General features: G+C 45.4%; 1 protein-coding gene across 1 annotated transcript; it reads right to left on the bottom strand.

Annotated features, from left to right (window-relative positions):
- Window positions 1–8,900: 8,900 nt before the first annotated feature.
- Window positions 8,901–223,351, bottom strand: ATRN (attractin). The gene is made up of 30 exons (XM_063136067.1): window positions 223,238–223,351; window positions 222,824–223,092; window positions 179,961–180,044; window positions 175,481–175,594; window positions 161,720–161,848; window positions 157,471–157,676; window positions 156,328–156,496; window positions 153,358–153,448; window positions 151,999–152,242; window positions 150,528–150,711; window positions 147,043–147,197; window positions 141,595–141,679; window positions 137,026–137,246; window positions 135,506–135,624; window positions 134,315–134,453; window positions 130,380–130,561; window positions 127,361–127,577; window positions 125,720–125,905; window positions 124,632–124,880; window positions 122,732–122,869; window positions 121,374–121,467; window positions 118,257–118,309; window positions 111,684–111,778; window positions 109,394–109,472; window positions 108,018–108,175; window positions 81,766–81,827; window positions 71,292–71,370; window positions 33,685–33,792; window positions 17,729–17,843; window positions 8,901–16,465 (listed from the first exon to the last, which is right to left on the bottom strand). The coding sequence occupies exons 1-30, from the start codon at window positions 223,349–223,351 to the stop codon at window positions 16,341–16,343; spliced, it is 4,263 nt and encodes a 1,420-aa protein (XP_062992137.1). The 3' UTR covers window positions 8,901–16,340.
- Between the last annotated feature and the right edge of the window lie 55,954 nt (window positions 223,352–279,305).

Consider the following 279,305-nt stretch of genomic DNA (forward strand, 5'->3'; position numbering starts at 1 on the left):
AAAATGAGTACCCAGTTAGCTGGGGGAAAGGTAATAACGGCCGGGGAAGGCAACGGCAAACCACCCCGCTATAAGGCCTGCCAAGAAAATGTCAGTGAAAGCTGGCGTCCTTCCAAGAGTCAGTAATGACTCAGTGCTTGCACGAGAGGTTCCTTTCCTTTCCTTTCCTCCCTTGGAGCAAACCTGCTAGGTACCTCCATGTGCACAAGCGCTTTCAAAAGCTGAATTGGTTCTGCGTTTGATCCCTCGTCTCCACCCAGCGTCAGCTCTGGGGCTGAAGGCATAAGCCGCCTGATCAATCTTTCATCAGCAGACCCGGGATGGGCAGAAAAAAATGGTCCCAACAGCCATCCCAAATCCTTGGAGGAAAAGCCTAACCGGGAGGTTTTGTGGCAGGGCTCCAGGTCCCATCTTACCAACCGCAGCAGAGGCAGCGTCTTCAAGTGGCCACGTCTCCTGTTTATGGTTATTAAGAATGTTGTCCTTGCTTCCTTAGCGCTGAGACAGATGATGCTAGCCGAGAGGCAAAAAGCGCAGAATTGGCGGTGGCACAAAGGCAGTTCAAAGCACTCCTTGGCAGGAAGAGAAAGGAAGCCCAGTGCCATTCATTAACACGAGAGCGACGCGTGGAGCCGCACATGGAAATGTGTCTTCCCCCGATTTGCGGAGGGAGGGGGCGGTTTAGAATCCCATCAGAGCTTCGGAAAGATCTGGAATCTCGCCCCGGCTTAACAAGGCCACGTGTAACAGGGAAACAGAAGCTCGTTATAGCAAATAGTCCAGATAGCTTCACTTCGGTGCCGCGTCCCAGGGCCGCTTCGTGCTGCTTCGGGGCGTTAAAAGCCTTACAAAAAACAAAGCAGCTCACAGCTCCTAAAATGTTCAATAAGCCCTCGAAGACGTGTTTAAGGCGGCCCGTGGTGACGGTTGCAGCATACCCAGAGTTTGGGCTTCTGTGAGAGCCACGGTGCACGACAGGCCTGCTGCTGCTTCCTGCATATTTTGGTTCTGCTTTTCTAAAGGGTTGTTTCACCTTTCCAACTTCACCAAGCGGTAGGAAGTTACGGGGACAGCTTTACGGGCCGGGTGTGGGGCTCTGCCCTACGGAGTTCCTCTGACCCAGGGAGGTTCTCAACCTGACTCGTGGAGGCATTCTTTTTTACTTTTTAAAACAGTATTGGTAATCAGGTCTTTCCCCCACCCCCTCATTTTTGCCCTAGCATATCAAGAATTATAGAAGCAGTTGCAAAGCATGGAATGGCCGCAGGAAGCGAGGGGAGATAAGAGAAATGCTAGTTGAGTGCTTCACAACAGAAGTCACACACATGGCCCTTAAAAGAGGGGGCCCATAGGACAGGCTCAGGGTCTGAAATGGCCTACCTGCACCCCTGGTATTCCAAGAGCTGATGATCAACATATTATTAGCTGCAGCTTGTGCAAAATGCAGCGGCCAGATTGATAGCTGGAACAGGGAGGTTTGAGCATATAACACCGATTCTGGCCCGCTTGCATTGGCTGCCTATACGTTTCCGAGCCCAATTCAAGGTGCTGGTTTTAACCTATAAAGCCCTACATGGCTTGAGACCGCAATACCTGATGGAACGCCTCTCCCGACATGAACCTACCCGTACGCTGCGTTCAACATCTAAGGTCTCTCCTCCGAGTGCCTACTCCGAGGGAAGCTCAGAGGATGGCAACAAGGGAGAGGGCCTTTTTGGTGGTGGCCCCCCAACTGTGGAATGATCTCCCCGATGAGGCTCGCCTGGCACCAACATTGTTATCTTTTCGGCGCCAGGTTAAGACTTTTCTCTTCTCCCAGGCATTTTAACAACATTTAACATGTTAAGTTTGTTTTTAATGGACACCAGAATTGTTGTTTCTAAATGGATACTGTTGTTTTTATACTGTTTTTTATGTTTTTTTAAAATTTTGTATACTTTTAATGTTTACTATTTTAAATTGTTGTAAACCGCCCAGAGGGCTTCGGCTGCAGGGCAGTATATAAATGTAATAAAATAAATAAATAAATAAATAAATAAATAATATTAAGCCATTTCAGGGAGTGAGTGAACAGAATTAAAGCCATGATGAGCCTGGTAGGTGTATAATTTCTAAACCACCTTTCCAAACACCTAGAATCATAGAATAGTAGAGTTGGAAGGGGACTATCAGGCCATCGAGTCCAACCCCCTGCTTATTGCAGGAATCTACCTTAAAGCATCCCTGACAGATGGCTGTCCAGCTGCCTCTTGAAGGCCTCTAGTGTGGGAGAGCCCACAACCTCCCTAGGTAACTGGTTCCATTGTCGTACTGCTCTAACAGACAGGAAGTTTTTCCTGATGTCCAGCTGGAATCTGGCTTCCTTTAACTTTAGCCCGTTATTCCGTGTCCTGCACTCTGGGATGTTCAAGAAGAGATTCTGGCCCTCCTCTGTGTGACAACTTTTCAAGTATTTGAAGAGTGCTATCATGTCTCCCTTTAGCCTTCTCTTCTCCAGACTAAACACGCCCAGTTCTTTCAGTCTCTCCTCATAGGGCTTTGTTTCCTATGCTCAGGGCAGTTCACATCACCACAACCCAGAACCCTCCTGTTTCCTGGGGATCCGGTGTTTCTGGACAGCCAAATCCTGTGCCACAGACAGCCACAGAGCTCTGAATTTTGCTGCGTTCCCTCAGTCTGGTCAACCCATTGTTGAGAGTCAGCCAGGAGGCCCTCCCTCCGTTTTCGAAAAGTTTGCCTTTGGCTTGCCCCCACCCCAATTCCACAGCCACTGAGGTCTAGTGAAGTGGGGTGGGGACCTTGGCACCGCTGGCCTCTGGGTGCCTGACAACCGCCGCTAAAAGCAGAGGAAAAAATACCGCTGGGGGGGGGGAGAGTCAAAATCGCAAATTGACAAAATTGCACAGTACTTTAAGGCAAATGCCAACAATATATTTAGAGGCAAAAGGCTTAGCAAGAAAGATCTCTGCCATAGGCTACATACAAAACTCAACGCTGGAAGACAAAGGCCTCGTGCAAAAGGTCACGCAGGGAAGAAAGAAATGTGGTTGAGTGGGAGGAACAGGATCATGTTTACTGACTCCCAACCCCCAACTTCTATGGATTGATCAGGAAAAAAGCACAGAGCCCTCGGAGTGGGCGTGCACACGCTGACGTACAGACACAGGGAATGTGTGGTCTGCTTCCAGATTCCATTTCTGGAATGATTGTGCATTCACAGGGGACTCACGTTGCTGTGTACATGCAGATGGGAACATGCAGTCAACAGGCAGATGGGAATCAGACTGCCTTTATCATAGAATCATAGAATAGTAGAGTTGGAAGGGGCCTATAAAGCCATCAAGTCCAACCCCCTGCTCAAGGCTGGAATCCACCTTAAAGCATCCCTGACAGATGGTTGTCCAGCTGCCTCTTGAAGGCCTCTAGTGTGGGAGAGCCCACAACCTCCCTAGGGAACTGGTTCCATTATCGTACTGCTCTAACAGTCAGGAAGTTTTTCCTGATGTCCAGCTGGAATCTGGCTTCCTGTAACTTGAGCCTGTTATTCCGTGTCCTGCACTCTGGGAGGATCGAGAAGAGATCCTGGCCCTCCTCTGTGTGACAACCTTTGAAGTATTTGAAGAGTGCTATTATGTCTCCCCTCAATCTCTTCTTCTCCAGGCTAAACATGCCCAGTTCTTTCAGTCTCTCCTCATGGGACTTTGTTTCCAGACCCCTGATCATCCTGGTTGCCCTCCTCTGAACACGCTCCAGCTTGTCTGCGTCCTTCTTGAAGTGTGGTGCCCAGAACTGGACACAATACTCTAGATGAAGCCTAGCCAGGGCCGAATAGAGAGGAACCAGGACCTCACGTGATTTGGAAGCTATACTTCTATTAATGCAGCCCAAAATAGCATTTGCCTTTCTTGCAGCCATATCGCACTGTTGGCTCCTATTCAGCTTGTGATCTGCAACAATTCCAAGACCATTCTCGTTGGTAGTATTGCTGAGCCAAGTATCCCCAATCTTGTAACTGTGCCTTTGGTTTCTATTTCCTAGATGTAGAACTTGGCATTTATCTCTATTAAATTTCATTCGGTTGTTTTCAGCCCAGCACTCCAGCCTATCAAGATCACTTTGAAGTTTGTTTCTGTGGTGCGACCCCCACTTACAATACTGCGTACCCCTAAAAAAGGATATTATAGAGCTGGGAAAAGTGCAGAAAAGGGCAACTAAAACAATGCAGGGGCTGGAGCATCTCCCCTATGAGGGAAGGTGACATCAGCTCGGATGGTTTAGCTTGGAAAAAAGGAAGCTAAGGGGAGACATGATAGAGGCGTACAAAATGATGCCTGATGTGGAAAAAGTGGATGGGGGAGACATTTTTCTCCCTCTCTCACAATACTAGGGCAACAATTTGCAGAATATTTGCAGACGCTAACTTTTAGAGATGCAAATTTAAAAATAATGACTATAATTTAAATAGATATACATCTCAGCATAGTGGGGAAGACAGACTGGCTGACCTGTGTGCCTGCTGCTCCGTCTGCCACACAGGTGCTAACTCTCGATGGGCAACTTCAAGACCTCGGCTGCTCTCCCCTGCTCTGCGTCTTTATCTTTAAACAGTCTTTGGACTGGCCCCAGCCTGTCAAATAGAGGACATCTTCAAGTAGAGGACCGTCCTCTGACAGCTCTTCAAATCGAGGAGGGCCCTCTGTAAAGCAGGACATCTGTCCATTCTTTGTCAAGGGCATTCTGGGAAATTAAAATGGCAGCTGAGTAGGCATTACGCTAGTAATCCCAGCCACTGACATAGGAGGCGGGTCACACCGGAGGGTAGATTTTTGTTTTATTATTTACAATATTTATATACCGCTCCCCATTCAAAATTTTGGAGCAGTGTACAAGATAAAATACAATTAAAAAAAAGAATAAAACACCTTAAAATAGATTTTAAAAGAAGCAAAATGTACAGTGAACTGTGGCTGGTCATTAAGGAAAGCCTTCCTGGAACGACATTTTCAGGAGGTGCCGAAAGGAATACAAAGTTGGCACCTGCCTGACCTCCAGAGGCAGGGAATTCCACAGGAGGGGGGCCACCACGCTGAAGGCTCTTCCCCTTGTGGACTCCAATCGGAGGATGGGTCTATGTGGGACCACCAGGAGCATGCCCTCAGATGACCTCAGTGACTGGGCAGGTTGGTAGGGGAGAAGGCGCTCTCTCGGGTATCCTGGTCCCAAGTTGTTTAGGACTTTGTACACAAGTACCAGAACCTTAAACCTGGCCTGGTCTCTGGCCTTCCCTCGTCTCACATCAGTCCGCTGGTCTCTGTCCACCACTCTGCCTCTAAGATCATCTTCTTGGCCCGCCGCTCTGACCATGTCACTCCACTTCTGAAATCTCTTCATTGGCTTCCAATTCACTCCAGAATCCAATATAAACTTCTCCTGCTGACCTTCAAAGCTTTTCACGGTCTAGCTCCTGCCTATCTCTCCTCTCTCATCTCACACTATTGCCCCGCTCGTGCTCTCCGCTCCTCTGATGCCATGCTTCTCACCTGCCCTAGGACCTCCACTTCCCTTACTCGGCTTCGTCCTTTTTCTTCTGCTGCCCCTTACGCCTGGAATGCTCTTCCAGAACACTTGAGAACTACCAACTCAATCACAGCTTTTAAAACTCAGCTAAAAACTTTTCTTTTCCCTATAGCTTTTAAATATTGAGTTTGTTCTGACTCTATACTGTTAGCTTCACCCTACCCGGTGCCTGTTTACACTTCCCTGTGCCTGTTTGCATTCTCTTTCCCTCCTTATTGTTTACTACAACTTTATTAGATTGTAAGCCTATGCGGCAGGGTCTTGCTATTTACTGTGTAATCTGTACAGCACCATGTACATTGATGGTGCTATATAAATAATAATAATAATAATAATAATAATAATAATAGAATAGGCAGCCAGTGCAGTTCCCCCAGCAGAGGAGTTACATACTGGAAAGGGGCAGCTCCAGACAACGTTTTACTGTGGTTGCTCTCAAAACCTGGAGCTAGCCCTAGGCAGAAGAGCCAAAGGGGAGAGAGTTGGAGCATCAAAGGCTCCAGGCCTGAGGGCAACAGGGAATAGAAAGCAGGAAGACAGTTTAGAGGCCTCCGAGAATGTACGGATGAAAATAGAAAATGCAGGTGAACTACAAAGCGCAGTGGAGGGAACTGAGGAATACAGCAAGCTTGGGCTAAAGCAACATTTGAGACAATGGTCCATTGCTTCTTTTCCCCAACCGCTCATTTCCCTCTCTCCTCATTAACAGGCTAACTCGAATACTCCTAAATATGCCAGGCGGTGGGGCGAGGGGTGTGTGTGTCTCTTTTTATCGCCACACACCGAAGTATGACCCATCAGAAAAGAGCTACCCAAGTTGGACGGAAATAAACCCCTACTTTCGTTTGCAGTTCGGCTGTATTTTCTTCTTCTTCTTTTGCAGGACACTCAATTTGTTAATGGGATCCCAGATCAACTCCCCTTAAAGGAGTTAATGTATGCCTCAAAGCCATGAGGAAGAACGATTAATGGTAAGAAACTAATCTCCCCGCCACATTTGGTAAATTATCTGCAGAAATCAGCCGAGGAACTCCATGATGGGAGTTAAAAGATGGAGTTAAAAGGGCAATCGCTACTTCCTCCTGGAGTAATCAGACCTCACACCGTATCCATGCTAATTTCCATCCATTTCTTTGGCTTCTGCTTAGTTTGGCAAGAACTAGCTACTAACGGTTTGCCTGACAGTGGTGGATAACCAAGCTCTGGGTTGCCAAGCAAACAGGGTTTTGCTCACCCAACTGGGAGATCTGAAAACTCGGTAGGGTGGCCATGTCACGTACATTTTGGAAGACAGTCCTCTATTTGAAGCAGTCATCTATTTCACAAGTGGGCATATATGTTCAGGCTTGCAAGGTCTACTCTGGGTTTTGGTTTTTACTAGAACCTCCAAGGTCCACGGACTTTGGAGCAAGGTGGAAAAGTCAAACACTTCGGACTAAAGAATTCTGAGCCCAGGGATTTGTTTTGAGTTCCAGATGCAAAAGGAGTAAACAGTACATCCACACAAAAATCCAGCCCTCGTATCGCAAGCTTTCTTAATTTTAGCAGTATTATTTAGGGGGACGGGGGTCAACCACCCCTGCTCCATTTCAAGAGCTGTCCAGTCCAAGTCGAGTTTAAAGATCAAGAACCGTAAGAAAGGAGACTGAGCAAGCACATGGGTCACACAGTTAGTTTTCTTCACGATGGCGAGATGCACTATATTTCTATTTAAATTATAATGAATATTTCAAGATTTGCATCCATCTATGCATAAAAAATTGCAGATTCAAAATGTATATCAATTGGTGCCTTCCTTTGCTAGGGATGAATGAGAAATTCATTTCAGTTGGATTTAGATCAGAATTTACACAGGGTGCTCCTTCTTGAACGCAAACATGGACTAACAAATGCAATCCGTGGACGAAGGCTACACATTTTCTGAACTTGCAGTGTGACTGGCGGACCAAAGCAAAGTGTGTTTTTATATAGAATCATAGAATAGCAGAGTTGGAATGGGCGTGTAAGGCCATTGGGTCCAACCCCCTGCTCAATGCAGGAATCCACCCTACAGCATCCCTGACAGATGGTTGTCCAGCTGCCTCTTGAATGACTCTAGTGTGGAAGAGCCCACAACCTCCCTAGGTAACTGGTTCCATTGTCGTACTGCTTAATTAAATGCATATTTATTAATTATGAAAAAGTGCATACTTTTGAAAAATCGCGAACAAATGCTTTTGTCAATGGGAGGAAAATGTGAACTTCTGGGGGGAAATGTGCATAATTGATGCGCAAGTCAGATGCCCTGACTCAATGCAACATGTATCTCATGTGAGCATGGCCAGTTCTCATGGTAAAACACGGTCTGGGGTGTACAAGGTCAGACTGCAAGGAGAACTTACAAGATTGTATACAGGAGCTTCTATATAGAATTTTCTCTGCTCACAGAAAACTGGACATCAGGGAGAAGAGTTCTAGCCTGATATGCTCATCTTGGTGGTGATGGGCTTACTCTCAGGGATTCCCCATTCCACCCTGATGGAGGAGCATTCAATTAAAGGAGCCTCCCCCTGCAGTCTCAGGTGGTACAGCCCAGACACCGTTTTCCAAAACAAATGCGAACTGGGTTCCATATGTAAAACCCAAGGGTGGAAGAGACCAGTGGAGGTTGGCGACTCCGAGGTCAGTGGGGTGGTGAATCCACTCTGGGTTTCAGTCAGAACTGTAAAGAAGCTATCCAAGGTGCTTTGCAGTGGATTCACCAACCCAGTGACATTGGAGCCACCAGCCTCCACTGGAAGAGACCCTTTCACTCAGAAGGAGGGATTAATACCCAGTGTGGTGTAGTGGTTCAGGTGTCAGACTGGGAGTTGGGAGATCCGGGTTCCAGTCCCCCCTCGGCCATGGAAACCCACTGGGTGACTTTGGGACAGTCACAGACTCTCAGCCCAACCCACCTCACAGGGTTGTTGTTGTGAGGATAAAGTGGAAAGGAGGAGGATTATGTACACTGCCTTGGGTTCCTTGGAGGAAAAAAGGTGGGATATAAATGTAATAAATAAATAATAAATAAATACCAGCGTTCTGATTTAAAGGAAGGAACGAAAGAAACCTCTCGTGCAAGCACTGAGTCATTAACTGACTTTTGGAGGGACGCCAGCTTTCGCTGACATTTTCTTGGCAGGCCTTATAGCGGGGTGGTTTGCCGTTGCCTTCCCCAGCCGTTATTACCTTTCCCCCAGCTAACTGGGGACTCATTTTACCGACCTCGGGAGGATGGAAGGCTGAGTCGACCCGACCCGGCTGATTTAAAAGCCAAACACAAAAACAACTGGAGACAGACATGTTTAACCAGATCTTCTACTTTTTATTCCAGAAGGGGGGAAAAGTTTCTTCATTATTTACTTGTATTTATATACACATAGTTCACATTGGTGTTTCAAAATTCATGTCTTCATCACCTTGTTCCTGCTTTTAAATTAGCTGTTTTTTTTAAATTTTCTTTTACAATACAAAAAAATACGAAAAAACCAGCAGCCCTAAAATGTGTATTTTTAATACCACCCCCAGCAATGAAATACTTTACAATACTTACTCGTTATTTACATATGAATGCAATAAAGGCTAAATTATACATATGAACAGAAACTAAGCTCAGGTCCAAATACAGAAGAATAGTAAAAAAAGAAAAGAAAAAGAACTGTAGGGGAAGAAAAACGAAAACGAATTCAAAAGAGAAAATTAATTCAAGAGCTCTAGAGAGAACAACGCATTGTGCACAAATTTCAGGGTAATAGAAGCAGATGGGGTTTCTTTCTCTTTCTTAAAGGGCTCACATTATTTTATACACCATGACAAATTTCACTTAATTTCCCCACCATAGCTTGGGTATTGGGAGCACATTTCCAAAGTCAAGGGACCACAGCTCAAGTGTCAAAAGCACTCTGAATCTGGAAGACGCAAAAAAAGAGTTTATTCTAGGAAAACTGTGTTTATTGGAGTAGTTTTCCGAGGGTGGCGGGTGAGAAAGTTGCCAACTGAAGCAGCGCTGCTACCTCATCCTGAATTTAATTTCAGATGCTGGGACAGGTACTAGCAGCGGGTGCCAGAATCTAAAGAACAAGACAGAATTCAAAGCAATTTCAGCCTCCTCGCTTAGGACACTACAGAGCTACTGAACAGACAAAAAGGAGAATTGGCGGACACCTAAAGGACACCATCCAGCAAAACATAATGGTGGCCAAGTCCCACTGAAAGCATGGAAGGAGAATTAAATCACAACGGCAAACTTAAACTCCATTTATTTCAAAGGGAGGTGGAAATGGGGAAGGTGGAGGTGGCCATTTTACATATCGCTGTCTGTGATGGCCACTAGCTTAGATGGCTTTAAACGCAACTTGCCGGTCCAGAGACAGCATCTCTCTGAATAGGTCAAGGGAGGTGTGGACTAGGGATGTGCTCCGCTTCTCTTCGGTTCAGAGAAGCAGGAGCGAGGTGGCCTAATTCGCCTCCGGAAAAGGCGGAGGCGAAGAGAGTCAGGGGGGCTGCGGATCGAGGCGAAGAGGATCACCTCAATCCGGAGCTTCGCCTGCAGGTAAGTGGAGAGGGGACGCTTACCTGCGTCCATCGCGGGCTTCAATTGAGGCCCTGGTTGAAGGTGGAAGTGAAGGCCGAGGCCTCTTCCAGCTTCAACCGGGGCCTCAATTGAAGCCCGTGACGGATGGAGGTAAGGGGGCGGAGGGGTGGTGGCTTTTCTTGCGCCACCGCCGTCATCCATGTAGCGACGACGGTGAAGCCGGATATCTCACTCCGCGGAGCGGGAGACGGGCGGAGCGGCGCGAAGAGGATCAGGCCCAATCCGGATTTTCCGGATCGGGCCACGAAGCGGATTGGGGGGTCCGTGCACACCCCTAGTGTGGACATCCCAGGTGTATGGGGAGGGTGTTGTTGCCTTTGTGCTCTGCTTTTATACGTTTTGCAGAGGCTGGAAATCCGCTACTGGACTAGATAGATCCTAGATGATCTAGGGTCCATCTCTTTTTACAAGCTGTTGCTCGGTCTAATGAGGAACAGGATCCGAAGAGGTTATTCCAGTAGCCATTTGCCACTGGTTTGCATTTTGAGGCCTCACTTATAAGACAATTTTCTTTGACCAGCAAAAGCAGCACAACCAGACACTATTTCCGCTCCACAGATGGGCGGGCACGCTGTCATTTACTACACAGCCACAGCAGATGCAAAGATGCTTCAGACTCTCTCCTTCCTTGTGACAATTTTATTATTATTATTATTATTATTATTATTATTATTATTATTATTATTATTATTTTAAAAAGCTATTCCTCCTTGAATCTTGGGAAACTGAGCCTGTGTGTCCAAAATACACTTTCCCTACGGGGGAAAATTGGATGACAATTTTGGGGGGACTGGGCAGAAAGGAGATAACCAAGTAACTTGATTATGATAATTTTTTTAAAAAATATATCATTGTTTGACTGACGACCCCAAAGCAGCTTTCAAAATGATAAAGGCTCAAATGGGACGAAATGGGACACGATCAAGACGTGGTGCTCTGACACTTAACCTGCAGGCTGTGACTCAGTGGCTCCAATTTACACCTGGAGAACCGGAGATACAGGGACGCCGGTGACTTGGGACGTTGCACATTTGCGATTGTTATGCAGAAGGAAATCAATGAATTGTTACCTATTGTAAGGAGACAGGATTGAGAAAGCTGATTTGTGTGAGGGTGATGAGCAGCCGGAAGGAGTTGAGCCTTTTTTAGTGACTGGTCCCTCTTAAAAAAAAAGAAAAAAGAAGTAGTAGTAGTATTTACATAGCTCTTGAGTGTCTGAAACATCTTGCATACATTGGCCCCGTTCAGACAACACGCTAAACCATGCTGCTTAACCACAAAATGGTTAATGGAATGCAGTAACCATTTTGTGGTTAAGCAGCATGGTTTAGCGTGTTGTCTGAACGGGGCCAATATCTCAGTAATCAGCCCTATAAGGAAGGACAGCATTCTCACCACAGAATGCAGCTCAGTTTCTTTTGCCACCACACTAACTAGCAGCCAAGGTCTTCGCCGTCGTTCCGTTACTGAGCAGGCATTTCGTCAAAGCCCATTTCTGACAGTAATTTTAAAAGCATACCGGATACCAAGTAAATATATTCTCCTATAGCAACAGACTCTGTAGGGGGATTAATTTTTTTAAATACAGTGTGCATGGTAACTAGAAGGAAACAGGTACCCGTCAAGAGGTGTTTTCACAGCCTGGCATTCTTTCAACGCTTGCAATTCACCACAGTTAGGTACATTATTCACGGAGGAGATTTGGGGAGGGGGAGAGAATGAGAATCTCTGGCACCAGGCAGTCATAAAAAGTTGGTACTTTGGCATCTGTGACATTTTTGGCCTGGCAATTCTGAGGGGCGTGCCAAAGGCATCCCCGAAAACACCCGTCTGTCTCGGTGTACAAAGTACAGACCAGCATTGACTAATAACTGTACGGCAGTGGTCTCCAAGCCTTGCCAAACTTGCCGGAAGAAATGTGTGGAAGAGGGGGAGATGTAAAACAATGAACGAGTATCTATCCTCTAAATGTAAAAGAAGTGTTCCTAGACACACCCCAAATTTAGTTGCATCCAGAGCCTCAAACCTTATAGAACTCAAGATTTCAAATACTGCTTGGCAAATCCCTTTTCAAACTTCGCTCACCCCTCCCTGTGGGCAAAGTCGCAGAAAAATAGGAGCATTGGCATGTACTAATTAAATGGCACCCGCATCAGTGGAGGGACGGGTGCGAGTCTGGTTCATTTGACATGGTCTCCCATGAGCAAGTCCCACTGATTTCAGGGCAGCTTGTGTGCGCAAGAGACGTTCCGGGCTGAGGCTGCCCTAGGAATTCAGACATGCAGTTACTCGGGGATGCCGTTCCCTCTCCACTCTATAGACTACCAGGTATTTAAATAAGCTGACAGCTTAAAAGCTCTGCAGCCTTCACGCTCAGTACATGCACCAGTCGCGAAATACGAAACTCATCCATAGTCCTGAAACGCATCCAAAAGTACATTTCCATTTTGCAGACACAATAAGCGCTTGACATTCTGCACGCTACTGTCTAAGTCTTACGTACAAATGCCAAGGCAGCATTACCATTTTTTTTTTATTGACAGGTAATCTGGTAAAAATAAGAGATGGTGGTATTTTCTTAAGTCTTTTTAGCCCTCTGAGGAACTTTAAAGATGTTGATTATGTCAGCGTTCTGACTCAACGGCGGCAATTTGCGGGCTTGGCCAACTGCTAAGTTGGGCAACTGACCTTTGAAGACGCGGATAAAACCAACTGGCCGGAAGGTACTTATGATGCAGCTTCTGGGTTCAGCAAAGCTAAGACCCACGGCCCTCTGAACTGATGCGCTCCCCCAAACATGCACATCTTTCATGCTTTTGGCTCTATTCGAGTGCAATTGCTGGATTAATGTTGTCTGTCTTCACCTCCCAGCGGAGGGGGTGGGGGACATCCTTGTTATTGCTGCTACCAAGGGACAGCACTGCTTGGCATTGAGAGTTTCAGGTCTTGCCTGAGTTTGGAGGGGGGGGAGGAAGAAAACCTTATCATGCCTCCCCCCCCAATGCTCTTCAGTGTCCAAAGGGAAGTGACCATGGTGGTCACAGTTCTCCTGGGGACGGACCACATGGGAACGCGATTCCTCACCGCCCTGCAATCTGTGCTCCTGAACCAGCCGATGGCCCAGGAAGTAAGGATTTGGCTCTGCAGGAGGACGTGGAACAATAAACCCTGCAGCTCCTAATCCACGATAGCTTCAGGCGCACTTCCGCTACAAAAAAAAAACACCCCTCCAGAGCCGTTCACGCAAGAAGAACACAAGACGTTTCAAGCACCCAGTTCTTTTGCTTGGGTAGCTGTTGCACCCTAGGGAAGAGGTGTCAAATTCTTTTCAGGAAAAAAATGAGGTAACTTAGCGCATTCCCTTACATCTAAAAAAAAAAGGACTTAAAAGGTACATTTCCACCCTTCCCAGCTTTCCAAGGACAATTCAATTCATGCGCAGCTTTAAGGAAACAAATTAGAAAAAACAAAGAGATGCTCTTTTAATCATACAATTGTTCCAGTTCTGTGGGGTTCAGGTAGGTACAGATCCATTAATATGCACAACTGCAACATTTCTGGCCAGGCAATCCAAAACAAGGAAGCTTTGGTCACTCACCACTCACTGGTTATGAGATGCAAACGATGTGGTAATTCCAGTGGTACAGCCGCTCCACCCCCCACCCCCCACCCTAAATCCTGGCCTTCCCCATTTCCGGCCCCCTCCCCAGCAGTCCACTCAAAAGACAACTATAATACATCACTGCATTCAGGAATGAAAGGGGGGATGCAGTTACTAAAGGCTTAAGCCTCGGAGGGGGGACTGCACATGACACTCGATGCTTCAATAACAGCATCTCTATGTGGAGCTGTTCCCCATAACAGGAGGAGCGTTTACTCCAGGTCATGACATGGTCATTTGTGCACACATAACCCCCCACCCCCCACTTCAGTTGCAGCAGGTCATGGTTGCTATTGGGGGGGGGGCACCCCTCACATGATTGCTATTGGGGACGGACGGACACACAACTCCATGGCATACAACACAGTCTAACTGGGCCCAAAGGTCTGCATGTGTGTGCACGCACGTGGGGTGTGCGTATGTGTGTGAACCCGACACTGAAATGCCATTTGGGATGGCAGCCTCATAGCAAATGCAATGCATAGTTCCATCCTCAAGAAACCACAGCTACCTTGATCCAGCAGAACCTGGCCTGGGCGAGGTTCACCAGGGCGCCCAGCGGTTTCTCCAGTCCGTGTAGCATCAGGGACAGCTCCTGGCCGGTCAAACAGAAGCAACCCTGCAATGCAAGGGGGGGCGCGCGCAGCCTCTGTTGATCCCCGCATGCACAGAGAGGCTGCTCTGCAGGGCTTTCGGTCAGTCGGGAGGATATGAATGCAATTGCGGTACGATTCTCGCTACGGCTAATGGAGCGACTCGCGCGACCTCTCTATGGACTGGAGTGGCATGCACTGTCAAGCAGTCATCAACAGTTCATTTGTAAGTTGAACACAGTTTAAGCAAAGAGGGATACATTTACAATTCCCACTCCATTTTGGAAGCTATTTTGCTCTCTTCCAAACACGCACACATGTGGTCGATATTCGGGGGAGGGGAAACTTAATAGGTGTTAAGAGCAAGTGAAACCTGAGTTATAACAACTTTGACACTTAAGAGCCAAGCCAACATTTGTTGCATCTCAAGGCTCTTGCTTCTATTGCTGCCAGCTAATAAAACCCCACATTTCTGCTGATCTCCGTCTAGAACGTACAACGCTGAGAACTTCCCAGGACGGATCGAGGACAAATAAATAGAAGCATTCCTGGGTTTCCAGCTGCAGCCAAATCTGGATCATCAAGGGGGCACTAACGGGTCAAACAGGAAGGCCCTCTTGTCCCTAGGAAGCAGCGTCTCTATTTCTCAAGACCCAGCGGAAGGCCACGGAGTACCGCAAAAGGACGCACCCGTGTCTGCCAGCCTCTCTGTAGGGTCATGAACACAGATTCTGCCCTGGACTGATGTACGCTTGTCTGATGCGCGGGGTTATCCATCGGTACGGAAAGAGAAGCGGCAGGAAGAGGCTGGGAGCACATCCTCCGAAACGCAGGAAGTGGCCCTTCCCACGAATTGGGGAGCCCTAATTGAGTAAAGAAGTACAGGAAAGGGGGCCGGGAGAATCCTAAAAGACAAAATGCCAACGCAATTGCTGCCCTTGGCGGAAACAGACACACCAGGCAGCTCAGCCACAGCGTTATAGTTCCCTTCCTTACGTCACCAGTGCTCCATCACCCTGAAACAGGTTAGCATCTGATGGGTGCAGCACAAAAAAAGGCCATGGATTGCCTAGGGCAAAAAGAGGGATGCAGTTACGTAAGCGCCTAGCTGTGCCAATTTCCTTGTTTCCTCGTGCTATTTAAAACCTTGGGACACTTGCACATATTTCCACCACCACATGGATCCACATGGGAAACACTTAATCCTACAGCGAAAGGAGTTTTAGCTGAAGCTACGGAAAGTATCCAACCATACTCAGCTCCATCCCAGACTTTAATATAGTCGGATGGATGAAAATAAAGCTACAGACATAACCCCAACAGAATGAATGCACTGTGTTTGGAAGAGAGCTCTAAATAAGAGAGAAATAAATAGAATGTTTATAGCATCAGGATCCTGGAGGAAATTCAGTTAGCTTCTCCTTAAATCCTAGGGTTTAACTGCTGAGGGCAGAAAATTATCTGTAAGTGGTGCATCTTTTCTCATACAACGGGGGGGGGGGGGGGGGAATCAAGTACCACAAAGCACTTTCCACATATAAAAGCCGAGAGTTCTTTGTCTTCGCATGGCTCTTCACCATTAATGCCAATCTTCAAAGGTGGAGACGGATGCTAACGGACTTGCAATAAACGGCCTTCAACCGTAGAGGGGAGAGCAACATAAAAACATGGAGCCGTACGGCACGATGGGGTTGGCAAATCTAAGATGGGGCCGGTGTCAGAAAAAGCCAACTAAGACAACGCCAAGTAGAAGGGCTGGACGCTCCCAGAAACTACGCCCAGGTGCTTCGAGGTCTCCTTTGCGCCACAAACCTTGCAACGTTTTTGTCCGCCGCCGCCGCCTCCTCGTCCCTTGGATTTAAAACCCTAAACAGGGAGTTCTGATGTCCATGCATCAAATACAGGTTCCAGGCTGGGCTGGAGGCTGCTGTTTGCGACTCCGTACTGCTCCTGATTTCTCTTTGTAGGCAATAGGCATTTGTTGTGAAATGTCCACCAAAGCACTGGCTACCGCAAGACCTGGAGCAAAAGGAACAGGGGATTACGGAAGGAAGGAAGGAAGGAAGGAAGGACAGGCAATCCTGCCCAACTGCCCTACATCCTTCAAATCAGATGAGCTGCAGATCCTGGGAGGTTTCTATCGCATTTGCCTTAGCCAACTTTGATGCATTTGGTCTCTGCACTCAACGGGAGCTCAACCAACCACCGTTAGAGATGAGGTTTTCTGGGAAAACATAGTACTGTTTCCAAGGGCAGCATGTTGGCAACGTTTGCTTCCATAAGAGAAATAAAAATTGTGCATTGACACTTTGGGGGTGGGGTAACTCCAGGTGAGTGCAGTCTTGACAACAGCCATCCACTGGATTTATTCCACAGACAGAACTCGGTGACCGTGAAGAATTGAGCCTCTTTCTACCAGCACAGCTCCGCCCTGGATCCTGTTCCCTTGCTCATGCCAGATTAGGAAGGCCAAGGCCCAATGGTGGCATGGTTTGTTCAGGCAGGTGGGTGGCCCTGGCCTGATTCTGCCCCAAGGCTGTGCGTGACTGTATCAGTTGCACAATTTGTGTGCGAGTGACGTATCCATGCCAAATACTATCACAATTACTTTTAAGTGGTGTTTTGGTTTTTTTTAAAAAAACTTCTACAGAGCATAGTAAAATGACTCCATAAGTAAAAGATACTTTGATATCACCAGCGATATAGGAGGAGAACCACATATACCAGATGCACAACTACTCCCAATGCCACAGTAAGCCTACGCAAAAACATTCTGTCTGTTCCAGGGATGGGGAACTCTCTTTGAGCTCAAGGGCTGAATTCAATTTCGTAGAAACTCCCAGGGGGGAGGGGCGTTCCAGCAGTGGGAGGGGCCGAAGGAAGGGGGGGGGGCAAAAGCACAAAAACATGCCAGCATATTTTAGCTGAAAGCTCTTGTTGCCAGCAACTAAGTCGTTTCTACCTTTTAAAATGCACAAAAAGCTGGGAAATCACCTAATGATAGGTGGTTGGGGAAAGGGGCGGGGCCACCCGGGGAAGGAGGCGGGGCCATTTGGGGAAGTCCGGAGGGAAGCGGACTATGGGTCAACTGCATAGCTCCAGCAGATGCTGTTATACGAGCCAGTGCTGATTCCTGTACCCAGGTACATGCATGGGCAAATCCTGTGGCCATGTCACACGCTCACTTACATTCAAAGTGGTCCCAAAGAGAAGGGGAGGGGGCAGAAAGACAGTGTAATCTTACGCACATCGGGCCCACTGTAGAAGGACGTGGATGCTTACCTGATTGCCCCGGTGGGGGAATCCCTCCCAGGCCTCTTGGCAACCTCACAAATACTGAGAGAACAGCAGCTCTGTTGCCAAAACAGGGCTCCAACGCTATGGGTTTGGGGACGGTCTGCAGCAGAGAAAAGAGAACAAGGGGAGATGGGTGGGATTTACACCATGCCTGTTCCGCCTGCCCAGGCGCCTTGCAAGCAGGACTTTGCCTCTTTGACCTGCATCCAGGATCACCGGAGAAACCAAACCACAGCCCACCATTCTCCTAACCACGTCCAGGACACGGCATACTTGGTTAAAGCAAGCCCACAGGGAGGTGAGAGTCACTCACAGAGTGCAATGGAGGCAAAATCCTTCTTGATGCTTAAGTTTAGCAAAGTAATCAGCTACCGTGTTTTGGGTTATTAATTATCTGTTATTAATCGTTTATTCATTTTCTTGGTTCAGCTGGTCTGAAGACATCTCTCCACTGTTACACGAACGTGTGTCAAGGCTGACTCAACATGAGGAACTCCTTCCATATATGAAGTGTAGTGCTGTTGGGGAAATCACACACTTAAGGGATATTCTAGAGCAGCCTTCCTCAACCTGGGGCGCGCCAGATGTGTTGGACTGCATCTCCCAGAATGCCCCAGCCAGCTGCTGGAGCATTCTGGGAGTTGTAGTCCAACACATCTGGCGCGCCCCAGGTTGAGGAAGGCTGTTCTAGAGTCTGAAACCCATTCTTGTCTATCAGCTCACGCCACGCAAGTCTTTGTCCCTCTGCTGCTTCTCGGAGGTTTCTGAGACAAGCCTAATTCGCATCGAGTAGGGCTTTTGCAACACCCCATGGTCGAAACGGTAAAAACACAAAGCGGTAAGCATTCTCAACCATATTTCATTTTGATAGATCAGCGGCGCATTTTAATGGGGCATGTAATTAAACTGAAAAGGTAATACGGTGCTGTACTTCAACATCGATTAAAAGTAGCAGCGTGTTTTCAACGGGAAGTAGTTGCAAACTCTCTTGTCACCCAAAGTTGGAAACAAACTATCAGAGAGGCCTTTAAAAAAAAAAAAAGGCCTGCTGTTTATTATTGTTTCAGCTTCAAGCCAATTCTTTTTATGCTGTCCTAAATGAAGCAATTATTGCTTATTTCATTAGGCATGACATTATAATACTGTACTTATGGGCCAGACAAAAACTCAAGCTAAAGACATTAAAAGAAAGGAAGACGGAGCCAAACTTACCATTAAGTTAAGTAATGCCTAACAAACAAGGCAGTGACAGAGAGCAAAAACAAAATTAGTGCTTTTACACATCTCTAGTATTAAACGGATAACAAAGACACTGATGGATTAGTCTCTGCAAAGTATTTTACTGCCTACTACAGGGAGGCTGGTATTTACAACGGGCTGTGTCTTGAAACTCTCCACTCCCCACAGAGTTGCTAAAGTTCAAAATAATTCTTTTCTTACAAAAGCAGCAGAGAACAAACTTGCACCATATATTCTGTTGGAACTCAATTACTAGAACTAATGGACACACAGTGCGGGCATCTCCGAGTAATACATCGCCCATGGTGGCGTCCAGCTTGCCAAGAGAATGAAAATACACATACACACAACCCATCCAGCAGAGAATGTTTAGCTGCATTTTCCCCAAGCTACCCGCTTCTCCCCCCCACCAAAAAAAGGGGGGTGAGGAAGGAAAGAGGGAAGGAGGAGAACTTAGACAAAATAGATACCATGTTCCACTTTAAGGAAAGAGGGACGTGTGGTGCGTGTGTGTGTGTGTGTGTGTGTGTGTGTATGCGTGCGCACATGTGGGTGGATTTAATAGGCCTGCCTTCAATTGGTGTTGAATCTCTGCCCAAAATCATCACTACCACCCTCTTTTACACACACACACACACACACACAGCTTTTTAAGGCGTTTTTAAAGTAACACACAGCAATGATACCATAGAGCGGTAGAACAAAGAGGAGGAAGGGGGGGGGAAGGGGAGAAAACCAAGTGTTCTAGTAGTAGCGCATCGCTCATTTAGGTTTGTGATCGTCTTTTCATTATATTTTAATTGATATTTAGCCTACTAATTAAAAACACACACATACACATGCCAGTCAACAAAATCTTCTAGGCGGGTGAGAGCTAATTTTGATCGCTGCGACAGAGTAAGGATACCTTGGTTTATTTTTGAGCCTACTGGGGGTTCAGGTGTGTTTCTTGTAACAAAGAATGGAACAGGGAAATACTAAAAGGTAACGTTTTCCTGGCATGGTAACGTCTGCTTCCGTGGTAAGCTTGATACCTCCCCCTCTCAATCTCCAGGTAAATTAGGAACTCGTTTTGCTATCTCCCAAAGGAGACGGTGCAGGCACGAAGGGACCCAGATTTACTCAAAGGAGGAGTCATGAAGGGACCCATATTTACTCAAAGGGGCAGGCACGAAGGGACCCAGATTTACTCAAAGGAGGAGTCATGAAGGGACCCATATTTACTCAAAGGGGCAGGCACAAAGGGACCAAGATTTACTCAAAGGAGGAGGCACGAAGGGATGCAGGCACGAAGGGACCCAGATTTACTCAAAGGGGCAGGCATGAAGAGATCCAGATTTACTCAAAGGAGGAGGCACGAAGGGACACAGATTTACTCAAAGGGGCAGGCACGAAGGGACACAGATTTACTCAAAGGGGCAGGCACGAAGAGATCCAGATTTACTCAAAGGGGCAAGCACGAAGGGACCCAGATTTACTCAAAGGAGGAGGCACGAAGGGACCCAGATTTACTCAAAGGGGCAGGCACGAAGGGACCCAGATTTGCTCAAAGGGGCAGGCACGAAGGGACCCAGATTTGCTCAAAGGAGGAGGCACGAAGGGACCCAGATTTACTCAAAGGAGGAGGCACGAAGGGACCCAGATTTACTCAAAGGGTCAGGCACGAAGGGACCAAGATTTACTCAAAGGAGGAGGCACGAAGGGATGCAGGCACGAAGGGACCCAGATTTACTCAAAGGGGCAGGCACGAAGGGACCCAGATTTGCTCAAAGGAGAAGGCACGAAGGGACCCAGATTTACTCAAAGGGGCAGGCACGAAGGGACCCAGATTTACTCAAAGGGGCAGGCACGAAGGGACCCAGATTTACTCAAAGGAGGAGGCACAAAGGGACCCAGATTTACTCAAAGGAGGAGGCACGAAGGGACCCAGATTTACTCAAAAGGGCAGGCACGAAGGGACCAAGATTTACTCAAAGGAGGAGGCACGAAGGGATGCAGGCACGAAGGGACCCAGATTTACTCAAAGGGGCAGGCACAAAGGGACCCAGATTTGCTCAAAGGAGAAGGCACGAAGAGACCCAGATTTACTCAAAGGGGCAGGTACGAAGGGACCCAGATTTACTCAAAGGAGGAGGCACGAAGGGACCCAGATTTACTCAAAGGAGGAGGCACGAAGGGACCCAGATTTACTCAAAGGAGGAGGCACGAAGGGACCCAGATCTACTCAAAAGGGCAGGCACGAAGGGACCCAGATTTACTCAAAGGGGCAGCTCAGCGGTAGCTCCATGGCGCTCAGATTCCTGTGCTCATTTTGCAGGTACTGATTCCAGCTGCCAAATCTCTTAATGTAACAGACCTCTCACTTCCAGCCCCAGGAGGATGCTTGAAGGTTCCTTCCTGCCATGCCTTCCCCCTCCCCGCTCCCCTCCCTGCCTCCTTCTCTATGATCAGGAAGCCTAATTAAGCCACTTAACTCCATAGGTACAGAAGAGGTTTTTGGGAGCTCTGCCCAGACCAGCCTTCCTACTAACACAGAATACTCCCTTCCGTTTGGGGAGCCATTCCACCGTTCGACAGACGTGCCGAGATACTTAAACAAAACTTTCTGTTACACCCCTTTACGTCTATTCACATAAATCCACCATTCAACAAAGCCTAGGGATTAATAAACACACTCTTCATAAAAAGAAAAAAGAAAATAGAAGCAAAGGACAAAAATAAGATGTCCTATATTCTGTTTAAGAGCAACGATCAGCCCTACTTATCATTGGATGTTTAAGTGTCTTGGGTCTGGGTGGTGCTGTTGTTGATGTTATTTTAATTCAAGCAAGACTAACTCTTTAAAAAACAAAGAGAGACACGACCATTGGAGAAGTAACCCCAGAAAACCTTTGCCACGCCTGTGTTCTACAACCACCTCCAATAATCCCATCCTGCAACAGTGTGGCAAGATGAGGGTGGATCCACCCCTTTAGGGTGGATTCCTGCATTGAGCAGGGGGTTGGACTCGATGGCCTTGTAGGCCCCTTCCAACTCTGCTATTCTATGATTCTATGAGCATGAGAGGAACCCTGCTGGATCTCACCCATGGCTTCCGTTTTCCATGGCGGCCAACCAGATGCCTCTGGAAAGCCCCAGAGCAGGGCTTGAAGGCAATAGCATGCTCAATGGCATATTACCTCTGAATGTGGAGGTACCATTCTAGCATCCTGACTAACAGCCATTGGCAGACCCATGTGCCTGAGCCCCTTTAAGCCATCTAACCCCATGGAAGTCCCCTTTTCCTCCTTCATGGGCCCAGTTTCCCCTCCAGGTACTCCACAGACTCTCCCACTCACTCATGGGGCTTCTCTTGGACAGCATCCAACTGGATTGTGCCTTGTTGCCAACCTCCAAGCCTCTCTTGGAGGTGGCACTTGAGGGGGGGCAGATGTTGATCGCAGTGTTCGGACATCATCATCATCATCATCATCATCATCATCATCATCATCATATTTTTATTTATTTCTTACCCGCCTCTCCCTTTGGATCGAGGCGGGGAACAACATCAGTGCAGGAATCAACACATCTTTAAAAGTCTTGATTTTACATTAATCTGGGTAGGCCTGCTGGAAAAGGCTAGTCTTCAAAGCTGCCTTAAAATCACAGAGGGAGTTAATTTTTTATTTATTTATTTATTTATTTATTTATTTATTTATTTATTTATTACACTTATATACCGCTCCCATAGCCAGGGCTCTCTGGGCGGTTTACAGAATCTCCTCCGGCAGATTCGTAATATTAACTCCCTCCGGCCTGCCGAATCTCCTCCGGCAGGCCGTTCCGCAATCCAGGGGTGACAGAAGAAAAGGTCCTCTGGGAAACTGATGTCAGCCTAGTCATGGCTGACCTGGACCCAAACCATGTAGAGCTTTAAAGGTAATGACCAACACTTTGTACTTCGCCCGGAAACTAATCGGCAGCCAGTGGAGTGATTTTAACATTGGAGTAATATGCTCACCCCTAGATGTACCGGTGACCAACCTGGCAGCCATATTTTGAACTAGTTGAAGTTTCGGGAAGGCTGTGGAAATGCGTTGCTGGCATAAATCTCATAATGTATATTGACACTGATATACTTTATTTATTTATTGGATTTGTACCCTGCCTTTCTACTGAGAAAAGGACACCCAAGGCAGTTTATAATCATAGATAAAGAAAACATGATTAAAAGCATTAATAAAATCTTCCACAGCCTTCCCGAAAAGACTCCGTTCCAAAACCGATGAAACCCAAGCTCCATCGCGGTCCCATCACACTTCTGAACACACAAAAATGTGAACACTTGGAGGCACCCTTTGAAGTCCTAACAGGGGCAGCCTTCACAAGGTCACCATATCCAGATTTCTGTTGCACCTGCCGTGCAAGATTGGGTTTTTTCTTGCGTGGTTTTTTTTTTACAAGAAAGCAAAACCTCACTAATTCCATGCCCTCCTCAGTTAGCCAGAAATAATTCATTAAACAAAAAAGGTTTATTTCCTTCTGTCGTTCCTGCTACCAAGCCGCCTTTTGGAATAAAGTGAAATTTTAGTGGCGCTAATCCGTTTTATACACCTCAGCTGCCGGCATAATCTCTCCCTCCTCACGCCAGGCAATTCCGTCCCCCTGCCAGGTGTTCAAAGGGCAACGCGGTCCTTTCTATGAATTAACAAGCGAGGAGAGGCCAGCAGAGGCAACGCATGGCATAAAGAGGAATTTGGCAGCCCGGCTACCTCTGCACTCATGTTCTTGCATATTAGACTCTCACGGCAGCCAGATCAACATCTGTGTACAGATGTTGCTTGCATGCGTCTAGTGAACTGGTATCCTCAGTCCTTAGGGGTATATATTTTCAAAATACTACAGAGGGAGGGTGCTTTTGCTGTCTACAAAAGGAGAGGGTTCATAACTAGTGATGTAAGTGAAGTTGGAAAACTGACACCCCCAGCTTGTATTGCCTCACTACCTTTTGGCCCATCACTGCTAGCCCTGAATCACCAAGTAAATTTTGGGGGAAGGGAAGAGGGGACTGGTCCAGGTGTTCGCTGGAGATGGAGAAGGTTTCCCAACACACCCACACCCACACCACACAAGAACTCACACGGAACGATGGCAAAAAGTCGGAATCGAGGCAATTCCCCCATCACAACCCTAATTTCGTTCTGGAGGAGGTACAGCGAACGACAAAAGGAAGACACACAAACAGCACAGGGAACCCTCTTGGTCCGTTAGAGGAAACCCTCTTGGTCCGTTTCAAAATCCACCGTCAATCAGTACTTCTATTAGGACCAAGCAAAATGTCACCAAGTAGCGAGCCAAGTTTCAAGTTCTAGAGGATTCTTCATCAGGCAGATATTAAGCAAATAGAACAAAGAAAAGGCTGGCTTGATAGATTTAGGAGAAGAGGGTTCCAATGCCTGCTCAGCCATGAAATCACGGAGTGGTCCTTGTCCCCCGTTTCTTCGTGTGTAAGAGTAATAAACAGCTGCCCCCTACAATGGCTGTTGAGTGAATGAAATGGCCACAGCAATTTATACACCTAAAGCAGTGGTTCCCAAAGTGGGAGGTACTGCCCCCTTGGGGGCGGTGGGATTGCATAGAGGGGCGTTAAGAGGCAAGGGGGTGGCAGGGAGGCGCTAAGAGGCAAAGGGGCGGCAGGGGGGCACTCGAAGTGGTCTTTTCCGAGAAGCGCCTCTCCAAAAGGTCTTAAAACCCAGGGACATTTTTATGGGAGAAGGTAGTTTGGTCCCAAGCCATATATAAAGGGAAAGAATCCACACATGTATTAATACCATTTAAGAAGAGTCCTTTTAACGGTGAATTGAAATGTTTCAAAAGCACCCAAACGCTAATACACATTACGCCAGTCCTTTTACAACTTCATTGGCTGCCAGTCCAGGTCCGGGCCCGATTCAAAGTGCTGGTATTGACATTTAAAGCCCTAAACGGTTTGGGGCCAGGTTATTTGAAGGAACGCCTCCTCCCATATGTACCTACCCGGACCTTAAGATCATCTACAGGGGCCCTTCTCCGTGAGCCCCTGCCAAAGGAAGTGAGGCAGGTGGCTACTAGGAGGAGGGCTTTCTCCGCTGTGGCACCCCGGTTGTGGAATGAGCTCCCCAGAGAGGTCCGCCTGGCGCCTACACTGTACTCCTTTCGTCGCCAGCTGAAGACCTTTTTATTTACTCAGTATTTTAACACTTAATTTTAACTTAAATTTAAATTATACTGTTTTAACTCTGTATTTTAACCTTATATCAATTTTGCTGCGTGGTTTTATCCTGGTTGTGCTTTTTATATTGTATTTTGTATTTGTATTTTTAACTTGTTGGTTGTTTTATGATGATTTTAATTTTTGTGAACCGCCCAGAGAGCTTCGGCTATTGGGCGGTATAAAAATGTAATAAATAAATAAATAAAATAAATAATAAAGAGACATATCCTGCTTGGTGTGCCCCGTCATGCCGGCTGCAAAACAGAAGCATTCGCTCTCTTTTCCCTCCCTCCCTCAGCAAGCCTACGGCGGGTGCTTCCCATTTAAAGGGGCCACGCGTGCAGTACAGCCCCTATTTCATTCTCAGCTCCTCCGCCCAGCTGCCACCACCGCTGCTCAGACCAGGCGGCCAGACCAGCAGGATCCAGAGGAGCACAGCCCCTTTAAATGGGAAGCACCTACCCCAGACTTGCTGAGGGAGGGAGGGAAAAGAGAGTGAATGCCTCTGTTTGCAGCCGGCGTGGCGGAGCACACCAAGAAGGGTATGTCTCTTCATTAGCGTTTGGGTGCTTTTGAAACATTTCAATTCACCGTTAAAAGGACTCTTCTTAAACGGTTTTAATACATGTGTGGATTGAGGAGGGTCTTGTTGGCAGCACGGCTCTGGACAACTCAGGCTGATAGAGTGCCTCTCCCGGCATGACCCTACCCAAATATACTATACTCATCATCTAAGGCCTTCCTCAGAGTGCCTCCTCCTAGCAGAGGTTTGCAAAAAATGGAGATTTTTTTTAAAAAAAAATTAAGTTAGGATACTGCTGTGATTGACCTGCTTTTTAAGCACATGCGTTCTCTTGCAGCAGCATTTTGGCCCCGCCGGGCGCGCCTTGGTGTGGGGCTTGCTGTCGCTGTTAACCCCTCCCCCCTTCCTCAACGACCCCATTGGACTCCCAGAGGGCACTGGGCATGAGTTTGTGGAACCAAGGGGGCGGTTACCTGAAAAAGTTTGGGAACCACTGACCTAAAGTGTCATGTTAAAACTTTGAAGTAATTGTGCAACTTGCTTTTTATGCAAAGTATCTACAGGCCTTAGAAGAGCACACTGTCCTGCAAAAAGCTACTTAGTGAGAGAGAGAGTGTGTGTGTGTGTGTGTGTGTGTGTGTGTGTGTGTGTGGGTTAGTGGTGGTGGTGGGCTGTTTCAGATAGAAGGCCACATTTCCCTGACTGCACTCTTGTGCTATTTTTAAAGCAGTCTTGGGAAGCTGCAAATCTGAGCAGAGCAATGGCTGGCTTAACCCTTTCCTGTCCAATTGATATTCCACTCCAAATCCCACCTCACCTGCAGCTTTTCTCCCCATGGGGGGAACTGCACCATTATCTTTTTCCCCTGATTTGGGAAATGGCTGGAGGGAGAGGAAATCTTCAAACGAAAAATGACCGGCACATACGTGTGTGTGTGTGTGTGTGTGTGTGTGTGAGAGAGAGAGAGAGAGAGAGAGAGAGAGGTTTAATGCGCCTTTTGCTCCAACCCACCAAATTCCCTTCACTTATCCCAGCTTCACATGACTGTCTTGGTGGTGGTTGCTTTTCTAAAAAGACAGGCAGACAGGTTCAAGTAAAATGAATTTGCATGTCACCTCTAGTTTGGTCCAGAGAGATCAACAGAGGAGAAGGGGCAAGAGGGAGGAGGAACGTAAGCAAGTGGCACCGGATACAACAAAAAGACTCGGAAGGAGGCGAGAGCTACTCAAGGCAGAGACGCAGAGATGCACCTTGAATAAGGACTTGGGCCTTGTGACCGGGAAGGGGAGGAAGACCTTGGTAATGAAGGTGAGAGAGAGAGAGAAGAGGAGGAGGAGGAGGAAGAGGGAGATGGCGCATGTGTGTAGAGCAGGAATGAACCCCCACTGACGAGGTTCTCACATTCCCACATGTGCCAGTTGCAAGCTGCCTATAGAATCATAGAATCATAGAATAGTAGAGTTGGAAGGGGCCTCTAAGGCCATCGAGTCCAACCCCCTGCTCAATGCAGGAATCCACCCTAAAGCATCCCTGACAGATGGTTGTCCAGCTGCCTCTTGAAGGCCTCTAGTGTGGGAGAGCCCACAACCTCCCTAGGTAACTGGCTCTATTGTTGTACTGCTCTAACAGTCAGGACGTTTTTCCTGATGTCCAGCCGGAATCTGGCTTCCTGTAACTTGAGCCCATTATTCCGTGTCCTGCACTCTGGGAGGATCGAGAAGAGATCCTGGCCCTCCTCTGTGTGACAACCTTTTAAGTATTTGAAGAGCGCTATCATGTCTCCCCTCAATCTCCTCTTCTCCAGGCTAAACATGCCCAGTTCTTTCAGCCTCTCCTCATAGGGCTTTGTTTCCAGACCCCTGATCATCCTAATCAGCTTAATTACCCTCACCAGACGCAGGTTGTCGTAACGTCCAAACTCAGTGATGGTTAATGGCTGGGGCTTGTTGCCATGGATAACAAGCCATCCTGGCTGTGTTCAAACAACACAATAACCCCATGGTTCAACAAACAAACCCCACAACAGCCCATAGTTTCTGGGCGGCTTGTTACCCATGCCAACAAGCAACCCATGCCAGGTTCACACAACTACCTTTGCTGCCAAGGGCAATAATGCTAAACTCTCACATAATGTGCAGGGGGAGGGGCAGAATACACCACTGTGACATATTCTCTCCCCACCCGTGATCATGCAAACCTCTTCACACAACACACTAACGCACACACTCAATGTTTGAGTGTGGGTTGTTTTGAACTGTGGGTTCTTTGTTGAACCATGGCTTACTGTGTTGTCTGAACACAGCCAGGGTGGCTTGTTAATCGCGCAGTCTGGTTTGTTAACCGTCCTGAACAACGCAACAACAAACTATGGATTTTCAAGGTGGCTTGTTAATGGAAATAAGCCACACTGCATGGTTAACAAGGTACCCTGGCTGCATTCAGACAACTCGTTAACCCCCAATTCAAAACAACCCGCACTCCATGCTAATCCACACTGAGTGTGGATTAGCATGTGGTGTGAACAGCTGTAGTGTGCCTGTGAATAGCGGTGGGATGCTGACATTGCCAGGCCTTGCTTTGTGGCAGTGGGTCATAGAAAAAGACCTTCTGGCTACTTCCAGTTCTAATATATGTGCAAACCTACATACTACTGGATAGAACGCACTGGAGATTTCTTTTTTTATTTCAACAACACAAATACCTTTCAAAGGCTGCTACCTGCTGAAAGAGAGGGGAGGCCAAGAAACAAACACGCCGTGTGCAGTACCTTAAAACCTTCACTAATCTCAGATCAAAAACTGTTCATTCATAGCTGCAGACAATAAAAGCACTTTCAAACGCAAAGCAATATTCTTCTTGGAATAACTGGATAAAGAAAGCTCAGCTCTATATCTGATTCCTAGTACCTCTGCGGGGAGGGAAGGGGAACCTGCATTTCGCTGGTAACTAAAGGCAAAACAAGTTGATACGATTTAAAGTTCATTTGTACATTTGCCCAGGTGAAGCTGAACGCTGGCACGTGGCAGACGCTTCTGCTGCAAACCAAGATGGCTGCCCACAGGCCAGATGAAATACAAACGAGGGAGGACAGAACCCTTCAAAGCCACGAACCTCCCTGGCCCCCACTGGCTAAGGAACATGTGATCCCAACTGGGTCAATCGCGCTCTCCCCCTCTTCTGATGCACCGCAGGAAACGTATTAATTGAGAAGGCTGTTTCAAAACGAGTCCAGCTGCAAGACATTAAGCCTAGGATGGACTCAGCGTAATCTGACCTGCCGGTTGGCCATGCGCAAAGGACAGTGGGAGACCCTGGCTGATCAAAACGATCTGTTTCCTGCTCTTTGGCAGGCCACCAATAAGTCAAGTGAAGGCAAGCAACGGAGAGCCAATTCACACGTGATGTTTGCTTGTGCGGTCACCCCTCTCCGCGTGGGAAGCTGCCGGCGCTCAGTGCTGTGATCTCTGCGCGAAGCAATGAAGTGAGCAGAAGCAGCGAGAACATGCAGGCAGCCAAGCCTGACAAACACAGGGGAGGCACGGAACTGCTTTTCCTAGGTGGTCAGCTACTGACTGAGGAGCCACGGAAGGTCCTGGGCCTCGGAAAACAGCACATGGGAAGTGGCTGGTCCCCTTGATCACCCTGGCTAGGAGGGTTCTGTCCAGAGGTTTAGCCCAATGGCCTGAAGGGTCCGTAGCAGCTCCGCTCTCTCAGCAGCTATTCTAGTAAAACTTCAAGTCCGGAGTTGGTCCCAGGACTCTGTTTCAGCCTCATGGTGCCCAACGGAAGACACATGGATACCAGTGGACACCATTTTGTGTAAAATGCAGCAGCCAGGTTGGTCAAGGGGCTCCCGAAGTGGTCTTCTATCACTTTGGTGCTTCAAGAGCTCCATTGGCTTCCGGTGGCTGCTAGGGTGCGCTACAAGGTCTTGTTGACCATGTATAAAGGCCTGCATTGCTTGGGTCCTGGATACCTGAGCACTCGCCTTTCTCCTGTGTCTCACCACTGGCAGACTCGCTCTCAGGAGCAAGGCGCCCTGATGGTCCCCCGCTACAAATTGGAATGTGCCGGGGCCAGGGCTTTTTCAGTGGCTGGCCCCCGGTTATGGAACAGTGTGCCCCTGGAGATTAGAGACAGGCTCCCACTCTCAATTGCTTCAAGCGCCTTTGTAAGGCGTTTTTATTTTCACAAGAGTCTGGGGAGGGGGTGGTTTAAATTGGGTTGAGGGCTTTAAATGGTTTGAGGGTGAGGGTTTTAATGGAATTGTCTTAATGTGGGTTGAGGGCTTTTAATGGAATTGTTTTATGTGTTATTGTAAAGCGCCTCGATGCCAGAAATGGTGAGGCGGCGCTATAAAAATGCTTTAAATAAATAAAATAAATAAATAAATAAAAATGGTATATATGTAGGATGCGCCTTCTGGGCACTTCTCATTGCAATTTCCAAGTGTGTGTGATTTGGGCATTGCACCTGTCTGCCTAATTTACCACACAAAACGTCCATAGACATAAGATTTTGACATGATGGGAGAAGGGTTCTTTTTGTCCGCACGCAAAGATGAAAAACGGTACGCGGGAAACAACCTGCAGGGACAAGGTATCCTAGGATACCTAGAGATCCTAATATCTGAGCCAAACGGTGTTCCCTCCCTGGTGTATAGTGTATCATAAATGCATCAAACTAAAGCACATTGGCTCTTTGCACCTCACCTACAACGTTGCTGTTTGGGTAAGCTATCCAGGCAGTATAGGGGTGGGGTGAAGTGGGGGGTTCCATTGCTTCAAAAATAAGCAGAGCAACAAAAAACAAAAAAACTGTGTGGGGAGGGGGAAGGCTTGCAAGGAGCTGAGGTCGGTGCTTTCTCTCCCCTGTGCTGAGGAGCAACTGGCAGACAATTTCCCCACCCCCTGAAGTCATGTCACTTCAGTTTAAATCACAGATTCCATCAAAACTTAAGAGGAGAATTTTAATAGCTTGTACATTCATGAACTCCCTAACCCTGTTTCGTATTCTGAACAAGGGCTGTCTGTTTCCATATTGATGATGAACATATGCCCAGTTCTCAGGGCTCCCCTGTTCGGGAGGAAAAGGGTGCAAAGGCAAAGTGGCAGCTTGTCAAATTACTCCCCAGAAGGAACGAGAGAAAGGAAGGGGGCGGGAAGAGGCACAGCCGGAGCAAAGCGAAAGGAGGAAGGGCTGCTGCAGAAGCACACCCGGCTGGGCCTCGAGGGATGTCTCCATCCCCTTGGAGGCAAGACAACGTAGAACCGGGCGAGGCACAGAGGACCTCGCTCCATGCCCCCTGCAAATCAGGAAAAAGCACGGAGCTCTGTAGCAGCCCAGTCGTTTATTCACACTGAAGGGACAGCGGTTCCTGCCTCTCGTTCCCTTGTGTGGAACTCTCAGGGCCTGCCCCAGAGTGGAGAGACTCGACGGAGCAGGCCTCGGGTTTCCCTCCAGGCAGAGAGCGCACCAACGGAGGCCCCCAGCTCTCCTTGCCCGGCCACCTGCCTCCACGGTGGTGCTTCGGTTTCCTGCTCCCACCCCGCTGGCCGTTCCCGTCTTTCGACCCGAGTGGTACTCTGCCTTCAGCCAACTAGGAAGACGGCAAGTGGCCCCCATCAGTCTGGGTTTGTTGCAGACAGCGAATCCAGACTGCGCCCAACCCTGGAGCTGGGGTGGGTGGGGAATGTCTTCCTAAATCAGGATCCCGTGGCCATGGCCCAGCACCTCTTCACAGGGCAGGAGGGCTTCCAGGTGAGTTGGGCGTCAATCTTGCTCACAGTGGGTCATGGCACCTTGACACTTCTAGGGAATCGGGGTAACTTATTGCGCCCCTAAACAAGTAGTGCGGGCAGAAGCATCCCCTCGTAGGCTAGGGGGTTGTACCACAGCATGTTGTTACAGCGATCTGTCATGGTTGTATCCCAGCCTTCCTCCGAGGAGGTCAAAGTCTAATCTAAGCCGACAACACTGTGTGGCACAACAGACTGGCAGTGACTGACTCAACACTACTGGTGTCCTTCCCAGGCAAGTAAGGGACTGGACTCGCTTAAGAGGCCGCAGCTCAGCAGCACAGCACATGTTCTGTCTGTATTAGGGCTGTGCTCCGCTTCTCTTCGGTTCGGAGAAGCAGTAGCGAGGCAGCCTGATTCGCCGCCGGAAAAGGTGGAGGCAAAGAGAGTTGGGGGGCCCCTGCAGATCGAGGCAAAGAGGATCGCCTCAATCCGGAGCTCTGGGCACAGGTAAGTGGGGGGGAAGGGCCTCATCTGGCGGCAGCGGCGGCGCAGTCCCTGCGGTGATGGTGATGGAGCTAGGTAAAGGGGCAGGGAGGAGGGAGGCTTACCTGCATCTGTCGCGGGCTTCAATTGAGGCCCCGGTTGAAGCCGGAAGTGAAGGCCGAGGCCTCTTCTGGCTTCAAACCAGGGCCTCAATTGAAGCCCGCAACAGGCGCAGGTAAGGGGGCGGGGGAGTTGGCCTACCTGGCGGCGGTAGCGGAGGCAGGTAAGGGGGAAGTGAGGAGGGAGGCTTACCTGCATCCGTCATGAGCGTCAATTGAGGCCCCGGTTGAAGCTGGAAGTGAAGGCAGAGGCCTCTTCCAGCTTCAAGCCAGGGCCTCAATTGACGCCCGTGACGACAGTCACAGGTAAGAGGGTGGGGGGGTGGCTTACCCGTCCATTTTCCGGATCGGGCCACGAAGAGGTTTGGGGGGTCTATGCACAGCCCTATTCTGTATGCAGGCAATTCAACCAGAAAGGCTAAGAACGAGGGAGAGCACATGGGGCCGTTGCCTGGTAAGCACACCTGCTTTCCCTTTCTCGTTGCGGCAGTGATGTTGCAATATGAAAGGGAATCAACGGTTGCTGGACAATTATCCAAGTCATTCATCTGATTCCTCTCCTCAAGCATTGTGCTTGCTGAGAGCTGTTTGCCTGACAGTGGCGAAGAGAGGGACGGCCCTTCACGCGTCTCTCTTCCAGGGCCCTTTACACCTAGAATCATAGAATAGCAGAGTTGGAAGGGGCCTACAAGGCCATCGAGTCCAACCCCCTGCTCAATGCAGGAATCCACCCTAAAGCATCCCTGGCAGATGGTTGTCCAGCTGCCTCCTGAAGGCCCCTAGTGTGGGAGAGCCCACAATCTCCCTAGGTAACTGGTTCCATTGTCGTACTGCTCTAACAGTCAGGAAGTTTTTCCTGATGTCAAGCTGGAATCTGGCTTCCTGTAACTTGATCCCGTTATTCCGTGTCCTGCACTCTGGGAGGATCGAGAAGAGATCCTGGCCCTCCTCTGTGTGACAACCTTTTAAGTATTTGAAGAGTGCTATCATGTCTCCCCTCAGTCTTCTCTTCTCCAGGCTAAACCTGCCCAGTGGTTTCAGTCTCTCTTCATAGGGCTTTGTTTCCAGACCCCTGATCATCCTGGCTGCCCTCCTCTGAACCTCTGACCAGGCTACACGGCAGGTGAGAGCTGTCGATTCCCATACACCACCACCCCTGGCCCCAAAAGGCATCACCTTCCGTTGTGAACATTTGTATCCTGAAGACTCACAAATACGTAGCCAATTAGTCTTTTTTTTCCTCCCCTTGAAAAACTCTACAAAGAAGGTTTTATTAGCAACACCTACAGCTATTTCCAACCAACTGTTCTGCCGTATTAAACTGTATCCTCCTTGATTACAAGGCATAAAAAAAAATCTTTTTAAAAAGAGCTGCGACTTTTATTTAAACCAACGTAACCTGAAAGATGCAAACGGGCAGCCTGGAGAAAGGAAATGAGATCAAAACCAGGCCTGCTGGGTCCCAAATGTTTACGGCTTCTTTGTGGCTAGACTTCTAATATTGCATTTCCTGGTCTCCTCCACACCTCTCTCCCCGGCCAAGGCACACGGCGCCCGCAAGCACGGACTACAGGAACGGCCCTGCTCTGGGACAGACCCCTCACCTTAACACTTCCGCCAATGAGATCAGGTGGTTCCTCGTCCGTTTCTAAGGCAACGTTGATGGAGGCGAAGGGTCGGCTGGCCATCTGCTGCATCTCCCGGAGAAGTTGCTGGGGAATAAACGCAGGGATGTTAATACAGCGGCCCAACGTGCTCACGGGTCATGCGCATTCACGGGAGCTCATGCAAATGGTTCAACCTGCTCTGGTCCGCTTGCACTGGCTGCCTGTATGTTTCCGAGCCCAATTCAAGGTGCTGGTTTTGACCGATAAAGCCTTACACGGCTCGGGACCACAATACCTGGCGGAACGCCTCTCCCGACGTGAATATACCTTGTCACTACGTTCAACATCTAAGGTCCTCCTCCGGGTGCCTACTCCGAGAGAGGCTCGAAGTGTGGCAATGAGGGACATGGCCTTTTCCGTGGTGGCCCCCAGACTATGGAACGATCTCCCTGATGAGGCTCGCCTGGCGCCAACGCTGCTATCTTTTCGGCGCCAGGTTAAGACTTTCCTCTTTGCCCAGGCATATGGTGGCACATCTTAATCACCCACATGTTTAGAGTTTTTTTAACGGTTTTTAATGCTTTATGTGTGTATGTTCTGTGTTTTAGAATTTTAAATTTTGTATACTTGTTTTTATCTCAATTTTAGAATTTCTGTAAACCGCCCAGAGAGTTCTGGCTATGGGGGCGGTATATAAGTGTAATAAATAAGTAATAAATAAAATAAAAACCAGAGCTGTGGTCAACCTCTGTGCCCAGAAAGAAAATCATTTCACACTAACACCCACAGAATCATAGTATCCCAGAATGGTAGAGTTGGAAAGGGCCTCTAAGACCATCGAGTCCAACCCTCTTATGTGAACCGCCCAGAGAGCTTCAGCTATGGGGCGGTATACAAATGCAATAAAATAAATAAAAAATAACCCCCTGCTCAATACAGGAATCCACATTACAGCATCCCTGACAGAAGGTTGTCCAGCTGCCTCTTGAAGGCCCCTAGTGTGGGAGAGCCCACAACCTCCCTAGGGAACTGGTTCCATTGTCGTACTGCTTTAACAGTCAGGAAGTTTTTCCTGAGGTCCAGCCGGAATCCAGCTTCCTGTAACTTGAGCCCCTTATTCCGTGTCCTGCACTCTGGGAGGATTGAGAAGAGATCCTGGCCCTCCTCTGCGTGACAACCTTTCAAGTACTTCAAGAGTCCTATCATGTCTCCCCTCAGGCTTCTCTTCTCGCACTCATAGAATCATAGAATGAGAGTTCAAACCCAAAGAGAGTTCAAATGGATGTGTTCATCAAAGCCTACAAAGCAACCGCTCTGGATTGAATATACGTCTCTATTCCAAAATCTTCAAATACTTAAAAGCTTGTCACACAGAGGAGGGCCAGGATCTCTTCTCGATCCTCCCAGAGTGCAGGACACGGAATAACAGGCTCAAGTTAAAGGAAGCCAGATTCCAGCTGGACATCAGGAAAAACTTCCTGACTGTTAGAGCAGTACGACAATGGAACCAGTGACCTAGGGAGGTTGTGGGCTCTCCCACACTAGAGGCCTTCAAGAGGCAGCTGGACAACCCTCTGTCAGGGATGCTTTAAGGTAGATTCCTGCAATAAGCAGGGGGTTGGACTCGATGGCCTCGTAGGCCCCTTCCAACTCTGCTATTCTATGATTCTATGATTCTAGGTCCACCTGCAAGGTCCTGAGATCTCTGTGAGAAAGGGGACGGCTTTAAACTCCTCCTCCTCCTCCTCCTCCTCTTCCCAGTGATCCTGATGCAGGCTAACGTTTCCTCACTGCTTCTAGCAGCAGCGAGGAAACAGCCATCCATATGAAGATTGCTGTAGAGGCAGAGAGGCTAAAACCTTTCCACCCTACCAGCAACCCTGGTACCAATCACTGTATCTTTGTTGCTGCTGCTGCCGTTGGTAAGAAAAAGAATGAGATGGCACGCTAGTTCCTAACGCTGTTCCACTTATCCATCCTCCAACACAGTGACCAAGGAAGACCTACTGCCTTTGCATAAGAAAGTCTGCAGAGGACAGGAAGAGAGGCAGCCAGGCAGGCAACACCCACATATGCCTGCTTCTGTATTTTTACTCATTTTAGAGGGGTGAGCGGGGGCAGAGGGCTCAGCACTCTAAAACTGTTTTTAAATTACCTTCTTCTCCAGTCTTGATTCCATTTGTTAGTGGATTTAATTTTTCAAGTGAACAAGGTATATAAGTAAATGGCTGTATTTTATGAATTTGTGCCCCACTTTAGGAATAAAAACGCAGGATACAACATTTAAATATAATTAGCCCCCATTTTAGCTTCAGTTTCACCCTGCCATTAAGCAACTGGGGGGGTTAACGCGTCTCCACGCCTGCCAGCTGCAGGACTGATGAAACACCAGCAAGAAGTTTTAATGAACAGCAGCAGGACAGAGCGAGAGACACAGCGTTAGCCACGTAAGGTCAGCAGGTTTGCCAGATCCATCAGATTCATGTACTGAGCACTAGATGTTTTCAGATTAACCGCAGTTGTAAATATCTGCGGAGTCTACCAACCCCTTCAAGGTCCACGAAAAGAACTGAACCAGAAGGGCCATGTATAGAGGAAATATATTGTGCAGATTGGCCAGCAGTGGGATCTGCAGAGGTGGGTGCAGAATTGGGTCTGCTGACACAGTGAAGTGATGAACTCAGACGATACCGAAGAGTTATTGCACCAAACGACCGGCTCACAGGAGTTGCAGTAAATCTAAGTAGTGTTCAGGTAGCCCATCCATATTATAAAGGTGGCCATCTGGGCCAAAACAAGCTGCCTGAGTGGCATCATCTATTAGGACTGGTTCATAAGACCTGGCAGTATGGAATAACACCCCTTGATTCATTTAAACATCAGAGGGGGGGGTGGACAGAGCTCCCCCAAGCAAACACAGTAATCCTCAACAGCAGCAGCACTTGCTTGGAACTCACCCTTTCCCCTGTGCCAAACTGGCAGAATCATAGAATCATGGAATCATAGAATAGTAGAGTTGGAAGAGGCCTATAAGGCCATCGAGTCCAACCCCTGTTCGATGCAGGAATCCGCCTTAAAGCATCCCTGACAGATGGTTGTCCAGCTGCCTCTTGAAGGCCTCTAGGGTGGAAGAGCCCACAACCTCCCAAGGTAACTGGTTCCATTGTCGTACTGTTCTAACAGTCAGGAAGTTTTTCCTGATGTCCAGCCGGAATTTGGCTTCCTGTAACTTGAGCCCGTTATTCTGTGTCCTGCACTCTGGGAGGATCGAGAAGAGATCCTGGCCCTCCTCTGTGTGACAACCTTTCAAGTATTTGAAGAGTGCTATCATGTCTCCCCTCAATCTTCTCTTCTCCAGGCTAAACATGCCCAGTTCTTTCAGTCTCTCTTCATAGGGCTTTGTTTCCAGACCCCTGATCATCCTCGTTGCCCTCTTCTGAACACGCTCCAGCTTGTCTGCGTCCTTCTTGAAGTGTGGAGCCCAGAACTGGACGCAATACTCTAGATGAGGCCTAACCAGAGCCGAATAGAGAGGAACCAGTACCTCAAGGAGGAACGGGACATGTGTAGTAGGTTTCTCCTCTTTGTTACCAAGTGCCACTAAATCCTCATTTTGGGGAATGGTAGACTGCAACTAATAAAGGAGTCTACATTCCCGATTGAAAAAGGAAAAGGAAAAGCCTCTGCCATTTCTGGAATTCAAGCAATGCACACTGTGTAGGCAAAATGTGTGTGTGTCTGTGTGTGTGTGTAACATGAGATCAACTCCCCCAGCCCACCCGCATGCCTGTCATCTCCAAACTTAAGCCATCACATATCCCTCCTTGAATAATGCTTTCAAAATTGTAAAATTGCGTCCCAGGCACAAGCCAGAGGAGGGGGTATGTAGGTCTTGCTTTCAGCAGTATGTTAATGTTTACTTTCTTGCTTAAGCTAAGAAGAAGGAAGATTATGCATGAGGCTAGCGCTTTTAAAAACCTTTTTGCAGCCCTATTTTCGTCCAAACGAGCTTGTTAGAGACGAGATATTTGTCTTTGTATTTAAATGATTAAAGCCAAGTACAAAAGGGACAGGCTCCACTTGAACCAGACTGCTGGCACTTATCAAAAAAAGAAAGAAAGAAAGAAAGAAAGAAAAAGTGACAGAGCAGCTTTTAAACTGCACCCTGGAAGAAAGCGAGCCGAGGAGTTTCCAGTCCGGGATGAATAATGAGGGCGGAAAAAGTTTTGATTGCCCAAATGGGGATGGAGAGGGAATAGGTCATGAGCATATGATGAAATGTGATAGCCAGTGAAAGAGGCCTAAGCACTATATTGGGAAGTGTACACACCAGAGCCTTTTGGAGAGAGATGTTTTAACTGTTTTAACTGCTTTTAAATTATATATTGTTTTAACTTGGTTCAGGGTTTAATTTGTTTTTAACTCTGCATATCTATTGTCTTATACGGTGTGCTTTTATCTGTACGCCGCCCTGAGATCTTAATGATATAGGGCGGGATACAAATGTTTTAATTAAATAAATAAATAAATAAATAAATAGGTGTTTTTATGCTAAACGTAGGAGGCTCTGAGCCAAGGTGGGAGAGGGTAACAGGAACCTGGTGCAATAGGGAGGACCAATGGGATGCAGTCGTCTCCAGCTACGGACAGGCAAAGAAGGGCACACTGGGGACGGTGACATTCAGTTCATCAAAGAGGGCAGAAGGTTCAACGTGAAACCTCAAAAGGCACAGACTCCTCCAAAGAATTGCTACGGATGACAATACCAGGACCCCCTGCATTGAACAGGGGGTTTGGACTCAATGGCCTTATAGGCCCCTTCCAACTCTACTATTCTATGATTCTACGACCCCAAAATAATTGAGTTCTGAGGACTATCGTTCCTCTGTCCAAAATACTCTGGACGGTCTTGAGATGGAGACAGAAATCACGGGAGAATGAAAGGAGTTAGCGATGTAGTGATGGGCAACGTCAATTATCCTCACATAGCCCGGATAAATGCATGTGCTGTTCACAACGAAGAGGTCAGGGTGTCGAAGTCGAAATCTCAAAAAGGGCCTCCGCAGGGGATTAGACAAATTCATGGAGGATAAGGCCATCCGTGGCTATATATTGTCTCCAGTATTGGAGGCAGTGTGGTTCAGGTTGCCATTGGCTGGGAACGTGAGTGGGAGGGTGCTGTTGTCGTCGTGCCCTACTCGTGGGCTTCCCAATGGGTCACCTGGACAACTACTGTGGCAACTGATGGAGCTAAATAAATAAATAAATAAATAAATAAATAAATAAATAACAACTGAATGCTGGACTTGATGGGCCTTTGACCTGGTTCAGCAGCCTTCTTCTTCTATTCTTAGGTTTTGCACATAAGAGTTGGCGTTTTTGTCCCAGAAGGTAAGACTTTTTGACTCCCAAATAAGCCTCATTTTCAGGCACAAGACAAAGCTTGCAGAACCCCCACTTTCCTTTATTACCTTTTCTGTTGTCAAAAACGTACCCAACAACCTGCACCGAACTCCACAGACAAACAAGGACAGGCACTATGACCCTTCCTTTTACTAACTTCTCCCCAGCAAATCCCCCCTCCCCACATCCTCCTCTTCCTCCTCCTCCGTCTTCATCTATCCCCATAAAACACAGCCAACTTCCCCATATTCCTTTCCCTATCTTTTGGTTTCAAGGCGCTATCGCGGGCACACCTGTCCACCTCCGCTCCGCAACCTTTGTAGAAGATCTTCCATTCTCAGAGACAGAGCAAAGAGGGCAAGTCTTGGCTGTTTGAAAACAAGGGACCTGGGTGATTTTAAGTTTTATAGCCTGGCGGACGTCTCCCTTTTCCTCGGTGGGCAAAAATGAACGCACCTGCCCAAAGGAACATTTAATTGTTCCAAGCTCTAGTGGTCCTTGCTCAAAGCCCCTGCTGGAAGGACTTCTACCTTCAACTTCCCTTCTTAACTGTGACTCACTTCATTTTCTACCCTCAGTGACACTGCTCTCATTTTCCCTGGGGTTCTCCCCCTCCAGCCTCAATCCATTCCTTTCACACCCTAAAATGGCGCTCCCATCCTCGCTAGCTACATCTTCTCCGCATCGCTCATCTGCAACATCCCCATCCAAGAATTTCCCTAACTGGAGAAGAACCCCACCCCCGACTCCTGTTCCACCCTTCCTCTCTAGCTAATCTGCTACCATTATCCTAGAGCAGCCTTCCTATGGCCATGCTGGTTGGGAATTGCTGGAGCTGCAATCTCAACACAGTTGAAGGGTGCCAGGTTGGGGGAGACTTTCCTAGTAGAATATCCTTCTTTTCCTCCATGATTCGTGTGTGCCAAAAAACCACCCCCCCAAAACTGCTAAAGAATAACCCAGACTGCCACCTTTGCCTCCCCACATTTGCAAGAATGCTCCCCACCTGTCCCCGCTGTTTCTCCGTGTCTTGTCCCACCCCTCCTCTCAGCTGCCTTCCTTCTAAAGTCATTTTCCATACCTTGGAAACCTGTTTCCCTTTTTGCAAACAACCCCCTTACTCCTCCTACAATTCTAGATTCCTGGGTATCCCTAACCCTTAAATATCCCCCTGACTCCTCTCCAGGAATCCGCATTTGCAAATGTCTCTTCTCTCCTTTTTCACCATTGCCCCCTGCATGTATATGTACACCAGTTGCTGGGGAACATGGGAAGGAGGGTGCTGTTGCATTCATGTCCTGCTTGTGGCTTTCCTGTGGGCGATTGGTTGTCCACTGTGTGAACAGAGTGCTGGGCAAGATGGACCCGTGGTCTGATCCAGCAGGGCTCTTCTTAAGTTCTCTAACTCCCCACTGGCACCCCCACCCCACCCCATATGCTAGTCAGTTACACCACACTATTGTGTTTGCCTTAGTAGTTAAGAAATCTCCAAACTCCACTCAACCTTTAAGTAGTCGTTTTGGGGAGCAATTCGTGTCTAGTGAGTGGAATCCGAAACGACAATGTCTGCATTTCTAGACAAACATCGCAGCGTCTGTGCTTCTTTGGGGTTGGTTGGTTTTTTATAACCCCTGACCTGTTACTTTCATATACATAAGGAATCACACAATTCAAAGACGACTAAAACATTTCTCATCCATATATCTATTGTCTCTAATAAGCTTCTAATGCCATCTCTTTGAGCTTCTGTGTTTTCCTACTTGCCCCATTAAACCCTAGCATTCCCCCCCCCCACACTTATAACCCTTGGGGATACCCCTCTCGCTCCCCTGGTCCCCATAAACACACACACACCCCGGGGGGGGGAACCCAGGGGGAAAAAACCCACACAAAAACAATCAAGTCAAGAAAATCCTTACGAAGCCAACAGTACAATGCACTAGCCCAGCCTGACCAGCAAGAGTTCTCCAGGGCTTCAGCCAGAGGTGTTTCCTAGCCTGAAATCCTTTGTACCTCAAACATTTTCATGCCAAACATGCGATCAGCGCCATTTCTCTTAAACTGGCGGGTGAGAATCCAGATGAGGTTGCAGCCTTAGCTAAAGGTGGGTGACAACAGAACCAGTACCACCATCCAAATATATGGCAGAAAAGCGAGTTCCCAAAGGCATTGTTGCCGAGAAGCTCAGTTACCTGGTTCGTTTTGAGGTATCCCTGACAGCCTCTCCCAAGTTATTGCCCTCCAGATGTTTTGGACTCCCAACTCCCATCAACCCCAATGATCAGGAACGCTGGTGGTCCCAAGCTTGGGGAAGCATTCTCTAGAATCATAGAATAGCAGAGTTGGAAGGGGCCTACAAGGCCATCGAGTCCAACCCCCTGCTCAATGCAGGAATCCACCCTAAAGCATCCCTGACAGATGCTTGTCCAGCTGCCTCTTGAATCTCCCCTGCGGCCCAGAAGGCTGGTTCAGCAAGGGCTTAGGAACTGCCAGGAAAAGAAAACTCATTTAATCCTCTCTCGTTCTAATTCTTCCCAAGTTCTATCAGCTCTCCATTCTACCCTTCACATTGTTGAACCCCCATATCATTTTACATTCTGAGGCTGGCCTATTACATCTCGGCCTCTATTAATACCTGCCAAATCCTTAGCAACCCCCCTCATTGATTTGGAAACTCTCACCCACTCCATCTCTGTCACCAATTGCCTGGTTCTCTGTCTCTAGTGCGCCAGGCCGAGCTGAACTTCTAACTAACTTCGCCATTCTGAACCAAAGCCATAGTTTAGCTACTCTCATATATTTTGTAATAAGGCCTGTAATAGGCCTGTAATCTTTAATGCATGTCTCAGTCTGTGTTCAGTAGTCAATGTCTACTGGTTTAAGCGCAAAGCGCAAAATCCCAATGACACACCTCATCTCAAATTGTGTACATACACACATCAGTTCATTACACATGTGCACTTGCACATTGTGCGCAACAGGTGATCGGTGACACACAGGAACAGCATGTTTTAATATTTGGAGTTGCTCTGGGACTGCAGAGCTCAAGGGTGATCACGGTGGACTGTACCACTGACCAGAGGGTCATAGAATCATAAAATAGCAGAGTTGGAAGGAGCCTACAAGGCCATCGGGTCCAACCCCCTGCTCAATGCAGGAATCCACCCTAAAGCATCCCCGACAGATGGTTGTCCAGCTGCCTCTTGAAGGCCTCTAGTGTGGGAGAGCCCACAACCTCACCAGGCAACTGGTTCCATTGTTGTACTGCTCTAACAGTCAGGAAGATTTTCCTGATGTCCAGCTGGAATCTGGCTTCCTTTAGGGTGGAAGGTGTTCCCCACTCTCCCAGGAAAGACATCATGGCAAGGGCCAGGGGTGGGTGGGCTGAAAACCAACCTGATCCCATCCATTGGCCAAAGAACATGCAACTGCAGGGGGGTTTGCTTCCCCTTTCCCTGACAGAAAGGCTTCTTGGCACCAGGTGTCCTGGGACTAGAGAGCTGAAAGGAAGCACACCCTGGCTGCATTCATCCCCCAGAGAACTATGGCCTACTGGGTTTGGAGGCTAGTGTAGGATGATTAAAAAAAAATTTTTAATTTAACAAAAGCAAAAATTAGAGTTCTAATTAAAGATGAAGATACTATGTTTCCCTTAAGGAATAACTAGGTTAATAATGAACAGCCTGAATGTAAGTGTGCTAGCCTTCACAGTAAGGCTGTAATTCCACAAACACTTATTGCGGAGTAAGCCCCATTGAACACAGCTAGACTCATTTCTGAGTAAAAAGGCATAGGATTGTCGTGTTAGTATCTAAACAAAATCAATGCCTCTGCCGACGTATTCAGCTAAAGGAGGCTTTTTCTGTCTAAATGAAGAAGCAAATGTGACCACTTTCCCCCAAATATGAATATTTACACTCAAACTACCAAAGCTAGGCATTTCATTTTCACCTGATGAAAATAAACTGCTCTCTAGCCTGTCTAGTAACTATCAGACCTTACTTCGATTGACAAGTCATGCACATTTAATTTTGTTCACTACTTTGCCTTGGCCCGGCCCGAACCTCAGGAAAACAGAGTGGAGAAGAAAGACGCAACACTGGAAAAGAGAAAAGAAGAGAAGAGAAAACTGCCCAGTGCACAGGTCCCTATATTCTCATACTTAAACTCAAATTGGTCATACAACCCCTACAACATTACCTGCATAGGTAAAAATGGAAAGTGGACACAGTGCAACAAAGAGGGGTAGGAAACCGGGTTTTTTTTAGCCCTGGGGCAAGATTGAGGGGAGACATGATAGCACTCTTCAAAGACTTGAAAGGTTGTCACGCAGAGGAGGGCCAGGATCTCTTCTCGATCCTCCCAGAGTGCAGGACACGGAATAACGGGCTCAAGTTACAGGAAGCCAGATTCCAGCTGGACGTCAGGAAAAACTTCCTGACTGTTAGAGCAGTACGACAATGGAACCAGTTACCTAGGGAGGTTGTGGGCTCTCCCACCCTAGAGGCCTTCAAGAGGCAGCTGGACAGCCATCTGTCAGGGATGCTTTAGGGTGGGTTCCTGCATTGAATAGGGGGTTGGACTTGATGGCCTTGTAGGCCCCTTCCAATTCTACTATTCTATGATTCTATTATTCCAATTTGGGAAGGGCAGCGTTACAGCAATGGGCAGGGCTGAGAGAATGGAGCCGGGGCAAAGGCCACAGAAAACAGCATGGCCAGAGCCAGATTTAACTCTTAGCACTTTGGATATTTTCCCACCAAGCACACAAAATGCAGTTCAGTGCTATATAGGTTTAACTTAGGAATAAGTTCTAGTGAAACAGCTCCCATGCCTGCAACACACAGCTCAGTTCTAGGCAGGGTATTTAAAAGCAGAGAATTTAAAGTTTAGATGCATTTCAATACCTTCCTGTCTTGGATCACAGATGGGAGATAACAGCTGAAGAAGCTTGCAACTGATAGGCCCTGGGCTGCATCCAAGCACAGGTATGTGTGGGGGGGGGGGGTCCCAATCCCTGTTCTATTTAGTTGTACATTAACATGGTACAGTAGTCAGATATGCACCATTCTTTAGAAAATATATGAAGGAACTATTTAAATCAACGGTATGTAAAACAGCCTTTTTTCCCTTAGTGATTTAAATCAATCCACCCTGGTATACCTAAGAAAGACGGTTGTTTCTTTATTTGAAACCATCTCTAAAATAGATAGTTGTGTATGAAGTCCTGAGTGACATCAAAATGTGAACTCTACTACTGAGCCATGTTCAAGAACATTGTTCTTGATTCATAGCCATTAGCCAGGGCTGAGCATCCGTAGCTCAGTAGTGTTGGGTATTCTTTCTCAACCTTTTCGGACCCTGGGTGCACCTTTACATTTTATTGATTTAGAAGGTTTATATGCTGCCTTTTGAGCAGCCTCAATTGATGGAACAATTACGCCTGCTAAGGGGGGTATTTTGCCCATAGGGGCACTTGATCTATGTTCTACTGACAACCTGCCTTTCAAGGTGGCACAGGAACCCAAACTCATGTGCCAGACCTTCCGTTTTAGCCGACTACTTTAAAAGATGCTCAGCAGATTGCAAACTGAAGAAAGCGCGAAACAGATTGCTAGGTTGCTGCTGCAGTAATTGTGCCCTTCAGCTACCATAAAACGTTTTGTCTAATGGCTATATAAAAAAAAAAAAACAGAGCAAGCTGTCCTGATAAATATGCCCAAAATAAGAATCAAACAGAACTCATTAACTCTGCAAGGAGTTGAACATTCACACAATCATTGCGCCCACCCATGAGGTTATTTGGGTACATCTACATGGATTTGCTCTCGTAATGCTTTCGAAGCCTTCAACGTGACTTTGGAAGGGTGCTGAGCTTGTGCTGGCCCACAATCAAAATGGACCATGACGAGCCATTCACAAGACCTGGACATTATGTGGATATCTGCTACAAGATGACTGCAAATAACCACTCTGATGGGAAGGAAAGAAGCGGGATTTGTGTGACGTTGCGTCGTTCTTGCTGAAAATTCAACATCCTGTGAAAAACAACTTAAGGACTATAGGCTAAATCCCACTCTGAAAGTTGTAGCGGTTGCATTAGCCTAAAACTGAAGCCCAATTCACACATTCATGGAAGAGGCAAATGTCATTTTCTCACAACAGAGACACCCCACTAAAATTAAACCCCCAGACAGGTCTCGGCATAAGAGTCGCTGTCTTTCTGAGTGAGTAAGAAAATCCCACCCAAGACTACGGGAAAGAAAGGAAGAAAAGGCTAAAGGGAAATGACCCACTAATCTCAAGGCATTTATGATTCAGGCCACTGACCAGTATTTGCTAATATAGCCTGACTGTTAGAGCAGTACGACAATGGAACCAGTGACCTAGGGAGGTTGTGGGCTCTCCCACACTAGAGGCCTTCAAGAGGCAGCTGGACACCATCTGTCAGGGATGTTTTAGGATGGATTCCTGCATTGAGCAGGGGGTTGGGCTCGATGGCCTTGTAGGCCCCTTCCAACTCTGCTATTCTATGATTCTAAGATTTGATATCATCTCAACTGCTTTTCGTGGGGTGGTGTCAATTACAGCATGAGGATGTAATTTAAACTGTCAGCTTGTTGCAGGGACCTTTCTTTTTAGCTTATGAAAGACAGATAGTGCTGCATAAACAATATTATTCGTGATTCTAGTAAGGTTTTCTTAACAAAATGGAGGTAATGGGACTGTGAAATGGCATGGGACTGAGGCCTGCATCGTGAGAGAGAGGGGAATAAACCAGGTAACCCAGACCCATTTTCTTTGGTCCTAGCTGCTGCCTTCAAGTGGTGGTTCTCTTTCTTCCTTGGCCGCCTCCACTAACCAGCCCACTGTCCTCTGGAATTACTGACTGGCCGAGCCAAAACTCTGAACAGCTTGGTGGGTTAAAGCAATTACATGAGGTGACTAGCGAGGCCTCAGACAAAGTTAAACCAAAATGTATTTAGCTTTTACTAAATGTATTTGTAAGGCAGCAATTTAAACAGATATTATGAAGTTATTTTTAAAGGGGGGCGGCGGCGGGGAAACTAATTTTAAAACAGTGCAAACAATTAATTATAAAAGCAAATTAAAATGACATAGGAAAACGCATATAGCCAAACCTAGTCTGGACCACTTTGCAGTAAAGTAGTGTCCAGTCATCTAAGTTCAGTTTCTGGAGCCTGGGTCCATTGCAGCCTTCTCCGTTCTGGCTTCTTCTGATTTCAAACCATTCTCCTTTCCCTAACAGCACTCTTAACTCCAACTCTAGCTCTCTTTTTGCTAGCTTTATATATATATATATATATATATATATATATATATATATATACATATTAGGGTGACCATATGGAAAGGAGGACAGGGCTCCTGTATCTTTAACAGTTGCATAGAAACGGGAACTTCAGCAGGTGTCATTTGTATATGTGGGGAACCTGGTGAAATTCCCTCTTCATCACAGCAGTTAAAGCTGCAGGAACTATACTAGAGTGACCAGATTTAAAAGAGGGCAGGGCACCTGCACCTTTAACGGTTGTGATGAAGAGGAATTTTCACTAGGTTCTCCATATATAGAAATAACACCTGCTGAAGTTCCCTTTTCAATACACAGGAGCCCTGTCCTCCTTTTCATATGGTCACCCTATATATATATATATATATATATATATATATATATATATTCCGCATTGTATCTCCCAGCCTCTTGGCCAATCAGAAGGGCTATAGAGTTCTGCTTAAGTTTGTTTCTCATAACTCATCAGGTTTCTTTCCTCCCAACCCATTTCCTTAAGTTTTGGTTTCCTGGGCTGAACATTCAAATTTCCTGCGACCTTTTCTACCTCCTGGTCAGAACAGTTACTAAAACAGAACGAAACCAAAATGGCCGAGACAGCTTCATTCCTTCACAGACTGTGAGAACACCCCAGAAGTTGTTCATGCCCAGGAAAGATAACCTATAAAGGGGGCGGGGGAGGACACACATACACACAACAATTAAAGTGTGCCAGAGTGATATAAAATTGAATCTGTAATATACAGGTCATATCAAAACTTCCCTCCTCCCCAAAACTTTAGATTTGTAAATTTGGACTGGTAAGTGGGATGTGCATAGGGCGACCCTATGAAAAGGAGGCCAGGGCTCCTGTCTCTTTAACAATTGCCTAGAAAAGGGAATTTCAACCGGTGTCAATTGTATGCATGTAGCACCTGGTGAAATCCCCTCTTCATCACAACAGTTAAAACTGCAGGAGCCCTGCCTTCTTTTGTATCTGCTCATTCTAAGGGCTCCTGAAGCTTTAACTGTTGTGGTGAAGAGGGAATTCCACCAGGTGCTGCATGCATACAAATGGCACCTGCTGAAATGCCCTTTTCTAGGCAACTGTTAAAGAGACAGGAGCCCTGGCCTCCTTTCCATAGGGTCACCCTAGATGTGCAATGAAGTGTAGGCTACTCCAGGGTTCCATCCAGGCATGCTTCCCCCATCCCTGGTTTTCCATCCCCCCCACCCCTCCCGCTCGAACAATCAGCAAACAGCTTGTGTTACTGAGCATGCTCAGTCCTCATCGCTGTTTTGTGTCCCTCCGCCCTCCCTTAGGGCTTTTTTTCTAAAGATGTCTTGTACTTCAGCAAGTCTGTTGAGCACGCATCAGTCCCCGTTGGGCTATATAAGAATTCATGCTTGAAGAATGGGTTTGCTATTAGTATATGGTGGGGGTGGGCAGAAGGTCGATCAGGATACAATGGTCAATTTCTGGGTGATTTCCAGTGGATAGGCAAGAATTTCTGGCTCCTGATGGTTTAACAATAGCAACAATTTAAAATCTTATTTCTTCCTACAATATGCTGTGAGGAAAAAAACAGGAGAGGATTTTTATGCGAAAGGACCTGTGAGATCGGTAGGGGTACTGATCACAAATTCCTGGGCTGAGCACATGCTCAGAGGCGACCTCTCTCTTAATTATTAGCATATGTCCACCTGCCTGAGCCAATATTTTGTACTTGACTCTGCTTAGTGAATCTCAGGTTTCTAGTAAAAACAACTGAGTAGATCCTGCAAGCCTGATGTCTGCCTACTCCTGGTAAACAGAAAACAGAATACTACCCTACTGGGATATTTGGTTATAGACATCTAGCACAGAGAACTCAATGCAACCTGACACAGAACTAAACCATGGCCTACAGCCACAATTTAACCTGGTATATAGAAGGCTTTGGGCAAATGGGGATCCTGGCCAACCAATTATAAAATTAGTGGACAGAAACAGTAGGAGCCTCAGAGGGCAATCCTGCACGGGGTTGTCTCTTATTTCCAGTCTGATCTTTTATTTACTCATTTATTTTGCCCTTTGGTCCAAAAGCATGGTTGAATGGGGAAAGTGCATATCTTCACACTCACACTATTACTACTAAAAGAATCAAAGAATAGTAGAGTTGGAAGGGGCCTATAAGGCCATCAAGTCCAACCCCCTGCTCAATGCAGGAATCCACCCTAAAGCAAATGTAAGAGGAAAGCCATGTTGTCATTGCACCCTGAACTGATACTGGATAGATTAGGGTGACCGTATGAAAAGGAGGACAGGGCTCCTGTATCTTTAACAGTTGTATTGAAAAGGAAATTTCAGCAGGTGTCATTTGTATATATGGGGAACCTGGTAAAATTTCCTCTTCCTCACAACAGTTAAAGCTGCAGGTGCCCTTCCCTCTTTTAAATCTGGTCACTCTAGTATAGCTCCTGCAGCTTTAACTGGTGTGATGAAGAGGAAATTTCACCAGGTTCTCCATATATACAAATGATACCTGCTGAAATTCCCTTTTCTATGGAACTGTTAAAGATACAGGAGCCCTGTCCTCCTTTTCATAAGGTCACCCTAGGATTGATAGCACTGTTGTCCCCACATGCCACGGAAGCCGGTGCAGGATGAAACTGCTTGGGCATCGTGCGACTATGGCTGACTCAGCGTTAGGACCAATTATGGGACAATCCAAAGGGTAAGACAGAAAAGCAGGCAAATGGTCAAGCTCAAAGGTTTCAGTCCAGTATGGGATCAGGCGAAGTGGTCAAGAAGCAGGCAAAAGTCAAAGCACAGTTAAGCAATCGCATACAATACACAGTCCAAAAGCAGAGTCACGCAGGAGTCCAAAGGTTAGTAGCACAGAGGTTCAATCACAAGGCAAGGTCAGGAAAACAGGACACAAGGCTGTTTTCAGGCGCTGATAGAATCATGTTGTTACAGTACTAGCTAAGCTAAAACTGAAGGCTTATATAGCCAGAGGTTCTTGAGCCCCATTTATTTAAAAAAATAAATGTATTTATTTATAAATAAAGAAATGAATATTTATTTATTTAATTACATTTATATACCGCCTCACAGCCGAAGCTCTCTGGGCGGTTCACAAAAGTTAAAAACAGTAAACATTAAAAATATGCAAAATTTAAAAACCATCAGAGACATAAAAACAACAGTATAAAAACAGCAGCATCCATTTAAAAACAACAGTTCTGGGGTCTACTAAAAAAACAAACTTAGCGTTGTTAAATGCCTGGGAGAAGAGAAAAGTCTTGACGTGGCGCCTGAAAGATAACAGTGTTGGTGCCAGGCGAGCCTCATCTGGGAGATCATTCCATAATTGGGGGGGCCACCACCGAAAAGGCCCTCTCCCTTGTTGCCATCCTCCGAACTTCCCTCGGAGTAGGTACTCGGAGGAGGACCTTAGATGTTGAGCGCAGTGTACGGGTAGGTTCATGTCGGGAGAGGCGTTCCATCAGGTATTGCGGTCCCAAGCCATGTAGGGCTTTATAGGTTAAAACCAGCACCTTGAATTGGGCTCGGAAACATATAGGCAGCCAATGCAAGCGGGCCAGAATCGGTGTTATATGCCCAGACCTCTCTGCACCAGCTATCAATCTGGCCGCCGCATTTTGCACAAGCTGCAGCTTCCGAACTGTCTTCAAAGGCTGCCCCACGTAGAGGGCATTGCAGTAATCTAATTTAGAGGTTACCAGAGTATGGACAACTGAAGCTAGGTTATCCCTCTCCAGATAGGTGCATAGCTGGGCCACCAACCAGAGTTGGTAGAAAGCACTCCGTGCCACCGAGGCCACCTGAGCCTCAAGTGACAGAGATGGTTCTAGGAGAACCCCCAAGCTACGAACCTGCTCCTTCAGGGGGAGGGCAACCCCATCCAGAACCGGTTGAACACCCCCATCCGGTTAGAGGAACCACAGGCCCTCTGGCAAAAGTCCTACTCAGAAGGAGGTCCTTGCTCCCAAGGAGTCCTTTCCTTTTGAGGAGTCCTCCCTTGTAATCAAGCATTTTTTCTCAAAGCAGCCCTGCCTTTTGAGGCGATGATGCTCTTGGGGGCTAAGTGGTCGTCCAGCCTCCTCCTCCGAGACAGAACTCGCAGGGATCTCCCCTGAGGGCCCAGGCTCCCCCAGACCTCCTGACATGGGTGGCTTCTTCGCACTGTCTGTCTCTGGAAGCTGTAGCTCCCCCTTAGAGGAGGATTCCTCCAGCAAGGGCATGACAAGCACTTTGTCAAAAGAGTCTGAATACACTGTGCATAAATGCATTGAAGTCTCAAGAAAAGTCCTGAACATAACAGCCTGAATTATGGGGCCAAGTTCTCATGGAGACTCTAGGGTGACCATATGAACAGGAGGACAGGGCTCCTGTACCTTTAACAGTTGCATTGAAAAAGGAATTTCATCAGGTGTCAATCAGTATGCATTTAGCACCTGGTGAAATTCCCTCTTCATCACAACAGTTAAAGCTGCAGGATACCTACCATCTTTTGCATCTGATCACTCTACAAAAGAGGGCAGGGCTGCTGCAGCTTCAACTGTTGTGATGAAGAGGGGATTTCACCAGGTGCTAAATGCATACAAATTGACCCCTGCCAAAATTCCATTTTCTATACACCTGTTAAAGATACAGGAGCCCTGTCCTCCTTTCCATACGGTCACCCTAATGGAGACAGAAAAACATTTCACACTGTAGGCAGAAGACTTACTTGTCTTGATACTCCTCTAAGCACCTTAAAAAAAATTCTTCCACACAGAAAAACTAACATGTCATGGGGAAGGTTCTTTGCCTCGCATTCTTTCTGACATGCTAGATTTCTATGGCAGGGATTTTTAAAAATTGAATGTTCCTCCATCATTTGAGTGCCCACCAGGACTTTTTAACCTGAGTGAGAACTAAGCCAAGATGGAAGGCTAACGTAGAGGGACAACCATCTCATGGCAGTAAGGTGTTGGGTGTAAAAGCACTCCACCCGGCAACGTAATTAAGGCAAAAGAGAGGTGGAGCTTATATTAGGGTGACCATATGAAAAGGAGGACAGGGCTCCTGAATCTTTAACAGTTGCATAGAAAGGGAAATTTCAGCAGATGTCATTTGTGTATATGGGGAACCTGGTGAAATTCCCTCTTCATCACAACAGTTAAAGCTGCAGGTGCCCTACCCTCTTTTAAATCTGGTCACTCCTGCAGCTTCAACTGTTGTGATGAAGAGAGAATTTCGCCAGGTTCTCTATATATACAAATGACACCTGCTGAAATTGTCTTTTCCATGCAACTGTTAAAGATACAGGAGCCCTGTCCTCCTTTTCATAGGGTCACCCTGGCTTATATCCATGCCTGAATGGGAGGCTACCACAAACCTCATGTAAAGCCACTTTGAACTTTACAGGGGGGAGGTTTCAACTCAAGTTTTTAAACATAATACTACGAGGTCTCTAGGGACAGACTGCATCACTTCTGTGTTCTTACCACACTTGACCCTATGAAGAGAGACTGAAAGAACTGGGCATGTTTAGCCTGGAGAAGAGAAGATTGAGGGGAGACATGAGAGCACTCTTCAAATACTTCAAAGGTTGTCACACAGAGGAGGGCCAGGATCTCTTCTCGATCCTCTCAGAGTGCAGGACACAGAATAACGGGCTCAAGATAAAGGAAGCCGGAATCCAGCTGGACATCAGGAAAAACTTCCTGACTGTTAGAGCAGTACGACAATGGAATCAGTTACCTAGGGAGGTTGTAGGCTCTCCCACACTAGAGGCCTTCAAGAGGCAGCTGGACAGCCATCTGTCAGGGATGCTTTAGGGTGGATTCCTGCACTGAGCAGGGGGTTGGACTCGATGGCCTTGTAGGCCCCTTCCAGCTCTGCTATTCTATGATTCTATGACCCATAAGTCTTACACGGAAGTAATTCTACGTTAACAAATGACTGCGGGCTCTAATTTTGAAATCCGCACTAATGGATTTACCACTAATGGTTTATCACAGGGGTAAACAAGTAGAGAAGATTATCTGCATGTTGCATAACAGGGTTGAGCAACTCTTTTCTGGTGAGGGGTGCATTCCCTCAGGGGTAATCTGTGGGGGGGCAGAATCAAAAGAGATGGGGCCACCCCCTTTCTCTCTCCCCCAGGGGGACAAATTTATCTTGCCAGAGGTCTGAACTGATCACTTCCAGAGGACTTTTGAACCCAGCCTGCCCACCCCAGCTCTGGAAAACCAAATTTACAGGCTAGCCAGCTACTAGCATGATTTCCTGCAGAAAGATTTAAAAATAAAAGTAGATCCATTTTCACAATGCAAGTTATAGGCTTTATCCAGTTATTGTGTAATGTTCATGTTACCATCGATCCATAACATCGCCCCTTTCAGAAAGAGTTTTACAAAAAAGATCGCTTCTGCACGTTTCAGCCTTGGGACTTATTTAGGAACCGCAATTTTTCAAAAACCGTGGTAACGCTGCAGATCTCAATTACTGCCAGTAAACCTTGGTTTTTTTAAAAAATCAACTGGACAATGCATCATCTTTACCAAAGAAATGTAACAAGGATGAAATATTATACAATCAAGGATAAATCTATTATCAGGTTTTATATTTACAATCTTAACTGTGGCAGCTGCCAAAAAATGAACTCTGGAACAAGCAAACTTTCAGTCGTTAAAGTTATTTTCTCTCTCGTCTCGAAAATACTAACTTTTCTCCTGAAACTAAAAGCCATGTGCTGCAACTTAAGCTTCATGAAGTCTTTTGTATGTAATAATAGAAACCTTCAATGGGGTAGAACAGTAACAGGCAACAGAGAGAACAGAGAGAACAGGGTAATATCAGTAAGACCATGCAAGGCTAGAAGAAAGTGAATGTCAAAACAGCTGAAAGGCTGAAGAGGTGAGACTTCTTTCTATATTATTTAAAAAAAAACCCCACACACAAGCAGTATTCTTCATAGCTGTGGAATCAGAATAATAAGATATAGGGTTTTAAGGTGAAGGTAACATAGTCAAAACATAAAGAACATGAGAAAATGGCTTATTTCAGCCACCACGCAAAACCATAGTTTTAAAAAGTGTATCTATTGTTTCTTGTGATATCTGAATTACCGTATTTCTTCGACTGTAAGACGCCATCGATTGTAAGACGCACACTAATTTCAGTACCACCAACAGGGGGAAAAAACCCTAAGACACACCCGCGATTCTAAGACGCACCCCGTTTTTAGAGATGTTTATATGGGGGAAAAAGTGTGTCTTAGAATTGAAGAAATACGGTAATAAACCATGGCTTGCGATCAGTCAGCAAAGTAGAAACAGAAACTACACCTGGATTGAGATCAGAAATCATGTTTGTGCTAACCATGGTTGAGCACAATACCTGAACTGACAAACCATTGACCAGGTTCGCATGATGGTTGCTGTGTGTGCTGGGTTCTGAATATTCAAACCATGACTGTGCCTTGCTGTGTTGTCCAAACCCAGCACAGGCCATGGGTTAGTTAGCCCTTGCATAGCCCATCCCCACGGGCTTTGGATGACACAACAAGCTGTGGGCAGAGCTTGAATATTCAAACTGACCACCTGCATGCGCCTTAGCCCACCATGGCATAAGCCACAGTGGGCTGTTTGATCATACGAACAAGCCCACTGTTTCATTTCTGGAAACAAGAATGCTGAGGTGACAGAATAATAAAGTCAGATCAGGAGCAATGAACCACAGATTGCCTGTACTTTTGGAAGCTCCAAACTTGGCCTAGGTTCTAAACTACGGCTAATACAAGCTATGATTCGTTGCGATGTCTCAAGTCTTTTGGACTACAATGCCTATTTGTCTCAGCCAGCATGGCCAATGGTCATGAATGCTGGGAGTTGTAGTCCAAAACATCTAGAGGGCATCAGATTGAGGAAGACTGGTATAAGAGGGCAGCCTGTGTCCAAAAGAACTTCTATTCTAAAATTTGAATTTGTTGGGGAAGGCTGATCTATTGCATTAGATTAAGAAAGCAACAGAGTTCTTGATTTATTAGTTAAAAGACAGTAATGGTGTGCCTGATGTATTGGTTAAAACCACAAGACCTTATGAGTTTTTAGGCTGGGATTTCTCTACTAGGCTGTCCACCAAACCACAAGATGAAGAACATTGTCTTCTAGAACGGTCTACTTCTTCCTGCTCCCTTAATAAATCTGAAATAACCTCTGAGGCTACCCATATATGCATACTAATATCTGATACAGCTACTTTTGACCATTTCTCCACACCAAATGCTGGACTTACGACAATTCATTTAATGTGTCTTATCCCTGGTTTTATGGTATATGTTTTTATTACATATGTCACTCTGCGAGCTTTGGTAGTAGGGTGACTCATACATTGAATTATTATTATCTTCACTAAGTAGTAGCAGTAGTAAAATAATTTAGGCAAACGACAAAAAAAATATGGCTGATATCCTGCAATAGCAGCAAGATGACCACAAGGTGGTGGCAATGTTCAAAGTCAGCAGTATTGGCCTGCTTGCCCCGGTGGGCTCGGAATTTTTGGATATGCACCTAGAACAGAAAGTGGGGCAGAGGGTGACAGGTCACAACAGCCCTTAGCAAGGCACGGAGAAAGATATTTTGCTATTGATGTTGGTAGCGGGGGCAGGGGGGCCCTTCTCCGTCTGAAAGGTCCCAAATTTTCCAGACCCAGCCTGTTCTCAGCTTTTCAACAGTGCCACATCAACCTATAATGGTCAAGGTGTTCAAGATGAGAAGATGGACAAACGCAATGACTTCCAAATCATAGAATCATAGAATAGCAGAGTTGGAAGGGACCTACAAGGCCATCGAGTCCAACCCCCTGCTCGATGCAGGAATCCACCCTAAAGCATCCCTGACAGAGGGTGGTCCAGCTGCCTCTTGAAGGCCTCTAGTGTGGGAGAGCCCACAACCTCACCAGGCAACTGATTCCATTGTCGTACTGCTCTAACAGTCAGGAAGTTTTTCCTGATGTCCAGCTGGAATTTGGCTTCCTTTAACTTGAGCCCGTTATTCCGGTGTTCGCATTTATTTTATTCTTATATCTTATGCAAACACCAGGAACATTATATTTATCTATCATGCACCCATTTTCAGGAGTAAACGGAAGATAAAGAACTGCATCAGAAGTTAACATATTCGCTAAAGGATGGATGGATGGATGGCATTTGTATCTGAGCCTCTTGCCGAAAGGTGGCTTTAGAAAGCTCAGTCTAGGTATATTTAAACAGCCTGGGACGACAGCAAGTATGGTTAGAAGGTTGGGCTGGGACTCAGGAGATCCTGGTTCTAATCCCCACTTGGCCATTATTATTATTATTATTTATTTATTTATTTATTTATATAGCACCATCAATGTACATAGTGCTGTACAGAGTAAAACAGTAAATAGCAAGACTCTGCCGCATAGGCTTACATTCTAATAAAATCATAATAAAACAATAAGGAGGGGAAGAGAATGCAAACAGGCACAGGGTAGGGTAAACAGGCACTGGGTAGGGTAAAACTAACAGTATAAAGTCAGAACAAAATCAAGCCATAAAGCTGATTGTGTGGCTTTGGGACAGTCACTGTCTCTCAGCCTAATCTACCTCACAGGGTTGTTGGGAGGTTAAAACAGAAGAGGATCATGTACACTGCCTTGGGTTCCTTGCAAGAGGGGGGAAAGGCAGTATACAAAATGTAATAATGAATGTACTTCTGAACGAATTTCTACACCATCACCTAAACTCACAGCAATGCACAGCCAGGAAGCCCTACTGAAAGCTATAAGCAATGACCTCTTGCTCCCTTTCAGTTCATCCATTGGTCAGAGGAACACTGTAATCAGCCAGATCTCTAAGGATAGCGATACTGCTATTATTAACATTAATGCCCAGCAAATACCAACCTCTGGAATGGATCAGGCCCCAGGGGAGGATACCAGTAACACTCTCCCAATGGCCCATCCAGATGGAATGGTGGCTGCGGAAAAGGCAGGGGATCACCAGTAGGGTTGCCGCCCTGACACATGATCCCCACCATCATGTTTCAAGGTCATCCTCCGGAAGAAAATATGTCGCCGGCAAGAAGTTTACAAGTTTATCCTGGGTTGAAAAGACAGTAGCCAAAAGCTGACAAATTTTTAACAGGGCTGCTCCTCTTCATTTTCGATTCACCAGCTCCATGTCACATTTTGATCATATTGACAGTTGCAGCAGATTTCAAAGGCTGACAACCTAGGGCATTTGACTGAGTGAATAAGCCTCGGACGACTTATCTAGGGTTGCATTTTCTTTATTTCATTTAACTTAAATTTCACCTTTCTTCCAGGGAACTCAAGATAGCCTACACAGGGTTCTCAGACAGTCTCCCATCTAGACACAGGCCAGATCTGCTTACTTACACTAAGACTACCACAAAGACACCCCCCAGGAGATTTACACTTAACGAATTGAGAAAATCTTTATGAGATTTAGCAATAAGAACTTAAGAAGAGCCCTGATGCTGGATCAGACCTAGGGTCCATCTAGTCCAGCATCCTATTCACAGAGTGGTCAACCAGTTCATAGAATCATAGAATAGTAGAGTTGGAAGGGGCCTACAAGGCCATTGAGTCCAACCTCCTGCTCAATGCAGGAATCCACCCTAAAGCATCCCTGACAGATGGTTGTCCAGCTGCCTCTTGAAGGCCTCTAGTGTGGGAGAGCCCACAACCTCCCTAGGTAACTGATTCCATTGTCGTACTGCTCTAACAGTCAGGAAGTTTTTCCTGATGTCCAGCTGGAATCTGGTTTCCTGTAACTTGAGCCCGTTATTCCGTGTCCTGCATTCTGGGAGGATCGAGAAGAGATCCTGGCCCTCCTCTGTGTAACAACATTTTAAGTATTTGAAGAGTGCTATCATGTCTCCCCTCAATCTTCTCTTCTCCAGTTGTAGACTAGAAACTCACAATCAGGACACGTATGCAACTGCACTCTCCCACCCATGTTCCCCAGCAACTGATGTACATAAGCTACTGGAAGTAGCACATAGCTATCAGGACTAGTAGCCATTGGTAGCCTTCTCCTCCAGGAATTTATCTATAAGATAAATACAAACACTTTTCAAATATTACAGAGAAGCACTGCTACCTTCCAAAAATAAATTGGGCAAGAACACATATCTACCATTGCAAGCCACCACGTAAGGCAAGAAATAAATAATTCTCTGGCAGTATTTTCATCATAGCTGAAAATTAAGTTTCCAATTCCCTGGGGCAACGATTGCATTAACGTTAGCTAATTAGGTTTGTAACCAACTTTGCAAGCCATGTTTGTGGGTTTTTTTAAAAAAAAAAAAGTAGGGAGAGGAGGAATTAAAACTTAAATGCTTCTCAACAGGCATTTTCACTTCAAATTATGAGAAACACAGAAAATAAAGCTACTGGAAATTGGTGCCATGTGAAAAGACAAGACAAATATATCTTAATCAGCCGTGGATTGAACACATCATTTTACCAGAACCAGACCCAAAAACAAAGAGGACATAAAAGATGACCTTTAGTAAGCAAAATACACTGATGGTCTGAGTGTCTCTGTGTGTTAATGTTAAGTGGTCTGATGTGAATTCAAATTAAAAGCAGGGGAAAATATGATAAGAAGGGCAGCCATCCGCTGAAACCAGAGACATCTTCAATGGAATTACAAAAAAGGCTGTTACAATTCTCCCAAGTGGAGAAAATCCAACTCAACCACTGCTGACAATTTTATCTAGGAACAAACTATTCCTTGTCCATCTCAAAGTCCTGCTAAGCCAGGAATGGCTAAATGTCAGCCCTTGGTCTGAATGCAACCTATGAAGCCAATTTCATCAGCCGCAATTTTATCTTCGACCGCGGGTTTAGAAGACAGCAATGGTCCTGGTCAGCAAGCAAAATCACTATAACTAAAGAACATCCCCCACCCCAGCTTTTCTTTAAAAGACAAGGGCAGAACTAGACATGGACTGCCATTAAAAACTAAAATGTCCAACTGTAGGACCTCCCACCCACCCCCGTCTGTGAAATGTGTACTGAAATTCCATAAGTTAAAAAAAACTTATCCTGACCCCTTACAACAGTGGTTCCCAAAGTGGGCGGTACCGCCCCCTTGTGGGCGGTGGGATTGCATAGGGGGGCGCTAAGAGGCAAAGGGGCGGTAGGGGGGGCGTTCATAGAATCATAGAATAGTAGAGTTGGAAGGGGCCTACAAGGTCATCGAGTCCAACCCCCTGCTCAATGCAGGAATCCACCCTAAAGCATCCCTGACTGATGGTTGTCCACCTGCCTCTTGAAGGCCTCTAGGGTGGGAGAGCCCACAACCTGCCTAGGTAACTGATTCCATTGTTGTACTGCTCTAACAGTCAGGAAGTTTTTCCTGATGTCCAGCTGGAATCTGGCTTCCTTTAACTTGAGCCCGTTATTCCGTGTCCTGCACTCTGGGAGGATCGAGAAGAGATCCTGGCCCTCCTCTGTGTGACAACCTTTTAAGTATTTGAAGAGTGCTATCATGTCTCCCCTCAATCTTCTCTTCTCCAGGCTAAACATGCCCAGTTCTTTCAGTCTCTCTTCATAGGGCTTTGTTTTCAGACCCCTGATCATCCTGGTTGCCCTCCTCTGAACACGCTCCAGCTTGTCTGCGCCCTTCTTGAATTGTGGAGCCCAGAACTGGACGCAATACTCTAGATGAGGCCTAACTAGGGCCGAATAGAGAGGAACCAGTACTTCACGCAATTTGGAAGCTATACTTCTATTAATGCAGCCCAATATAGCATTTGCCTTTCTTGCAGCCATATCGCCCTGTTGGCTCATATTCAGCTTGCGATCTACAACAATTCCAAGATCCTTCTCGTTTGTAGTATTGCTGAGCCAAGTATCCCCCATCTTGTAACTGTGCATTTGGTTTCTATTTCCTAAATGTAGAACTTGGCATTTATCCCTATTAAATTTCATCCTGTTGTTTTCAGCCCAGCACTCCAGCCTATCAAGATCACTTTGAAGTTTGTTTCTGTCTCCCAGGGTATTAGCTATCCCACCCAATTTTGTGTCATCAGCAAATTTGATAAGCGTTCCCTGCACCACCTCGTCCAAATCATTAATAAAAATGTTGAAGAGCACTGGGCCCTAAAAGATACACTTACTAAAGTGTAGTAAGTGTATCTTTTATGAAAAGATACACAATCACAGCGCAATAATCAATTAAACCATTCCTCCCATGGCAAGAATCTAATCATATGGATGGCCAAAGTTCTCCTTTTACCTTGATTAACCAAATATATTTTCAATCTTATGGGGGTTATCCAAAAACCAAAGCTGGAGCATAGACGGATGCATCCAACACCACCCTGTTGTGGCTTCTGTATGACATATGATGTTTTAAATATGAATAGAAAAGTGGCAGATCTATGTTCAATACAAATAAAAATAGGTCGGTTACCGGAAGCATTTGGCTATGGTAAGCAGTCTTCAGAATATCTACACAGGTTATGCTGTGGTATTTTAAGTGGACAATCACTTAATTAGGACTTGCACAGGAGTCCTCCACCCTAACCCACACCCAAAAAGATTCTCAGTCCTAGGTATCAGCCTTAGGCGATGCTTAAGAAGTTGATGACAGCAATCCCAAAGGACAGGAAGAAAAAAGAAAGAAGCTTGAAATGGACCAAAAATAAATATTAAGGCTTGGCTGTAGACAGATGCTCTCTTTATGATGCCATTGCAATTTTATTTCAAGCATTATTCTCTACCACCACCTTCATGGTTCCTATCACTTTTCAAAAGTCATGTAATAAAAGGAGCAATTTTATCTGTCTTTTGTATCACTCCGAGCCTCCAACAAGCATTCTTTCTTGTTTCCATTTCCTCTAGTAGCAAAATACAGTGCCTGAAAGCTATTTTGTTACGGTGCTCAGCGGAGAAAGAAAAAGGGCACAAATTTACGAACCGCTCACTTCCCTTACTAGATGAGTGTCACACACACACACTAACGCTGCCTTGCCAAATCCTCCAAATGTTACTTCAGATAATAGACTGGCATTCCAAAACCCTTGCCAAGTCCTTTTTCAATGTCTGCTCTTGTTCAGATCAACATTCCTGCTCCTATCATTGAATCCGTTGGAGGAGAGCAAGTACTCTCCAATCAGGTTAACATTTTGTTGGGCTGGGATATCTCAATTAACGAGGTTTCTGGGTTGTTCTTAAATGATGATGTTACCTTTTCCAGATATCTTTCAGAATAAAGGAAAAATGCTGAAATAAATTTGGGTGCAAGCTTTAAAATCTCTTCACTGGCTGCCAATTAGTTTCCGGGCAAAGTATAAAGTGTTGGTTATCACCTTTAAAGCCCTACGTGGCTTGGGTCCAGGCTACCTGCGGGATCGCCTTCTCCCATACCATCCGCCCCGCACACTCAGGTCCTTTGGGAAGAATTTACTCCAGCCAACAAAAACAAGGCTGGTTCCTCTCTATTCGGCCCTGGTTAAGCCTCAACTAGAGTATTGCGTCCAGTTCTGGGCTCCACAATTCAAAAAGGACGCAGACAAGCTGGAGGGGGTTCAGAGGAGGGCAACCAGGACGATCAGGGGCCTGGAAACAAAGCCCTATGAAGAGAGACTGAAAGAACTGGGCATGTTTAGCCTGGAGAAGAGAAGATTGAGGGGAGACATGAGAGCACTCTTCAAAGACTTCAAAGGTTGTCACACAGAGGAGGGCCAGGATCTCTTCTCAATCCTCCCAGAGTGCAGGACACGGAATAACGGGCTCAAGTTAAAGGAAATCAGATTCCAGCTGGACATCAGGAAAAACTTCCTGACTGTTAGAGCAGTACGACAATGGAATCTGTTACCTAGGGAGGTTGTGGGCTCTCCCACACTAGAGGCCTTCAAGGGGCAGCTGGACAACCATCTGTCAGGGATGCTTTAGGGTGGATTCCTGCCTTGAGCAGGGGGTTGGACTCGATGGCCTTGTAGGCCCCTTCCAACTCTGCTATTCTATGATTCTATAAGGCTGACAACTATTACCCAGAGGACCTTTTCTTCTGCCTCTCCCAGTTTGTGGAATGGCTTGCCGGGAGAGATTTGTCAACTTAAGAGTCTTCCGGAATTTAAGAAAGCCGTAAAGACTGATCTCTTCCGGCAGGCCTACCCAGCTGAATTTTAAGATGCCTTTAATAATTTGCTGCTTTTAATAATGTATTAGTTTTAAATGTTTTAATTAGTTATCTGTATTTCAATATGTTTGTGTTTGTGTTGTACCCTGACTCGATCCAGAGGGAGATGCAGGTAAAATATAAATAATTATTATTATTATTATTATTATTATTATTATTATTATTATTATTATTATTATTATTTTCCTGCCAGTCAGATTTTCCTGGCCAATTGAGAGTGAGCACATCTTCATCTGTCAAAGTTTCACATCAAGGTAAAATCACCCTCCACTCACCAGTTACACGAAATTGTTGTCCCCGTCACAATAGCCACTAACAGTTTGAATGGCTGCTTTACCCAGAATGCTTTTTTTTTCCAAAATGCCTATGCATCTATTTTTAAAGCCATGTTTCTCAAGCTGTGAGAAGTTTACTAACAGGGATTGGCCGGCAAGATCACATCACGCTAGTCCTTTTACAACTTCATTGGCTGCCAGTCCAGGTCCGGGCCGATTCAAAGTGCCGGTACTAACATTCAAAGCCCTAAATGGCTTGGGGCCAGGTTATTTGAAGGAACGCCTCCTCCCATATGTACCTGCCTGAACCTTAAGATCATCCACAGGGGCCTTTCTCCGTGAGCCCCTGCCAAAGAAAATGAGGCAGGTGGCTACCAGGAGGAGGGCTTTCTCCGCTGGGTCTGCTAGTAAAGAGGTCCGCCTGGCGCCTACACTGTATTCTTTTCGTCGCCAGCTGAAGACCTTTTTATTTTCTCAGTATTTTAACACCTAAATTTAAACTTTGCTGTTTTAATTCCGTATTTTAATCCTATATCAATTTCTGCTGTGTGGTTTTATCCTGGTTGTGCTTTTTATATTGTACTTTTGTATTTGTGTTTTTAGATTGTTGGATGTTTTATTATGTTCTTCATGGTTTTAATTTTTGTGAACTGCCCAGAGAGCTTCGGCTATCGGGTGGTGTAAAAATGTAATAAATAAATAAATAAAGTTGCATGCCTCTTCTGAAAACGTACTCAGCATACCTAGCACACATCCCTTCAACACTCCCAAGTCCAAACCAGCCCCGGTGCTCCCTGGTCCAGCCATGAGTGAGCCTCAACTTGCTCTTTTCAGTCATCAGGAGCCTGGCGTCAGCCTCTCCAAAGTGCAAGCTTTGGTTCTTTCAGGCCTGGGGGGGGGGGAGGGCAGGGGCAGTCACAGCACTGTCTGTCTCAAACCAAGAGCCTTTCAGGACAAGTGCAACGAATCTAAAAAGGAACGCCACCTGTGTCATGGAAGGGGACGGGCACCAGAACTGACCCATTGATTGATTGATTGCATTTTTATACCTCCCAATAGCCAAAGCTCCCTGGGCGGTTCACCCATCTGCTTCACCCCTTAACCGGCAATACTGCAAGCATGCAAGAGCATAGTTCCTTATAGGGGATGAAAGTTAACAGAGGATTAGTTGAAAGGAGTTGATGGAAGTTAAATAAATCAAAGAGGAATAAATGCACTGGAGAACAGAAACACAGGCTACTGCTAGGAGGTACCAAGGAACATCCACGGACACTCATGGCTACGATGCTAAAGTCTTCCACCTGTTCTTTCCTCCAGCCTGGTCCTGGAGCCTTTACAGGACAAATCAAGAAGCATTCCCAGATCGGTGGCTTTATCAGCTCCCAGATTCATGGCTTTGCTCACACTCTGTTCTGGTTCATAGAATCATAGAATAGCAGAGTTGGAAGGGGCCTACAAGGCCATCGAGCCCAACCCCCTGCTCAATGCAGGAATCCACCCTAAAGCATCCCTGACAGATGGTTGTCCAGCTGCCTCTTGAAGGCCTCTAGGGTGGGAGAGCCCACAACCTCCCTAGGTAACTGGTTCCATTGTCATACTGCTCTAACAGTCAGGAAGTTTTTCCTGATGTCCAGCTGGAATCTGGCTTCCTTTAACTTGAGCCCGTTATTCCGTGTCCTGCACTCTGGGAGGATCGAGAAGAGATCCTGGCCCTCCTCTGTGTGACAACCTTTCAAGTATTTGAAGAGTGCTATCATGTCTCCCCTAAATCTTATAAATCATACGGGGTGGCGTTAAACTCCGTTTTCTTGCCTCGGTCTTAATACACTTTGCAAGAGCTTTTTAGTTCTGGGATCAGATGGGTCATTCCCCTGTTGTTCATGCATACATTCCTCTGCTAGCATAGAATAACTCATGTGCGGGGGTTTCTTAGCTGAGAAAAGAATTAATTAATTCAGCCACCATGTTTTTTGGGGGGGGCGGGTGAACATGAGATGTCAAAATTCGTCAAGATTAACACTGGAGAGCAGCTCTTAGAAATAATACTTAAGATACAAGAGTCACTTCAGTATAAATGTTTAGTGCTCTTCATTAGAAATTTGACAAGTTGTCTATCATTTGAAATTAAAATTGATAAAGCAAGTATAACAAACTTAATTGTGCAAAAGCTAAGCTACTAGCTGATCCTCTCTATGACTTTAAAAATGTATGCCCAGAGGATAACTTCACACCAGTGACATTTTCCATTTAAGCCATCATTAAAGGCCTCAGCTTGGCTCCGGGCAGAATGCGATATTTCTCAGCCTACATTCAGCATAAACCGCGATTAACATTTTATTTAGAAAAAGCTCCAGGAAGCCTTCCCTTCAGTTTTTATACTCTTGTCAAGAAGATTGAGAGAAAAACACAATGGTCATTTATCCCCAAAATCTAGCGCCAGCTGGTAGAGTAGTTAAAACACTAATCATTTTGTTTACAATTTGAATTCATTTATGTGGAATTTATAACCTGTCTGGTACTGCTTGAGGTAGTCCAAGGTGAGACTCCCGAATCTAACCCTTTGTCCCTTACAATTGTGGAAGAAGCGGAACAACTCTACGGAATCCACTTGCAGAGTGCAAGTTTGGCTGGGAGATGAACAGAGGCTCTGCTCCGATCTAGCCCTTAGGATGGGGTGAATGGCGGGGGGAGGGAGGACTGGGGGAAGAAGATGCATTTTCTAGACTCTCTCCAACCACTATGAGAATTCACGAGATTTCTGCAAATTAGGGTAAATGGGGCGTAGCAAGAGAAGCGATGAGACAACCTTACTTGGGGTGGGGGGGTCACAAAGTCCTTGGCTTGGTTCTCTTGGGAGTTTGTTGATGACACCAAATTATTTTGTATGGTAAGAACAAGAAAGAATTTCAAAGGGTTCCAAAAGGTTCTCTCCAAACGAGGGGAAACAGACTTTAAAATGGCCTTGTTCAATGTAAGCAAGGGTAAAGCCCAATTTAAGGTGCTGGTTTTAACCTATAAAGCCTTACATGGCTTGGGATCACAATACCTGACGGAACGCCTCTACCGACATGAACCTACCCGTACACTGTGCTCAACATCTAAAGTCCTCCTCCAAGTGCCTACTCTGAGGGAAACTCGGAGGATGGCAACAAGGGAGTGGGCCTTTTCAGTGGTGGCTCCCCAATTATGGAATGATCTCCCCGATGAGGCTCACCTGGCACCAACATAGTTATCTTTTCGACACCAGGTTAAGACTTCATAGAATAGTAGAGTTGGAAGGGGCCTACAAGGCCATCGAGTCCAACCCCCTGCTCAATGCAGGAATCCACCCTAAAGCATCCCTGACAGATGCTTGTCCAGCTGCCTCTTGAAGGCCTCTAGTGTGGGAGAGCCCACAACCTCCCTAGGTAACTGATTCCATTGTCGGAATCAGTTCCTAACAGTCAGGAAGTTTTTCCTGATGTCCAGCTGGAATCTGGCTTCCTTTAACTTGAACCCATTATTCCGTGTCCTGCACTCTGGGAGGATCGAGAAGAGATCCCGGCCCTCCTCTGTGTGACAACCTTTTAAGTCTTTGAAGAGTGCTATCATGTCTCCCCTCAATCTTCTCTTCTCCAGGCTACACATGCCCAGTTCTTTCAGTCCCTCTTCATAGGGCTTTGTTTCCAGACCCCTGATCATCCTGGTTGTCCTCCTCTGAACACGCTCCAGCTTGTCTGCGTCCTTCTTGAATTGTGGAGCCCAGAACCGGATGCAATACTCTAGATGAGGCCTAACCAGGGCCGAATAGAGAGGAACCAGTACCTCATGTGATTTGGAAGCTATACTTCTATTAATGCAGCTCAAAATAGCCTTTGCCTTTCTTGCAGCCATATCACACTGTTGGCTCATATTCTGTTGGCTTTTCTCTTAACATATGCTGAGTTTTTTAACTGACCCCAGAATAGTTGTTTTAAATGATATTGCTGTTTACATGCATTTAAATTTTTGTATATTTGTTTTTAAAGTTCACTGTTTAAAGCTTTTGTAAACCTCCCAGAGAGCGTCGGCTATGGGGCGGTATATAAATGTAATAAATAAATGAATAAAGTGATGCACATAGAGGCAAAGAATTTTAAGTTTATGTATATAGTGACGGGATCTGAACTGCCAGTGACTGACCAAAGAAGGTTTTGGGATTGTGGTATTCAACTCGATGAAAACATCAACCCAGTGTGCAGCTGCTCTGAAGAAGGCAATTTCCATGTTGGGGATCATTCAGAAAGGAACTGAAAATAGAACTCCCAATATCTTAATGCTTTTATACAAAGCTATGGTGCGACCATGCTTGGAAGACTATATACAGTTCTGGTCGCTGCACCTAAAAATAGATATTGTAGATCAGGAAAAGGAGCAGAAAAGAACAATTAAAATGAGCAAAGGGCTGGAGCAACTCCCTTATGAGAAAGGTTTAAAGAGTTTTTTAGCTTTAGCAAAAAGGCAATTGGGGGAGGGACCATGAAAGTTGTGTATAAATTTATGCATGGTGGAGAGAAAGTGGATAGTACCTCCTAATACTAGAACCTGGGGTCATCCAATAAAGCTGAATAGTGAGGGATTCAGGAGAAATAAAAGGAAGTATTCTGGTGCATAGTTAAATTATAGAATAGACATGAGGCTATTCATCGCTACTAGTCATGATGGCCATATATTACCTCCACTATCAGAGGCAATATGCTTTTGTATACCAGTTGCAGGAGAACAAGAGAAGTTCGTGTCCTGGTGGCCACTGTAGGAACAGAACGCTGGAGTAGATGGGCCTTTGGTCTGATCCAGCAGGGCTTTTACGCACCCCTGGTGTTTAACTGCCACCTCTCCAGCTGATTCCTGCTTCTTGTTTAAGTTCCCTCTTGACTGCCATCTCTTGTAAGATTAATGAACGCATCTTTCTTGCCTAGCAATGGGTACGGTATGCCGCTCATATCAGCCCGTGTGACAGATGGGGCCATACTGTCATGGCAAGAGGGTGACAGAGCCCCGGCTGAACTTACCCTCAGCTCTGGGACTACTCCTGCACACTTCCATATATACCTGCATGCCCTCAATCAGGATGATTAACCTGAGACTTCTGGGGCAAGGCTCCTCCCTGGGGTCAGAGCGGCTGCCAGTCACCAAAGCCCAGCTTACTATCCCAAGAAAGAGGAGACAAACCCAAATATCAGATGGGCAACATAGGAGAAAGAGGTCCTCTGAATATGAATACCACATTAAGTGTTCAGAATTACAATCATGGTGATCCCACAGAAGAGATCGTGCTATAAATAACTTGAGAAACGGAATAATTCAGACAAGTGCGAGATATAGATCGGCGCAGCAAAGGTTGGTGCGATAATATTCAGCCAATTTATTTTAAGGTTAAACCCTTGATAGCATACTGTATTTTATTTAAATCATCCAATAATAGGATTAGATGTGCAGAACTTTCTGGGTTTGCAAAGTTAGGTGAAATATGGCTGGCTGAACATGGGCAGGATGCACGCATGCTTTCTGAGCAAGACAGGGTGGGTGGCGCAAGCATGCAAGAGCGCAACCCCTTGTAGGGCAGACGGAGGGAGGGAGAGGGCCTGTGGCCGCCAGATGCCATCAGATCTAGACAGCATCACCAGTGGGCAGAGATTATGAGAGCTGCACTTTATCATCATCTGGAGGGCCACAGTTTACCCACCCATATTGCAGGAGGAGAGAATTCACAGAGATGTTGCACGTAATAAGAACTTACACATTTACACACACTGTTTCTAAACAGGAGAACTGGACAAGCATCTGTCAGGGATGCTTTAGGGTGGATTCCTGCATTGAGCAGGGGGTTGGACTCGATGGCCTTGTAGGCCCCTTCCAACTCTGCTATTCTATGATTCTATGAAAAAGAGGCTTGCGGAGAAGAGTAAATGAGACAAGGAGAAGAGAAGATTGAGGGGAGACATGATAGCACTCTTCAAATACTTGAAAGGTTGTCACACAGAGGAGGGCCAGGATCTCTTCTCGATCCTCCCAGAGTGCAGGACATGGAATAATGGGCTCAAGTTAAAGGAAGTGAGATTCCAGCTGGACATCAGGAAAAACTTCCTGACTGTTAGAGCAGTACGACAATGGAACCAGTTACCTAAGGAAGTTGTGGGCTCTCCCACACTAGAGGCCTTCAAGAGACATCTGTACAACCATCTGTCAGGGATGCTTTAGGGTGGATTCCTGCATTGAGCAGGGGGTTGGACTCGATGGCCTTGTAGGCCCCTTCCAACACTGCTATTCTATGATTCTAGGGTTGCATGGAAGTAAATCCCATTCTTTTCCATGGAACTTTCCAGTGCACAAGCTGAAAATCACCGCCATGATTTAAAACCGATCCATTTCAGATTAATATATTTGATGCACTACATAGAAGGAAAGTTAGCCTAGCTCCATCCACCTTTATACTATTATACAAATTAAGAATGGTGTCTCAAATATTATGTTGGTATGAGCCTGTCCGAACTATTTACAGAAAATAAAATGACCTCTTTCCAGTCCGTTAGCAATCATTATTGCTTAATTACTAGCCACGGCACCTCTGATGTGTCCTGTTTGAGACTGCATTATGATTCTTTTATTCTCAAGTGTCCCCTGAATCTGACCACAGATCAGTCTAGCAACTTTAAGACCACTGTTTTAATCTCAGTATCCGGTTTAGCTAACTGCTTCCCTGACTAATACCCAACATGGGAAGCTGGACAGAAAGAAACACTGCAAGCAGTCCAAAGGAAAAAAAACGGTCCCAGTAGCCCAGTGCAGATGGTAGAAGTCTCCACGCTCCAACCTGATTTCCACATGGGAGAAACAGCTATCCCTTCTCCCAACAGTGCATACGGTCACATCCTTCATTTCAAGATCACTGGCCGTAAATTACTCTTCATCCAGACAGCATCGTCCCTAGTTTTAAAGCCAAGGGATTTGGGGACGCTTTTTTCTCTCTCATTGCTTCAACATATGCTATATGAAGAAATGGGTTCAGAAAATAGCAGAAACAAGGAACGGATCAGAAAAAAAGACGGCATTTGTTGCTTCATGCAAGGAATATATATCGTTAGCATACGAGGAATAGGTTATTAGCGTTCGGGAACGTGGTGGGGGCAAACCAGTTGCTGTAGTTTAGAATCATAGAATCATAGAATAGCAGAGTTGGAAGAGGCCTACAAGGCCATCGAGTCCAACCCCCTGCTCAAGGCAGGAATCCACCCTACAGCATCCCTGACAGATGGTTGTCCAGCTGCCTCTTGAAGGCCTCTATTGTGGGAGAGCCCACAACCTCCCTAGGTAACTGGTTCCATTGTCGTACTGCTCCAACAGTCAGGAAGTTTTTCCTGATGTCCAGCTGGAATCTGGCTTCCTTTAGCTTGAGCCCGTTATTCCGTGTCCTGCACTCTGAGAGGATCAAGAAGAGATCCTTTCCTTTCTTTTTGTTAGTTATGCCCTGGCAGATATCAGAAGGAAAGTTGTCAATCCCCGTTCTCCTATAAAGTTTTCAATCCCTGTTCTCCTGTGTGTTTGTGATGTTAGCACAGTGGTCCAGTAATGCTGACTTAGCTTACAAGCCAGCCCTTGTTTGCAATCATCATCAGCTTTTTCCTCCTCCAAGACTTCTGCAGGTGATACACAAAGCGAGGGCAACTAAAATGATGAAGGGGCTGGAGCATCTCCCTTACCAGAGAAGGTTACAACAACCGGGATTGTTTAGCTTGGAAAAAAGGAGGCTAAGGGGAGACATGATAGAGGTGTATGAAATTATGCATGGTATGGAGAATGTGGATAGGGAGACATTTTCCTCCCTCTCTCAAAATACTAGAACCAGGGGTCATCGCATGAAGCTGATTGGTGGGAGATCCAGGACAGATCAAAGGAAGGACTTCTTCACACAGCACATAGTTAAATTATGGAACTCACCAACATAAGATGTAGTGATGGCCACCAATCTGGATGGCTTTAAAAGGGGTTGGATAAATTTAAAAGGGGTTGGATAATAAGAAGAGAAGATTGAGGGGAGACATGATAGCACTCTTCAAATACTTAAAAGGTTGTCACACAGAGGAGGGCCAGGATCTCTTCTCAATCCTCCCAGAGTGCAGGACACGGAATAACGGGCTCAAGTTACAGGAAGCCAGATTCCAGCTGGACATCAGGAAAAACTTCCTGACTGTTAGAGCAGTACGGCAGTGGAATCTGTTACCTAGGGAGGTTGTGGGCTCTCCCACACTAGAGGCCTTCAAGAGACAGCTGGACACCATCTGTCAGGGATGCTTTAGGGTGGATTCCTGCATTGAGCAGAGGGTTGGACTCGATGGCCTTGTAGGCCCCTTCCAACTCTACTATTCTATGACTCTTTGATTCTTTGAAATTCTTGGAGGCAAAGACTATCAATGGCTACTAGCCCTGATGGTTGTGTGCTATCTCCAGTATCCAAGGCAGTAACACTGTGTGCACCAGTTGCTGGAGAACATAGGTGGGAGGGTGCTGTTGCACCATGTCCTGCTTGTTCATCCCTGGCCGATGGCTGGTCGGCCACTGTGTGAACAGAGTGCTGGACTAGATGGACCTTTGGTCTGATCCAGCAGGGCTCTTCAGATGTTCTTAAAGGGAGGAGCTGGGTCTTGTCTCATTCCATGCAAGATTCTGCAAGACAGAAGCAGTGCAAGATACACCCCCACCACTGCTGAAAAAGCTCCAGGTGGAATGAAACAAAACCCAGTTGTGAAGTTCTCTGGCATGCACAGAGAACTGGGAATGGAGGCCGGGAAAGGGATAGGGCAGAGAGCCTTGTTCCATCTTCTGGGGTGAAGGTTCTTGTTGTTTTTACAGAAACGCTTCCCTTTTTCCAATTGTCAATGGAGATAAGGAAGGCAAGAGCTGAGAGGGCAAACTGTGCTGCATTTTGCCTCCTCCAAAGCCTGGCAGGTGATGCAGCAACACCCTGCGCCCCTCCCCCTCCTCTGTGCCTGCAGCCGACACCTGACAATGTGCTGGAAGACGACAGGCTGCATCTTGCTCCATTTCTAGCAGCACTTTCAAAGACATAAATGTATTCCTCGTGCCATTTCTGCCTTCTGCCATGCTAGCAGGCAAGGAGGCAAATCCCTCTCTATTTTCTGCAATTCAGAACACTCTGAATTGCAATCGTGAACACTCACGAGAGGACTTCTGAAGCCCTGGGTCAGTGGGTTTGGCTTTTGGTCGGGTGTCACAGTTGTTGTTTTTAAGATCACTCATTATATTTTGAGCGATGCGTAGCCAAAAGATGAATGCACCTGCAACAGAAAGCAGCTCAGCTGCGTACCTGGCATCTCCTACGAGAACAAATGCAAGGAACGGACACAAAGTTTACAGGTCATTTCAGAGGGCAGCGATTCTGTCATTTTGACCCACCTCTCTCCGCCGCGATGCCCAGCAGCTTTGCTTAATCTTCCAAACCACAGCAGCGACAAGGAGCAGAGACAAGAAACAGCTGAAAAGGAGGAAAGAGAAGAAACATAAAACAAACTCTATGAAGAATGCCCCTCTTGTTTGTGATACAAGAAAATGCAGCAGCTACCCCCAACTAAAATAGCATCGTACTTCCATGAACGCCTGTCCACAGATACTAGTGACACGTAAAGGACTTGGCAGCGTTAAGATTCATGCCGCTGTCTCGTGAGGTGGTGCACGGCGGGCAGTCCAAGGGGCAAAGAGACAAGCAATATACGCTGCTGTGAAGGGTGAATGGCAAAGCCAGAAAGAGGCCACATCACCTGCCTTCACACTTGAGAATGTCAACATAATTCAATCAAGTTATCACTCGACAGTGGTGACAGAAGGCCCTGCTAATGCAGATCTCAGCGTGACCCAGCTAGGGGAACGGCACGGCAATGTGTGAAAATATGCAAAAGGGATTTTAAATAACGCATGTTTGTTCTGTTTCCTTTTTAATCCCAGGTAACGTCTTATTTATGAAACCAACTGAACTAGAAAATGAACCCTGCCCATTCTGATTTATTCACTCACTGAGATTTATAGGCCCCCTCTATCCCCAAGGCACAGAGTAGATTCTAGCCAAATGTTATCATTAATCCTCATAAAACAAACACACACACACACACACACACACACACACACAGAGGAGGGAGGTCACGGTTATCCCATTTCTCAGATAGGAATGCGAGGCAGGGAGAATGTCATGCCGAAAGCCAACTCATGACCCCATGGGGTGAGCTGGGATTTGAACTCCAGCCAGATCTAATAGTTTACCCAGGAGGCCAATCCGGGTCTCTCATTTCACATTCATTTCGCAAGAGCATGCCATTATGTTTCTACATCTGTGAAAGGAAGGCAGAGGTGCTCCTATAGCCTTCACGTGTCAATACTTTTATCCAAGATCTCTCTGCAATTATTGTTGATCCGATTAATGGTGAGGTTTGCCAGCCCACTGCAAACACATTGTCTCATTATCTCAATAACCTTCAAAGCAGTACCCCCACACACACACATCCTCCAACTAGATAGGTGACTACTACTTGTTCCATTTCACAACCTGGACAAAAAGGGCAGAAAATTGCTTGCCCAAATATTATTCTATTTTCACTGAAGCAAGTGCAAAGCCCATTAATAAAGCATCCTTGAAAGCCTGCCTCTCTCTCTCTCTCTCTCTCTCTCTCTCTCTCTCTCTCTCTCTCTCTCTCTCTCTCTTATTGAAGTTGCTTTCCCCACTGACCTCTCCACAAATTAATGGAAGATAGGACTAATTTATTTATTTATTACATTTCTATACCAACCAATAGCCAGAGCTCTCTGGGAGGTTCACAAGCTCTCTGGGCGGTTCACTATAAATGGTTACTACTTATGATGGCTATATATTATACCAAGTATCGGAGGTAGTATGCTTTCCGATACCAGCTGCAGGGGAACAACAGCTGCCTTCATATCCTGCTTGTGGACTTCCACTAGAATCTGGTCGGCACCGTGGGAACTGAATGCTGAACTAGAGAAGGCTTTGGGCTGATCCAGAAGGGTTCTTATGTTCCCATGCTTTGGGTGGGCTACTTGTCCAAAGCAGGTTGTTTCAGGCAGGGCAAATTCTTGTCCAAATGAGGTGGTGGGTGGGGTGGGGAGGATGAACTGTGAAATATAGACCAAAATAAAGAGAAGGAATACTTCTAAGCCACAGCCAGTCTTAGCGAAGCCTCTTGAACAAGGAACCAGCTTCGCTTTCCCACTACAAGGCCCTGTAGGAGCTGCTTTCCATCACAACCTCTTTCCACCGTTAGAACATCAGAAGAGCCCTGATGCTGGATCAGACCAGGGGTCCATCCAGTCCAGTATTCTGTTCACACAGTGGCCAACTAGCCATTGGCCAGGGATGAACAAGCAGGACATGGTGCAACAGCACCCTCCCGCCCATGTTCCCCAGCAACTGGTGCACACAGGCTTACTGCCTCAAATACTGGAGGTAGCACACAACCATCAGGGCTAGCAGCCATGGATAGCCTTCTCCTGCAGGAATTTATCCAACCCCATTTAAAGCCATCCAAATTAGTGGCCATCACTACATCTTGCAGTAGGGAATTCCACAGTTTAGTTATGTGCTGTGTGAAGAAGTCCTTCCTTTTATGTGTCCTGAATCTCCCACCAATCTGCTTCATGGGATGCCCCAAGTTTTAGCATGAGATAGGGAGAAAAATGTCTCCCTATCCACATAATTTTGTACACCTCTATCATACCTCCCCTAACCCTATTTTTTCCAACAATCCCAGTTGATGTAACCTTCCCCCTTAATTATTTCAGTTGCCCTTTTCTGCACTTTTTCTGGCTCTATCATATCTTTTTTTAGGTGTGGTGACCAGAACTGTACACAATATTCCAAGTGTAGTCGTACCACAGATTTGTATAAAGGCAGCCTGATACTGGCAGTTTTATTCTCAATTCCTTTTGTAACTACGCCTATCGTGGAACTTGCCTGTTTTTACAGTGGCCACACACTGGCTTGACACTTTCATTGAGCTGTCCACCACAACCCCAAGATCTCTTTCTTGGTCAGTCATCGTTGCTACATCCAATGGCAGAAGTAAGGAATGGCTAGAGGCCTTCGAGAGGCAGCTGGACAGCCATCTGTCAGGGATGCTTTAAGGTGGATTCCTGCCTTGAGCAGGGGGTTGGACTCCATGGCCTTATGAGCCCCTTCCAACTCGACTATTCTATGATTCTATGACATGTACATAGGCAATAGCAGCTCTTGAGAGGCAAGCTGGAGCGCCTGGAGCCCACATGCCAGACAGGATCCCGCAACATATTTGCCCGACGGCTGTGGCAGTCTTGAGTTCTGTTTACACCTCGGAACGGTTTGGGGGAGAAACTCAACCACCCAGCCTGATGCCTCAGCCAAGTCTTGTTGATTATGATGGAGCCTCTCACAACCATTCTCTGAATAGCTACCCTCCTCTACCTCATTTGCCATAAATATCTGCTATGCCTTAATTTTTTTTTGACTCAGGGAGATTTTGTGGCATATCCTGCAGCTAATTCCTCTCTCCAGCACCCTCAAGAACATGTTACGCTTCTGCAACAGACTGCAGATATTTTTGTGAACTGTCACAAGGAAGCAGCAGATCCCTTTAAGGGCAGAAAGGCTCGTACGGTGGAGTTCTTTTTTATTGCAGGAAGCCTGTCATCAGCACATCCCAAAGCAGCAAAGTCTGCTTGTTACAGTTACGGATGTCAAAGTGTCAGAACTCTGATCAATCTTCATTTAAGGTGAAATATTCTGAAATCATCAACGCCAGTTCACAGGTTCCGTCACACTTCAGTGTAACCAACAACCAGAACCAAATGCGTGGCTATGCCGATGGAGAAGTGGATAAGAACCACCTCAGTTTTCAATGTTACCCAGTTTTACGGGGCTGCAATCCAGGGCAACTTAGAGGTAGCAAAACCTGCCCCACACCTTGAACACTGCCACCAAGGCCAGGTTTAGTCTCCGCCCAAATGCTGCATATATAGGAAACTGCCTTATACTATTAGCTCAGCAGCTCTATTACAGCAGTACGACAGTGGAACCAATGACCTAGGGAGGTTGTGGGCTTTCCCACACTAGATGCATTCAAGAGGCAGCTGGACAGCCATCTGTCAAGGATGCTTTAAGGTGGATTCCTGCATTGAGCAGGGGGTTGGACTCAATGGCCTTATAGGCCCCTTCCAACTCTATGATTCTATGACTAGCACCACCCTCTGTCTTGTTCTGGCTAGCCAATATAAAAAGGAACAACTCTGAGCATATCTGGGACTAATTCAGCATAAGCATGGCGAGACAGCTTGTTGGCTGTATCTACTATGCATTAAAGAGCAGGAAGAAATCAAAACTGTGTGCAGGAATGCCACAATTGTGTGGCCAGATTAATTTCCCACTTGTACCCTGCTTTTCAATAGAACTTAGAGGTAGCAAAACCTGCCCCGCACCTTGAACACTGCCACCAAGGCCAGGTTTAGTCTCCGCCCAAATGCTACATATATAGGAAACTGCCTTATACCATTAGCTCAGCACTGTCTGGCAGCAGCTCTTCAAGGTTTCAGGAAGGAGTCTTGCCAGCTTTACCTAGAGATGCCAGGGACGGAGTCTAGGGCATTTTGCGTGCTAAACAAGTTCTCTACCATGCAGCTATGGCCCTCCCTGACAAATGAATGGTGGCCATTCATTGCCACATGGAAAAGTAAAAAACTGGCCTTGGAAACAACATTGTGGTCAGGTTGAGGTCTGCCCACCTCTAAGTGCTGGGCGGTATGGCCTCCACAACAGCAGACCCCATCAGATGTGCATAATGTACCAACAGGCACATGGCACACCTCCGCAGAGACCAAGGAAGAGCAGCTGTTGGCAGTATTAGCAGGGATGAGCAGAACAGGTGTTGGCCAACCATCCCCTGAATCTATTTACAAGGCAACGCAAATCCAGGACAGGTGTTAAAGGCTTCCAGTAAATACCCCTTTGGTTTGCCATCTGCTGCAGAAGCAAAGCTATAAAAAGAACGGAACTAGCAGCCAAGAACCTTGAGAATCAACTTTAACACTCCTTGCATTATAGGAAATACTGTGCATACCAACATCGGAAGGTGATTTGTCCTGAGTCGCCTGGTCCATGGAGTCTGATGCTGCCTGCTTTGGCTGGCAGCAGCTCGCTAGGATCTTACACAGGGACAGAGAGTAAAATCTTTCCAAGTACTGCTACCTGAGATACGTTTTCAGGGAAGATGATGGGAACTGACCCTGGGACCTCCTGAGTTGTGGGTCCTTCCAAAAATGACTGCAGAGACCTCACCACAAATGAGTGCCGGTATGTTATAGGGGTTCACTGAGTCTGGAAACAAAGCCCTATGAGGAGAGACTTAAAGAACTGGGCATGTTTAACCTGGAGAAGAGAAGGCCGAGGGGAGACCTGATAGCACTCTTCAAGTATTTGAAAGGTTGTCACACAGAGGAAGGCCAGGATCTCTTCTCGATCCTCCCAGAGTGCAGGACATGGAATAATGGAGTGTAGGACACAGAACATTTGGACATTATAACAACAAAAAAGAAAAAAGGAAAGGAAAAAAATCTCAGAAAGCAGGACACGGAATAATGGACTCGGGTTATAGGAAGCCAGATTCCGGCTGGACATCAGGAAAAACTTCCTGACTATTAGAGCAGTACGACAGTGGAACCAATGCCCTAGGGAGGTTGTGGGCTTTCCCACACTAGATGCATTCAAGAGGCAGCTGGACAACCATCTGTCAGGGATGCTTTAGGGTGGATTCCTGCATTGAACAGGGGGTTGGACTCAATGGCCTTATAGGACCCTTCCAACTCTATGATTCTATGACTAGCACCACCCTCTGTCTTGTTCTGGCTAGCTAATATAAAAAGGAACAACTCTGAGCATATCTGGGACTAATTCAGTATAAGCATGGCAAGACAGCTTGTTGGCTGTATTTACTATGCATTAAAGAGCAGGAAAGAATCAAAACTGTGTGCAGGAATGCCACAATTGTGTGGCCAGATTAATTTCCCATTTGTACCCTGCTTTTCAATATAAGAAACAAAGCAACTAACAACAGTTTTTAAAATCTAATTTTTTTGAATTTTTTACATTTTTGGAAATAAACATTATACTCAATTTTCACTGATTCAAATGAATGAGAGAACTTGGAAATAGATTATATGTAGTTGCAGGTATAAAACCTGGTCAGTACCCTGTTCTTACAATACGAGCATGCTTACTAGACTACTAACATAATTACGAAATAAAGATAAATTTTAGAATGTCTCCTATTGAGTAAAATTCCTTTTTGGAATCTATATAGTTAAGCATCTATAAGCTATCTTCATGCTTGCTTTGATTTTCAAAGAGATTTTATCAGAAACGAAGACCTCCCAGATCTCGTCAAACCTGGCAAAAAAAATTGTGCGTGGGGAGGGGGCGAGTGCCTGACCCAATTCTAGCACTGCAATTATGAATTTAGCAGCAGTTAACAGATGGGAGATTAATTCCATCCTAATGTAAGAGATATGTTTTATTCATGCTGTCCAATAATACCTTGATGCGGGTCTAGAGAAACAGTTTATCCTTTTATTGGCTTGACAAACTGGAGGACCTAAACCCAAAAAAAGGCAAATTTTGAGGCTGAAAACCAGCACTAGTAACAAGATGTTCTAATGTTATTCCCCGCCTCGATCCAAAGGGAGAGGCAGGTAAGAATCTCCCTTTGGATCAAGGCGGGGAACAACATTAGAACAGGAATCAATACATCTTAAAAATTCATGATTTAACATTGATCTGGATAGGCCTGCCGGAAAAGGCTAGTCTTTAAAGCTGCCTTAAAATCACCCAGAGAGTTAATTTTACAAATCTCCTCCGGAAAGGCCGTTCCACAACCTGGGGGCGACAGAAGAAAAGGTCCTCTGGGAAACTGATGTCAGCCTAGTTTTAGCTGACTGAAGTAAGTTCACCCCAGAGGACATGAGTGTGCGGGGTGGATTGTATGGGAGAAGGCGATCCCGCAGGTAACCTGGACCCAAACCATGTAGGGCTTTAAAGGTACTAACCAACACTTTGTACTTTGCCTGGAAACTAATTGGCAGCCAGTAGAGTGATTTTAATGTTGGGGTAATATGCTCACCCCTAGATGTACCGATGACATGATGATGATGATGTATGCGAGAAGGGATGGCAATACCATCTCACCAATATTTTAAAAACATGTTCTTTCATGTTAAACAAGATGGAGGAAAAGGGACTACAAATTCATATATTTTACGGCAAATTGGGAGCCAATCAGCTAATGTCATAATTGCCTCACCCAGCTTACAAAATCCATAAACTTTTTTAAAAAATTACGCTAAACTTTAATGAATGTGATTTATTGGGCAAGGTGATTTTCAAAGTCATTTAGTTCATTTCTATATTGGTCAATAACCAAAGCTCTCTGGGAGGTTCACAAAAATTACAACTCAAAAGTACAACATAATAAAACCATAATGTAACATCTTTGACGTAGAGAATTTTAAAACAATTTAAGGCAGCTAAAAGAACAGTTGCAATAAGATATGAGGACCTGGTGAAACATTGAAGTCTATTGGCTTAGACAGAATTAACTGCACCAGCTTGCACCCAGTGCAATATACTGTTTTGTGTGAAATATCAAATTGCAATGTCACAATCCCCTTAACAAATCTGACCAATGTACGCTGTAGCAACTATGGTGACCACATGGAAAGGGCTTCTGTTTCTTTAACAGTTGTATAGAAAAGGGAATTTCAGCAGGTGTCGTTTTCATGCATGCATCACCTGGTGAAATCCTCTCTTCATCACAACAGTTAAAGCTGCAGGAGCCCTGCCCTCTTCTGTATTTGGTCACTCTAGGACTCTTCTTATCTCAAAAAGGAGGCAAGAACCAGGCTGAGTCTGCTTCTCAGACTTCAGGCAGCAAAACTCTCTGCCCTCAAGGAAGGACAGGCCTGCTTATGAACTGAAGTTTCACTCCCATTCAGTTCCATAGCTTCCTTGTTGTAGGGTCTGGTCATGCTGAGGGGATTGCTTGTCCGTGTACACAAACACACACACACACAGGAGGAAAAGAAGCCCATGTGCATCCTTTGTCCGAACAACCCTGTGAGGTAGGATAGGGTGAGAGTCTGGGCTCATCTACGCCAAGCAGGATATTCCACTATGAAGAGAGACTGAAAGAACTGGGCCTGTTTAGCCTGGAGAAGAGAAGATTGAGGGGAGACATGAGAGCACTCTTCAAATCCTTGAAAGGTTGTCACACAGAGGAGGGCCAGGATCTCTTCTCCATCCTCCCAGAGTGCAGGACATGGAATAACGGGCTCAAGTTACAGGAAGTCAGATTTCAGCTGGACATCAGGAAAAACTTCCTGACTGTTAGAGCAGTACGACAATGGAACCAGTTACCTAGGGAGGTTGTGGGCTCTCCCACACTAGAGGCATTCAAGAGGCAGCTGGACAACCATCTGTCAGGGATGCTTTAGGGTGGATTCCTGCATTGAGCAGGGGGTTGGACTCAATGGCCTTGTAGGCCCCTTCCAACTCTGCTATTCTATGATTCTATGAAAGCGGTATATAAAAGGCAGGAGCCACGCTACTGCTTTGTAGCAGTATTGAAGTGCACTGACAACTGTTGGGGCCCATTGACACATATATACCGCTTTCATATTGCTATAGCCTGCTTGGTGCGGCTCCTGCTTTTTATATACCGCTTTCATAGTGCAATAATTGGCTTCGTGTAGAGCCCTCTGAGTGGCCCCAGTGGTAAATGTTTTTCCTTTTGTGTTGTGGCATAGGATGCAATCCTAGGTACATGTAGACAGAAATAAGTCCTATAACCATAGATCATAGAATATCAGAGTTGGAATTTTTCTAAAAAATAAAAGTTATTCCATCAAGTAGAAGGTCAAAGGAAATAGAAATCATCAATATTGTAATTCAGGTAAGTGCTAATTTCATCAGAAAACGTGGAGAAAAATAATCGCCAGCCCAAATCATCATATCCATTCTGATTCAGAGAATTTTTCTTTTCTTTTCTAATTTAAAGTGCCTTCCTTCCCTCAATCTTTCACCAAACTTCTTGAAACTTTCAGGTTATGTAAAACCAAGATGCCTCTCTCGCACATGTAAATTTCAGGAAGATTGGTGAAACATTTTTGATTTTATGAATCTTAGAATGACCCCCCTCGCTTTCGATTACCCCTTTATCATGCTAGAACCCTTTTTTCCCCCCCAATCGGGCCTTAACTGAAGAGGCACGGCTGTGCCTCTTTAAATATTGGGAATCCAATGTCAATATTGGTGCAGCGTGTGTACAGCAAAGCTTCATTTGGGTTCTCTAGAAGATGAGGAACCCAATTATGTTTTCTTCACTATCAGTACAAGAAAACCTGCAACTTCTTTGGTTGTGGATTTTATTTGGCATTTGCTTGTAATACACAATATTGCTGTAAGAAGCAGCGTGCACAGGGAAGAGCACCTTTCATGCTCAAATATTTATGTATACACACACATGAAAAGGTATGGAGAGTGTTTGGACAAAGGAGTGGCGCATCAGGAACTTTCAGCCTCCCTTTGAAATGGCGAGACTGCGCAACCGTTTGTGACAGACAGGGGAGGAAGAGAAATTGAGTTTCTAGAGGGATCTATAAAGCTGCTTGGGAGTAGCTCCCCTCTTAGGAAAACTCCATGTAGTTTAAATGGCTGGCAAGTTCTGATTTTTAAGGGGCTGGGACCAGACTACCTTCCCCATGGCCTTCTGCTTCTTCCTATGGGGTTAAGTACACACGTTACCGATCCACCGTACAGCAGCAGCTTTGAGACCCTATTCTCCTTTCTGATCCTATCCCAGGTTTTGCTCAGGCACAAGCTCATCTTGACATGAGAACCTGGCTGAGAGTCAAGCAATACTCTGTTGCAGTGCTGTAGCTCCTATTCATAGAATCATAGAATCAAAGAATAGCAGAGTTGGAAGGGGCCTACAAGGCCATCGAGTCCAACCCCCTGCTCAATGCAGGAATCCACCCTAAAGCATCCCTGACAGATGGTTGTCCAGCTGCCTCTTGAAGGCCTCTAGTGTGGGAGAGCCCACAACCTTCCTAGGTAACTGATTCCATTGTCATACTGCTCTAACAGTCAGGAAGATTCTCCTGATGTCCAGCTGGAATCTGGCTTCCTGTAACTTGAGCCCGTTATTCCGTGTCCTGCACTCTGGGAGGATCGAGAAGAGATCCTGGCCCTCCTCTGTGTGACAACCTTTTAAGTATTTGAAGAGTGCTATCATGTCTCCCCTCAATCTTCTCTTCTCCAGGCTAAACATGCCCAGTTCTTTCAGTCTCTCTTCATAGGGCTTTGTTTCCAACCCTAACCCATGGGTCACCCTGAAATATATCCAACTGAAGCAAAACTGAAGGAGTTCCAGGATGACCCAGGGGTTGAATACGAGCTATAGTGTGTGTGTGTGTGCGGACACACCATTTAGATCACACATGGAAAGCCAAAAGGGTGCAAACAGTCCTCAGATACCTTCAAGGCTAGCCCATGCTGCTACCTGAGCTATCACCCCAGACACAACACTCCATCAGCTATTGTCCTCCAAGAGGATGGGGCGTGAGGTCTGGAGATTTCAAGCTGTGCAGATATTTCTCCCCGAGAGTTTTCTGGGCATGTTCAGAGCACGCACTTTCATTTAAAGGCATGCACCAATCAATATTAACGCTTTTTTTCAAAACAACAGTTAACACATTTGCAACTCTCAAACACAAGGTGGGTTCACAAGTTAAACATATTATTATTTATAAAGGGATTTGAATATTTTAGCTTAGAGTGAAAAAGTACCTGAAAAAAGTGACAAAGAACTGTACCAGGTCCATAAAGTTACTGTGCTGCGAAAATGCGATCTGCAAAGAGAAAAACACAGACAAAATTCTTTACTGTTGCCATTCAGAAACACCAGCCGCAAATTAGCTGTGCTATTGCCAGGGCTATCGTCACAATTCCTGCTTCATCAGATAATGTTAGCATAGGACCCATCCTTGAAAAGTGGCATTCTATTTACAGATTTAATAAACTGCATTTGTACCACAGACCCAAAGAGGCTTACAACGTACAAAACAATAAAATGTCACATAATATTAAAACCATCAGCAGAACAGCAGCATAGTAAATGTACAGTGTAAATATAATACATTTACAGCAGAGTAAATGTACTATAGGATCACAATCAACAGACCACTACTTCTCTCTCTCTGTCACACACACACACACACACACACACACACACACACACACACACACTCCAAATCTGAGCACTAATTATTTGGCAAGGCTCTAAACCTGATATTTATTTATTTATTTATTTATTTATTACATTTCTATACCGCCCAATAGCCGGAGCTCTCTGGGCGGTTCACAAAAATCAAAAACATTCAAAGTATAAAACAACAGTACAAAACCACAATATAAAATACAATATCAAAGCTCAACCAGATAAAAACAGCAGCAATGCAAAATTACAAATTTAAAACACCAAGTCAAAAAAGGTTATAGACTGTTAAAATGCTGGGAGAATAAAAAGGTCTTCACCTGGCGTCTAAAAGCATATAATGTAGGTAATGAGACTTAGAAATACTTTACTTTCAATAATAGCACACAAGAAGGCTGAGATTGCAGGGTGGCTGGAAAGCCGGCCAAGTTTAATAAGCAGGCCGCAGGATCTAGACGCAAGCATTTTTGCATCAGAAGAGGAGACCTGCAACAAAGACCCTGGGATTACCTGGCGAGCAGCAGCCAGAGGCAGCCTTTCTTGAAGAACCTTCCTGGATGAAGAGCGAGTCCCACCTGGAGGGATTGAACTACCTCGACATCCTGCTTCCGAACAGGTTTCCTTACCAACATCCTCCCGGGAAACTTCCGCTGCTCCAGGCATCCTACCATTGCCACCATGCCAACCCCAGATGTGGCAGGAGACCTACCAGCCTCGCCAGAGCACACACCACAGAAACAGAGCATGACACTTTTAATGGAGAACTGAGTCCCCACAGGCAGACAGGGATTAATATTCTTTTCAGCAGTATAGATGATGATGATGATGATGATGATGATAATTTTAAAAGGCTTCAGGCCAGTACTCCAAGACACCTGCTGTGAGACCTTGCTCCAGTCCTGGGGGAGTTGTAGCCTGTGACACCCATTCTGAGTCAGAGAGGGAAGCTGTAGAGCCACGGAAGCCAGATAGCGGAGGTCTCAGTTCTACCAGGCCTCCGACCAGCTTGCGAAACAGAGGTTTACATATCAGGATGCTCCCACAGCTGGGAGACCTGACCTTGATGGGGGGCGGGCTGCTTCTCGGCCAAGGACTTCTTCCATGGGAATGGGACCGGAGGGGCGGATGCCTCAGGAGAGGGGGCTTCTGGGGAATCTCCTAAGAGGCATCGTCAATCAAAGAGGACAGAACAGAGGCATCCAGCTAGGCACAGCTAGCATCCATGAGCGAGGTTTCCCTGTCAGGATCGAATGTCCGATAGTGATCTTAAGCGGCCACTACAGCAACAGGTAGTAGAACTTGATGTAAGCAACGTCGTTGCAACCCAGAAAGCTTTCCGGTTTGGCTGGAGCTATAAATTCACTTGGATTTACTCTGTGTGCTGAACATAAGGCTGATTTGGGTCTTTTGTTGAGATGCTCATAAACTGATCCTGATCAAAGAAGAATGCTGCAATCTGTTACCCGCAGATCTTTATTGGGGCTGCAAAGGCTTATACCTAAATCCTGGAATTACTGCAATAAATGCTCTACTGGGACTTGTGCCTCTGTATTGGGAAGTCAGGTTTTGACACCTGCCTTGTGGCCTAGGCCCTGTCAGGTAGCCTTTGCCTTGCTTCCAGCACCCACAGTAAGGACACTGGATGAGACTAAAGGCTTATCTCAGGGTGGGGAACCGGTGTCCTTCCAGACTTGGATTTCGGCTCTCATCAGCCCAGCCTTCATGGTCCATGGTCATGGCTGATGGGACCTGTAGGCCAACAATGGGAGGGCCAACAGGTTTCCCCACCCCAGTATCCTATTTCCTACAGTGGCCAACTGGATGGTTATGGGAAGCCCACGAGCAGGATATGAGCACAATACACTTTCCCACTGGCTGTCTCTAGCAGCTATTGAGAGGCATAATGCTTGAGTCTAGATCCTGCGGCCTGCTTATAGCTTCCAAATCGCGTGAGGTCCTGGTTCCTCTCTACTCGGCTCTGGTTAGGCCTCATCTAGAGTATTGCGTCCAGTTCTGGGCGCCACAATACAAGAAGGACACAGAAAAGCTGGAGCGTGCTCAGAGGAGGGCAAGAAACAAATGAAGAGAGACTGAAAGAACTGGGCATGTTTAGCCTGGAGAAGAGAAGATGGAGGGGAGACATGAGAGCACTCTTCAAATACTTCAAAGGTTGTGACACAGAGGAGGGCCAGGATCTCTTCTCGATCCTCCCAGAGTGCAGGACACGGAATAACGGGCTCTAGTTACAGGAAGCCAGATTCCGGCTGGACATCAGGAAAAGCTTTTTGACTGTTAGAGCAGTACGACAATGGAATCAGTTACCTAGGGAGGTTGTGGGCTCTCCCACCCTAGAGGCCTTCAAGAGGCAGCTGGACAGCCCTCTGTCAGGGATACTTTAGGGTGGATTCCTGGACTTGATGGCCTTATAGGCCCCTTCCAACTCTACTATTCTATGATTCTATGATAATGGAGGAAGCACATAGCTATCATGTCTAGTAGCCATTGATAGCCTTCTCCTCCAGGAATTTGTCTCATCCTCTCTTAAAGCCATCCAAATTGGCTGCCAGCACTTGTGGTACAGTGTGCTGCCCCAGCTACTGATGCTGCATTGCCAAAGCATGCTCCGCACTGCTGCCCACCTGCCAATCTTTGGAAGCAATCCACAGCCACAGCTGTACGACCGTGCCACTAGGCAGTGGCTTCTCCGTTGGCTTTGGGCGCAAACAGGAGAGCTTCACACAGCGCTGTGTCATCTTTACTCTCAACAACTGCTGCATTTCCAGAATAGCAGCTATCCTCAATTTGGGGCTAATGTGAAAGTTGACTAGCCTTTCCTTGTTTTAAACATGAAGTCACCACACAGTCAGTGACTCAGAACAGCCTCTGAAAGCCTGATCCTCAGACTTCAGACGAAAATTGAAATATAACAGGAAAAACTAAAGGCAATTTAAGGATAGCATTCTTCTTATGTATTATTTTTTTTAAAAAAACACCCTGAGATTACATTTTTCACACTTCAGTTCATGAAACGTTGTTACATCTGAAAGCACGTTTATATCCCTTCTCAACAGCATGAATGGTGGACCATTATCTTGTACTCCCGTCTTCTAAAATATAACATATTGCATATTTCAACAAACTTAATCTACTCGTCCTCCTTCTCTCACACACAATGTTAGTCAATTTGACTATATACACCAGATCCCAAACCCTTAACAGCCCACATTTATGCCTTATTGCCGTCATAGGAAGTATTGAGACATTTATTAACATTTTAAGATCCTTTTTAGAAACCAGAAAACAGAACCAACAAATCTAATATAAATGCATAACGTGCCATTTCTTTGACACAGGACAAAATTGATTTCCGATACAATTCTCTTTCAGCACATCACCAGTAAATGTGAAAACAGATTCACACCAATGTTACCGTATCTTGGTGTTGTGTAAGTTTTATTCGGTCTAGATGGAGTTCGATACCATCTGTTCTTGTTTAGACCAATGCAAGAACTCACATTTGCCTGAACTTGAGTTCCTGGAAGTAGCTTGAAACACTAGAATCAGAGGCATGTTAATATATGACCAAGGAGGATAATATACACACTAAATACACACGAAACAGCGAAGAGCAACTCTGCATTCATTCCTTCTGCAACAGACTTGTTTAAAGAGGTGTGTTGTTTTACAGGAAGATTTACAGGAAGAGAAGCAGTAGTCAACCTCACCAATAGCAATCTTCCAAGTTATTAGGCTGGTGCATACTGTATATTTCATTTCATCAAATTAGACAGCAAGCCAGGTATTTGGAATTTGGCTGTGCAAAAAGAACTTCCAAGGGTTTTCTGGTTCTTATTTCAGAAAAATGGAATGCCAAAACAAACTAACACACCACACAAAAGTGCACAGAGACCCACAAGGTTGAAAACACCCAGGCTTTCCAGACAGATAAAACAAACAGAAAAATGCCATGCATGCCTTGTATGAAATCCTTCTGTTTTCTTCCCAGCCAACTCTATTTCCTGAGTTCTAACACTCAGAAGTATGAAGTCAAACAGACTCGGAGGGTAATATGAAGCTGCTGTGACCAGAATTCTAAGCGCTCGCCTTTCTACTGAAAAACAAAAATTTAAGTATTTCCCCGGCCCTGCCAAAAATCATCAAGATCATTCACTTTGGCTTTCGACACGACATTGTACAGCAAAAGTTGTAGCACTGCCCTTGACCTCAGGATGGTACAACGGCAGCTGGAGGCTTAGATTTTTATTTTTTGAAGAAACAAGGCCCTCTCGGTCGAGCTCTTAGCATTTAAAAAGGCAACTTACCTACAAAGGGCAACAAACCAAGGACTTCCCAAATCAATAGAAATGCTTATAGGCTTTATTTGGCATTTTTGGCTGAGGCAGACTAGCCATAAAGGGAAAAAGTCCATATTTAAAAGCTGTAGAGATGAGAGGAAGAGTACTGAACGGCCCCACAACAGCCCTTCATACAATTCTAATATATGGGACAGACTTTGAAGCAGTGTGCAAAAAACAAAAAACAAAAACCACCCTTCGTCTAAATTTCGGGAACAATCCCTCTTGAATCTTTTGAGAGCCTTGTAGAATTATCATTCGTTTGGTCTGGCAAGTAAATAGCTCACACCACCCCGGAGACCACACAGCCCTACCAGACATATATTTGTAAGTCTCTCTGTCACTCCATAATAACTATGGACTTCTCCTGTGGACTCACTAGAAATGAGTTACTTCACTTGACTGGTGTTGGCTGCAGTCCAACACAGAAAGTAGATCCAGATAGATGCAGGATGGGGAATTCACAGACAGGGGTTCCCTATGGAAAGTAAGGCATGCATCCCTCTCGGAGTGGGGGGCATCCTTGCTGGCTGGGGGTCCGACCACTGTCCAAAAGGCTTGGAGTGTGGCAACGAGGGACAGGGCCTTTTCGGTGGTGGACCCCAGACTATGGAACGATCTCCCTGACGATGCTCGCCTGGCACCAACGCTGCTATCTTTCCGGTGCCAGGTTAAGACTTTCCTCTTTGCCCAGGCATATGGCGGCACATCTTAATCACCCACATGTTTAGCTTTTTAACGGTTTTTAACGCTTTATGTGTGTGTATGTTCTGTGTTTTAGAATTTTAAATTTTGTATACTTGTTTTTATCTCAATTTTAGAATTTCTGTAAACCGCCCAGAAAGCCCTGGCTATGGGAGCGGTATATAAGTGCAATAAATAAATAAATAAATAATAAATATTCCCCAATTTGAATCCTGAGTTGGACTAGTGTGCCTTGGGGCAACTCCCCCAGCACCAACACATTCAAACCACTTCAAGGCACACTTCAGTTAATTCATGTGCAGTGCTGCCAGTGTGATCTTCCCAGCCTCTCCTCCCCTCCCCCAGGCTTGAAATAACATCTCTTCACTTTGCACTGGGAAAAACCCATCCGTACAGATCGCGGAACCATAATGACAACACTGTTGTCACCTTGCAAATGAAACCTATTATTATTTATTTATTTATAGCGCCATCAATGTACATGGTGCTGTACAGAGTAAAACAATAAAACAGCAAAACCCTGCCGCATAGGCTTACATTCTAATAAAATCATAATAAAACAATAAGAAGGGGAAGAGAATGCACCAAACAGGCACAGGGTAGAGTAAAACTAACAGTATAAAAGTCAGAACAACATCAAGTTTTAAAAGCTTTAGGAAAAAGAAAAGTTTTTAGCTGAGCTTTAAAAGCTGCGATTGAACTTGTAGTTCTCAAATGTTCTGGAAGAGCGTTCCAGGCGTAAGGGGCAGCGGAAGAAAATGGACGAAGCCGAGCAAGGGAAGGAGAGACCCTTGGGCAGGTGAGAAACATGGCATCAGAGGAGCGAAGAGCACGAGCGGGGCAATAGTGTGAGATGAGAGAGGAGAGATAGGAAGGAGCTAGACAGTGAAAAGCTTTGTAGGTCAACAGGAGAAGTTTATATTGGCTTCTGAAGTGAACTGGAAGCCAATGAAGACCAACCAAGAGTAACCATTCTCTGAGCAGCTGCCTTCGAGCGGCATCGAGAAGACAGCAGCCACCTTGGGAGGCCACTCAGGCGGTGGCACATGGTCTCTGTTTACTTAAAGTTTCTATTCTGCCTCTCACCGACACCATTAGAGTAACAAGGCACAATTCTAGCCAACAAGATACAGCAGCAGAACTAGCAGACCAATCGTAGGAGAGAAAAGGCTGTTAAAAAAATCTCATGTATGGTTAGAAAAAAGGTCAGAATAGGCTGCCTAGAAGCAAGGCCCGGGATTAAGGGTCGGCATGGGTGGGTGTCCGCTGAGGGCCCAGAGGCTCGAAAGAGCTCAGCCCTGACCCAGCTGTGGCGGCTCTTCTTCCTCTTCCAGTCCTCCTCCTTGCTCAACTGACTTCACCAGCGAAAGGAAGCACGCTGGCAGCCAGCTGAACAAGCCTGCAGGGCCCACGCCACTCCATCTCAAAATAAAACATTTTTTAAACCTTGTATTTTGAGTAGCAACAATCTGAACCAATCAGATACTGTCCAGGGGTGGAGGACACATAGCCTCTCAGGGTGAAAGAGCTGTGAAGGACCTAGGCCCTGTAGGGGTTTTTTTTTGGCTTAGCTGATGCTTCACTTGCTTTTGCCTGCAAGGTTGGCTGGGCGACGAGAAAGAGGACTGGAAGAAAAAAGGGCAGGTCGAGGGAAGAGAGGAGGAAGGGCTGGGTGCCAGTGGAAGGCCCATCAGCAGCCCACCAGAGGCTGGCACTGGTTCTGCTAGCAGCTAAATAGTAACAGAGCAGGCATCAGGAAAATCAACATCTCTGGAGATAGAAGTCCATAACTTGGGCATCAGAGGTGCAAAGGCTGGTAACGTGTCGATCTTTCCACTAATAAAATCTTTGCACCTTGAGACGTTTCTCTCCCTTTGGGGGCCATAATTTGGGCACCGCCACAGGAAAAAAAGAGAGCCCTCTGGTAGCCACCTGCTTGACTTCAGAAGGCAAAGGGCAGTGGAGGAGAATCTCTGAAGGAACCAGCTGACAGCAGGTTCATGTGGGAGGAGTCTTTTCTGTGGGAGGAAGGATGTGGGATGGAGGTGGCTATGGGATTTCAAGGGTGCACACAACGTTGTAGAGGCCCTAAATGAGAGATGGAGGTTAGGACAAGGGAAAGATGTGTCGTGGGAGGGGGGGATTATGGCTCCCCTGTGAGAGAACTACCTGTACATGATAGCTTCTGTATGCAATGATTTTTGCAGAGAACCAGAGATCAACGGCCTGAGATCATCAGCTTAAAAGTTCATGGCCCTTACAGTTATGAAGACTGAGCTGAAAGTATATGGACAAAGCCTCAGATACAAAGGAGGGAGGTGGCGGCACCGAATACCATTTTCAGTTCTTGGGAGGAGCTTCAATGTCCTCACCTTTCTCATTATTCCAAAACCCGAATTAAGGCCGGGGAAATGAAATTATGTTTCTCCCCCGCCCCCTCTCCAATATGCATAATTTCTACAGGTTGCAGAATTGACCTGTTGGTAACATGAGACCTAAATTTTCATGGTCTACTATGAGGTTTACTGGCTACCTATTAATGAATAGGGAAAGGCATAGGCAAGATGGGGGAAAGGACATGGAGTAAATATTGTAAATATTGAAGGACCGCCTCCTCCCATATGTACCTGCCCGGACCTTAAGATCATCTACAGGGGCCCTTCTCCGTAAACCCCTGCCAAAAGAAGTGAGGCAGGTGGCTACTAGGAGGAGGGCTTTCTCCGCTGTGGCACCCCGGTTGTGGAATGAGCTCCCCAGAGAGGTCCGCCTGGCGCCTACACTGTACTCCTTTCGTCGCCAGCTGAAGACGTTTTTATTCTCTCCGTATTTTAACACTTAATTTTAACTTAAATTTAAATTTTACTGTTTTAACTCTGTATTTTAATCTTATATCAATTTTTGCTGCGTGGTTTTATCCTGGTTGTGCTTTTTATACTGTACTTTGTATTTGTGCTTTTAACCTGTTGGTTGTTTTATTATGGTTTTAATTTTTGTGAACCGCCCAGAGAGCTTCGGATATTGGGCGGTATAAAAATGTAATAAATTAATAAATAAATTGTTTTTCTACTCTCATACACTCTTTGTAGGAGTACTCATCCAATTTACCCACCACCTGCCTCCCCAATCAGAAAGATTACTCAGCGGAGTGGCTTACATTAGATTTTTCCCTCTAGTTGCTTACAAGACCTCACTGATAATACTTTCTCTGTACCCTTGCAAGAACTGAGAGAGAGTACAAGCAGCTTTCCAGAGAGGGAACGTTGCCCTCCCCCCGAATGCCCCTCAGCTGTGTTCAGAAGAAACCCGAGAAAGGGCTGGTATGCCCCAACTCTGTTGACCTTATTACACGTCAGCTGTTCCTGGTATAGACATGCACAGCCTTTGAAGAGAAATTCTGCTGTCCTGCTTTACATGCCCTTTTAATTCTTCTTTTATGAAAACAGAATATGCTTTGGGTTGGTTAAACCAAAAAACAAGCAAACTACTTGGTAAAACTCTTTCTAGCTTAAGTAGCCAGACTCACTGCAGTAGGTAGGGATCACAGGGAACAAAATGAAAAGGAGTCTTAATTTTAAAAATATATAAAAGTCTTAGCATGTATATGAGACTCACATTTTCCAGAGGATTGGAGTTCAAGCAAGGAGACTTCCTGACAAACCTTTAAAACAGCAGCCTCCCCTTGGATGTCATGTGTGTTTGTTGAACCAAGCTGGTTTGAATTATCAGCCGCTTGGCAGCAGAGATGTTAGACTCAGGCTAGGATGCTTGCCTGCATGGCTTCTGTCACCAAACCTTTTGCAAGAGTGGTAGGCTAATTTATTTCATTTAACACATGCCTATGCAGTATTTTCTTTGACACACCCCTGAGAAAACCAGTTCATAGCCTAACAAACTTGGTATACCAATGTAGTTTATATAAATAAATACAAACTCATGCAAACGAAACCTCCCTAAGGCCACTGTTATGATGAGGGTTAAATCTGAGAGCCTTGGAAAAAAAAAAAAAAAAACTCTGTTGAGGCTGGGAATAGGCTAGCTTCCCTTGAGAAGGCATTCGACAGGGCTGGGGGCCATCACAGAAAAGGCCCTGTTCTTTGTCCTTTCACACAAGTCTTTGGTGCGGGAACATGGATTAAGGCTTTTGCTGAAGCTTCTTAAAGCCACTGAGGCTCATATGGGGAGAGGCAATCACTGGGAGAGGCTTTAGGCAGTACTCTGTATTGGCCCCAGAAGCGAAGTAACAAATAGATTTAGTAACAGTCAAACTACAGGAGATGCTCAGCAGCCTGCCATCTGCATTTCCTGCTAAAGCCCAAATAAAGTCCATGTCACAGAAGAATCATAGAATAGCAGAGTTGGAAGGGGCCTACAAGGCCATCGAGTCCAACCCCCTGCTCAAGGCAGGAATCCACCCTAAAGCATCCCTGACAGATGGTTGTCCAGCTGCCTCTTGAAGGCCTCTAGGGTGGGAGAGCCTACAACCTCCCTAGGTAACTGATTCTATTGTCGTAACAGTCAGGAAGTTTTTTCTGACGTCCAGCCGAAATCTGGCTTCCTTTAACTTGAGCCTGTTATTCCGTGTCCTGAACTCTGGGAGGATCGAGAAGAGATCCTGGCCCTCCTCTGTGTGACAACCTTTTAAGTATTTGAAGAGTGCTCTCATGTCTCCCCTCAATCTTCTCTTCTCCAGGCTAAACATGCCCATTTGTTTCAGTCTCTCCTCATAGAGCTTTGTTTCCAGGCCCCTGATCATCCTGGTTGCCCTCCTCTGAATCCCCTTCAGAAGGAAAGTGTATTTTCGGAACTAGCGTGAAGCACAGTGCCGCTGTCCTGGATGCTGGATGGACTGTTCCAGTGAGTACAAAGAAATTAAACATTTTCAAAGAGGCCCCCATTACCAGCCGAGGTTATATTCGTGCACTTCAGAGCTATTTTGCTTTAACAAAACTATTTAAGAGTTTCCTGCTGGCACACGAGCGCCGTTAGCTGAAACCCAAGTTGCAGGATAAACAAATCTAATGCTCAACAACTCTTCAGATCATATAATCTATCAATTCCAAGGTCCGCTCCCACTGGCAGCTTGCTGCTGCATTTCCACGTGTCCTGCAGTGGTTTGGTGTTAGCTTTCTACAGGAAAATTCAACAGCAACTTACAGTAATTTCCTTGGCCTCTGGGGTGGGGGGACAGAAAGCGACAGCATTGATGGTTCTGGACACTGTCCAAGTATCTTCCATTGAGGCAAATGGAAGTTGGGAAGAGAGTCCTTTCTCCAATGGTACAACATCCCATATTTCTTTTCTTTTCAGTGAGTGCAAAACAGAGGAACAGCAGTAGATAAATCCCCAGACAATGTCACTTCACTGCCCGGACCCTAAGGTCATCCTCAGGGGTCCTTCTCCGCGAGCCCCTGCCAAAGGAAGTGAGGCAGGTGGCTACCAGGAGGAGGGCCTTCTCTGCTGTGGCACCCCGGCTGTGGAATGAGCTCCCTAAGGAGGTTCGCTTGGCACCTACGTTATATGCTTTTAGACGCCAGGTGAAGACCTTTTTATTCTCCCAGCATTTTAACAGTTTATAAATAAATTTTAACTCGGTGTTTTAAATTTATAATTTTGCATTGCTGCTGTTTTTATCTGGTTGAGCTTTTATATTGTATTATACTGTTGTTTTATGTTTTGAAAGTTTTTAATTTTTGTGAACTGCCCAGAGAGCTTCGGCTATTGGGCGGTATAGAAATGTAATAAATAAATAAATAAATAAATAAATCAGCCTTACCCAGTTCGGTGCTCTCTAGATGTATTGGCTACAACTCCCATCATCCCCAACCAGCATGGCTATTGGTGTTAAACAGTCTAGCAGTTTAAGGACTTCGCACTGAACTAAACTACAGCTACCTGAGCTAGTCCTGCTGTTTTTAGAAGGTATTGTTTAGAAGGCTATTACACACTAGGGTGACACTCCAAGTGATGCCTAAGGTACATTTTGCTTTTCCTTGAGAAAAACTTACATTTAAATATAAAACAATAACTTCAAGAAATATCCCATAAATGATTTTTGATGGGTGGGGAAGGTAAGGACATTAGGAGCTGCACAATGCAAGAGGTGAAGTTCATTTCAGTCCAAAGAAAAAGAGAAAAAGAACCACTGGAACCCGGATTTTATTTATTTACTCATCTGTGACATTTGTATGCCACCCCTTATGAAACGCCCAGAGAGTTTCAGCTATAACGGAATAACAGGCTCAAGTTAAAGGAAGCCAGATTCCAGCTGGACATCAGGAAAAACTTCCTGACTGTTAGAGCAGTACGACAATGGAACCAGTTACCTAGGGAGGTTGTGGGCTCTCCCACACTGGAGGCCTTCAAGAGGCAGCTGGACAAGCATCTGTCAGGGATGCTTTAGGGTGGATTCCTGCCTTGAGCAGGGGGTTGGACTCGATGGCCTCGTAGGCCCCTTCCAACTCTGCTATTCTATGATTCTATTGGGCGTATAGAAATGCAATAAATAAATAAATAAGTTCTCTGGATGTCTTACAATAAACAAATACTTGAGCCATTTCATTATCACTGCTTCTGAACACAGGGATTCCAGTTTGCTGTCATGGCTTAGAGCCACAGACAGACCTACTGATGGAGGACAAGTCACCTACATTATATGCCTTTAGATGCCAGGTGAAGACCTTTTTATTCTCCCAGCATTTTAACAGTCTATAAATAAATTTTAACTCGGTGTTTTAAATTTGTAATTTTGCATTGCGGCTGTTTTTATCGGGTTGAGCTTTTATACTGTATTTTATATTATGGTTTTATACTGTTGTTTTATACTTTGAATGGTCTTAATTTTTGTGAACCGCCCAGAGAGCTCCGGCTATTGGGCGGTATAGAAATGTAATACATAAATAAGTAAATATCACGAAAGCTAAAGGTAACCACAATGTAGAAGCAGTACACTCCGGAACACCAGGCACCGAGGCAAATGGGAGGAGGAGGTCCAAAAAAACCTTCACACCCTGCTTGGTCCAAGTCCCGCTGAACTCTTTTAACCTTCTGATTTAAGACTGAGCATGAGATGACTCAGAATAAGCACTGCAGGCGTATGCTAGCCCAACCATTCTGCCTTGACTGCTGCTTTTTTGTGAGTGTGGCATTGGCGGCATTGACAGCGACCAAGTTGTGCACTTGACATCTGAATGTTGGTCCGGTGTGCTGCGGCCTTTCCCTGCTGCTTCTTTTAAGTATTCTGCTGTGAGCACATTCCGTGACGCTTCAATTGTTTCTGTACAAGAGAGACAGCTCCTTTCTTGGGTTGTCACACAGGCACATATTACTGGATCATTATGAATGGTGCTCAGGCTGAGGGTTTTCCTCCTTCTCTCCCCCGCCGACATTGTTCAGTTTCTTCCTGATGTACTGCATCCAGTAATTTCATAGCTATGACTACTCCTGAAGGCAGATTGCATCCCAATTGCAATGATGGAATCACATCAACGAAGAGATTGTTCTGAACATGAGAGTTTGTTGCATGGATGAACTGAACATTTTTCCTCAGTTCGAGGGCATGCAGGAAGATGCTGGAGAAAGGACCACAGCTCAGTGGTAGTGCACGTGCTCTTGCGTACAGAAGGCACAAAGTGCCAGTAAGTGCTGTCCACATGGAGATTAAGGGACCAATGGTCTTATTCAGTATGAAGCAACTCTCTACAGATCCATCCCTAATTCTTCCAGAATGATATCAGTAGGTAACGCCAACAGGGGTGGGGTGGGGACATGTTTCCAAACCACCTAAGGTCCTCTCATTCTATGGCACATTTAGACCAGAAAGCTCTTTGTAATGTGTAATCTGAACAATCTTCCTTTTCAGGTATCAACGCCATCACCTTTGTCCTACACTCATGGCTCATGTGGAATTGCCACCACCCATCTGCCATCAAGTTCCTCCTAATCCATATTCTTCACTCTCCCTTCCATAGTCTCTCGCTCTGCTTCCTCGTTTTTCACTTCACTAGTTTTTCAATGAACAGAGAACAGCCCGTTCTTCTACAGCTACCTCCCCACAAAACCCGTCCTGTTGATTCTGTGCTATCCGTTACCTTCAAGGCTGGAGGGCTGAATTACCCCCTGATCACTTTGTGGGTCAGATGATGTCAGGGGGCACAGCCACACAACCCACCATCAGGGAGTGGGTGCCATGCCCCTGACATCATCCAACCCCTGGCTGAAGCACGCACACGTTCTTCCCCAACCGGGGGGGGGGGGGAATGCACCCCAAGGGAGGCAGCAGCTGCAGTGCTCCAGCTGCCTTATTTCAAGGACACTTCACTGGATCACATTCTCTCTAATGGGGAAAGGCGCAGCACAAGTGTCGTGATTCCAAGCCCTCCCACTGATAAGAGACAATAAAGACATCTGCTTCGCAATCCACAAAGCTTTACTCAACAAATAAATCTCTCTTCTCACCTGACGGGAGTGTGAATGCTAGGGGCTATCCTCTAAGCCTAACAAAGCAAGGCAGTTGCCTTCAACTAAAGCAGGACTGTTTCCTACAGTCTAACAGGCACTTTATCTCAGGAGGGTCTTTCGGGAGAAGCCTCCTGCGAGCTGCTACCCTAACGGACCGCTTCCCGCTTCCTCTCAACTCCAACCACTTGAGCCTGCAGTGGACTGTGGGATCTGTTAACTCCGATGTCCCCTCCCCACTCAGACAGAGGCTGAGTTCCCAGGAGTGACAGGGGGATGGTCTCTGAGCCATCTGCATTCTCTCCGATAAGCTCCTGGGAAGATTCATCCTTGAGTCCTAAAGAGTCTTGGAGAATCTCCTCCCCCGCTTGCTACGTTGGCTGGTAAATTTCTGGTCCTTCTTCTTCCCCCACATTAGGGAGAACAGGCCTGATCCTGACATCAGGTGAGTCCCCAGCTATGTGCAGCCTGCATCGTCCCCATGGGGTTGGCTAAATCCCCTGCCACCTGCATCCCTGCTGTTACCTCCAATCTGTGATCAGAGGTAACAGTAAAGATTCTCTTGCCCCTCACTCACATGAGTGGTGTGCAGGGGGATCTCTTCAGTTATCTCTGGACACAGATCAGTGATAACAGCAAGGATTCCTCTACGGAGCAGGGCTTGGAGGCCTAAATTTGCCTAGACTTTGTGGAAGTGGATTGGATTTGGGGCTAAGTTTGGTAGGGGGAGAGATTTGGATATCAACTACACAGCACGTCCGCACACTACTGAACCCGATTTCACGCATTCATTGTCATGGACAGAGAGAAAGGCATTGAAACCAGTCAAAAATTGGGGGGGGGGATGTCACCTCACAAATATTTAGATCAGTGGTTCCCAATTGGTGGTCCTCGGACCCCAGGGGGTCCGTGGCACCATTTACATATTCACCATTCATTTCTGGAGTCCACTGATGATGAATTCCTACCAGAAGTAAAATATAACGTCACTGAGCACCAGCGTGATTCAGGCACTAGCTTCAGAGATTACTTCCCTGCACCTAATCCTGAAAACTCATGGAGAAGGAATCCTTTTGAATGTGGCGATGTACAACTAACAACTCTATGTGCGGAAGAGCAAGATGCACTTGTTGATGTGACTTGTGGTGGTTCATTGAAATCGTTTTTCAAAGAATATAGACCGGACCAATTCTGGGTGAAGGTTTTTCCTGATTATAAGAAGTTAGATGAAAAAGCGTTGAAACATCTAGTTCCCTTTTGTTCCACCCATCTTTGTGAACAAACATTTTCAACATTTTGTTATGTGAAGAACAAGCATAGAAACCGGCTCAATGTTGATCCAGATTTGAGATTAAAAGTAGGCAATATTGAACCGGATGTGAAAGGGATTGTTCGGGACAAAAAGAGGCATGATTTCTCCCATCACATTTAGGTTTAATAGCTGTTAGGCATGTCATAATTTGTTCAATTGTAAACTAGACGTTAGTAAAATTAAATTTGTCTTTATATTCCTAACTAAATCATTGTCATTTTTGTGTGGTAATATCACAAGTTTTATGGCCTGTTTTTTAGTATACCTAAAATCCTTTGCTTATTAGGGGCTACCCCTTATTTTCTCCCAAAAATTGCTTCGCACAGGTAACTACCATAGAGATGACAATTTTTTCAAAAGTAGGGGGTCCATGGCTTGGCATTTGAAAAACAAGGAGTCCGCAGTACTTAGCTAATTGGGAACCACTGATTTAGATGACAATTTTTTCCAGTCTTTTCCACAAAGTCTTCCCCGAATTATGCATATATAATTGGGAGAGGGGGTGCAACCAAGATGGTTTCTTGAGGTTTTCAGTTCAGTGGGGGTTCCCCTTCTTAGTGAAACTGGAAATAGGGATTCAGCTTGTGTTGGATGGGGTTACACTCCCCCTGAAGACGCAGGTCCGCAGCTTGGGTGTACTTCTGGATTCAGCCCCGAGCCTGGATACCCAGGTTTCGGCGGTGGCCAGGAGGGCATTTGCACAGTTAAAGCCAGTGCGCCAGCTGCGCCCGTTCCTAGAGATGCCGGACCTGGCCACGGTGACCCGTGCCTTAGTTACATCCCGATTGGATTACTGTAACGCACTCTACGTGGGGCTGCCTGTGAAGAGTGTTCGGAAACTCCAGCTGGTTCAAAGAGCTGCAGCCAGATTGTGGACCGGGGCTGGTTACAGGGAGCAGACAACTCCCCTGTTAAAACAGCTCCACTGGCTTCCAGTCTGTTTCCAGGCACAATTCAAAGTGCTGGTTATGACCTATAAAGCCCTATATAGCCCGGGTCCAGGTTATTTGAAAGAACGTATTCTCCCTTATGAGCCTGCCTGTGCTTTGAGATCTTCTGGAGAAGCCCTTCTTTCAGTCCCACCATCTTCACAGGCGCACTTGGTGGGAACATGGGAGAGGGCCTTCTCGGTGGCTGCTCTGGTGCTCTGGAACTCTCTTCCCGGGGAAGCTAGGCTGGCTCCCTCCTTGATGGGCTTTCGGAAGCAGGCTAAAACTTTTTTGTTCCAGCAGGCCTTTGGAGAATAATCTGGCCCTCCATCTATGTTAACATCTTATAATTTTGTTGTGTATTTTAAACTATATTTCCACCCACCCCCCATATATGTTTTAAACTTTATAAGGCCGCCTTGAGGCCCAGCATTGGGCAAAAGGCGGGATACAAATAATAATAATAATAATAATAACAACAACAACAACAACAACAACAACAACGGCTGTTTAGAGTAGAACTAATCCAAGCCATTGGCTTATTATGATCTGGAAAAAAGTATTCTATCTCTGAACAGGAGCAATCGGACAATTCTGGAGTACTACTTCTTGGGAGGAGAGCAATGACAAATCTTGATAAAATAGTTAAGAGCAGAGACACCACACTGACAACAAAGGTTCGCCTAGTTAAAGCAATGGTATTCCCCGTAGTAACCTATGGCTGCGAGAGGTGGACCATAGGGAAAGCTGAGCGAAGGAAGATAGATGCTTTTGAACTGTGGTGTTGGAGGAAAATCCTGAGAGTGCCGTGGACTGCAAGAAGATCAAACCAGTCCATACTCCAGGAAATAAAGCCAGACTGCTCACTTGAGGGAATGGTATTAAAGGCAAAACTGAAGTACTTTGGCCACATAATGAGAAGACAGGATACCCTGGAGAAGAGGCTGATGCTAGGGAAAGTGGAAGGCAAAAGGAAGAGGGGCTGACCAAGGGCAAGATGGATGGAGGATATTCTGAAAGTGACAGACTTGACCTTGGGGGAGCCAGGGGTGGCAACGGCCGACAGAAAGCTCTGGCGTGGGCTGGTCCATGAAGTCACGAAGAGTCGGAAGCGACTGAACGAATAAACAACAAACAACATGTGTTTTCCCCAAGCAAGCTGCTCTTGATTCTTTGACTCTCCTCCTTCTAGAGGGAGGGCAAACCAGTTGCACACACAGGTCCCTCAGTGCTGCTCCGTTAGATCCTCTGCAGGATCCTGTATTATACTCTGTTCATTAAGAGCCGTTGATGAGGTCTTGTTCCAGCTTTGATTTCACCTGGAGGTGAAATCTATGGAGCACATACAGAGGGTATTTTCCCTGCTGACACTGCAATTCTGGAATTCCCAACCAGGATACGTGCTGATCTGGGTCACTTTCCAGCTTTCAGTGTGATAAGTGAAGACATTTATATTCCGACAGGCTCCTGATGGATTTTCATTGTCTTTTTGATTGATGGTTCTTCACTGCAGGCTTGGATGGGTAGTTTGTTTTTGGTAGCTTCTGGCCTATTGTCCTAATATCTTACTATTGTAATACCTGGATAGTGCTGCAACGGTTTCACACCTAATTCTGAGGGTTTTAATCTTTTTATAGCATGATGCTTTTCTATAGTTTTCTGAAGAGTTTGCATATCATATTAGCCACTTTTCAAGGAGCAGGGGAAGGAGGTTTAGAAGCTTAAGGCAAATAAATGAGAAATAGCGGTCAATGTCCAAGCACTCCTACCCAGATTCTCAAAAGCAGGGATTGAAGGCTAGGATAGAAGCCAGCCACAACCTTCTCAGTGCTGCCCAAGAGAAGGCAAACTCATGGCTTCCCAAAGTCCTGGTTCAGGTCCTTTGAGAGACATGTGAAGATGTTCGACACTTTGGCAGCAAAGAAGATAAAGGTCCTCTTTGGAGCTGCCTTCTACTGGGTCAAAGAAAAAAAATGGCAGGACACTTTGTAATGAAGGCAAGATCAGGCAAAGCACCCATTTCATCCATCATCCTGTTTCAAACAGCGGCCAGGCACAGTTTGAAAAAACATATAATACTGTGTCTGCTGCTCATACATGGATCTCCCTGTGGTCTTCCATCCAGATTGCTGACCTGCTTAGCTTCAGTAAAGCAACAGCCCATCTGATGCTCTCATTGGCCTCTGTCACCAGCAGGGTATTTCTGGAAAGCCCACAAGCAAGGCATAGAAACAACAGCCTTCCCTCGCTGCTTCTTGCCTTCCCCCAGCATCTGGTACTAAGAGATACAGGGGTTACACCAACTACCCTTGGTTTTTCTGTCTTGAGTGGTACTCTTGGGGCTTCCGGATGAACTGCTACGCAGGAACAGCCAGACTTACTTGGCTTCACCAAGGCGGTGGAATCACGTGCCTTCAGAACAGACCCTGAGACTAAGTTTTTGACAAGCCCATCTCCAGATCTGCTCCTTAAGAACATAAGAAGAGCCTTACTGGATCAGAACAAGGGTCCATCTAGTCCAGAACTAAATGGACTCCTGTGCTCCACTCTCCAACCCCATTTTGGCATGACCCTAATTCCTTAAGGCCAAATCACAATCCTATTTGAAAAATAAAACCAATCTTGAAAGACACTTCACATATTCATTACCTTCTCCAAAGATCCACTGATGGCAGCAAGTGACGTAGGCGATTTGCATTCCTAGGCGTTTGCGCATACAAAATGTGTTGTTTCTGTTGCTATGCTGTAGATGTGCTACTAGTTTCTCTCATGATTGTTGCGTTTATTTTGTCCTCCTTTAGACGGGGGCAAATGATTCTGGGTCCTCTGAACACCCAAACCAGTCCAACAAGCCAGTCCAAATAGATTAATATTTGCATCTCCAGGTTAATGGCTAAGGGGAATGTGACTCAACTTGCATCATGTGCCAAAAGCACGTGAGAGATTATAAGCACCAGCACTACAGTGTGACCTGTAATGCAAGTTTACCCCTGGGAATTATTCAGTCAACAATTGACAGGGCTTTCAAATGAACTCTATGTGGAGTTAGCTATTTGTGCTATATTAAGTCAAACACAACTCCACAGGATGACTAACTCACAAGGAGGGGAAGAGAGTCAAACACTGGTATGTAAATTGGTGACACATTATAATATTATTATTATATTTATATCCCACCTTTTGCCCAATGCTGGGCCTCAAGGCAGCATCACAAAATTTAAAACACATACATTAAAAACCTATAAATAGAGATATACAAAAGTTAAGAGTATATTAAACATATTCCAATATTAAAATGTTTAAAATGACAATTTTAAAAAGTCCTTGACACAGACGGAAGTCCAGTTCATTCACCAAAGGCCAGCCAGAACAGAAAAGACTTTGCCTGCCTCCTAAAGCACATCAGTCTAGCTTCCCGGGGAAGAGAGTTCCAGAGTACTGGAGCAGCCACCGAGAAGGCCCTCTCCTGCGTTCCCACCAGGCGTGCCTGTGACGTTGTGGGGACTGGGAGAAGGGTTTCCCCTGAAGGTCTTAGAACACGGGCAGGCTTGTAAGGGATCATACGTTCTTTCAAATAACCTGGACCCGAACCATATAGAGCTTTATAGGTCATAACCAGCACTTTGAATTGTGCCTGGAAACAGACTGGAAGCCAGTGGAGCTGTTTTAACAGGGGAGTTGTCTGCTCCCTGTAACCAGCCCCGGTCAGCAATCTGGCTGCAGCTCTTTGAACCAGCTGGAGTTTCCGAACACTCTTTAAAGGCAGCCCCACGTAGAGTGTGTTACAGTAATCCAATTGGGATGTAACAAAGGCATGTGTCACCGTGGCCAAGTCCGACATCTCTAGGAATGGGTGCAGCTGGCGCACTAGTTTTAACTGCGCAAATGCACTCCTGGCCACCACTGAGCAAGACCCCAGGAGAGCCGGTGGCCCAGCGCCCCCTCCTGCCCCTCTCTTTGGGGGCCAGACACGGACACAATCAAAGCAGATTGGAGGTGTCTCCCAATTCCTAGCTTGTCAAATACAGCACTTCAGTTGAGGGGGGGGGGGAGAGAGAGAGAAGAGAATGAGCCAAGGTGGAGAGGAGGGAAGGAAGGAGGGGCTTTGCGTGTATGAACTAAAAAGCCATCTGTGAAATTCCACTGCTAGTATCTACAATGGAGCCTTTTTACTCAGTTTAAAGGCTCCTAAAGCCGCCGAGCTTAAATCCCTGAGATCGCTATCCTGTAACAACTCTCACCATTGTCCAAACGGACAGTAAAAACACTTTGAAGAACCTTAGGTATGAAACGTCACCCCTGGTATTCTCAGTTACTGTTTTCCTGGATATCGACACCTATCTTGGCTTGACAGCGTTCAGAAGATGAACCTGCCAGTTCTATTTTTAGAAAAGCTCATTCCACACAATACTTTCCAAACAGAAAAGATTAGAATTAAACCAGTAAATGAGACAGAACTATTGCAGGCTTGATTAATTTCTATATCAGACATGAACTCCTTACGAACAGCAGTAATTTTGCAGAACCAGATTGTAATCCGTCTACAAGAAGAACTTACCTGTCTTCCCCAAAGAAAGCTGACTAAAGCAGACTTCGCAACGTGGCTGTCACAAGCCAGAGTTACCCAAACCGAACCAACCCCGTAAAACTGACATTACCTTCAGTTGTTGTTTTTAAAACGATGATCTACATTTGGCCAACTGTGAATTTTAGAGAGCTTTTTAGAAAGATCGTTTAAACGAAGGAAGCGGGGAGAGACACCCTACACCAATATACTTTTAAAACCAACTGATGTGGTTTTGAAGAGAGGTGGAGCAAAGTTTTGAAGCCGGGGGGGGGGGGGGGGAGAAGAACTCAACACTGGCAAAGGCACAGCTATCAATCGTACAAAAGAGCATTTATACACTGGGAACTTCCTAAAGGAAACCAGGAAAAGGGCAGGACAGCTAGGAGCACAAGGCACTCTTGAATCAAGAACTTCTCGGGAACACCAGCATACACTTTTAAGGTATTAACATCTCCATAGGATTCTTGCAACGGGCGACTTTTTCCCCAAGAGTTTAAAAGTCAGACTTGAATGTAGACAAACAAATGAAGAGAAAAGCACCAGCACGTTACTTAGGCTGCCCAAATTAAGAAAATAAAACACTAGCTTCAGGCTGAAATTAGAGAAAAGGCAAATGACTGAGAATGGGTAAACAGCAAAACAAAAGCAATTACACTGGACAAGTCGTTTTATTCCAGTTCTGTGCTGAGGACAACGATGCGAAATGCTTCACACCTGGAAACATGTGCAGGGGTTTTACTTTTATTTCAACAGGTGTTTCAGCCTGATTTTAATCAGAACCGCAGCACACAGGTTGGGCAAGTTTAACCTTTCCTTCCCGGCCATGATCCTGACGAAACTTATCCCCCACCCAGCACTGTTACTAGCCTTAAAAAAAGAAGAAAAGCTGCTATTAGGGCCACTTGGATCCTTTCCCCCCTTAAGGCAAATAGAATCATAGAATAGTAGAGTTGGAAGGGGCCTATAAGGCCATCGAGTCCAACCCCCTGCTCAATGCAGGAATCCACCCTAAAGCATCCCTGAAAGATGCCTGTCCAGCTGCTTCTTGAAGACCTCAAGTATGGGAGAGCCCACCACCTCCCTAGGTAACTGGTTTCATTGTTGTACTGCTCTAATCATCAGGAAGTTTTTCCTGATGTCCAGCCAGAATCTGGCTTCGTATAACTCATTATTCCGTGTCCTGCACTCTGGGAGGATCGAATAGAGATCCTGGCCCTCCTCTGTGTGACAACTTTTCAAGTATTTGAAAAGTGTTATCATGTCTAGGGTGACCATATGAAAAGGAGGACAGGGCTCCTATATCTTTAATAGTTGCATAGAAAAGGGAATTTCAGCAGGTGTCATTTGTATATATGGGGAACCTGGTGAAATTTCCTCTTTATCACAACAGTTAAAGCTGCAGGAGCTATACTAGAGTGACCAGATTTAAAAGAGGGCAGGGCACCTGCAGCTTTAACTATTGTGATGAAGAGGGAATTCCACCAGGTTCTCCATATATACAAAAGACACCTGCTGAAATTCCCTTTTCAATACAACTGTTAAAGATACAGGAGCCCTGTCCTCCTTTCCATATGGTCACCCTAATCATGTCTCCCTTCAATCTTCTCTTCTCCAGGCTAAACGTGCCCAGTTCTTTCAGTCTCTCTTCATAGGGCTTTGTTTCCAGACCCCTGATCATCCTGGTTGCCCTCCTCTGAACACGCTCCAGCTTGTCTGCATCCTTCTTGAAGTGTGTTGGAAGTGGCAATTTTTTTTTACATTCATGGATGGGGAGGGAATAATTAAACCTCCCCTCCCTGTGCATTACAGTCCCAATGAAAATAAGGGGCTCCCCCGCTCCCACATTATCTTGTATTAAATTTTAAAAAAAAACACTGACAAGCTTCCAGGCACCATGTGTAACCTAGCCCTGAAAGGAGTTTACTTCACCATCCTCCATGTCACCCTTTTAACTGGCATAGAGATTTACTACACTGACTGTGTTTGTCCTCACAAGAACTTTGTGTGGCAAGATACTATTCTTTGCATTTCACTCGGGAACCTGACGCTAAGACTCCTCAATGACCCTTCAACCAGCCCAAGACCATATAATGAGTCCCAGGAAAAGATGAAACTTAAAGCCAAAGTCCTCTGAATCCCACTCTGATCACCATACTGCAACAGCTCCCAGAAGGGCTTTGCTGCCTCAGCGGCTCTCTAAATGAGCGACACGGCCCTAATTGACAAGGCCCTACCTACAATGTCGGGCCCTCTCTGAATCTTATTCTCTGGCACGGACAAAATGAGAAATCTTTGCCAACCGTCTTCAACACACCACTCTGGAACTTTGAACTGACTCTTCTAAAACTGGCGTAAGTTTTGTAAATTGCTTTGAAATCATTGAAATGGGTGGTATATAAATGTTGAAATAAAATAAAAAGACCCTCTGATATCCCCCCACGGCAGCCTGTGAAGGACCCCTCAAACTCTATCAGCTGATATCCCCACTAGGCAGCCTGTGAAGGACCCCTCAAACTCTACCAGCTGATATCCCCACTAGGCAGCCTGTGAAGGACCCCTCAAACTCTACCAGCTGATATCCCCACTAGGCAGCCTGTGAAGGACCCCTCAAACTCTATCAGCTGATATCCCCACTAGGCAGCCTGTGAAGGACCCCTCAAACTCTATCAGCTGATATCCCCACTAGGCAGCCTGTGAAGGACCCCTCAAACTCTACCAGCTGATATCCCCACTAGGCAGCCTGTGAAGGACCCCTCAAACTCTATCAGCTGATATCCCCACTAGGCAGCCTGTGAAGGACCCCTCAAACTCTACCAGCTGATATCCCCACTAGGCAGCCTGTGAAGGACCCCTCAAACTCTACCAGCTGATATCCCCCCACGGCAGCCTGTGAAGGACCCCTCAAACACTACACAAAATTCAGGAGAAAGTTGTGTGAGACAGACACACAAAATTAAGATAGAAAGCGAAGAGAAAAACACCCTGGTGCTTCGGAACCATAGGCTTCTAGCGGCACGGTGTAGAACTCAATGCAAAAAAACGCCCTGGTGCTTCGGAACCATAGGCTTCTAGCGGCACGGTGTAGAACCCAATGCAAAGAAAACGCCCTGGTGCTTCCGAACCATTGGCTTCTAGCAGCATGGTGTAGAACCCAATGCAAAAAAAATTAAGGGGCACAAATACGGTATCAGAAATGAAGCCAGTGGGATAATGTTTCAGTCTTTCAGTTAGCCTTTCAGGACACTCTACAGCTGCCATGAAAGTTGCTGTTTATCGAAACACAACGTTAAAGGGAGACTCCAGAGTGAAACAGCTGAATTAAGGCTTAGCAAGGTTTGATTCTATCTGTACGGGCTTGAATACAAACAAAGGTTTTCTGCCCACTAGAAGCATTCGTTAACTCAGCAATGCTAGGATGGCTGCATTATCACCAATTATTAGTGTTGTGAATGGTCACGATGGTTGTTTTGCATACATTTAATGTTTAATTGAATTGTCACAGCCTGTACTTTTCAGATTTCCTGACCAAATGACTCCCTGTTAACACGTTTTGCTGTGTATGTGCGTATGCACGCGCCCATCTGTCAATTGAGGAGAACACTTCATGCATTTGATGAAGTGGACTCTAATCCATGAAAGCTTCTGCCATAATAAGCTTGTTAACCTTTAAGGCGCCACAAGACTGTTGTTTCTACTGTATTTCTTCGATTCTAAGACACACTTTTTCCCCCATATAAACATCTCTAAAAACGGGGTGCGTCTTAGAATCGCGGGTGCGATTATTATTCTTAGAATCAAAGCTTTTTTTCTGTTGGTGGTACTGAAATTAGTGTGCGTCTTACAATCGATGGTGTCTTACAATCGAAGAAATACGGTACTACATTACCAGTGCTGTCAGGATCCAAAGAACTTCCTTTATGTAGAACCAAGACTGGGCATCTACTTCTGCTATTTATCAAACAGCAGTCCTCCACCACACTTATTGCATTACTGAAAAGAGATGATGCAAGTCGGTTTTCACAATCCCCCAATTCCTAAAGCAGCTTCACAAATGGGACAAAGGACCATTTGGCGAGTGGAAGTGGGGGAGATACAGGATGTGCAAAGCTACTTGTACAGTTTGCCTGGCTTTGTACAGACTCAAGCCCACAACAGGTGCTGGCCCTAAGGGATTCAGCCAGTGCTCCACTATCCAGCTCTGGCCAAAGGAGGGAACAGCAGTGAGATTAGCCTACTCAGCAAGGAAGACTCAACAATAATAAGATTCTCGGTCAGGCTTGCTCCTGGTCTAAGCAACCAAGAGACTCAGCCTTGCCCCAAATGATGACATTTGTCATGTCTAACCCTACTGCCCCGTGTCGGGAGAAGGTGTTTCAGGTAATCAATCAGAATCAGATTCAGAACTAGAAGACGCAGCGCCAGTGCCGGTGGGGGAGGAAGCTCTCACAGGAGAGGCCTCAGCTGGCAGTCGCCCCCCTCCAGAGCTCATCTCTTCAAGGCCAAATCCTACAAGCTCAGTGGAAAGGGAGAGAGCTTCCGGGGGTGAGCATTCCGACGCGCTAACGGATGCTAGGGTCCACCGGAAGCTAAAACGCTCAGCGCGGACAGAGACCGTGAGAAAGTCGCAGAGATTACGCCAGAAACTACCACCGCACCAGTCGCTTTGAAGTTATGGACCTTTGAGACGCTATTTCTTTTCTTTTTGAACGCTATTTCTTTTCTTTTTGAACGGAGAATTGTCTTGCTTCGTTTGCATAGTTTTGCCTTGGGGGTCGTTTCACAGCGGTGGCCTTTATACAGGTTAAAGAGACGTTTGTTGCTTGAAATAAAGCTTTGTGGATCACTTAGAAAGTTTCCTCATTTCTCCTCCCATTGAAAGCACGAGCGACTGATAGACACGACAGCATCACAGCCAGGAGATGAAGCAGCCGCTGTTAATGTAAGTGTTTGATGGTACATCCTTCAGGTATCTTTCGACGTGTACTATGCTGTCATATCTACATCATATGATGCTGGAGACTTTCCACCAGCACCACGCAAATGACCACAAGCTTAACTGTAAGAATGAAAGAAGTCCCGTGGCTCCTTAAAACCTATTGTTTATTTGCCCAGGAGCCTCCACAGACAGCAATAATTTTCTCTATCGGATGCATGAAATGAACTGAAGAATGCTAGAAATAAGTTTAAAAATATCATGATGATATTAGGGCATGGCTGCTGTCATACAAATACGCACAGGGCTGGATCCAGACTTCCATCATGCTGAGAGAAGACCACTGAAATCAATGGGATTTAAGTTAGTCATGACTAACTTAAGTCCAATTGATTGCAGTGGGTTAAGTGTAACTGTCTGGATCAAACCTACAGTGTATAACGTAAACGTTTGTTTACACATCAGCGCTAAACAAATGTAATCACAAAACATAGCATGATCAGGGACGAGGTGCCCAGCAAGAAAAAGAATGAAAAGGGTCTAGTCCAGACAAATTGGAGAGCCTCTTACCTGTATTTTTATTGGCCAGGTGAAGTTGCTGACGTAGACAAAGAAGGTGATGTTGGGATTGTTGCGGAAGTCAAATTTCTCATTGGAGAAGCTGTCCTTATACTCCTTGATCTGGCTCTTTGATACCACTGGAATCTCCTCCCCTGCCTGAGTACCAGCTGTTTGGCCATTTTAAAAGGAAAAAAAAAAAACAAGGGAACATCAGTATGGTGCTGAAGGTAAGATTCCCAGGCTGGGCCTGGGGAAATGCAGATTCAAATCACAGCCAGCCATGAAGCTTACAGCGTGACCTTGGGCCCATCGAATCCTCTCAAACTAATCTACCACAGTGGGTTGTTGCAAGGACAAAATGGAGGGGGAAAACCACATACACCCCTCTGAGCTACTTGGGAGGAAAGGCAAGACGTAATAAAACGAACAGTCTGTTTTTCATGCAAATCCTCCGAGCTATTTCAAAGAGTACTCTTATTCTCTTAATTATACAGCAACGCTCGTTGATAATAAAATTAAATGGTGCCATTTAAACACGGCAACGCTGAGTTCGGTTTCACTGCTGCTATCAGTGAAAATTTCAGTTAACGTTTCAGCAGCCGACGCAACCGTTCAAGATGTGGAAATCAGAGAGATCGTGTCCTGCTTTGTTTCCCAGACCACCTTTGCACAACAATATGGAAATTATGCCACAATATACCCTACTGGACCGCACAGCGACCTATTAAATCCATAAGCCACCTATACAGCGTCTGCATATAAAGAGGCTATAAACAGGACCTGGCTGCCACCTACGAGCCTCCTCTTGTCCGTGGCTGAGCTGCTGTGAGGTCACAGAAGTGCTACAACTAGTGGGCCAACTGGGTGAGAAAGACAGCTGAGGTGAACACTAGGACGCTCTGGGACAGAAAGTCCAGGTGGACGGAGAAGAAAAGAGGGAAGCAGCAGACTGGAGAGCCAGAACCCAAAAGAAGGAAAGACAGATGGGGAGAGGGAGCAGGAAGCAGAGGAGAGAAGGGCTTAAGGAGGAATTGTCTGGGATAAACATTCATATGGCCTAGGAATAAAGGGAAGATGGAGGAAGGGACAGAGAGGCAGAAATCAGGGAGCGGCTGTCAGGAACGAGGACCGGCCTCCGATTCAGCAGGACTGTTCGAATATTCAGCTGCTGAGCTTAACTATGAGATCCCAATGATATAGGGCTGGATACAAACGTTTTAATAAATAAAATAAATATACCACCACTACTTTGTAGGCATTTCTAGTTCAGAGTCTGGGTGAACCGCCCAAAGAGCTTCGGCTATTGGGTAGTATAAAAATGAAATAAATAAATAAATAAATAAATAAATAAATAAATATTCAGGGGCGGGGAGGATTGCTCTCACCTGCAAAACTCGTTGACCAAGTGATGTTGAGGTTGAAGTTTTTAGAAGCGTTGATAAACATGTCCAAGTCTCTGTTTTGCTGAGTTCAGGGGGGGAAAGGATGAGTGATTAATGGCTCCAACACTGAGCAGCTTCCATTAAAACTTTGTCAGCATAGCTTGAGCAAGATCTGTACCCTAAATTCAGACTTACTGATGCCATATTCATTCACGTAACACTAGTTGGTTTTGGTTTGCTGAGTTTTCGCTTTGTGAAGTGGGGACACGGGATCCAGGATTCTACAGTTTTACTGTCCCAGACCGAGTGTGTTCGCGAAATAGAAACATTTTGAGCTGCACGGGACACTTTTTTAGTCAGGAGTAAGAATGGAAGGCAAAACCAAGGATAAAAAGAAAGCAGAAAAGCCTGTATTAGCTTACGCTTGCACCCATTCTTTGAGTGCTCACGCCCAGGGGTGTTTTCATAACAGCCTCAGGTACTACCTCAGCCTGGTCTGTAAAGGAGAATGCTCAATCTGAGCAGCAGCAGCAGCAGCAGGCCAAGCAATAAAACGCTCCTCCACCCCATCGCCCACTGCCAGTGAGATCAGCCTCCTTCAGCCTCCCTCTCCATGCCATCACCGGCTTCTCCACAAGATCGCCAGCAGCGGCCAATCTCGCGGAGAAGCTGGCCATCTCACGGAGGTGGATGCTGCATGCTGGGAGTTGTAGGCTATATGCAGGGCCGGCACTTCCATAGAGGCCAGTTAGGCAGCCGCCTAGAGCGCCACAGTGGTAAGGGGATGCTGAACGGCGCGCCCAGAAGTCGCCCTCCCACTCCCAGAGCCGCTCTGGCCAAGTGAGGGCAGCTTCCGGGCGTGCCGTTCCGAAGCCTTCCGCCCCCACCCCGCCCCAGCGTCCCTGGCTTGGCTTCAGCTGGGCATCCGCCCAGCAGCCGAAGCCAACTCGGAACACTGGGGGGAGGGGGCAGGCAGCTCCACGTTCTGACTTCCGGCGCGCGCCGGACGTCAGAACGTGGAGCCGTCTGACCGCCCTCCCCCAGCTTCCCGGCTGGGCACTCCCAGCCAAAGCCAAGCCGGGGCGCTGGGGGGGGGGGGGAGGAACAGCTCCACGTTCTGACTTCCGGCGCGCGCCGGATGACAGAACGTGGAGCCGTCTGACCGCCCTCCCCCAGCTTCCCGGCTGGGTGCTCCCAGCCAAAGCCAAGCCGGGGCGCTGGGGGAGGGGGCGAGGAACAGCTCCACGTTCTGACTTCCAGCACGCGCCGGATGACAGAACGTGGAGCCGTCTGACCGCCCTCCCCCAGCTTCCCGGCTGGGTGCTCCCAGCCAAAGCCAAGCCGGGGCGCTGGGGGGGGGGGTGGAGGAACAGCTCCACGTTCTGACTTCCAGCGCGTGCCGGACGACAGAACGTGGAGCCGTCTGACCGCCCTCCCCCAGCTTCCCGGCTGGGTGCTCCCAGCCAAAGCCAAGCCGGGGCGCTGGGGGGGGGGGGGAGGAACAGCTCCACGTTCTGACTTCCGGCGCATGCCGGAAGTCAGAACGTGGAGCCATCTGACTGCCCTCCTGCAGCTTCCCGGCTTGGTTTCGGCTGAGCGCTCCCAGCCAAAGCCAAGCTGGGGGAGGGGGGAATGGATGGAAGTGGAGCTGCCTGCCCGCCCACCCCACTGCAGCGTCCCGCCAAGCCAGGAGGACTATGGGAGAGGGACAAGTAAGTAACCTGTCTACGCCTATCTGGGGTGGTGGGGGATATGGTGGGGTGGGAGGGGGTGAAAGCAGGTCACCTTGCCTAGGGTGCAAAAAAGCCTGGCACCAGCCCTGGCTGTATGGGGGCCTAGGACTGTGCAAGGAAATGGCGGATCCGCCATATGGCCTCCGTGATTCGGATTTCCGAATCCGAGGACTGAGGCTTGCACAGCCCTAGTAAAAATTCTCCGTCTAATTCTTACGATAAGTTAGTTTTCAGCATAACTATCCTGTTTTGTAAGTTATTTATCGCAAGTGATTATCACACAATGCAATATGGCAACAAATTCCTCCAGCTTATTACAAATTGCATGAAGAAGGTGTTCCTCTCTAGTTGCCTTGGGGTGGCCCATATTTCTCAGCCTGAGTTTCACATCAGCAGAATCAGGATAACAGCACCCTCTGCCGCAGGGCTGGCAGTATAAGGAGCACACGGCGTGCCAAGAAAAAGTCCATCACCGCACAGAATACACGGACTTCACTGACCGCAGAGAGCCAAAACATTTTAATAACCAACGGGAAGTGCAGTTGAGAGAATTTACTAACCTCTTCGGGCGTTGCTACGAAATTGATTGCTGTATAATAGCGATCATCTTCTTGTGAGAGACTGAACGTGAATTGATAGTCAATAAGAAGAGTGTCTGTACAGAAGCATACAAAACAGAGTTAGGAGGTGCCTTGGTCCAAGACCAGATGCAGTGGGAGGCTGGCAGCTTTCTACTTGCCTATGGGGGAAACAGGAGGCTGCTGCATCACTGCACTCTATCCAGAGAGGGAGGAGAGGGGGAGCAGAAGCGTGTGAGAGGTGGTAGCTAAGGGCATGAACCAGGAAGCCTGCAGTCAATATCAAAGAATCACAGAATCGTAGAGTTGGAAGGGACCTACAAGGCCATCGAGTCCAACCCCCTGCTCAACGCAGGAATTCACCTTAAAGCATCCCTGACAGATGGCTGTCTATCTGCCTCCTGAATGCCTCCAGTGTGGGAGAGCCCACAACCTCCCTAGGTCATTGGTTCCATTGTCGTACCGCTCTAACAGCCAGGAGGTTTTTCCTGATGTCCAGCCGGAATCTGGCTTCCTGTAACTTGAGCCCGTTATTCCGTGTCCTGCACTCTGGGATGGCCATTATGCCACTACCTCTCCACCCCAGCCCCACAGATACTGTATGAGCATACTGAACTAGCTCATTGACTAAGATGAGAATAATGCAGCTAAAGTGTTCTGGAAAACCCTGTGCTACGTAAATGCCAAGTGCTATTTTTAATCTCTTTTTCGTCTGCCACCTTGGTCAGAGGCATGTTTGGGAGGAATGACAAAGAAGGCTGATCCGGCCCCAGGAGATCCATCGGATTCCCTCTGCACTGGTTTTCTACCACCTTCTTCAGACTTATTTATCCTTGCAAGCATTTAATTTATTTGGTTAATTTTTGATTTAGTTTGTACCTGCTGTTCTGTTTGCATTTTAGTCTTTAATTGGGTTTTAATGTGTTCATTGATTGTTTTAAATTGTTTCTTTATTGTATTGTTTAGATGAAAAAGTGGAATGAAAATATGCTCAGTAAAACACGTCTTCGGCATTATCACAACTGTGTCGTTGTTGATTTTACTTTCAAGTGCCTCCTTAACATCCTTATTCATCCCTAGTTTATTCCAATTGACCCTCCTCTGCTTTTATTTCTTGTCTTTGTTCTTAAGATTGGCCGGCCAGGGCCAGTATTTAGCTTTTGTACAACACCAATAAATGTTAGGCATAACAGTAGCAGGCTAAACAACTGGCCATGTTTAGCCTGGAGGAGAAGATTGAGGGGAGACATGAGAGCACTCTTCAAGGACTTGAAAGGTTGTCACATAGCGGAGGACCAGGATCTCTTCTCGATCCTCCCAGAGTGCAGGACATGGAATAACAGGCTCAAGTTACAGGAAGCCAGATTCCAGCTGGACATCAGGAAAAACTTCCTGACTGTTAGAGCAGTACGACAATGGAACCAGTGACCTAGGGAGGTTGTGGGCTCTCCCACACTAGAGGCCTTCAAGAGGCAGCTGGACAACCATCTGTCAGGGATGCTGTAGGGTGGATTCCTGCCTTGAGCAGGGGGCTGGACTCGATGGCCTTGTAGGCCCCTTCCAACTCTACTATTCTATGATTCTATGTTGCCCAAACATGGCTCAGATATGCTGAGTAAAAACACACACAATTAGTTCCAATAGGGGCTTTTATCTATCAGTTCTCCCCAATGGCAGAAACAATGATAAATATACTTTAGAACTACTCCAGCACCAACACAATCCACACAGGTACATATCTTTAAATATGTTGTAATAGCAGCCTCAAATACAGATAACAAAGGACAGAATAGGGCACAGCTGCCCTGTATGCCTGAGAAAATAGACTTCTGCACCAAACTCTAGTCCAGTTCCTTACAGATAACCATTTTGAAGCCATCAGCAGTCAATCTTATTTCAATCTTAATATGCAATTCCTCTGCAGTTCCTAGGCATATACGCCCTTTTCTTCTCTGCCCATTTTCTCCACCAACTATCTCAGCACCGCCACCGCCACGATAGGGCCACCCATGGGGTTTATGGGGCCTGGGGCAGATGTGATGTTGGGGCTGTGCTTTGGCCTGCTACAAGAACCCGTCTCCTGTGGGGCTGTGGTGAATAATGGGTCAGGGCAGGTGCAATAGGATGCGCGTGAGCTGGAGCACCGCATGCCTTGCTTTGCAGGAGTCCAGGGCAAATTGCCCCAGTAGCCTCCTTGGCAGCACTGCCCCCTTAGACCGTTCTGCTTCACTATGGCTAGTTGCCTTTACAGGCTTCTATCACCACCTTAGTAGGAAGCAAGAGCAAGCTTAAAAACAAACAGGCAGGCAGGCAGCCTCTTCTGCCACTAAATCTACAACCTACATGCCTCTTACTCATATGCAGGCCCGCAGATCAACATTGGCACTATTACTTCAAAGGGAAGGTTCACAGGTAAGGAAAAAACTCCTTCTACTTGCTCACCAGAAATTGGTCTGGGCACTGTGGTGCTCTCTGCTCTGCCCGGTAGGAGGCAGGATAGTTTTTAAATGAAGACTAACCTGAAAGGCCAGACTAGAAGGCACTTCTCACTTTCTCCCCAAGGCCAGAAACTACTGTCTAAGACCTTTCTTCTACTGTTACACCTTTCTTCATAAGGTCTAACCCAGACCTGGGCAACAAATCCAGACCAGTCCCCCTGCAGGGCGTGAGCTGGGCCACTGTCTGGTGAACAAGTAGGAGAAGTCACAGGTAAAGAAAATACTCCATCCTCTCTACTTGACACCATCCAGTAGCCCAAATACTAGGGTATAAGAAAGCAGTGCCCCACACAGATAAAAAGGGGTAGGAGAACCGTGGTCTCACTCTGGGCTGATCAGTGCAATGAAGCCCTCTGTGCCCTAAGATTTCCTTAGCAGAGGCAAAATGAATGAATAAATAAATAAAGCCTGCAGTGCTTAATGAGGATGTGAAGGGAAGACCAACTTGCTGCCCTTCACAGTTCTTCTGGAGAAGGTCCAGACCAAATGGTCCAAAAGGTGGGTGCTCCTCGGAGGGCGTTAGCTAGGACCCCTAGAGGGAGAAAGTTTTCCTGGTCTATGGCTTACATGTCTTAATCCACTGTGAGACGGAGGTCTTTGAAGCACTGCTATGGTCCTACCTCTAAGCTGCCCTACGAGTGATGAAAGGAAAGACTCCCGTCTGAAGGGCTGAAAGCAGTCAAGAAAATCTCCAAGACTCTCCTGGTGTCTAAGCTATGCCATTCCTTCTCTTATGAGATGTCATGAGTTCGGACAAAGGAAGGGATAACTGAGGATGGGACAGGACAGGCACAGGTAGGGACATGGGACCCACCCTAGGGCAACTCAGGAAACCCTTGAAGAAAGATCCTCTTCCCTGTTGAGACCACTGCCTTCTCCTCGTCTCCTTTGTTTCATCTTCCTTCATGTCTGCTCTGTATTTAAGTTGGGTAATGGAGGGCAGATTTGGGAAAGTCCCACTATCAGATAGATGCTGCCCCTGTAACAACGAGGAAGTGGAATCTATCTCCCATGTATTATTCAACTGCAGCTTCTATCAGGAGGCAAGAAAAGCCCTAATCCATCCTTTCACGCAACGATTACCTGGACGATCGTCCGTGACCCTTATGTCGGTCCTTTTACAGGCTCAACACAAGCACACCACCGAACAAGTTGCTAAATTTCTTAATCACGCAATCCTTACCAGATCAAGTTAGGGTGGCAGGGCTTTCCTTTGCTTCTAGCACAGAACTTTAAGGAGGCTCATGCAATCACACTCTGTTTTAATTTCATGGATTTTAAGTATTTATTATGTGTTTTTATATGTTTTATTGGTCTGTTGACTGTAATAAAAGGAATTGAATTGAACTGAGTGTCTGCGCTAAGGGACAAAGACCAGCAAACCACCTGCTGCCAAACAGCGCGGAGGTGTGAGGAAAAGTGGCCTTAGGGAGGAAGCGGGAGGTCCTGCAATTGAACAAAGGGCCCAGCGCCTGCTGCGTGGAGCACAGCGCACTCACTGGATGGCACCAAGTGGAGAGGGGGCAGAACGTAAACTGCAATTGAAATGCTGAACTACAGCCTGCCTAAGAACGGTGGTGTTGACAGCATCTGCTTCTACTTCTTAACTTCTGTAAACCGCCCAGAGAGCTTCGGCTATGGGGCGGTATATAAATGTAATAAATAATAATAATACTTGGGAAAAGAGAGAGAGAGAGAGAGAGAGAGAGAGAGAGAAAGATGAGGCCTTGCTCCAACCCACCACCACCACCACCATCACCAAAGGGTTAAACCAATGACAGGAATTATTTATATAGCAATTATTTATATCATTTATGTTCATGGCACTTTACATAGGGCCCATTCAGAAGACATCTTAAACCATTTATTTATTATTTATATACCACTCCATTGCTGAAGCTCTCTGGGCGGTTTACAAAAGACGAGACCACATTACGCCAGTCCTTTTCCAGCTTCATTGGCTGCCAGTCCAGGTCCGGGCCCGATTCAAAGTGCTGGTATTAACATTTAAAGCCTTAAATGGCTTGGGGCCAGGTTATCTGAAGGAACGCCTCCTCCCATATGTACCTGCCTGGACACTAAGGTCATCCTCAGGGGTCCTTCTCCGCGAGCCCCTGCCAAAGGAAGTGAGGCAGGTGGCTACCAGGAGGAGGGCCTTCTCTGCTGTGGCACCCCGGCTGTGGAATGAGCTCCCTAAGGAGGTTCGCTAAGGAGGTTCGCATATAAAACATTATATGCTTTTTGATGCCAGGTGAAGACCTTTTTATTCTCCCAGTTAACTGTCTATAAATAAATTTTAACTTGGTGTTTTAAATTTGTAATTTTGCATTGCTGCTGTTTTTATCTGGTTGAGCTTTTATATTGTATTTTATATTATGGTTTTATACTGTTGTTTTATACTTTGAATGTTTTTAATTTTTGTGAACCGCCCAGAGAGCTCCGGCTATTGGGCGGTATAGAAATGAAATAAATAAATAAATAAATAAATAAATAAAAGTTAAGCCATGGCTTTAACCATGGTGGTTGAGCCAGAAAGCCAGTCTGTGTTCAGAAGACACCTTAAACCAGAGCTTTCCAAACTGTGTGTCGCGACACGTTAGTGTGTCAGCTGCAGTGTGTAGGTGTGTCATGCGAACGTAACGAGAAACCTCTGAGTCTCTGTGAAATAAGCAATACCAACTTGCATGCATTTTTATGCAGCAAAGGTGCCAATTAGTATGGTGCACTGGTATATTCCCCTTCCGTCGTATCCGTGTATGCACACCACGGTCGAGGGATCATACAGGTACTGTGCATGCGCAGTATGCATAATCGGGTCAAAACAGCTGATTCCGTGTCACTTCCGGTGACGTGGCTGCACCTGAAGTGACGCATTCGAGAAATTCCATGGGTCCAGTTTTTTGACAGAACAGCGTCTCAACCGCCGCTTGATCGCAGCGCGACAAAATTGGTTCAATGTGAAAAGTCTTGGAAATGTATGTTATTATCTTGCAAATCATACATTTTTAAAAATATAAATGAAAGGTTTTCATGAGATACGTTGCGTCCCCATACATTTCGTTATTACAATTTATGAATGTGTCCGTATCTCTTATAAGGGGTTAGTTTAACCTCCGGTTTGCTCGTAAAACTGAATTACTGTGTCACGAAATGATGCATGTCTAAAAAGTGTGTCACCAACATGAGAAGTTTGGAAAGCTCTGCCATAAACCATGGCTTTAACCCTGGTGAATAAGGCTTTTTGCTTTATTCACCGTGGTTAAAGCCATGGTTTAAGGTGTCTTCTGAACACAGCCCGGCTTTCTGGCTTAACCACCATGGTTAAAGCCATGGTTTAAGGTGTCTTCTGAACACAGCCCGGCTTTCTGGCTTAACCACCATGGTTAAAGCCATGGTTTAAGGTGTCTTCTGAACACAGCCCGGCTTTCTGGCTTAACCACCATGGTTAAAGCCATGGTTTAAGGTGTCTTCTGAACACAGCCCGGCTTTCTGGCTTAACCACCATGGTTAAAGCCATGGTTTAAGGTGTCTTCTGAACACAGCCCGGCTTTCTGGCTTAACCACCATGGTTAAAGCCATGGTTTAAGGTGTCTTCTGAACACAGCCCGGCTTTCTGGCTTAACCACCATGGTTAAAGCCATGGTTTAAGATGTCTTCTGAACACAGCCCGGCTTTCTGGCTTAACCACCATGGTTAAAGCCATGGTTTAAGATGTCTTCTGAACAGGGCCAGTGTGACTTAAGCAACAAGCCCCTGCTCTGAGGAAGTTGCAGTATAAATTGTGTTTGGGGAGGAGAGGGGAAGAGATACAGGCAAAGGGTTGGAGAAAGAGCTGTCAAAGAAACTAATTTCAGGGAAAGGCAACGAATAGACCTAGAAAGAATTTAAAGATGGGGGCTACAACTACAAAGGAACTCCGGAAGGAAACTTCAGCATATGCGGCAGCAAGGGAGAAAGGACCGATTGTACTAGAGCTTTATGTGCTGATTTGTTGCAAGTTGTTTGATGTGCGAGTACCAATTTATGTTTAGGCAAAAGAAACGCAGTTTGCACTCACAGTAGCACGTTCCTTTGAGGGGATTGCCCTGGTATCTGTTTTCGACCTCGCACCTAGAAGAAAGAGCATTAACAAGGTTGGCCTTTCGTATTAATTTTCTCTTGAGCCTGAAATTGTAAAGGTTTTGTTTTCCTTCAAGTCACGCCCAGCGTGAACTGGGAAGACGGCTGCTTCTCGTTAAAAATAAAACAAGTCTAAATATGTGATGAGTTAACTAAAAACATGGCAGCCCAGAAGAACGGGACACAGTGAAACCATAATGAGACTGAAATCCGAAACACATGGGGCAGAACCTTGGCACTAATTTAATGCTTTGCCTAACGTAATCCAACGGGCTGTCGAAGGGTAAACTGCAGCATGAGTGTGGTGGGAGCCAGGAACACTGGTTTCACTAGATGTTTTGTCGTGCATGGAAACAATTTGAAGCAGACAGGTTTTATTTTTCATAACATCGGAATAACCTCCAGGAACAAAAAAAAATTTGTTCCCAGACCCTTCAGGACCAGTAGTTGCTCTGCATGCCTGAGGGTACCAAGCTCCTGAGAGACTCGTTACCATTCAGCCTGGCTGCCAATTTCTGGGATGGCTTCATCACTCCCTTCCACTCAATCACCTTAATCTGGTAGCTGCACTGAAGGGCGTTGCCTGTTAAGAGCAGCTACTGGGCAATGCGTAAAAAGGCACAACGAATCAGGCAAGTTACCTGCATTCAACCCCTTCAAAAAAGACGGAATGTCGATAGCCTTGCTGAAGGTTCAACACCTTAATTTCTGGGTCAAAACTGGTGTTTTTGGAGCAGCGTAAAAAACCATGCACGTATTCTTGCACACTTTCAACTTTCGACAACCGAAAGACAGTAAGCATTCCTGTCTATACACAAACACTCAAAACAACATCAACACCTTAACATGTAGGGCCCTGTTCAGACATCACGCTAAACTGTGATGGTTAAGCATTTTGAGCTAAATGTGATGGCTTAGTGTGTTGTGTGGACCCTGACTTAGGCCTTAGCTAGACCTAAGGTTTATCCCAGGATCGTCCCGGGGTCATCCCTGTTCATGTAAATGACACACAGGATATCCCGGGAGCAAGCAGGGACGATCCTGGGATAAACCTTAGGTCTAGCTAAGGCCTTCGTGTATCATGCAAACTATTCGTAACCATGGTGGCTAAATAACCACGGTTTAAACACGCTCACTAACCACTTGTAGCAGCCTAACCATGGCTTACTGTGTGGTCTGAACAGGCTCTAGGTGTTTACTTTTTCCAGAAAGTGTTTTCTGCTATTCCCCCACACTCCTGCTGCTGCTCTGGACTCATCATTTTTCATTTCCTGGTTAGGTCGTCTTTCTAAAATGACCCAGCCAAACAGTGAGAACTTTAAAAAAAGTCAGTAGAACAGTGCTGGATCAAACCAAAGGCCCTTCTGGTCCAGCGTGCTGTTGGGACAGTGGCCAACCAGATGCCCACGAGATGCCCACAAATAGGACAAGTGCAGAAAAGGGCAACTAAGATGATCAAGGGGCTGGAGCATCTCCCCTATGAAGGGAGCTGGGGTTTGTTTAGGAAGGTAAGGGGGGACATGACAGAGGTGTGCGAAATTATGCATGATGTGGAGAATGTGGAAAAGGAGACATCTAGTCCAGGGAGCTAGACTAGATGGACCCTTGGCCTGATCCAGTATGGCTCTTCTTCTGTTTCTGTTTGTCTGTTCCCCAGCAGCTGGTATTCAGAGGCACACTGCTGAGGATACTGGAAGGAATATAAAAGCAGCACCACTAGTAGCAATTGATAGTCTTATCTTCCATCAATTTGTCTAAATGTGCTAATGTCTTGGTGCTACATAACAAGCCAGGCTTTGTTATGTATCAACATCACTGAGAGCAACCGTGCCAATTAGAGTATGAGGAATGATTCCTGGCTTGGTCACACTGACAATCCCAGACAATAATTGATCATGTAGTGGACGTGATGATGTCACTGAGGGCAAACAGGCTATTCACAGCCACGCTTCCTGAATAGGTGAATACTTGAGAGCCAGTGTGGTACAGTGGCTAAGGTGTCTGGCTGGGAGTCAGGAGATCCGGGTTCTAGTCCCCGCTCGGCCATGGAAACCCACTGGGTGACTCTGGGCAAAGTCACAGACTCTCAGCCCAACCTACCTCATAGGGTTGGTGTTGTGAGGATAACATGGAGAGGAGGAGGATTATGAATGCCGCCTTGGGTTCCTTGGAGGGAAAAAAGCGGGATATAAATGTAATAAATAAATAAATAAATAAATAATACTTCCATTCCCTCTCACAGAACTCTCTGAAAGGGATGGAGGAGGGGGAAAAGAGGTGGGCTTTTTGATGCTGACTAAACTGTATTATTTATTTATTTATTTATTTATTTATTACATTTATTTATTACATCACATCCATTCCGCTTTAGTTTAAACCTCAGAAGACCTCAGTCACAAAATTCTGTACCCGACTCTGAACCTTAAGGTGGGAGAGGATATAAAATATTACAACTGCATTACACTGTGTCCAAAAGGGGCCCAAAAAGCAAGATTCAAAGAACTGCACAATTTGTTCTACGCCTCCCCTCAACCCCCTTACACAGAAAACTATGTTTTAAGCAGAGATATTTCTAAGACAGTTCAGGATAGGAGACTTGTGCCTGGAATTGTGAAGCGTGAACAGCAAAGGGTTGGGTGGATTTAACACATCTCTTTGGATTGTGACCCAAATGCTTCCACCACAAAGATGTAGTGATACCACAAGGTGTAGTGATGGCCACGAATTTGGATGGCTTTAAAAGGGGGTTGGATAAATTCCTGGAGAAGAAAGTTATCAATGGCTACTAGCCCTAGTGGCGCTATGCTACCTCCAGTATCCAAGGTAGTAAGCCTGTGTGTACCAGTTGCTGGGGAACATGGGTGGGAAGGTGCTGTTGCACCATGTCCTGCTTGTTCATCCCTGGCTGATGGCTGGTTGGCCATTGTGTGAACAGAATGCTGGACCCTCGGTCTGATCCAGCAGGGAACTTCTTACGTTCTTAACACACACAACTGCAACATGTCACATTCCATTTAAACCATGATACCCGAAGACTTCCGGAGCGACCACTCACAGTTGACATTCCTCTCCTTTGATTCCTTTGGTGGTACAGAAACACTTCCCTGTGTTTGTATTGCAGATAGAAGCATGGCCATTACACTTGCAAGCTGGAAGACAAAAGCCGTTTTCGATAAAATAAACACAATTCATTAACAAATTTAATTTACATCAGGGATGGGCAACTCCAGATGTTTTGGCCTACAACTCCCACAATCCCTCACCATTGGCTATGCTGGCTAGGACTGATGGAGGTTGAAGGCCAAACATCTGAAGGGCCACAAGTTGCCCACCCGTCTACAGGATGGGTAACTACCCCAGTTTGGTCTGTAATGTGCAATGTGAGAGCTAAACCAGAGACAGTTCAACAGTCTATATCAACCTGCCAAGCAGGAAGCAAGATTTTCCACATTTCAGGGGCAGACGTAAGGTAGAATGGGTGGCAAAGTCTTTGTTAAGTGAGTCAATCAATGATTGGGAAATGCATTACTTAATATTAGGATTTGACCTGCCACAACCAAAATCTATTTTAAACAATATTGCAATCCATATTTGAATGAAACCCTTCTTTCTGCTACATGACCTGTCAATTATATATTGCTGACGTTACAGTTGTATCAGTTCTTACAAGGGTATATGATTACTATAGTTCTTCAAGAGCACAGATGCATACTGTGTGTAGAGAACTCCCGTTTCCTAAGCATCTTGGTTCCCCTTTTTAAAAGGTTCCCTGCCTTTAAGGCGCCAGAAGCAAAGGCGGCTTCAGTATCCTCCAGACTACCAAAACCAACCTGCCCGGTCACTGAGGTCATCCGAGGGCCTGCTCCTGGTGGTTCCACCTAGATCCATCCTCCGATTGGAGTCCACCAGGGGAAGAGCCTTCAGCGTGGTGGCCCCCCTCATATGGAATTCCCTACCTCTGGATGTCAGGCAGGCGCCAACCTTGTACTCCTTTCAGCGCCTCGTGAAAACATCATTATTCCAGGAAGCCTTTCCTTAATGTCCACCCATGGGTCACTGTATTTGCTTCTTTTAAAATCTGTTTTAAGTATTTTATTCTGTTTTTATTTTATTTTTTTCATTTTATCTTGTACACCGCTCCAAAAATTTTCAATGGGGAGCAGTATATAAATATTGTAAATAAATAAATACCCGAATCGATTATGCAAAAACGCAAATATGTAGCGGGGAAACCGTGTAACTGCGTTCCATCCAAACAACCTTTGCGAGTTGCAGAAATCATAAGTTATTTAGCATGGAACACACCCTGCCCTGGTTATAATTGCCTGCATAACAACTGTAACGACGAACATGCAACAGAAGGAAAATACACAATCCTTCTAGAGACAAGGGGAGATGGAGGGCAGGACTTACGTTGACAGGTCCCTCCATTCGTGGGGTCTCCATAGTAACCAGAGATACAGGTCTCACAGTGCTTGCCAGTCGTCAGGTTCTCGCATCTCTCGCAGATGCTCTCATTGACACATTTACTGTGCCCGTTACACTGGCAGGCTGAAGACAAAAGGGACACTCAGCACATATCTCCCTTTGCCATCTATTTCATTATTTATTATCACAGTTTCCTGGGACGCCAGTGATGCTCAGTGTTTAAGGACAAGCAACAGCAGGTTCCTACAAGACTGGCTGGCAGCTGGCGCCTAGAGAGAACCCACCCCCACCCCCGCTTTGGGCTTTGGTGGGTTACGTGAGAGCACTCGGTGCAGCACAGCGCTGGGTAGATCTCGGGCTTGCAGGGCCGTGGTTGGGCATTCTGAGAGGGCTGTACCGTGCCCTTTGACATGTGGCGTGCAGAGTCATTGGATCTGCTTTCCAGGAATCCAGCCAGTATGAATGAGATTTGCATAAGAGGATCTAATGAAGCTTCCATTCCCAGGACGGAATGTACCGCACGCCTTTTACAGTCGCAGAGTTCATCGCTTCATTTGTCCTGGGGCTGACGGAGCAGCTCCCTGGTTTTGCACATGGCTGTATCTCACCACTGCCTGTTCTCATACCATATTGTAAAGACATCACTAGCCAAACAGGAGGCCCACTGGTGCTCTCCCCATTTCCTCCACTGACTTGCCTGCCCACAGGCAATGACATCTGTGCTTTTCTTCTGTCTTACATTGCACTGCAAAGAGGCCCAAATTATTATTTTGACTTAAGGGGAGACTCAAAATCGTGTTTGAAAGCCCGTGTTAGAAAAATGCTCCTTGCGTGTTGCGACTAAAGCTGGCCCAAGTTTGATTCTTGTCCTGAAAGTCAGGATTTCAGGGAGAGCCATCCCCCACCCCCAGCCCAAACCCTTCACTCTATATTTTTCATGGCTTCTGGCAGCCACCATTTTCTCCCACAGTTCCTGCTCTGGCAGCCATATTTTTCTGCCTGTTCCATTCCTCCGACCGAGCCCAGTCCATCAGGGAGTATCGCAATGCTAGCTGAAAATCAGCTTTCGCTATGTGCCGACACCACCACAGACAAATTGCAGCGGGGGCAACGTTTCCTGTGTGGGTCACATGGATTCTAGACGATCGAGGATCAATCTACGATCCGTTTCTAAGCTCTTTGGCAACAGCCCCACCCCAAAGTCAGCGGATCAGCAGGTTTGGATTCCGGTTAAGGCTTTCAGGAAACTACACTCCCATTTTGGTGCAGCAATAATCCTTACGGGTGCATTTCTATTTCTACAACTGTTTCTATTGGACTACTACAGAGGGAAAGCTATGACTGTAAGCCAGTCCGCTGGTTCTAATGAGAAACCAGCTCCGCTGGGCTTCTCCTCTCCCTCAACTGCTTAAATTCAAGATGGTTATTACAGGAACTACATAACTGGTACCGGTTTGCTTCTCTCCCACCCACCCACCCCTTTCCTCCCTATCCCCTTTTTAATATTTGTGCCGTGTCTTTTTGATAAAAGCCTGTAGGCAGGGATTGTCTTATTCCTTACTGATCTTACATAAGCTGCTTTGGGAGTCTTTTCAGCTGAAAAGAGTAAGGACGTATTGCATGAATAAGGCTTCTTTGATTGTACATTCTCTGAATTTCTCACTTATTGTTGCCGACTACCCCACAAGAATTAAACTGAAATAGGTACCATCGCTGGGTTTCATTTCCAAGAAACCGTAAACATTTTTCAAAAGGTGGCCTAAATCCATCCGTTATCCCCACTTTGACCACCCTTACTGGGTGAAGGAAGGGATGAATATGAGGGTTTTAAGAGATAACTATTCCGTAATAAGTGATCTTAAATGTGCACTCCTAAACAAGTTACCTGGGCACTGAATAAATGACCAGTTATAATTGTTCTCAGCCAGGCACATGGTGACATCAAGGACCGGTTCTAGATAGGATTTTCCTCCTGTCGGTGATGGAGGTGGATTTGGCTTTGGCACCTTTACTGGACCTCTGGAAGACCCTTCAATGCATTTCCCCTTGCCTGTATTACTGGGATCTGTACACCAGCCACAGCCAGGTTGCTCCAAACAGTGACCACAAGTGAAATAGCCGGAACAATTTTCAGCTGTGGAGAGGGATGTAGGGAGAGAAAGAACAGCCACTGATTAAAAACAAACCACTAGTATTTTAAGGCTTAACACTCTGGGTTGGTCCATATGCAACAGCAAACCATGGCTTGGCTATGCTCATGCACTTCCGCCTCCCCACTCCCGTTCTGATAACCCTGACTTTTGCTCAGAAGAATCAGCATCTGAATCCCCAGCCCCTCACGGACTATAAGGGTGCACTATGGCGGGGGTCATGCCTGGGTGTGGTTTCAGGCAGACAGGACGGGCACTCAAGCAATAAACATCTCTTCCCACTTGAAGAGAGTCTAATCTCGAGGAACTTTCCCCTAGGCAAAACTACGCCAGACAATTGTCCTTTCAAGAAGAATGGAAAGCCCTTTCCCAAGATGCATTAACTTCAGAGAGACTAGTTCTGAGGCAGCTTCTGACGGGATGCTAGCCAGGCTGATTTTCTCTCACTTTCCTTTAGCTCCGCCTGTTTTAGTCAGTGGCGTACTCTAGGATCAGCTAACCTCTCCGTGCCCTCCCCTTTAGAAGAATATTGGCTTCCCACTGACTGTGTATTGTTTGTCCTTGAGGAGATAAGCTCTGGAGAAGGTTCACTCCCAGCTGGTGAAGAGCCTGTGAGAGCTTTCTCCCCCACTGCTACAGGCTGGCCTGTTTCTGGCGCCAACTCCTCTACTTCAGAGTCTGATTCTGATTGATCACCTGAAACGCTTTCTTCCAACCCAGGGGGAGCAGGGCTAGACATGACACAAGCCAAAAGCCACCATGACACGGAACAAACGCCCCCCACGATTCCTGTTCTGGCCTTATCAGTTAAGGGTCTGCTTACGTGGACAGCTGTTCACGGTGTGCCACTCCATGCACTGGCCGTAAGGGAAGGAGGCCACGTATGCGTTTGAGTCGACGCACTGCTTCTTGTTGCTGCACCACATGCATTCAGAATTGCTGCTGGTACATTCGCTGCATGCCGTTCTCAAGCCGCAGGGGGTGCGGCACTGCTTGGCACTGTGGTTGGCTGTACATCGAGAAACACAGGATTAGCGCAAGTAGCTTTGACTACGCAACACCTTTAAAAACCCTTGCATTTTTCCACCTTGCTTCAGAAACCAAAGAGCCCATTACACTGCAGGTATTAAGAGCCTACCTTTCTCCTGTCATGTCCAAGAGACTGCCAGCTCCTGACACAACATCCTTGTCATCATCTCCACAGTCCTTTGCCTTACTATTAAAGCCCTTCTCCATCACCTAGGCTACTGTAGTCTTCTTGCTGCCGTTATTTCTTCCCTTCTCCCTAGAACTCCTCTGAAATATACGTAGCTCTCTCACTCTCTTATGATAATACCTTTACCCTTGAGGCCACACAGTCTGCGTGAAAATCAAGCTCCTTGTTCTTCAAGCTTCCAAAAGTTCTCTATCCTTCAGAGCTGCACTACCTATTATGATCTTCACTGGGATGGTCCCAAAAGACTCCCCATACTAAGTTATCACTGTTCTGGCCATTAGGTCTATGGACACTCACTAAATGGATTCAGGGCATCATCCTATAAGCCTCCGCTCACACCACGTATCAGCGTATATCCAGTAGCTAAGAGACTATGCCAATCCACACACCAGTTATGTGGAGGTGTTCCACTTACCACAGAGGCCATTTTCCACCACATTTTCATGGCAGTGATGACACCATCTCCAGCTTGCCTCCCATGACAACCTACTGGCTTGCCAACTTGCCCAGGAGTATTTGGATTGGTTGATCCTTATTTGGGGGAAGGTTGTAGCTCAGTGGTAGAGCACATGATTTACACGCCAAAGGTCTCGGCTCAATCCCTAGCAACTCCAGGTCAGGCTGGTAAACAGCCCTGTCTGAAATCCTGGAGAGCTGCTGTCAGACAGTGTAAGTAATACTGAGCCAGCAAGACCAATGGATTGGACTTGGGATAGGGCAGGGCAGCTACCTGTGCTCCTGAGTTTTCAAATGGCTGGTGCTCTTAGATTCGTTTTGTGCTATCTCCAGTATTCGAGGCAGTAAGCCTGTGTTTCACCAGTTGCTGGGGAACATGGGTGGAAGGGTGCTGTTGCACCATGTCCTGCTTGCTCATCCCTGGCTGGTTGGCCACTGTGTGAACAGAGTGCTGGACTAGATGGACCCTTGGTTCTTATGTTCTTATTCCTTTGCCCATTCTTATGTCTACGCTTTCTAGTTACATATTCCCACTTCTCCCTGATTATCCCTAACGCTTATCTTGCCAATATTATTCACTACTGCGACTTTACTGCTCTCGGATCCCTCCTTCTTAAATCTTGCAACAGTAAGAATGAGAGCAGTAAGAGGTGTCACTAGAAGTCAACTCCAACATTTCAGCAGAGCCTAAGACGCATTGATGCACAGTCCTAACCCTCCTGACAAGATCTCCACAAGCGCCCCTTTGTCCCCAGCCGTCTACAACAAGAACTCCGCTGAGAAATATTTTACCAGGCCTTTCACAGACGCTGCCATTGACCAGGTTGATGCACGTTGCTGCCTTCAGCCCTCGGTTGCTTGGCTCTGCTAAGTAGCTGCAGAACCCAATATCGCTTGGCTCTCCCGGCAGCCACTGGAGCGAAGTGTTCGTAAAAGGAGACATGTCTTCCCAGCACCAGTACGATATGTTGATCTTCCGCAGTCCGACCCACGGCGTCAAGGCTTTGGGCTAAAGGGGGGGTGGGGGTGGGGTGGAAAAGGAACGTTCAACTGAACCAGCACTTCCATGGCTTCAGGGGTGTGCTTTAAGGGGCACTGAGCTATGGTGCAACTCAGGGGCATTTTCTTTTCTTTTCTTTTCTTTTATTTATTTAATACTTCAACATACAGCAATACAATAAAAACAATACATGTACATTGATGGTGCTATATAAATAAATAATAATAATAATAATAATAATAATAATAATAATACATAAATTATTAGATAACATTTGATAACATATATTCTATCTTATTCTATTAACATAATCATACTTAACATAAAAGTGCACCCCCCACCATGGGATCTTATTCCTGTTTCCAAAATCTCATTGCTTCTTCTGGAGGTGCTTTCCCACTCCCCTTAGATAAGACAAATTCTAGGAACTATTTCCATATTCCCTCAAAATCGTTCGTTTTTATCATTCCTCGTCTAACTTTCATGTTACATGTTAATTTATCATTAATAGCAATATCCCATATTTCTTTATACCAGTCTTCTATATGATAATCCCCTTGAACCTTCCAGTTCCTAGATATCATTAACCTTGCTGCTGTTAACAAATTCGTTATCAATTCTTTTGTCTCTTTACTACAATTTAATTCTCCATATAATGATAACAATGCCACTATAGGTGTCTCTTCAATCTCCATTCCTAAAACTTCTTTTATCTCATTAAACACCATTTTCCATAATTTTTGTACAAATTCGCATTCCCACCACATATGTAAATACGTTCCTTTTTTTTAACAACCTCTCCAGCAATTTGCTGAATTCAACTTATTTATTTTATTTTATCTCACCGGGGTTAGATACCACCTCCATACAATCTTATAATAATTTTCTTTTATCCTCACAGACATGTTTCTCAACACTCTTTGTTTCCGTATTCCTTCCCAGCTCTGTTGCCCTATTTGTTCCTTCAAGCCAGTTTCCCAAACCCTCAGGGGCATTTTCAACAAGAAAGAATACCCTTTCTATTACGAAGCCGGGTTTGTTCATCACGTAATATTCTTCGGGCTACTCAGAGTAGAGCTAAGGTGTGGGCACAAGATGGCTCGCCAGTGAAATCACATGCAAGGCCATCTGTCTCTGTCTCTTTTCAGTCCTCTCTTTTTGCTACTGCCCACTTCTCTTCCGGCTCTCTCCATCCCCTTAGTGGATACACACGGGCTTTACAACTGCAGGCTCTCAAGCAAAGCAAGAATAACCCTGGAACCCTAAAATGATTCCTTTTAGCCCAAGTTAACACGGACAGAGATATGCTGACACACTAAGGGGGAAGAGAAGCCGGAAGGCACGGTTTGTGCAGAGGCTCCTTCAGCCTGCTCTGGATCCCTGCAGCTGTTGTGTCACAGCTGCACAATGCCTGTATTAATACATTTATAGGTTGTTGGGCCCAACAGGGAAGGTTGGATGTGGATTCAGTCCAAAAGAAACAAGGAACTAGGCCATATGGAAAAGAACCAAGTACCCCAGTCTTTCCACAGACAAAGAAATTACACACACACACGTTGCTTTTGGATGAATACCCCCCCCCACTGGAAAAACAACAACATCATTGTAACGAGAAGATGGATGCAATCTCACTTCAGAGGAATACTAAATTTCAACAGCCCCCCCCCCCCGCCCCTTTGAAAGGGAGGGCATTGTTCTGTTCTCAAGGGCATATGAAGAGAGACTGAAAGAACTGGGCATGTTGAGCCTGGAGAAGAGAAGATTGAGGGGAGACAGGATAGCACTCTTCAAATACTTGAAAAGTTGTCACACAGAGGAGGGCCAGGATCTCTTCTCGATCCTCCCAGAGTGCAGGACACGGAATAACGGGCTCAAGTGACACGAAGTCAGATTCCGGCTGGACATCAGGAAAAACTTCCTGACTGTTAGAGTATACGTGGGGCTGCCTTTGAAAACGGTCCGAAAACTTCAGCTGGTACAAAACAGGGCAGCACGGTTACTAACAGGGACTGGCCGGCGAGATCACATTACACCAGTCCTTTTACAACTTCATTGGCTGCCAGTCCAGGTCCGGGCCCGATTCAAAGTGCTGGTATTCAAAGTCCTAAACGGCTTGGGGCCAGGTTATTTGAAAGAACGCCCCCTCCCATAAGTACCTGTCCGGACCTTAAGATTATCTACAGGGGCCCTTCTCTGTGAGCCCCTGCCAAAGGAAGTGAGGCAGGTGGCTACTAGGAAGAGGGCTTTCTCCACTGTGGCACCCCGGCTGTGGAATGAGCTCCCCAGAAAGGTCCGCCTGGCACCTACACTGTACTCCTTTCGTCGCCAGCTGAAGACGTTTTTATTCTCTCAGTATTTTAACACTTAATTTTAACTTAAATTTAAATTTTACTGTTCTAACTCTGTGTTTTAATCTTGAATATCAATTTTTGCTGCGTGGTTTTATCCTGGTTGTGCTTTTTCTACTGTATTTTGTATTGTGTTTTTAACCTGTTGGTTGTTTTATTATGGTTTTAATTTTTGTGAACCACCCAGAGAGATTCGGCTATTGGGCGGTATAAAAATGTAATAAATAAATAAGACAATGGAACCAGTTACCTAGGGAGGTGGTGGGCTCTCCCACACTAGAGGCCTTCAAGAGGCAGCTGGACAGCCATCTGTCAGGGATGCTTTAGGGTGGATTCCTGCATTGAGCAGGGGGTTGGACTCGATGGCCTTGTAGGCCCCTTCCAACTCTACTATTCTATGATTCTATGATATCCCTTACTGCCCAGCCACAACCTCCAAAGACGTTTTGAGGGGATCACTCACCGAGGACTGGGTCTTCTGGAGTTCCTTGAGAAGGAATTCCACCTTCTTTGGGGTAGTGAGTGATGCCAGAGCAGCATTGTGGTTCCTGCAGGCCAGCTTAGCATTGTCGTAGCTGTCTTTCGTATTTGAGATTCTCAAACAGGAATTGCCGACCAAGTGCCAAGTTGCCCCACAGATGTTCTCTGTTAAAAGAAAGAAAGAAAAAGAGAGAAACCCACTGATTTTTCTCCTTGCGTTTCTTGCAATTATCACCCAACGACAATTTGATGCCTATAAGAAATCACTGGACACAATTAGCCAGTTAACAAAAGACATATGGTGTTTAAGGTCTAGAGAGAAGCGGGGGTGGGGGGGGTGAGTTCTGGAGGAGTTAAAACTGTTAACATGCCCTTGCACCAACCTTGTGGACAGATGCTCAGCAGGTCACCTGTGTGAAGTGAGAATGGTCTTGGGCTGACCAGGCAGGGAAGGTTTAGAAGAAGTTGGTGTGGCGTTACACCCCACAAGTCAGTTCCCAAATGTATGTCTGCAGTTTGTAAGTCTGCGGTGAGTTTAGAATGTTGGTCTGAGTGGGTGGAGTGAGAATGTCTTGGGAGGGAGAGGAGTGATATATAAGGGAAGGACTGAGGGGATTGTGGGGGACTTTTGGGGTACTCTTAGAGTCTTTAGTGCTCTCTTATTATTATTATTATTATTATTTATTTATTTATTTATATAGCACCATCAATGTACATGGTGCTGTGTTTAGAGTATTTAAGTTCTGGGAAATTTGAGGTTCAGGGTAGAGAGTGATGTCTTTGGAGTGTGGTGTGCACATAGTTGACGTATATTAATCAATACAGATGATAAAGAAAGCTCAAGAGTGATTGTGTGAGGGAAAGGAAAGCGCATATGTGAATGAGTGAAAGGATTGGATGCAAAGTTTCAAAACGGTTTTTAAAGGTTTTATTTGAAACAAAGCTTGTGAACTTTTAAAAAGTAAATTTTAATTATTTTAACTACCACAAAAATCCCACGTGTCTGTTTGGCATTTATCATTTGAAGTTTACACATTTAGCACCCACTCTGACAATAATTCACCTCAGCACATATAACTCACAGTGTTTTATTTTATATATTGAAATCCTTCTCCATTTAAACCCCTTTCTCCACATAGTTTGGTGGAAGGTGGGTTTTGTCCCTTGCCTCAGGCGTATCAAGCGGTGGTGCTTAGCTTGAGCAGGGAGTAGCCGCGGCCGGGTCTGGTGTTCAGAGCCTGTGTCATGGCAGGTGGTGAGTTTGGGGGGCCCAGGAATAACTGACGTATAATGTGGACAGACAAGTTAAACGTATTGTGTGGCCTAATACTTTTACAGACTTAAGTGTGAAACTGAATTGGACAGAAACAGAAAGTGACCAAACCAAGCTGCAGGAAGTAAGAGACCATTAAAAAAAAAAAACAGAAAATACGTCGCGCATCAGCACCTGAAAAGGAGGGAGGGGGTGTTCAAGGAAGGATAAGAACTTGACACTGGATTTGTCAGGGGCGACTGCATTCTCACTATCTCACATCTTCCCAAAGTTATTTGGAAAGAAGGAAATCAGACAGAACTGAGGCTTTCTTCTTATGTTTCCCTGTGTGCAACTTTAGGTGGTCAGTGCGGCGTAGTCCACAAATCATCGCTTGTAAGCCGTGGCCTGCATGCAAAGATCTCCGCACATCTGCTTGCATCAGAGAGAAGTAGTGCTATGCTGGTCGTCCCAGACGTTAACTCAAGTTTAGAAGGGATGGACCGGGTTCAAAACATCTGAGGAAACAGGGTGAGGCCTAGGACTTCATAGAAAATGTGAGCTCCGAGGACAGATTTGAAGGAAAGAAAGTTGTTGAGGCATTCTTGGTGAGAGTTCCGGGCATAGTTGAAGATTCCTACACGGAGCACACTGGCTACGGGATTTTGTCCAAGCCATTAACACAACTCTGCTACAACAGATTTCAGTGCACAGCCAGGTAGAAGCTCAATGCCGTGTGTACATAACACATCAGCTATAAACGGCTCGCTTAGAATTCTGCAACGCAGAGCGAGTTCACGCATTCTTTATTAAGAACACAACTCACACAGGGCAACAGAGGTCTGGTCCCCTGACACTTGCAGCCTGCAAATAGGCTTCCTCAGGTGTCAGTGGCGCCTCACGGCTTGCATGTGGCGAGGTGTTTCTCGGGTTCTGGAAGCAGGAAGCGGGGCTTGGCAGTGCAGTGGTGTGTTACAGCCTCTCCTCTCCTCTCCTCCCGCAGCCCCAGCGGTGCCACCCACCCCTCGCCCTCCAGCCACGTGACAACCATGTCGCGCTGCTGGGTGCCTGAAGTAGGCAGGCTTGCATCCAGCTGGTGTGGCCCTGGCCACTGCCACAAGACCAACAGAGGAGAATGCTGAAGGCAGAGGCAGGCAGGGGGAGCTGCAGGGGACTGCAGGCCAACACCCACGGAAGCAGGCACTGGTAAAGGCACTCCAAAGAGCCCCAACAGGTGGCCCCGTCTGCTGGCTGCAACTCTTCCTCCTCCTCCTCCTCCTCCTGCCATGCCACAGCGAAAGGAGAGAGCCCCTTGGTCTCTCTCACTCCCTCAATGGCCTCACACCCACAAAGGCAGGATCAGACCGGCTCAGTTCAAACCGAGCCAAAAAACCCTGCGTGGATTCAAAACGGTGAGTTGTGGGGCTGCAGCACTGACCAGCTGCCGCTGCACTTTCCTTCAGCAGGAGCTGCCACAAGTTAAAGGAGAAGCAGTGCTGGGTAGGTAGGCTGGAAGGGGAGCAGGGCAAAGCTGGCCAGAGGGGAATCACACACACACCCCGCTGGCCAGAGGGGAATCACACACACACCCCACCGCCCCGAAAGCATTTTGCCCACCCTTCCCCGTCAACGCTGACAGCGTCACCACAAGCAGAAGCCACTGACTACGTCTGTTCCCCTATCGGCCGATTTGCCTCTACTTACCTTCTCTTTCGTGGCTAATTTTCCCCACTTCTCCCTCTCTCATGCCTGAAAGACATTTAGCCCCCAAAGGAGAGGTAAGACAATTAAGCAACATGCAACCAATGGGTGTAGGAAGGCAGCCAGCGGCTCCTGCCTCCCACTCTGTTTGGCTACGATCTCTGCCCATCTCTGGGAGGAAGTTTAGCAACACGTGATGAGCCTGGGTCTGGGTTTTTCTGGCTCGTCGTTTTTAAAGTTGATGTAGTGGTTTTACATGGATGTGAATTTTGCATGTCTTTTGCATGTGTCTTCACGGAGCAGACCACTGCAAAAACCTTGTTAAAAATAAGCCCAGAGGAAGGACGCATTGCGTCCAAAACGCGTAGGCACTTGGCACTTTCATTAAACTTTTTTACAAATAATATTTTGCAGAAGATATCCTTGGTTTGGCTTGTTTTTCACTGCCGACGATCTCTGCCCATCTCTGGGGGAAGTTTAGCAACATGTGATGAGTCTGGGTCTTTTTGGCTCGTCGTTTTTAAAGTTGATGTAGTGGTTTTAAATGGACGTGAATTTTGCATGTCTTTGTGGTTTTTAATTTTTGGATATTGTTTTTAAATGTTTTAGCTTATGTGAACCGCCCAGAGAGCTTCGGCTATGGGGCGGTATATAAATGCAAATAATAATAATAATAATAATAATAATAATAATAATAATAATAATAATAGTTTCATCTGTGGCTGTCTTACACATGGCTGCTTCTGACATGATGAATACATGGTGTAGCTAGGCTCTGAAATGTATTTCAAAGGGTCTTACACAGCATGTATAAATACATGATTCAATTCATTGCTTTGGACTGCAAACAGGTTCTCTTTCTAAACTGCAAGAGGGAGGGGCAAGGAGGATCTCTCTCCCTCGGAGGGTGGGAGGTTAGAGGAGGAGGACTACATCTGGATGAGGTGCCCCACACACAGACATACCAGGCAAAGCGATGCATTCTTGATTCCGGCCTTCCCACTGACAGTTCTGATCCAGGCTGCAGCTCTTACAGCTTGTCTTTTTGTTACAGTAAAATGCAGGATTATCCTTTGGGCAATTTTCAAATGTAGCAATGGGAGTCTAAAAGAGACAGCGACGAGTAAGCCTTTTCCTTCGCAGAAGAACCAACAATTCTGCACAGGAGGCAACAGGTTAAACCCATAAAGGAAGCAATAGACATATTCTCTGATGTGACGCCAAAGCCAGCGCAGGTACCCAAATTTTAAATATCCCCCTGTCAAGTTAATGAAGCAATCTTGTTTATCCAGATACCCTGAATGTCTGTGTCATTCCCCGCCGCCACCCGCCACCATATCTTGGGTTTTGACAAAATTGACTTTTATGTATTTGCGCCTACGGTGCTCACACATACACCACCATACATCACAAGGCTTTGGTCTGTCTCAGATCCATTTTGCCACCGATCGCCCACTGAACAGTTAGGCGATGCATCCAAAGCCGCTGGGGCTGGGTTGCCACCTACTGGCCAAATGTTTTGGGAGGAGAGGCATCTACAGGGGGCCCTAATACCGCAGGACTCACACCCAAACCATTTGGGGGGCCATCTGCATTTAAACGACCGGAAGGAGGCGAGAGAGGATCTGTAAGGCCGGGGCAGCCAGAGACCACTTCCCTGATCCGGGGAGCCAAGTAACCTGGCAAGTGCTCTGAAGGGCAGCCCCACTTCATTGCCACTACCTCTCGCAATTCCATGCAGCGACAGCACGCGGCATACTAAGGATCTCAGCTCTCATTTCACACAAGCACACTTTAAAACCTTTAAGCTGCAAAAAGGCCTGAGAGCACATAAGGAACACGTTCGGGGAATCTGAAGAGGCAAAGGAGAGACCAAAAGGGATTCTCAGCGGCAGGCTGGCCAGGGTGAGAACCTTATGCCTCCCACTGTGTCGGGGGTTCATGCATATAAAAAGAGAAGAATTTTGGCCGTGCATACACAGCCCTCCTCCCGTTCCCCTCTTTTATGGAGCTACCGAACACCACCGAAGGAGCCCAACCGGAGCTATGGATTGTAAGGGCTTCAGAAAGGCAGCTGCAGTGGCTGGCAAGTGCTTTCTTTGCCATGGACATGAGGGGCGTTAGGAATCTTCGAAGTGAGACGCAGAAATCATTACCTGGTCCTCCGAGCAGTTGCTGTTCCTTGACACACACTGGTCAGTGCACCAATGGCACCGGTTCGTGTTGGCTGTACAGCTGTAGCAGTCTGTAATCTGATCACATTTTTCATGGTCAGCTAGGAAAAACAAAAACAACCTGCATGACCAAACCCTGCATGAACAGACGCAGGCGTTTGCTGACAGGGTCACCTGCCACACGGATGTTGGCAGAGTCAACTGCCAACATCAGTTCCACTGATGTTCAACCTGAATCTGGCCTATACTTTGTCAGTCTGCAGGTGGGACTCCCATACGATTGAATGCTCCGCCACAGAAAACAAATCTTCCATATATTAATAATAATAATAATAATAATAATAATAATAATAATAATAAATAATAAATAAATAAATTTATTTCTTACCCGCCTCTCCGCTTGGATCGAGGTGGGGAACAACAAGCTCAAAATACATAAAACTGAATTAAAAACATAGTGTGCATTATTGAAACATCCTAAAAGCATCCTAAAATTCCACTGGATAGGCCTGCCGGAAGAGATCAGTCTTTATAGCTTTCTTAAATGCTAAAAGACTGTTTAGTTGACGAGTTAACAATCTTTTAGCATTGGAAGCTGTGGAAGCGTAAGGGTCCGTGTCCCAAAGGGCTCACAATCGAAACTTCAATGAAGGGGAGACGGCAGAAGAAGGGGAAGAAGATGGAAAGGAGGCAAACAGGGGGGAAATATGCATTTACTTCATTTAGATGTATTCAGCTTAACTACAGTTGGATGGAGCCGCCAACCTTTTTCAGACTGGTGGACCCATTTGGAAAGTTGAGAATGTGTCACGGGTGCCATCACAAAATGGCTGCCATTCCGGGGTTCCCCATTCACAAACTGGGGGTGCAGGTAACCACAAAATAAGAGGCAGCAATGGAGAAAGGACAGAATTGTTTGAGAGAACAGGTGGCATTTGGACAGCTGTGGCCAAATGTCACCATTGGGATATAGGAGCAGAGAGACAGTGGCAAAATGAACACATCACAGAGACAGGTAGGCAAGGATCCATCTCTGCAACGCCGGTTTTCCATCTGGTGGGAACTTTTTATATGGCAGAGCACTGACTCATGCGAGAGAAACAGACACATTCCCACACCTGGAACAGGAAGTAGGTTCACAGGTCAACCCTGGATTCCCCACTGCAAGGTCCCAATCCACCAGAAAATTCCTGTGTGCAAGATAAAGTGGGAACTGCTCAAGAGAGAAACAGTCTGGCAGTAAAAGCAGCCCACGGTTCCAAATAAGGCTGACTAAAGGCTGAAGCTTGTAATGCCCCAATCTAAGAGGACGAAGCCTTCAGCACCAAATGAGATCCCCTCCAAATTAGTTCGCATGAAAAACTGAACTTTTTACTTAATAGTTGCTCACCAAGTCACTCCTCATATCAAGAGTGCTGCAAAACAGCCAATGTAACATCACTAACCAAGGACAGAAGTATACCATAGTAATTCAAGCCAGTGGATCAGATTGTAATACCTACCTAGCCAGCAAGGGCATTCCTCAGCCTTTCTCTGTTCTTGGTGCACTGGGACCATTTCCAGAGGGAGACACTGCGGGGTGGAGCCATTCCACACACACCGGAGCCCGGGGCCCGCCCTTAGGCAGGCGGTTTCATTGTTGTATGCTTCACAGCTTTCTGGAATGTACTTCACGATGTCACTCAAGAGCAGGCTATTAAAGCCTCCAAATACATACATGGTGCTAGCAAAGGAAGGGAAGGAAAAGGAACAGAGGAACAGATTATTATTATTATTATTATTATTATTATTATTATTATTATTATTATTATTATTTCTTACCCGCCTCTCTGATTGGATCGAGGCGGGGAACAACAGCAAGCATAAAATACAGATTAAAAACATAGTATAGACTATTAAAAACATCCTAAAAGCATCCTAAAAGTATCCTAAAATTCTACTGGATAGGCCTGCCGGAAGAGATCAGTCTCGATAGCTTTCTTGAATGCTAAAAGACTGTCAAGCTGACGAGTCTCCTCCGGCAGGCCATTCCACAGTCTGGGAGCATACCGGGTTTGTAGTTTATTTCCAGGTATGCAGCACAAGACACTTGTGACAGACTGCGCTGTGCCCCCCCGAATACAACTCAAGGAAATCCGGTCCGAAGATGCCTCTCCGACACTATGCCTGTTTCCACTCCAAGCGTGCCCATCCTGTGTGAAGTTGCCGCCTCGTTAAGGAACCTGTTTACAGCAGGTCTGAACGACTTGTAGCCTGCCAGGAGCCTCAACAAGCATGCTAGTTTCTCTGCCTGGCTGGGACTGCCCCGTCTCCCCAAAAACCACACAGAGACAGGCCAAGAGCAGTGCTTGTCAAGCAGGTGGCAGGCTCACACATGCGGCTGGGCTGCATTTGTGTTGAAGTGGTACAGGTGGGTTTTATAAGGCCCATTTCCAGAGAATTTACCACTTTCATATGGTAATCAACTCCTCTTTATTAAAAAAAAATCAAACTGATTACGCTATAAAGAATAAAGAGCAAGGGAGAAGACTAACAGGAACTACATTGTTTACATCTTGTGGGACCATGTATATGACCGTATAAATACATGGTCTGGTAAATAGCACTGGGCACTCAGAGAGAATCTCAAGTACTCTTTTTGAAGAACACTTCCAGTCCTCGTGGCTACAGAGGAATCTGAAAACACAACAGCTATCTTCAGTATTTGAGGCAATAAGCCTGTGTGCACCAGTAGCTGGGGAACATGGGTGGGGGGGTGCTGTAGCACCATGTCCTGCTTGTTCATCCCTGGCCGACAGCTGTCGGTCTGATCTAGCATCAGGGCACTTTTTATGTTCTTATTTTCTGATGTTCTTAACAGCTGGTCTGAAGGAATCTTACAAACAGGAAGGGGGCATATTGCACTGCCAAAACTGATGGTCCTGCAAACAACTTTGTCAATCTCTTACCTACCCCACTATTATTTGCTAATAATTATCTATAAAGGTCTCTGATAAGCCAGTCTGCACATGCTTTTATTCTTCCAGCCTGGACCAAATCCCTTAAAGCTTTGAAACACCGGTCCTTGGGTTTTCCAATATCAGAACACATTATGCGAAGTATGTATACATGCATGTATATATACACACACATATTTCTATATGCATGGATACATAACTTGCATAATGTATTCTGATTGCAGAATTTCTATTCCTTCAATGCATAAATATTACGGGGTGCAGCATGCACAGAACCTTTAATAATTTAGCTGAGCATCACCTGCACAGAAAGGAAATCAGAGTTTCAAAAACAGTCTTTTTAGCTGAATCTACAGAGTGTGAAAATGGCTTCTTTGGGTATTTTAAGGCAAAAAATTGTGGCAGCACAGATTAAGTGACGGATGGTCAAATGCAGTGCAGTGGATACAAGGAAGAGTTCAAAACGGAGCCAACAGTAACACACACAGGAGCAGTGAATGGCTTTCGCCCAAGAGGAGATTTAAGACGGGGCTCTCAAAAAGGCGATAAAACCATGTTGTTATGATAGGAGGTACATTAGCTAGCGAATGGGGTGGAAAAGCTGAGTTGGAAATTGTTGTTCAGAGCAAGGACGGAGGCAAAACTCAATGAGCTAAACTGTCATGTTTCAAAACTAGTAAAAGTACATTTTCACAATTAACTCATTGAGCTCATTACCATGGGAAGATAATAGCAAGGCAACTAGCGCAACTGACAATAAAAAGCAGATAGGGAGCAATTCAGGCCAACTTCAAAAGGCGGTGTGTACCCAAGACAGATATAAACCCCAGGATAGGGGGGGAAACGGCATATAGACTGCCAAGTGCATATGCTCTGCACGTCTACTAGGAAGCTGTGGACAAGGGCACTTTACATCTGTAAAGAAAAAAATGAGCCTGTGTGGTATAGTGGCTGAAGTGTCAGACTGGGAGTCGGGGGATCCGGGTTCTAGTCCCCACTCGGTCATGGAAACCCACTGGGTGACTTTGGGCCAGTCACAGACTCTCAGCCCAACCTACCTCACAGGGTTGTTGCTGTGAGGATAAAATGGAGAGCAGCAGGATTATGTACACACCGCCTTGCGTTCCTTGGCGGAAGACAGGCGGGATATAAATGCAAAAATAAATAAATAAATAAATAAAGGGCAGAGCAGTTAATGCACGATGTCTGCACGTGGCAATCTACAGAGCTTGGAGGTTCCCCCCACTCCCTGCCCTCTATATTGGATCGCAATTGATACAGAAAGCTTCACTTTAAAAAAAATATTCCATGGTGACCCTTTTTGGGCTAACAGGAATCCTACCGGCACCTGCATTCATCTGAGCAACCTAACCGTGCGGCATATGCTGCCCCCCAGGTATCAGAGCGCTCCACCATTGCCTTGTCTTTTCCCCCCATCGAATGTGTCCAAACTGTAGTCATTAAAAAAAAGGAGGTAACTAAAGCCCTCCACAGTACGAGCCACAGAGCGATGGCCCTGAGGGAGGTGGATCACTGGCTGGATTAGCACAAGAGGATTGTTCAAAGCAAGGATGGAGGCAATCTAGAGTCGAGTCGCTGAAACTGTAGAGCAGGTCTCGGACTCAGAGGGCTGCCATCAGGCACCTGCACTTGCTGCTCGCAGCGGCTGCTATTCCCTCGGTCCTGGACCACGTTTTCTTGCAGTACGTGCATATAAGAACTATAAAGAGACAGAAGGGGCAAGGAACTGGGACAGCCGCTGGCAGAGAAAGAGGCTGCAGCAAGAAGGAGGCTGAAATTCCGAGAAGAGATAGAGACCACTGGATGGGGTCCAAGGAGCTCAGCAGATCGCACAGGGCCTCCCTGCGGAGGAAAACGGCCTTTTGAACACTGGGAGTTAGGATTCTAAGGCTGCTACTCCTACACTAGAGGCCTTCAAGAGGCAGCTGGACAGATGCTTTGAGGTGGATTCCTGCTTTGAACAGGGGGTTGGACTCGATGGCCTTAGAGGCCCCTTCCAACTCGACTATTCTATGATTCTACTCCAGTTGCTGAGCTCTTTAATTAGAGCAGCTGCACATCCTATCCACTAGTGTGCCTGAGTGTACGTATGTCCACTATTAACTGAATTGCAGATCCCTTAAGGTGGACCTGCTCCCGATGTTGGCTACTGGAACCCCAAACCTACATTTATTTATTTAAGCATTTTTATGCCGCCATTCAGCCAAAAAAGGCTCTCACGGCGGCTTACAAAAGTATTTCTTGACAGTCCCTGCCCACAGGCTTACAATCTAAAAGACATGACACAAAAGGAAAGGGGATTGGGAGAGAGGAGGTGGGGGGGGGGAGGAAAGGAAATTCAGGCACTACAATCTTAGTTGTAAAGTTCAGCAGTGACAGTTGCCAGTTGCCAGCAGGAGGGAGGGGGCTCTCAGCTGGAGCTGGACCCAGGCACGATGGAGAGGTGCCTGGCTGCTGCTTCCTCCCTCACTGGTGGCCTCTGCAGAGACAGTTGGTAGGAGGAGGGAGGGGATTCTCAGCTGGAGTTGGACCCAGGCACGATGGAGAGGTGCCTGGCTGCTGCTTCCTCCCTCACTGGTGGCCTCTGCAGAGACAGTTGGTAGCAGGAGGGAGGGGGTTCTCAGCTGGAGTTGGACCCAGGCACGATGGAGAGGTGCCTGGCTGCTGCTTCCTCCCTCACTGGTGGCCTCTGCAGTGACAGTTGGTAGGAGGAGGGAGGGGGGTCTCAGCTGGAGCTGGACCCAGGCACGGTGGAGAGGTGCCTGGCTGCTGCTTCCTCCCTCACTGGTGGCCTCTGCAGAGACAGTTGGTGGCAGGAGGGAGGGGGCTGTCAGCTGGAGCTGGACCCAGGCACGATACATGTACAGTATCCTAAGGAAACGATGACAACCACAACTAGAAGCTCCAGCAGCCGTCACAAGCAGCAGAGACACGTACAGAGGGGGTATTGGTGATGCAAGTGGGAGTTGTGCAGCCTTCGCTTGTCCTAATGTGACCAATTGTTCAGGGAAAGGAGTGTAAAATCAGAACCAGGTTCCCCTTCTCCCCACACCCACATCCCACCAAAAAATTTAAGATATTTTGCTCTCTTACTTGTTGCTCAGCACAGCAGAATGTCCAAATCTGTTGACATCATGGTGAAGATCAGGTTGAGGAAGCACAGACCAACAGTCGCAAGCTAGAATTAAGCAAGCCACATTTCAAATAAGTTCCTTCTGGCACGTTGCCTGGTATTTTTGGTAGAACATCTTTTTACATTATCCCAAAAGCAATTCAAACTATGATACAGGAACCACATCAGCTATTCCAAAGGGCACAGAAGTGCTGAAACATTTCGAAAGACACGACCAGTACATGCTCTCCTAATTCCACAGATGTAAGACGAGAAGATACACAACTGCAACTATTTTGACCAGTACCTTCACAAACTTTTAGAACAGAACCAGTTTCGTTGGTCCAAAATGGCAGGAAGAAAATCTGGCCTCTGCAAAATAATGTGTTAGGCCTGGATTGTGAAAACCAAAAATTTCTTGACATTTTTATCCAATTGCATAAACTACTTGATCCCCCCAAAGATGCTGTCATGGATAGGCACAGTTCTATTGCAGGTTATTAGACCAGTGTTGTGCTCAGCTTCAGTTACTGCAATGCGTTATACGTGGGGCTGCCTTTGAAAATGGTCCGGAAACTTCAGCTGGTACAAAACAGGGCAGCCCATTTATTAACAGGGACTGGCCGGCGAGATCACATCACACCAGTCCTTTTACAACTTCATTGGCTGCCAGTCCAGGTCCGGGCCCAATTCAAAGTGCTGGTATTAACATTCAAAGCCCTAAACGGTTTGGGGCCAGGTTATTTGAAGGAACGCCTCCTCCCATATGTACCTGCCCGGACCTTAAGATCATCTACAGGGGCCCTTCTCCGTGAGCCCCTGCCAAAGGAAGTGAGGCAGGTGGCTACTAGGAGGAGGGCCTTCTCCGCTGTGGCACCCCGGTTGTGGAATGAGCTCCACAGAGAGGTCCGCCTGGCGCCTACACTGTACTTCTTTCGTCGCCAGCTGAAGACCTTTTTATTCTCTCAGTATTTGAACACTTAATTTTAACTTGAATTTGAACTTTGCTGTTCTAACTTTGTATTTTAACCTTATATCAATTTTGCTGCGTGGTTTTATCCTGGTTGTGCTTTTTATACTGTATTTTGTATTTGTGCTTTTAACCTGTTGGTTGTTTTATTATGGTTTTAATTTTTGTGAACCGCCCGAAGAGCTTCAGCTATTGGGAGGTATAAAAATGTAATAAATAAAATAAAAAAAATAAAATTAATGGAGCTCCTACTCGCCAGGGTTTTAAGGCAAGGAAAAGGGCATTGCAAATGCTCCCTCCAATGTAGACCCTCTCCTTGCCACCCAGTGTTATCCGGATATTTAGACACTGTTTCACATTTGTTTTCCTGGATTCCCAGGTTATTCTCCCAACACTCACAAATGCACTCCTAAGAAGAAATTAAAATAAAGTGCAGCCGCCTCCAGCAGAAGCAACAAACACAGTAGAAGGAGATCAATCTATAAACCTTACGGTTTGGTAAATGTGAGATCTCTGGGCTAACGTCTCAAAGGGCTTTCCTGCCTAGAAGATCGCGCCTGCCCTCTTCTAAGGCTTCACAATCTTTGGGGTCAAAGGCAACATTGTACAAATTCCCAGGCAGCTGATTTAAGTCCTCTAACTAACTCAAAGGAATTGGGGGTTAATAAAGGAATGTGGAAAGGGGGGTAGGGGTGAGGAGGGCCAGACTGCTCCAGGATGCCAACTGAGTTTTCAATTCATAAAGCAACAGTATTGTGGAACCTCTGGAAAACCCTTCCTAGGCTTCCAAACCATACACAAAGACTCAATTCAGAATCGTGGTTTGAGCTACCCATAATTTAGAATCTGAACAGACTGGGCTTCCAAACATGCAGGGTCTGTTCAGGTAACATGCTAAGCCATGGTTAGGCTGCTAACCCTTTTGCAGCAAATGGTTAGTGAGTGTGTTTAAACCGTGTTTATATAGCCACACACTAAGTCATGGTTCATACGAAACGCTAAGCCATGGTTAGGCTGTTAACCCTTTTGCAGCAAATGGTTAGTGAGTGTGTTTAAACCGTGTTTATACAGCCATGGGTTAAGTCATGGTTCACACGACACGCTAAGCCATGGTTAGGCTGCTAACCATTTTGCAGCAAATGGTTAGTGAGTGTGTTTAAACTGTGTTTATATAGCCACGGGCTAAGTCATGGTTCACACGACATGCTAAGCCACAATATTTAGCTCAAAATGCTTAACCGCCGTGGCTTAGCGTGTCGTCTGAACAGGGTCAATGACAAACCATGGTTTAGAGCTCTTTCCCGGCTTTTGTTTTCCATCTTCTCCCTGCTCACGTCTGTCTCTCAGGTGCAGCAACCTCTGGGGGCAGAATGACAGCTGTAACTATGGCTCGTCAATTCAGATATACACCCAGCCGTAGGCAAATGTCCGTAACCAAGCTTTGCTGTGAACCCTTAACTGAGCCAAAGCCTCAATTCCTTTAAAAGTTTTTGAAAGACTACAACCAGGTGTGTGTGTGCGTGCGTGTGGAGCTGCTTTGGTTCAGGATGGGGTTTGCTTGGATCAAGGGGTGAATCTCAGGCATTCTGGAATGGAGCCCTGCCTTGTGGAAGGCTTTAATTGCTAACAGAGATTATACTGATTTTTTGAAGTAATTTTTACATTCAATGTGATAGCTCAACGGATAAATGTAATGTTCCACTTTTTAAAGGCAGATCTAACGAAAAGTGAGCCAGGGCTTTCAATGGTATTTCTTTTCATCCAGCAAGCTGAGAGTGCTAAGGCCAAGGAACATATTTTTGTAGATTAGGAGGAACACTTGGAAAATGTTGCTTCTAGGCTCCATATTTTGCTGGGGAACAAGAAGAGAAAAGGGGGGGGGGGACTAATGGGTTTGAAATGACCAAGAATTACTTCTTTCTTGACCTTTGAATTAAGCCAACTTTAGATTTACATCTCAGAGATCCACAAGAATTTGTAGCTATGTGCATGTAAGCGTTTGCATTCTTAACAACAGTTATCAACATATGCTGAGTTTTTTAACTGACCCCAGAATAGTTCTTTTAAATGATATTGCTGTTTTTATGCTTTTAATTTTTTGTATATTTGTTTTTAATGTTCACTGTTTAAAACTTTTGAAAACTGCCCAGAGAGTTTCGGCTATGGGGCGGTATATAAATGTAATAAATAAATAAAATGTGCCCCAGACTCAGGAAAATGATTGCCAGTATTTCAATAAATACGATGGCCTTCTAGGCCCCTTCCAACTCTACTATTTTATGATTCTATGATTCTAGTACAGCTCTCCCCAACCTTGTGCCCACACCCAGATGTGTTGCGACTACAACTTCCATAACCACCAGCATTCCCAATGGCCATGGTGTCTGGGGATGATGTGAGTTGTAGTCTGGCATCTTCAGGAACACCAAGCTGGGGAAGGCTACACACGCAGGAAAGAGCTGTGCTGGGCTTTGATGGCTTTAAAGAGACACTTGTATGTTCAGAAATACATGCTAGGCTAGGAAAATGGGCACTAAGCTCCTCCACACAGAAGGATTTACAAAAATGATTGCTGGGTTACAGCTTGTGGGGGAAATGAATCGTTCAAGAAGTCCAGGCATTACAGGGAGGTTTTCATAAAAACCCAGATAGGCTATTAAGAGATGATCTGGATTTTATTCTTCTGTGTATAAACTGATCCTCATCTGGTGTTAAGAAAAGCAAGACTATGGATCTGTTGAATGCTGCCCTCTTCTGGCTATCCAAAGTTTAACTGCTTTATCAAATAATCTTCCTGCCACAAAGGAATCCTAGTCCCAAATGTATTTCCCCACAACGCGAACTCCACTCCTTTGGGGCAAGTATCGGCCCTGCCATCCACGCAACTGCCTCTGTTTTCATGAGCTATACAGGCGAAGAGGCCGGTGCATGTGCAAATGGAAGTGATTGCATGTGCTGGAATATCTGCTTTCATGGCAGGAGCACAGCTTAAGCACACTCCCGGAGGACGGGCAAGATTCTTACAAGTGTGCTCTAAGTGGGGTTTTAGGGGCAAAACCCATACCACACACATACACCAAAGTAGCCTTACAACATGTGTTCATACCTCAAAGAGGCAGAAAACCTGAACACCATTTGCCAAGAAACTCTTTGCCACAGTTTCCCCAGCAGCCGGCGTCTTTGAAAGCAAGGCTTGGAGCAAGTAGACATGGCACAGAGGCAGAGGTCAAATGGCAAAACTGAGCTTCGCATGCAGCTGATCACAGAAGTGCTGCCTTCTAGCATTGTGGGTAACATGAAATAACGCAACCCAGGACTGGCTGCTACCATTTTAGGCAGTTCTGCTACCACCCCCTTCAAGTGTGGCGTGTTCTTCACCCAAGCCCTTCTCCCTTGAAGGGCTTACGGGCAGAGACGTATGCAGACTCTAACGTGGCAACAGCATAGCAAGCTCTGCTGCTATTTATACAGGGCATTTATACAGGGCATGTCACACAGAGGAGGGCCAGGATCTCTTCTCGATCCTCCCAGAGTGCAGGACACGGAATAACGGCCTCAAGTTAAAGGAAGCCAGATTCCAGCTGGACATCAGGAAAAACTTCCTGACTGTTAGAGCAGTACGGCAATGGAACCCATGACCTAGGGAGGTAGTGGGCTCTCCCACCCTAAGACGCAGCTGGACAGCCATCTGTCAGGTATGCGGTGGATTCCTGCATTGAGCAGGGGGTTGAACTCGATGGCTTTATAGCCCCCTTCTAACTCTACTATTCTATGATTCTATGATACCTAAGATAAAGAGGTTCATCGCCCTTTGCTTTCCTACTCAATGCAACAAAGGGCCTTCTCTGCTGTGGCACCCCGGCTGTGGAATGAGCTCCCTAAGGAGGTTCGCTTGGCACCTACATTATATGCTTTTAGATGCCAGGTGAAGACCTTTTCATTCTCCCAGTATTTTAACTGTCTATAAATAAATTTTAACTTGGTGTTTTAAATTCGTAATTTTGCATTGCTGCTGTTTTTATCTGGTTGAGCTTTTATATTGTATTTTATATTATGGTTTTATACTGTTGTTTTATACTTTGAATGTTTTTAATTTTTGTGAACCGCCCAGAGAGCTCCGGCTATTGGGCGGTATAGAAATGTAATAAATAAATAATAAATAAATAAAATAAGGCGAACACTATGAGAGGCTGTCCCCACTGCTTTGGGTGAGCAGGAAAGGAAGAAGGAAGCAACAGAGGGCTTCGGCTATTGGGTGATATAAAAATGCAATAAATAAAGAAATAATAAACAACCCTTTAGCTTTAACTGCAATACTTCCACTAAAAAGGACCTGGTGCTTAACCAGGTCCTAAAAGAAAAATAAAACCCTACTACATTGCATGTTTACAGACGAACCTTTTACGAGGACTTGGAATTTGTTGCTGTGGGCTTAGTTCAGCACCTGAATGGAACTTACCCAGGTCATATGCCATAAAGTCTGAAGAAAAGCATTTGGCGCCATGGCTCATGGATGTGTCATTGTGGGTGTTTCCTCCGAAAACGAGCATGGTCCCGCTGATGATCACAGCGGAGTGCAAGTATCGGGAAAGCTTGCTGTCTTTAAGAATTGTCCTGCAGAAATAAGAGGAAATGGGATTTCAAAGAACACCACTGTGTAACTCTAAATCAAGCAAGGTCACGAACAAAGGCCTTTAGGCCGGCAAGTCAAAGGATCAATGGACAACAATACTTCCACAGAACAGCAGTATGGAGGCCCCTGGCTCAAAGGCCGTTTGCATACACCCACCACCTGGTCCGCTACTTGCCCCAGCCCTTGCCTATCAAGGCCTTCTAGCAAGAGGGTGTGGTCCTGAGGCTGTGGCAGGGCTGGTCCTTTAAAAGTGGGCGAGAGAGCCCTCCTGCCTGGCAGGGGGAAGAGCCTTTTCTCTCCTGAAAAAGAGCCCCCAACTATGGGCCTTGGGGCAGCTCCAGCATGGAGAAAGCCTGGGGGAGAATAGAGGCCCAATCCCAGCAATCCACCCCTCTTAAATTGGGGCCGTGGGTGGAGGGAGGCTACCTTACTCCCTTGCAGCATGCAAGCTCCAAAGACAATGACTGCCCGCAGCAGGCAGAAGAGAGAGACTGGGGCATTCAAGCTGGAGGAGGAGCCAAGGAGGCGGGGGCTGAATCTTTCTTTGAAAATTTGAAATGTTCTGCCGGTCAATAGGCAGGCAGAGGCTAACCCAGACCTTTGGAGCTTGTAGGGAGAAGTCAGGGTTAAACTGCTACAGCTTCATCAGCTGGGCATATACTTCCTTCTGAAATAACTTCTCACACAGGGAAGATCACGTGCCAGTCCGAAACTTTGGGCATTAATAGTCACTTCTTAAGCGGGAAGGAAAGAGACTTCCCCGATACTGCCGGCCTTCTGGCCAAGTCTACTTGCTGGAATATCTAAGCGTAGAATTTGCACACAGTTCTCAATACGGATTGGCCTGAGAGCCAAATTAGACATGATGGTGACAGACCCATTTGTCAAAATCAGGTAGTTACTGAATCCCTATAAAGTGGGTATAAAATGTGTTCAGGCATGTGAGGCTGCGGAATCTTTCCACTTGAAGTCTCCACCCAGCTGTTTTTCTCCCAGTTGGGGCTCCAAAACTGCAAATAACTACCACTGGGAGAAGGCAGTTTGGAAGAACCCCCTCTCCTCCCCCTTCATGGCCTTTCAAACATCCACCCGTTCCCCCTACAACCGCTTTGGAGGGATTCATGCCTAACTGGGTCCTAAGGTAGCATTTTAGTTTTTTTTATACAAATGAGATAAACTTCTGACCAAATAAAAATATATACATATTTAAATTTGATTTTTACAGATGTCCTGCATACGTTAAACCAATGGTTCCCAATTGGGGGTCTGCGTAACCCACCCAGGGGGTCCGTGGCACCATTCACATATTCACCATTCATTTCTGGAGTCCACTGATGACGAATTCCTACCAGAAGTAAAATATAACATCCCTGAGCACCTGCGTGATTTAGCCACTAGCTTCAGAGATTACTTCCCTGCACCTAATCCTGAAAACTCATGGAGAAGGAATCCTTTTGAATGTGGTGATGTACAACTAAGAACTCTATCTGCGGAAGAACAAGATGCACTTGTTGACGTGATTTGTGATGGTTCATTGAAATCATTTTTCAAAGAATATAGACTGGACCAATTCTGGGTGAAGGTTTTTCCTGATTATAAGAAGTTAGGTGAAAAAGCTTTGAAACATCGAGTTCCCTTTTGTTCCACATATCTTTGTGAACAAACATTTTCGACATTTTGTTATATAAAGAACAAGCATAGAAATCGGCTCAATGTTGATCCAGATTTCAGATTAAAAGTAGGAAATATTGAACCAGATGTGAAAGGGATTGTTTGGAACAAAAAGAGGCATGATTTCTCCCATCACATTTAGGTTTAGTAGCTGCTAGACATGTCATAATTTGTTCAATTGTAAACTAGACATTAGTAAAATTAAATTCGTCTTTATATTCCTAACTAAATCATTGACATTTTTGTGTGGTAATATCACAAATTTTATGGTCTGTTTTTTAGTATACCTAAAATCCTTTGCTTATTAGGGGTTACCCCTTATTTTCTCCCAAAAATTGCTTCGCACAGGTAACTACCATAGAGAGAACATTTTTTTCAAATGTCGGGGGTCCATGGCTTGGCATTTGAAAAACAAGGGGTCCACGAAATTTAGCTAACTGGGAACCACTGCTTTAAATGAAAAGTATCTATGCTCCTGTTTCAGGGAGTCCACTTCTCCTTAGCATTTATTATCTGCAGTTATATACATATAACACCCATTCTGACATTAATTCACCATCAGCACCTATAATTCACAGCGCATTATTTTATTCCTGAAATTATTCTTGTTTAACCCCTTTCTCCACATAGTTTGTAGAAAGGTGGTGTTTGTCCCTCACCTCAGGCTCATAAAGTGATGGCGCTTAGCTTGAGCAGGGAGCGTCCGCGGACAGGCCTGTTGTAAAGAGCCTGTGTCGTGGCACAGTGGGTCTCACCAATTCTGCTGCAAAAGTGGAACTCTCCACTTACAAAAGGAAGATTTACTGCTTCCTAGAGGAGACTCTGAAATGAGCGGAAATGCACGTTTCTGGTAGGAGGCGGGTTGATGGAGCTCCCTTATGTGTGCTCTGCCAACCTGCCTCCGTTCAGAAACGAGTGCTTTTCGCTCGTTTCAAGTTGCCCTGGAAGTGCTAAATCAACAGGGCAGAACGGAATTGGCGGGGCACAAGCGCCCTGTCTGATTCTGCCCAAAGACTGTCATAAAATATGCATCTGGTGTCTCCCTCCCTTCACCTCAAAACAGATACCTTAATTAACCCTTTTCTGTCAATTGTTTAAGGTGGTTCTTGATTCATACACTGCAAGTGGACAGCTCAGCCTATTTCTGTTCCTTGTCAGTTTCCGACGTTTTCATTCAGAAGTCTGCTTTGTCCTGCTTCTGTACCAATCCAAGACTTCCCTGCACATTTTGACCCCAAATATGCATTTTTGTACACATTTGGCTATATATTTTTTATCCAAGTACAATATTACAAAATTTGGAGAAGTGCAAAAATGGAAAGATAACTGCGACCTGATCCACGTGTTATCCTAAGAAGTGTAAATCAAGTCCGTTTGCTTAAAAATCCTGGAAGAGCATTCACATACCGTATCCTTCAAAGCATGGCCAATACATTCATCATTGTTTCCATACCCTCTCTCAAGCACCCTATCAAGACTGCTCAAGGGTCAAAACGCACACAGCTATTTCATGTATTTAAGCAACATTTCCCCCATCACGTTTATTTTGAAATCAATTCACAGCAGATTCCAACACCAACCAGTGTGCCAGAATTCCTTCGCTGGCTGCTGTAAGCTCCGAAGGGAAACGAGATACCTACCACATGGACGTATTAATTTCATACTTGTATAAATCATCTGTTAGCCTGTACTTGTTGGCACTGAATGCCTTGTAACCTCCATGGGTGTAGATGGACTTGGTATTTGGATCATAGACACTACTGTGGCCATACCCTCCTTGGACCAAGGCTCCAGTTGTTTGCAGAATACTCCATGTATTCGTTGCTGAGAGAGAATGAGAGACAGATGTGAAAAAGCTAGGCTTTATCTACAGGTGATGCATGTTTAACACAATCACTACTAACAGCAGGGATTGTCCTCCTTATAAATATCCTTCTTATAAGGATGCTCCCATTTCATTGCCCCTCTCACTAATTGTTAACTAGTAGGCTTTCACATTGGCTACAGAAAGGTAACACAGGGAGGAATCCTATGTCTCCCCAGACACCATCTGGGGAGATGTAAGATTGTTCGGTTTCCTGGCTTCAAGCTTGTAGATGGGGCTACGAGCAGGGAGCCAGGAAACCTCAAAAAACGGAGCCTGGAACTGGAAAAAAAGGAAGTGTTCCCAGGGTCAGGGAGGGGAGGAGACTGGGGTGGCAGATGTACAATAAATCCTATGGCTGCCCTAGCCTCCTTCTCTCCCCCTCTCCAAAGCCTGCGCTAGATGGGCGAAAACTCCTGTCTAGCTTAAATGCAGAGCAGCAGGCACAGCGAGCCTCCTGCTCTGCATAGGATACTCTTAAGTATCTGAGTTCAGAGGCTTATGTGTAGCCAGGGCACATCCCACAGAATTGCACCTAAATTAGTACTCTAATTTAGAATCATAGAATAGTAGAGTTGGAAGGGGCCTATAAGGCCATCAAGTCCAACCCCCCGCTTGATGCAGGAATCCACCCTTATACTTAGGATTTTTTATTTGTCCATAGATTTAAATGGTTACCTAACCTCAATCTTGGGTCCAAAGATTGCAACGTTAAAGCAGTAGACCACTACCACTGCTGAACATTTACTGAAGTGACGCAGACCCTACTCGGAGGATTTACAACCTACATCACATCAACTGAGATGGAGGGGTAGGAAAGGGAACTGCACAAGGCTGGTGAATACTATGGATCCGATAAGGAAAAAGCAAGTGACAAAGAAAATGCAAACCAGGAGAAGCCATGACAGCTATAAAAACCATAGGGAAAACAGTGACAGCTTCCAAAGAAATTGTGCAGAGACCAAAAAAAAAAGGAACACCTGGTCCCGTGGGGAGGAGGTGGCAAGTGACAAGCAGAGAAATAAGAGTAACCAAGCAAAGACAGTATGATGGACGCCCAAGGCAAAGAGGGAGTCTGGAGTGATGGCATATAACAGAGATCATCAAAAGGTGGCAAAATGGTCAAGAAGGACTTTTGGGAAGGAGAATGACAGGGTGAACGAAGAAGGGAATTTGTAAGGTAGATAAAAGTCAGGGTTTTTTTTTTCAAATGATAGATTAAGAGTCAATGTTAAGACAATACCTACCCAGATTGTATTCCTGCACACTGCTGATGTATCCGTAAAGAGGACAGTGCCCAAAGATGACCAGCATCACCACGTTACCGTTATCCAGTGTGACAACGTGTGCCGAGTGTCCAACGACAGCATACTGCTCCTTGGCCTTTGGGATCATGTGAACCCAGGACTGGTTTGCAATATGGAACACCCACAGTTCATTAGTTACATTCCCAGATTCATCTACCTTCCCGCCGTACATGTAGATTTTATTCTAGAAAAAAATAAAAGGAAGAACTGTTTTTACATGAAAATGCATTGAGTTTAAACATAGAATCATAGAATAGTAGAGTTGGAAGAGGCCTGTAAGGCCATCGAGTCCAACCCCCTGCTCAATGCAGGAATCCACCTTAAATGACCAAATCAGAAGGGCTGAAGTGTCGTAGCAAACGCAGAAGTTAGACTTGCACGCACACTGTACAGTGAAGGTTGATGGTTGCCAGTAATGCAATGATTTCTGACATTTACTAGCATATGTCAAGAACCACCGTCAAGTGACCCAGTTTCAACCTCAATATTATTTATTATTTATTTATTTAGAATATTTATATACCACTCCCCATTGAGAAATTTCGGAGCGGTGAACAAGGTAAAATGAAAATAAAAACAGAATAAAACAAAATTTAAAAGAAGCAAAAACAGAAATCCAAGGCTGCATGTTAAAGAAAGGCTTCTTGGAATAAAGATGTTTTCAGGAGGCGCCGAAAGGAGTACAAGGTTGGCACCTGTCTGACCTCCAGAGGCAGGGAATTCCACAGGAGGGGCGCCACCACGCTGAAGGCTCTTCCCCTGGTGGATTCCAATCGGAGGATGGATCTAGGTGGAACCACCAGGAGCAGGCCCTCAGATGACCTCAGTGACCGGGCAGGTTGGTAAGGGAGAAGGCGCTCTCTCAGGTATCCTGGTCCCAAGTTGTTTAGGGCTTTGTACACCAGTACAAGAACCTTCAACCTGGCCCGGTAGCGAATAGGCAGCCAGTGCAGTTCCCTCAGCAGAGGAGTTACATGCTGGAAAGGGGCAGCTCCAGACAGCAGCCGAACTGCAGCATTCTGCATACCATTGTTTATGGTAAACGTTAGCATTTAACATGACAGGCTAAGAAAATGTCCGTCCCCCATAGCCATCAGGACTAGTAGTCACTGATACCCACACTCTCTCCACAAATTTACCTAAGCCTTCCAAATTGGTGAACACTGGTGGTGAGAGCAGCTGCCCTAATCAACATGGAACACTTAATGTTCTACTGGAAGACATGCATACCTAAAGCAAGCCTGGATTTCAAACAAGACTGGAAGCATTGCCTCAAGAGCTCTAACAAAAGTCACTTACTTCATGTAAGGCCAGAGAATGCCCATATCTGATCACGACTGCATTCACACTGCTGTTCAGGGGCAGCCATTCTCTGGAATTAAGGTCATACCTGCATAATGAAAAGGGCAAAATATACTGGTGTGTCCTCTTGCACTCAAGTACAAAGCTGCTATTTATACTCCTCACAATATATACAGGAGAAGAATAGGACAAACCAAGTCAAAACGCTGAAAGGGGTATTTATGAGTAAGCCTAACACACAAATAAATCCCAAAGTGAACTGTTCTGCTGATGATATAAATGACTTACTTCTGTTTGTTTTTCTTTTTGATATGGAAAGACATGCACCCTTAGAATGACATCAGATAAATTCAAACAACCCATGGAGGAAACTATGGACAGAATGTTTTAGTTCGTTTTGTTTAGAACTACCTTTATATTGTGTTTTGTGCTTTTTATATTGTATTTTGTAGTTGTGTTTTTAGATTGTTGGTTGTTTTACTATGCTCTTCGTGGTTTTAATTTTTGTGAACCGCCCAGAGTGCTTCGGCTATTGGGCGGTATAAAAATGTAATAAATAAATAAATAAATATTTCCTTTGAACATAATTCATGAGAACATAAGAAGAGCCCTGCTGAATGAAACCAAGGGTCCATCTAGTCCAGCACTCTGTTCACACAGTTGCCAAACAGCCGTCGGCCAAGGATGAACAAGCAGGACATGGTGCAACAGCACCCTCTCAACCATGTTCCCCAACAACCGGTGCACACAGGCTTACTGCCTCGGATACTGGAGATAGCACACAACTATCAGGGCTAGTAGCCATTGATAGCCTTCGCCTCCAGGAATTGATCCAACTTCCTTTTAAAGCCATCCAGATTGGTGGTCATCACTACTTCTTGTGTTGGTGAGTTCCATAATTTAACTATGCGCTGTGTGAAGAAGTACTTTGGTTTATTTCTCCTGAATCTCCCACCAATCACTTCATGGGATGACCCCATTGGGTTCTAGTATTTTGAGAGAGAGAGAAAAATGTCTCCCTGTCCACGTTCTCCATACCATACATACCTGATTCTGTTCACATAGTGGGCAATCAGCTGTCGATCAGGGACCCACAAGCAGGACATGAGCGCAACGGCACCCTCCCACCTTATTCAATACTGGAGATGTGTAAAAGGATTGCAATTTTTTGCCCTGAAGTTCAGGGGCTGCTACATAGACAATCGTGTGAAATGCCACTTCTGGGAAATCTTTACTAAAGACAGCTGTGTCGATTTAATGAAGTCCTATACAGCCACTAAACAAAGTATTCCATATTATGGTTTTATACTGTTGTTTTATACTTTGAATGGTTTTAATTTTTGTGAACCGCCCAGAGAGCTCCGGCTATTGGGTGGTATAGAAATGTAATACATAAATAAATACATACATAAATAAGACTCATGTTTATTATTGTTTATTTTAAAAAATACACCCTGTTTTCCCTCCCAAAAATGGTTCCTGGTTCAACAGAGTCACGTGGAAATTCCCAGAGGTTGGTGGCTGCCTCATGTTCTACGGTTTCTGGTTACAAGTTCGCAACCAACCCAGTACTGTTGATTCACCATGTAATCAAATGTCCCAAAGAAAGGCAATTATGGGGGGAAAGACAATAGACTAGGCTGTTTTAGGAACCCCTGACCCCACAACTGGAATGCAGTTACACCAGCACTATTTGGGATGGAGAGCCCTGAAGCACAGCCGCTCCTTAAGACTCTGTCTAAGCCAAGGAAAAATAACATCGAGAAGACAAGGGAACGGTGGGGAGGAAGCAAGAGAACTGGACATGCCTGGCTTGAGATCCCGCAAAAGCCTGGCACGGCACCCCTGGATCTCTGCTTGGTCACAGGAAGGGTAAACCACTGAGCTTAAAGCCAGCAACCCTTAACAGCTCTACTGCTTACTCCCGCTGCTCGGTGGATCCCTGACAAGAAAAGGCCTGTACTGTGGCAATGCACTCAGTGCAGAGATCCCTCATAGAATCATAGAATAGCAGAGTTGGAAGGGGCCTACAAGGCCATCAAGTCCAACCCCCTGCTCAATGCAGGAATCCACCCTAAAGCATCCCTGACAGATGGTTGTCCAGCTGCCTCTTGAAAGCCTCTAGTGTGGGAGAGCCCACAACCTCCCTAGGGTTCCATGGTTGTACTGGGTTCCATTGTCATGGGTTCCACTGTCGTACTGCTCTAACAGTCAGGAAGTTTTTCCTGATGTCCAGCTGGAATCTGGCTTCCTGTCACTTCAGCCCGTTATTCTGTGTCCTGCACTCTGGGAGGATCGTGAAGAGATCCTGGCCCTCCTCTGTGTGACAACCTTTTAAGTATTTGAAGAGTGCTATCATGTCTCCCCTCAATCTTCTCTTCTCCAGGCTAAACATGCCCAGTTCTTTCGGTCTCTCTTCATAGGGCTTTGTTTCCAGACCCCTGATCATCCTGGTTGCCCTCCTCTGAACACGCTCCAGGTTGTCTGCGTCCTTGGAGCGTGTTCAGCGGAGGGCAACCAGGATGATCAGGGGTCTGGAAACCAATCAAGTATCTCAGGCAGTTAACTGAACTTCCAGTCCTATCGGGCAGTACAGCAGTAAGGTGTGTTGCCCAAATGCAGCCATGGGTGCTTCACATGGTGTGACACTCTACCTGGGTATACAAAGAAGCAAGGTAGGACAAACACATTGTTTGATTTACTTAAGTATTTCTAGGCTGCCTTTGAAGGAAGCCCGTACAGAGGTGGCTTCAGGAAGGTCAGAGGGAGAGAATGACAGCACTTCACTGGAAGTCTGTGGTAAAAGAGTTGGTGTTACACACGCAATCATAAGACATCCTCTAAATTTGAGAAGTGTCAATCAGGAGCGCAGTTGGGTGGAACTGGCCCATACACCCTATCTGCCCTTCACCACATACTACAATTTCCGTTTATATCTTGCAAAGTTTTATTTTTCATTTTACTCACGCCAAAACCATTTCAGAATCCGTGTGATTAAACATGTAGCCGCCAACCACCCACATGACATCATCTTGGACAACAGCTTTATGGGAGGCTCTAGGAAGCTTGGGAATGTTGAATTCTTCACGAGTCCAAAATGAGCGGTTTGCTGGAACAGGAACTGAGCAGTCTGTACCTAAGAAGGGCGAAATGTGTTACCGGTAGCAGGTGCAATCAGACCTAAAATGCAGTACTTGTACTGTATGTACACTTGCCAGCTCACAGGAGATAAAAAAAATTATGGACATTTATATGGTTATAAGTGCACTAAAAACTGGCTGGCTATCACAGATCGTTCAGAAATGTACTAACTTCTGAAATGAAAGGGTCAAAAAAAAATTAAAAGCACACAGTGATGATTATCTGGCTGCCAACATTGGCGGAAGCGCTGAAAAGTGGATGCACAAGTGTCTCACATTTCTGTTTTCCATACTTACATTTTGATTTTCAAAAAGGGGAAACCGCTAAAGGGAAGAGGCAGAAACTGTAGACGTATCTGAGGCCTGCATTCCTCTCCTATGACACATGACTGAGGTCATAGGAAATGCGCAAGCACAATGCGGCAGTATCAAGAAGCCAAAGTACTTTCCCCAAAACTGCTCTAAGTAAAGCTACTGTGAGAAGCACAGAAGGCAAGTTGGTTGACTAAAGACCCCAATATAATGCCTAGCAACAGAAGGGTTGTATACCATGATGGGGTAAAGGATCAAAGTTGCTGAAAGGTGAGGAGGCAGGAGGACCAGAAACAGCAGTGGATAGGAGGACAAAGAGTCTTTAGACAGTATGGGGCAAATCATGAAAGCCAGCCAAAGGGGTGGGGGAAGAAAGTATAGAGCAAGTTGAGGAATTTAAGAAAAACTGGGCAGATTCTCACCCAAGGCCTAGAACAAGAGAGTGCTGTGCTCTGAGAGACCTATAGGACCACAACAAGCTTCATATAGGAGCCCAAATAGATAGCTGAAACTGCGGCTGCAAATCTCTAGTCTAGGTGTTATTGGCTGTCAGAATACATTTAACTGGAAATAAAAATGTGAATACAATAAAAAAAAAACCTTGCTAGCCACTGCAAACTCACAGACATGACATTTAGCACAGTAGGGTATCACCTACCTTGCCAGCCAGAGAAGCACACACATTCTTGAGTACTATTCATATTGCACTGCCCTCTGTCTGGGTAGCCACAATCTTCTGGGCAATAGGGAATATCACAGGCCTCTCCTTTCCAATGTTCCGAACACTCACATTCAACCACTTTGCTACTGTTGGTGAGCTTGCATTCCCCTCTGCCAGAGCAGTTATGTGGACACACATTAAAGCTGTGGACAGAGAACGGTAAGAGCTAAGTCAAAGATTTGTTTTCAGTAAGCAACTCAGGGAACGAAGAAGTTAACAGAGAACACACACAAAGTTTATGTCAGGCATGACCAAGTGGCTGGCAATTTTACTTTGGAAGAACAACATATTCTACCCCTTAAAATACTTTAACCACATTATGCTCAAAGGGGTGGTGAAAGGCTAACATTTTCCCTAGCCTTTCGAACATGTTTCTGGAGCCCATGTATATTTTTATTTATTTATTTATTTATTTATCATATTTATACCCCGCTCCTCAGCCAAGAAAGGCTCTCAGAGCGGCTTACACTTAGCAAAAAAGACAGTCCCTGCCCTCAGGCTTACAGTCTAATAAAGACATGACACACAAGGAACAGGAGTTCAGGAGGGAGGGAGTGGGGAGGAAAGAGAGAGAGAGAGAGAGAGAGAGAGAGAGAGAGAGAGAAAGAGAGTCCAACAGGAGCAGGCCATGATGTTTCTTCTGCCTGCTCCTGTCCCCTTGTTCTTTCTTCTTCCATATACAGAACAACGAAGTTTAAGGTCTTTGCGGTTAATTTCAGTCAGCTAAAACTAGGCTGACATCAGTTTCCCAGAGGACCTTTTCTTCTGTCGCCCCCAGATTGTGGAACGGCCTTTCCGGAGGAGATTCGTAAAATTAACTCTCTGTGTGATTTTAAGGCAGCTTTGAAGACTAGCCTTTTCCGGCAGGCCTATCCAGATCAATGTTAAATCATGAATTTTTAAGATATATTGATTCCTGTTCTAATGTTGTTCCCTGCCTCGATCCAAAGTGGAGGCGGGTAAGAAATAAATAAATATATTATTATTATTATTATTATTATTATTATTATTATTATTATTATTATTATTTGAGTATAAGGCCAAGATAGGTGAAACGTGGAAAAAGGAGACATGTATTTGTAGGGCCAGAAAGTGGGTTCATGGGAATACTAGGCTATGCTCGAGTGACATGGGGGGGAAAATATTTATTAGAAGTATTTGTATCCCACATTGTACCCTACATAAGATACCTAACAAAATTGGAACCAACAGACAATGAATTAAAGCCATTAATAAAACTTTGAGAGAATTAAAAATAGAACATTAAAAATGCTAAAGAAAGATAGTTAGCAGCAGGCAAAATGGGAATTTGCCGTCATACCAGAGGCCTTCTGAAATATGGGAGCCATTAGCCTCCACTAGAAGGCCACAAGGGAAGCAAGCACTAAACAGCCCTCTTATGTGTAGCCACCAACCCAACTTCAGAATAGAACCCCTAACGATTACCTATGTGCTTGGGCAGGGTCATATCGGAGGTACTCTAGGTCAAGGGGTCTGGAATCAGGGGTCAGGGGGTCTGGAAACATCAGGGGTCTGGAAACAAAGCCCTATGAAGAGAGACTGAAAGAACTGGGCATGTTTAGCCTGGAGAAGAGAAGATTGAGGGGAGACATGATAGCACTCTTCAAAGACTTAAAAGGTTGTCACATAGAGGAGGGCCAGGATCTCTTTTCGATCCTCCCAGAGTGCAGGACACGGAATAACAGGCTCAAGTTAAAGGAAGCCAGATTCCAGCTGGACATCAGGAAAAACTTCCTGACTGTTAGAGCAGTACGACAATGAAATCAGTTACCTAGGGAGGTGGTGGGCTCTCCCACACTAGAGGCCTTCAGGAGGCAGCTGGACAACCATCTGTCAGGGATGCTTTAGGGTGGATTCCTGCACTGAGCAGGGGGTTGGACTCGATGGCCTTGTAGGTCCCTTCCAACTCTGCTATTCTATGATTCTATGGTTCTAAGGCCATCTAGGTCCGAAAGTCAGTAACAGCACTTGGAATTGCGCCTGGAAAGAAATTGGAAGCCAGTTAAGTTCTGAAGTAAGAGGTGCTCCAGGTGACTCGCTGCAGCCTAGATTCTCACTGTCACGTTTAGGGCCATTTCTGAACTCCCTTCAGTGACAGCCCTACATGCAGTGTATTGCAGTAGAGCAAAATGGATGTCCCTAAGAGACGCATATCTGTGGTCAGATCACAAGATTAGAAGTTGGCAGAGGTGAGCTGTTGTGGGCAGGAGAAAGCCGGCATCATGTGGTCCTCAGATACGAGCCTGGCTCAAAAGCTAAAGAACTTCAGCCATACCTAACCAGGTTGTGTGTACCCTTTGTTCAGGAGCCAGGAGAATCACATGGCTGCTGTATATGTGTTTCCTTCAGAGAAACAAACTATGGTAGGACAATAGCTCAGTAGTTGAGCACAAGTCTTGTGTGCATAAGATCCTGGGTTCAATCCCCAAGAACTTCCCTGAAGAAGCTTCAGGAAGCAGGTGATGAGGAAAAACCTCTGCCCGAGATCCTGAAGAGCTGCTGCCAGCCAGAGGCAACATTATTGGTCTAGACAGATAAATAGTCTGATCGTTTGCTACAAATCAGCTTCCTATGTTTCTAAAGCCCTTGCACTGTGCCGTCGTGAAATACTGACTGTTGCCACAAGATGGTACTACAGTTTCTAGAATTTCAGGCTGTAGAGTGTGACAGACTTTGTATTTCTGGGCGCAAAGATTACTGCAGACGCTGACTGCAGCCAGGAAATCAGAAGACGTTTACTTCTTGGGAGGAGAGCAATGACAAATCTTGATAAAATAGTTAAGAGCAGAGACACCACATTGACAACAAAGGTCCGCATAGTTAAAGCAATGGTATTCCCCGTAGTAACCTATGGCTGCGAGAGCCAGCCCATAAGGAAGGCTGAGCGAAGGAAGACAGATGCTTTTGAACTGTGGTGTTGGAGGAGAATTCTGAGAGTGCCTTGGACTGCAAGAAGATCAAACCAGTCCATACTCCAGGAAATAAAGCCAGACTGCTCACTTGAAGGAATGGTATTAAAGGCAAAACTGAAGTACTTTGGCCACATAATGAGAAGACAGGATACCCTGGAGAAGAGGCTGACGCTAGGGAAAGTGGAAGGCAAAAGGAAGAGGGGCCGACCAAGGGCAAGATGGAGGGATGATATTCTGGAGGTGACAGACTTGACCTTGGGGGAGCTGGGGGTGGCGACAGCTGACAGAAAGCTCTGGCGTGGACTGGTCCATGAAGTCACGAAGAGTTGGAAGCGACTGAACGAATAAACAACAAAGAGTGTTTATAGCTACAACACTGAAACAAAGGCTAGCTGTCATTGGTTGCATTTCTGTTTCAGATTTCAGTTCCTCTTTTACCACTTTAAAAAAAAATCCAAGTTAAGTGTAGAGAATTACAGACCACCTTCATACAGAGAGGCATTACATAGAAACATGTAATATTTGTTTACAGAACAATACAGAACATACTGCGTTTATCTGAGGAGCAGGTGGCAACCAATATCACAATACCTGTGACACAATCAGCTATCCATACTCCCAACAAGGGCTCATCTACACCAAGCAGATATTCCACTATGAAAGCACTATATAAAAGGCAGGAGCCACACTGCTGCTTTATAGTGGTACTGAAGTTCACTGACAACTGTTGGGGCCCATTGACACATACCATATACCGCTTTCATACTATTTTCATAGTGTTATAGCCTGCTTGGTGAAGATGTGTCATGGGCTCCAACATTTGTCAGTGCACTTCATTTGCACTTCCATACTGCTATAAAGCAGTAGTGTGGCTCCTGCCTTTTATATACCGCTTTCATAGTGGAATATCTCCTTGGTGTAGATGAGCCCCAAGTCTAAAATAATAATCTGCTTTACTAATGGAACTGAAACCAACCATCTGTCAAGAATGCTGTAGGGTGGATTCCTGCATTGAGCAGGGGGTTGGACTCGATGGCCTTTTAGGCCCCTTCCAACTCTACTATTCTATGATTCTATGATCTAGGCGTTTTTGTCTAATAAAAAGAGGACTTAGACACAACCCTTGCCATCCACCAAGTTACATATTATTTTTAACAGCACCTGCAAAATGCTATCAGGGAATAACTTACACAAGTATGACCATAAAGTACTTAACAGCCCTTCCTATCCTTATATAGTAGCTATAAACTTACTTGTAGGTGATGTTAAACCCTGTCAAGTTGTAAGCTGCATCACTGAAGAAATGCAAGAGAGCATAGCCGGAAGTGGCTACAACTTCTGGGACTGTCTCATTGCTCTCCCTCTCAGGAACAATAAGACCACTGGAAGAGACAAGACACCGCAGTTATAGGACAGGAGAAACCCACCACCACCACCCCCAAGAGACACATTATATACAAAAAGCTGGAAGTCAAGCTTCAAGTTTGTGATGTTTGGGGCAAGTTAGTTGGAGGCCTTCACACAGCGTTATCAACAGACATAGTTTACAAATAGGATGGAATATTATTTAAAAGCAACAATTTACATAGTAGCCAGTAAAATGAAACCTCATTCAGTATCTGAGGTGGCTCTTCTAAAGGAGCCACCTGCTTTTAATCGTGAAGGCCGGGGAAAAAAATCCCCCCTCATCATCCAAGCAAGTAAGTAATGCTTTTAAGTTGTGCATAATCTTAACCATAAATCAAATTGACGGGAGGAAGATCTCAAGTGCACTTGCAAGAACAGCTGAAGGAAGCCGGTATCTCTCTTATTTAAAACCCACTAAAGAGGTTTGAGGAAGCTTACAGTAATTAAAAGAAGAATTCTTACATCATAAGAATGCCTTGTGTTCACATGCCTTGTGTTCTTTTGAAGAACAAAAATACAAGGAGTAAACATGAAATGTGACAAGTTGCAGGGGACAAAGGGGGGGGGGGAGAACCAGAACTCAATGTACCAGAAAAAAAATACTGTAATAATCCTTCCAAGTTATTGAGCATCTGCTAACTATCGAGCTGTTTGAAATGGTCAATCAAAAAGTACAAATATGATCCAACGTAATATACTCTGATTCCAACCACATTAGTATTTTCGAAGCAATCTCTGCACCTAAGAAAGCAGAGCGGTAAACTCTGAGACTTTTTTTACTTTGGTTGTAAACTTACTTCTTATCAAAGATTGCTGTTATAAGTATCAGAGCCTGCAAGTTATTACTTATTACATTTATATATATACCGCCCCATAGCCGAAGCTCTCTGGGCAGTTTACAAAGATTAAAACACTGGACATTAAAAATCGATATACAGAATTTAAAACCATAAAAAGCATAAAAACAGATTGCATAATATCCATTTAAAACAACAATTCTGGGTCAGTTAAAAACCCAACATATGCTGTTAAATAACTGGGAGAAGAGAAAAGTCTTGACCTGGCGATGAAAAGATAACAATGTTGGCTCCAGGCGAGCCTCATTGGGGAGATCGTTCCATAATTGCGGGGCCACCACTGAAAAGGCCCTCTCCCTTGTTGCCATCCTCCGAGCTTCCCTCGGAGTAGGCACCCAGAGGAGGACCTTAGATGTTGACTGTAGTATACGGGTAGGTTCATGTCAGGAGAAGCGTTCCGTCAGGTATTGTGGTCCCAACCATGTAAGGCTTTATAGGTTAAAACCAGCACCTTGAATTGATTGGATTGTTGTTATTCTTTACATATTACTGGTGTTTTTGTGCATGCACCTTTAAATTTCTCAACAAACTGGAGAAATCAATTCCTTGGAGGAGTTAAGACAAGTACCCCAGATGTTCAGAAGTCACTACTTCTGAGGAAGTTGGGTTAAGATGTTCTCTGGAACACAGATTGTTTGGAGGGGCTGGGAACATACAGGAGATAGCAAACATTAAACTATTATCTGAAGATCAATGAAGACAGGAAAAAAACAGAATAGCAGAACACATTAGGTGGAGCACAATTTTTTATTTTTATTTATTACATTTTTATACCGCCCAATAGCCGAAGCTCTCTGGGCGGTTCACAAAAATTATGCACAATTGTGGAGAACGAAACTGGGGCAATCACAGAAGAAATGGTATTTATATAGTGCTTTTCCTCAAGACTCAAAATCCTTCACACACTGCCTCTCAATACTCTCGATTAACAAAGACCAGTATATGCCCATATTAAAGATGGAGGAAGAGACAATGGCTGCCCCAAAGTCCCCCAGAAAGTTCAAGGTTAAGGAGAAAAATGATCCAGAGCTTTTCTGTCTCTCATTATCCTGGCCATTACTCTACGCCAGTCTCAACTATTTAGAAGATTTCATGTCTACCGGTTGTACCTAGTCTCAAACTAGAGCCCTTCTCTTACTTCTGAAAATACTTAGCACTAGAAGCACATCATTGTTTGTACCCACACCACTAGAGCTACTAGCTTTTTTCAAGATATACAGTGTGCAATAAGAAAAACACACACAATGTTTTAAGATGGAAATAAGAACTTTAATTGTCTATTTTCTGGCACTGAAGCTTTCGCTTTTTGCCACGGGCTATTTTGACAAGTTTAGGTCCAGAAAAGAGTCAGGCTTTGCCTTAAGAGTATGAGTGACTGTAACGGTGCATTGAAGCATGTCTCAGCATAGAAGTCGGCTCCTACTGCTGACAAGCAACACCACAAAAAATACTACCCTGCACTAGTGGCACAAACACACACACACACACACACTTTTTATTTTACTATAAAACCAGTAGTTCCCAAAGGGCGGTGGGATTGCATAGGGGGGCGTTAAGAGGCAAGGGGGCGGCAGGAGGGCACTCGAGGTGGTCTTTTCCGAGAAGCGCCTCTCCAGAAGGTCTTAAAACCCAGGGGCATTTTTATGTGAAAAGGTAGTTTGGTCCCAAGCCATATAGGGAAGAATCCGCACATGTATTAATGCCGTTAAAGAAGAGGCCTTTTAATGGTGAATTGAAATGTTTCAAAAGCACCAAAACGCTAATGAAGAGACATATCCTGCTTTGGTGTGCCCCGCCACGCCTGCTGCAAAACAGAGGCATTCACTCTCTTTTCCCTCCCTCCCTGCCTCGGCAAGCCTGCAGTGGGTGCTTCCCATTTAAAGGGGCCATTCTCAGCTCCTCAGCTCAGCTCCTCTGCCTGGCCGCCACTCAGCCCGGGCACCCAGACCAGCAGGATCCAGAGGAGTGCGGCCCCTTTAAATGGGTTTTAGTGTGGTCTGCCTACTTCTCTCCAAGCAAAGAAATTGACTCCAGATTACTAAACGTGGTGATTTAAGACTCATGTTAAGTGACTTTAAACCAGACATTGGGAAACTGGTATCACTTAGCAAGCCCATCCATCACATTAAGAATTTACAGAATAGTGAGGTACTCTACCCTAGTTACTAAATGTGATATCTAATATTCTTGCTAAATGACTATCAGACTTTGAAAAGATTATATCACTGGATCAAGTTCATCAATTATGTTTAATTGAATAAATTTTTAAAATGTAATTGGATTTTGAATGTTCAATTAATTGTTACTGTTTTGAATTTTATTATTATCTTCCTTCGTGGGTCGTTGAAAACTGCTATTCTGAATAATGATTTTTATAGTGTAGGGTAGGGGGCGCTGGGCATGAGTTTGTGGAACCAAGGGGGCGGTGACCTGAAAAAGTTTGGGAACCACTGCTATAAACAAAGAATATTTATATATCCAGGGGAATAAGACATGGGGGGTGGGGGAATCTGTCATGTCAGCTCTGGGTTCAAGATGCACTTTTTAAACTGATAATAACAACATTTTTAAAATTAATGTGAACATTTCATTATGAAAAGGAATCTTCCAACAGGATTACGAAACCTGTTTGTACTGTCAACAGACAAAAGAATTTGTGCTAACCACACTGCTAGGCAGCCACATATCTGAGCACCTGTAACATCTCACGGCTGATTCATGCGAAGAAATCGAAGCAGATACTTTAAAAAATGTTTAGCACGGTCGAGGAAATGAGTAGGTGGGCTATTTTATCCGTGCCCACCCTGTTTTGCTGTAAGCCCCTTCTATTAGAAATTAAGTCTTCTATAGCAATTTCTGTGCTTGTACCCAATAATGTGAGAATGGGCTACACAGCTTCATATACCACACAAATATTTGTTTTTCATTCACCTGCATAACAGCAGTACCATAAAATGGTAGAGAAATGTTTTCTCAGATTATTATCTGCTACCTTATCTGGAGTCTAACATGTCGTTTAGCCATCTTTACAAGGAACAAAGGCTGTAGTGAGGCTGCAAAGAAGGAAAGCAAAATCCCCCAAAAAGAACCCAGCAACTACTCCTGCTCACAGTTTGTCCAGAACACAGCAAGGCAGCGTGTGGTGGGCGTTCGCTAAACCTTGCCAGTCCCTCAATTCACTCCGTTAACACTACCCCCCTCTCCAAAAAACCCACACAGACATGGGTGAGCTGTGCTGCAGTGACTATTCTGCTCCCACTAAGGCTCAAAGACAGGTAGGCCAGAACAACACGTAAGGCAAGGTGGGCTTGCAGTGGTCTTGACTGAGAGGCGGTGAAGAAAATACAGGAATTCCCAAGCCATCAAAAAGGGCTGCACAGAAGGGCTGGAGAAGCTACTTGTTCCCCTTCCGTCTGGCCACTCAGTTACTCATCATCCATTTACTTAGGTGCTCTGCTACAAACCTCAGCAAATGAGAGAATCCTGATGATCAATAGGTGCAGCAACAGGGGCGTGCTTATTCAACACCTGAAGTGTTCTCCTGGAATATTCCAGTTCAACGGAGCATGCTGCTGCAAGGATCTGTAATCTCATGCTATTTTCAGGCACAAATTGAATGCCCATGTTGGAGGGAAAAGCACATGCTTGTAACAGAAAAAGGACGGCCTGAGTGTCTAGCTGTGGGTACACGAAGCCACAGCCCCTCAGACGCCCAACCCAGGCATCCAGGGTGGGAAAGGAAGCATCATCCAGGCACCTCTCCACCATGCCTGGATCCAAATCCAGCTGAAAGCCCCCTCCTTCTTGCTACTAACTGTTGCTGCTGGGAAAGGAAGCAGCAGCCAGGCACCTCTGCATCATGCTTTGATATGCATGAGGCTATTAGAAGTAGGGGTGTGCACGGACCCCCCGCTCCGCTTCACTTCCAGATCCGCGATTTGGGAATCGGGCCGCTCTGCCCCACCCCCGCTCCACCTATGTCCACTCCGCTCCGCTCGGAGCTCCGGATCGGAGCTCCATTTCCCCCCCCCCCAATAGGCTTGCATTAAGCTAAAAAAGTATACAACTTTTTTTCTGTGAAAGTTAGAAACCTCAAGTTTGGCACCATGACACCTCATGGAGGTATACACACGCACGCCAAGACTCAAGGCAATCCCATCATCCCCTGATTTTGGGGGAATTTATGAAAACCAGGCACCCCATTCACACCCCTTTCCATAGCTCTGTCAATTTGCACGTTAAAAATCTCAAACTCGCCACCATGATAGCTTGTCCAGGGATACATACGCATGCCGAGACTCAAGGCAGTCCCATCATCCCCTGATTTTTGGGGAATTTATGAAAACCGGGCACCCCATTCACACCCCTTTCCATAGCTCCGTCAATTTGCACGTTAAAAATCTCAAACTCGCCACCATGAAAGCTTATCCAGGGGTGCACACGCACACCGAGACTCAAGGCAGTCCCATCATCCCCTGATTTTTGGGGAATTTATGAAAACCGGGCACCCCATTCACACCCCTTTCCATAGCTCCGTCAATTTGCACTTTAGAAACCTCAAACTCGCCACCATGAAAGCTTGTCCAGGGATACATACGCACGCCAAGACTCAAGGCAGTCCCAGTGGCAGAGCCCGGTAAAGGACCAAGGGAGAGGGGGACCTTACCTGCCTCCGTCCGCGGTCCGTCGGCGTCTTCAATTGAGCCCGCGGTTCCACCAGGAAGTCTGGGCCGCAAGCGGCCCAGGCTTCCTGGTGGAACCGCGGGCTCAATTGAAGACGCCGACGGACCGCGGACGGAGGCAGGTAAGGGAGAGGAGGGCGGGGAGGGGGTTACCGGGCCCTGCCGCCGTCGCCGCATGGGCGACAGCGGCAGGGCCCGGTAAACCCCACTTACCTTTCCGGCGGAGCTCCGGATCGAGGCAAAGGATCCGCCTTCACCTCGATCCTCTTCGCCACGCTCCGCCGGCCCCCCAATCCTCTTCGCCTCCGCCTTAAGGGCAGGCGAAGCCCCCCACTCCGCTCCTGCTTCTCCGGTCCGATTAGAAGCGGAGCACATCCCTAATTAGAAGGAGAGGAAGTGGCTGCTGGATTTCACAACTAAGAATCTAGTGCCTGAATTGGCTTTGCTTTGCTTTTTTCCTCCTCCCTCCCAATCTCGTTTCCTTTTATGTTTTTTAGACTGTAAGCCTGTGGGCAGGGACTATCTTAAGAACTATTTCTGTATGCCACCTTGAGAGCCTTTTTTTTTTTTTTTTTTGGCTAAAGGGCGGGATAAAAGTGCTATAATAAATAAAATTCTAGGCTGGATCAAAACATATACTGTCCAAATCATGGGATATAACGGCACCACTCCATTGTGGTTTGCACCTGGAGTCCTGCGTCCAGCTCCGGGCACCACAGTTTAAAAAGCCTATTAAGAAACTGGGCATATCCAGAGAATGGCAACAAAGATGGTGAGGGGCCAGTGGAGACTAAGTCATATGATAAAAGGTGGGGGCAGGATTATTTAGGCTGGAGAAGAGACAATAACAGGCAGTATGATAGCAATCATCAAGCATTTGAAGGGCTGTCACATAAATGGAGCAAATTTGTTTTGTGTTGCTTCAGAGGGTAGAATCCAGGCCAAATGGATTCAAATTACAAGAAAAGGATTTCACAAAACATTAGGAAAATGGTGGTACAGATTCTCCTTCGTTAGGGATTTTTAAGCCGAGGATGGATAAGCACCTATCAGTGTTGCTGTAATACTAGATTTCATGCATCAGCAAGGGGTTGAACTAGATGACCTCTGAGTTCCTTTCCAATTCTATGATTCTCAGGTGCAAACTTGCTCCATTTTTCATTAATATTAACACTGGGGTGGGGGGTGGGGGGAGCAGCAGCATAACGAAGTTGCCAGGAGAGGACATCATGCCCGTCCTTTTACAACTTCATTGGCTGCCAGTCCAGGTCTGGGCCCGATTCAAAGTGCTGGTATTAACATTTAAAGCCCTACACAGCTTGGGGCCAGGCTATCTGAAGGAACGCCTCCTCCCATATGTACCTGCCTGGATCCTAAGGTCATCCTCATGGGTCCTTCTCCAAGAGCCCTTGCCAAAGGAAGTGAAGCAGGTGGCTATCAGGAGCAGGGCCTTCTCTGCTGTGGCACCCCGGCTGTGGAATGAGCTCCCTAAGGAGGTTCGCCTGGCACCTACATTATATGCCTTTAGACGCCAGGTGAAGACCTTTTTATTCTCTCAGTATTTTAACAGTCTATAAATTAATTTTAACTTGGCTGTTTTAAATTTGTATTTTAAATTTGTATTTCTGCACTGCTGCTGATTTTATCCAGGTTGTGCTTTTATATTGTATATTATATTATGGTTTTATACTGTTGTTTTATACTTTGAATGGTCTTAATTTTTGTGAACCGCCCAGAGAGCTTCGGCTATGGGGCGGTATAGAAACACAATCAATCAATCAATAAAATAGAAAGCAGATACACAAATGTTTCCTTAGTTTCTGACTAAACGTAACAGCTGGACGTTGCTGGACACACAGAGTAATTCCAATTCCTAGGCACCCAAACAAAATGTTAGAAGCCAGCCTCACTTATCTAAAGGGCCAAATCATGCACAGGGGTGAGAAGACAAGTGTCATCATAACACATCAGGTACCTGAGGTTGCCTTTTCGGCCCTACCTACTATTCTACCATCATTTGAATGCATTTTTTTCCAGTTAAACAATCCCTCTGGGCAGAGATCTTAGGGTGGGCAGGGTTCCCACGACCAGACCTTTAACTCAAAAGCAATATATACTTTAATATTGTCATGTCTACCCCTACTGCCCCTGTTTTGGGAGAAGATGTTTCAGGTAATCAATCAGAATCAGATTCAGAACTAGAAGACGCAGCGCCAGACTGGTACCAGCCAGCCTGTACCAGTGGGGGAGGAAGCTCTCACGGGCGATTCCCCAGCTGGGAGTCAGCCCTCTCCAGAGCTTATCTCCTCAAGGCCAAATCCTACACACTCAGTGGGAAGTGAGGATTCTTCCGGAGGTGAGCGTCCCGACAAGCTAGCTGATACTAGGGTCCACCAGAAGCTCAAATGCACAGGGCGGAAGGAAGGTGTGAGAAAGTTGGTTCTTTTACGCCAGAACCTGCCTCCGCACCAGGCGCTCTGAAGTTGCAGGCGTTTGCGAAGTGGCTTCCTATTCTTCTTGAGCGGACAATTGTCTTACTTAGTTTGCATAGTTTTGCCTAGGGGGACGTTTCCAAGAGGTTAGACTCTCTTCAGGTGAAAGAGATGTTTGTTGCTTAATAAAAGCTTTGTGGATTACTTAGCAAGCCTCGTCCTTTAAAAGCAGGAGTTTTCTGAGAAACACGACAAATATAAGCATGTAAAAGAAATAATTTCAAACTAAACACATCCTGGCGGGGCTCAGGCTCCTAAACCCAAATGGTGTGTTCGCAGCACTTTATGCCTGCCCCTCTAAAGTCAACGTTTCGTCACAGCTTAATGACAAACGAGCCCAGCTGCTCAAGCAAGAGAGAACTAAGAACAACAAGCAGTTCTGTTTTCACATCACACTGGAGACCTACTAAAACATCTCCAAAGTAGTTGTTCGTAGCCAAATCCATTTTGTTAATAAAGTTAACCAACAGAATGCCAAGACCAACGTCTCTAGTATGGAGCCTTTGGTATGACAGCAAAGATTCCAAGTTGGGCAAATTAAGGAAATCACTTGAATATGCAAATTGCTGTTCCAGCCAACAGCAACAAAGAACCAATTGCTACTTGAAGGTGTGAGAAGTACTGGTAGGGAGACGTGAGACTTAGGTCAGGTCAAACAGAGCAGCCTCGCTCTGGCTCAAATGATGGTTGTACATGATGCAACTAGAGCTGTGAAAACTCAAGAAAAAAATGGGGAAATTGGGGGGGGGGACTTTTTCCCCCAACCCACCCACCCACCCCGGGCAATTTTTGTTTTTTCCGAAAAACTGTAAAAACTGAACAGCTTTGGTTTATGAAATATGTTCTTTTAGAATTTAGACAAGGTATTTATATATTGTTACCCAGCTTTTACTCCCCTCAAAATGATTTCTAAAATCTATGTAATAATACTTTTATAGTCAGACTAGAGGTTGGAAATAATGGGAAATGTTTTTTAATCCTCTCAGTAAAATTCCTGGCATAGATTTTTTTCCTATTCCTTATTAAAATTATTCATCTAAAGTATATTTTACTGATAGACATTTATGCAACGAGGGACAGGACCTTTTCAGTGGTGGCCCCCAGACTATGGAACAATCTCCCTGACGAGGCTCGCCTGGGGCCAACGCTGCTATCTTTCCAGCGCCAGGTTAAGACTTTCCTCTTTGCCCAGGCATATAACAGCACATCTCAATCACCCAAATGTTTAGGTTTTTTAAATGGTTTTTAATGCTTTATGCGTGCATGTTCTGTGTTTTAAAAATTTTAATTTTGTATACTTGTTTTTATCTCAATTTTAGAATTTCTGTAAACCGCCCAGATTGCTCTGGCTAAGGGGGTGGTATATAAGTGTAATAAATAAATAATATGCTCATTTTCCCAACATGTGAGTGGAGTCGCCATAGTGCATCCCTGACAGAAAATGTTCATTCATGAACCATTTGGGTTTTGTTCTCTAAAGTTCTGTATTCCTGATTCTGTAGCAGTCATTTAATGTAGTTCTAATTTATTGAGACAGCAATTACAAATTTACTAACTGAGTTTAGTTTTAAAAGTATTAAAATATAATGATAAATTCTATAAATAAACTAAGTTATACATAACTACTTTTAGGAACAGAAAGGCTGCTTTATGTTCCTAAAGCAGCCCTCCCCAACCTGGTGACCTCCAGATGTTTTGGACAACATTGCACAACATCCCTGACCATTGGCCATGGTGCCTGAGGCTGATGGGAGCTGAAATCCAAAATACCTTAAATGTACCAGGTTGGGGAAAACTGTCTTAAAGTGACTCTAGATTTGTAAAGAGCACTAAAAAAAGTAAGTATTGCTTATTTTTCCATGCAAAATTAGAAGCAAATGGTATACAGAGATGGTGAAACAGAGTTTCCACTGCTTTTGCTTTAGTTACAGAGCATTCTTATAGTCCATTATTTTGCAGAGTGCAGCATGAAGATCTAGCAAAACCAGAAACACAACCGAGCATCTTCAAACTCTCACCTTTCACTCCGGCCCCTAAAAGGAAGGAAATACCTAATATGCTATTTTAAATACAAAAGTGGAGATAAGCCTTTCGTACTAGGTGTCTGGGCATTTTGATTCCAAACATATCCAAATACAGGTAAGCGGCTTGAACTGCAGCCTCCTTAATGCCAATGTCAATTTAAAGAAACCTCGTCTAATTAGCATGAACTTTGCTGCCGATTTGCTATCCTGAGAGACATGATCAGCAGCCTTATGAGCTGCTCAGTTTCCTTCAGGATTGTGTTTGTCATTGACATCTAGAGCGGAATCCAGAAGCGTAGATAATATGAAGACACCACGGACAAAGGCAATTTGTAGACAAGATTAGAGATGTAAAATTTCTGGAAATTTTGAAGCCGTGGAAAAAAACCGGTTTTTTTCGGGGGGGGGGGGGGTCGGAAAAAATGGAAATTTTCAGAAACATTTAAATAATGCAATATTAGCACTTTTTACAGACTGAAAGTCAGTTTGTTACTTTAGTAACATAAAATGTAATTATGTCCAAGTTGGTTTGGCATAAAATTATTACATTTGGTATATTATTATTATTATTATTATTATTATTATTATTATTTATTTATATAGCACCATCAATGTACATGGTGCTGTACAGAGTAAAACAGTAAATAGCAAGACTCTGCCGCATAGGCTTACAATCTAATAAAATCATAGTAAAACAATAAGGAGGGGAAGAGAATGCAAACAGGCACAGGGTAGGGTAAGCAGGCACAGGGTAGGGTAAAACTGACAGTATAAAGTCTGCACAACATCAAATTTTAAAAGCTTTAGGAAAAAGAAAAGTTTTTAGTTGAGCTAAATGTATAGTGTATTCAAACAATTATTACAAATTTAATTTACTTTTTTTACTTTTTTTTGGTAACAAATGGAGCTACAAGCTCCTGAACTGTTAGGAACCTCTTTGGTTTGCCAGTTTATGAGGAGCAGGCAAAAAATCAATTTAAAACAACAACAACAACAACAACAGAAGTAGAAGAAACCACCAACGTTAGTAACAAAGAAAATTATTTATGTCTCCGCTAGTCCTCCAGTGTCAAGACATAAAGCCCCCATTCCCATAAAAAGAACTGAGAAAAATGGGGGGAAGACCAAGATTCAATGAATATGCATGAAATTTAATCAGACTCATTTTCTGACCTATAGCTATCAGTATTACCCTATTTCTTCGATTCTAAGACACACTTTTTTCCCATATAAACATCTCTAAAAATGGGGTGCGTCTTAGAATCGCGGGTGTGTCTTAGGGTGTTTTTTTTCCGTTGGTGGTACTGAAAATAGTGTGCATCTTACAATTGAATAAATACGGTAGTTTCAGTCTCTGCTTCCATGGAAGTGCTGCCCCCTAGAGGCAGAAATGCATCTTGCTCTTGCATTTGAGAGTTGTAGTCTCAGTTTACAACCTAAGGCTTGCTTGTCCTTGGTGCACAGACATTGTAATAATCTGATACTGTACAGTTTTTAGAAATCATTTGGAGAAGTAAATATCTGAACACCTTGTCTTAAACATTTTATTCATCATGCTAAAATAAAACATCCCATAATCCGTTTTTTCTTCATTTTTTTCAATTTTTCCAATTTTTCGGAAAAAAACCAAAAGGGGCTTTTAAAAAAACGGGGGTGGGTGGGGTTTTTTTTCAAATTTTTCCGTTTTTTTCCCAGGCCTTCACATCTCTAGACAAAATTTTAAAAAGTTTTTCCAATGTCCTAAAGACCAGAATCCAGTTTATGGAAACAAGCACCAAATCAGGCAGATGACTGAGTAATGGGGTAAGTGTCATTATTCCCAGGCACCTGGGTTTATCAAAGGTAATCCACTTGTCAGTCAAGACCATGAGCTGAAATTGTGAAATAGCACAATATCTCCTCAACCCTGCTCTACATAAGCCAAAACTGCATTGCTAGGATGAGAAGTATCAAAATGAATGCGTTAAAACAGCCACAACCTCAAAGTAAAACAGAAGGTAAAAGACTATTCTTATATATCAAAATGTGCTTACCCTCCGGCACTGAATCCCTACTGTTTTATATAAATTTCATAACATGAGTTTTAGCTTCCTGAACTACTTAGGAGGACAATTAAAACCCCATTAATCGGAGAAGAATTAAATAAAAACAGCCAACTCGCATCATGTGCACTCCACGTTTACAAATGAGAATGCAATTTAAATCTAAAGCATCTACAAGATTTTTGCTAATAACTGGAAAGGAAAGCTACATTAGTTTCCCAGATGAACTGGTGCCTCATTGCCCTATTTCCAGGCAAATAACCTAACTTCAGATTCTCATCCCAGTCTCTTCCCTAAAACATGTGAATATAGTCACATGAACTGCCCAGAGAGTTTCGGCTATGGGATGGCATAGAAATGACATAAACCATCATCATCAGGCAGGAGCCTAAGTGAATCTCCTGCCCAAAACTATGATGCAGAATATGTCTGGATGCCTAATGACCGAAAATTCAATGGTTTTCATATGGTTGCACCAAGCCTGTGGTGGTGCAACCATACTCATGTACACCTACTGCCAGACAGTTAAAATTCCAACAAATGCCAAAATGCGCCAAAGCTTCCAACATGAGCTGAATGTATAATTCTTGCCAAGGTGGTAATTACATATGACCACCTCACCACAGAGTGAAGCCCATCATATAAATAGTTTTTTTGTAGTCATCTTAAGCCTAGATAAACAAAGGAACAGGTACTGAAGGATCTACCAGAAGGTACACCACATCACACAATACATTCCTTCTCTTTCCCTGTGCATTCTACCTACAGTTATTTCTTCTTTCTTCCAAGTTAGCAAGGCTCTTAACAATCAGAAACTATCATTTTAATGTAATGGCAAATAGAAACACACTGTCTTTGGTGCCTGGTACCAAATTAAACAGAAACACGTGGGCTGGTCCATGAAGTCACGAAGAGTCGGAAGCGGCTGAACGAATAAACAACAACAACCCAATTAAGACTAAATTTATCCAATAAAGGCAATTCTAGATTTATTTCACCTGTAATTAACAAAGTGCAAATCTTATTTTTTATGCATTCATCCACAGTGAACCCGTATTCACAGCTTTCACCTCAGCCACTAAACATTTAATGAAATGAGATCATGGTGGAGACGCTTAGTCTCTAGCTATGGTAAACCTCATGAAATTTTCGGAATTGAAAAGCCACCATCAAGAACTCCTCCTCCTTGAGTGCCCTGATAGTTGACACAGAGACGGCACAGTTAAGGAGACATATTACAAACATTAACATCTTTACAAACTACTGGGGGAATCTATGTTTTGGAATGCCATTTTTGTTGCAGTGAAATCCCACGAAGATTGCAGATGCGTGTGTGCTGTGCCTAGCCATGGTTTGTACAAGAGGCATTCTACTACCTGTACCACTGATCTCATTCATGGTTACTATGCTAGCCATAAAAAGGACATACAACTTTCAAGACGAAACATGAAGAATCGCGTTACACAAATACAGCATACCAATTAGTTTCACAGGGTGCTCTGGGGCTTACCTAAAAGCAGCCAGTAATGGAGCATAAATTGAATCACCGTCATATACGTACAAGTGGTCCCAGCTACATTCCGTCGCAAAATGATTAAAGCGGAGCCTAAGGATTGAGTTTGGCCTGAAAGAAGAAAATATATGCAACGTTACTACCACAGACAGTGTCAACATATTACTCTCCTTCCCAAACACTGTAATATGCAAGGCAAACGCTGGCTCAAATATCTGTTTTCATTTATACTTCCAGGTGAAATCCTTGTATTGCATTGACTTGTGATGATACATGGACAAGGGAGGGGGCTTACTCTGTGGTGGCCCCCCGACTGTGGAATGCCCCCCCCTTGGAGGCCCGATTGGCGCCAACATTGATTGCATTTCAACGCCAAGAAAAAACATGACTTTTTAATAAAGCCTTTGATGGTTAAACTCACTGGCACATTGTTTTAACTATCTATTGCTTTTAAATTATATATTGTTTTAACTTGGATCATGTTTAATTTGTTTTTAACTGTGCATATTTATTGTTTTATACTGTATGTTTTTATCTGTACGCCACCCTGAGATCTTAGTGATATAGGGCGGGATATAAATATTTTAAATAAACAAACAAATAAATAAATCTTTCATCGTCATTTGTGTGTGGTGAATGTTTCTTCTGAGTACAGTGAGATTTACTAGGGGACAAAGAAGCTGCCTTATACGGAGTCAAACCATTAGCCCATCTAGCCCAGTATTGTCAACACTGACTGGCAGCAGCTCCCCAGGGTTTCAGGCAGGAGTTTTTCCAACCCTGCCTGGAGATGCCAGGGATCGAACCTGGGACTTTCTCCGTGCAAAGTAGGCGTCACCCAGCCCTTGCAAAACTAACGGAAGTCAAAACTCTGGGAGTTAAAATCTCAGCACAGAGAAGAACACTCAAACATGCATCAGTAAAAGCGGTATCAAGCTGGCCGTAGTTTCATGCCATGCCAATAATTTGCGATTTGGCCATAGAAAGGAAAGAGAAATCATCAAAGCAGTCACATAGTGGTACTTTTGCGGCGCTGAAGCTTTTCAGACGACAGGTAGTAGCGCTGCATGAGGCCTTCAAGAGGCAGCTGGACAGCCATCTGTCAGGGATGCTTTAGGGTGGATTCCTGCATTGAGCAGGGGGTTGGACTCAATGGCCTTGTAGGCCCCTTCCGGCTCTGCTATTCTATGATTCTATGATTCTATGTCTAAATGCTCCCCTATATTAAAATTATATACACAAACATTCAAACCTGTGATTTTGTGGATGCAGTCTGAAACGGAACACTTCAGCAATAGTTACATCACATGAAGCCGCTTGGCCAATAGGGAGACAATTCATCTTAAGAACTCAGGCTTGTCCCATAGTTTACACTCAATTATGTTCTCCTTCCCATCAAGGAATGCAGTAAGTTCTCTCAATTAAACTCTGTATTTCATATATACAGGTCAGTCAACATAGGGAAGGTCCCTTTCACGGAGGCTGTTGCTTCTCAGAGGAGGATACGATCTGGAAATTTCATTCATATATACTATATGTTGTGTTGTATTCTACCCAATCCTCTTATGCCTTGCGTAATGTGTGTGTACGCATGCATGCATACATACATACACACACACACACACACACACACACACACACACACGTATAAGCATCTTAAAAATGTAGGTTGGGTGTGCCAGCACCAAAAAAAATCCCACAAAACACCATGACTGAATATAATCATAAGCATTCTTCAGAAGAATGAACAGGGTGAGAGCCATTCTTTTCTTTTCATCCCTTACATGAAATCACTCCCCACAGCTGGAGGAAATCAAATATCTTTGACTTTCTTCAGACAACATGCTAAGCCACGGTGGTTAAGCATTTTGAGCTAAACATTATGGCTTAGCATGACATGTGAACCATTCTTAACCATGGTGGCTACATAACCATGGTTTAAACATGCCCACTAACCATTTGCTGCAAAAGGGTTAGCAGCCTAACCATGGCTTAGAGTGTTGTCTGAACAGGCCCACAGTAGATCACAAAAAATGCTTTCCACAGCTTGAATGACCTTTCCTAAAGAGTCAACAGTTCCTATGAAGTTTTCTCTGAGTAAATACGAATCTGGGACAGCATTAGAGAAGTCAAGTATTATTTTGAGAAAACTGATATTTTTGTTTACAGAAGGAAACTTTACGAAGCATAGTCTGCCTTGTCTTTCTCTGCTGTGGCACCCCGGTTGTGGAACGAGCTCCCCAGAGAGGTCCGCCTGGTGCCTACACTGTACTGCTTTCGTCGCCAGCTGAAGACCTTTTTATTCACTCAGTATTTTAACACTTAATTTTAACTTAAATTTAAATTTTACTGTTCTAACTCTGTATTTTAATCTTATATCAACTTTGCTGTGTGGTTTTATCCTGGTTGCGCTTTTTATACTGTATTTCGTAATTGTGTTTTTAACCTGTTGGGTGTTTTATTGTGGTTTTAATTTTTGTGAACCGCCCAGAGAGCTTCGGCTATTGGGCGGTCTAAAAGTGTAATAAATAAATAAATAAATAAATAAGAACTGGACTGCTAGGCTGGAACCAAACATTTAATCTTCAAGGACAATGACTAATTGATTCTTTTGCCTCTTTTATTATTTATTTTATTCATTAATTACATTTATAGAAACCACCAACACCCTGTCACAAAATCAGGGAGCAGCACAATCACCTCCTCCCAAACCAAACTGTAAATATTTTTGCTGTTGTCAACAAATAACCCTATTACTCAGATCTCTGCCTGCTAGTGCTTAACCACAACCTGGAGAAAGAAGGAAGTGGTGGTGGGAAAGATCCTTTGCGGCTTAATTCTCTTTACTCCATTCCCCATGGCCAGTACGTTAGCTAGAGTCTTTGCTACAGCAAGAATCCTACAAGTATAGGGAAATAAGCATGGCACAGTCCACCAGCAGCTGAGGGTAAGATTTCCCCCACAAAAAACAACAGTGCACATAATATTGTTAAAATGATAAACTAGACCCAGTTACAGTACTTATAATTCATGAGTAAATTATTTCCAGTTTAAGAAATGCACATACACTCTCACTCTCACACTCTCTCACTCTCTCTCTCACTCACACACACACACACACACACAGAGAGAAAATAAAACTAAAGAAAAGGTAAATGTAAGGAAAACAATCAATATTACTAATAATATTGATTGCCTTCCTTACGTTCACCAAGGCAGTATCTGAGGCAGTAAGCCCATGTGCACCAGTTGCTGGGGAACATGGGTGGGAGGATGCTGTTGCACCATGCCCTGCTTTGTTGGTCCCCGGTCGACGGCTGGTTGGCCACTGTGTGAACTGAGTGCTGGACTAGATGGACCCTCGGTCTGATCCAGCAGGGCACGTCTTACATTCTAATAATGCTAAGATCAGTAAGATTCCAATTTTGTTGCTGTTTACTGATGCTGCGAAAGCATTTGATTAGGTGGAATGAACTTATTTATTTCAAGGTCTGGAATACTGTAAGTTAGGTTTAGGGAGGTACTTTTCCACCACTTTTATTCATTCTGGCTACAGAACCACTGGCCAACATTATTCATCTTGCACCACAAGTACATGGCATTTTGGCAGGTGCAACTCAAGTTAAAATCACATTATATGCTGATGACATAATGATATTGTTGTCTCAATTTGATGTTGTACAGACTTCTACTGTTACTTTCTACTGTTAGTTTTGCCCTACCCTGTGCCTGCTTACCCTACCTGTACCTGTTTGCATTCTCTTCCCCTCCTTATTGTTTTACTATGATTTTATTAGATTGTAAGCCTATGCGGCAGGGTCTTGCTATTTACTGTTTTACTCTGTACAGCACCATGTACATTGATGGTGCTATATAAATAAATAATAATAATAATAATAATAATAATAAATTTGGTCTTTCTTTACCTAAGCTGTTTAACTGGAAAATATACTACCTTTTCAGTTTATAAAATTAATAGATCAAAATGAGGGTTCATGTCAGTAAATTTATCAAGACAAAAAGAGTCATTTATTACATCTGATTATGGCTGTAAGGTGGCAGGGCCTGCAATTAAATATTTAAGAGCTAGATTATGTTCAGAGATTGATAAAGCAGCTGAAATAAATTATGACTCATTGGTTCCAAAAGTGCATCAAGATATACCTAATTTGGGGGTGGGGATGAAAGTATCATGGTTGGCCTGAATTGCAGCTGTTAAAATGGTAAAATCAAGTAAGGTTTCACACACTAAAAAACAGCAGAGCCAGTAACATTGTTAGAATGATGAATTAGACCCAATTTCAGTAATTATTAGTCATGAGTAAATTATTTCCAGTTGAGGAAATTATTTCCAGTTGAGGAACACCCAGTGAAAATAAGCCTAATGAAAAGGTATTTTTAAAAAGATTTAAAAAATCTACATGCAGGCAAAAAATTACATGCCAATTTTGTAAAAGTTAAGATGTTCATTACTCACCATCCCTCAATGAGCCACGTGCACTTTGTTTTGTACTTATAGTTTCCAGGTCCATCTGTGACATACCCTGAAGGTCCAGTAAGCCTGTGAAGAGAAACTAAACATGTAGTATCCCATTATGATTTAGTATTTGTCTTACCAAAATTATACCAAAGGGAATAGAAAATTAATTTAAAAACTGCCAGTATCATAATGCCTTTATACAAATCTATGGCATGATCACACTTGGAATAGTGTGTACATTTCTGGTCACCACACCACAGTAAAACTGGAGAAAAGAGCAACTAAAATTAATAAGTCCCCTATAAGGAGAGGTTATAATGTTTTGGACTTAGAGAAAAGGTGAGCAAGGGGGACATGATACAGATGTACAAGAATAAAGCTAAATTGTGGGAGATTCAAGAGAGATTAAAGGAAGTAGTTCTTTACACAATGCATAGTTAAACTATGGAATATGCTACAACAAGATGTAGTGATGGACACCAACTTGGATGGCTTTAAAGGGGGATTAGACAAATTCACGGAGAATACTACTATTAGTCCAGAGGGCTATACGCTACCTCCGGTATCAGAGACGCTATGCCTCTGAATACAAGGAGGGTGCTCTTGCACTCATGTCCTGCTTGTGAGATTTCCACAGGCAGTTGATTGGCCAATGTGTGAACAGAATGCTAGATGTGTTCTGATCCAACATGGTTCCTCTCATGTTCTCATACCGGCTTCTTTATGCTAACTATTGTCTTTCCTTATTTCAATAAGGATCTGTCACCCCTTCCTAGCAGTTTTAAAAGTAGATGATAAAAGTAAAAGTAGAGGTAAAGGATATCTTCACACACAATTTGTGGAAATTGCAAATATTTATTCAGTGGTTTTAGAGGCCTTAATATGGAATGTGTTGATAACCCACTTAAAATGGTCCCCGAGTGTCAAGGATACACCAACAATTTTTCAAAAATCTATTATTTCTTAATATATTGAATAAACTCTGAGTGAAATGTTTACTATGTCCGACCCTATACTCCATATAAATGCACTTCCATCTGTGTTTGTCTACAGCAAATTCCACATCAGCATATGTTTCTACACTATAATCCTAGATTCCCAAACTCTGCATGGAGGAAAATAGGGCCTGCCTTTTCCAGGGATTTTCCGGAAACAGAAGTGCAGGCAAATGCTGCGCAGATCTACCCTGGGACTTTTTTCCTTTTGAATGAATTTATAAGCACTTCCAAGAACTTGAGATAAGGTTCCTCTGTCCTGCACAATCACCCATGCTGCGTAAACAGAATCTTTTTCTTTCTTGTTCACCATACCTCTACATAAAGTGAAGTTACTATCCTTTGCTCATTGCTAGAGCTAGTTGGCTCTTCCACTAGAAATACATTTAAAAAATGTATTTCTTCTTTTCACGTAGAAGCCTATCAATGCATATTGGCTCGCTAGACTTCATTGCCTTTAACATTTTCCTAACTGGAGGGAAATGGACACAAGATGCCAGAACAAGTAATTCTGAAAATCTTCCTGATAAGAGGACTCTAAAAATAGCCAAGACTATTATTCACATATTCTCAAATGGTAGGATCATTTTAAGGGGAGAAGTATGGCAGAGTGACCCTAACTTGCTGTGGGTCTTGAAGACGGTTTGGAACAGCCCCCCTCCCAACCTGATGCCCCATAAATGTGTTGGACTATAGTTCCCATCATCCCCAGCCCCATCAGTTGTCATTACTGGTTGCTACTAAAATTCTCCTGCAACTGAACATTTAGAGGAGCACGACTATCCCTTTTAGCTGGAAAAGAAGAGACTGAATAATCAACAGCCCTGAAACATTCAGGCTACGAATGCACATTACTAAATACATGCTCAGGTGCTTAATTTGGTCTTGTTTTCTCTAAGGCCTGACCTTTTGAGTAGAGTGCACAGCTCTGAATCTAAATGTGCAAAGAGCACCCATGTATCAATTCAGCTGGCGCCCTGCTGGTAATTGATAGCAAACAAACAGACTTTTGTAGCTCAAACAAATCTTGTCTGAACAGAAAAAAGATCTTGTGCAATCTGCCCTTGTCTCAAACAACTTTACACAGAAATCGTTACAACTGACCTACTCTGAAAGCAATTACTGCAGCTTTCGCAGCACAAATAGCATTAGAGAACATCTCCAATATTGCTGGCGAGACCCGGGGTGTTCTCGCGCAGATTCAACTTCGAAAGATACTTTAGCCAAACTGAACTCCCACGCTCCTGTAAGTAGTCAGCATCAGACTGGAAATGATTTATGCACCTTGGCCAACTTTAAAATTGGCATCACTGAGCCAACCAACTTATTCCTTTTTAAAACAAATGTGTACACAAGTTGTTCTCATCAAAATAAAATTAATCTGAGAAATGTTGCAACCATCACCATTCCTCTGATACAAACAGTGTCCTAGAACAGCTTTCCCCAATCTGGAGCCCTTCACCATCATGTCCAGTCAGCACAGCCTTTGAACATGGTGGCTGGGAATGGTGGAAGATGTAGTCCAACACGTTGTCTTCCTAGGACCAGGACCTGCCTTTCAGACTGAACAATGAGGTGGCCAGAGGTCTCGTTTCGAATAAATACTCTCAAGCCTATCTGCGTCATTGGCCTATGGTGGCTACCATATACGGAGTCCTTAGGCCTGAGGTTAGAAAACAATATTGAAATAAATGGAATAAATAATATTGCAACTTGATTATCAGGGATATACAAAGTAGTTTAATAGCTTCTCTAGAGGCCAAACCAGGACTCCAAGTCAAATATGACCCCAACAGTTGCAACCTAGCTCTAACATTGCGCAGGGTGGGTTTTTTTCAGAATTATGTTTAACAAGGATTCTAGTTTGTGGACCATAATAATGGGCCTGTACAAACAATATGCTAAGCCATGGTTAGGCCACTAAGCCTTACACAGCAAACGGTTAGTGAGCTTGTTTAAACTGGGGTTACGCAGCCACCATGGTAAGGAATGGGTCACATGACACATTAAGTCATGGTTCACACAACACACTAAGCCATAATGTTTAGCTCAAAATTCTTAACCACCGTGGCTTAGTGAGTCATCTGAACAGGGTCAATGAGTCTGCCTTACCCAGTCAGACTACTGGCTAGTTAATTACACTTGCAGATGCCCATGGTTGCAAAACGTTAAAATGGAACAAGCCCAAAAGTGTGGTAGCAAACTAGCAGGCTGACTCCCAGATCTACAGCAGACACAATACAGTCATACAACCCAGGAAAAGCACCCAAGCAGAATGAGTGTTTCAGATACGTTAACAGGTAGTATACACTACGATATTTATTTATTATTGCATTTATATCCCACCTTTTTTCCTCCAAGGAACCCAAGGAGGCGAACATAATCCTCCTCCTCTCCATTTTATCCTCACAACAACAACCCTGCGAAGTAGGTTGGGCTGAGAGTCCATGACTGGCCCAAAGTCACCCAGTTGGTTTCCATGGCCGAGTGGGGACTAGAACCTGGATCTCCCAACTCCCAGTCCAACACTTTAGCTACTAAACCACACTGAAATCAAATTATGTAAATAATGGTTATGTGCTGTGTATGACCAAATAATATCTGTGCGCACTCAATAATAAATCACAGAACAGTAATACATTTTATTCAGCTGGGTGGTTTTTTTAAAGACAATCGTTCTTAAGACTCAGACGCACATGACATCAATTCTCATATGATACTGAACATTAATTTTGTTTTTACGGCAGTGACTAGCTCACCAGAGCCAAGGCTGAATGGTAGCTGTTCTCAACTAGAAGTATTTTACGACATTTTATAGTGGACAAATTCTTAGAGGAAAAAGGATATTAATGTCTACTCAGAGGCAGTATGCCTATGTATCCCAGTTGTTGGGGAACATGGGCAGGAGGGTGCCTTTGCACTCTTCTCCTGCTTGTGGGTTTATCATGGGCAGCGGGCTGGCCAATGTGTGAGCAAAATGCTGGGCTAGATGGACTCAAACATTCTGGGTGTCAGGAATCTATACTTTGTGCTTTATTCCCCTTTAACTGAACGATTGCGTTCCGGAGTATCTATTACTTGATTCGCCTTAATACTAGAGTCAAAGATAATCCAATCATTAATGCATTGATTAAAACTCATACAATCCATGTACAAGATTTTAAATGAATAATCCCAGATTTCAGGTTAACATATGAAAAGTTGGGATCTCACAACAGCATTTCTGGTTAATAGTTGCTATAATAACATAGACTGGGATTATTTCCAAAGTAGCAGCCATGCTCAGCCTATAGGAAGCAGATTAGAAAGCATTACAATGGACAGAGATGAACAAGTCAATTGCAGCCTAAATTTTCATAGGATACCGTATTTCTTCGATTCTAAGATGCACTTTTTCCCCAATATAAACATAAAAACGGGCTGCGCCTTAGAATCGATGGCGTCTTAGAATCGCCTGCAAAGTGCGCTGTTATCCCTCCACCCTGCTCTCGATGCCCAGGCGGCTCAAGGGCTTGTTGAGCACCAAAGCAGCTCTGCACTCACCATGTAGGCTAGGGAATGTGCTTGGCCTGATTGGGGGCCTCAGCGACGATCCGCGGCTGCCCTGGGCCTATTTGTGCTCCCCAGAGCTAACCGGGCTCACACACACACACCAACAGAGCTCCGAGCACTAAGTGGGCCCCGTCCGCCGCACCACGAGCACAGCCGGCCCGGTTGGGCCTAGTGGGCATGGCTATGCGGCGCCGTTTGGGTCGGGCCTGGCGCGCGCCTCGCCTTGTGCATGGGGCCGGGGCGGACGGGCGGGCGCTGCAGGGCTCGCAGAGGGTTGTGTGAGGCGGGCGGGCGCCACCGGCTTCTTGTGGCTGCTGGTTCTGTGCAGCAGAGGAGGAGCAGCAGCGCCGGCCGGGAAGACGGAGGTGACGCCCAGGAGGTGAGTTGCTGGGCCGGGGAGCGGGCAGGACGCGCTCCGGGACTCGCAGCTGCGCCTCGCGAACGACCCCCTCCCGCTCCCTGCAAGAAGTGGTGGCAGCTGGTAAAGCCTCCGGGCCCTTGCACGTGCTCCCCAGTTGGCTCCCACCCACATCTCTTCCCTTACCTGCCTGCAATCCGTTCCCCATGCATGGCAGAATATTTTTCCCCCATATAAACATCTCTAAAATGGGGTGCGCCTTAGAATCGATGGCGTCTTAGAATCGAAGAAATACGGTATGTCTACGTGATCAAATGCACAAAGAGGGATGAACTAATGGGCATGTGCATAAACAGTATGAAGAAAAAACAAAATGTCACAAAATCCATTATGACTACTGAAGTACTAATGATAATTTTTTTAAAAAAATCCTCATTACTAGAGAATGAAGGATATCACAAAAATAGTGCGCTGGTTCGCACAATCAAACACGGTGGGTTGCAATGCAGGCAGGCAGTCATTTTAAATATTCATGTCATCTGAACCCAGGGTAAATACACCAAACAAACGAGGACCATGAAAATTAAATTGCAGCTGTTATAATCGTGTAAATGCTGAATATTCCAACAATTATTTGGCAATTCTTGTTCTTCCATCTGAATCCAGGGACCATGGATAATGTGAGGGTGAAACAACCCTCACATTACGATTATGTAAACCAACTCGCACATAATCCTAAAAAGGCCGTGGAGTCTGCAAGGGTTGTTTAACCGTCACATAATCCATGGTTCACAGGTTTGGACAATATAACAGCTTGAATATTCAGGATGGTGCCCACGGGCACCGTGGCTCATTGTGGCTTAAATAAGCCATGATGTGCTGTGGCACTCATGCAAACCCTGTCCGTATGTACATACAAATAAGAGAAAGTTTACTTTCTGTAATGCAAGTAGTACCCGGTAGCCCTTGATTAACCACCAAAGAACAGAAAGGATCGATTCAAACTTAATAAACCATGGTTTGTTGGGATGCGTGTGAGTGACAGAGGGACTTGGGTTCTTGCACTTTCTTCTCCCTTTTCCCACCTTTTACAAGCAAGAGGACAAAATGGGAAGCTTCCATTCACAGTTTGCAATGAACTTTTCTTGAATTTGTGCAAACTACAGTTTGATATACTGGTTTGTGACCAAAGCACCATTTCGATTATTTGAACAAAACAGAAACTTCTCATCTCTTTCCCTTGTTTGCGGAGGGGATGCAAGCATTCAAGCCTTTCAGCATCTTGTATGCACAACAAACCATGTTTTGCTATTTCATTAGAACCAGGACAAAATTATTAACTCGCAACAATTCTGCAATCTCACACTCCAACAGTTCACTAAGGACAGCCACTCTAAAATCAAAAGATGCTGCAGCCAGGGAGAAGAATGATCTCAGGTAATATTGGCCTCATTTCTAGCATTTATATAGCACACATGATTATACAGAAGAATAACTTGAGTGAAGACTAAGGCCTTTGCTAGACCAGGCTATATCCTGGGCTGATATCCAGGATCGCCCCTGTGCGTCCAGATGACACACAGGGGATCCCAAGCTCAGGCAGGGATCAACCCTGCCTGACCCCAGGATATAGCCTACCCCTTTGGGCCCAATTTTTCTGCAGTCCCAGGCTGAGCCCGGGGCCGCAGAAGGTGTAGCCCATTCCGCCACTTTTCCCAGCTACGCCCATAGCCAGGAGAAGCCGCGCCCATCGGGGGCAGGGTGGGGGGAGTGGGGAATTTTTTTTAAAAAAACAAAAACCTTACCTTGGGTCGCTTGTGCGCTCCTGCGCAGCCGGACCTTTAAGATGAAAAAAAATGGCGGACGCAACGGGTCTTTCCTTTAGCCTGTCGCGTCTGACGTATAGACTAGGGTGACAGCCCACAACAGTTGTATTGCGGGCTCTCCCCTCCTCCCGCCCGGATTTACAGGCCCGAGTTCACATATGCAATGAAAAAACAAGGAGATGATGCTATAATGATGCTATCCATTCCTTGTAGTATTTCAGCAGGCACAAACACCAGCCCAACATTTTTAAACCCTCATTTTAATTATGTTTTCTCTGTAGCAGACTGGCTGACATTAACTGTTCATTTTGTTTTCTCTGTAGCAGACTGGCTGACATTAACTGTTCACACACACACACAATCAATTGACTGACAAAGTTAATTTGGCAAAGAAAATAACTGCAACTTCTGCAAGACCAGCCTTGTCGTCTACCCCAAAGGCACGTTAAAATTAGTGGAACGCAACTCCTTGTCTGCTCATTATGGGGTAAAGAGTGAGTGATGGGAATGGAAGAAGATTCAACCCAAACCACGCCAGTTAGGCCCATAATCAGAAGAATTTGCAGGCTTAATTACAGTTCAACCTTTCATCTACCACTTGCTGTATTGGGGATAATTTACATTTCAATATGAAATTTTCCTGCTCCTGACAAGGTTCATTGCAGGGAATCATTATGACCTTACAAGTCAGTCAATATGCCATCAAGTTCCTACCTGCAATTGCTTCAGTCAGCAGTCACAGAACAATACTATCAGAGCTGGGACACCAGAAATCGCCCAATTAAAACCACTGCCCAGACAGCAAAGGCCTCAAATACTTCCCAGCAGGCTAGATTGTAAGCCTATGCGGCAGGGTCTTGCTATTTACTGTTTTACTCTGTACAGCACCATGAACATTGATGGTGCTATATAAATTAATAATAATAATAATAATAATAATAATAATAATAATAATAATCTTAAAGGGTCCTTCTCTGGCAGCCCCTATCAAAAGACGTGAGGCAGGTGGCTACCAGGAAAAGGGCCTTTCCTGCTGTGGCACCCCAGTAATGGAATGAGGTTCCTAGAGAGGTTCCCCTGGCACCTATGTTTTGTTCTTTCCAGCTCCAGCTGAAGACCTTTTTTTTTTATTTTCACAAGCATTTTTAGCATTTTAGCATTCCAGTTTTTAGCTCTGCTGTTTTAAATATGCTATTGCATTTTAAATCTGTGCACTGCTGCTAGGTTTTACTCTGGTTGCAATGTTATACTGCAGTTTTAAACCATTATATTTTATATTGTATTTTATGCTGCATTTTGTGGTTTTAATTCTTATGAACCACCCAGAGAGCTTCAGCTACTGGGCAGTAATGAATAAATGAATAAATAAAATAAAGTCTTAAAATACATTTTCATTCACACAAGTGTTGCTAAACAAATCCCAAGCGTCCGGGACCTAGAAAGTTAAAGATTTGGTGTGTGTTTTTCCAATAGTGGTTTACAATAATATTATCAACTCCTGCCAATTGTTTATTAGTACTTGTAAACACAGGGATGTGTTTCCATGACCAACAGATATCACTTACTACCAGTATACTATGTGAATTTTTTACCAGGGTAAAACCCTCTCCATTTTCTCAAGCAGTGAGAAGGGGAAACAATACAGGGTTTAATTTCTTTTTCAATGGGAACATGCACTAGAAATGTGGTTATGAAGCCATGGACAAGCATATTCTACTCTGTCCCCTCCCTGCCTACCACCATGTGCCAGCTTTTGCACAAAGATCCCAACTTTCATTAAGTCACAGTTTCCCATTATGTGCCAACAAGGGAACTATAGCTAAATGTCAATTAAGAAACCAGAATAATGTTAAATTGTGGTTTATGAAACACAGACAAATGTCCAAATATGGCCACAGTGTTTCTGTAAGATTTCTTTTACTTCCTTATAAATAAATGTACAAGTACACATGCAGACCAGGGCAGAAGCGAAATAAAAGCAGGCAGTAAAACCACTGGCCCTGCACCAGAGCAATGGTGTGAAACTGAGCCCACAGGTCTCTGCCTGCCAGTCACCAAATTCAAACTACAACACCACTTGCCTGACCTTCCCACTAGCTGAATAGTGTAACTTTTCAGAGGCAGGTGAGAGATTTCTAGTCATGTGTTCTGATTCAGGGAACATCAACTAATCCCTAGCCAGCAAGCAACTTAAAGGCTGGCCACCCAATAGGTATTTAAAATATTATGCCATCTCTGGCATTTACTCATGAGACAGTTCCTGCTGCCAGTTCATCAAAAACATCTAGTATACAAAATTTAAAATTCTAAAACACAGAACATGCACACATAAAGCATTAAAAACCGTTAAAAAACATAAGAAGGGCCCTGATGCTGCATCAGACCAAGGGTCCATCTAGTCCAGGACTCTGTTTACACAGTGGCCAACCAGCCATCAGCCAGGGATGAACAAAGAAGGACATGGTGCAACAGCACCCTCCCACCCATGTTCCCCAGCAACTGGTGCACACCGGCTTACTGCCTCGGATACTGGAGGTAGCACATAGCCATCAGGGCTAGTAGCCATTGACAGCCTTCCCCTCCAGGAATTTATCCAACCCCCTCCAGTTGCCCACCTGGGATAGAGAAAGGAGAGGCAAAGGTAATGTATATGGAGTCTCATAGAGTGCAAACTATAATGCCTCTCTCTTTATATAATCTTTGTTCCATTTCAGAAGTTCATTGCAATTACCACACAGTTAAAAGCAGAAAGTGTGGATCGCCTACTGACATAACAGCCTTATCCCAGAATTAGAAACATACAATATGCAAAAAAGAAGCGACTTGAAATACACAAGCTGGTACATAACCTACATTATTCCGCACCTGTGTGCCTGTCAAACACTGGCCAGGATCCAAAGTACTGTGCATGATGTTCTCCGTGTGTGGGAGCTTTCCAGCTCTCATAGAATCATAGAATAGCAGAGTTGGAAGGGGCCTACAAGGCCATCGAGTCCAACCCCCTGCTGAATGCAGGAATCCACCCAAAAGCATCCCTGACAGATGGTTGTCCAGCTGCCTCTTGAATGCCTCTAGTGTGGGAGAGCCCACAACCTCCCTAGGTAACTGGTTCCATTGTCGTACTGCTCTAACAGTCAGGAGGATTTTCCTGATGTCCAGCTGGAATCTGGCTTCCTTTAACTTGAGCCAGTTATTCCGTGTCCTGCACTCTGGGAGGATCGAGAAGAGATCCTGGCCCTCCTCTGTGTGACAACCTTTCAAGTATTTGAAGAGTGCTATCATGTCTCCCCTCAATCTTATCTTCTCCAGGCTAAACATGCCCAGTTCTTTCAGTCTCTCTTCATAGGGCTTTGTTTCCAGACCCCTGATCGTCCTGGTTGCCCTCTTCTGAACACGCTCCAGCTTGTCTGCATCCTTCTTGAATTGTGGAGCCCAGAACTGGATGCAATTCCAACTCTGCTATTCTATGATTCTAAGTGGTTTATCTGTGGTTACTTCTAGGGAAGTAGCTTGTCCAGCAGTTTGCCCAAGGCAGGCACTAATAAAATATGAATTTAAGTACTCTGGGAATTTTAATAGCATCCTAAAATCTTGCTCTTCTCAGTACTCCCAAGAGTGTGGGGAAGATAATTTACCAATAGCCATTTCATAATGGTAAGAATAATTAAAAAGGAAAGGCCATTATCACTTCAGCCAGGATTGACCGCAGGCAGAAGCCCCCATTTTTGTTTTGATCAATCAGAACAACACCCTAAAGCAGATACTGGATAAAAAATAAACCACATTATTGCCTTGGAAAGGAGCTGCTTACATGATTATTTGTACAAAATCTCAATCAATGTAAAAGGCCTAATATCTCCAAGGGCCTGTACATAGCACCAAGTATTGCTAGTCAGGAACACAGTCCTGGTGTAACTCTCTTCCCCCTTGCTAGCCACATAAATCAGACGATTTTACAGTTTTCACACATCGTAGTTTAAAACTGCAGTTTATAGGGCTTAATATCTCTTTCAAGCAGCAATAAATCAGCCGAATTCCTATCAGTAGTATAACTTCCCATCAGTAGTATTTGCTCACAGACCAGAGCCATTATTTTTACAGCTTAACTATTAATGAGGTAACTAGCCCTGGAAACACTGCTAAAAGGAGTTGAACCCACCTCTCTCAGCAAAGATTGTCCCACAGGGCGACCAAGGCAGTTTGCCCCATTTCAATCCGGCTTTAGGACTGGTTTTGGATCTAGCAGCGTACGTCCAGACATTCTTGAATGAAGTTGTTCATCACCCATCCATTCAAACACCTTGCCCAAAAAGGCAATATTAGTAATTGGCCTAATTACTAATGGAATATTATTCTCCACTTCTAAGTCCAGGTTAGGTTTCTTCAGGAGTGGCCTGATAACTGCCTCTTTAAGGAGGCATGTACCACCACCCCTCTCTCAAGAAGGAATTTACAACTTCCTGGAGTCAACCAGTCATCACCTCCTTAATAGATGTAACAAGACAAAGTGGACAAAGGGTGAGCATGTAAGTGGTCTGTTGAACTCATCCAAGCACCATGACTGCATACTCATGCCTCAACAACTGAAACTCATCTAATAGAGCTGGACCAGACAGTAATCTGGATAACTCCATTAATGGAACCACACTAATAGAGGAGTCCATGTTATGCCAAATATCGCCTTCTCCCCTATAATCTGCCCTGAACACTCAGGTCCTCTGGGAAGAATTCACTTCAGTCAGCAAAAACAAGGCTGACAACCATTACCCAGAGGACCTTTTCTTCTGCCGCTCCCTGATTGTGGAATGGCCTGCCGGGAGAGAATGGCCTGCCAGGGCGGTATATAAATGTAATAAATCAATAAATAAATAACTTAAGAGTCCTCCAGAATTAAAGAAAGCCATAAAGACTGATCTCTTCCGGGAGGCCTACCCAGTCAAATTTTAAGATGCCTTTTTAATAATGTGCTGCTTTTTAATAACGTACTAGTTTTATATGTTTTAATCAATTATATGTATTTTATGGTGTTTTGCATTTGTGTTGTACTCCGCCTCGATCCAGAAGGAGAGGCGGGTTGTTGTTGTTGTTGTTGTTGTTATTATTATATCTTCAAAGTGTTATGCACATTTATCAGAAATTCATGGATGAGAAGGCTATCGATGGCTGCTAGTCATGATGGCTATATAAATCCAACATGGGGGGCAATATGTGTCACAACGCAGGTATGTGGGAGCATGAGTGAGCATTCGTATCCTACTTGTGAACTTCACAAACCTAGCTAGTCTCATTTATTTAAAATATTTCTTTGCCACCGGTCATGCATAACGTATCTAGGCAGTCTACAACAATAAAACTACAATATAAATATACATTATGGCCAAAGCAGAGCATCAGTACAGACTTCTACTGTTACTTTCTACTGTTAGTTTTTCCCTACCCTGTGCCTGCTTACCCTACCCTGTGCCTGTTTGCATTCTCTTCCCCTCCTTATTGTTTTACTATGATTTTATTAGATTGTAAGCCTATGCGGCAGGGTCTTGCTATTTACTGTTTTACTCTGTACAGCACCATGTACACTGATGGTGCTATATAAATAAATAATAATAATAATCATCATTATGTAAAAATTTCCTGAAATAGCCATGTAAGCCTCCATTTCTTCAAAACCCACCTCTTCCATGAGACCTTTCACTTCCCTTTAAAAAACAAGAACAGGGAAGCATGCATCACTCAGGGGTAAAGTTCATGCAGGAAACCCCAGATCCAATTCCCGCCATCTCCTACAGTTCCTAGAATGATTTGGAAAGTCAAAGTAACTGAGCTAGACGGTCGAGTGATCTGATGTTCAGGCAGCACAGATCACCTGACTACTTTTCTACAACTTATGCTGCCCATAAGTTGTGTTCCCAACCTGTAGGACTCTGCTCTTTCTTCCCGTTTTCTTTTGTGCGTTTGCCACTAAACACCCAGCTCTGAAGCAGGACACCTACAAATTTAAATAGAGTTACAAAGTCCTTTTGGAGTTCTGTGTCAACTTTTGAGGCTGATTGCTAGAACCCTGATTTCAACACCTAGAACTAGAAATGTCTTCTCTCAGGACCCAAGATCTGACTATTTCAGATGAAGCATTGCCTATTTTATCTAAGAGTTTCTGTTCTCCCCTTAGATTCCCATCCTAATCTGGTAATAGTCAAATACAGAAACTGTCAAAAGCAAAAAAATATCACTGGATAAATTTCCTCTTTTTCTCACACAATTTAAAACATTTGAGATGAGGGCAAAAGGGTATTATGCGAAAGCGACTGGCCCATTAAAAGCCATTATCCTTAATCTAAGCTAATTAGGATACATTTTCATTGTAGACTTGTTGCCAGTTTTCAGTATAATTTCTTCTCCAGAGTACACTGTACATGGCAACAGGGAGAACATGAAGCAGTGACTGGATCTTTTTCTCTTTTTTTGGTACCCCAATGAATAGATCCTATCCAGCACTTACAAGAGATGTAACTTTCTGTACTATTTTAAGCCAACCTTCCACCCAACAGACATTGCCTTAAATATTTTAATGGGTCTTATATTTTCCATGATAATAATGAAAACAAAACTCTTACAGCCCATGCAACGTGCACAACAGCCTCATCTTATGCTCTTAGCCCCACAATTCATCCTTGGTCCCCTGCTTTTGTCTATCTTGATTTATTTATTTATTTATTTATTTATTACATTTTTATACTGCCCAATATCCGAAGCTCTCTGGGCGGTTTACAAAAATTAAAACCATGAAGAACATAATAAAACATCCAACAATCTAAAAACCAAAATACAAAATACAATATAAAAAGCACAACCAGGATAAAACCACACAGCAGAAATTGATATAGGATTAAAATACAGAATTAAAACAGCAAAGTTTAAATTTAGGTGTTAAAATACTGAGAAAATAAAAAGGTCTTCAGCTGGCGACGAAAAGAATACAGTGTAAGCGCCAGGGGGACCTCTCTGGGGAGCTCATTCCACAACCAGGGTGCCACAGCAGAGAAAGCCCTCCTCGTAGTAGCCACCTGCCTCACTTCCTTTGGTGAGACACCAATTCTGATTTGCAGTGGTAGAAAGAAGGGCTGTATGTATTCCATGATCATGCCAGACAAGTGTAGAGTTGGGGACTGGGTAAATAATTCATTATCCTGATAATCTGTGCTTTCAGGATGGTGTTGGTGGTTTTACTAACAGGGACTGGCTGACGAGACCACATCACGCCAGTCCTTTTCCAGCTTCATTGGCTGCCAGTCCAGGTCCGGGCCGATTCAAAGTGCTTGTATTAACATTTAAAGCCCTAAACGGCTTGGGGCCAGGCTATCTGAAGGAACGCCTCCTCCCATATGTACCTGCCCAGACCCTAAGGTCATCCTCAGGGGTCCTTCTCCGCGAGCCCCTGCCAAAGGAAGTGAGGCAGGTGGCTACCAGGAGGGCCTTCTCTGCTGTGGCACCCCGGCTGTGGAATGAGCTCCCTAAGGAGGTCCGCCTGGCACCTACATTATATGCTTTTAGACGCCAGGTGAAGACCTTTTTATTCTCCCAGCATTTTAACAGTCTATAAATAAAATTTAACTCGGTGTTTTAAATTTGTAATTTTGCATTGCTGCTGTTTTTATCGGGTTGAGCTTTTATATTGTATTTTATATTATGGTTTTATACTGTTGTTTTATACTTTGAATGGTTTTAATTTTTGTGAACCGCCCAGAGAGCTCCGGCAATTGGGCGGTATAGAAATGAAATGAAATAAATAAATAAATAAATAAAGTCCTTCAGGCTGCTAAAACATCATCTCCTAGAAGCAGAGAAAGGAATATGATTCAGTCTCCTAAGCGTGAGATACACATGCACACATGGGGTGGCCAAGGGATGAGGCAGCAGCAACCTGCGTACCTCCTTTTCATTACTAGCAGCAAACTTTGTTTAAAACACTTTCATAAAAGGGGTCATGCATATTCTCGGACCCAAATTTGGGCTGTTTCAGCTAAGTTTCCCCCCCCCCCATTTTTCTGTAGAGTGGAAGACATGACTAGTAAGCTCTTAATCAGCATAGGTGCTTTAGAAACCAAGATTATTAGACCATGTTTAATGGAGTTCACATTAAATGCTTCTTGAACGCAGAGTGCCATTGACCCAAAACCTCTGCTCGTTTTAGCATCACACACGCACATCTGTGGGCAGACATTTTTACAGAGATTATCTCTACAGTGTTTGGGGCATGCTACGAGACAAACGCATCCTTCCAATTGCTGTAACGTGAATAAAGATAATCCAGTATATTTTTAAAATGATTTTCCTGATAATGATGCATACACACAAATAATTTCGTTTGTTTTATTTCTTGCCTTAAACCACCGGGTTCCCTCCTAGAATGACCAGGAAGCAGAGTATCTAAAGGACTATTTTTCACCAAATAAACCTGATTATATACCTGAAACTCCACTTTTTGCCCCATCACAGACTATCAAGATGCCCAGTATGAAAAGGTGTATTTCCTCTGTGTGCTCAGGTTAAGGAATCCTCTCTATGTGGATCTAATATAGTTGAAGATTTAACTCACTACCTGCTTGTCTGCCCAATTTATGAAGATGTAAGAATAGCTTTGTTTAAAGACCTAGGTCTTATACCTAATAGGTCTCATTCATATTTGATTAAATTTTTATTGGGGGATACTACTCCATCCATTTCTGAAAAAGCGGCCTGTTTTGCTTTTAAAGCATCAATTTTGAGGAAGTTTTCTAATGATGATGATCAGGTTTTAAGTTGTGACTGAATAGAGTCTATAGAATGATGCTTTGGGATGATTTTAGTCTTGTAATGTAATCTTATATATTTGTAATATATTTGATTATTCTGTTTTATTTGATTTTATATATATATGTTTGTAATGGCTTTGGCTACACAAATAAACTTCTCTTTACTATAGAGAGGTCCTTCTGGCCTCATCTAACCTTTATCCAGTTGAAGAACTTTCTGTTTAGGAGAGCATTTGAGGGGAAGATTGCAATTTGATGCTCCTCTTAGTCTCATCTCACTGCTATAAATATGATTTTAACTTGGTTCATTCTACTATTTCAGTTTTAATGCTTTAGGAGATGTATTGTTTTTAAGCCTTATTTTCATATTTGATAGTGATTTTATTGGTGTTAATTACCTTATTAATTAATTATTTATTCATTACACTTATATACCGCCCCCATAGCCAGAGCTCGCTGGGCGGTTTACAGAAATTCTAAAATTGAGATAAAAACGAATATAAAAAAATTAAAATTCTAAAATACAGATACCTTAGATACCTTTTGGAGGTAGAAACACTGAACAAATGTTCTAAATAAATATTCATAAACCCACTTCTTTTTTTAAAAGGTCATTCTCAAAAATAATTCCTCTTCTGTGCCACTTGTAGCAGAGAAAAATACTTCAATGCAGTGAAGCAGTTCATTTGCAGAGCTGTGGTCAGAAACCAGCAAGAATCAAATGTAAGAGATAAGTGTGTCATTCACAACTGAGAAGATGCAAAGTTTTTAGAGATTACAAGCCACTGACTAAAATCTACAATGAGACACTAATTCAAAAATAATCTGCAATATGGCTTTCAGTGGCAGCTGACCTTGAGGCTTGTTCATATATCATTAGCATTCCAAACTTTACACGCACACCCATTTATCATTTCAACAAGTTTTCCATTTTCTGATCATACCTCCACAGTTCTGCATTTGTTTTTAAAGTTTCACATAATCATCATTTCATTTGTGAAACCCAGCATTTGGGGATCTGGTGAAGTGCGAAGTTACTTTACAGAACCATAACAGCAGCTGGAAGGAATCATCAAACTGAACCTCCCCCAAGGTCCCCTTGGAAGTAGGAATATCCAGTTCCCACAGATCAACCTATGCAGGCCCGATTTGCATGTACCAAAAAGAATGAAGAAGGTGCACTGCAGCTTAGGAATGCAAGGCACATACAGCCAGAGGGCTAAAGAGCATCATGTTAGGCTGTTCCAGCCTAAACTACTAAGAGTGTTATGGATACTTGAAGGTTAACAAATTTATTGTGATTACATTTTCTTGGTTGTTTAATGCTTGAAACGTTAACTCTAGAGGTTCTATCTGCCTGAGGAAAAACACTTTATTTGGTAGTCTTAACATCCATCACAAAAGCAGCCACCCTCATCATTGCTCAAGTAGGTCTAACATTTCCATCAGTAGATTAACGCAGAAGACTTCAGAACTATTATTTTAAGGCATACTGAAAAAGAAAATGAGGAAAAGAGGGTAAACTGAATTTCTTAGCGTACAAGTAACGAGCTAATTTTCAGTTCAGAAAAATCAGAGGGGTTCTTTAGTTCAACACCTCTGGAAAAAAAGCGTTAAATCCTTAAACCAACCCCCTTCATAAATATATTTAAAGCACTGCCAGAATAACCTTCACTTCGCTACAAACTACTACAAGCTCATTCTCTTTTGGCTACATAAAAGAAAAAAAGATTTATAAGCTTTCAGAGTTGATAACCTATAGTAAGCTTGCCACTATCCTTATAATCAAATTATACTTAGCGTTATACTGGACATCACATACATCATCTAAGTAATCCTTACAACGGCCTGTCAGGTATGTCACTCCATCCCATAACGCGACTTGAGGCTGAGGCCAAGAGAACAGTCACTTGCCTGTGGCGAGTTTGTGGCAAATGTTGGTTCACCACTCAGTCTTACCCACTGTGCTATGCTTGCTCTCAAAACAGCAGAAAGAGAGATGAGGAAATGTACTTGCGTGGCAGAAACATGTGTCATACTGAGCCTGACAGCCATGTCAAGTCAGCAATTCCAGCTCCTCGGGGTCATCACATCCCACCGCTCTGGCCTCTTCTCCCAAGTTTATAGGACCTGCTGTCAGCAGTCTCTGGAAGAAGAACCTGCACCCTAAGAATACAAATGCAGGCCTGCGGCCGCCAAAACCCATCATGCAAACTAGATCTTAACAGAAGCAGAACTAAAACAATTGTGAAGTCTTTTAACCTCAAAACATGGAATTAGCAGCCAACAGGAGGAGGCATCGGCAAGAATCCTAATTAGCAACCTAGAAAGGAAGGATTAATAGCCTCACACAGTCAAAGCCTGTTCCCAAACAGAAGGTAGCCAGCATACTGTTTAAATAAACCAGCTAACTTTACTGCTCTCACTGAGTATATATATATGTCTCTTTCTGAGGATTCTGAAGGAAAGGTGCAGTTTAAGAAAATGCAATATAACATTGCAATGTTATTTACTTATTAGATGTATACACTGCTTTCCACAAAGTTTCAAAGCAGTGAACATACAATATCATAACATAAAAAAATTAAAAAAACAATAAAACTACACAAATATAAAATACTAATCACTAATAAAAATCCACACTCCTCAGACCACAACTGTTTTTACTGTTTTTAACTTTTGTTAAACCGCCCAGAGAGCTTCAGCTATGAGGCGGTATATAAATGCAATAAAATAAATAAATAAACTTGGCTGGATCACGCTTCAGGGGAAAGCCTGTGTGAAGAGGTGGGTCATAAGAAGAGGTCTGAACATTACACTCTGGGGGTCTGTCTAATGGCAGTTGATAACACGTTCCAGAGGGCAAGAGCGGTGACATTAAACCCTCTGGTACAAGTGCACCCTAAGAATTGCTTCCTCTGAATCATAGAATCATAGAATAGTAGAGTTGGAAGGGGCCTACAAGGCCATCGAGTCCAACCCCCTGCTCAATGCAGGAATCCACCCTAAAGCATCCCTGACAGATGGCTGTCCAGCTGCCTCTTGAAGGCCTCTAATGTGGGAGAGCCACAAAGATCATGCAGGGACATAAGGAATGAGATGACCCCTAAAATAACCTGGTTCCAAGCTATTTAGGGCTTTATATGTTAGCACCAATGCCATAAATGGGAGGCATGCTGGAAGCCAATGCAGTTCTTTTAGCAAAGGTGTGACTTGCTGTCAGAAAGACACCCCGCCCCCCAAGTTAACAGCCTTGTCACTGCATTCTGCGCTCATTACATCTTCCAGATCAAGCCCTAAAGAAGCCCCACAAAAAATGCACAACTAATTCAATCTTCAGGTTACCAATGCCTGAACCTCAGTGACTAAGCTATCACAGCCAATAGTTAGTTTATGATAGTACTTTTTTAAAAAATATATATCTGCCACTGCCTTATAAAGATAAAGCATATTTTCCTAGGTCTGCTTCTGAGGAAGCCAACAAGGGATACAAGATTAACTCACCCATCTTTTTTTTTTAATATTTCCTTATGCACAGGGGGAAACAAACACATTTCTCCTCCCTATCTGTAGCTGGATTAAGACAGCACGTCCATCATATGCAAGGCAGGGAGTCACAAGCTACCCCATAATACCCCAAAGCCTAGAAAGAAGATGAGCCATGCACAGTGCAGTACTTGTTGTTAGATTGAACTCACAGCAGTTCAACAGTGAAAGGCAAACTACTACCTAACTCTGTACACAAACAGGAAGAAAAGGCAATCTTGAAGTTTCTTTTTCATCAAGTTTGGCACCTGGTAGAGGAAGTTAGCACATATGTGCAGCCTAAATAAGAAGCAAGCGCATCAGGAATCTTAGATGTGCATTTGTCATCCACCTCACCAATTAATAAGGACGTTACAGTTAGGGAGTCCTATTCAAGCCAAAAGGCAACTCAAACTTAAATAAAATTAAAGCCTTAAGTAATTATCACGAGGTCCTAATAGGGAAGACCATGGGCCTAAAAGAGAAGAGTGTGGTCCTAATAGCAAAAAAGACTAAATAAGGGTTGAGGCATGAAGGTAACCTGGTGGCTAAGTCTATCAAAGGCTGGGGGTGGGTTGGTGTGGATAGAGAACACTAATTAGCCATGATTTGTGTTCGGAGTCAATATATGTCACTTTTAAGCCCTTCTAATGAGCTTTCTTGGTGCATTTCGCTCGCTGGCTGCTGCTACTGCTATAGACAGAGAATATGTGCTTGGGGTCTAATGTAGTAAAGCAATTATTACATTCCTATGTTGAAAAAAGATAAGCGAATTACAGAACACAGGCACTAACAAGTATCTTCTGCATGCCATGAAACACATTGCAATTTATGAAAACGTGTTCTGGAGAAAGTGTGATAAATATACTCAGGAACTCAAGTATACTGAGACATTAGTGCATTGAGGAAGGCAGGAAACCAAAACTAACAAGGCCTACCATTCTTTCAGCACCTTCTCTGATCTTTTTTTTTAAAATGTTATCATAATACAGGGTGAACAAAGGCCATTTATGACAGCTGTTTCATAAGTGTTTCAGAGCAAATAATAAACATATAAATTCTAGTCTTCCCACTAAAACCAAGTGTGCTTATTTTCTCCAGTGGAGTATCAAATAAAACGGAACCATGCTTACTAACGTTTCAGCAGAGTGAACGATAAGGATGGGCTCAAAATGTTGATATGAAAAGACAACAAGGAAATATATAATACAAGTTTGAAAAGCAGATCATATCTGATGGAGATTACAAACCCCATTCATGAATATTGCAATACTAAGCTCACCGTGGTAATAGAGGCAGAAGTAGAGAGATAAAGAAGCAATTCTAAAGGAGAGCATTTCATTAAAGGGAAGCTAGTGGCCTTCTTAAATGGGATTGTAAAGTAATTTTATGTCCAGTAGACAACACAGAAAAAGAAGACAAAGGCAGGAAGAGAAATATATAGGCCCTGATATATAGGCTGCCCATTAATGGAAAAAACCCATGAAAACAATATGGTTTTATTAGAATGTAAGCCTATGCAGCACGGTCTTGCTATTTGTTTTACTCTGTACAGCACCATGTACATTGATGGTGCTATATAAATAAATAATAATAAATAATAATAATTTTTACTATTACGCTTGCATTTCAATGCCATTGTTAAACTTTCCAATATAGCTCCCAAGATGTACAAGTGAAAATGGATAGGTCTTATAGCTGGCTTTAAAGGGTGCTCTGCTTTCACAAGATACTTCCATGGTTCAGCCTACCCCACGTCCGCACACTGGAATCATACTATTCTATGTTAGGATTGTTCAAATGATAATAATTTTATGCTTAGGAACACAATAGGCTCCCAGAGGAAACTGTCTCTTTCTCTATGGTAATAATTAACGTCCATGACTGATCACACTCCTCACAAATACCACACCTAATCCAGGGATGTGGGGTGGAAACATTTCCACTAAAACAAATTTCTGCAGAAATTTTCCATGTTTAGAAATGCAGGGTTGTATCTAATGTTGGTCCTACTCAGAATATGAATGGGACAAGTTAGACTAACAGCAGATAGAACCACTCACTGTTCCATTAAAAAAAAAGTAACATAATGAAAATTCAAGTCAAATTAGGCAACTGGGATGGATACAATACTAGCCAAATCTAAAATCAAAGTTGTAATTAACTCTTTTCTCAGGTGACAGTGTCAAAGAAGCAAAATTCTTCAAGGATGCTAAATTAGTATAAACATGTTTCAGTGCCAGGAGGTGGGGGTGTCCTTAAAATCTAAATAATTCAAATGTATGTATATAGCTGCCATGTCTTAAAATGTTTACAAATATTCCAATAAGATGATTTCCAAGTAAAGTTTTGAATAGGTTTAAATGTGGCATTAAACTACACTAAGGGAGCAATCCTATAGTCCCTAAACAAGGTCTGGGTGGGGGCATAGGATATTTTGGATATTGGAGAGGAGGGGAAAGGGGCGTGTCAGTGAGCAGGGAGGGGACCGGGGAGACTGGCTTACAAGGTATCCTCAGGCCTCCCTGGCCTCCTTCCCTCCAGCCCAGACACCCCCCAGTGGAGTGTACTTCCTTGATTTTCCCCCCATTCAAATATTTCAGTTCAGCTTAAAGATATAAAATTTCCAGAATTTTTGAGGCCTGGGGGTGGGGGGGGTTCCGGCAGGGTTGTTTGGAAAAAACCAGGAATTTGGGGTTGGTTTGTTGTTGTTGTTTTTAAAAAAAGCAATTAGTGCTCTTTACAGATCCAAAAGCACTAACATTTATGCTCAGTTTCCCAACATGCAAGTAGAGTCACCATTGTGCAAGCTTGACAGGTTGGGTTTTGTTCTATAGAATCTTGTGTTTCTGATGCTGTAGCAATCATTTAATATAGTTCTACTCTATTCAGGCAATAATAACAGGTTCACTAACTGAGTTTACTTTTAAATGTTTTTAAATACAATAATAATTTTATGAACAAATAAAGCCCTAAACGGTTTGAGGCCAGGTTATTTGAATGAACGCCTTCTCCCATATGTATCTGCCTGGACCTTAAGATCATCTACAGGGGCCCTTTTCCGTCAGCCCCTGCCAAAGGAAATGAGGCAGGTGACTACTAGGAGGAGGGCTTTCTCTGCTGTGGCACCCTGGTTGTGGAATGAGCTCCCCAGAGAGGTCCACCTGGCGCCTACACTGTACTCTTTTCGTCGCCAGCTGAAGACCTTTTTATTCTCTCAGTATTTTAACATTTAAATTTAAATTTTACTGTTCTAACTCTGTATTTTAATCTTCTATCAATTTTGCTGCGTGGTTTTATCCTGGTTGTGCTTTTGATATTGTTGTGCTGGTTGTGCTTTTGATATTGTATTTTGTATTTGTGTTTTTAACCTGTTGGTAGTTTTATTATGGTTTTAATTTTTGTGAACCGCCCAGAGAGCTTTGGCTATTGGGCGGTATAAAAATGTAATAAATAAATAAATACAAAAAATACCTTTAGGAACAGAATGGTGACCTCCAGATGTGTTAAGACTATAGCGCCCAGCATTCCTGACCATTGACCATGCTGCCTGAGGCTGATGGGAGCTGAAATCCAAATTATCTGGAGGTCACCCAGTTGGGAAGGCGGTCTTAAAGAAACCAAGTGACTTTAAAACTGTAAAAAGTGCTAAAAAAAAGTATTGCTTATTTTTCAATTTTTGTAAAATTTGCAGGGGTTTCCCCAAAACAAAACAAAGAAAACAAACAAGCAAAACAAAACAATAACAAAATAGAAATAAACTTTTCCCCCATGGCCTCAGAATTTCTGGAAATTTTACATCTCGTCAGGATGCCACCGGCAAACTCAGGGTGGCTGACAAGCCATTTGGCTCTTTAACCACCCTGCGGTTGTGCAAAATGGGCCAGTGTGTGGCAGCTCAAAGCAGGATTAGTCACCGAAGAGAAAGAACTGAATTGACCATAAAGGCTGCAAATGGGAGAACACAACCTTGTACTTTAAAACATCACACAACTGACCCAGTATGCTCTCTGGGTGGATTTGAAACCTATTCCATAACAAACATGTAGCAATACTAGGAAGAGGACTGTCAGATTACACCAGTTTGACATCAATGGGGTTAGAGGAAAGCTTTCATGCGTGACCTTATCAGAAGAGAGTGTTCCTGAGCTGGGCCTATTTCGTAATGTGCCCTCGGCGAGTGTAAAGCGATACAGGAGCCTGGACACAAATCAGAAGCCAGATCCCTGTAGTTCCAGCCTACCGCCCAACCGAGAAGGTGTTTGACACTTAAGGAATTTGTAGAGTGCACCACTGGGGGAAGGGTTAGGGCTGAGTCCGGTGGCGAGCACAATCTGTTGCTAGGCAGAACTTGGAAACAGATCTGCCGGCTGAAGGAGAGTGGTGACAGCAGATTTGACCATTCCTGAGTGCCAGATGACATGATTAGCCATAATGATTTAAGTATACCTCACTGGGCCTCGTGTGGCGCAGAGTGGTAAGCGGCAGTTACTGCAGCCGAAACTCTCCCCACGCCCTGAGTTCGAGCCCAGCGGAAGCTGGTTCTCAGGCAGCCGGCTCAGGTCGACTCAGCCTTCCATCCTTCTGAGGTCGGTAAAATGAGTACCCAGCTAGCTGGGGGAAAGGTAACCACGACTGGGGAAGGCAATGGCAAACCACCCCGCTACAAAGTCTGCCAAGAAAACGTCAGCGAAAGCAGGCGTCCCTCGAGGAGTCAGTATTGACTCAAGTGCTTGCACGAGAATTTCCTTTCCTTCCAATAAACCAGCATGGCTTATTCAGGAAAATAAATCATTGTGGCATATTGTGACGTGCGAACCCAGTCAATAACTAAAACCCATACCTATAGTTAAGACTTCCCACCCCCCTCAGCAAAGATGCTATTTGTACAACAGCCTACCTACTGGAAAATGTAAGTAGCTCCTCTGCCCTCATGAAATACACATTTCACTTGGAGCTTATGCTAGAATTGTACTTATTTTTATTACGCTGCCCCTCAATGCAAACCTTCACAGATGGCTCACAACAATAACAAATGCAGTAAAAAAAAAACTCAAAAAGTTAAAATAGCAAATAAACCTGCAAAAATAAAATACCATAGCTATTAAAAGCCGGAGAAACTAAAGTTATTTGCCTAGTGCCAAAAAACGACAAGGCACGCCTTCCCGGTGAGAGAAAATTCCCAAACCTGAAGAGGCTCTTTCCCCAGTCACACACACCTTTACCTTTTAGAGCAAAGACGCTGAAAAAAGGGCATCACATGACCTAAGCTGATATTGACATACATCTGTCTGGATAATTGCAGCCAACATATTTCAGAGCGATGACAAACTAGCACATGTTAATTGCCACCTACCTTCACTGTTCCACAGCAAGAGCTGACGACCACGTATTGTAAGCAAAATCCAGACAGGCTCTCTGTGCACTGCCTGACTAATGCAAACCACACGAGCTCAAATGTGATTCACTGAAAGTTGAAGGTATTACAAGACACAAGCATCTAGCTAAAGAATAATGAAGCTAAGAAACTCACACATCATCGCATACATACCAGAGTACCTCCTTCCCTCACCCCCCCCCCCAAAAAAAACTGCAGGACACCAAAATCAGTTCAACTTTTGTTGTTGTTCCTACAATCTACTAATTTAGAGACAGAGTTAAAACGGTCATCAGATAGGTCAAAAAGTTACAAGTCTACTAAGCAAACCTGGGATTCTGTATCCAAAATTCTGCAAATCATGCCTTTTTCATCAATTAACCAGCACATGTATTTCTACCTGGAGAAGTGCTTTACCTTGTTCTGGACATAACTTTTAGTTATTAAAAGTGGGGTAAGAGTAGGTCAGCATGGAGGGGGCGAGGCCTCCAAGTCAAGATGCCATGTAGGTTGTTTGAAATGGGTGGGCGTAAAACTTCAAAGCAACGAAAGGAGGCTGGCATTCAGAAGCATGAGTAACCCAGGGCTTGCAGAAGCAAGAATTGCCTAAATCCTGAGCTTCAATATGTACACACAAGATGACAGTCCTATCTTGGGTTTTCTCTATCTAGAATAATTTATTTATTTATTTATTTAATTAATTACATTTATATACCGCCCCACAGCCAAAGCTCTCTGGGCGGTTTACAACATTTAAAAATAGTAAACATTAAAAGTATACAATTTTAAAAAAACACACACACACACATAAAAACAGTATAAAAACAACAGTATCAATTTAAAAACAACAATTGTGGGGTCCATTAAAAACAAACTTAACGTTGTTAAATGCTGTTAAAATGCTGTTAAAAATGCCTGGGAGAAGAGAAAAGTCTTGACCTGGCGCCGAAAAGATAACAATGTTGGCGCCAGGCGAGCCTCATCGGGGAGATCATTCCACAGTCGGGGGGCCACCACTGAAAAGGCCCTCTCCCTTGTTGCCATCCTCCGAGCTTCCCTTGGAGTAGGCACTCGGAGGAGGACCTTAGATGTTGAGCGCAGTGTACGGGTAGGTTCATGTCGGGAGAGGCGTTCCATCAGGTATTGTGGTCCCAAGCCATGTAGGGCTTTATAGGTTAAGACCAGCACCTTGAATTGGGCTCGGAAGCATATAGGCAGCCAATGCAAGCGGGCCAGAATCGGTGTTACATGCTCAAACCTCCCTGTTCCAGCTATCAATCTGGCCGCCGCATTTTGCACAAGCTGCAGCTTCCGGACCGTCTTCAAAGGCAGCCCCATGTAGAGGGCATTGCAGTAATCTAATTTGGAAGTTACCAGAGTATGGACAACTGAAGCTAGGTTATCCCTGTCCAGATAGGGGCGTAGCTGGGCCACCAACCGAAGTTGGTAGAAAGCACTCCGTGCCACCGAGGCCACCTGAGCCAAGGTAGAATAAACCTTCTACCTTGACTTCTAATGAAGGGTAAGATCGCCACTCAGTTCAACAACACACTGAAAGGAACCAAACAATCCATTCATAAACTGACGCTTAACCAACTTGAATGCATTCAGAAAAGATTTTTAAATGCAGGGGCCGGGGGGCGAGGGGGGGAATTAGCTACAGTCACTCGTTTTGGCTACATATGTTCACTACATCCCCCTGGTCAGCAAAACTGCTAAAAAATAAGCAGCCAGAAGCGTTTGATGCAGGAATTGTGACAAGAGCCAGAACCAGAAATAAGCAGCAGCATACATGTCTGTAGGGTCTCCTACGGACTTGCCCAAACGATTGATGGCTTTTTCCACAAGCTTTTTCCAGATCTGTATGCTGATAGGCGTCTAACAAGATAAATGTCACCTGATACCTTTAGCCACAACAATATGAAGGACAGGACAAAAAAAAAAACCTCACTAGAAGGTATATATTAAAACATAAGCTGGTAGCCTAAGAGACAGGGAGAACTCAAAAGCAGAAGTGATCTGTCTGAGACTATAGAAACTCTGACGTGAAACGCAAAGTCTGCATACAGTAGATGATTTGACAATTGCAAAGTGCCACCGTTGTAGTTACACTAGTAGCATCAGTAGTGCTGAAAATTGTTAAGAACATAAGAACCGTGCTGAATCACACCAAAGGCCAATCTAAGCCAGCATTCTGTTCTCAAAGAGATCATATAGATGCCTCTGGGAAGCTCACAATGAGGACATGGTGACAATAGCCCTCACCCACTGTTGTTCTCCAGCAGCTGGCATTTTGGAGGTTATACACACACACACACACACACACACACCATGATTATTAGCCATGGATTGCACTAAACCCTATCCCATGGTTTGTTTATTTATTTATTTATTTATTACATTTTTATACCGCCCAATAGCCGAAGCTCTCTTTATTATATATCCAGGGTTTGTCTGGCAGACGATCAAACAAACCATCATTTGTTTCTCAGTCCCTGGGTTGCTTGTTCCCCTCCTCCTTCATCCGCTCCCTCTCTGTATCCCAACTACCTTTGTGGCAATGTGGTACTGTCATATAAACAGGCTGGGGGGCTTTTGACCACTCATGCCCGCTGCCTCTGCGTGCAAATCCATCATTCTGGGTTTGCACATATGGTTTAAATAACCCACAGTTCACAACCCAACAAAAAAACATTGGTTCTCTTCATGGGTTGTTCTGGGTTCACAAGTAACGATAACCCAGGGTTTAACAAGCCATGAATAAACCATGGTTTGTCATTACATGCAAAACAGGTCGATCGCTTTATCCTTCATGAAAAGAGATCAGACAATTTCATTACTTGAATGGAGAAAGACCTGTAAAAATGGCTAGCATGGGCAAGATCATGTTAACATCTTGCATATACAAGAAGAACTGTCTACTTCATAGTTTGCTGAACTGGAAAATTATTTCTAGTTCTTAAGAATCAACTTTGCTTTTTGTTAGGAACCAGCATCCAATTTTTAGGTATCAATGCTGCAGAAGGCTGAAAAAGTTCTGTTTCCTAGGTGCCAGCCTCAATTTTTTCCAACAACCAGCCCCCTAGGATTTTTTAAATTCCTCCTGCAGAGTTTTGTATGAAAGAAATGATCATTTTTTGATATGAAGTTCCTCTTTTCTTCAGACAACACAGCTCATTCAAAAATCAGAGAACAACTCAAAGACATTTGCAGACCTTGCACTGAATGTTAACAATCTGTTTCTCCACAGACCAGACTTTTGCAGCAATATTTCTTGACCAAGTACAGTGAACACTGACACTCACCTAAAAATCCTCATCTTTCAAGCAGGCATTTGCATGGCCTTCTGAAGAGTCAAGACTGTTCCCAATAGAGTTTATAATTATTGAAAACAATGTGACGGGGAAACATTTACAGACACCTCACTTGGGCAGTAACACATTCATGAATATTCTGTTTAAGGCTACACTTGTTGATCAAAATTAGAAATACAATAGGAATATTACTATGTTATATAGAGACAATAATCACCGTACTTTACAGCGCAGGTTAAAGGAGATTCCATGTAAAACATTTTCTGTGCCATTTAAAGATGCATCATAGACATAACAAAACATTACAACCCTTCAAAAACTACCAGTTATGTGTGGGCAGGCAAGCAATGTTAGTCATTTATACCACATCGATAATCAAAATCTTTAGGGTGGATTCCTGCATTGAGCAGGGGGTTGGACTCAATGGCCTTGTAGGCCCCTTCCAAATTTGCTATTCTATGATTCTGATTCTATGAAAAGGGAGGCAGAAACCAATTATATTTCACTATTTACAAGTGCTTCCAGTCTGGTAGCCTGAAGACAATTCTTGCTCAACACAAGACAACCAGAGGTGGTGTGATTTTCAAGCCTGGATGATTATCTGTAAGGGAACTCTGCACATGTTGCATTTGTGGGAGAACATAAGAAGAGCCCTGCTGGATCAGACCAAGGGTCCATCTATTCCAGCATTCTGTCCACACAGTGGCCAACCAGCCGTTGACCAGGGACCCACAAGCACCCTCCCAGGGTGCAACAGTATCCTCCTAAGCATGATTGTTTCATGCAACAAGGACAGTGCTCTACAGCACTGAGTCGCACATCAGATGTAGTAAATGAAAAACTGAACGAAGAGTCAAAAGTCTGGTTCAGAAGCAACAGGCTGCTCCAACAAGCCATAGTTTGCTGGTGCACAAACTATTTTCAAGCTCAAGCAAGCCCTCCTCCTCCTCTCACACATCTGGCTGCAGAGAAGGGATCCTGGTTTGTTGAACCACAGTTTCAGTGACATCTGAATCAGGAAACCCTGGTTTAAGGGCTCCCTACGAATCAGATCCTGGTGTGAAAGCAGCACTTAAATCAAAGTCTCCTGATTCAGATGTCTAGGACACTGCTTGAAGAAGCTGGGAAGTCTCCTCTGCAACCAGGCACACTACAGGAGCAAGGAGGCACACTTGAGATCATCGCTTCTTCTATGTCAACCAACTACGACAGACTGGAGCAGTCTATTATGACTGAAACGGGACAATGAATACTAGTTAAAAGGATATACTACCATTGTCAACCTTATATAGAGTCTTTAATGTACATGGTACTTTGTAAGGAGTCAACGCATGGCCTTTATCCATCTTCGATTCGAACAAATGGACACAACGATGCAACAAGGAGGATTCTGGGACATTCCAGTAGAACACAGACTTTGCACATGTGGTGCATCTGAGGTGGAAGATCTGGCCCACTATTTACTGGAATGCTGGTTATATTCCAGTTGTTGGGAACATTATTTGTCTCCTGTTCTTGGGCATATGAAAAACTGGATGGTCGAGGACAAGCTGAATTTCCTCTTACGAGGATCTAACTAGTTTGTGACTCAGAGGGTTGCCCTCTTTGCGGTTAAAGTGGCCAGTTTAAGGGAAATGGAAAAGGAAAAACGTGTTTTAAATGAGCCATGTAACAGCTTTTAAATCTTGTGGGGCCTCAATAGGAGCATGTACTTTTATCACCTTAATTTTAGACTTTTTAAAAGTAATGCTTTAAAATTTATGTATTTATTGTTTGTTTATTGTGTGTGAAATGGTCTGAAGACTTATTCAATAAACTTTTGATTTGGTTTTGGTACTTTATAGCATAACGCAGCTGATAGGTTCCTTCCCCTGAAGAGCCCAATCTAAATATAGACCAGGTAGAGAGAAGGAAGATAGAGGGAAAGAAAGACAACAGTAAACAAGGCAAATGCAGTTATGTCTACCTAGACTTCATTTCAGTTGGGGATGTGAACGCTTCTCCCATTCAGCCAAACGCTTCGCTGAAGAGATGGTATTACAGAAGAGCTGAAGACATGCTCTCTGACATGTGTATTGTGCTCTGTAGATTTAACTGACATTATTCTGAAACTTTGGCTCAGAAAGGCGATGCAAGGGAGCTTCCAGGAATGTGGTTAACGCTCTGGGACCACCACAGAGGTAAAGGAGCAACAGAATGTATGTGCTTCCTCCTTGATTAAATTAAAAAAGGTTGGTTCCTACATCTGAAGAAAACATGCAAAGGCTGCCTGACTGACTGCCAGAGCACCACCCATGACAGTAGCTTTGAACAGGCCAATTAAAAGCTCAGGTAGGAAAAACGGTCCAATTCTGAAGCATCCCCACATCCCAGACAGGCTAGACAGGTCAAACACTACCTGAGAAAATGATTATTAGACAGAAGAAGCAAGAAGTCATGAGTTGAGTAAAGCAAAGGAGGAATTACAAGAAGGCAAGTCATCCAACAAAGCCGATAAGCAGCAGATTTAAGCAAAAGAAAGCATTGCACATAAATACATACTAACTTACTTACTTACTTATGGAATTCATTGCCAAAACAGGCTGCAACGGTTGCTACAGTGAACAGCCTTAGTGCAACCTCCCAGTTCACACTCCCTGTACCTCTGTTACCATCTTTCCTTGCTTGTATTCCCTGCTGTCTGAACATGACATAGACCATTAGTATAAACCATTATGCCCTGCAGCATTGTGCATGGTTTACAGTCTTTCGATATAAAGAAATCACAGATGTCACCAGATTAACACCTCATATTACAGATTAGATTGCCACATTTACATTACAATACCAAAGCATAGAACTATAAGAATACAAATCTGAAAGCCCTACATGGTTTTGGGTCCAGGCTACCTGCGGGATCACCTTCTCCCATACAATCTGCCCTGCACACTCAGGTCCTCTGGGAAAAATCTACTGCAGCTAGCAAAAACTAGATTAACAACTATTACCCAGAGGACCTTCTCTTCTGCTACTCCCAGACTGTGGAATGGCCTGCCGGAGGAGACTCGTCAACTTAACAGTCCACTAGCATTCGAGAAAGATATAAAGACTGATCTCTTCTGGCAGGACTATCCAGTGGAATTTTAAGATGTTTTTAGAATGTTTTTAACAATGTATATTATGTTTTAATTCAGTTTTATGTATTTTATCGTTTATTGTCGTTCCCTGCCTCAATCAGAATGGAGAGGCGGGTAAGAAATATTTATTATTATTATTATTATTATTATTATTATTATTATTATTATATATGAATATGTTTACACCGTACTTGCGTGTCTTTTTGAAGTTTGTTACAGGCTTTCTAGTGGATGAGAAGAAAATGAAAGCAGAAAAGGCAGATGGGATCAAAATTAGTTTCAGGCACAGAAGACATGAAGTCACATGCAGCTAGGAGCAGCTGGTGACAAGAGAAGCTTGTTATGAGGGCAGGAACTGTAAAACACTTTATTTAAGTCTCCTGAACAACAGTCTGACACAGGGTGGTAGTGACTTTAGTACTGAAAGGGTATTTTCCATAAAGTTTATCAGTCCACTAATTCACCTACCACGTTACCACCTTACAGGAACGCAGAGAAACTAAGCACAAGACAATTTTCAAAATAATCTATCATGATTCAAAAGGGAAGTATCACTGGTTTTATTACGGTTCACCTCGTGATAGCGTTTCCCAGAAAATAAGCAGCAGCTGGGAAGGCCGAAAGCAAACCATTCACAGGCACATCACCACACTGAGATCCCCAAAAATATCCACAGTGCAACGAACTTGGGTAAACCATCTGTGGAGTGACACAGAGAGCTTATGCAGAGGATATTTAAGGAGACATGGATAGATGAGGCAAAAAAGCAAACACCTTGAGTGCTGTTTTCTTGGTAGAAAGGCAGGGTACAAATCAAATAAATAAATAAGTAATCGGATTTTAAGCCTTGGCTCGCCGTCACAACTTGTCTTCCTCTCAAGCAGTGGTGCATTCCTGGACTTGGCAAACACAGAGGAGGGATTCACCAGCTGTGCTCTGGTCAGCACAAAGGCCTTCCCTCTCGAAGATTCAGCCAGAAGGAGTGCATTGAAAGCTGCCTTCCCTGTCATTACACATGACAGCTGAGTGAACGTGGTAGCTTGCCAAGGAGACACAATGAGCCATGGTAGACTTTCACTGTCCCTTCAGAAGCACATTCCTTGGAATTTCCTGTAGCCAACCCTTTAAGCTACTGAGGGTGAAGGTAATGTCACCTAAATTGTGGGGGAGAAAACTGCACTGGGTGAAAACTGAACTGCCTGTCTGAGGCTCACATTGGCGATTGTGTTCAGGCACAAAAAAATGAGCAAGTCAACAGAACCAGGGCTAGCACAAAGAAATGCTGCAGCTTCATTCATTTGCTCCTCATCAAGTGTGACTTAAGATCTGTGGTGCAAGCAAACCTGAGGCAGTATGAATTACACACATTATGTGGACCAGGGTTTTCCACCTCAAAGAACACAATTTTAAAAGGTAACAATTTTGCTGGACCATTTACTACAAACAACGATTAGAAGCTGCAGAGATGATGCATTTTGTGTACAATGATATATACAAAACAGAATTACAAACAAACAGTAATTTTCTCTATTTTTAAAACTAGAGAAAATTACCATGTTTTTGTAATTTTCTTTCGTATATATGATCGGATAAACACACACACAAAATCAGATCAACAGATGCAGGGGACAGAATTAAGCAAAGTGGCGGGGGGGGGGGACACCAGATGTAAATAATATCAATGTAAATGAAGTCTACTATAAAACCTGAAATTATGGACCAAACAAGGGAGAGGCGGGTAAGAAATAAATAAAATTATTATTATTATTATTATTATTATTATTATTATTATTATCTGCCTTCTTTGCAACCCACTCTGAAACAGAGCTAATAAGAATCTGGGGGGGGGGAGGGGACATTTATGGCATTCTACTTAGTTAAAAAAAACAAATATGCAAGATCCTAACCATGGATTTTCTGTCACATCTGCCCCTGTATTAAGAATCTATGTAGAATTGCTTGCCAGTGCCTCTTTTAGCACATTTTTCTTGTTTTAAAACAAGACTTAAAGAAGCTTTTACTATTTTTACATTTTAATTACCTAAAAGGTAATGGTGGAGTATGTTTTGCTTGTTTGGGTTATAAGAGGATTCAATTTATGGCAATGGACGCTACAATTGTTTTCCCCACTAATGGTGCACTACCATATTCTGAGATAGAGATTGCATTTTTTAAAATATAGCACTCAGCATTTTGGGGGCATAGAATCTGTGTAATGTTGATCTGTAACTGCTTCCATTAACTTAATGAAAACATATTTTGCTTTCTTTTAAAATGCCCTGTAATTGCACACTGCTAAGTCATTTCCCCAGGTCCAGCTGTATCTCACTTGAAGGTTTTCTTCAGATGGAAAGAGACCTTCACATACAGAAAAAGAAGAAAAACCGAATTTGTTTATTAACTTACTCAGAAATAAGTCCTGCTGAGTTCAGTGGGACTTATTCATAAAAGTGTGCATTAGATTGCAGCCTCAGGCATGCAATGACATACCAAGAAAGCATGAGTTTTGTAAACACAAATGCAGAGGCAATCATCTAACACAAACATGTGACTTGCATTCAACTTCTTCCAGTCCCAAGCTACTTCAGGACAACCAAACTTTGTATACTGCTTTAGGATAATATATACTACTAGGGAAATTAGTTTCACCTAGAAGACCCATCTTCACAAGAAAACAATTGTATTGCAAGATGCAAACTCCCTTCCTATTACAACCATTCAACAGAGCATATATGGCTGATCTTATGCTCCTCGGGGTTTTTTTGTGCTTCTCTATTCCCCACCCGCTATACTCTACAATATTTTCAGTTCCCAAATTATAAATATTGATTTTGCTACCCAACTGTATGGACATTACCTTCAATCTTATGGGAAAAAAATACTCACAAGTTAACTCCCACTTTGTTCAACAAAAACTTACTTTTAGATCTATGTTCGTATGGTTGCAGCTTTTGCCTTCCACTTGTTTAGCATACTTGCACGTATACAAGGGAGAGTGGTTTCCCCATTAACTTAGAGAAAGCCAACAAAAATCTCTCTCTCATCTCTAAGCAGCCTTAATTCCACAGTGCAAAAGTCACAGGACTTGAATGGCCAAAGCACTTTTGATTATGCTCCTAGGCTGTATTGAGTTGCAAATTAATGCATGTTTTAATTTATACAGCAACTGGGTAGTGCGTGTGTTTGTTTAGGAAGTGTATGAATTTCAAAATGGGAAGCTTAACTTAGAACAATCTATCCTGGTTAGATCTGATTCACACTTTATGTCAACAGGCACGTCAGCTATGTTTACACCCTTGTTCTTTGCAGAGAGTGCATTCAGTATGAAGAAGCAAGGCACACCTCCACACAAACACTGGACAAGTATGAATGGCTCAAACTCCACAATATATGGCTAGTGCATGTTTGGAGATACATATCCTTCACACCCACAGGGGACAACAAAAATGCAATGAACACATGCCAGCCTCCATGAAGTGTGGATCGCCTCCAAGTTCTGAATAGCTCAAAAGCATTTTACTATTCATGAGAAGATGGCAAAATAATTTAACACATCTCCCCAATTAGTACCCACATAGCACTTCATATAACCTTCAAGACCATTGCTATCATACACAGCAAGACAGAAACAACCAAACGCACCAAGGCAAACCAGTTCTAGCACTCGAATTATATCCTAAAGTTAAAAAAAAAAAAGACTGCTAAAATCAAAACATCCCACACGGATACTTTTGTTACTCAACTGTATTAGTCATGAACCAGAAAGACACCTGCCATTAAAATCTGTTTTTGTAAAGTCCCCTGTATAATAAAGAAATTACTTCCAGGACAAAACTTAACTCAGCAACAGACAACACAGTCAGCTACTGAACAACAATGTTAGTTGTGAACCCTTAAGGCCCTCAACAAAATATTCTTTGCAAACTGCACGTGCACATGCATGTTGGAAGGAATGATGTCCCCAGAATTAAAGGGTTATCTGCACTTGTAGGGACTTCCTTCCGAGTGAGCATACCTATTATTGGCTGGGTCCCTGAGTTGGGCACCACCACAGCGATTTCTTTCTTTCTTTTCTGCTCCAGCTCAGCACCAGTTTTTGACTGACTGTTTGCCTGTTGCCCAGGACTCGTTCCTTCTCACTGGTACAACAGGGAAGAGACAAGAAGCCTAGTCAGCCTATGGTCTTCCCCAGGCTCACACGGGATGCACCCACAAGAAGCCAGGCAAACACCCAAGCAATACCCACCAACCAACCAACCCCCGCCCCAGATATTGCCACTCTGTTTCCTCATGGTCTTTTTCCCACAGTTGCATTGTGGGGCTGAGAAAGAGGACCAGGGAAGTGAGTGAGTAACCCACAGTGACCCCCTTCAATCCTCAGTGGTAAGCAGCAAAGCCATCTTCACTTCCCTCTGCCTTAGGCTGAGGGGACAGGAAGTTACAGACCACGTTTAACAGAAAAGGAGCGTATGCATGCTCTGCTTACATGAGCCCAAATAAGAATGAACTTGAAATAGTCAGAGTTGTGCGATATGGCTGCAAGAAAGGCAAATGCTATTTTGGGTTGCATTAATAGAAGTATAGCTTCCAAATCATGTGAGGTACTGGTTCCTCTCTATTCAGCCCTGGTTAGGCCTCATCTAGAGTATTGCGTCCAGTTCTGGGCTCCACAGTTCAAGAAGGACGCAGACAACCTGGAGCGTGTTCAGAGGAGGGCAACCAGGATGATCAGGGGTCTGGAAACAAAGCCCTATGAAGAGAGACTGAAAGAACTGGGCATGTTTAGCCTGGAGAAGAGAAGATTGAGAGGAGACGTGATAGCACTCTTCAAATACTTAAAAGGTTGTCACACAGAGGAGGGCCAGGATCTCTTCTCGATCCTCTCAGAGTGCAGGACACGGAATAATGGGCTCAAGTTAAAGGAAGCGATTCCAGCTGGACATTAGGAAAAACTTCTTGACTGTTAGAGCAGTACGACAATGGAACCAGTTACCTAGGGAGGTTGTAGGCTCTCCCACACTAGAGGCATTCAAGAGGCAGCTGGACAACCATCTATCAGGGATGCTTTATGGTGGATTCCTGCATTGAGTGGGGGGATTGGACTCGATGGCCTTGTAGGTCCCTTCCAACTCTGCTATTCTATGATTCTATAGAACAGAATGAGGCATAAATGGGCTGCATACATGTGCATACTTCAGATACCTATTTTTGTTTAATTTTCACCCAATCTGAGAGGGTATTTTAAAATGTTATGAATTTCTGCAAATGTCGGGGTTTCCTCCAAGCATGCCAGTCTCTCTCTTATTTATTTATGTGGGTTGCGCCGTTTTGCTTACCTAAATATTGGTACTCACCCATAAACATTGCTAATAAATGGAATGATCATGTAACAGACCTTTCTCTCACACACAACAGTTAAATAACCAAATCTCTCTAGAGTTCATAGTATATATGTCAGGATCTATGCTAGTACAGAGTATTCGCAGGACCCAGGTCTGCTGTCAGGAGCTATTCTGTTGTAAAGTGCTGGCCGGACTCAGGCCCTTTGCCAGCAGCACTCCATGGGGGCTGATGTGGATCAGCTGGGAGCAGCTATATAAGACCAGTACTTCTGCTCTAGCCTTTGCTGCAGCAACACGATGTCTTGTAGCCTGTTCCTGCTTCTTGCGACTCCGGACCCGGCCTTGCCTGAACCTCTGTTTTGTCGTGACCACGTCCCTTGCCTTTGGCCCTGCTGGAACCCTGTTGCTCTTGGACTCGGACCCCTGCTCAAACTCAGATTTGCCTTTGGCCTCTGAAACCGGCTTATTCCTGGACTTTGCCTCTGCCTCTGGCCCTGCTTGCACTTCGTGTACCTTTGGCCTCAGAACCCTGCCATTCCTAGACTCTGCTTTTGCTTCTCACCCTGCTTGGACTTTGTGTACTCCTGGACTCTGAATCCTGCTCTCGCCTGGACTTGTTTTTGCCTCTGGCCCTGCCACACTTTGCTAGTATTATTAAAGTAAGACCTTTCCAGACTACCCGTCTTGTGTGGGGCTCTGTTACGTTTAGCTCTCCAGGGTCCCGGCGGCCTAGCCCTAGAGTCCAGCCGCCCATGCCTCGGATCATTACAATATAATAGTAAGGTCGGCTTTTCTGCACACACACACACACACACACAGACATACATCTCTGTATATAACAAATCAAGGTGACAGAACTTCTAGATACAGAAACAAATCCATTTGAGAGCTACGTTTTGCCTCACAAATTAACCTTGACCAAGTTAAACAGGTTTCACCCTTCCAACCACCACTGACGCTCCACAAATGACTTACAAGAAAAAATGAGACTTCCAAGCAATTTTTCTAATGATCACCGCCCCGCTGTTCATTTCAACAGTCACTTCATTCAATTAAGACAACATCGCAATCTTATGATCACAAACACAGTGCTGTTCATTAAACCCACAATTCTGTAAACAAGGGTATTCATGGTCAAAAGTGGCATCCTATTAAGGCAGACCTCGCACAAGTCTTTAGGGCTTGCCAACTGAATTCTTGGTTTCCAATATGAAGTTGACCTATATCAGGGGGATGGAGATACTTCAAGCTTGCAAGATCTGCTTTCTCCCTCTAAAACCCAGAGATCCACCAACTGGAGTACTAGAATTCAACAGAGTTCATAGTCCTTCCACACACAAAAATCCACTCCTGGTTACCACCAGTTTCCTTCATTTCAGTAATATAATTCGGTGGGAGGCAAGTAATTTTGGTGCTCTTCTTCTTAAGTAATTGGGAGTCAGAAATCCTTGGCAATGTACTGCAATTCAGCCAGAGATCTACCAGCAGATCCAAGATCTAACTTCTCAAGCCGTCCCTACCCCACAGCACAATCAGTCACACTCGGTCTTATGTGACCTTAAGGATTAACATCGTAATGTGAGGTTTTGTAGGTGAGTGTCTACTGCTTCAGATGATGTGGTAGAATAAGGTAGTACTGTACACGTGAAAGAGAAAAGAGCGAAGATCCATATACACACACATATAGATCCTTTCACCCACATCTCAGGCCTGCACTATATATATCCCCACTTTGCCCATGACTGCCAGGTACCTGAAACAGTCTAACTTTGCTATACATCCAAAACAGCACACATATGGTCTATACCACAATCCATGGAAGGGAACACAGGTTTTAAAGTCATCCAGATGCCTCCTCAGCTGGCCCATTCAGTATACAAGGGTGCAAGGTGGGTAAGTATCCAAGATGAACAAGAAAAAGGGAGAAACATCTCAGGATGCTGTAGACAAGTTTATTATTTTTTAAAAAAAACAACACATTTCCAACTCTTGCTTCTGTTAGGCCTTCTTCAGAGGGTTGTAACAATGTCTGCAGAAATTCCAAGTCACCAGTCTATAGACTCAAGACAACCTGTTGTAAATAATTTCTGCAGACATTGTTACAACCCCCTGAAGAAAACCTAACAGAAAGCAAGAAACTGAAATGTGTCAGGCTTTTTTTATAATAAACTTGTCTACAGCGTCCTGAGATGTTTCTCTCCTTTTCTTGTCCATTCAGTATACACTGTACTACTATCATATGCTGCACTGTCTCTGCTGCCTTACACCCACCTATGAAAAGACTCAATCACACAGTGGGCTGGTTCTCACAATGCGGCAACAAGGCACGTGTGGCCACTATTTTGAATATGCGACCTCCAATCAGGGTAATCAGGAGTTGTAAACCCGGCTATCGTGGGTTAATCAAAGGTTAAACAACCCACACTTAACTACTAATCAAGGGTTAAGCATGGGTTGTTTAACCCTTGATAGCCAGGTTCGCAAAATACACCACAACTGATCAACTCGACCAAAGGTTGCATATTCAGAATGGTGGCTTCACATGCACTGCAGCTAATTGTAGGTTAATTAACCCACAATGCACCATGTCATGTGACATGCTGTCAGCGAACCTTCCTATCTTTTAGAAGGACCAATTGATAAAAACCACAATCTGAATATAGGCATAATCTGATTTTAAATGTTTTAGTTCTATGCTTTGATTATTTATTTGTTTATTAATTAATTATATTTCTATACCGCCCAATAGCTGGAGCTCTCTGGGCAGTTCACAAAAAATAAAAACATTCAAAGTATAAAACAACAGTATAAAACCATAATATAAAATACAATACAAAAAAATATCATTACTATTTTTATTCCCCCTTTTTATTATTCACCACTCAGACATTTTATTGGCTGTAGAGTGATATATAAATGTTGTAAATAAATAAATTAATTAAAGCCTCGCCACTAGCACTACCACCTTACTCTTACGATAAGCACTCCAAGGAGATGTATTAAGATCTTATGCCCAATTTGCTACCTTCCTTTTCTCTCAGACTGATGAGTCACAGATATATTTTATTATTCATGAAAGGAAAATCCAATCAATCATCTAGTTTGCCTCAGCCCTAAAAACAAATCAACCACTTTTTTAAAAGGTACATCTCCTCACCTCCTCCACAGACCAAGAATCAAGTTCCACCCTGGCAACAGAGTCACTGAGCTCTCGCCCTTCAGCTTCTCGTAATTAACCTAGCCAACCCACTCAATTAAACCACATACCTATCCCCAAAATTACTACACAAACAGCTCTTCACTGCAATGTCTGCCTCATAACAACTGCAGAGGAGTTGCCCTTCTTCAGAAGAGAATCCAGCACTCCCCTTTTCCATGCTGATGCTGTGGACAAAATTCCATAAATTCACACTCTGCCTCCTCACATCTAAGCAACATTTATCATACGAGTTAGCTTCTCCTGCCCAAGTTCAAGAAAATTCTGACCCCCAGAAACACAACTTTACCCTCTCTATGGGGTAAGGAGATTGGCTTCAGATGAAAGGTTTCACAAATCCACTCTACTTTCAGGGAAAGGGGGAAGTAAATAGTATTCATCTATTCACCTCTGAAAAGTCAGAATTGCCATCAGGCAGGCCTCAAAGCTTTAAGAAACAAGAAGAACTGTGTTTCTTCTTTCAGGCTATGACAAATGTGCAATAGAATTACTAACAAAGTATTTGTTGTGAACAGATGAACATTTTTTTAATGGATTCGTGATTTGCTATTTTCAAGACTGCTGAAAACAAAAGAACAGAAAGCTTTCAAGTCTTTAAGCAATGGCCACCTCAGATCTTTCCTATTAATCCATTCTCAGTATTTTTACACCTAAGAATGCAATAAAATCCTCTACCCAGCTCCCCACCTTCCCACACATACAGAGAGAGAGGGAGAGACAGAGAGAGTAATTGCTAAGAAAAACAACAACAAAGCCTTGCGGCAGCTTAAGATACTAACAGATGTATTGTGGCGTAAGCTTTTGTGGGCTAATTCACGTCACCGGATGCATTTGATGAAATAGACCCTAGTCAACCAATGCTTATACCACAATAAATCTATTAGCCTTTTAAAGTCCTGAAAGACTCTTAGCTTGTTTCAGCAAAACCCCAAGCAGGTAACCTCTGGAAATTGTTATTGCAAAGCTGACTGCTGTCTTCACCCATACAGCTACCCCTTTGCCCTTGCCAGGGAACCCATTGCTACTGCCCACGCACAAGACCAACTACTCCTTTCCTCCATTTTTAAATGCTTCAGAGATAGCAAATCTTTCAATGGCAGCACTTCACCTTCAGAAAGACTTCCCCTGGCTCAGAAACTCAGGTCCATTCAGCTTGTTTCCAACCTTGTCAGCTTCACACACTCCTTTGTACGATCCTACCTAGAAAACTGCAAGCCCTCTTCCTCTATTGCTCCTACAAACCCACACACCTGCCTCAGGTAATCAAGCTGTTCAGTGAAGCCCAGGCACCTTTCCTTTAATATATTAACAGTGCAATCCTATACATGAGTTCAATGAGGGTTACTCCCCAGTAAGTAGGTATACAATTGTTTTCTCAGCGAGACCATTTTTCAGACTTTGGTCTGTACAAGAAAAGTTCATCCCTACTTTTCTACTGCAATTTCCCCATGATAACTCCTCTCCTGCCACCCTGGAAGCACTGTGCAATTATTCGTTCTACTACCTTGAAGCTGGTGTAACATCGTGGCTAGGAGTGCGAACCACTAGAAAATCGCCAATCCAAGCCTCTTCTCATCCATGAAATGCATTAAGGCAAGCCATACTTCCCTTCTGCTTCAGCCCCCCTACCTACAATATAGAGGCAATAATATTTATCGATCTACTTGGCAGGACTGTAATAAGAACTAGAGAAAACGAACATAATGCACTTCGAACAATCGCAACGTGTTACATTATTGAAGGGATTCCAATGACATTTTGGGTTCTATCCAATGCTGTCGTTCAGCAGATTTGGGGCACATGTAGAGGACGGCAGAGGAAGGAGAGGGTGGAGAAGTCCTGTCATGCGAGCAGAAGTCCACACACACAACTGTTGCTTTCAACTCCTTACCCCTTCCCTCTCACTGCTTCCACAACACTTTTAGATTCCTTACCCAAAGTTTTTCTATTCATACATAACACTGAGCAGTTTTAGAGCACTCAAGGCACTTGATAAACATTATCTTATCAGCTGCACAACCATCCTGCAAGATAGGGTCAGTATACTTATCCCCATATTGCTGATGGGAGGTGCAGAGGAATAAGAGCTAAGGTCACCAATGTGTTTATGGCAGGGGTCAAGATTTGAACCACTGTGATCTGCTACACAATCAGCCAAGGCTCGGATGTTTATTTTGGGAATATTTCCTGAATCTGTGTTTCATGGAAGCTCACCCCTAGCTGCTTTTAAAGCATCCTAGCAACAAAGCGGATATGTGCTGATACTCTTGGGATAGGGGGCAACCTCTTTACTTCTGAACTACAAGCCCGAGGTCAGAATCTACATTGCCTCTAAATTTGGTGCACTTTGTAAATAGTATAAACATGAAGGGAAAAACGCTCCCCAACTCACCCACTCCATAAAAACCCACACAACCACCCTGCTCTCCTCCTCGCCCTACATAAGAAGAGCCATACTGGATCCGACCAAAGACCTGTCCCCACAGCAGCCAGACTGATGCCGGTAGGAAGCTGACAAGGGAGGACCTGAGGGCAACTTGAAAGACACCCCCAGAGCCCTTCACATGTCACCCTCCCGTTTTTACCCCACCCTTTCTCCATCGAGGTCATGGCCATCTTATGGGACCTAGGAAGCTGCCTTGGAAGCGAGGCCCTGACTGGCAGCTCTCTCCAGGGATCCAGGCAGGATTCCTTCCCAGCCCTGGCTGGAGATGCTGCTGCTGTCACTACCAGGGTTGGAAGCTGGGACCTTCTGCCTGCGAGCTTTAACATAAGAACATAAGAAGAGCCCTGATGCTGGATCAGACCAAGGGTCCATCTAGTCCAGCACTCTGTTCACACAGTGGCCAGGCAGCCATTGGCCAGGGATGAACACGCAGGACATGGTGCAACAGCACTCTCCCGCCCATGTTAAGAACATAAGAAGAGCCCTGATGCTGGATCAGACCAAGGGTCCATCTAGTCCAGCACTCTGTTCACACAGGGGCCAACCAGCCATCTGCCAGGGATCAACAAAGCAGGCCACAGTGCAACAGCACTCTCCCGCCCATGTTCCCCAGCAACTGCTGCACCCAGGCTTACTGCCTCAAACGCTGTAGATAGCACACAACCATCAGGGCTAGTAGCCATTCGTAGCCTTCCCCTGCAGGAATTTATCCAACCTCCTTTTAAAGCCATCCCGACATCTTGTGGTAGTGAGTTCCGTAGTTTAACTAAGCGCTGTGTGAAGGAGGGCTTCCTTGGATCTGCCCTGGATCTCCCACCCCCATCAGCTTTGCGCTCTCTCCCCAGAGCACAACATCCTCAGAACCCCCCTGCGAGGTAGGCCAGGCTGGGAGAGAGGGGGGGGAGGAAGGGGGTGGTCTTGCCCGGGAGACGTCGCCGCCGCCCCTTCCCTAACCCACCCAGCCTCCCTGCTCCTCCCTCCGCACCCCGTCCCCGGCACCCACCGGAAGCGGCCCCCGCAGTGCTGGCACTGGTCCCCGACCCAGCCGGGCCGGCACTCGCACTGGCCGGTGCTGGGCTGGCAGCGCCCTCCGTTGGCGCAGGGCTTGTCGCACTCCTTGCCCTCGGCGGCTCCCGCGCCGGCCGCCACCGCCGCCGCCGCCGCCGCCGAGACCGGCCCCAGCGCCAGCGGCAGCAGGAAGACGACGAGGGCGACCACCAAGGCCGGCGGCCCCTCGAGGAGGCCGAGCCGCCGGTTCCATCTCTCCATCGCCTGAGGTAAAAATGGAGGGGGAGGGGAGGGGGAGGAGGAGGAGGAGGCGGCGGCGGCGACAGCGGCCGGCGAGGACGGTGGCCGGCGAGGGCTGCGGCTTGTGGCGCGGCCTCGCGGGAGCGACGGTGGCCGGCGAGGCTCACACTCCGCTGGCTGCTGCTGCGGCGGCGGCAGCGGCGTCCCGCTTCGCGTCTTCTTTTCTCTTCACTCGCAGAGCAGTTCGCCGTTCGAGGCGCCGGTGGGGGTGTCGCGCCGCCATCTCGCGCGCGCGTGCGTGCGTACGTCCGCTCCCGATGACGTCACCGCCCGGAGCTTGAAGCCCCTGTCAGGGAAAGAAGCGCTGCCATAGATACGGGGGAGGGGGCGGAGAGCGTAGAGTGGCGCACTGGGAGACGGTCTCTCTCCACCAGGGCACCATAGAGAGGAGAAAAGATGGGGGCGGGGGAGGAGGGCTGGTATCCAGGCAACAGCCTAAGCAGGGGGCGGGGTTGGGGGGGAGTGGTGGCATCAGGCAGACATTCAACAGGCGAAGTCCAAATTGAATCCCATAATAAAATCTGACGGACAGTGGCCTGCAAAAGCCTATGCCACTCTCCATCAAACTAGTGCCCTGCGAATGCACTGGAATGCAATTCCCATGTTGGCTGGGGATGGTGGGAATTACAGTCTAACACAGCCTGACAGTTAGCAGGTCGAGGAAGCCTGGCTTTTGGCATAATACATCTGTTAGCCGTTAAGATGCTGCAACGCTCTTTAGGCTGCTATGCAGGGGGCAGGAGCAGGCCGTGCCCTTGGGGGTCCCCTATTATTATTATTATTATTATTATTATTATTATTATTATTATTATTATTATTATTATCCCGCCTTTTGCCCAATGCTGGGCCTCAAGGCGGCCTTACAAAGTTTAAAACATACATTGGGGGGGGGGGGACATAAACGTTTAAAATACACAACAAAATTATAAGACCTTATAGATGGAGGACCAGATTATTCCCCAAAGGCTTGCTGGAACAAGCAAGTTTTAGCCTGCTTCCGAAAGCCCATCAAGGAGGGAGCCAGCCTAGCTTCCCCGGGAAGAGCGTTCCAAAGCACTGGAGCAGCCACCAAGAAGCCCCTCTCCCATATCTGTAGGTCACTCCAGGAGCCTTTTTGGCAAAGGAATGGGATTAAAAAATACTCTAAATAAGTAAATATGCCATGAAACCAAAACCAAAAGCCCAGGTTCTTCCTGGATGTGAGTGTGTCAGACAACTGATTATGCTTCAGTGTGCCACATTCCAGTGATGGGCAGTTCCAACGGGGAAAAGGGTGAGGGCAAAGATGCCAGGATATATAGTATACCTTACACCAGTAGCTAAGCCTTAGGAGAGGCATTTCAGCCTTTTAGAATGGGAGGAACACTACAAAGAAGTCATGAAATCACCGAATGATTGGCAATCAGGGAAAGGGGTGGGCATGCCGATCTGGGGAGACCCTGAGGGATGGATTTGGACCCACAGCGGGCCAGGTTTGGGACACAGGCCTAAGGTTCAACAGCCCTGAATTAGATGAACAAGAAACTTGACGGGAAAAGAAGCCACAACAGATTACTTTGCTAAATGGACAGGATTCGCTCTTAAAACCTGGGGGTTGGGGCTGTTCCTGGCTCTAAAGAGGGTCAAGGGGATTTAGATTAGTAGAGAGATCTGGGTTTTCCCATGGTAGGTCTGTAGTGCAAAAGTGCAGATTCTTAAATTAAGGAATACTTAAAACAGCAGTGAGAAAGAACCTCTTGGTAACACTGTCTCCAGGAGCTCTGTACTGCTAACAGCAGATATGATTCATGGGAAAATAAAGCACCTTCGTCAATTTTTCTGCTACTGCCTGAGGACAAGAAAGAGGTTAAGGACTTCTTGGCAGACTGAATTGCCTGCTTAATTGTGACTGTCCCTATCAATGATCAGGTTCCACCTTCCCAAGATGAGAAGGCAGTTCTTTCACCCATTGCTTGATAAAAAAAACCCACTTCCAGAAGAACGTATGCGTTTTCTCCTTACACCCTGCAGTTCGCTGCTTCACATATTGTCAAATAGTATCGGAGCATAAGAAGAGTCCTGCTGGATCAGACCAAGGGCCCATGTAGTCCACCCAACCAGTGACCAACCAGCTGCCCACGAGACACCAACAAGCAGGACATGAGTGCAACAGCACCCTCCACGTTTAGAATAAATAATAATATATTTATTTATTTATTACCCTCCTCTCCCTCTGTATCGAGGCAGGGGACAACACCAAATACAGAACACCATAAAATACATATAACTGATTAAAAACATATAGAACTAATCTATTATTAAAAGGCATCTTGAAATTCAACGGGGTAGACCTGCCGGAAGAATCAATCTTTATGGCTTCCTTAAATTCCGGAAGACTGTTAAGTTGACGAATCTCTCCCGGCAGGCCATTCCACAAACTGGGAGCGGCAGAAGAAAAGGTCCACTGGGTAATAGTTGTCAGCCTTGTTTTTGTTGGCTGGAGTAGATTCTTCCCAGAGGACCTGAGTGTGCGGGGCGGATTGTACAGGAGAAGGCGATCCCGCAGGTAACCAGGACCCGAACCATGTAGTGCTTTAAAGGTAATAACCAACACTACATACTTCACCTGGAAACTAATCGGCAGCCAGTGAAGTGATTTTAAAGCTGGTGTAATATGGTCACCCCAGGTGTATCATTTGTGTATCATTTATGTTTGTGGAATATAAGCATAAACATGCTTAATATTGGAGAAGGGTTACAACTCAGTGGTAGAGCTGGGTACCCCCAGCAGGTGAGGTGAGGCAGCTGGATACTGGACTTTTCAGTAGTACCAACCCAGTTATGAGATAATGAGCCCCAGAGAGATTCGCCTGGCGCCTACGTTGTGGTCATTTCCATGCCAGATGAAGTCCATTTTATTTTTCTTCAATTTGTTATAGCCTGTTAAATCTGTTCTCATCCTCTGCCTGTTTCTGCTGCAACAAAGGCCTTAGCTAGACCTACGGTTTATCCCGGGATCGTCCCTGCCTGCTCCCGGGATCCCCTGTGTGTCATTTACATGAACAGGAATGACCCCGGGACGATCCCAGGATAAACCTTATGTCTAGCTAAGGCCTTATTCTCTTGTTTATCGTTTTTACTGCATATTTATCATGTTCAATTTTAAGCTGTAAACTAACCCGAGAACGTTATACAATAGTCTATAAATGTTGCAAATAAGTAAATAAATAAAGATCCCAGACTCAGTGGCGTCATTCCACTAGCATAAACAGTGTCAGGCTAGCGGAAACCAAGTTCTAGACTATGCGCAAAGGGAGAATCTGACCAAAGTTCTGGTTGCACAACTGGTTGTGCGACCACTTGCAGATCTTAGGTTTACAAAGTGGTCTATTGGTGCTTGCACAGCGGGAAAAGACAGCAGAGCTCCGCCAATATAGAAATTTCTTCCACTAACAGTAAGTTAGATTTGGTGCAATCTCTGGCACCTCTAGAAAAGGATCAAGTAGGAAATGTCAGGAAAGACCACTGCCAGAGACTCTAGGTAGCTTCTACAACTCAAGTAAACAATACTGGGCCAGGTAGATATCATAGAATCATAGAATAGCAGAGTTGGAAGGGGCCTACAAGGCCATCCAGTCCAACCCCCTGCTCAATGCAGGAATCCACCCTAAAGCATCCCTGACAGATGGTTGTCCAGCTGCCTCTTGAAGGCCTCTAGTGTGGGAGAGGCCACCACCTCACCAGGCAACTGGTTCCATTGTCGTACTGCTCTAACAGTCAGGAAGTTTTTCCTGATGTCCAGCTGGAATCTGGCTTCCATTAACTTGAGCCCATTATTCCGTGTCCTGCACTCTGGGAGGATCGAGAAGAGATCCTGGCCCTCCTCTGTGTGACAACCTTTTAAATATTTGAAGAGTGCTATCATGTCTCCCCTCAATCTTCTCTTCTCCAGGCTAAACATGCCCAGTTCTTTCAGTCTCTCTTCATAGGGCTTTGTACCACCATCTGACCTACAGCTTCCTCCCCTATGTTCTTAAGCATGCGCTCAAGCATGGTATTAGCTTGCACAATTGGAATGCACGGTTGGAATTTTGATTGCCCGGGATTTGAGCCTTCCTGGCATGCAGACAAGCCCGGAGATGGTTCTAGGATGTGTGAGTCACCCCTGTTCATTTTGAAAGAGAAACTTCACCTCTCTCACATCGACGCTAGATGCATTGCCAAGATCATGCCAACTCTGTCTTGATGCTGGCATCTTCCTTAAACACCCTGTGGTCTGCGGGCTACTCATGGACTTGGAAACAATTCTCATAAATAATTGTTTTCTCTAGCCAGCACCTGCTCCCTATCCCCCCAGGTAGGTGGCAAAAGAATTGAGGAAGACACGGCACAACACTGGGATAATTCCATCAGAACTGTTTCATGCCTTTGAAGGTATTCTGGTATCGGAGGGAAAAGTCCAGCCATATTTCTCCTGCCTTAACTTGTCAAGGCCTCTGTCCACACCCTAGTTTCAGTGGTTTGGGTTAAGCCTAGGTCACCTTGACATGCTGGATGAAATTCTGTTTAGGATACGGTGGCCACTTGTGAATCACCAAAAAAGAGGACACACGTCACCAAAAAAAGGGGGGAAATAGGACATAAATCTGCATTAAAGTTGCACATGTTAATTTATATGTATAGATGCAACTTTAGACATTATTATTATAATTTAAGTAGAAATACAGTACATCTCACCCTAGTGTAGAAGACTGTGACCAGGTGAACTGAGTGTGGGCAAAGGATTCTAGTCCTGATGGCTATGTGCTACCTCCAGTATCAGAGCAGTATGTCTGTGTACACCAGTTGCTGGGGAACATGGGCGGGAGGGTGCTGATGTAGTCATGCCTTGCTTGTGGGTCCCCTATCAACTACTGGTTCGCCTCTGTGTGAACAGATTGCTGGACAGATTACAGGATTAACCTTTGATCAGATGCAGCCTGGGTCTTCCTAAATTCTTAACTTCTAGGGCATTTAGCTCTTCTTTCTGAGGGCTCTTGACCTCTAAACCGGACTTGGACTGAACAGCTCTTCAAATAGAGGACAACTTCAAAACAGAGTATAGTCCTCTGGCAGGCCAAGTAGATGACTGTCCTTTATAAATGAGGACACATGGCCACCCTAGTTTAGGATCACATAGATGCTGGACATTTCTATGCTGCTCTAAGAAGTATTCATACAGAACCCATATAAATCGCAGTTATTCATAATTCAGGAGGAGATGGATTAAAGTTTGATTACGCCTGGCTGTTGCAAAGACTTAGGCTGTGGCCAGACAGTGGTTTGTTTGTTTTTCCTTTCAAGATTTCAGATGTGTTAGTGCAGTACATCCAACCCTAGCAAAGACCAATTCTTGATGTCAACGTCTGTGTGAACTGAATGGCTTTTTGGAGCACAGGCCATGGATACACGTGCATACATAAATCCATTTTGTCTGAGGTTAGATTTGAGTCTGTACTTACATGCATTTCATTGGTAGACCGATCAAGGAAAACTTTACAGATTAAGATTTGCCTGCTTAATCTGCAAGGCTGAGATCGAAGGACCCATACGGGCGCAGGGCGCACAAGCAAAGCATTTATTACATTTATATATCGCCCAATAGCTGAAGCTTTCTGGGCATTTCACAAAAATGAATATGTCCAAGGAAGGCGAGAACAAGGAGATCTGGGTGTATTCCCTTTAACTACATTAGGGTGACCCTATGAAAAGGAGGACAGGGCTCCTGTATCTTTAACAGTTGTATTGAAAAGGGAATTTCAGCAGGTGTCATTTGTATATATGGAGAACCTGGTGAAATTTCCTCTTCATCACAGCAGTTCAAGCTGCAGGTGCCCTGCCCTCTTTTAAATCTGGTCACTCTAGTATAGCTCCTGCACCTTTAACTATTGTTATGAAGAGGGAATTTCACCAGGTTCTCCATATATACAAATGACACCTGCTGATATTCCCGTTTCTATGCAACTGTTAAAGATACAGGAGCCCTGTCCTCCTTTTCATATGGTCACCCTAATACTACATGCCCTTTTTCTTTTCTTTTTTTTCAAAACAGCTCCCTTGTCATTTTCCTGCAGGGACCAAGACTAGGCCTAGGATGGGAAACATGAAACCCTTCCTCAACTCTTGAATTAATAACAAGAGATTTTTAAATCTGGATGTCCCTTGGCTCCTTTTACATTTCAGCAGGAGAGACCCAAGGGCTTAGTTTGTATAGCAATATCCCTTTCTCCAGGGAAGCCAGTTCTGCAGCTGCAACAAGTCACCCATGAAAAGAAGAAATGCTCGAAGAAACTTGCGTACAGGTCTTCAGGGGGAGGGAGGGAGGGAGAGAGAAAGAGTGCTCTTTGAAGGGCCAGGTAGGCCTACATCTTTTTCAGCGCCAGCCCTCCTAACCACTCATGAAATTTTAGCAAAGGTCAGCCAACCCAACTTGGAGGGACTCAACAGCTCCCAGCAGGATTAGGACCTGCTATTGCCTGGATGGATCTTCCCAGACAAAGAAGCTGGCATCAACAGTGTGCCTGAAGGATGAAATTGATGGAGAGCCATGCAGAGATTGTTTCCAAGGGCTCATCTACACTAAGCAGGATATTCCACTACGAAAGCAGTATGAAAGCGGTATATAAAAGGCAGGAGCCACACGACTGCTTTATAGCAGTATTGAAGTGCACCGCATGATCTACACAACTGCTTTATAATGGTACTGAAGTGCACTGACAACTGTTGGGGCCCAGGACACATCTACACCAAGCAGGATATAACACTATGAAAGTGGTATGAAAGCGGTATATGGTATGTGTCTATGGGGCCCAACAGTTGTCAGTGCACTTCAATACTGCTATAAAGCAGTCATGTGGCTCCTGCCTTTTATATACCACTTTCATACCACTTTCATAGTGGAATATCCTGCTTGGTGTAGATGAGCCCCAAGAAGGCACTTCAAGCAAGATGGGTCATGTATGGTGGAATAGATTGGGGGGGGGGGGTGTCCAAGGAGCTTGGAGAAGTTTAGCAAAGCTAGAGAATAAGGCAGAGAGGTCCGCCTGGCGCCTACACTGTACTCTTTTCGTCGCCAGCTAAAGACCTTTTTATTCTCTCAGTATTTTAACACTTAATTTTAACTTGAATTTAAATTTTACTGTTCTAACTCTGTATTTTCATCTTATATCAATTTTGCTGCGGGGTTTTATCCTGGTTGTGCTTTTGATATTGTATTTTGTATTTGTGCTTTTAACCTGTTGGTAGTTTTATTATGGTTTTAATTTTTGTGAACCGCCCAGAGAGCTTCAGCTATTGGGCGGTATAAAAATGTAATAAATAAATAGTCAGGCTATTGAGTCTGGATTATAAAGAGGTGGGCCGCTTTTGGTTTTCAAGACGTTTTGGCTCACAACGCCCATGATTCCTCACCATCTGCTTTCCTAGCTAGGGCTGATGGAAGCTGAAGGCAAAAACATCTGGAGAGTCACTTGTCCCGTTTCCCCCCCCCCCCCCCCCCGCTGCAAATGGTGTAGTAGAGCCAAGGATACGGGGCTGCCCCTTCTTTATTTCCTGATGCCATCCTCTTCAGAATCCCCTGTTCCATCTGCATTTAGCTGCAATTCGTACAGTAGCGGGGGGGACATTGATTTTTTCCCTGCCTGCTGTAATATAAATTATTTGGGGTGGTTTGGTTTTGCACAGGCAATTAAGACCCATTAATCAAGAAGCTAGGCAGACTGGATTTAGGGTGGTGGGGGGAGATGGCTGGATCTTTTATTGAAACACAGTATGTTTTACAAGTTGGCCCTCCCTAGGGTGACCATATGGAAAGGAGGACAGGGCTCCTGTACTTTTAATGGTTGTAGAGAAAAGGAAATTTCAGCCGGTGTCATTTGTAGGCCTGCAGCACCTGGTGAAATTCCCTCTTGACAACAGTTAAAGCTGCAGGACCTATAATAGAGTGACCATACAAAAGAGGGCAGGGCTCCTGCAGCTTTAATTGGTGTGATGAAGAGGGAATTTCACCAGGTGCTGCATGCATACAAAGGACACCTGCTTAAATTCATTTTCTATGTGATGGTTAAAGATACAGGAGCCCTGTCCTCCTTACCATAGGGTCACCGTAAGCAGGAGAGCACATTTAGAAGTTATTAAGTAACTTTCACCAGAAGTCTGTTTACAAACTAAGCTAAGTTCATGGAACCCTGAAGTCCCTTTTCAAGGATTTCCCAATGTGTAATTCAGAAATTACCGGCCTTTCCCAGCATTATTTTCCAAGGCCACCGAGGACACAATTCAATAAAGCAGGTGTGGTGGGGTTGGGAAAGGGAAATTGTAATTTATTATTATTATTATTATTTATTAATTACATTTCTATACCGCCCAATAGCCGGAGCTCTCTGGGCGGGTTAATTTCCCTCTGCTTTCCCTGTCCTCCAATCCACTTCGCTACAAACCTAAAACCATATATTATTATTGCATCTCAGTCAAATTTCCAAACAGTAATCATAAAGCATAATACTTCTTCTCCAAACAGAAATGGAAGGCTGTTCATGGACCTGGTGACCATATGAAAAGGAGGATTTAACAGTTGTGTAGAAAAGGGAGTTAACGAAAATGTTTATAGCTCTGTCATTTTTAAAGATAAAGAGATGAAACGTGTCACCATAATAGCTCTTAAGGAGAGCTTTAGCCATGCCAAGTTTGAAACAGATCCGGTCATCTGTTGATTTTTAGGATATTTTTAAAATTTGAGTTTTTTTTTTAAATGTCATTTTTACAGATAAAGAGATGCAACTTGGCACCATGATAGCTCTTAAGGAAGGCTTTAGCCATGCCGTGTTTGAAGCAGGTCTGTTTATCCGTTAATTTGTAGGATTTTTTTAAAAAAATTGAGGTTTTAAAATTATTATTTTTAAAAAACTGCTGGAGCCATATCCTTCAAATGCAGGTTGTCAAACCTCCTCTTTTGGGTCTTGCACCTTGAGAAATTTCAGCCCTTGGCATCAAGGGGATCTTCAGCTGTTAGCTAAGAAGTGCTGAGCGAACAGGGCACCTTTCCTGTTGCAGATTTGGTGGGCAGTCGGGTACCTGGAGTTCAGCAGAGGCAAGGCGTGAGATCAAAATGTAAGAAAGGAGAGGTCAGTCAAAGCAGCCCACAGGGCAAAACAGAACAGGCCAGAGGCCTTTTTCTCAGAGTTCACATCATGGGCAATGAAGGGTCATCCTTAGAGGACAACTCTCACGACTAGCAGTGAAGTGCCAGTCGAGAGAGAGGCTCTCAGCTTTGCGGATGTTGGAACCTGGCATGTCATTGCTTTGCTTCGCTACCGCTTCCCTTCCACTTCCCTTTGTTCACTTGCGAGCTAGGCTCTGTCTGCACTACTGGCATGCAATGCAGAACATTTGAAGTGCATGTCAGAGAAAAATAGACAGATTTGTGGTGTTGGCTGGCTGGCATATCACTTAGAGACAGAGTTAGACTGAAGACACAACTCAGAGATGGCTGTAGCTTAGCCCTGAGAGGCTGGCGTGGCACACAGAGCCTTTTAAGAGCGTCTCAGAGTCCAGTGTTGGTACAGGCAGAGGCGGCTGGTGTACAGCAAAAGCTACAAAAGTAGGAGTAAGTGAAGTTAATTTCAGATGCGATGAATGTTTCACTTTTTCTTTATTTCAGCGATGTTAACATTAAGATCTTACATAGAACAGATTTGTCTTAATTGTGTGCTGTAAAATCAGATATGTGACCAAGGCCATGTTCGGGTGGGCATGCCCCCTTGATGTTGGACATGCCCCCTGGGGGCCGGACATGTTGGTGGGCACACCACCTTGGGGGCCAACCATGTTGACGTACTTTTTGGTTTCTAAAATATGGTCACCCTATTATAAATAATGACTTAATGTCTGCTAATCCTTCCTGCCAGGAAAAGAAGAGGGCTGTGCCAGTCCTTTTACAACTTCATTGGCTGCCAGTCCAGGTCCGGGCCAGATTCAAAGTGCTGGTATTAACATTTAAAGCCCTAAACGGCTTGGGGCCAGGCTATCTGAAGGAACGCCTCCTCCCGTATGTACCTGCCCGGACCCTAAGATCATCCTCAGGGGTCCTTCTCCGTGAGCCCCTGCCAAAGGAAGTGAAGCAGGTGGCTACCAGGAGGAGGGCCTTCTCTGCTGTGGCACCCCAGCTGTGGAATGAGCTCCCTAAGGAGATTCGCCTGGCACCTACACTGTACTCCTTTTGTCGCCAGCTGAAGACCTTTTTATTCTCTCAGTATTTTAACACTTAACTTTAACTTAAATTTAAATTTTACTGTTCTCATTCTGCATTTTAATCTTATATTAATTTTGCTGCGTGGTTTTATCCCAGTTGTGCTTTTTATACTGTATTTTGTATTTGTGTTTTTAGACTGTTGGTTGTTTTATTATGGTTTTAATTTTTGTGAACCACCCAGGGAGCTTCGGCTATTGGGCGGTATAAAAATGTAATAAATAAATAAATAAAATAAATAAAAGTCGTGCCACTTGGAGCAAAACCTGTGTCTATCATCCCATCCTCCTGCCCCACAGTGGTACTGAGAAGGACTCAGCCCCAGCAAAGGAGAAAGGAGAGTTGTCAGCTTTGGAACTGGGTCCCTGTAGCTGCTTCTTTTCTTCCCCAAGAGCTGGATTTGAAGCTATGAGCAGGTGAACTGAAAAGTTGTTTTCCTGCTGCTGGTGCCATTTAAGCCTCTCTTAAAAGTACAGGACAGACTACTCTGTTTGGTTTGGTTTTTCTGACCAGTTAGTGACCCAGAAGGGAGGAACCCAGACTGTCTGCATGCATTCTAAAACAACGACAACTTGATCAAACACACCCAAGGGAATTTAGAATGAACAGCATTTTAAAAGTTTGCGCAGGCTTGTGGCTGCCTGCCAGTGTGTCATGTGATACTTAAGTCCTGAAGCTGGAGCGTGTTCAGAGGAGGACAACCAGGATGATCAGGGGTCTGGAAACAAAGCCCTATGAAGAGAGACTGAAAGAACTGGGCATGTTTAGCCTGGAGAAGAGAAGATTGAGGGGAGACATGAGAGCACTCATCAAATACTTAAAAGGTTGTCACACAGAGGAGGGCCAGGATCTCTTCTCGATCCTCCCAGATTGCAGGACACAGAATAACGGGCTCAAGTTAAAGGAAGCCAGATTCCGGCTGGACATCAGGAAAAACTTCCTGACTGTTAGAGCAGTACGACAATGGAATCAGTTGCCTGGTGAGATTTTGGCCTCTCCCACCCTAGAGGCCTTCAAGAGGCAGCTGGACAACCATCTGTCAGGGATGCTTTAGGGTGGATTCCTGCCTTGAGCAGGGGGTTGGACTCGATGGCCTTGTAGGCCCCTTCCAACTCTGCTATTCTATGATTCTATGATTCTATAAGTTAACAACCTGGATGGGGTGGGGGGACACGGATGAACAGGAGGTTTCATTATAGAAGTGGTGGCACAGAAAAAAACTATCTCCCATCTCTCACACACAGGAGGGGGGTGCCTCACCTACGATTACGGGCAGTATCGAACTGTGTCATTCCATTAGCGCAAATGAAGTGGCACCAGAGGAAACTAAATTCCAATCTATGTGCAAGAGGAGAATCCCAAGTAAAATCACATTTGCAAAAAGCACAATTCTGCAATCAGTTGCACATTCTGCTCGTGCAGTTGGTTGCATAACTGCTTGCACAACCAGTTGTGCAAGCATCACCAGCAACTATTTGCACAATTGAAAGGTTCGGTGGAGCACCACTAGCACGATTTGAATTTGCGGAGTGACACATTGGAAACTGCCCCCTGCCTGCTTCTGCGCACACATCATGCAACATCCCATAGGCTACCCTTTTGCCAGTGAACATGGGCTTTACTCATACGCATCTTTATGCACGTTTAATCAACTCAGATTCATGTGATTAATCAACTAACCATGCAATCCTATTCATGTCTGCTCAGAAGGAAACCACTGAGTTCAATGGGAATTACTCCCATCTTAGGAGTGCAATCCTAGCCACATCTACTTGAGAGTACGCCCCATTGAACACAGTGGGTTTTACATCTGAGTAAATATGCATAGGATCGTGCTGCACAATTTCATTCTCTTATATACGTACGCACATGCGCACGCACCCACACCTGCAGTTTGCATCAGTGGATGAATCTGCTTCAGGTTTCATTCAGAACCAGTCTGAATTCTAAAGTAGGGTGACCATATGAAAAGGAGGACAGGGCACTGAAATTAATGTGCATCTTACAATCGATGGCATCTTACAGTCGAAGAAATACGGTAACACCTGCAGAAATTCCCTTCTCAGTACAACTGTTAAAGATACAGGAGCCCTGTCCTCCTTTTCATAGGGTCACCCTACTATAAAGGAGCTCAGAGTTCTGATTGGTTCTGACTGAAACCTGGAGCGGATTCCCCACCCCACTGACATCGGAGTCACAAGCCCTCACTGGTTGCATGTGAATATGGAAGAAAAAGTGGGAAAGTAGAACTTTTTAAAATTGAGTGTCTGTTCTAGTGGTCTAAGTTCTCAGGGATGGGGGCCCAAGACATTTTAATGTCTTAAGGCAGAGAATCCAGCTAGTGCAAACAAGCTTCTGATTCTGTCGTTGCCGGCTGGCAAGAGAAGACCTTCTCGGTCACCTTGTGGACTAATCAAGCACGTAATCCAACAGACGCACACAGGGCACCGTTTTTCTATATCTGACACCTCCTGCAAATATACAGAAGGATTAATCAGGATTAAGGAAGGAAGGAGAATAAGTACCTTGTATTCTGATAGGTATCACTTCTTACAGGCTGATTAAAAGTTGCTGGGGTGGTTTCCCTCCCCCCCACCACCATTAATTTTGGAGATTGACCTTGGCTGGTATACTTCATAAATAACATGGGGGTGCCCAGATTGAAAGGAAACAGACTTATGATTTCGTATTTTTCTCCCTGTCCTGCAAAGCTTCTCCTGAACTACTCAGCTGTCAGACCAACAAGAGGGGAGGTGACGGATGAGGATTAATATAAATGCTTTGTGAGATTTAAGGCTTTTCCTATGCACACAAAAGTGGTGGACATGTGTAGTCCACTCTTCCCCAATCTAGTGCACTCAAGGACACAGACAAGCTGGAGCGTGTTCAGAGGAGGGCAACCAGGATGATCAGGGGTCTGGAAACAAAGCCCTAAGAAGAGAGACTGAAAGAACTGGGCATGTTTAGCCTGGAGAAGAGAAGATTGAGGGGAGACATGAGAGCACTCTTCAAAGTCTTGAAAGGTTGTCACACAGAGGAGGGCCAGGATCTCTTCTCGATCCTCCCAGAGTGCAGGACACGGAATAACGGGCTCAAGTTAAAGGAAGCCAGATTCCAGCTGGACATCAGGAAAAACTTCCTGACTGTTAGAGCAGTACAACAATGGAACCAGTTACCTAGGGAGGTTGTGGGCTCTCCCACACTAGAGGCAGCTGCTCAACCATCTGTCAGAGATGCTTTAGGGTAGATTCCTGCATTGAGCAGGGGGTTGGACTTGATGGCCTTGTAGGCCCCTTCCAACTCTGCTATTCTATGATTCTATGATTCTAAGTTGCATTGGACTTCAGCTCTCATTATCCCCAGCTAGCACCCCCTAGGCATGCTGTCTGGGGATTATGGGAGTTATAGTGCAGGACTGCCAAAATCGCTGGTTCTTTGTCGCAAATAGCAGTGAGAAAACAGCGATCTGTCCTGCTGTGGCTGGATTGGGGCTCAGCCCCACGGCAAACTAGGGGCAAATCCATTTAGCAAAGTCAACAAGATACAGTCAAAGTACAGTTTCATCAGTCTATCAAAAGGGAAGTCCAAAAGCAGGGTCTTATCAGGAGTCCGCAGCATGAGAGATCAGTCTAAGGAACGGCAAGGTTTCAAGGTATCCGGAGCTTGGGTGGGACAGCATGTATCTGCGCATATGCAAAGTATCTCGAGAACACAAGCGACATTTACCATTCAACGCAACGTCACTATTGTAGGCGGAACACACACACCCCGCCTGAACCGTGGGCGGGACTTTAACGTGACACTCTTCTCGTCCTCACTTGTTAAAAATTAAGAGGAGTGTGGAAAATATTACAAGTTCTATCCGATCTGTACTTCAATGGGGTGTTGAACTGTATGTCCATAGCTTTGCTCAATAGTGCTCTGTAGTATTAATAACTGCACTACCCAAAAAAGAAAAAAGGTTCATGCCCACCAGAACAGCTTTGATCGTCAAGGGCTCTCCTATGACTGCATATTCTGCGCAGTAAATTCAGGAGATAAATCGCTGTTGCTACTGCAGTGTGACGCTCTTTGCCTAGATTCGAATCAATGAAAATTTGGGTTTATATTCAATGAGGAGCAATCCCGTTGTCGTATAGATGGGGCCCAGGTTGGGCTCGTGGGTAGATGAAAGTGTCTCCAAGTCCCCAGCAATTCCTTCTCAGTGGGCAGGGTGGAGAGGTGTAAACCTCCCATCTCTGTGCGCTGAAATGTGTGTATGTGTGTGTGTAGTTTCTGTGTGTTTGTGTGTTCCTGCATCCATGCATGCCCACATGTGCAACCCCCAACCTGGCACAGCATGAAGTCCCCAGAACCTAAAAAGTTGCCCACCCTTGGTCTACATCCTCCCTGAAGCGCAGTGCCCAGAACTGGATGCATACTTATAGAAGTACCACCGCAAGTTACATCTCTTTGCTCCTGAAACGGGCAGTGTATCATAACATGCTGGACATTTTCTCAACGTTAAGGTCTTTGCTTCCATATTTTTCAGCTTCTGCGTGTAATTCCACAAACATCTTCTTTAAAAGCAAAAACAAAGTTAATTAACAGAGACTGCTTCCCCATCTATGCGAAAAATCTATGGTTGTAAGCAACCCAGGCCGTGTGTCTATAGCGAGTCCTTATGAATTTTACATTATGGATTATCTCTGTGCTTGTAGGTCATGCCTTCAAAACAGACAAAACCTTATCAGTTCAACGAAAGGGCAAGCATGTGCATTGATTTCAAATTGCTTCAGATTGCGGGAGAGCAGAAAGAAGAATTCTAACAAGGCAATTATACTGGCAGGCGGAGAGGAGGAGGAGGAGAAGGAGGAGGAGGAGGCGGCCCGGTAGCTCACGGCTGAGCGCATGCTTTGCATGCAAAAGGTTGCAAAACTGGTTGCATGCAAAATCCCCAGCATATCCTGGCAAGGGGGGTGGGGTTAGATTGCAGGGTTAGGGAAAAAAAACCCTGCTGCTTTAGCCTGGAACAGCTTTTACCTCAACTTGGTGCTCTCCAGAAGTGTTGGACTGCAAATTCCACCATCCTGGGCCAGCAGAGACATGTTGGCTTGGGATGATGGGACTTGCAGTCCAACACATCTGAGGGCACAAGGTTGGGAAAAACTGGCCTTGGAAAAAGGCTACGCCAGCCAGAGAAGACATGGACCCAGACTATTAGCTTCATCCCACGTCCCTGTTTCCCTCGAATTATCCGCTACAGCGCAACGCTGTTGTTGTTAGCTAAATCACACCCCGGGCGGCAGCGCTCCTAAGATCCTTTGCACACCAGGAAAGGGGTTAAGGGGGAGAAATGTAAAAAATCATTAAAACAATCAACGGATGATCCAATCTGATTCAAATTTGGTATGCTTAAAGCTCTCCTTAATATCTATTACTGTGCCAATTTTGATGTCTTTATCTTTAAAACTTACACAGATGTAAGCATTTGTTTCATTGGTAGTTTAAACCTATCAAATCCTCCTCCTGCGCCCCCAGTGGCCGCTTGGAGAACAACAAATGATTCGCTCTTAAAGGGGTATCAAAATAGGACGGGTCTTTTGACTTTATAGCACAATTAAAGCAGGAGTGCTTCAGTGAAAGCAGATTATAAACTGGAAAACTTCGGAGTCCTTTGCCCGGGGCTGCGACAAAGCCAGGCCATAAGCGGATCCGTTTATCCCGGGTCAAGGGAGGACTTAGCCCAGCCTGACCCTGGGATCCCCTGTGAGTTGTGCACGCACAGCAGGAAGCCCGGGCCTCACACCGGGCTAAGTCCTCGTCTAGCAACGGCCCAAGTCTGTTTTAAAGATAAAACAGGTAGAGCATCTAGGTGCCCATCTATGCTTGGCACCTGGATATCAGTCTGAGCAAACACTTAAGTCCTACTCTTCCCCGTTACGGTGAGACGTATTTAGTAATTATTTTTAAGCTGCACTGTAGTTCTTTCCTGGCCATATTTAAGGTTTTAGCACTGCTGTAAAAAGCCCTAAGCAACTTGGTGCCCCGCTGCACCCACCCACCCACCGAGATCTGCCACCAGAGGCAATCGCCTCGCCCTGCTGTGTGGTCTGGAGGCTTGCAAACCAGGGCTGCCCGCAAAGGCTTCTGGGTGAATGGCTGCTTCTGCTTCTGAGCTAGCAAACTGTTAGGCTCTTCTGTACAAGTTAGCAACTTTCCTTTGTGTTGTGGGAAAGACGGGTCAAAAGCGCAGTTACAGTGATCTCATGAGAACATCAGGTGTCTTATCTATGTAGCCTGGTACTGTATCTGGAAGCTCTAATGAGCTGACATTCCAGACTTGCCCTATCAGGGGCCATGTCATAGAATCAAAGAATCATAGAATCATAGAATAGCAGCGTTGGAAGGGGCCTACAAGGCCATCGAGTCCAACCCCCTGCTCAATGCAGGAATCCACCCTAAAGCATCCCTGACAGATGGTTGTCCAGCTGCCTCTTGAAGGCCTCTAGTGTGGGAGAGCCCACAACCACCCTAGGTAACTGATTCCATTGTCGTGCTGCTCTAACAGTCAGGAAGTTTTTCCTGATGTCCAGCTGGAATCTGGCTTCCTTTAACTTGAGCCTGTTATTCCGTGTCCTGCACTTTGGGAGGATCGAGAAGAGATCCTGGCCCTACTCTGTGTGACAACCTTTCAAGTCCTTGAAGAGTGCTATCATGTCTCCCCTCAATCTTCTCTTCTCCAGGCTAAACATGCCCAGTTCTTTCAGTCTCTCTTCATAGGGCTTTGTTTCCAGACCCCTGATCATCCTGATTGCCCTCTTCTGAACACGCTCCAGCTTGTCTGCATCCTTCTTGAATTGTGGAGCCCAGAACTGGAGGCAATACTCTAGATGAGGCCTAACCAGGGCTGAATAGAGAGGAACCAGGACCTCACGCGATTTGGAAGCTATGCTTCTATTAATGCAGCCCAAAATAGCATTTGCCGTTCTTGCAGCCATATCGCACTGTTGGCTCCTATTCAGCTTGCGATCTACAACAATTCCAAGATCTTTCTCATAACACAGCCCATCCATCCAACGCACCTGGGTGAAAGGCATGCGCTTCTGTGTGCCAAAGAAGTGCCTTGTTTATCAACAACAATGTAGACTTATGCTATGGATTCTTATGATGAGAAGAGCTGCTTTGTTATTAATACCTATGCAATCCATCACTTGCTTAACTTGGCAGCAATGCCAAGTTCAGTTATGCTAAAATTGTTCTTGTGCCCAGGGTGGGGGTCCAGACTGCTCGAGGGGGTCTTCTGTGCAGGAAGCTTTCGCAGTCTGGTCCACCTTTATTGAGATGCCTGATATGCTAAAAATACGCCAATAAATATCGTCTCCTTGTAAGCGAACCTGTGAGTCTGACTACTTTTGTCTCCTTAGCGACCATGAAAGAACCTGAAAGCTCACGGCCGGAGCTAAAAAGATTGGAACACCTGCCACATGGTATAGCCCAGTGGTTCCCAAACTTTTTCAGGTCACCGCCCCCTTGGTTCCACAAACGCATGCCCAGCACCCCCTATCCTACACTATAAAAATCATTATTCAGAATAGCGGTTTTCAACGACCCACTAAGGAAGATAATAACAATAAAATTCAAAACAGTAACAGTTAATTGAATATTTATTCAAAATCCGAAGCACCTGCCGCAGGCTTGCCAAGGGAGGGAGGGAAAACAGAGCGAACGCCTCTGTTTTGCAGCCGGCGTGGCAGGGCACACCAAGCAGGGCATGTCTCTTCATTAGCATTTTGGTGCTTTTGAAACATTTCAATTCACCGTTAAAAAGACTGTTCTTAAACGGTATTAATACATCTGTGGATTCTTCCCCTATATGGCTTGGGACCAAACTACCTTCTCCCATAAAAATGTCCCTGGGTTTTAAGACCTTCTGGAGAGGCGCTTCTCGGAAAAGGCCACCTTGAGCGCCCCCCTGCCGCCCCTTTGACTCTTAGCGCACCCTGCCTCCCCCTTGCCTCTTAATGCTCCCTATGCAATCCCACCGCCCCCAAGGGGGCAGTACTGCCCACTTCGGGAACCACTGGTATAGCCCAATCTGCACAACCCACCCAAAGGCTTTGAAGCATGAAACAGAAATTCCTTAGCAAGGGTATTCCATAAAACGTGGCACTGTAACAGGAAAAGATGCAATGTTCTAGAGCAGTTGCTATTGAATGCTGGTTAGTCATTCAGGCTCTACTTTGTGGGAAGCATAACGCTATTATTCAGCACAGGAAGGCTTCTAAATACAGGCCTTATCAGGGTTTCTCCTAGTTAAACCTTCCCCAACCTGGTGCCCGCCAACTGCGTTGGTGTACAGCTCCCATCATCCCTAACACCTGGACAATCGGAGTTGTAGTCCAACACAACTAGAGGATTCTAGTATTATAATATTGGTTGTAGTGTTATGAGAGAAGGAGAAAATTCCCTATCCACTTTTTCCACACCAGGCATAATTCTGTAAACCTCTATCATGACTTTTCTTACTAGTCAGTTTTCTAAGCTAAGCAATCCCTGATGTTGTATCCCTCACAGGGAAGTTGCTCCAGCCCTTATAACGGCAGTATGATACTGGCAGTTTTATTCCCAATTCCTTTTCTAATAACACCTAACGTGGAGTTTGTCTTCTTTACAGCGGCCGCTCACTGGGTGGACGTTTTCATGGAGTTGTCCACCACAACCCAAAGATCTCTTTCTTGGCCAGTCACTGCTAGCTAGGATCCCATCAGAGTATATGCGAACTCTATTATTTTATTTATTTATTTATTTCATTTCATTTCATTTCTATACTGCCCAATAGCCGAAGCTCTCTGGGCGGTTCACAAAAATTAAAACCATGAAGAGCATAATAAATCAACCAACCATTTTAAAAAAAAACCACAACTACAAAATACAATATCAAACACGTGCACTTCTCTGACATAGCAGCAACTCAGCCAATCGTAGTCAACGGCTTCATTGTATTCTCACTTGGATACAACCTAGATCGCACCCACGCCCGAGGGAGTAGCGAAATCAGACACAAAAACGGGCAAACAAATAATCATTTACATTGCTGATTGCTGCCTTTTGACGTTGTGTGGGATAAGTAGGAGGTTCTCTGCTGGGGTTTTTTCAAACCCCCACCACCACCTCTCACGCGTGATTCAGGCTTTCTTCATTGTAGCCAAGCTGAAGTTCAAACCACAACAAAACCAGTCATCCCACTCTCCGGCTTGCCATCAAGCTAGGGTGACCATATGAAAAGGAGGACAGGGCTCCTGTATCTTTAACAGTAAAGTGGAAAAGGGAATTTCAGCAGGTGGGTGAACTTCCCTCTTCATCACAACACTTAAAGCTACACTAGCTATAGTAGAGTGGCCAGATACAAAAGAGGGCAGGGCTTCTGCAGCTTTAACTGTTGTGATGAAGAGGGAATTTCACCCTCTTCAATTGACACCTGCTGAAATTCCCTTTTCTACATTACTGTTAAAGCTACAGGAGCCCTGTCCTCCTTTTCATATGGTCACCCTACATCAAGCTAATCTCAGTTTGTGGCTTCTGCACACCGATTTAGTAAGATTGAAGAAAAGCATGGGGGGGGGGGAGTCCGGGGCAGAGAAAGGGCAGTGAGGCGCGGAGGGGAAGAGGGCTGAGAAGAATAACCGTGGTTCAGTGATGCTGAGCAAGGCACACTCCCCCTCCCTGTGCCGCTGCCCCCCCCATGCGTTGCCATAGTAATAGATAGAACGCCTTGGGCAGGAATTCTCAATCAATCCATGAGAAACTATTTGTGGCTGACCCACTGACGTCAATGAAATATGTGGCTTTCAGGGATGCAGCCTTTCATGCATTTGACCTCAAAAGAGAGCTTCGGCTATGGGGCGGTATATAAATGCAATAGATAAATAAATAAATCCACCAGGTTCTGCATATTTACAAAGGACGCCTGCTGAAATTCTCTTTTCTGTGCAACTGTTAAAGTAGGGTGACCCTATGAAAAGGAGGACAGGGCTCCTGTAGCTTTAACAGTAATGTAGAAAAGGGAATTTCAGCAGGTGTCAATTGAAGAGGGTGAAATTCCCTCTTCATCACAACAGTTAACGCTGCAGAAGCCCTGCCCTCTTTTGTATCTGGCCACTCTACTATAGCTAGTGTAGCTTTAAGTGTTGTGATGAAGAGGGAATTTCACCCACTTCAATTGACACCTGCTGAAATTCCCTTTTCCACTTTACTGTTAAAGATACAGGAGCCCTGTCCTCCTTTCCATAGGGTCACCCTAGATAGGCTTTCGGTCTAATTCAGCTACGTTATAATTGGAGCTTTTCCGTTAAATCAAGGGATTTGCACTCCTGGTTGGTAGGACCATGTCATGACCAGGCTACAGCCAATGTGCTCACCAAAGATTGCCGGGGGAATAAGCACTGAAACTAACCACCATAAACAGTGCCCTGCTTTAAACTGTAAGTGGACTTGCAAAGAACAAGGCCTCCAGTCACACTGCTTCATGCTCCCACGTCCAGACGCCGATTCCCCAGCACAGTATTGATTCGATGCCGTAATTCTTGAACGCTATAAGTACTTTGATTTCTGGTTTCTCCTCCTTGCATATTTCCTCAGCTGTGCTGTTTATTTTAAGCGTTTTCTTCCTTTACCTGCCTTTTTTGCGCTCGATTCCCCAATGTATACCAAAAATGTAGGGTGACCATATGAAACGGAAGACAGGGCTCTTGTATCTTTAACAGTTACACAGAAAAGGGAATTTCAGCAGGTGTCATTTGCATGCATGCAGCGCCTGGTGAAATTCCCTCTTCATCACCACAGTTAAAGCTACAGGAGTCCTGCCCTCTTTTGTATCTGGTCAATAGGGTAGGGTTCCTGCAGCTTTAACTGTGGTGATGAAGAGAGAATTTCACCAGGTGCTACATGCATACAAAGGACACCTGCTGAAATCCCCCTTTCTACACAACTGTTAAAGAAACAAGAGTCTTGTCCTCCTTTTCATATGGTCACCCTACAAAAATGACTACACCCAAATGAATATAGAATCATAGAATCATAGAATAGCAGAGTTGGAAGGGGCCTACAAGGCCATTGAGTCCAACCCCCTGCTCAATGCAGGAATCCACCCGAAAGCATCCCTGACAGATGGTTGTCCAGCTGCCTCTTGAAGGCCTCTAGTGTGGGAGAGCCCACAACCTCACCAGGCAACTGATTCCATTGTCGTACTGCTCTAACAGTCAGGAAGTTTTTTCTGATGTCCAGCTGGAATCTGGCTTCCTTTAACTTGAGCCCGTTATTCCGTGTCCTGCACTCTGGGAGGATCGAGAAGAGACCCTGGCCCTCCTCTGGGGGACAACCTTTTAAGTATTTGAAGAGTGCTCTCATGTCTCCCCTCAATCTTCTCTTCTCCAGGCTAAACATGCCCAGTTCTTTCAGTCTCTCTTCATAGGGCTTTGTTTCCAGACCCCTGATCATCCTGGTTTTTCCTCCTCTGAACACGCTCCAGCTTGTCTGCGTCCTTCTTGAATTGTGGAGCCCAGAACTGGATGCAATACTCTAAATGAGGCCTAACCAGGGCCGAATAGAGAGGAACCAGTACCTCCCGTGATTTGGAAGCTATACTTCTATTAATGCAGCCCAAAATAGCATTGGCCTTTCTTGCAGCCATATCGCACTGTTGGCTCATATTCAGCTTGTGGTATACAACAATTCCAAGATCCTTCTCGTTTGTAGTAGATCCTTCTCATTTGTAGTAACATGTCAGTATCACATGGAACCCCCTTCCCCATCTAGGAGTGGGTCCGTATGCTGGGTTGTAAAGGTGGCGTTGGGCAGGGGGTTGAAAAAGGTACTGTTTTTTCAGTTGGAAAAGTGGAGGAAGTCAAATCTATTTCTACATCTGCTGGTATTAAATTATTAAAGCCCTTATGAATACAAGCCGCGCATTTATCCGTCCACTTGCCCTCTGGCATTTTCTGTTCCTCCTGCGATCCCCAAGCAATTAATCTGTGCGATTTTTCTCATTACATACCGAGATGGCTTGACGCACATTACCATCAGGATGGGTGAAAATAAAATAGGAACTACAACCTTGGTGTGTGTGTGTGTGTGTGTGTGTGTGTGTGTGTGTGTGTGTTATGGCAGGGGCGAGTGTGATATGGATCAGGTCAGCTGGTCTCTCCCACCTGTGGTGAGACTGTCCTCAAAAAGTCATTTCAAGGAATGTTGTCCAGAGGAGAGTACAAGGAAAGGGGTCATTTCTGCTGGAGTCCATCTAATGTGAGGCAAGTCAGCAGTGGAGAAGATGAGGAAGACAATTCTGTGTTGTGATTCAAATCCCTCCGATTGAGATGTGAAAAGATAAAGAGGTCCGCTGTGCCACCCACAAAACATTTATTCAGGAAATAGACACCTTTTCACGCCTGAAGGGAGTGTGAATGTTAGGAGGTATCCTCTAAGCTTAATTAGCCTAACAAAGCAAGGCAGTTGTCGATCAACTAAACTAGGGTGGCCATATGGAAAGGAGGACAGGGCTCCTGTACCTTCAACAGTTGTCTAGAAAAGGGAATTTCAGCAGGTGTCATTTGCATGCATGCAGCACCTGGTGAAATTCCCTCTCCTTCGCAACCATTAAAGCTGCAGGAGCCCTGCCCTCTTTTGTATCTGGTCACTACTGCAGCTTTAACAGTTGTGATGAAGAGGGAATTTCACCAGGTGCTGCATGCATGCAAATGACACCTGCTGAAATCCCCTTTTCAATACAACTGTTAAACATACAGGAGCACTGTCCTCCTTTTCATGTGGTCATCCTAACTAAACGCATGGTTTCCTGTCATGCCCAACAGGGTTTTACTGGACCCCTCCTTCAGGGAGAGTCCTCATGCCATGAATTCTGCCAGGTGGCTAGTTTGGCAGACAGCCTCACACCTCTTCTCAACTCTGCTGGCTTGAACTTGTGGCGGATTGTAGGACCTGACCATTCTGATGCTCCCTCCCCCTCTGACAAAGACTGAGTTCCCAGGGAGAAGTGAGAAGATGATCTCTGAGTCTGGCCTCCTGTTTGATAAGCTCCTGGGAAGATTCCTCCTTGACTCCTGGAGAGCCTTGGAGAATTTGTTTCCCCTGTTTCCTGTTTTGACTGATCTTATAGAATCATAGAACAGTAGAGTTGGAAGGGGCCTATAAGGCCATCGAGTCCAACCCCCTGCTCAATGCAGGAATCCACCCTAAAGCATCCCTGACAGATGGTTGTCCAGCTGCCTCTTGAAGGCTTCTAGTATGGGAGAGCCCACAACTTCCCTGGGTAACTGGTTCCATTGTCAGACTGCTCTAACAGTCAGGAAGTTTTTCCTGAGATCCAGCTGGAATCTGGCTTCCTGTAACTTGAGCCCGTTATTCCGTGTCCTGCACTCTGGGTCCTTCTCCATGAGCCCCTGCCAAAGGAAGTGAGGCAGGTGGCTACCAGGAGCAGGGCCTTCTCTGCTGTGGCACCCCTAAGGAGCTGTGGAATGAGCTCCCTAAGGAGGTTCGCTTGGCACCTACATTATATGCTTTTAGACGCCAGGTGAAGACCTTTTTATTCTCCCAGCATTTTAACAGTCTATAAATACATTTTAACTAGGTGTTTTAAATTTGTAATTTTGCATTGCTGCTGTTTTTATCTGGTTGAGCTTTTATATTGTATTTTATATTATGGTTTTATACTGTTGTTTTATACTTTGAATGGTTTTAATTTTTGTGAACCGCCCAGAAAGCTCCGGCTATTGGGCGGTATAGAAATGTAATAGATAAAAAATCGAGAAGGGATCCTGGCCCTCCTCTGTGTGACAACCTTTCAAGTATTTGAAGAGTCCTAGCATGTCTCCCCTCTTCTTCAGCCTCAGAGTCTAATTCAGAATCCACACCAGGGAGACTGGGACTCATCCTTACACTCTGGTTCCCTTAAATGACTCAGCCCCAGTGGAGGCTGGTGGCTCTGATGTCAGTGGGGCAGTGAATCTACTCCGGGTTTCAATCAGACCCTGTCAGAGCTCCAAAGGAGCTGTTTAACGTGTGACTGAAACCCAGAGCGGATTCACCACCCCACTGACATTGGAGCCACCAGCCTCCACTGATCCAGGCTCTAGACTGCCCCCCCCCCGCCCCCCGCTGGGCCCATCAGACCTTCTGGAGCTATAAAAGGCTTCATGTCCGGGGGTGGCCCTTGCCTGAGCAACAATGTCTGCTTAAACTCCACTCTGACATAATTCCTATATGCTCTTTGGTCCTTGGTCCTTTGCCCTTCAGGCCTGACGTCGGGCACAAATATTTATTTTATCCATTTATAAAATTCCCAGCCCACCTCTCCCTGTAAAACAGCCTCAAGGTCAGTTGCAATAACAAAACAGAATAATAAATACAATTCTCACCAACAAAAGAGAATAGCAAATCTTCCGAGAGAAAAAGATACCATTTAAAAAAAGCTGATAAAAGGCCATTAAAAGGACTCATGGGCCATTAAGCTCTTGAGAGCACCTGATGGACTACAAGATAACAGAGTTGGCACCCGCCGGACCAACCTATCCAGAAACAGGACAGGGGATAAAAAAAGGTGCAGGAGACCTGGCGTACATTGAACTTGGGTCACCCTGTTTTTGTAACAGAAAGCTAGTGGGCGTGGGCGAAGTATACACAGAGGCAAAGTATACACAGAGAACACAGCCTCAGAAGGCCATTTCTGCCCCTGCAATGATTTTTTTCAGGAGTGGGGAGGTAGACCTGGTATCTAGATGGTGTCTTTACACCCACAGCTGAAGCCCTCATTCAGCCGCTCACAGGAAACCCACAAGCAGGACATGGTGCAACAGCACCTTCCCACCCATGTTCCCCAGCAACTGGTGTGCATAGACATCCTGTCTCTGATACTGGAGGTAGCATAGGGCCATCAGAACTAGTGAGAACGTAAGCAGTGCCATGCTGGATCAGACCAAGGGTCCAGCACTCTGTTCCCACATGGGCCAACCAGCTGTTGACCAGGGACCAACAAAGCAGGACATGGTGCAACAGCACCTTCCCACCCATGTTCCCCAGCAACTGGTGTGCATAGACATCCTGTCTCTGATACTGGAGGTAGCATAGGGCCATCAGAACTAGTGAGAACGTAAGCAGTGCCATGCTGGATCAGACCAAGGGTCCAGCACTCTGTTCCCACATGGGCCAACCAGCTGTTGACCAGGGACCAACAAAGCAGGACATGGTGCAACAGCACCTTCCCACCCATGTTCCCCAGCAACTGGTGTGCATAGACATCCTGTCTCTGATACTGGAGGTAGCATAGGGCCATCAGAACTAGTGAGAACGTAAGCAGTGCCATGCTGGATCAGACCAAGGGTCCAGCACTCTGTTCCCACATGGGCCAACCAGCTGTTGACCAGGGACCAACAAAGCAGGACATGGTGCAACAGCACCTTCCCACCCATGTTCCCCAGCAACTGGTGTGCATAGACATCCTGTCTCTGATACTGGAGGTAGCATAGGGCCATCAGAACTAGTGAGAACGTAAGAAGTGCCATGCTGGATCAGACCAAGGGTCCAGCACTCTGTTCCCACATGGGCCAACCAGCTGTTGACCAGGGACCAACAAAGCAGGACATGGTGCAACAGCACCTTCCCACCCATGTTCCCCAGCAACTGGTGTGCATAGACATCCTGTCTCTGATACTGGAGGTAGCATAGGGCCATCAGAACTAGTGAGAACGTAAGCAGTGCCATGCTGGATCAGACCAAGGGTCCAGCACTCTGTTCCCACATGGGCCAACCAGCTGTTGACCAGGGACCAACAAAGCAGGACATGGTGCAACAGCACCTTCCCACCCATGTTCCCCAGCAACTGGTGTGCATAGACATCCTGTCTCTGATACTGGAGGTAGCATAGGGCCATCAGAACTAGTGAGAACGTAAGCAGTGCCATGCTGGATCAGACCAAGGGTCCAGCACTCTGTTCCCACATGGGCCAACCAGCTGTTGACCAGGGACCAACAAAGCAGGACATGGTGCAACAGCACCTTCCCACCCATGTTCCCCAGCAACTGGTGTGCATAGACATCCTGTCTCTGATACTGGAGGTAGCATAGGGCCATCAGAACTAGTGAGAACGTAAGAAGTGCCATGCTGGATCAGACCAAGGGTCCAGCACTCTGTTCCCACATGGGCCAACCAGCTGTTGACCAGGGACCAACAAAGCAGGACATGGTGCAACAGCACCTTCCCACCCATGTTCCCCAGCAACTGGTGTGCATAGACATCCTGTCTCTGATACTGGAGGTAGCATAGGGCCATCAGAACTAGTGAGAACGTAAGCAGTGCCATGCTGGATCAGACCAAGGGTCCAGCACTCTGTTCCCACATGGGCCAACCAGCTGTTGACCAGGGACCAACAAAGCAGGACATGGTGCAACAGCACCTTCCCACCCATGTTCCCCAGCAACTGGTGTGCATAGACATCCTGTCTCTGATACTGGAGGTAGCATAGGGCCATCAGAACTAGTGAGAACGTAAGCAGTGCCATGCTGGATCAGACCAAGGGTCCAGCACTCTGTTCCCACATGGGCCAACCAGCTGTTGACCAGGGACCAACAAAGCAGGACATGGTGCAACAGCACCTTCCCACCCATGTTCCCCAGCAACTGGTGTGCATAGACATCCTGTCTCTGATACTGGAGGTAGCATAGGGCCATCAGAACTAGTGAGAACGTAAGAAGTGCCATGCTGGATCAGACCAAGGGTCCAGCACTCTGTTCCCACATGGGCCAACCAGCTGTTGACCAGGGACCAACAAAGCAGGACATGGTGCAACAGCACCTTCCCACCCATGTTCCCCAGCAACTGGTGTACATAGACATCCTGTCTCTGATACTGGAGGTAGCATAGGGCCATCAGAACTAGTGAGAACGTAAGCAGTGCCATGCTGGATCAGACCAAGGGTCCAGCACTCTGTTCCCACATGGGCCAACCAGCTGTTGACCAGGGACCAACAAAGCAGGACATGGTGCAACAGCACCTTCCCACCCATGTTCCCCAGCAACTGGTGTGCATAGACATCCTGTCTCTGATACTGGAGGTAGCATAGGGCCATCAGAACTAGTGAGAACGTAAGAAGTGCCATGCTGGATCAGACCAAGGGTCCAGCACTCTGTTCCCACATGGGCCAACCAGCTGTTGACCAGGGACCAACAAAGCAGGACATGGTGCAACAGCACCTTCCCACCCATGTTCCCCAGCAACTGGTGTGCATAGACATCCTGTCTCTGATACTGGAGGTAGCATAGGGCCATCAGAACTAGTGAGAACGTAAGCAGTGCCATGCTGGATCAGACCAAGGGTCCAGCACTCTGTTCCCACATGGGCCAACCAGCTGTTGACCAGGGACCAACAAAGCAGGACATGGTGCAACAGCACCTTCCCACCCATGTTCCCCAGCAACTGGTGTGCATAGACATCCTGTCTCTGATACTGGAGGTAGCATAGGGCCATCAGAACTAGTGAGAACGTAAGCAGTGCCATGCTGGATCAGACCAAGGGTCCAGCACTCTGTTCCCACATGGGCCAACCAGCTGTTGACCAGGGACCAACAAAGCAGGACATGGTGCAACAGCACCTTCCCACCCATGTTCCCCAGCAACTGGTGTGCATAGACATCCTGTCTCTGATACTGGAGGTAGCATAGGGCCATCAGAACTAGTGAGAACGTAAGAAGTGCCATGCTGGATCAGACCAAGGGTCCAGCACTCTGTTCCCACATGGGCCAACCAGCTGTTGACCAGGGACCAACAAAGCAGGACATGGTGCAACAGCACCTTCCCACCCATGTTCCCCAGCAACTGGTGTGCATAGACATCCTGTCTCTGATACTGGAGGTAGCATAGGGCCATCAGAACTAGTGAGAACGTAAGCAGTGCCATGCTGGATCAGACCAAGGGTCCAGCACTCTGTTCCCACATGGGCCAACCAGCTGTTGACCAGGGACCAACAAAGCAGGACATGGTGCAACAGCACCTTCCCACCCATGTTCCCCAGCAACTGGTGTGCATAGACATCCTGTCTCTGATACTGGAGGTAGCATAGGGCCATCAGAACTAGTGAGAACGTAAGAAGTGCCATGCTGGATCAGACCAAGGGTCCAGCACTCTGTTCCCACATGGGCCAACCAGCTGTTGACCAGGGACCAACAAAGCAGGACATGGTGCAACAGCACCTTCCCACCCATGTTCCCCAGCAACTGGTGTGCATAGACATCCTGTCTCTGATACTGGAGGTAGCATAGGGCCATCAGAACTAGTGAGAACGTAAGCAGTGCCATGCTGGATCAGACCAAGGGTCCAGCACTCTGTTCCCACATGGGCCAACCAGCTGTTGACCAGGGACCAACAAAGCAGGACATGGTGCAACAGCACCTTCCCACCCATGTTCCCCAGCAACTGGTGTGCATAGACATCCTGTCTCTGATACTGGAGGTAGCATAGGGCCATCAGAACTAGTGAGAACGTAAGAAGTGCCATGCTGGATCAGACCAAGGGTCCAGCACTCTGTTCCCACATGGGCCAACCAGCTGTTGACCAGGGACCAACAAAGCAGGACATGGTGCAACAGCACCTTCCCACCCATGTTCCCCAGCAACTGGTGTGCATAGACATCCTGTCTCTGATACTGGAGGTAGCATAGGGCCATCAGAACTAGTGAGAACGTAAGAAGTGCCATGCTGGATCAGACCAAGGGTCCAGCACTCTGTTCCCACATGGGCCAACCAGCTGTTGACCAGGGACCAACAAAGCAGGACATGGTGCAACAGCACCTTCCCACCCATGTTCCCCAGCAACTGGTGTGCATAGACATCCTGTCTCTGATACTGGAGGTAGCATACGGCCATCAGAACTAGTGAGAACGTAAGAAGTGCCATGCTGGATCAGACCAAGGGTCCAGCACTCTGTTCCCACATGGGCCAACCAGCTGTTGACCAGGGACCAACAAAGCAGGACATGGTGCAACAGCACCTTCCCACCCATGTTCCCCAGCAACTGGTGTGCATAGACATCCTGTCTCTGATACTGGAGGTAGCATAGGGCCATCAGAACTAGTGAGAACGTAAGAAGTGCCATGCTGGATCAGACCAAGGGTCCAGCACTCTGTTCCCACATGGGCCAACCAGCTGTTGACCAGGGACCAACAAAGCAGGACATGGTGCAACAGCACCTTCCCACCCATGTTCCCCAGCAACTGGTGTGCATAGACATCCTGTCTCTGATACTGGAGGTAGCATAGGGCCATCAGAACTAGTGAGAACGTAAGCAGTGCCATGCTGGATCAGACCAAGGGTCCAGCACTCTGTTCCCACATGGGCCAACCAGCTGTTGACCAGGGACCAACAAAGCAGGACATGGTGCAACAGCACCTTCCCACCCATGTTCCCCAGCAACTGGTGTGCATAGACATCCTGTCTCTGATACTGGAGGTAGCATAGGGCCATCAGAACTAGTGAGAACGTAAGCAGTGCCATGCTGGATCAGACCAAGGGTCCAGCACTCTGTTCCCACATGGGCCAACCAGCTGTTGACCAGGGACCAACAAAGCAGGACATGGTGCAACAGCACCTTCCCACCCATGTTCCCCAGCAACTGGTGTGCATAGACATCCTGTCTCTGATACTGGAGGTAGCATAGGGCCATCAGAACTAGTGAGAACGTAAGCAGTGCCATGCTGGATCAGACCAAGGGTCCAGCACTCTGTTCCCACATGGGCCAACCAGCTGTTGACCAGGGACCAACAAAGCAGGACATGGTGCAACAGCACCTTCCCACCCATGTTCCCCAGCAACTGGTGTGCATAGACATCCTGTCTCTGATACTGGAGGTAGCATAGGGCCATCAGAACTAGTGAGAACGTAAGCAGTGCCATGCTGGATCAGACCAAGGGTCCAGCACTCTGTTCCCACATGGGCCAACCAGCTGTTGACCAGGGACCAACAAAGCAGGACATGGTGCAACAGCACCTTCCCACCCATGTTCCCCAGCAACTGGTGTGCATAGACATCCTGTCTCTGATACTGGAGGTAGCATAGGGCCATCAGAACTAGTGAGAACGTAAGAAGTGCCATGCTGGATCAGACCAAGGGTCCAGCACTCTGTTCCCACATGGGCCAACCAGCTGTTGACCAGGGACCAACAAAGCAGGACATGGTGCAACAGCACCTTCCCACCCATGTTCCCCAGCAACTGGTGTGCATAGACATCCTGTCTCTGATACTGGAGGTAGCATAGGGCCATCAGAACTAGTGAGAACGTAAGAAGTGCCATGCTGGATCAGACCAAGGGTCCAGCACTCTGTTCCCACATGGGCCAACCAGCTGTTGACCAGGGACCAACAAAGCAGGACATGGTGCAACAGCACCTTCCCACCCATGTTCCCCAGCAACTGGTGTGCATAGACATCCTGTCTCTGATACTGGAGGTAGCATAGGGCCATCAGAACTAGTGAGAACGTAAGAAGTGCCATGCTGGATCAGACCAAGGGTCCAGCACTCTGTTCCCACATGGGCCAACCAGCTGTTGACCAGGGACCAACAAAGCAGGACATGTTGCAACAGCACCTTCCCACCCATGTTCCCCAGCAACTGGTGTGCATAGACATCCTGTCTCTGATACTGGAGGTAGCATAGGGCCATCAGAACTAGTGAGAACGTAAGAAGTGCCATGCTGGATCAGACCAAGGGTCCAGCACTCTGTTCCCACATGGGCCAACCAGCTGTTGACCAGGGACCAACAAAGCAGGACATGGTGCAACAGCACCTTCCCACCCATGTTCCCCAGCAACTGGTGTGCATAGACATCCTGTCTCTGATACTGGAGGTAGCATAGGGCCATCAGAACTAGTGAGAACGTAAGAAGTGCCATGCTGGATCAGACCAAGGGTCCAGCACTCTGTTCCCACATGGGCCAACCAGCTGTTGACCAGGGACCAACAAAGCAGGACATGGTGCAACAGCACCTTCCCACCCATGTTCCCCAGCAACTGGTGTGCATAGACATCCTGTCTCTGATACTGGAGGTAGCATAGGGCCATCAGAACTAGTGAGAACGTAAGAAGTGCCATGCTGGATCAGACCAAGGGTCCAGCACTCTGTTCCCACATGGGCCAACCAGCTGTTGACCAGGGACCAACAAAGCAGGACATGTTGCAACAGCACCTTCCCACCCATGTTCCCCAGCAACTGGTGTGCATAGACATCCTGTCTCTGATACTGGAGGTAGCATAGGGCCATCAGAACTAGTGAGAACGTAAGAAGTGCCATGCTGGATCAGACCAAGGGTCCAGCACTCTGTTCCCACATGGGCCAACCAGCTGTTGACCAGGGACCAACAAAGCAGGACATGGTGCAACAGCACCTTCCCACCCATGTTCCCCAGCAACTGGTGTGCATAGACATCCTGTCTCTGATACTGGAGGTAGCATAGGGCCATCAGAACTAGTGAGAACGTAAGAAGTGCCATGCTGGATCAGACCAAGGGTCCAGCACTCTGTTCCCACATGGGCCAACCAGCTGTTGACCAGGGACCAACAAAGCAGGACATGGTGCAACAGCACCTTCCCACCCATGTTCCCCAGCAACTGGTGTGCATAGACATCCTGTCTCTGATACTGGAGGTAGCATAGGGCCATCAGAACTAGTGAGAACGTAAGAAGTGCCATGCTGGATCAGACCAAGGGTCCAGCACTCTGTTCCCACATGGGCCAACCAGCTGTTGACCAGGGACCAACAAAGCAGGACATGGTGCAACAGCACCTTCCCACCCATGTTCCCCAGCAACTGGTGTGCATAGACATCCTGTCTCTGATACTGGAGGTAGCATAGGGCCATCAGAACTAGTGAGAACGTAAGCAGTGCCATGCTGGATCAGACCAAGGGTCCAGCACTCTGTTCCCACATGGGCCAACCAGCTGTTGACCAGGGACCAACAAAGCAGGACATGGTGCAACAGCACCTTCCCACCCATGTTCCCCAGCAACTGGTGTGCATAGACATCCTGTCTCTGATACTGGAGGTAGCATAGGGCCATCAGAACTAGTGAGAACGTAAGAAGTGCCATGCTGGATCAGACCAAGGGTCCAGCACTCTGTTCCCACATGGGCCAACCAGCTGTTGACCAGGGACCAACAAAGCAGGACATGGTGCAACAGCACCTTCCCACCCATGTTCCCCAGCAACTGGTGTGCATAGACATCCTGTCTCTGATACTGGAGGTAGCATAGGGCCATCAGAACTAGTGAGAACGTAAGAAGTGCCATGCTGGATCAGACCAAGGGTCCAGCACTCTGTTCCCACATGGGCCAACCAGCTGTTGACCAGGGACCAACAAAGCAGGACATGGTGCAACAGCACCTTCCCACCCATGTTCCCCAGCAACTGGTGTGCATAGACATCCTGTCTCTGATACTGGAGGTAGCATAGGGCCATCAGAACTAGTGAGAACGTAAGAAGTGCCATGCTGGATCAGACCAAGGGTCCAGCACTCTGTTCCCACATGGGCCAACCAGCTGTTGACCAGGGACCAACAAAGCAGGACATGGTGCAACAGCACCTTCCCACCCATGTTCCCCAGCAACTGGTGTGCATAGACATCCTGTCTCTGATACTGGAGGTAGCATAGGGCCATCAGAACTAGTGAGAACGTAAGAAGTGCCATGCTGGATCAGACCAAGGGTCCAGCACTCTGTTCCCACATGGGCCAACCAGCTGTTGACCAGGGACCAACAAAGCAGGACATGGTGCAACAGCACCTTCCCACCCATGTTCCCCAGCAACTGGTGTGCATAGACATCCTGTCTCTGATACTGGAGGTAGCATAGGGCCATCAGAACTAGTGAGAACGTAAGAAGTGCCATGCTGGATCAGACCAAGGGTCCAGCACTCTGTTCCCACATGGGCCAACCAGCTGTTGACCAGGGACCAACAAAGCAGGACATGGTGCAACAGCACCTTCCCACCCATGTTCCCCAGCAACTGGTGTGCATAGACATCCTGTCTCTGATACTGGAGGTAGCATAGGGCCATCAGAACTAGTGAGAACGTAAGCAGTGCCATGCTGGATCAGACCAAGGGTCCAGCACTCTGTTCCCACATGGGCCAACCAGCTGTTGACCAGGGACCAACAAAGCAGGACATGGTGCAACAGCACCTTCCCACCCATGTTCCCCAGCAACTGGTGTGCATAGACATCCTGTCTCTGATACTGGAGGTAGCATAGGGCCATCAGAACTAGTGAGAACGTAAGAAGTGCCATGCTGGATCAGACCAAGGGTCCAGCACTCTGTTCCCACATGGGCCAACCAGCTGTTGACCAGGGACCAACAAAGCAGGACATGGTGCAACAGCACCTTCCCACCCATGTTCCCCAGCAACTGGTGTGCATAGACATCCTGTCTCTGATACTGGAGGTAGCATAGGGCCATCAGAACTAGTGAGAACGTAAGAAGTGCCATGCTGGATCAGACCAAGGGTCCAGCACTCTGTTCCCACATGGGCCAACCAGCTGTTGACCAGGGACCAACAAAGCAGGACATGGTGCAACAGCACCTTCCCACCCATGTTCCCCAGCAACTGGTGTGCATAGACATCCTGTCTCTGATACTGGAGGTAGCATAGGGCCATCAGAACTAGTGAGAACGTAAGAAGTGCCATGCTGGATCAGACCAAGGGTCCAGCACTCTGTTCCCACATGGGCCAACCAGCTGTTGACCAGGGACCAACAAAGCAGGACATGGTGCAACAGCACCTTCCCACCCATGTTCCCCAGCAACTGGTGTGCATAGACATCCTGTCTCTGATACTGGAGGTAGCATAGGGCCATCAGAACTAGTGAGAACGTAAGAAGTGCCATGCTGGATCAGACCAAGGGTCCAGCACTCTGTTCCCACATGGGCCAACCAGCTGTTGACCAGGGACCAACAAAGCAGGACATGGTGCAACAGCACCTTCCCACCCATGTTCCCCAGCAACTGGTGTGCATAGACATCCTGTCTCTGATACTGGAGGTAGCATAGGGCCATCAGAACTAGTGAGAACGTAAGAAGTGCCATGCTGGATCAGACCAAGGGTCCAGCACTCTGTTCCCACATGGGCCAACCAGCTGTTGACCAGGGACCAACAAAGCAGGACATGGTGCAACAGCACCTTCCCACCCATGTTCCCCAGCAACAGGGGCACACAGGCTTACTGCCTCGGATACTGGAGGTAGCACATAAACTTCAGGGCTAGTAGCCATGGATAGCCTTCTCCTCCAGGAATTATAAATACCAACCCATCGCTAATCGGGCCATGAGAAGCTCAAGCGGCCCTATGATCAGAGAAGTGTGCATTGGGTTTTAGCTTTAATAATACATTTATTTCTTACCCACCTCTCCATCCTGATCGAGGCGGGGAACAACAGAAAATATAAAATACAAGCTTTAGCTTAGCAGGAGCAAGTGAAAGAGGAGGTCAACCAGGATGATCAGGGATCTGGAAACAAAGCCCTATGAAGAGAGACTGAAAGAACTGGGCATGTTTAGCCTGGAGAAGAGAAGATGGAGGGGAGACATGAGAGCACTCTTCAAATACTTAAAAGGTTGTCACACAGAGGAGGGCCAGGATCTCTTCTCGATCCTCCCAGAGTGCAGGACACGGAATAACGGGCTCAAGTTAAAGGAAGCCAGATTCCAGCTGGACATCAGGAAAAACTTCCTGACTGTTAGAGCAGCACGACAATGGAACCAGTAATCTAGGGAGGTTGTGGGCTCTCCCACACTCCCACATTCAAGAGGCAGCTGGACAACCATCTGTCAGGGATGCTTTAGGGTGGATTCCTGCATTGAGCAGGAGGTTGGACTTGATGGCCTTGTAGGCCCCTTCCAACTCTGCTATTCTATGATTCTATGAAAGACATTGTAGTTAACAATCCACCCAGACCATAAACCTGCAGAGATGTGGAGACTGATTGTGCTTCAACTGCCAGGTGACTTTGCCTTCCAGCTTTAATTAGAAAGCGATCCAATAAGACAAAGACAGATTGCCTAATTAAAAAATACCAGTTAGATCATCAGGACCAAGGTGGCACTCCGTCACTCGAAGCCCGGGGAAATGGCCATGAGAGGCTCTTTCTCTGATCTGCAGCACTGTAGCAGCTTGACCATTTCTGAGGCTTCTGACAGGAGCCGATTCCTGCGCAGGACAAAAGACGAGTGGGACAGACGTAAAACCAAGATGACCGGGTTCGGATGACACATCACACTCGGACCTGCAGTGGCTCTCTAGACCTTGCTGCTTAAGACCCTTTTAGCCGGAGATGGTAGGACTTGAACCCGGGACCTTCTACAGGCAAGGCATGGCCTTGATCACTACAATAGCCCCTTCCAAGTTCATCTTACATTTACATTTAAAAAACATGAAGGGAGAACATTAAAAAAAGGAGGCTTCCTTGGAGCTATAAAGCTGCATTCATTTACAATCTGAAATCAGCTTCCTACAGCTGATGTGTTTAACATGCACAGTACATCCAGTGTTTATTTGATCCGATGCATTTATTTGGCGAAGCGCACGCGTTGCATGCAGAACACCAAGAGGGGATTCCGGCAGGGGTAAGAAAAGTTATGCTGGATTACATTTTCTTTCATCGGCCAGGTTTGCATGACACAACTCCCGAGCAGATTCAAAAGAGCAGCCAAACTGAGGATTAAAGACAGAAGAGTTCTGGTTTCTTTTGAACGTGGTCACGCTGCTGACATCTGAGCGGCACACCCAACGCCGCCACAATCCAAAGGCGATGTGGAATCGGCCACCAATTTGGATGGCTTTAAAAGGGGGGGATGGGCAAATTTCTGGAGGAGAAGGCTATCCATGGCTAGTAGTCCTGATGGCTATGTGCTACGTCCAGTATCACAGGCAGTAAGCCTATGTACACCAGTTGTTGTGGAACATGGGTGGGAGGGTGCTGTTTTGTCCTGCTTTGTTGGTCCCTGGCCAATGGCTGGTTGGCCACTGTGTGAACAGAGTGCTGGACTAGACAGACCTGATCCAGCATGACTCTTGTTATGTTCTTACGGAGGAGGTTCACCACTCACAGTATTTATTTATTTATTTATTTATTTATTTATTTATTTATTACATTTCTATACCGCCCAATAGCCGGAGCTCTCTGGGCGGTTCACAAAAATTAACCAGTAACCTTGTTTTGAATGAGTAGTTCATAGGGCCCAACACGAGGTGACTCTGGTCTGTCAAAGTGCTCTCTGCAATGCCTGAACTCTGCCACCCAGAAGGGTAAAAGAAACCAAGAGCCTTGTGATGCCTTGAAGACTAACCGTGTTTCACTCTGTTCTGGCCAGGCTGCATCTGGAGCGTTGCGTCTAGTTCTGGGCGTACCCAGGAACAATCAGGACTGACCCTTGCTGTGACAAGGAAATTTAGGAGCACCCCATTGTAACCCCTCAATTTGATGTGAATAAAATGCACAAGCAGATTTTAGATGCACTCCTGACACTTTCCTCCCTCAGCCCCTCTTCCATGCCTTCGCCCACTCATTGCCCCACTAATTTGACACAGTGGAAAGGTTACTTTTTCCAGAAACATATTTGAAAAGCCTTGAGGCTCAGAACGAAATTTCCCTAACAATCTGGTGTCAGCGGTGGGATAATGAGTGGGTGAAATGTACAGGATAGCCTTGAACAGGTGGCCAGCAGACTCTTCTGTGTCTCTTTGTTTGCAGGCATGGAGGAGGGGCTGAGGGGGGAAAGTGTCAGGAGTGTATCTAAAATATGCTTGTGCATTTTATTCGCATCAAATTGAGAGGTTACAACGGGGTACTTCCAAATTTCCTTGTCAGTTGTTACTTACAGTTCCCAGATAAAACCATGCAAATGTACCATCAGTGACCTCAGCCGGTGGAGGCTGGTGCATGAGCCCTGCCCTCTTTTGTATCTGGTCACTCTAGTATAGCTCCTGCAGCTTTAACTGTTGTGTTGAAGAGGGAATTTCACCAGGTGCTGCATGTCTGCAAACCACGCCTGCTGAAATTCCCTTTTCTACACAGCTGTTAAAGATACAGGAGCTCTGTCCTCCTTTCCATAGGGTCAACCTAGCTAAAATTTTCTTGCATTTTTGGTACTTTGGCCTCACCTATTGATGCCTGGGGCCCTGCCCCCTTGTCTTCAGCTCTGCCCACCACCAAAATGTGGCCTCCCAGAGCTTCTCTGGAATTGAATTCAGCCCTCAGGCTGAAAGAGCTTTGACACCCCAGCCATACGATATCCGATTTTGGTTAGGGTGACCATATGAAAAGGAGGACAGGGCTCCTGTATCTTTAACAGCTGTGTAGAAAAGAGAATTTCAGCAGGTGTGGTTTGCAGGGATACAGCACCTGGTGAAATTCCCTCTTCAACACAACAGGTAAAGCTGCAGGTGCCCTGCCCTCTTTTAAATCTGGTCACTCTAGTATAGCTCCTGCAGCTTTAACTGTTGTGATGAAGAGGGAATTTCTCCAGGTGCTGCATGCATACAAATGACCTGCTGAAATTTCCTTTTCAATACAACTGTTAAAGATACAGGAGCCCTGTCCTCCTTTTCATACGGTCACCCTAAAAGTTTTGGTAGTCTAAGGTCTTAACATGTTGCTCAACCCTCCACCGCCCTGTACCACCATGTAGCTGGAGGCAATACAAATGATGCCAGCCATCCTACGCCCATAGATTGAACACAGTGGGACCTACTTCGAAGTCAGAGCTTTATCACACCAGCGTTATACTGTGCAATCACTGTGAATTGCGTGCAAAGGACTCCGAAGTTTTCCAGCTCATAATCTGCTTTTATTGTGAAGTACTCCCAGGCATCCTGCTTTAATTGCGCTTCTTAACCAAAAGAAGTGCAATATTTTGCTACTAGTTTTTGAGCGTATCATTGGTTATTTTCCGAGCGGCCACTGGGGCACGGGAGCAGGATTTGAAGAAAAAATAAACAAATGCTTACATCTGCGTAAGCTTTAAAGATAAAGACGTCAAAACTGGCAAAGCAATAGATATTAAGGAGAGCTTTAAGCATACCAAATTTGAACCGGATTGGGTCATCCATTGAATTTTTAATGGTTTTTAAACCTCCTTAAACCCATTTCCTGGTATGCAAAGGATCTAGCCGCCCAGTAGCAACAACAACAGCGACAACTTAGCACTGTAGGGGATAATTCGAGGGAAACAGGTACGTGGGATGAAGCTATCAGCATGCATAGCGTCAGGCAGCAAGCCTTCTTCCTCCAATTCCTTCTGAGTCCACGGAGGCACAGCTAGCGCAACGTATCAGTGAACCCGGCTAAAGCTGAATTGTAGCTTGTTAGATGTAGAATCCTTAACAAAAGGATTTGAAGAAATCAATGTGTTCCTCCACAGTTCTAAAGAGATGGAAGTCAATAAACAGTAACAGAGATAAAGTACCTTTCTTTTTCCTCCCCAGGAGCGCAGACGGCAGCCCTTCAACTCAGTAGCAGCGAAGATTTAAAAATCACACAGGTATTGAGTAGTCATGAAAAAGGGGAAGGTTTTAAAAGGGTGGTCCATCACCGCCGCTCTCGGGAGTTATTGGCAAAGAGGCGATAGCTAAGGAAGGCCATGCTAGAGCAGCACAATGCCAGACAGAGCTCAGTCATCAGTCTGCCTTGAAAGGAGCCATCCCAACCCCACATTTTGCAAACCAAGTAGTTTGTTTTAAGTACTCCTGGCTTCCAACGGCTGCAACGGCAGCTCCTTTTGCAGCAGACCGCTTAAGAAAGAGTTAAAAATGAAGAGGCCGTATTTTCACTGTTTCCTTGCTGTACAAGATGGATCCCCGACCCCGACCCCGAATTTAGAATCTGGATAATGACTGCCAGAGGAGGGCCAGGATCTCTTCTCGATCCTCCCAGAGTGCAGGACACGGAATAACGGGCTCAAGTTACAGTTGGCCAGGGACCAACAAGGCAGGACATGGTGCAACAGCACCCTCCCACCCATGTTCCCCAGCAACTGGTACATATAGGCTTACTGCCTCGGATACTGGAGGTAGCACACAACCATCAAGACTAGTAGCCATTGATAGCCTTCTCTTCTAGGAATGTGTCCATTCCATTTTTTAAAGCCATCCAAATTGATATGGCTGCAAGAAAGGCAAATGCTATTTTGGGCTGCATTAATAGAAGTATAGCTTCCAAATCACGTGAGGTCCTGGTTCCTCTCTATTCGGCCCTGGTTAGGCCTCATTTAGAGTATTGCGTCCAGTTCTGGGCTCCACAATTCAAGAAGGACACGTGTTCAGAGGAGGGCAACCAGGATGATCAGGGGTCTGGAAGCAAAGCCCTATGAAGAGAGACTGAAAGAACTGGGCACGTTTAGCCTGGAGAAGAGAAGATTGAGGGGAGACATGATAGCACTCTTCAAATACTTAAAAGGTTGTCACACAGAGGAGGGCCAGGATCTCTTCTCGATCCTCCCCGAGTGCAGGACACGGAATAACGGGCTCAAGTTAAAGGAAGCCAGATTCCAGCTGGACATAAGGAAAAACTTCCTGACTGTTAGAGCAGTGCGACGGTGGAATCAGTTCCCTAGGGAGGTTGTGGGCTCTCCCACACTAGAGGCCTTCAAGAGGCAGCTGGACAACCAAAGAGCCCCAGTGCTTCCCAGAGCCCCGGCACTGTGCAAGTCCTGTAGGTAACCCACGACTCCTGACGGCTGGAAGCCTTCTCCAGCCCTCCTGCTGCCAGCCACCCCTGCTTCCAGAGCATTCTCCAAGAATTGCTCACATTTTGGCACGCTTTCCTTGGTGGCCAGAAGCACCCTGCTACAAAAGCCGCTGGCTGCCCTCTGCCTCACCTCGCAACTTGGCCTGGGAAAGCCTCCCGGGACGTCTCAGACTGCTGGTTTTCATCAGGGGCATTCTCAGCAGTGGAAAGAATTATGCCTCTGTTTTTCACCACCATCACCGACATGAAGGTTTTCTCATGCTTCTGCTGCCTCCTTGTGCTGACAGGACAATCGGCAGCTGGAACAAAAGCCAACCTGGCCTAGAAAATGCTTGTGCCATCCCAGATCTGTCGAAACAAGGAAGAGTCTTGTGGCACTTTAAAGGCGGGCAAATTCATTCTGGCGAAAGCTTTTGTAGACTGCCGCCCAGCTCACTCTGCCAGAGCGTGCGCGGGGGGTGGGGGGGGGCATTGTGCACCGCACATCTGATAAAGTGAGCTCTAGTCCACGAAAGCTTATGCCAGAACAAATCTGTTCATCTTTAAGGTGCCACAAGGTTCTTTGTCGTTTTTGCTACATTAGGCCACGTTGGTTTTGACCATAGGGTGACCCTATGAAATGGAGGACCGGGCTCCTGTATCTTTAACAGTTGCATAGAAAAGGGAATTTCAGCAGGTGTCATTGGTATGCCTGCAGCACCTGGTGACATTCCCTCTTCGTCACCACAGTTAAAGCTGCAGGAGCTATACTAGAGTGACCAGATTTAAAAGAAGGCAGGGCTCCTGCAGCTTTAACTGTTGTGATGAAGAGGAAATTTCACCAGGTTCTCCATATATACAAATGACACCTGCTGAAGTTCCCTTTTCAATAAACTGTTGAAGATACAGAAGCCCGGTCCTCCTTTTAATAGGGTCACCCTAGTTTTGATAAATACAATATTACTGTGGTGCTTCAGTTTGAGGGATTAAACAGAAAGGAGGAACAGCTGAGCCTGGGAGTGTTTGGGGAGTTACCCTTCACCTGAACAGGTGGAAGCTAGCTGAAAGCCCCTGCAGCTGATAATAATTCCCGATCACTACAATCCCCATAAAAGACTTGCCAGAACTCTGAAGCAATTCTGGAAACAACTATTGTTCTTGATGCATGTCAACACCATGCCTATTCCCAGGGTAGTCCTTGGGTCATCCCTGTGCATCCACATGACGCACAGGGGATCCTGGGGGCAACCCAGGACTAGCAAGGACTTACCCTGCGATATCAGGAACTGCGGAAAACCTGACTTTCCCATGGTTCCAGGACCATCCCACGGAGTGCAGCCACGTGGCCGCTGCTCCCGGGTTGTCCTGTTCTCCTCGCAAGTAGCAGGGACCATAAAATGGACACAGAGCTGCATGGCGCCAGTCTGTGCCCATCAGGAGTGGGGTCAGTCTTTCTTCTTCTTCCTTTGGAGCTGGAGTGTGAGCAGGGCCGGTGCTACCATTAGGCCAACTAGGCAGCCGCCTAGGGCACAGACCTCAGAGGGGCGCAGTACTAACCTTTAAGGGTCACAGGTTTATACAAATTAGCTGTTTTAAGAAAAAAAACATAATAAAAGGAAAATATAATAGTTCAGAAACTCTTCTTGAACAGCTTGAAGTTGGCAGTTTTTTGGGGGTGTGTGTGTGTAAGTAGCTCACCTTGCCTAGGGTGCAAAATAGTCTGGCAACGGCCCTGAGTGTGAGTGTGCTCATCTCGTTATTATTATTTTTTAAATGGTGGTTGCGACATCCTTCCAGGATGTTACGCAGCTATCTAGGCACCCAGGGAGGATCGTGGTATCGAAAGCTGCTGAAAGGTCCAAAAGTACCAGCAGGGACACACTCCCCCTGTCAATACTCATGCGGAGATCATCCACTAAGGCGATCATAGCTGTCTCAACTCCGTATCCTGCCCTAAGGAAAGGAAAGGAACCTCTCGCGCAAGCACTGAGTCATTACTGACTCATGGAGAGACGCCAGCTTTCGCTGACGTTTTCTTGGCAGGCCTTATAGCGGGGTGGTTTGCCGTTGCCTTCCCCAGCCGTTATTACCTTTCCCCCAGCTAACTTGGTACTCATTTTACCGACATCGGAAGGATGAAAGGCTGAGTTGACCCGAGCCGGCTGCCTGAAACCAGCTTCCGCTGGGATCGAACTCAGGCCATGGGGAGAATTTCAGCTGCAGAAACTGCTGCTTTACCGCTCTGTCCTAAAGCCGGTTTGAAATGGGTCTAGAAAATCTGTATCATCCAAGACTGCTTGGAATTGGAAGGCAACTGCCCTTTCAATCACCTTGCGCCCAAATGGAAGATTTGATGCGTTGCAGGGCTGCAGAAATCACTGAGATGTGGACTCTTTGCCAAGCACTCCTTCCTTGTCCCTTATCACACCAGTTATCATCACCGTCCACCAATAGCTCCATCTTTGCTCCCCATTCCCTTCACATTCCCAAAATCCACATTCACCGCCTCGGCCCAGCCAGGCTGAGAACATTGGTTTACAATTACCCTTAGACCTGGCGTGCAAATTCCCTCCGCCACCACCAGAGCCCAGAGTGACAAATGCTATATTATGTCTCCCTCTAGGCACAATATTTCTTATTTCTGCTGAACAACGCAGCTATATTTAATGCATTATCTTAGCCCATTTCCCGGCCAAGCCTCTGCTGGAAGGAAAGATAATCATTTTGTTTGCCATTCTATTTTGAGTGCTCTGTTCTCCACAGGAAAACAGAGATTTCCGCGCTCTTCTGTGTGCGCATTTTTTAAAAGCTTTGTCTCTTGCAGAACAATGCATTTGGAATACATTATTGAAATCACAAGGATCGTGCCCTGCCCTGAAACAACAGTATTCAACCCATCTAGGTTACTCCAAGGAGGAGCTGGCTCCAAATAGCTGATCAAGGCCTGATTAAAAAGGGGAAGGAGGGGAAAAAAGGAGGGGGGGAGAGGTATTATTTTGAATATACTGAATGGCACAGCTGAAGTAATTATCCTGTCAAAGATAACAAAGACAAAATTAGCAGCCTAAAAATGAAGAATAAAGATGAGATAAAGGGCTGGCATTTAAATCAGTGTGTGTATACGTGTGTGAGTGTGCGCTTGCGCATGCGCGTGTGCACTAGCACAGTGTTTAAAGCAATAGTTCCCTAAAATTGCAGTTTTAGAAGGTTTTCTCTCTCTGTCTTAAATGGGCTTCGGCTGATACGCCAGCTGCGCCCCTTCCTAGAGTCGGAAGACCTAAAGACGGTCGTGCACACATGCTAGTAACTTCAAGGCTTGACTTCTTCAGTGTGCTCTACATAGGGCTACCTTTGTGCCTAGTCCGGAAACGTCAACTAGTTCAAAATATGGCAGCCAGGCTGGTCACCGGTACACCTAGGGGTGGCCCACATTACACCAGTTTTAAAATCTCTTCACTGGCTGCCAATTAGTTTCTGGGCAAAGTATAAAGTGTTGGTTATCACCTTTAAAGCCCTACATGGTTTGGGTCCAGGCTACCTGCGGGATTGCCTTCTCCCGCACACTCAGGTCCTCTGGGAAGAATTTACTCCAGCCAACAAAAACAAGGCTGACAACTATTACCCAGAGGACCTTTTCTTCTGTCGCCCCCAGATTGTGGAACTGCCTGCCGGAGGAGATTTGTAAAATTAACTCTGTGTGATTTTAAGGCAGCTTTAAAGACTAGCCTTTTCCGGCAGGCCTATCCAGATCAATGTAAAATCAGGAATTTTTAAGATGTATTGATTCCTGTAATAATGTTGTTCCCCGCCTCAATCCAAAGGGAGAGGCGGGTAAGAAATTATTATTATTATTATTATTATTATTATTATTATTAAGACTGATCTGTTCTGGCAGTTCTACCCAGTTGATTTTTAAGATGCCTTTTTAATGGTGTGCTGCTTTTAATGATGCACTGGTTTTAAACGTTTGAATTGGTGTTTGTATTTGTGTTGTACCCTGCTTCAATCCAGAGGGAGAGGCAGGTAACAAATAAAATTATTATTATTATTATTATTATTATTATTATTATTATTATTATAGTTATTGGTCAGCAACGTTGGTGCCACTTCAGATGTGGCAAAACAGCTCACAATTCCATTGTAGCTCATCTCATTTCATAGTTGTACAAATGTGCATTTCACCGCAGGTACAGCTTTTGGAAAGGGGCTATTAACCACGGGAAGCAAAATATGAATGTGCTGTGGAACATAAGGACATGGGACGTGTCCCCCCCCCCTTACCCTGGTTCTCAGAATTCAGTGTATTGCCAACAGTTGCTCAGTCAATAGCTATTGAAGGGAGAAGGAATCACCACTCTTGCTTTTATTGTTTTCATGAAAAGCACTATAACATTAGCTGAAAACTGCCATTCCGGGTAGCATTTTGTAGCGGAAAACAAGAACAAAAGAAGCGAGAGGCACAAAGATCCGTGAGCGTGCGATAAAACACTCGTCTGAAGATGCTCTCAGCCTCCGTCTATTCATTTCCCCAGCAGGCCGCATCTGAAAAGGGGATTTTGGAGTTGTTTCGCTGCAACCCTTTCTACACCTAAGGGTGCAGAGGGACGCAGGGGAGGCAATCCCGGAAGTGAAGAGGGACGTCTCGCCCATCGCGCCCGCCATTTTGTTTTTTTTTAAGAAAAGAACAGGAGCCTTGAAATCCCGGGAAAATGGAGGGATGCTCCCTGCCTGCTCCCGGGATCCCCTGGTGTCATTTGGATGCACAGGAATGATTCTGGGATGATCCCGGGAAAAATCCTAGGTGTAGAAAGGGCCTAAGGCAGCTACCTTTCTGGAATTAAAAAGAACTAGGAATGCTTGAGGGGGCTTGGGGATATTTTTTCTTGGCGTCTCGGCATTTTAATTACCTGCCAACATTTATTTCTCAACCATCTAAAAAGCACCCCACCCCACCCCCATCCTCACACTCCTCTCCCTTTCAGGAGACAACAGATACAACCCAGGGTGCTGAGATCATAGAATCATAAAATCATAGAATAGCAGAGTTGGAAGGGGCCTACAAGGCCATCGAGTCCAACCCCCTGCTCAATGCAGGAATCCACCCTAAAGCATCCCTCACAGATGGCTGTCCAGCTGCCTCTTGAAGGCCTCTAGTGTGGGAGAGCCCACAACCTCCCTAGGTAACTGCTTCCATTGTCGTACTGCTCTAACAGTCAGGAAGTTTTTTCTGATGTCCAACTGGAATCTGGCTTCCTGTAACTTGAGCCCATTATTCCGTCTCCTGCACTCTGGGAGGATCAAGAAGAGATCCTGGCCCTCCTCTGTGTGACAACCTTTTAAGTCTTTGAAGAGTGCTATCCTGTCTCCCCTCAATCTTCTCTTCTCCAGGCTAAACATGCCCAGTTCTTTCAGTCTCTCTTCATAGGGCTTTGTTTCCAGACCCCTGATCATCCTGGTTGCCCTCCTCTGAACACACTCCAGCTTGGCTGCGTCCCGCACCCCCACCCCACCCCATCCAAAGCGTGACTTCCAGGAAATCTCCCCCAAGGCGATTTCCAGAAAAAAACGTTCAAGCTGCTAATTCAGCTGCCTCGTGAAGCGCCGAGGGGGAGGCCAAGTAGAGCAGACATCTCTGGCATCCGAGTGCACGAATAAACAAAGCAACCTTTTCTCTGGCTTCTCTCAGTGGGAAGTGAATGGGTTTTGTGTGTGTGTGTGCTTCAAGTGAGGTTTAGTCAGCTTTCGCAAATGAGGGTCACAAGCCCTGGGATATTCCAGACCGATTATCAGTGTTGGCTGCAGTTGCTTCCTCTTCAAAAAATAAAATAAAAATAAAATCCATCCTGATGGGGCTCTGTGCATTTAGCACAACCACATACATTCTAACGCTCCCTAATTTCCAGGGACAGGCCTTATTGTTTACTAGCAAACAGATCCAGCTTCTCATGGGTTGGAACAGCCCTTATGTCAAGGGTACCCAGTGCGCACCCGTGGCCGCCACGGCACCCACAGACACCTCCAAGGATGCCTGGACAGCTCTTCACTCCCTGCCCCCTTCAGGGGGAGAGATATAGCAAGACTAGAGCCTGAGAGTGGAGGAAAAAAGGATTTCCCCCCTCCATATTTAGCAAAAATCCTGCAGCCTTACTAGAGCTTTATCTTCCAGAGTTTTTGCAGGTTTAAAGATCGGCACAATACACGCCCTCCCCCTTTTTTTATGCCAGTTCCTTCCCATATGTTTCAATTATACTGCCAGCAGATGGCACTGCTTTATTGTGCAATTTCAGTTTATTACAGCATTTTTAGAGTTTTATAAAATGGCGGATTATCGCTTGAAAACGGCGGGGAGGATGTTGTGAAAAGGACCCGCAAACCTTTGTGAGTGATCAGTCACAAGCACGCAGTCAATCACTCATATGGAGAAGCTGAGAGAGAGCAAGAGAGCACAAAGGGAAAAAGTCTGGGTGCATAGAAGATTGGGTGGGACCTGGAAGGACTTCTTTCTATCCCCCCTTGTCCCATGTCTAGCCTCGCTATTTCTCCCCCACCTACTTCATGACTAGACAGCGTGCCCCCGCACCTCAGCCATGATGTGCCTAGCCACATCCTCCATGGCAGCCGTTTCGTGGTGGTGCTCACAGCAGTTTCTCCAATTCCCAAATGTGCCCACGGATCTAAAAAGGCTGGGGACCTTTGCCTTATGCTGTCCATCTAGCCCAGTCCCATCTGGATGACACCAGGTTGGGGAGCTGCAGCTCTCTGGGGTGTCAGGGAAAGAGGTGCTTCCCCCACCCACATCACCTGTGACCTGATCCTTGTAACGGAAGAGGCCAGGGGCCCAACCCGGGTCCTTTTGCATGCAAAGCAAAAGCTCTACCATTATCTGGGGTCTCTTCCATCCCACAATTACGTCAGAAGGAAAACAGAAATTCTCAGGCCACATTCTGCGCTGTTTCTGCACTTGTGCTCATTTAGGGCAGAGACACCAACCTGCAAATAGATTTCCAAGGCGTATTGCTGCAGCTAATAACTCAGCTATTCCATTGCTACCATTTTATCTAACAAAGAAGTCCAGCACGCACAAGGGAATAGGCGATTCCCTGCCCCACACGTCACATGGTGGCAGGAAACCACGGACACGCCCCACCCCGGTCATCCCTGGAAATGGCCCCTGGGATAAAGATATACCGCACCATATTGAAGCCCTAATTATTATGATCCAGCCACAGAAGGTTACATTGCAGCTTTCTTTGTTGGAGGCAGGGGTGGGTGGGAAACAGAGCAATAACCTGATACTGAACCGTCAAGGAGTTTGTGTAATCCCAACAGCCTGAACAAGCGTGCCTATAGGTCTGTGAAAGCTTCCAAAGAATGGTTGTTTCTTAAACCTCTTGTAAAATGGTTTTCTAAGTGTTTGTATGTGCCCCAGGCAGAAATTATGGCTGCCTTCTATAAAAAAAATTAATACAGAGGAGGAAAAGGCAAACAAAGGGGAAAAATAGGAATAAGAATGTATTATAAGTTTACAGTTCAGAGAAACAAACAAGAAAGACAAAGGGCTCATCTACACCAACCAGGATATTCCACTATGAAAGTGGTATATAAAAGGCAGGAGCCACACTACCGCTTTATAGCGGTATTGAAGTGCACTGCAGGATCTACACTACTCCTTTATAGTGGAACTGAAGTGCACTGAGAAATGTTGGGGCCCATTGACACATACCATATACCACTTCCATACCGCTTTCATAGTGTTATATCTTGCCTGGTGTAGATGTTTCATGGGCCCCAACAGTTGTCAGTGCATTTCAGTACCACTATAAAGCAGTAGTGTAGATCCTGCCTTTTATATACCACTTTCATAGTGGAATATCCTGCTTGGTGTAGATGAGGTCCCAGGTTGTTGTTGAGGGCTTTTATATGTTATAACAGCAGCACCAGCTCCAATGCCAGAGGGCCAGTGAATCTGCTCCGGGTTTCAGTCAGAACTCTAAAGGAGCGATCCACAATACGGAATATATTCAAGAGTATTATTATTATTATTATTATCATCATCATCATCATCATCATCATCATCATCATCATCATCATCCCCATTGTGTTTTACAGGGTTTGCTCCCTATAACATGTGTTTTAAGATGTTTTAAGCCTGAATGTTTTTCTCCAGCGGAACTCTGAAACCTGAAGCTTGGTGGAAAATAGCCCAGGGGGCATTTTAGCAGAAAATGGGCAGGCATGTAGGGGCTTAAATACTCCTGTTCTGCTCTCCAATTGTCCCTTGCAACTGCTCTGCTGCCTCTATATTTGGAAAACACACATTTGGCAAGGTCACCATGCAATTGCACTCTTTGTTCCATTGTATTTTTTCCCACCCTCCTTAAATTGCAGGAGCGTTTAACAGGTTGAAGAAAAGCAGACGCTAGAAGTATTTTCAGCAGAGTGCTTTTGTTTCAGTAAAGTTGCCAGCATTTCAACCAACCACTGTAGTTATACCTTCAAGAGCAGCTTCAGGCATTAGCAGGTAATCACACACACACACACACTTTAAAAATATTTATATACCACTTTTCTCCAGTTGAGCTCTGGGTGGAGAACAACAATAAAATGTAGACAAAAATATAATGACAAATAAAAACAAAACTCTGAAAAACAGCAGAATAGAAAAACTGGAGAGCAAGACCAGCTACTAAAACAAATTTAATTAAGACAGCTTCCAGCTGATTAAAAGCAATTTAATGGGCTAAAACATGTAAGGCCCAAGGGCCAGACAGTGTGGTGGAGTGGTTAGAGCGGCTGGGACTGGGTCTGGGGAGACCCAGGTTCAAGTCCCCACTCTGCCATGCAGTTCACTGAGTGACTTTGGGCCAATCACTGACTAACCTACCTCATAGAGTTGTTGTAGATGGGATTATTTGGCAACGATGCCTCCTTTTAGAAAGGCAATTCGCAGAGAAAAAACAAAAGGGAAAACAGAACAAGCGTTTATTTGTCTTAGCATAATAAAAGAAACCACTCTCTTCCTCAGGGAAAGAAAGAAAACAGTTTATTCACAAACGTTATCGCATATGCAATGCAGGTACAGCGTAGAGTTTCAAAAGAATTTGTTCAGTCTAGTTTGTGTTCTAAGACACTGGCAGGAGCGAAAGAGCAAACATGTACTCCCAGCAATGAAGGAGATCAGAGATGGGGACGGGGGAAGGAACAGGAGAAGCAAAAGGGGAAAAAATCACAGGAAACCATATTGTAGGCTATAGAGATCCTAAGGCTAGCCGTAGTCAAAATACCCACAAATTAACTGCAGCACTGTCCCCTTCCATTAATTTGCAGACGAGGTTGCAATATTCCTGACTGTCGTCAGAATAAAATGAAGAGGAGGATCACGCATGCAACCTTCATCTCCTTGGAGAAAAGGTGGGATATAAATGTGAGAAATAAACACATTCTAGGGCAAATGGATTCAGGCGGCGGTAACCTTCACCAGGGTCAGACGTACCCCGCCCTGCATGCTGTAATCCTAATCCAGATCATGGGGGCACAGCTACCATTTCTAAACAAGACCGACATTTGCCCCATGGTGTGAAAAACTTTACTTGGTAATTACACATTAAGATTCCAGTTAAAGGCACGGTAGGCCGAGGCATTTTTGTGATCAGTTGGCAACAGTGTGCCTCTGTCAGCCAGAGCAATAAAAAAGAAAAAGGTGGCAACCCTAAATAATTTACAGCTGATTAACCTCCTGTTAAGGATGCAAATGTTTTTACTGGCCCTGTGGCTGACACAATAAAATGGTACAGGGCTCTAAGCAGTCACACCCAGAAGATATCATCTACTGGGAAGTAAGGTTGGTGCGGTTTACCTGAAGGGATTTAGGCTGCGAGTCACCGCATCAACAAAAGTCGTATTTTCGTCCTTTTATCTGAATGCGCCACTAAGATTCTATCAAATAAAAGAACGCAAAAAGAGACCCGTGGTTACAGGCATTTGCAGTCGCTTCTCGAGGTCAAGTGTGCAGCAAGAATGTCTACTTAACCCAGATTGTGTGGATTCATGTCGGGAGGAAGAACTAGGTCAGAAAGCAGCAGGAGCAACCTGTAATTAGCATTTCGCCTGCTTCTTCCTTGGCTTTCTCCTGATTTCCTAGCCTTTGAAAGGGCAGTGGGGGCAATCATTCAAGAGACACTGTTTCTAGCCTCATGCCACCCCATTTTTACCAGCTTTGTTCCTGTGCCCTTAATGGCAGACACACACACACGCACCAGCAGGTTTTATCCTAGTATGGACAGAAAGCAACGGCAAGGCTGCACCAGCTCAGTTTCTGACAGTCAAGTTGGTGTTAAAGACATAGCCCCCGTCTATATCCAAATCACGTGAGGTACTGGTTCCTCTCTATTCAGCCCTGGTTAGGCCTCATCTAGAGTATTGCGTCCAGTTCTGGGCTCCACAATTCAAGAAGGACGCAGACAAGCTGGAGCGTGTTCAGAGGAGGGCAACCAGGATGATTTATTTATTTATTTATTTATTTATTACATTTTTATACCGCCCAATAGCCGAAGCTCTCTGGGCGGTTCACAAAAATTAAAACCACAGTAAAACACCCAACAGTTTAAAACACAATTACGAAATACAATATAAAAAGCGCAACCAGGATAAAACCACACAGCAAAGTTGACATAGGATTAAAATACAGAGTTAAAACAGTAAAATTTAAATTTAAGTTAAAATTAAAATAAAATTTCCAGATCAGGGGTCTGGAAACAAAGCCCGATGAAGAGAGACTGAAAGAACTGGGCATGTTTAGCCTGGAGAAGAGCAGATTGAGGGGAGACAGGATAGCCCTCTTCAAATACTTAAAAGGTTGTCACACAGAGGAGGGCCAGGAACTCTTCTCGATCCTCCCAGAGTGCAGGACACGGAATAACGGGCTGAAGTTACAGGAAGCCAGATTCCGGCTGGACATCAGGAAAAACTTCCTGACTGTTAGAGCAGTACGACAATGGAATCAGTTACCTAGGGACGAAACTTTTGAGAAACAAATTGCCAGTGTTTCAAGGAAGTGTGATGTAGTAGTGATGGGGGACTTCAATTACCCTGATATCTGTTGGGAGACCATTACTGCCAAAAGCGGCCCTTCCAAGAAATTCCTGACATGTATGGGTGATAACTTTCTCCTACAGAAAGTGGTGGAAGGAACTAGAGGGTCAGCAATCCTTGACTTGTTATTGACCAATAGGGATGACTTAGTGGATAAAGTGGCAGTTACGGGAACTCTGGGGGAAAGTGACCACGTCATACTTGAATTCTTGATTATGAAGGAGACAAAAGTCGAGCGTAGCCATACACGTACTCTGGATTTTAGGAAAGCTGATTTTAATAAACTCAGAACTATAATAAGTAAGGTCCCGTGGCAAGGGAGCCTAAAAAGAAAAGGAGTGCAGGATGGGTGGGAGTATCTAAAAAATGAAATTTTAAAGGCACAGTTACAAACAATTCCAACAAGGAGAAAAGATAGAAGACAACAGAGGAAACCAATGTGGCTCCACAAAAAGCTTAGAGATGACCTGAAAACAAAAAGGGATACATATAGGTAGTGGAAGGAAGGCCAGGCTACAAAAGAAGAGTACAGACAAGTGGCGCAGAAGTGCCGAAATGGCGTCAGGAAGGCTAAAGCTCAGAATGAGCAGAGATTAGCGAGGGATGCTAAAAGCAATAAAAAGGCTTTCTTCAGATACGTGAGTAGTAAAAGACAGAGGAAAGAAATGGTGGTTCAACTGCTTAATGAGGATGGCAAATTGATAACAGACGACAAACAAAAGGCTGAAGTGCTCAATTCCTACTTTGCCTCGGTCTTCTCCCAAAAGCGGATCTATGACCCCCCTGGAAAAAGTGAAGCAGAAGTTGAGGGGGCAGGATTGCAGTTTGAGATTGATAAACAAATGGTCAAAGAACACCTAATTTCCTTGAATGAGTTCAAATCCCCAGGGCCCGATGAACTGCATCCAAGAGTAATGAAGGAGCTAGCGGAAGAACTCTCAGAACCTTTGTCTATTATCTTTGCAAAATCATGGAAGACGGTTGAGGTGCCGGACGACTGGAGGAGGGCTAACGTTGTCCCTATCTTCAAAAAGGGCAAAAAGGAGGAACCTGGGAACTACAGACCAGTCAGCCTGACATCCATCCCTGGGAAAATTCTGGAGCAGATTATAAAGAAGTCAATCTGTAAACACCTTGAAATCAAGGCAGTGATTACTAGAAGCCAACATGGATTTGTCAGGAACAAATCCTGTCAGACTAATTTGATCTCATTTTTTGATAGGATAACCTCCCTTGTGGACTGTGGGAATGCTGTGGATGTCATATATCTTGACTTCAGCAAAGCTTTTGACAAAGTACCACATGACATTCTGATTAACAAACTAGCTAAAAGTGGGCTAGATGGAACAACTATTAGGTGGATCCACAGTTGGCTACAGAATCGGACTCAAAGAGTACTTATCAATGGAACCTTCTCAAACTGGGGAGAGGCAACGAGTGGGGTGCCGCAGGGCTCAGTCCTGGGCCCAGTGCTCTTCAACATTTTTATTAATGATTTGGACGAGGAGGTGCAGGGAACGCTGATCAAATTTGCAGATGACACCAAATTGGGTGGGATAGCTAATACCCTGGAAGACAGAAACAAACTTCAAAGTGATCTTGATAGGCTGGAGTGCTGGGCTGAAAACAACAGAATGAAATTTAATAGGGATAAATGCCAAGTTCTACATTTAGGGAATAGAAACCAAATGCACAGTTACAAGATGGGGGACACTTGGCTCAGCAATACTACAAATGAGAAAGATCTTGGAATTGTTGTAGATCACAAGCTGAATATGAGCCAACAGTGCGATATGGCTGCAAGAAAGGCAAATGCTATTTTGGGCTGCATTAATAGAAGTATAGCTTCCAAATCACGTGAGGTACTGGTTCCTCTCTATTCGGCCCTGGTTAGGCCTCATCTAGAGTATTGCGTCCAGTTCTGGGCTCCACAATTCAAGAAGGACGCAGACAAGCTGGAGCGTGTTCAGAAGAGGGCAACGAGGATGATCAGAGGTCTAGAAACAAAGCCCTATGAAGAGAGACTGAAAGAACTGGCCATGTTTAGCCTGGAGAAGAGAAGATTGAGGGGAGACATGATAGCAGTCTTCAAATACTTAAAAGGTTGTCACACAGAGGAGGGCCAGGATCTCTTCTCGATTCTCCCAGAGTGCAGGACATGGAATAACGGGCTCAAGTTAAAGGAAGCCAGATTCCGGCTGGACATCAGGAAAAACTTCCTGACTGTTAGAGCAGTGCGACAGTGGAATCAGCTACCTAGGGAGGTTGTGGGCTCTCCCACACTAGAGGCATTCAAGAGGCAGCTGGACAACCATCTGTCAGGGATGCTTTAGGGTGGATTCCTGCATTGAGCAGGGGGTTGGACTCGATGGCCTTGTAGGCCCCTTCCAACTCTGCTATTCTATGATTCTATGATTCTATGAGGGAGGTTGTGGGCTCTCCCACACTAGAGGCCTTCAAGAGGCAGCTGGACCACCATCTGTCAGGGATGGTTTAGGGTGGATTCCTGCATTGAGCAGGGGGTTGGACCCGATGGCCTTGTAGGCCCCTTCCAAGTCTGCTATTCTACGATTCTATGATTCTGTACTACAAAGGGATTGCTCCTCATTGAATATAAACCCGAATTTTCGTCGATACAAATGTAGGTAAAGAGCGTCACACTGCAGCAGCAACAGCGATTTATCTCCTGAATTTTTTTTATAGTGCAGTTATTAATGCGCATATGCGCACATACGAGGAGATGGATTATAGACGAGGCAAGCTAGAAATTTTATCTGCAGAGCTCCGCAGATTCATAGAAGAGGAAAAGTGAGTGGGGAAAGGAACGAGGCAGCAGAGGAGGAGGCGAGACAGGGGACTGAACACGTCTCCTGTCTCTCGCTGCCCGTTCCCCCCTCTTTGAGTCCAGCTGAGAGGTGGGATTTGGCAGCCCTAATGGTGCCTGCAATATCAGTGGGGCAGGGAATCCGCTCCAGGATTCAGTCAGAACTCTAAAGGAGCTATCAAGGTGTGAGTGCTGAGTGAAATCCGGAACGGATACATCACCCCACTGACATCAGAGCCATCAGCCTTCCCTGACCTAATAGCTATTGGGGCCTTTCTTAAAAGTGTGTGAGCTTCTCCAGAAGCCAAACACATCCTGCCTGGAAGCCCCACTTCCTGACCCCAGATGTGTGCAAGGAAGCAGTAGTTGCTAAGACTTTACAATGGGCCTGTTCAGACAACACACTAAGCTATGGTTAGGTTGCTATCCCTTTTACAGCAAATCGTTAGTGAGCGTGTTCAAACTGTGGTTATGTAGCCGCCATGGTTAGGAATGGTTCACACGACAGGCTAAGTCATAGCTCACATGACACAATAAGCCATAATATTTAGCTCAAAATGCTTAACCACCATGGCTTAGCGTGTCATCTGAAAGGGGTCGTTGTGTATCTGCATTCAGGTAACGGGATACAAACATATGCAGGCATCTTGTTAAGTCTGAAAAGCTGCATGTGTGGGACCTCATCACGCCATTCCTCTTCCAGCTTCATTGGCTGCCAGTCCAGGTCCGGGCCCGATTCAAAGTGCTGGTATTAACATTTAAAGCCCTAAACGGCTTGGGGCCAGACTATCTGAAGGAATGCTTCCTCCCATATGTGCCTGCCCAGACCCCAAGGTCATCCTCAGGGGTCCTTCTCCGCGAGCCCCTGCCAAAGGAAGTGAGGCAGGTGGCTACCAAGAGGAGGGCCTTCTCTGCTGTGGCACCCCGGCTATGGAATGAGCTCCCTAAGGAGGTTCGCCTGGCACCTACATTATATTCTTTCAGACACCAGGTGAAGACCTTTTTATTCTCCCAGCATTTTAACAGTCTATAAATTAATTTTAACTTTACTATTTTAAATTTGAATTTCTGCACTGCTGCTGATTTTATTCTGGTTGTGCTTTTATGTTGTATTTTATATCATGTTTTTATACTGTTGTTTTATACTTTGAATGGTTTTAATTTTTGTGAACCACCCAGAGAGCTTCGGCTATTGGGCGGTATAAAAATGCAAAAAATAAACAAATAAAATCTGGGACCGGCCCCTTTGAAAAAAGTACTTAGATGAGCCTGAGATTCCAACAGCCTCCCCCAACTTGGAGCCCTCTGTATGCCTGAAAATGAAAGTCCCATAATTCTCAGCTAATGGCCACTAGCTATTGCAGGCCCAGGGCAAGTAGGGCTCCTTTTTTCTTCTTCTCTTCCTATTTTTGTCTCTTCAACATGACTCTGCTTCCGCTGGGATCGAACTCAGGCCATGGGGAGAGTTTCGGCTGCAGTAACTGCCGCTTACCACTCTGTGCCACACGATTTCTAACAACAGCTAAAATCAAATTAAAAACACACAATCGCACAATTGCAAGAAATAACGGAAGCCTTGAAAAATAAGCTCCTAGAAGCGACCGGCCCCACACAAAACCCTGAGTACCCTGCATGCCTTGCAAGCTTAATTTAGTCAGGCCAATTCCCCCCCCCCCCCGCTCTTTTGGTTGCATGGAAGCATTTTTCTTCTTCTTCCTGGAAGTAACTCAATGATTGGGCTATTTAAAAACCTAGTTTAAAAGCAGGGCAATTGCAATCCAGCAAGGATACCTACATTGTTACAGTTGCTATGTCCCAGCATAAAACTACTGGGAAACATTGCAATTACAAATAACAGAAAAAGGATTTTTTTGATGTGTGTGTGTGTGTCTGAATTTAGGTGTCACTAGGATGTCTAAAGATTTCTGTTGGACAAAATGGAGGCCTTTGTGTGGCCTCCTGGGACCATGCCAGGGCAAAGGCCTTTGTGAGTTGATTGGCAGAATGGCTCACTGTTTCAGCATCTTTGAATCATTGGGCAGAAGGGACACTTGTGTCTTTCTGCGGTTAGTAGGTCAGACATTGGGCCTGAGGTCAAAATGGAGGGTCTTCCATAAGGGTTCACTGCCCCAGCCAGCTTCAAGGGAGATATAAACATTTCAGTTGTGCTGCGGTTGGTTTTACACTTCTCCTTCCTTGAGCAACGGGATAGCCCGTACAAAGGAAGTTTACTTTGCAAAAGGAAGCATAA

This window comes from Elgaria multicarinata, chromosome 10 (genome assembly GCF_023053635.1).
Source record: "Elgaria multicarinata webbii isolate HBS135686 ecotype San Diego chromosome 10, rElgMul1.1.pri, whole genome shotgun sequence".
Classification (NCBI taxonomy): Eukaryota; Metazoa; Chordata; class Lepidosauria; order Squamata; family Anguidae; genus Elgaria; species Elgaria multicarinata.

Bases quoted from the DNA above. Each gene is read 5' to 3' on its own strand.
- ATRN (XM_063136067.1), bottom strand. From the start codon at position 223,351: ATGGCGGCGCGACACCCCCACCGGCGCCTCGAACGGCGAACTGCTCTG. The intron at 118,310-121,373 runs GTGAGTGGTCGC...TCTTTCTTCTAG, and splicing joins AAAGGAGAGGAATGTCAACT to GTGCGAGGTCGAAAACAGAT. The intron at 108,176-109,393 runs GTGAGAGCAATC...ATGGCCAAACAG, and splicing joins TTGGTCAACGAGTTTTGCAG to CTGGTACTCAGGCAGGGGAG.